At 39.9% G+C, this 251270-nt stretch overlaps 12 protein-coding genes and 2 long non-coding RNA genes across 43 annotated transcripts; 5 read left to right on the forward strand and 9 right to left on the reverse strand.

The window, feature by feature from the left end:
* Nucleotides 1-3063: 3063 nt before the first annotated feature.
* On the forward strand, nt 3064-4983 carry LOC144994363 (forkhead box protein E1-like). The gene has a single exon (XM_078952093.1). The coding sequence runs from the start codon at nt 3409-3411 to the stop codon at nt 4492-4494; it is 1086 nt and encodes a 361-aa protein (XP_078808219.1). The 5' UTR covers nt 3064-3408; the 3' UTR covers nt 4495-4983.
* Nucleotides 4984-6017: 1034 nt separating this feature from the next.
* LOC101171639 (sperm-associated antigen 5) lies at nt 6018-17181 on the reverse strand. The gene is made up of 25 exons (XM_078952090.1): nt 17052-17181; nt 16269-16337; nt 16048-16167; nt 13970-15969; nt 13702-13894; nt 13494-13610; nt 13309-13401; nt 13081-13215; nt 12875-12994; nt 12676-12768; nt 11680-11814; nt 11497-11590; nt 11249-11396; nt 11093-11143; nt 10800-10974; nt 9943-10076; nt 9425-9593; nt 8418-8538; nt 7839-8067; nt 7120-7252; nt 6933-7013; nt 6699-6848; nt 6474-6548; nt 6292-6372; nt 6018-6179 (listed from the first exon to the last, which is right to left on the reverse strand). The coding sequence occupies exons 2-25, from the start codon at nt 16305-16307 to the stop codon at nt 6108-6110; spliced, it is 4758 nt and encodes a 1585-aa protein (XP_078808216.1). The 5' UTR covers nt 16308-16337; nt 17052-17181; the 3' UTR covers nt 6018-6107.
* A 976-nt stretch (nt 17182-18157) lies between these two features.
* On the reverse strand, nt 18158-24154 carry LOC144994364 (tRNA (adenine(37)-N6)-methyltransferase-like). 3 transcript variants are annotated; one of them, XM_078952099.1, is made up of 7 exons: nt 22076-22326; nt 21923-21985; nt 21579-21727; nt 20536-20710; nt 20003-20160; nt 18617-19177; nt 18158-18515 (listed from the first exon to the last, which is right to left on the reverse strand). In XM_078952099.1, exons 2-7 carry the CDS (start codon nt 21946-21948, stop codon nt 18280-18282), a joined length of 1305 nt encoding a protein of 434 aa, XP_078808225.1. In that variant the 5' UTR covers nt 21949-21985; nt 22076-22326; the 3' UTR covers nt 18158-18279. The 3 variants fall into 3 exon arrangements, with proteins under 3 accessions (XP_078808225.1, XP_078808232.1, XP_078808221.1); XM_078952106.1 differs by lacking the exons at nt 21923-21985; nt 22076-22326 and adding an exon at nt 24129-24154; XM_078952095.1 differs by having other exon boundaries at nt 21923-22326.
* A 2740-nt stretch (nt 24155-26894) lies between these two features.
* hemgn (hemogen) lies at nt 26895-29459 on the reverse strand. 3 transcript variants are annotated; one of them, XM_004065924.5, is made up of 5 exons: nt 29386-29459; nt 28840-28996; nt 28511-28589; nt 27429-28117; nt 26895-27335 (listed from the first exon to the last, which is right to left on the reverse strand). In XM_004065924.5, the coding sequence occupies exons 1-5, from the start codon at nt 29407-29409 to the stop codon at nt 27238-27240; spliced, it is 1047 nt and encodes a 348-aa protein (XP_004065972.1). In that variant the 5' UTR covers nt 29410-29459; the 3' UTR covers nt 26895-27237. The 3 variants fall into 3 exon arrangements, with proteins under 3 accessions (XP_004065972.1, XP_011474698.1, XP_078800704.1); XM_011476396.4 differs by having other exon boundaries at nt 28499-28589; nt 29386-29458; XM_078944578.1 differs by lacking the exon at nt 29386-29459 and having other exon boundaries at nt 28499-28589; nt 28840-29010.
* A 1316-nt stretch (nt 29460-30775) lies between these two features.
* Nucleotides 30776-38815, forward strand: LOC101175218 (acidic (leucine-rich) nuclear phosphoprotein 32 family, member B). Of its 4 annotated transcripts, none has more exons than XM_011476354.4 (7): nt 30776-31339; nt 34193-34342; nt 34419-34541; nt 35564-35750; nt 35841-35965; nt 36053-36119; nt 38111-38815. In XM_011476354.4, the coding sequence occupies exons 1-7, from the start codon at nt 31286-31288 to the stop codon at nt 38191-38193; spliced, it is 789 nt and encodes a 262-aa protein (XP_011474656.1). In that variant the 5' UTR covers nt 30776-31285; the 3' UTR covers nt 38194-38815. The 4 variants fall into 4 exon arrangements, with proteins under 4 accessions (XP_011474656.1, XP_011474663.1, XP_023818618.1 ...); XM_011476361.4 differs by having other exon boundaries at nt 38114-38815; XM_023962850.2 differs by having other exon boundaries at nt 35841-35947.
* Nucleotides 38816-42515: 3700 nt separating this feature from the next.
* On the reverse strand, nt 42516-86016 carry LOC144981229 (coronin-2B-like). 4 transcript variants are annotated; one of them, XM_078944526.1, is made up of 12 exons: nt 85710-86016; nt 58227-58427; nt 53572-53688; nt 53221-53370; nt 51163-51342; nt 48468-48584; nt 46647-46751; nt 46467-46563; nt 45390-45502; nt 45215-45305; nt 44805-45055; nt 42516-43701 (listed from the first exon to the last, which is right to left on the reverse strand). In XM_078944526.1, the coding sequence occupies exons 1-12, from the start codon at nt 85722-85724 to the stop codon at nt 43555-43557; spliced, it is 1584 nt and encodes a 527-aa protein (XP_078800652.1). In that variant the 5' UTR covers nt 85725-86016; the 3' UTR covers nt 42516-43554. The 4 variants fall into 4 exon arrangements, with proteins under 4 accessions (XP_078800652.1, XP_078800655.1, XP_078800657.1 ...); XM_078944529.1 differs by lacking the exon at nt 85710-86016 and adding an exon at nt 64002-64290; XM_078944531.1 differs by lacking the exon at nt 51163-51342 and having other exon boundaries at nt 85710-85953.
* Nucleotides 86017-88154: 2138 nt separating this feature from the next.
* Nucleotides 88155-105451, reverse strand: LOC101171138 (general vesicular transport factor p115). 4 transcript variants are annotated; one of them, XM_023960400.2, is made up of 26 exons: nt 105163-105451; nt 104221-104307; nt 103344-103408; nt 103120-103196; nt 102640-102651; nt 101206-101306; nt 101025-101127; nt 100872-100927; nt 100670-100790; nt 100406-100584; nt 99644-99784; nt 99465-99553; nt 99221-99375; nt 98940-99145; nt 98783-98803; nt 94209-94319; nt 93903-94021; nt 93639-93820; nt 93445-93566; nt 93213-93351; nt 91875-92029; nt 91546-91608; nt 89947-90045; nt 89782-89865; nt 89509-89703; nt 88155-88924 (listed from the first exon to the last, which is right to left on the reverse strand). In XM_023960400.2, the coding sequence occupies exons 1-26, from the start codon at nt 105226-105228 to the stop codon at nt 88844-88846; spliced, it is 2829 nt and encodes a 942-aa protein (XP_023816168.1). In that variant the 5' UTR covers nt 105229-105451; the 3' UTR covers nt 88155-88843. The 4 variants fall into 4 exon arrangements, with proteins under 4 accessions (XP_023816168.1, XP_023816209.1, XP_023816254.1 ...); XM_023960441.2 differs by lacking the exon at nt 102640-102651; XM_023960486.2 differs by lacking the exon at nt 98783-98803.
* A 1500-nt stretch (nt 105452-106951) lies between these two features.
* On the reverse strand, nt 106952-117326 carry LOC144990984 (ras GTPase-activating protein-binding protein 2-like). 11 transcript variants are annotated; one of them, XM_078944550.1, is made up of 13 exons: nt 117007-117326; nt 115052-115170; nt 114889-114970; nt 114330-114503; nt 112681-112771; nt 112466-112571; nt 111255-111435; nt 110813-110914; nt 110303-110402; nt 110165-110221; nt 109936-110067; nt 109729-109847; nt 106952-109484 (listed from the first exon to the last, which is right to left on the reverse strand). In XM_078944550.1, the coding sequence occupies exons 2-13, from the start codon at nt 115144-115146 to the stop codon at nt 109203-109205; spliced, it is 1521 nt and encodes a 506-aa protein (XP_078800676.1). In that variant the 5' UTR covers nt 115147-115170; nt 117007-117326; the 3' UTR covers nt 106952-109202. The 11 variants fall into 11 exon arrangements, with proteins under 11 accessions (XP_078800676.1, XP_078800669.1, XP_078800674.1 ...); XM_078944543.1 differs by having other exon boundaries at nt 109720-109847; XM_078944548.1 differs by having other exon boundaries at nt 110303-110405.
* A 3611-nt stretch (nt 117327-120937) lies between these two features.
* On the forward strand, nt 120938-130912 carry LOC144994365 (polycystin-2). The gene is made up of 15 exons (XM_078952107.1): nt 120938-121858; nt 122838-122951; nt 124629-124762; nt 124845-125095; nt 125180-125404; nt 125611-125839; nt 125934-126101; nt 126186-126367; nt 126468-126588; nt 126663-126761; nt 127665-127786; nt 127888-128005; nt 128102-128265; nt 128568-128715; nt 130140-130912. Exons 1-15 carry the CDS (start codon nt 121438-121440, stop codon nt 130347-130349), a joined length of 2706 nt encoding a protein of 901 aa, XP_078808233.1. The 5' UTR covers nt 120938-121437; the 3' UTR covers nt 130350-130912.
* On the reverse strand, nt 130907-141606 carry LOC101170649 (broad substrate specificity ATP-binding cassette transporter ABCG2-like). Its single transcript, XM_011477583.4, has 15 exons — nt 141282-141606; nt 139736-139795; nt 139183-139297; nt 137678-137830; nt 137250-137407; nt 136752-136903; nt 136543-136644; nt 135600-135850; nt 134177-134259; nt 133409-133498; nt 133207-133328; nt 132945-133099; nt 132335-132424; nt 131378-131490; nt 130907-131294 (listed from the first exon to the last, which is right to left on the reverse strand). Exons 1-15 carry the CDS (start codon nt 141491-141493, stop codon nt 131147-131149), a joined length of 2004 nt encoding a protein of 667 aa, XP_011475885.4. The 5' UTR covers nt 141494-141606; the 3' UTR covers nt 130907-131146.
* A 3115-nt stretch (nt 141607-144721) lies between these two features.
* On the reverse strand, nt 144722-176240 carry LOC144990997 (protein phosphatase 1K, mitochondrial-like). 2 transcript variants are annotated; one of them, XM_078944592.1, is made up of 8 exons: nt 176113-176240; nt 175874-175963; nt 152841-153318; nt 152050-152150; nt 149775-149940; nt 149174-149318; nt 148770-148904; nt 144722-146317 (listed from the first exon to the last, which is right to left on the reverse strand). In XM_078944592.1, the coding sequence occupies exons 2-8, from the start codon at nt 175911-175913 to the stop codon at nt 146186-146188; spliced, it is 1197 nt and encodes a 398-aa protein (XP_078800718.1). In that variant the 5' UTR covers nt 175914-175963; nt 176113-176240; the 3' UTR covers nt 144722-146185. The 2 variants fall into 2 exon arrangements, with proteins under 2 accessions (XP_078800718.1, XP_078800720.1); XM_078944594.1 differs by lacking the exons at nt 175874-175963; nt 176113-176240 and adding an exon at nt 158882-159018.
* Nucleotides 154897-157022, forward strand: LOC111949305 (uncharacterized). Its single transcript, XR_002875320.2, has 4 exons — nt 154897-155782; nt 155931-156008; nt 156104-156263; nt 156446-157022. It is a non-coding gene; the product is annotated as an uncharacterized LOC111949305 (long non-coding RNA).
* On the forward strand, nt 164465-175001 carry LOC144990999 (uncharacterized). Of its 6 annotated transcripts, none has more exons than XM_078944608.1 (9): nt 164465-164984; nt 165070-165224; nt 165300-165504; nt 169299-169382; nt 169640-172226; nt 172304-172364; nt 172568-172683; nt 172795-172880; nt 173124-175001. In XM_078944608.1, the coding sequence occupies exons 6-9, from the start codon at nt 172323-172325 to the stop codon at nt 173258-173260; spliced, it is 381 nt and encodes a 126-aa protein (XP_078800734.1). In that variant the 5' UTR covers nt 164465-164984; nt 165070-165224; nt 165300-165504; nt 169299-169382; nt 169640-172226; nt 172304-172322; the 3' UTR covers nt 173261-175001. The 6 variants fall into 6 exon arrangements, 2 of the variants coding, with proteins under 2 accessions (XP_078800734.1, XP_078800728.1); XR_013654889.1 differs by having other exon boundaries at nt 164645-164984; nt 172568-172661; XR_013654888.1 differs by having other exon boundaries at nt 164645-164984; nt 169640-170505; nt 172038-172226; nt 172568-172661; nt 172795-175001.
* Nucleotides 176241-243373: 67133 nt separating the features above from the next.
* LOC144991003 (uncharacterized) lies at nt 243374-249500 on the reverse strand. Its single transcript, XR_013654899.1, has 2 exons — nt 249385-249500; nt 243374-243605 (listed from the first exon to the last, which is right to left on the reverse strand). It is a non-coding gene; the product is annotated as an uncharacterized LOC144991003 (long non-coding RNA).
* Between the last annotated feature and the right edge of the window lie 1770 nt (nt 249501-251270).

Genomic DNA, 251270 nt, shown 5'->3' on the forward strand with positions numbered 1-251270 from the left:
TGTGCAGCTGTCTCTGGCTCCGGCCGTCATTTGCGTCTTTACACCACCCTGTGATGGACAGGCGGAGGCCTCTCACAGCTGCAGCAGAGCGTGGCTCCGCAGTCCTGGAGGCTCCGGGGTGCACTCAGTGATGCTGAGCTCAAGGGCTCTTTAGAAAAGGTTCAGGGGTTTGGAGATTTAGATTGAAACAAATAGGTAATAAATGTGAATAACCTTCAGTGGTATCACTTTACAAAGATTTTGTCAAGTCAATCAACTTTTAATCTATACTGATGCATTTTTGACTGAAGTAGTTAGGCTGCATTGACACATTAAACAGGTTCGTGATACCAAATGTTGACAGTGGAGTGAGTTTGCAGCAGCATAAGCCCTCTTTAATCCGTCCACCACAAATGCAATGATAAAAAGCCTCCGGGCAAACATTAGACTGCAAATACTGAATAAGAGCTAAATCAAAATGCAGAAGCGAACAATGACAAATGTAAGCCTGAGCTCCAGTATCAACAAGTACCAGAGAAGTTACTCACCGCTGATTGTTCATCACCATCGAGCATAAGAAGCAAATGGTGAGGTCTGCTGCAAACTGCATTACATGTCAATCAAACCTGTCAGAGGCTTGGGTGGATAAATAGCAGTCATGGTCTTGTGACGATAGGGACGACTAAACACGATATTACAAATCAAATACAAATGTCATAAAACCATTTTAGTTTCTGAAGAGTTCATAGTATTCAAGTGTTATAGGATCAGATTTTTTATTTAATAAATTTCAAATAACCCGATCTTTGTCTACTTCCTTATTCATTTACCTGTAAATACTAACTGAAAACAGATTTTTTTAACAATAATATGATTGCTGCTCCCAAAAAAGGGTCAACACAGCATCAGGTTTACAAGAGCACAATTATTATTGCTCATTTGATAAATCATGAAACACAATTACCGTACACATAAAAATGTGTGAAAAAAGTGTCAACGGCATGCGGAACCATCTTTATTGTATATAATTCTACGTAAACATGGGGGTCTGCAACATGAGGCTCCAGACCCACCAGTGGCTGTTAGCCCTCCATAGTGGCTCGCTGGTTAAAGAAAAATAAGATAGTAGCCAGGGATTTTAAAAATGACTTTGTCAACATCGATTTAATTTAGATTAGTTCTGCTGACATTACACTGTGCTGTGCTCTCCCATTCCTTTACCATTGTGCAGAGATTACTTTAGCAACAGATTTGATCTTCTCTTATCACTCTTTTTATGACTCTGTTTTGTGTCACAACAATGGTTATTAACTACACAGAAGACAGTTGTTAAGAATTTCTTTTCAGTCTTTAAACTAGTTCTATTGGTTCATAAACCAATAGTCATGTTTAGGTTAACAACAGTAGTAAATAGGGAAAAAGTTGACAGAGAAAATGCCAATTTTTACTTTGTTGTTTAAAACCTTTCATTGGAGAACATTAGCTTCAGTGGGATGATCCTGTGTGGCACAGGATGTCTTTTATTTTTGAAAGAAAGCCACACGAGCCTCTGTCAAAAGTTACAAAATGTATATATATTTACAGAAAATTATTTTTCTCTGCATATTTCTGTTTTTATTCATGCAAAAATAGAAATATAATTCATGCATATTTCAAAAGTAACGACAATACAAATGAATGCAAAAGCTGTATTCAATTTTTTAAAGATTTTGTGGCTCCTACTAGGTTTTGATCAGTATGAAACAGCCCCGAATGCCTCTTTTAGTATATGGTTGCAGAATTCTGCTCTAGATCCAGTTTTAGCTATTTGTTGTGGGAATACATTTAATTAGGAATTTTTCCTCAGAGCACCAACAAAAGGACTTTTTTGCTCAATCGCAGTGAAGTTTATCTGTGCAAAAAAGTTTTGTAAAAAGAAGTTTCACTGAAACATAAAATGGAAAAAAATTCAGTTTTTGATCTTTCAATTTTTATGCCCTCCCTAAAATACACTTTTTTCCCTTTTCCAATTACTCAAAGTGATAAAAAATTCTTCCAACAAAACCAAACAGGTTTGGATTTCATCGTTACCCTCGTCTTATCACATACCACACCCATCGATCCCAAAACAGGGTGCTGCTGCTCCACAAGCTCCACAGACCTTCCTAGAGGAATTAACTTTTCATCGGGCTGTTTGTCTAAGCAAACCAGCTCTCTGGGTCTTTCTCTGCAGCGGCTCTGACACATGCCTGCAGCCTGAACCCATTCTGCTGTTGAGTAGTGGGAGTGTGCTGCTGGCTTTTACTCTGTTTGGTTAAAAGCTTTGGGTGGGTGAACCCCGTCCTGCAACTTCAAAACCACCAGAAAAGCACACGGGATCGGCACCACCTCAAACCGCAGAGTCTGGGAGAGACCTGCGGTGGTTTAGGGATGGATCTGGCAGATTTTAGATAAAAAAGGATGATCTGTGACACTGAAATTGTCTTGCTGCAGCTTTTCTCAAATGGAGCCATTTCCAACTCACTGGTCAATATTGGATCATCCTTCTCTCCCCTCCAGTTTCAGGTTCAGATTGCGTCCTGGTCTGTATTTTGCATGCTGAAATCACAGGAGAGTCTTTGTCTGGACAACATTTACATCTCTTAACACAGCTGGCTTGTCCAACCACTGGCACAAAACAAACAAGGAAGCAAGATAGAAAAACAACCCGTAGGTTAAGTTACCACTAAAGAGGTGTTTTAGTGTTAAACGTCAAAACAACATAGACCATTTCAGACTTTTTAAAATAAACTGAGGTCAGCTTTAAGAAAAAATTTGAATAAAAAGAGGAAACAGTTCCAGCTCTTAACAGCTAAAATAAATGTTTGGAGAGCTGTAATCACAAATATTTTTATTTTAAATCAACTACAGACTAAAGATATTTTCAAGGGCTAAATGTTTTACAATACAAAAAAAAAGCTATTATATTTTCTTAATTTAATAAAACTTCCTTAAAGATAACTTTAACAAGCTTTATGATAGGTGAGGTATGCGGGGAGCGGAGGCGGAGCTCTCCGGCTGTCTGGGCAGGTAATACTCTCTTCAGGTAACTGGGTGACTCACTGGCTCTCACACCTTCAGCACTGCAAATGGTGCGTTCACAGCTCAACTCTTCAACCTAAGCTGACAGCAAACAATGGAACACAGCCGGAGAGGGATCACTACTTCATGAAACTTTAGTCTGAAAAGCTGAATTGCTTCTCCTGCATTTTCAAGAAGATTTTCTGGACTCAAAGACTGTGAGTTGTCAAAAACTCTTTAGCAAGAGATTGATGGGCAGATGTCTTTTATTTATTTTTGTTGTTTGGGACCTTGTTTAGTTCACTTTAGATAAAGGAGCGCTGAAGGAACTATTGGTGCCATAAATTTAAGTTTCTCTCTTCTGAGGACACTTTTGTTCATCTGTCCAAGATGCCAGTTGTCAAGGTTGAAAAGGACTCTCAATCAGATGCTGTTTTGCCGACCTCTGACCCTCCACCGCAGACAGAGGAGCAACCGAGAGGCCGAAGGAGGAAGAGACCCCTCCAACGAGGAAAACCCCCCTACAGCTACATCGCTCTCATTTCCATGGCTATAGCCAATTCCCCCGATCGCAAGCTGACACTAGGAGGCATCTATAAATTCATCACAGAGCGATTCCCCTTCTACAGAGACAATTCGAAGAAGTGGCAAAACTCCATCCGCCACAACCTGACGCTCAACGATTGCTTCATCAAGATCCCCCGTGAGCCAGGACGGCCTGGAAAGGGCAACTACTGGGCCCTGGACCCAAATGCAGAGGACATGTTTGAGAGCGGCAGCTTTCTGCGGCGCAGGAAGAGGTTTAAGCGCTGCGACCTCAGCACCTATGCCTCATACGTCCACGACACGCCGGTTTTCTCTCCCGTCCAGATCCCCAGGTCAGCTGCATACTCCAACCCGGTCTACCCAAACATGACTGTCAGCCCCACCTACGGGCAGCAGCTGCCCTCTGCCTATTACCCCTCTCCATCCCCGCCTGGGTTTGCTCACAGTCAGACCCGCATGTTCAGCATCAACAACATCATAGGACACCCTTCTGCAGCCAGCATGCTGGCCAACCAAGGGGTAGACGGCATGCAGCAGCCCAGTCGGACCTTCAGTCCAGAGGGACTCATGAACGGGTCAACGCCCTGTGGCTTAGGAGCTCCCAGCTATCAAGGTCAGTCATGTGGGGGGACGGTGGCTCCCCGCTCCACGGCACACCCAGGATTCAACTACTCTGCACCGAGCAGCCATTCGCATCACCACCAGAGCTCCTACGGACAGGGCTCGACACAGAGCTACCCACCAGCTGGCCGGATCCACGCCTCAGCTCACGGCCCCGCAGAGACGATGGACCACTATGGCAGGGTCTCCCCAGTGCAGCTAGGCTCCTTCTCTCACTACAACAGTCCAGGGCCGATCACCAATACTGGGGGATACCTAAGACACCCCACTTACACAGGGAACATTGACCGGTTTGTTTCTGCAATTTAAGCTACTAAGAATGCCAGTGTGAGCTTTAGACCATGGTGGACTTCAGAGGATGTGAATTGAGCCAGGCGTACCTGCATCCAAACACCACGGATTTCATAAAAGCCACAATGATGATGATAAACCAACTGTGACTTCCCTGCATGAACGCTAGAGCTCACCGTCAGGACTGATGGCAAATTACAGCTGAAAACATTGAAAATGTCTGGTTTGAAATGTCAAAGCGCGGGGATGCCATTTACATGTAAAGTAGATGTGTGGTTGCAGGTTTTACTGTTTTTGTTGTGACTTGAATGTGCAAGTTAAATATTGACGGTACTTCAGAGCTGATATGGCACACTGTGTGATGTTTATATAAATTATTGTGGTCCAAACTTAACCGTAAGCAGCTTGTGTGGAGATCACTGGTTTTATGTTTGCCATGAAAAAGAACAGCATTAAAAAGGCCACTCTGTAAATAAAATGTTCAGGAATAAAAAAAAATTACAGACATCACAGTGTCATTGCATTTTCAGTTGTTTCACATCAGACAATCTTTTGATTTCAAAATAAAAGCCTACTAGGAGTGGAGGGGGTTTTCTCTTACTTTTAAGCAGCGTTTCAGCCCGACTGCTTTGAAGTGCAGTCTGGAGCCCTGGTGTTTGCAGTGACTGTGACCGGCCTCATTTATCCCGTCAAAGCATCGATGCACTCCGATCCACTGATAAAGGAAAATGACATTTCATCCCCCTAGAAGTAAAGCGACCATCTGTCTGCAAATGTGATTTTTGACATTAAGAAAGCGTTTTTAAAGGTTTATCATCTTCATTGTTATAATTTGTTCAAGATTTATAATCTTGTATTTAACTTTACAAATATTTTTAGTTTGATGATTTTTTTTGGGCAACACTACTTTTAATTAGATCTACAAAATAAATCATATTTATCAGAAAAAAAAACTAAATAATGAAAACATTTAAGCTTAGAGGGTAGACAACAGTTTAACAAATTGTTAAATTATTACAGTTGAATATGAAGAACTGTTAAAATCCTTGTTCAAAACTTTAAATTAAAAGTTTAAAGCGACCATCTGTCTGCAAATGTGATGTTTGACATTAAGAAAGCAGGAGCTTTTTTTTAAAGGTTTATCATCTTCATTGTTATAATTTGTTCAAGATTTATAATCTTGTATTTAACTTTACAAATATTATTTTTTTCTAAAACATTAAAATTGTGTTTTTTTTAGCCAAAACTGGCCCATTTTCAAGTGTTGTATTGGTTCCATTTTGAACAGAAAACAATAGTATGGGATCCTTTTTGCTTTATAATTTTGAAAACCAAAACTGAGAATTCAAATGTTGATAAATGTTTGAACAGGCACTTTAATGCATCCGGGGATTCTGACCACCATTCAAGAAAACAGCACCATAAAAACCCGTCGCATCAGGAATGTGAAGAGGTTCATAAAGATTTGGAGCGACCCAATTGGGCCAGACCAATAAATGTAGCAACATCCTACAAAGTAGAATACAAAAAAAAAAAGGACATTTAAGGAAAACAAAATCATTTTATTCAATCTGCATAAAACATGAAAAGTACAATATAAATAAACCAACTAGATAAAAGTCATAAACAAATCATCCGATGTATTCAACCAGCTGTTGGAGCTGGTCGCATTTCTGCACAACGTCTGGCAAAGACAGGAGCGTCTGCAGGAATGAAATAAATAAATAAATAAAAACAAGATGACAGATACATCTGAGTTATTCAACTGACAAACGGTACACAAGGGGTTAAAAAGAAGACAACAGGATCTCTCACCTCTCTGACTTTATTAATCATGCTGTTCAATATCTGGAGCTCATTCTCAATTTTTTGCTGGTTAGTTTGATGGATGATTTGCTGTGAAGAGAATAAAAACATCCCAGATTAATTAAGGTGCTTTTTTAGATTCTGTCATAAAAATAATACAGGGAGAAAATAATCCAAAAAGTGGAACTTACATGTCTCTTTGCTCTTTCGAGGAGTTTCGCTCTAGCCTGATCGGCTTCCTGAAGTCTCACCTTCATTCTTTCCACCTGAACATCACATGACATGTGAAAGATAACTCAATTTAATGAGTTGTATATTGATTTATTGATCAAGAAGCTCGAAAACTGCTATGGAAAAGCACAAAACTGGTTCTGCGTCCTTTAAAAAAAAAGGAAAAAACAAAAGTAGTTCCGGACCTCTTTCAATAATTGGATCTTCTCTTCCATGTAATGTGCCGGGTAAGATGACTGGCCTCCTGCCCTCTTCAGCTCCTCTCGCAGGAACTGACCCTCAACTCTCGACTCCTGGAGAGAGCGCCGAAGCTCGGCGACGTCCCTTCGCAGCTCCTGGGAGAATTTCAAATCCAAAACAAACATTAGAAAAATCAAGACAGCAGATAAGAACGAGTTTTAAACGTTTTACTTCCTTACGTTATTGTCGTTCTTATGTTTGCTGAGAATTTCCTGGGTCTCTTGAACATCTGCCATCAGCTTATTTAAAGTTTTCTCATCCTATAAAATTAAAAGTGCACATTTTTTTTAAACTCGTCTCATCATTTCCATTCACCTTTTGCACAAATTTTTTTTTTTTAAATAAAAGGTAAAGTTAGAATTTCACCTGAGCTTTCTGCTGCAGAGCCTGGTTTCCTTTTTCAACCAAGTTATTCAGACGGCCGAGCTGAACTTTGAGCTCTAGGACTTCAGCTTCGTGCCTGTTGGTTATGGTCTGTTGCTCCACCTGCAGGCTGCAGCTGGAATTACACATTTTATGATGATGATTTTTAGGGCCAAAATTCAAGTTTTTTTTATTACTTTTATTTTCCCTAAATATTACTGATAAAAACAATTTCAATGTTTGGGGCTCTTTTTCAGATGAACAGGTAAACAAATGAGATGGTGTGAACCTAGGTTTGTACATTTTTAGTAAAACAAAAAAAAAAAAGGACCATTTTTAAAATGATGGTAATGAGAGCTGGCTTATAAAAAATGTGTTAAACATTTAACCTTCATCTTTTGTTAAATTTAAAATGTAGCTATTTTATCCTTGGCAGGCCGAGAAAATCTCAATTTTTTGTTAGAAATAATCTAAAAAATGATTTGTTCTATTATTGAAAGATCTTCTCCGTTGTATTGGTTTTGATAACCAAAAAAAAAAAGGATTTTAGTACATAAATCTGACAAATTCATATTTTTCAAAATTAGGTTGAATAGAAAATCAAATAATAGAGAGTTTGTAAATTGAAACCAAAGCGATTTGGTTCTTCAGTAATGTTAATGAATGGATAATGTGACAGATACCACGTCTCCATCTGTCTCCATCTGTGTTCGGTTACGTACATTATCCTCTGCAGCTCCTCCAGCTGAGCATCTTTTCGTTGCCGCACTGCCTTGAGCGCAGCGGTGAGCTCTGCGACGGTGCAGCCCAGGCCCGACAGCAGGTCAGCCACACTGCTCTGCTCCTCTTCCTCCTCCAGCTCCTCTGCCTTTATGCTCTGCTTAGGTGCTGCAACACGGGTGAAGGCGCTGGTCTCACTGAACAAAGCTTCACCGTTGGATTCAGGTTTGTCTGAGGAAAAAGCAATTCATTTTTTTTATACATCCGTCTCCTACATTTTTTTTTCTTTTAAAGATGGCTCTTTTACTAATAACTCATAATTTAGTTTAATAAAAGCTGTGATCATAACCAAAAAAAAGTAAACTAAATCAGCAGATCATTTTAAAAAGTTTTCGTTTATGTCAAATCCTAACTTCTACAGATCATCCCCAGTTTCCTTAAACAGCAGGTTGAGTGTCAGACTTGACAAAGTTGGAGAGCAATAAAGACTCTCAGTATAGACGGAACTGGGCATCACTGCATTAATGAGGCTGACAGCTGTTGGCCGCATGAATGTCACACACACAGGAACAATCAAGCACCTGATCCAGCAGGTTCCTCCGTTTTAGTGTCAGTCTGTCTCTCAGCTGTTCGAGCTCCCATGATGCAGTCAACTAAAGAGCTGGAGGAGGGGCCGGGCTCCATGGTCCATGGGTTCTGGTTCTGTTGAGGATACAGCCATGAAGAACTTGTTCTCACAGGTCACTGCATTCGTAGTGTCATTTAAGAATGACGCTCTGCACTTAGTACTTGAGTGGTCTTGATAAACGGACTTACATACCCGTCAACATGCTCGCATTGATAGTCAGTTCTTCCAAATTAAACCTAAATAAAATCAGGATAGTTGGATTTTTTTTTTTTTTCAAATCCACGCATTTCTTTACTCTTTGTCGTTTATCAGGTGTTCACAGAGACAGCAGGTAAAGTCAAACCTCCCTCCCCATCACGCATCCAGGAGAATTTAATCTCTCAAGCCTGTTCTGGGTTCGCTGTGGTACGTCCTCCCTCCACATCCAGGTGGCATTTTTCATACGATGTTCAAACAGCCTCCTAAATGAGGTCCAGGAGAAATCCCTGTCTAATAGGGCTGCATGATATGAGGAAAACTTGCGATATGCGATATTAGTGATCAATATTGCGATGACGATATAACTTGCGATACTTGAACAAATAGCAAAACAATTAAAACATTTCCATTTCACTGCAACAGTTTAATTTCAATAAGAGTCAAAATATATTAAATTATTCTCCAAATGACCCTCGTCTACATAGGAAGCCAACATCTAACATAAAAGCTCCATCCGATTGGTCAACAACATCAAGGGCTTCATCTGATTGGTCAAATGCATAAATGGATTTATTCGATTTGTTAAATAATTAAAGCTGCCATAAGATTATTTTAGCACATTTAAGGTTTACCAATTTATTGCGATTTTCCCCGACTTTTGCGATAAGGATATTTCACAACTTGATGTCGCGATAATAATAAATTTGCGGTTTATTGTGCGGCCTGCACATTTACCGTCTAAACTCATTTATGTAACCTTACCTGGTCATTGAGAGCAGCATGCAGCTCATCGGTCACACCTCTCAGCGTGTGGTGCAGCAACGTGATCTGGGTGACGGCCTGAGCCATTTTCTCTTCCAGTTCCTGCCGGTTTGAATTGGCTGCAGATTCTGTGACCACCATTTGCTCACGCAATTGTTGGTTTTCAGTCCTGCAACAAACAAACGCGCCATCATTGACCGAAAAAGCAATTTCAGACCAAAGAATGTTAGAAGTGCACGCAAAATAACTCCTGGATTCTGATTCTTTGTAATGTTTCTGCTAAAACCAATATATCTATGGACATAAAAAACATAAAGAAATGCAGTTGGTAAATTATCAAAAAGATAACAACATTTCAGAGACTCGCTTGCAAATTTCCATTAAGACTCAAATCTGTCGTAAAAACTGTCAAATGTTATTTTAAGTGCTAGCTAGTGGAATAAGGATGCCTAATGATGACAATTAGCAATGTATAAATGAAGTCAACATAAGTTAAGGGAATGTTAGCTTGAACTTACTGAAGTTTTCCAACTTCCCCCTTCAGGTCCTCACACTGGATGTTTCTTTCCCGCAGACTTTGCATGTTGGTCCTGAGCAGACGCTCGCTCTCAACCACCTGCTCCCGCGCCAGCTCGTTCTCCATTTGCAGAAACTGACATGTAGGATGGAGGACAGACCCATTTTCAACACAAAAAAACACCATTCAATCAGGAAAAACACATTCAGACTGGATTAAAGACCAACTCCAATGAAAATTGTGTTTTTAACATGTTCTTGGAGGACATAAATATAAAAAAAAGAAAGATTAAAACTGCATTTCTGGGTACTTTTTTCATTCAAACTGTCAATCAGGAGCAGACGCAAAAATTCCGTTTGCAAAGGAGCGTATTTGTGACAGAAAACACGCTGGGCGGGCTACAAGCTCCCTCTCAGCAAAGAGGAGGGGAGAGGAAGAGGAAGAGGGGTTGCTCTGCACTTACAGTCCAGCCAACAACAGAGGGGAATTTCTAATGAACTCCTGCCATTCTGCAGGAACTATGTCCTAAAAAAAACACAGGTTTTGTTTTTTATTTTTGGCTAAAAATGGCATCATCCTAATTAAAAGAACACTGGAAACGCGTTTAAAATGATTCGAAAGATGATCGAAGGGGCACTTAGATTTTGTTCAGATCTGCAGGAAAAAAAAAAAACACAAGCAGATGGAAATCGTTAAACAGAAAGAATCTGTTTTCATTGTTAATCTGCAATGAGAAGCAGAGAATTCCTGGAACTAATATGAGCAAAAGCCATTTATGAAATAGGGTCAGGCAATTTAGAGTAATGCAAAAAAATAGATGAATTAATTCAAGAGAGGTCAGAACACGGATGAGCTAACCTCATTCATCTCCCTCACGCTGCTGAGTTGTGCACAAGCATCCTGCAGCTGCTGGATCTGACAACTCTGAGACTGCGAGAGGCTCTGCAGCTGACCGAGCTGCTCCTCGCTGTGAGCCAGAGCCTGACTCAGCTGGCGGACGCGCCGCTCTGAATCGCCCAGAGATGCCTCCAACCTGGTGGTAAGCAAACACAAAGGACAAGCGGCACTGAAGGGGGGCGTTTCTCTAAATCTAAAACTAAAGAGAAAGGAGAAAGCTGGAAATAAATGAACCGAACATGATTCCCACTCACTGATAGGCTCTCTCATTCGCTTGCTGGATGTCTTTCCATGACAGCTGCAACCTAAAACAAAAAAAGAACAAATCGTGTGTTTTCAATGAACAAAAACGAAGCACATTTCCTTTAAACTCTCAAATATGCCGGTTCTTTACCGAGATGCAAACATACTTAGCGGTCTCAGCAGCCAGAGACTGCTCCAAGAAAGCATAGGAGGCCAGTGTGGAGGAAATGGTGGCAGACAACTCTGTCACCTTCCTGTCAAGTTGAGTCTTTTCCTCCTCCTCCTCTGTTAGCTTCTGTCTTAAAACCTCCATTTCTGAAACATTTTCGTTTGTAAATCATTAATAATTCAGCAGATCACAAGGGGAATGGATAATCAAGCTAAAAAAAAAAAAAAACCTGATTTCAGACTCTACCTGATGTGAGGATGGTCTCCTGAAGGCTCAAATCCCCAATCTGTTGTCCAGCAGCCTGGAGATTCACACGCGCTTCCTCCAGTTCCTCTGCCATCTGTAAAAGTGTTTTAGAGAAAAACATTTTAGGGCAAAGAAAAAACATGTTTTTTAAAAAAAATTCAAACTAAAACAAAAGCATTAGACCTGCTCTTTTTCCTTTTTGGCTGCATCTCTTGCAGAAACGAGCTCGTCCCGCTCCGTCAGGGCATCGGCTGCTGCCTCCTTCAGCCTCAGAAGCATGGGGGTAGTTCTCTGCAGAAGGTTTTGGACTGTGCAAAGCTAGGAAAACCAAAAAACATCAAGGTAATGATTCAACATACAGGCAAAAAGACGAAATATAAAAAATCCTGATCAAAATCTTAAGACCAATGGCAAGAATTTGTATTTTGCAGGGCTAGATTTGAACAAGGTTTTAAGTAGAGCTTAATGTAAAAAGAAGAAACGGACATTTTTTTCTAATCATAGAAGAGAACTTTCTTCCAGGTTTGGTGTTCCCTTGACGTGACCTTTGATGGAGCCCTTCGATTGTTGCTTGGCTACAGTCAGCAGCACCAGTGACGGTCTTAATTTGGGTCGAGGACCATCCCGTTTCTTGATGAACATCTGTCTGGATCCTCGGCTTAGTGCCAGTGAAATATTTTGGGGGTCTGCCACTTTATTGTTCTGTAACCCTCCAGATCCTTCAAAAAAATATTCAAAACTACTATTTTTCTGCATCCACCCTCAGCAGCGATGACACGTTGTGAGAGGCCTTGCTTGTGCAGCGCAACAACCCTGCATGTTAAAAAACAATGACTTTTTTTTGCCTTTGCCATCAAGAGACCTTGACGGGGCGATTATTTACTACACTAAGGAAATACCTTTGAATGAAAGTGTTTCTGTTTTTGTCTTTAAAAGGCTGCGGCGCTAAACGTCTGATCAGCTGATGAACTGTGCATTTCTTTTAAAAATGTTAGTTTTAATTATTGTCATTTTGCATTTTGAAGCTCCAGCAAGAACCCTGATAAGTTTCAGCTCTGGAATGAAAGTTCCTACATTTTCTTAACTTGTCTTAAGACTTTGATAAGCAGTGTACATTTAGCCATTAGAAATACAACACCTGTGCATTTAGTTTATAATTTAAAATAAAAATAACCAAACCTCATTCATCAGATTGGAGTGCTCATCCATAGTTTGGGACAGAAGCTCGTTGGCTGACTTTAGAGTTTCACTACAAGTCTTGTTTAATGCAACCTGTGGATTTAAAGCATGAAAGACAAACATTCAGATTATTAAGATAATTAACGCTCAGAGAAACTAGATGCACCGCGTGTAGGTGTAGGTGTGTGTGTGTGTGTACCTGCTCAGGATAGGTGTGTCTTAGAGCAGCCACAAGCTGTTGCTGAGACCCCACGCTCTCCTCCAGAGCAGAGATCTCTGCAGAACAATGTCTCCTAAGCTGCTCCATCGCGCTGAAGGCCTACAACAAACAGAAGTTCATGTTAATGCAGAACGGGGGCGCAGGAGCACGCAGTGTTACTCCAAATCCAGACAGTCAGCGCTTACAGCTTCCTTAGCTGTGAAAGCGTCTTCCATCCGAGTCCTCATGTCGTTTCTTTGGGCGATAACTTCCTTCGCCTTCTCCATCGTTCTCCTCTGAGACTCCTTGGCTTTGTCAAAAAGAGCCTTCATCTGCCCGTACTGAAAAAATAAAAAATAGAAACACAGGAGGAAACTATTTAGACCTGGATGGATTAAGAAGAGGAATATTAAAATAAAAGACAAGTTTGTTACGTGTGACAGGAGGCTCTGGTGGTCCGCTCTAATATCCACTGTGATCTCTTTCACGTTAGAGAGGGCGGCGTCCGTGTCTCCAGCCAAACTAGCCTGTTAGAATTTAGGCACAAGTTTATTTTGAGGCTAAATATGATCACTAAGGTATATATATTTATTGAACCTATAGTGCATTTAAGCCTCACCATGGTCGCCCTCACATCATCCAAAGAACACAGGAGACTCTGCAGGGATTCCCCATCAAGCTCCAGCTTCTCAATCCTGCTCAAAGCTTCCAGATACAAGTCTCTGTACATCGATGTCTACATCATCAAAGAGCAGAATTGACACACCGATGACTAATATTGTAAAAATTCAATCACGGCATCATCTACAAGGAGCTCGTCTTCTTACCTGGTTGAGTTCGGTGTGGTCCGTCTGCACCAGCTTCTCTCGGAGGTCTGAAGGAGCAGCGCCTGCGCAGACCCCCCCATGAGCCCGGGCTGCGGCCAGCTGCTGGACCAGAGCCTCGATCATGATGGTGCTGGACGTCAGCCTCTGCTCCAGCTCCCGTCTGGGCAAACTCTCCAAGCTGCCTGGAGGTAAACTGGAACATCACCAGAAGTTACTTTGAAGCCAAAATCCCAGGGAGGTTTAGAGTTCAGAGACAGAAAAGACTCACTTCCACAGGAGGGGGTCAGTCAGGGTGCAGGAATCCGCTACAGAGAACTCTCTTCTCCTCTCAAACAGGCCAGACGTGTTAAGACTGCAGTCCACCAGTTTGACCGGACTGGTGCCCACACAAACACTCAGGGACTCTGCAGGCGCAGCGACAAAAGGAGGCGGGGCAGAGGTGGAGACAGCGGGGCCAATCTTTCCACACGCCAGGATGAGGAATTCTGCCATCTGCCGAAGCTGCTGCTGAAGCTGCCCCTCAGGAATCAGTGGAATCTCCTCACCGTGCTGCTTGACTTCAGGCTGAGGCTCGACACAGGACTGCTTACCCGAATCGCCCTCTTGCACTGTGGCCGACCTTGGCGAGAATTTGTGACACACCACCGTGGAGTTGAACAGAGGGCTGGGCATGGGGCTCTCCAAGTGCTCCGTACATAACCCAGACGCGGCAAATAAGCTCTTGTCACCCTCAAGAACAGAATCGTCCGCCAAGTTTTTGTCTTTGGCGATCTGCTCACTCGCCTTCAGTAAAGAAATAGATGCTCTCTTGACAATGGGACTCAGGATTCCCAACTTCCAAGCTGAAGCAAGAGAGTGACATTCTGACAGGACCTTCAAAACCGCAGGAGTGTTCTCCACAGGTTTTTCCGCAGAGTTGCAAAGAAGAGGACCATTAACAGATGATGAGCCAAGTGCGCGTTCTTTTATCTCACTGAATTCAGAGGATCTGTGTGATGCATTAACCTGCTGTGCTGCTATGTCATCCACAGAAACCTCTGCAGGCCCAGCGAGCACTGAAGGATGCGTTAGTGTCACATCTTCTACCTCACAATCCGTGGCTTCGCCGAGTAAAGCCCTCTGACTCGGTTTGTTCGTGGATTCATTAAAAACTGGTGAATCTCCATCACCCACACCTTCTACAACCTCCTCTTTCATTTGAGCCTGTCCAGGTAAACCAGACGAGTCGTCAACTGCTTTTCCAGTGCCGCCTCCTGCTGTGAAGACAGCACAGAAGGCGGCTTTAACTGGATCTCCTTGGACCGTCCGATCCAGATGTTCATCTCCAAAGGTTCCAGAACTGCAGAGTATTTCCTGGTTGGGGAAGAGCTGTTCATGGTGAGGTGAGGAATCATTTGGAACAGAGCAGTCTAGGTGATCACTTTGCAGATCATGTTCTGCGGCCAAAACGCTTGGAGCTAGATCATCGTTAGAGGGTTTTTTACTGGAAACTGCTGGTAAATGGAGAAAACTCTTCTCATCTACTGAGATTTGAATCTCATCTTCATGACAGGTAAGCCTGTTAGAAGGCAACTCAGTAGCTTTGCTTCCAGGCTGTTCAAAAACAGTTATGGTTTCAGAAAAGGTGGCGATCAGAGGACATTTGTCATTTATACAGTATGGGTGATCAGCATGTTCTTCTTGGCATAAATGGCTAAAATCAGAGAAGTTAGCGATTTCTGTACTATTGTCTTCTAATGAATCCAGCTCTGTGGGCAATGGAATGGTCTCGTCTTGTAACTTGGTGGCATCGGAAACTTCCACCTCCCCTCCGTGGCAGTCAAAGGATTTCAAAGTGATATGGTGGTCTTCACTTCCTGTGTAAGGTAGTCCGTCACTGGTGGCATCAAGAGACGCTTGAGCGGAGGTTTCCCCGAGTCTTGGCGAGCCGATGTCCACAGCGCAGGCTTGGTGGATGTTGGGGTTGTAGTAGGGGTGTTCTGCATGATCACAGCAGTACTGCTCCATCACGCTGGGACAGGGGATCGTATCTTCGGTTCGACTGCAGCAAGTGTCAACATCTGTAGGCAAAATAATACTCGCCTGGTGGCAAACTGTAGACTCGGGAATCTCAACCTCACCACCGTCACACATAAAGGATTTGAACGTGACCTCTTCAGGTCCACAGTCGGACGTAGACCAGTCCACATGGGGAGGACTGCTCTGTGTCATTTTGGTGAACACAGGGGAATTCAACTGGAATTCTGGGCCGAACGGCGAAAAGCTCGCCTGTTGGTGACAAAGATGGTTTGTATGAGATAGATATATTAAAATGAATATTTTTAAATGGAAAAAAAATAAACTTACCATTGACATTTTCGCAGCTTCAGAGGACAGCTTCTTGAGTTCAGATGACGGAGTTGAAAAATGTAGGATTTCATTGTCCAGACTTCGAAGGGGTGTACGCTCTCCATGTTTACTGGAAGGCTGGTGTGAACAAAAGTTGGTGAAATTATTGTTACTCTGCTTTTTATTTTTTGGTCAAAAACTTTCCTTTCTTTCTTGATCAGGAAGCTGAAAAGTCTTACCAGGTCTTCCCTACTGGAACTCGACTTCCTGGAGGACATGACTCCGAAGATGAGGACAAACCTTTAAAACTGCATTCAAAAACAAACTTTTATCAAGCCTGTTCAGTTTTTTTATGTCATTTTAAAATGTTTCCAGGTCCCGCCTTGTTTCTCCACTTTTTAGAATTCAACAACAACTTGACATGTAAATAAATCAATTTTTCTTGATTTTAAGGCAAACATTGTAGTTGACTTTGTAATCAAAATCTTCACTTATTGTAAAGCAAACTAGTCAACAGTTGTGGGAGGGGGGGGGGGGGGCATTCATAAACATAGCAGATCTGCAATAAGAACACTTTAAATACATCACCCCTTCAGATAAAAGGTACATAGTTTATCTGCATTTCTTTTTGTTTTTATTAAAGTGGAGGTAGAGAAATAAAAAAATTAATCAAAATGCTAAAGCATCTCAAATAGATGCTAATGTGATTTTAGCTAATATCACAGCCTTACAAGTAATTTCTAATTTATACTGTTGTGGACTTCAGTCAAACATTTCGGATACTATAATTTTGCAAGGGTGAACTAAATTCCGGAATACAAATAACATCTGGATATAAAATGTATACTTGAGTAACTTTGCATTTCAATTAATTTTCCAACTCGAATTAGGCAAAACGGTTTGTCGTTATTAGGTAAAATAAACATTAATCAACAACAAATCAACAAACAAATTTTCATTTTAATGGGCTCTCTAAACGGTACTAAGTAAATACTTAATATGTTGTTAAATTAAAAATGTACCTTTGAAATATCACCAATCAAGAACTTCAATGTAGAAAAGGCACAAATGACAGTTGTTAACGAGTGTCGTTTTAGCTGCCTTCAACCGCGTCTGGTTCAAAAACACAAACATCTGAGCTCCTATTGGTTCGTTTTCTTCTTCGTTACTTCAGCCACGCCGTGTTCTCTGTGCAGTATCGTTGCTGCTGCCATCTACCGCACATTATGAGTTACTACAAATGATTTAGATTTTTAAATTGATTAATAGATCGTGTGCTTCAATTTGAAAGCATAAAATAAAGATCCCTTTTTGTAGAATCTGGCATTTTAAAAAGAATATCTTCAGGTTTTTTTAAATTATTATTACTCTACAATTAAAACATTTTTATTATGATTTAGGCAAAGATGTGGTCATTTCTAAAGGAATTCTATGTCAGCTACACCTTTTGAACAAAAACAAGAAGGTATTGAAATGTAAGCATTTTAAAAAAGGACAAAATGTCCTCTAAGAATAGAATTGATTACATTTAGTTCAAAGAGTCATGTGTATTTTTATTGTATGAAGGTAAAACCTTATAATTTATTGTTTATATTTTCTATTTGGAACTGAAGACAGAAGTTCCTTTTTAAATTTCTCTGCTTCGCATTGAATTACTGCTTTACTGGCAAAGATGATGATAAACAAAGCCCATCGAGACGACTGTTGTTGTGAATTTGGGCTATACAAATTAAATTTAATTGAAAAAATTGAATAAATAAACTTTAAACACCATAAGTTCGACCTGTGGGACTGTAGGAATTGCTGTTGTTACACACAGACACTTTTTTAAATGGACTCCAAAAACACAATTGCACACAATAACACATGTGGCCTAATGGGAACAACTTTGGCTACAAATTACACTTGAACAAAAATGTTGCAGCAATAATCAGCTCAACTTATTTAAATTATCTACAGTAAAACTGTCGTTTCACCAATAATCTTCATAATGTATGAATGTTTAGATACACAATTAGCATTGTGTTCTGCTGGAACTGCTCACTGTGGATTTCATCAAATGTTTAAGGGCACCGACAAAAGCGTCTGCCTCCACACTGTGCATGTAGGGGCAAAAGAAAAGCAGAAATTCTGTTTTATAATTCTTTATTTGGTTACGTTTTTGCACCATTTTTAATCAAGTGGGTTTGACAAAAATACAGAGGAAATAAATAATCGGAAGATAAAGCAGGAACATTCAACAGGATCTGGTTAATAACTCTTCATGTGGCTCTGAACGGGTCGAACCTGCAGAACTTCAGCAAAGTCTTCCCCAAACCAGCATGTGACGTCAGCTGTGTCCAAAGTGAAGAAGAAGAGCCTGTCCTTGCAGCGAGTTCTCCTGTACACCGACCTCGGGTCGGCTGACAGGATCCCCCTGATGGCAGAAGCTGCTTCGTCTGTACTGCGCAGGAACTGGAACCCGGGTCTGTCGCTGCCAGGAGCTCCTGTGGAAGAAACAGAACGGCTTGGGCTTTTCAGACTCTCACTTTTCTGACCTGTGTGAATCACAACAGCCCTCTCTGATGGGGACTTAGTCTCTGCTCACCTGATGGGTGCGCAGGAAGGAACTCTGCCAACTGGCTCTCCGCCCGTGGGGTAAAGCGCACATCCAGACTGGCAATAGGAGGCTGTCTGATCCATCTAGCAGCCTCCACACCATAGCAGGGGCGTTCCGTGCTCAGACCTGCTGGTTTTGACTTCGCAGAGTCTGAAACCTGGATCTTGCTCTCACAGGACGGTTGACAGGTGTCTATGTGGGTCACAAAGGCCTCGACCTCCTTCAGTACATTCTGAAGGTGTTTAGGAGCAGAAACCTGAGTGCTCAGTGGAGAAGTTTCCTTTTTACAGCAGTTTTTTGTCGGAAGAACCTCAGCATTTATTTCTGTAACATTCCCTGGAGCATCCGTTTCCTCATCTTCATCAGACTTTACAGGATTCTTCTCTGTGTCCAGGTCACCAGGAGCTCCAATATTTTGATCTGAGTCTGTCTGCTGGGATTCCAGGCTCATCCTGACGTCCGGACAGTCGTAGTCGGGTATGTAGGGTTTGATGTCCAGGACCGGCGTACCGGCAATCATGTCAATATCTGACAGGTATAATGTGTCACCTCAAGAAGAATAAAAATGAAAAGAAAGCATTTTAACTTCAGCTTAGTTCTTAAATCAGACCTTCATGATGTCAAAACCTCTTCAAAACAAATTAACTTTACGAATATTTCAGCGTGTCACAAAAATAATGAAAAGATCAATTAAATTCCCAAAAACCAGATGATGATTTAAAGTCCATAAATCATCAAATGGGCAGAAAGGATCCTGACATTTGAAAAAAAAAACACAAAAAAAAACAAGGAAGGTTGTGGCATTTTATGGTCATTTTTTTCAGACTCAATCTGCTCTCTGTTTGTGTGCATGACCTACCAACAAAACAAATGCAGATCATACGCTTTCAATAAGTAATAATGTCTTTTTCTAGTTATAGTGGTCTCAAAATAGTTAATGAAACCTTTCATACACGCTCAAATGTAAACTTTTAAGCTGGTGTCCTAAAAGGTAAAAAACAAAAAGGAATTTAAAACAATTTACCTCAAGTCTGTATTCAAAAATGAATTAGTAAAAATTGGTTATTTTATAGTTGAAAGTTCTATCTGATGACATCATCAGTTGAAAGGCATCATGGGAGCTGCTGTTCACACATCATTTTAGTGCAGAACAACTATTTAAGCTATCTCACATCAGCAGGCCGAGACGCTGACGATGAAACGGTCATTTATTTAGTCACCGTTTTAGATGTAACACGTAACACTGATGCCAGGTGATAAACTGCCCAAACTGATGGTTTTAAGTAAAGTTATTTCAAGCTCAGTGGTTTTAACTGATTAGATGTAGAAATATCTTAGAGAATAAAAGCTACATTTTGGTTCACCGACACTCACTTTCAATTTTGTCAAGCTTGGCCAGCGTCAGCCCCAAGGCGTTTGGTCGGTGTGGACTGCGGGTGGAGTAGACTCCGACCCTCTGACCGTTCAGTCGAGGAGGCTTCACTTTGGCCTTGCAACTCAGTTGTCCATTTTTGTGAAAGAGAAAAATGATCCTGCACACAGGAGAGAACACAAAAGGCAGAAGAAATGATGGAAACTGAATAAACGACAAACACTGCTCAGAAAAGGCAACTGAACTGCCATAAAAACTGTTTATGTGAGCACAGGCAGCATTTAGATCAGGCCAACGAGAACAAATCTGGTTAGACAGAGAACAGAGAAACATCTGAGAAACATCTGTGATTACAAAGAAAAGACAAAACCCTGAACAAGACATTAAAAATCCATCAAATTAATTCATTGTGGCCACAAATTGGAATTTTGATTACATTAAGTGTGCATAAATGAATATTTTGTGCACATAAATTATTTTGTTCACAAAAAAATAATATTTTGTGTGCACAAATTATTATTTCGCTGCAACCTACCAGACGTAAGAGAACTGCTGCAGCCCCAGCAGAGCATGCTGAGGGTTGTTGAAGATGTTCTGCTGGATTCGGAGTTCTGCACGCGACGGACCACAAACCGTGGGCTGCCTGGGAGTCCCGTTCTTCATGGCGAAACAGGAACTAATGAAACCAATGGGCGTGGTCTGGATAATCCCTGAAATTGAAGCTAATACATCAATATTCTGGCTTTCTAACAAGAAGAACTTTATTATCATCTTCAACAAATGACGTCTAGCTATATTTACTATGCATGATCACCTGATTGATATACATGATGGTTAGATGGGTGATCAGCTTTCCTGGAAATCTCATATTTAAATAAAAATATATAAATTTACATGGTCATAAGAAACCAATGCATTGTATTGATTATTCATACCTGATCTATTGTAATGAAATATGGGGACTAATAGAAATTACATTTATATTTTACAAAGAAAAAAGCAAAAGGATAATGAATCACAGGAAGTAGCTATGGGGACCAATCAACCTTTTATCAAATATATTAAAATTTACACATTTAGTAAACTGTGGTATTTTAAAATGAATGTTTAAAGTGCTTGATAAATGTTAACCTCAAAATACACAAATAAATAGAAAAAAATAAGAGTAATTGTAATTTAAAATTGCATGCAACTTAAAAAAATGACATGATGTGAGGTTATAGAGTGACCTTCAGTCACAAATTACAGAGGCTAAATCAAGAAACATATTTTGTATTTTTTTTATGTAACATTACAAAAATATACACAAAGGTTGGTTTCTTTTGTCAATCTTTAACAGTTTTATAGAGTTTAAACTAAGGAACCCTCATTTGTTGGTTTTTGATATCTGATGTATTTTTTTTCTTGTTTTTATTTTCTGAGGGAAGGAAAAAAGGTGTACCAGTAACTTTATTTATTATGTAAAAAGGACAGAAATTATGTGTTTTTCTCTCTCTCTGTTCCCCTTTTATTGTCACAAAGAACAGGTTAGAATAGAATAGAATAGAATAGAATAGAATAGAATAGAATAGAATAGACCTTGCTCTAAAGTTGTCTGTGGAGAAGCAGGTGAGGCGGCTGCAGGTGCTGTAGCTTTCTCCTCCTTGCAGCAGCTCATCCTGGACACAGCAGTCTGAACTGAGGTCAGATGTTTGCGGAAAGCTCTGACTGAACTGTCCAGCATCTGTCTGAAGAGAGGAAGAAGAAAACTACAAACCATGAGAACTATGGGCTGATAAATGTAACTCCTGAAAAGATCCAGTCTCGTTAATATTATCGATGTAACTGCTCTACTCACAGAAACACACATTTAATGCCTGCATCTATTTACAAGGCTTTTTGAGCCCCCCCCCCCAAAAAAAAAACAAAGTACACCAACTTACCTCAGGTTTTTTATTTCCTTGCGCATGACAGAAACCTGCTGGTTCAGTTTTTGTATATGCTCGCTGCAACAATCACACGGCGGTTTCATTTTTAGATATATATGTATTAGTAATAAGTTTTTTGTGGGCGCAAATTACTAATGCAGTAGAGACCTTAGAAAACTGTGGGGAAAGCATGGAGCCCTGTAGAGGCGGAAGTGGATTTAATTGTTGGCCAACCATGACCGCTTCATGTGACCAGACGACGGTCAAATGTGGACGGTTTTTGTGAAAATAAAGTTCTTTTTCTTACAGTATTGTTCAAAAACTTGCTTGGGAGCCACTGCACTTTATTCATGGGACATGATAGAAGATATAAAACCCCAAAACGCAAATTCTTCACAGATTGCTTTTAGAATCGCGCGCGCAATATTTTCAACAGCAGGGGGCAGTATAGAGAAGCTTCAGTCTGTTTAAAGGGGAAACAATTTTTTAAAAAACTTTATTAACAAATATTGCATATACAAAATACCAAAGAAAATTCCACACTGTGTGCAGGAAAATGAACAAAAAATAATATAAAAACATGATAATAACAATGTAAAACAGGTTAAGCAAAAATAAAAAAAAAATAGTAAAGGCAAAGGAATCTGTTAAAGTTTCAGGAGAGACCATGTTTCAAATGTTCTGACAGCTTTTTTGTTAGTGGAGGATTTTATACTGTTTACATACAGTACCATTTCTTTCTGAAAAAACAACAGAAACATAAAATACTATTTTTTTGTTTTCATATCTACACGTGTATTACGTATTTAGCCATAATTATAAGTAAATTAACTTCTAATATTTTCTCTGCATTAAGTCTCCCTTGTGTAAAGTATCCAAAAATAAAATGCTCATAAAATAATCTATAATCTTCAAATAGATCAGTTCTTATAAAATGTATCAAATCTTTCCAAAATAATTGAGTGAAGGAACAATACCAAAAAAGATGAGGCACAGTTTCTGGTGAGGAATGACAAAATGAACAGTTTATGTCTTTTTTAAACTTATCAAAGAAGTGTTTCACTGGATAAAATTTATGAAGAATTCTGAAAGAAATTTCTCTGATTTTATTGGTGATGAAATAATTTTGGGGCAGGGACCAAACCTTTTCCCACTGAATTCTACATCCAAAGCTATTCCAGTAGGAGATAACACACAGTTTTGGGGCAAGCTCATTTTGAAACAGAGAACAGATACTTTGATTATTCCTGCCAGCTGAAAGGGAAACAAATTTTAAGACCAGTGAACAGCAGGAAGATGCTTATGTGATTATTATTGAGTTTTCACAATTATCTTAATGCACAAAATCGTTTAATTTGTGGAATGGTTTTGCAGGTTCTCTCTGGGAGTGATGAAGATCAGGAATGGATCCAGCAGAGAACATGTGAGATGTTCCAGAGATAATTGCAGGGAGGAAGACTGAAATGGTTTGCACAGATTGACAGGAGGGACAGTGATGATGTTGATAAAAGGATGCTGACGTTGGAGTTACCAGGAAGGAGGCCTGAAGGAAGACCAAAGAGGAGGTTCTTGGATGTAGCCATGGAGGACATGAGGGGGATGAGTGTGGGGGATTCAAAGAAGCGGGTCAGATGGAGGCAGATGATTTGCCGTAGTAACCTACCAAGAAGATTACGGTAATTCATTTTAGTCAAAACATTTTTTAAACTGCCAATTTCTTGAAAAGTTGTGGTTGGGACTGTTGGTGCGAAGTTAGCCCACCCCCATTTCCCGTCATCCATTTGTTCACACACTCTGCCGCTAGTTTACTGCCCCTTCACAATCCCGACCTAACATTACTGGTGCAGCATGGGAAAAATGCTTCAAAACAAGTTAAAAACACCAAAAACTAATAACCCCTCTTGTTAAAGTAAAATATGTCCAACACAAGAGGCCCTCAGCTCTCATCTGTCTGCCCAGCTGTTGGACAGGACAAGTTGAAAAAAAATTTTTTTAAAAACACCAAAAACACGATTTTCATTTAGTGGGTCATTAGGTTTTTTTTCCATCGTTCAGATCAGGTAACACATTCAGGGTCTTAGAAAACCTCCAACATGCTACACAATAGTTGATAATTGTTTTATAAACATTTATTTGCTGTTTTACTGTAACCAAACCGTTCTGGATCATCAGCACTTGTGGGGTTTTTTTAATGCAGAGAAAACTTTCGATTCTTGTCTACCTTAGCTGTGATCTCAGTGTATCAGTTCCAGTCGTATATTATTTGTATATGTTTATTTGTACAATAAAGTTTTTTATTATTGATATGTACTCCTCTAACTGAACAGGGTTTTTTCAGCACTTAATGAACACTTGATAATCTTTCGGTCACTGAACTGAAGACACCATCACTGCAGCAGCTCCTGTTTTCAGCTCAGACTCACACAAACAACACCGACCGACCGACCCACCGACCAGCATTTAGCCAAAAAAACGAACGCCGCTCGCGCCTCCCTCTGTTTACTTCCCAAGATGCATTAGGATGTCTCCTTTGGACTCGAAGAACATAGAACCAAACAACTAGAGCGGGAATGTGGGGTTTTTTTTCTGAACTCTGTTCTTTTTGATAATTGTATATCCGTTGTATTTTGCATTGTTTGACACGCTATTTAATCTGATAAATCTATATGTTATAAGTAGTGACCATATGAATTTTCCTTTTCAAAAAATGATTATTTCACAAAAAATGATAAACAAATAAATGAGTTTCAGACTTACACCTCTGGACCCCCTCTTCTTTTGCAAACCGCTTCAGGTCGTTCAGAAATGCTCGATGCTTCTTCCACCTGTGATGTCCTCCTCTGTGTTCCTATCGGATTTGAAGCTAGATTAATTTCAGACCATCACTCTGTCTGTAACCAGGTTTCTGAAGCGAGTTTCTAGTCACTGTCCTGCTAGAAGATCAATGACTTTCACCACCTTTGGCCATGAAACTCTTTGGCAAACGTGCAATTTCATTAATTTCTTTATGCAATCGAGCCGCCTTGTGTCAGAGGCTGCAAACCACCAGAAATGTCTTTGAACATCCATCATGTTTGACCTTAGGTCAAGTCCCATCAAAACAATGACGAGACTTTGTGTCACTGTGCAAGGCTGATAAGATTACAGCTTTATAGCATCCCGCAGCAAATAATATTTGTTTATTTTATTAAGTATAAATATAGCAACTCTACTATAGACAGAATGTAGGAAGTAACTGAATATTTCTTCAGACTCAATTGGAACATATTAAGTGTACAGTATATATATAATATTTAAAAAGGAAACTTCAAGGATTCTTACTCATTATTAGGCTAAGGATTTGATTTGTGTTGACCAGGTTTGTGAAGATGGACAGAGATATGAGATAGGAAACAGCACTGGAATTTGTAGTGTACACAAGTTTGTATATTAGTTTGAGCGTGTGTTTGTGTGAGTGTGTGTGCGCGTGTGTGTGTGTGGGGGGGGGGGGGGTCTAAAAACAAAGCATCTCAATGCATGGCAATAATTTAACCTGCCAGTAGGTGGCGTATTGAACCCCTGTCACCCTGTAATTCCTCATGTCAACAACTTCATTTAAAAATGTAGGGAACAAGTTCAGGATAATCATTTAATTTTTTTTTATATGTTTGTTTTTATTAACAGTGTTTGATTAATACTCTTGAACATTTTTCATCCTAAAGCGACTCTAGTTCTCATTTTACAACAATCATTTGACTGTTTACACCTGTTTCATTAACTCGAGCTATAGTGGCACAGCAAACAAACAACCGAATAAACAATATAACTTGTTGTTTTCAGGGGTTAAGTAAGTTCTGCAAAAGCAGTTTCTTTTGAATCAAATAAAGTCATTCTGGATTATTCTAATGACATTGTGTCCTGTAAATGGGAACAATGAAAAGCAGACGAGAAACTTCTATCGACAGTTAAAATGAAAATAATGCAGAATAGGAAGGTAAAACTGTAAAAATATATATTTGTAAAATGTTTTCTTTACATTAAAATATATATTTAATTCAATTCTTAAGGAAATATTGCTGCAATATTGAAGCAGCATCACAGATGACATGAAGCAGACGGGTAGAATTCATGAGGGGGAGACAGGGAAGAAAACGGCTTAAAGAGGGCACAGAAATTCTATAAAAAGGATTTCAAGTGTGACCTCTTCAGGTAAACATGTAAAATCACATGGACTAAGCCTTTGGGCTTCTGGAATACAACATATGTTAACTGAGACATAAATCAGATAGCTTTTATTTACGTGGAGCCTATATGAGAATAACTAAAAGGTTAAAACACTTAAAAAGTAAAATATAAAATAAGTGACATAGTAAAAGACTTAATAAAAGCTCAAATAAAATGTAACGCCAGCCTAGCAGAGCAAGAGTACGCGGTTCCATTTGTGCCAAAAATGTGTTTTTGTCTCCACTTTCTTTGTCTTTGATTCATTGCTTCCGTCTATGTCCGCTACAAGACGTGGACAGTGGACACGAAACATATTTTGGTTGCATACAAAAGCTCACTGTTTGATCATTTATGCCCTCATTAATCCACTTAAAAGATGCATTAGATTCTGTGCAGAGAACGATGTTTCAATCCTACTCAAATACTTTTAATTTAAAAGAAAAAATGATCAAATTTGTGTTCAGTTGAGTGATTCTTTGTTGCAACGGCATGCCATCATACTGGCTGTAGCCATGCACAGCAGTGACAGAGCAGGCTGGCGTCCAGCAAGAGGAGGAGGAGGAGGAGGAGGAGGTGCCAGGCTGGTATATCTGATGATGGAGCGGCCACACACCATTCAGGCTACACTTTGTTGGTCAAAAATAGTTTTTTTTTAAATCACAGGAAAATATTATTTGTTTCTTTAAATTCCAAAATATCCATCCCACAAAACAAGTCATTCAATGGTAGCACAAAAAAAGCATCTAAACCGATTTTGAGCCTTGTTTAAAATGAAAACACGTCATTTATTCACACTTTATTCTTTTTATTGCTACATGTGTATTAATAAGACAATAATCCTTTTACTATCAACACTAGGAATCAAACGTATTATAATTACATAACATTTTTAGCACATTAAAAAAGAAGCTTAATGTGATGCATATTGACTTCTAGATAAAATACACGCATAAACACACACGTAAAATATATTTTTTCTAATGTTTCAGTGAATAAATAAGCAAACTAATTGGTAAGATTTCCTTGATTTTTAGGTAAAGCAAAGCAAAATGTGTTTTTCCAACACTGACTGAGCGCATTCTTAGCCTAAAACCAGCATTTTAAAGGTCATTTTAGGAAAAACAGGATCAGTTTCCAGGCAGATACTGTGGTGTGGAGGGCAAAGTTTGAACTGAGAAGATTTTGTTTTGTTCTGGCGCATTGATCAGCATCGTTTCCTTTAAATCTAAAAAGGACAAAGAGAAGGGTAGTTAACGGGGGCGTAAATCAAAATCTTTCAAAGATTTGAACTTCTGTTGTATTTCAACAACATTCCCACCTGCATCTGTTCCTTTTCCTGGGTATGCAGAAACATCTTCCTCCTCATCAGGACCCAAGTCCTCAATCTGGACCTTTTCAAGATTTTCCCCCCGCCCAGGTTCTACGTACAGGTTCTCCAACTGGGAGGGAGCTGAGGGAGGAACAAGAGCTGGAGCTGGAACACCGTCTTGGAAAAGGGCTGGAGCTGGAGCAGGAGTAGGACCAAGAACGGGAGCAGGAGGAGCAGGAGCTGGAGAAGGACCAAAAAGTGGAGCAGGAGAAGGAGCAAAAGCAGGAGCAAGTCCTGTGGTTAAAGATAGAGGTGGCGCTCCATCGGGGGTCAGAGCTGGAAGTGAAGCTGAATCTTGAAGAGGAGCAGGAGAGAAGGTAACCAAAACTGGGTTTAGTGGAGCAGAAGATGGCAGAGTAGAATCAAACACTGAGCTCTGGACAAAGTCAAGTCCAGGAGAAGCGAGCGCAGGAGCTGACGTTGACTCCTTCACCACACAGGGGGGCAGAAAGCCTGAGATTTGCTCTGAGATGTCTGCCGCCGCCGCTGCAGGAGCCACAGCAGCTGTAGGAGGAAACTGAGTGTCAGGCGCCTCCTCCTGAACAACTGACATGTGAGGCCCTGAGTCGATCTTTCTGGGCCTCCCCCTCCTCTTCGTGCCATTTTGAGTTCTTGATCTCTTTCTTTGGCTCTCCACCCTGAAACAGAACGACAGTTGTGACAAAAGTCACCAGCAGCGGACAATGAGATATTTATACTGGAAGATTTTCTGAAAAACTAACAGTACAAAGTCCTTGACTGGGACCTGGGCTGTGGATAGACTGACCAAAGCAACCTTTGGTTTTCTCTTGCTCCATATTCAATACAAACCAGAGGAGTGATAAGCAGTAAAGTAGCTGATAGTGGTTTGTCCCAGTAAAGTACACCGTCCCGGTGAAGAATAGAAAGCGTTTATTACTTCTGCTCCACTTGCAGTTGTTTAGACTACATTCTTCACTTTATCACTCCACAGATATACGTCCCACAGTTGTACTGTAGGTTACTGCACTCATGCCGACTGTGCTTTCAAACCAATTTACCCAAAAACCCACTGGTAAGTTTCCTTCTCTTCTGCTTCGGCTTTTCTCTTCCTGAGGAGGTCCCTGTCTCTCAATCGGCGACGAATCCCACCTTTAAAAGACAAATCCATTCATGAAAGTCACATTTAGGTGGTGTCATGTGAAACGCATGTTAAACACATGCTGAACTGCAGTTGTTGACAAAAAAATGATACTTTTCTGGCCTTTTTATACTATTTGCACACTTATGTTAGTGTTGGATTTGTGCACTGATGTTAAACACCTTGTCTGAGCTGATGAACAATATTAAAAGAATCACAAAAAAATGATTCAATTAAGTGAGAAGGAGAACTGTAAATTACCTTCCTCCTCATTCTGGATTGTGTCCTCCAACTCCTGCCTCTCTTGTTGAAGCGTCTCCTCCATTCGGACTCTTGCCTTTTCAATGAGTGTGGCAAAAGGCGCGCAGCCACACCAAAAAAGAGACAGAAAAGCCTCCAACTGTTGTCTATTCCCACCCTGTAGGATGAATTATCTGGTTAACCATTAGCATAGTTCTTGCAGCTCGAGCCTTATCATATTTGTAAAGCCGGAGGAATTGGCACAGAGCTGTCAGAGTGGGGGGAGAAAAAAAAGAAATGAAGAGTGAGTGGTGAGCTGGAAAAAGGTTAAAAAAAAGGGAAATATTTTATAGAAAGAAATGTATAAAGAAGTAACTTTGGTCAAAAAAGTGGCAAAAGTTTAAATGATTTTATCTGTGCTTCAGTATCCCAGCACTAAAAGAGAGACAAGTTAAACACCAGGTTTGTGTAAGATTTGAATGCAGTAATCACACACCATATAGATGAATAAACAATTAAAACATTTCTGAATAATCTCTTGGGATTAAGTGTATCATGTACACTTACATTTTTAAAATGGAGCAGAGGCATGGCCGCCTTATCTCTCAGACAGAGTGCTGGGAGTGTTCTGAATCTTCTCACAACACATTTGACCCTGATATGTGTGTTTGACCCACTCAGAGGAGAAAAACAATGAAATAGCACTCTTCACTAATGCTGATGGGATCCTTTAAATTCAGTGGGATCTGGGCAGAGGGGGAGAAGTTTATGCAGGCTGGATTATAATGTAAGATTGAGTGCATTTGCCTATATGCCTCTTAAAAAGGATTTTATGCACTTTTTTTGGATGAAGCTGAGCACTATTGCAAAAAAAAGGATAAAAGAAAGTTGAAAAAAAATCAAATTCCTATGATGCTTAAATTGATCTAATGACAAAAACCTCTATCAGTGTTAAGTCTCTCAACTCCTCAGTGATAATTTTACTCTGATAACAGCTTGATTAGTGTTTGTCATACAATTATAGACGTTAAATATGATTAAATTGCAGCAAAGCTGCAGAAAACAACTTTTTTTTTGGCCAAAAACGAAAATCATACTTAAAAGACCATTGGGAACTCTTTATCAAGAGATTATCAGAGTGGGACTTCAATGAAAGAAAACTATTTTTTTAGTCTTCCATCTTCTTGCACTAAACATTACATCTTCAAGGAAAGCTGGGAATTTTTTTAAAACTCATGTTTGCATCTTAAAAGCAAAACTTAATTTACTAAAATGCAAATAAAGGAATAACAGTGAGGTTTTTTTCTCAAAATAATTACCACAAAGAATTTCTAAAATTATGCATTTTTTGCATTTGTATTGAAGTTGCACAATCTGATTTTTTGCATGAAGTTGTCATTTGTTTTTACCCCTCAACTCCCCAGTGAAGAGTTTTACTTTGAGATCAGCTTGATTGTTTGTTTTTTACATATATTTTTGGAAAAAAATCTTTAAAACATAAAACTACTACATAAAATATGGAAGGTAAACAGAAATTGATCTTACTATAAAGGAGAAATAAAACAACAGCATTGATTTAAAAAATAAAAGAGAGAATGGCGTGTTTTGATGGCACCAAGCATGAATCTCTGTCATGACAACATACGGTCAGGCCACAGGCAGCCGGATAGGACAGGACCTCTGCAGTTACACATATTTTCAGAATATCAAGTCTTTGCTCAACTTTAGCAAAGCTCAACAACCTGGCTCTGTTCAACTCGGTCTTCTGCTTCGGGGCTTGGATGTCTCAGGAAGTAAAGGGGAGGGGTTGCATGGAGGGAGGGGGGTGCCCTACCCTCCATATGCATAGACAGTGCTCTCTTTACCTCCAACCAAATACACCCCCTCCTTTAAAGACATGTGTCCAAAAGAAGGGGAGGGGGGAGAAAAAACAGTCGTTTGGAGACGGAATAACAAGAAAAGTGGTTTATTGGTTAAATGTACAGAATACAAACCAGGCAGACACTGGAAGACATGAGATAAATACATGATTTATTACTTTAAAATCATGTTTATCAGAGTTAATAACAGAAAAATTGTAAGATACGTGTTTGTTTGAATAGAAAAAAGAAAGCGTTTAATGATCAATAATGTTTCACAATGTATATATATTTCTACTTAGACTAATTTGCACAAAAAAAGCCTAACGTTTGAAAAACATACATTGAAGCACAGCAGCGTCATGTTTTCTGACTGCAATGGCCTTTCAGGCGCGATGGGCGTTTCTGGACGCAGATGGCGCTGTTGAGCATATATTTTGTTTCAGTCCCGTTTCCCTCCATGGTTTCCCCTCTCTCCGACTAACTTAGCGTTGGCTCAGTTCATTATACAGCCCTATATTCTCCCTCCATAAGGGCATCTCTGCCTTTAGACTCAAGATCCCAGCAAAGCCCGACAGAGAAAACTTTAGCCTGCATATAAGGGGAAGATGGACATGAAAAAAAGGATCCATTTGGAGCTAAGAAACAGGACACCGTCTGATGTGAGTCGTGCTTTTTTAAACCCATAGTTTTCTGGCTAGCCGTGCGCGTTAGCTTGCCACTTTTTTTTCCTTCTCCATTTGCTTTGCGACCTGTGAAGCTAATGCTGACCACATGGCTTAGATTCGGGGAGAAGAAAGTCTTTCAACACGCTTAAATCCTCGGTACTGTTGTGGATTGGGCGTATGAGGGTCAACGAGACGGGGTGGAAAAAAGAAGCAGCATTTAATTGTTACTTTCAAGCGGTGGTTTCCCCCCTGCTCGCTGGCTATGAATGCAGTGCTTTAACCATTTCGCAGCCTCCTCGGTCGGTCCACGGTGCATGCACACACACAGGTCGACTCCTACGGCCGGGGTACAAATCGCCAAACTTCGCGTTTCAAAGCGGACATATCGGGGAGAGCTGCTTCCTGCGCCGCGTTTGCCATGCACACAGCGCTTATACAGCCATCGGAAGCCATGTTTGTTGCTAGCACACAACTGCTAAAAAATGGGCGCTTAAATAAATAGCGTGAACAATTTCAAACTAACATACACGGACTTTTATCAGTAGATACATCATAGATTTGGCAAAATTTATTTTTGAGAAAACCGCAAAAATTAGTATTCAAATGGTCAAATTCAGAACACAAAAGGGGGTAAAAATCATTTACCAATTTACCCCACGATAGTAAATATAATAAAGCAACCACTCCCGCGTGCGACTGTTTATATTATGGAGCTTTAAACTGTCTATACCGATATATTTTTGTTATAAAATGTGCAGCTGTTAGTCGTGTAAATAGCTTGTATTGTCACACAGATACGTTTCCCTTTCTCTACAGTACAAATCTATAAACATTTAAACATGGATTTCCTGTAATTCACATAAGCTAATTTACTCATTTGTTCCCGCCATATTATCCCATTCTCTGTCACCCACAAACCCTATCCGCCCAATTTATATACATAGAGAGGCGCAGCAATTAATAGCATCACAGTTATTCCTAAACAGAATCAAATGTTACAGTCAACCGTGGTGGCTGGGTTAGCTAACGACGTGAAAAGCCGAATCACCCTGCCTGCCTGCCTGTGTGAGGCACGGAGATCCGGGGCGCACTGCGCTTCATGCACGCGGCGACCAAAAAACTCGACGCTCGCGAGTGGCTCAAACGGAAGTAATGAGAAAATGGGATGAAAAATTAATGCTGATCATGTGTTACATCGGTATATTTCATTTTTAAAAAGCACTTTTCACCATTGGAGTGTTCAGAGATCTGCATACTGTAGCTCGGGAATCGCCATGTTGTCATTCTGTCGTCTTTGAAGCCTTGGGAGAAAGGAACCGTCTCCATCTTTGTTTTTTTTACTAGATTTCCGCTCTCTATCCTTCGACCTCAAAGTATTTCTGTAACACCCTGGCAATAATCGTTCAGTCGACTACAAAGTAGTATTCCACCTCCACATAAAGCTTGGCGAATCGAGAAAAAGAAAAAAATGAAAATTTAGACGTGTGTTCGCAATCCCGTCCGCTGCCGATGGGTTTGTCTAATGGCGGACAGACGGAGCTCTCTAGCTGCTCCTCTGCTGAACGGCTGCGTTTAAAAGGGGCAATGGCTAGCGTGTAGCAAGCTAGCTCCCAAAATCGTTGCATTTGTCATTAGCGAGTGCATCGGCGGACCGTGGGAAGTAGTAGCGGCTTTGCTCTCCTTCGTCTTTTAACGCACCACAAATGTCTGTGTCGGACAGATAAAGACTTTACCCGGAACACAGACATGTTTGAGCTGAAGAAAAGCAGTTCTTCGTTTCGATGTTTTAAGTAACCGTGTTCTTTGACGATTGTCAAGAACTTTTTTTTTCTTCTCGCAACGTTTTTTTTGTCCAGCAATTAATTGCGCAACCGGTGTGAGCAAAACGGAGTCAAACTAACTCCGCCTTCAAAGTTGTTTTTCATATTTAAAGAAACAAAATGTTCTTACGGAAGATTTTAAACTATTTTTAAACAGTTGTTAGTTTGCATTTCAATAATAACTTTATTTTATGAAACCTTATGTCTACACTCAGTGAGATGTGGATAAATTGGCTTTGATTGGAGGCTTTAAACTTTTAGTTTTTAAATAATGCAGTATCAGTGTGGTGTAACTATCAGTTCCATTAAAGCTCGACTGCAATTAAAATGGTGTTTTTAACAAGTTCCTGTGGCATTTTTCTGATCATGGAGGAAGAACATTTCTGTTTTTTTTTAACCTATACTCAAACTGTTGTTAATCAGGAGCAGATGATAAAATGGCTATTGGAAAAAAACTTGTAACACAAAATCTACGACCAGCAGGCCATAGGCTCCGTGCTTTGCTCCATTCTGATGCAGCCACTTGGAGACAAATGGATCTATTTATGTCTTTGTTTTTGTTGTCCGAATTGCATTTTGCTCAAAACTGTAAGTCTGGATGGCTCCGATATTGCTCGTCATTTTTGTTGCACCACTAATGTTAGGTTGGGGTTGTGAGGGGCTGCAAGCTAGCAGAAAGAGAAAGGGATTATGGGAAAGGAGGGTCGGCTTAACGACTTTCCTGCCGCTCTGCAGCAACTATGTCCCATAAAACGACACAAGGTTTTTTGGGGGTTTTTGGCCAAAAACAACAATCATAATTAAAGGACCACTGGGTCTCATCATCAAAAGATTATAAGGGTGGGATTTTAAGTAAATAAAACAATTTTTTTGTCTTCCATCTTCTTGCACTAAACATTGCATTCTTAAAGGGAATGCTGTGAATTTTTTTTATTTTTTCATGTTTGCATCTTAAAAAGCAGAACAATCTGATATTTATGCATGAAGAAGTTGTAATTTGTTTTTTTTTTCTTTTTACGTCTTTTAGGTACGCGAACTCGTCCTTGATAACTGTCGATCGATCGAAGGGAAAATCGAGGGGCTCACAGCTGAGTTTGTCAACCTGGAGTTCCTCAGTTTGATAAACGTTGGCTTAATCTCAGTGTCCAACCTACCAAAACTAGCAAAACTTAAAAAGGTAAGCCCAGACTACACCGCTCGCACTCTTGCACCTTTCAGTGAAGATTCAGCTCATGTGCTGCGTTGCCTTTCAGCTGGAGTTAAGCGACAACAGAATCAGCGGCGGCCTCGATGTTTTAGCAGAGAAACTCCCCCACCTCACACATCTAAACCTGAGTGGGAACAAATTGAAAGACCTCAGCACGTTGGAACCTTTGGTAGGTCTTCACATGTGCCCTAAGATGCAGAATGTTACACACGTTTGCCCAATATGTCTGATTCCTATGCATTTAGACAACAAGCCTGCATTACAATGATGTGAAGATGTAATATTTTAGGAAGTAAAAGTTTTCTTTTTTTCAGTGTACCTGCAATGTTGTGAATTATTAATGCCCCAAAAACTTGGATATACTTTATCTACGATTAGAATCATTCACATAGCAGAAACTCAGAAACATTTTGGACTGTTTGATTATTTATTTATTATTTAAAGTGAGGTTTAGTTTTCAGAACTGCTTTAAAAATTTTAAGCCTAGACAAAGGCCTTTATATAAACAAGACTGTAGTGCGTCTGTGCATAGCATCTACTTATCCACACTCTAATGCGTTGTAATTAAGGGATGTTGTTTTCTGAATGAAAAATAACCTTTATTTATTTATTCATTTATTTTAAATAAAAATTAGCTACCGTAATTTTTCAATCTTAAGTCACAAAACTGATTACAACTGTTGCCTTTCAGTCCGGGGCAATAGAAAGGATCCCATTGATTTTGCCAATATTAAATCCTAAATAGCTAAATAAATCTTCAAATGCACTTTAAACTTCTACTTGAGTTTGGATTCTATACCTGAGTCCATGATTCTTAACCTAGTTATTTAGTTAAAAAAAAGGTACCGGTACATTTTAAAATGTAGACATTACTATCAATGCATAAAAAAAACGTGATCATAAACCTGTCTCCTCCTGTTGGTGGATGCAGAATAATCTAAAAGACACAATAATAGGAAAGTAGCATATAGGTTATCTTAACTGTGAGGTTAAAAAAAACTTTAAAATGAGAAACAATTGAAACCACCTGTTCAGAATCATGGAAAACACTTAACTTAACAAGACTTAAAAAAGCCTTCAAAGTTTTTAAAAGTGCTGAAAAATATGGACCTCTTGGTTAGTCCGACTCAGCATCTCTAGAGCAGCTCCTGCCGTTTCACTGTCATGGATGTTTTTGCTTTTGTTGGACAGAAAAAGCTGGATAACCTGAAGAGTTTGGACCTGTTCAACTGTGAAGTAACGAATCTCAACGACTACAGAGACAGCGTCTTCAAGCTGCTGCCTCAGCTCACCTACCTGGACGGTTATGACATAGCAGACAGGGAAGCCTCTGATTCAGACGGGGAGGTGGACGGTGTGGATGACGATGAAGATGAAGGTTGGACGTCTGCACTTTTCTTTTTTTTTTTCTTGTAATGTATGATATTTTTCTAACTGTATTTTAAAAAAATTTATGGTTGTTTTACAGATGGAGAAGAGGAGGAGGATGAAGACGGAGAGGAAGAGGACTTTGATGAGGAGGAGGAGGACGAGGAGGATGAAGAGGAGGTAGAAGGGGAAGACGATGACGAAGAGGTCAGCGGTGAAGACGAGGTAAAATAAAAAAATCCAATCGGTTTATGTTGTCAAACAGTTCTGATGCATTTCTGGAAATCTTTCTCCGGTTTTGTCTCTTCTAAGGAGGAAGAGTTCGGTCAAGACGGAGAAGTAGAAGACGAGGATGAAGACGAGGATGAAGACGAGGAGGGTATGCAGCTCTGCAAATTGCAAAAAAAGCTCTCAGAAAGTGAAGTGACAAGTTAGTGTGGAATGTGTCAGTGGGGGCATCGGTTAAAATGTCGGGACAAGCTCACCCACACGTGTGTAATTATGTAGAGGTAACACTTCTACGCATGTGACTTAATGATCATTTTTTAAAAACCAACAGTGGTCCTTCGTTAATTTCAGAAAAAAATAAAATTGATACTTTATTTATGGGGAAATTCTTCCCTCTGGGGGGAGCGGTGAGCTGCAGACTCGCTCGGGGGACGACAGCTGGCTGGGGAGAGCGGGAATCGATCCACCAACCCTTCGGTTGTTGGACGACCTGCTCTACCGCCTGAGCTAAACTACCGCCCAAATTAATTAATTTCAGTTAATTAGCTTAAGTAAGTAAGGGGGGGAAAAAACCCACAATAGGGGGAATCTGCAAAGAAGTCAGCTTTATTTATAACAATAATATGAATGTTTTAAGGCTGTAAAATTCCTCTACACACTTTTTTCAGGCAGACATGAACATTTTCACACTTTCATCCCTTGTATAAACTCAAAGCTCAGAACGTCATAGAAGAATAAGTCAATTTATAGAATAAAACAAAGATCTGATCGCAACTGAAGATTTATATAAATATGTCAAACTGGGCACATTCATTGATGTAAGAGAGACTGCATGGAGGACATTGAATGAAATGGCCTATGAAGGGATGCCCCCATCTCTCTTTCTCTCTCTCTGCGTTTGTATTTATATATATATGTATATGTGTTTACTTAAATACACTGACTTGTTGTGAAAGACAATTATTTGGAATCAAATTGATAAATTTAGATGTATTTGTGATCAAAAGTTCTTCTGTCACAGCTCGATGAATTGGACTGGTGTTTTCGTAGTCGTCATGTCAACCAACAGAGTCGCAGTGTGCCGACAACGTCCGTGAGGAAAAACTGAGGCACATTAGCAGCTAAATCCACTGTTAAGAGTCTGACCCTGAATACTCCCACCATTCTGAAGTTTAAGAGAAGGAAAAACTCCACGGCTGTGTCCGAAGTCCTTCAATACTCACTATGTAGTGCGTTTGCCATTTTGTAGCGCTGCCCTAGAAATTTCCCAGAAGTCTCTGCGAAAATCCAGTGTGCATCAATGCTGACTAGATTTGCAAAATAAAAAAAATTTAAATGTGTTTTTTCATAAACCATCAACTTTTTCATCATCAGAAAACAGTAAATTCATAGTGGCTTCAGAACACTCATATCTCAGAGAAATCAGTGACATCATATTTTCTTTAAAAAAAAAATAGTGAGCATGGTGTCCTAATTGTTTTTAAACCCAGAGCATAATATAAAGTTTTTTAGTAGTTAGGGAGCAGGAAGGACCCTTTTTTTTTTTCTACCAGTATTTATGAATCCACTGTGTTCTGATATTACTTGGATGGTTTGTGGTCTATATTCACCAATGAAGTTGGTATTAATGCACTCCGGCTTTTCGCTGAGACTTCTGGGAAATTCCTAGGGCACTGGAATTGGCACTTGGCACTCGTATCCTCTGACTTCCTACCTTTTTCTCTTTTTCTTCTATTTTAACCCCCCCCCCCCACCACCACCACCACCACCCTTTAGAAAATGGCAAATGCACTAAATAGTGCACTATGTAGTGAACGGGAAAGGAATGTGGACGCAGCCATATTTGCTAGCAGAGTGTGACGCTCAGTTGAGCAGGACCACGCATGGATCAGGATGTTGGATAAACTGTTCTGCGTGTCAGTTTGGTTGATCAAAATGGTATCAAAAAATCTGTGAGGCTGCAATACAGTAGGTGAACCGCAATTTAGCAAGAGATCCCTTTATTCTAAATGTATTTTTAACAACGTTTTTAGGGTTTGAAGTTTTCTACGGCATAATTCTGCACCCCCCCTTTTGTCGATCAGGGATTGTTGTTGCTCATATTTTGCTCTAGTTGTTAATAATAATAAATGTTTCCCTCAGAAGCAGAGGCTGGCAAAGGTGAAAAAAGAAAGCGGGATCCAGAGGATGAGGACGAGGACGACGATGACGAAGACGACGAGTAAAGGCAAAATTGAGACCGAGAGCCCACCGAGTTCCCCCCACCCCCTTTATTGCCCCCCCCCCCTCCTCCAACAAACCCACCACCTCTGTAATCCACCCTCCCAAGCTCCGCGCTTTTATTGGCGCAAGACTGTACCAGATTTGTGGGCCGAGTGGAGCTGCACCCCCCACCCCCTCCAATTTTTCTCCACCCACCACCTTTTCTTCTGCCCCCATGGAACTGAGAGCCACTCATGACCCCTGAGCTTCTCAGGCAGCCCCCGCCACTCAGCATTCCACAATTTCTGTCAATCCCTCTTTATATATTCCCGCGTTAGGACTTTGGGACTGGTATCTAGTTTTGGGTCTGTGCTTTTAATAATTTGTTGGATGATTTATATTTTTTTTGTTGTTGTTTTGGGGTTTATTATCTCCCTTCAGTTTTTTTTTCCCTTAATTTTTTTCCGTTCCTTTTTTTTTTTGTTCCCCTCAATAAAAATTGCTATAGCAGCTGTGCAACCTGCAAGCCATTGTTTTTAGTGTGGCTGCCTGTTGCACAAATCAAGGTTGTAGCTAAATTTTTACTTTCTGTATGACAAGAAGAAAACAAAAAACAACTTTGTAAATAAAATGTTAACATCTTTGGTTTTTCTCTCCTTTTTTTCTTTGATCTCCAACACCGAATCTTTGCAGGCGTCAAGACCTGGTTATGAAAAGGATCTTTAAAGTCCCTCTTTGATCATCTTATGATCCGTTTTAAAGGGTATTGATTGTGCGGTTTTTAGTCTAAATAAAAGAACATTATCGTTTTAAAGGACATAGTTTCTGCAGAGTGACAGGAGTTCATTAGAAATTGTAAGCAGGACAGTTGGAGCAATGAGTTTTATCACTAGAGGAGACATCACGTGGTTCCTCGTGGGAGGAGAGCACCGCCATCTTGGTGAGGTCAAGTTACTGCTGCAGTGAATGCATGTGAACACATTTTTTGCATAATACCAGTTCATTGTTTGTGTTTCAACTGCCAAAATCAGAGAACTGAGTCCATGAAGGAGGAAGTATATCATTTCACAGATAAGTATTATAATTTTTTTCTTTTAAGGCTGCAGGGGCTTTATTAATAGAACACATGTTGACATGCATGATGCTGCAGGGCTATTATCAACATGCTGCATGATGTACGGAGAATTTGCTGTCAACATAAATGTACATTTTATTTTGCTAAACCTGTATACAGCATACTAGGCTATTATAGTAATATAGATTTATACATTTCTGACTCAGTGACTGAACTTTTCACTATTCAGACTTAAGGAAAAAGTGGATCTTAGCAATAAAAAGAGCTAACCCAGATGGATCACTGTGGTACCAACTAGTAATACAGTCTGACTGTTCAAAACATTTCGTGGAAACACATTTTGATGAGAGGCCAGACTGTTTGCTTGAAACCCGACACCATAACATCTGTGTTACGCAAATTGATCACTCACATGAATCGGTATAAATCTATTATTTTTCTTTGTTGTTATTTTAGGGTAAATCTATTGTTCACTTTTGGACTTCTTTTGAATATTTATTTTATTATTATTTTTATTGTTATTATTATTATTAATAATATTAGTAGACTATTATTTTATTATTTATTGACTTATGTATGTATTGCTATTATTTATTGTTTGTATTGACTTACTATTGATTTATTATTATTATTGACTTATTGTTGGGTTTTTCTAAATAATTTAAATTACATGTCAAAGAGGTCTAAAACTCCTAAATGTTTACAAATATTTTTTTTAAAATTCTTTGTAATAATTTTTTTATTTGTAAGAAGTCCTGCAACAATGCCTTTTCATTAAAGTTTGAGCTTTTAAGGCTGACTGTTTCTCTTTAACAACAACAAATTATGTATCTATATATATATTATAAATATAATATATTTACATATATGTATAAATATATATAAATTGTAAAAACATATATAGTATATAAAAGCTACTTAGACACCACTAAAAGCAATAGAAATCTTTGTCATGTGGGCGTCGTCGACCTCACCAAGATGGCGTCACGCTCCGCCACCGTCGGCCAGGCTTCTAAAGCGGGCGTGTCTCCTCTAGTGATATAACTCATTGAGTTGGAGCAACCCCTCCCACCTCTTCCTGTCCCTGTTGCTGAGAGCTCTCTGTTTACAGGCTCACTCGCTAGCTTATGTCCCCTCACACCCTCAAACTGACATTAGCGGTGCAACAAAATAGTGGATCCATCGGAATGGAGAAGACCAGGGAGCTTGTTTTCTACGTGACAAAGTTCTTTTTTAAACTGCGTTTTTTTCGTCTGCTCCTGATTCACAATGATCTGAAGAAAAAAAACTCAAAAATGCAATTTCTGAGCTCAATTTTACTAATAAATGTCCATGAGAAAAAGAAGTCAGGGCAGGGCAGGCATTCAAGTTTATGAAAAAAGGGCTACTTAATTTAATAAAGTCGCCATTTTTGCTGAGGTAGTTTTGCAGCTTCTAAAAGAATTCTTTCTAAAACAAGTAGGAAATGTTCATAAAATCCCAGTAAAAGGGACGTTTTATCAGTCTTCATAAGTCAAATAAAAAATAGTATTTAAAGAAGCCCTTTTTTTTTTCACTTCGATGACGCTCATGTGTATCAGCTGAAACTGCAGTTACAACGTCCACATCATAAAGCCCTTACTAACCGGATTAGTCTGTGTAGAATCCTCACCGTGACATCTGTGACTTTGCTTCTGTGTCAGAAGTGCAGAAATCTCAACACCTTAAACTACAAGATCAACTGGTAACCCCTTGTGCTATCCTAGGCACTTTACCATTGGGAGTTGGGTCATCTAGACCCACTAGACAGTGCTCTGAACCTTTTTTCTTCAATGATTTGTGATCTTCACTGGTGTCCATGGATTACATGAAATCTTTCCACCTTTATCCACCTTTGTCATGGTAGGGAGAACAGGTCAATGTAAAGGTGGGGTCATCTAAGATAGCACAAGGGTTCAAAACTACTGAGATGTTTGAAGATTTACTTGAGTATAAAAGATTATAATAAAACCAAATAATATCATTCATTTATTTTTCACAATATTGGCGTTTTTCAATGTCTTATGATTTAATGCGGATAAAACCTGTGAGCTCCAATGACAGACTGTAAACCAGGAGCGCTGTTTTCATGCTGCTGGTGGACAAAAGTCCATTCTGGAAACTGAATCAGAACAGTCCTGCACTCCAGTCACACACAGAGGTACACTCCAATCACAATAACCCGGCTGCTCTGTTTGTGTGATGAGACACTTCCCATGCTATCTAGAAAGTCTGTCTTCTGTCGAACCCCCCGACTGGACAAAAGCAGGTATGTTCGGCCATCAAGAGAAATTTTCTTTGCAATCATTTTATTTCCTTTATTACTAAAAGCTAAAAAAAAAAAAATCACTAAATGGATAAAACTTTAAACACTAAGATATCTGGTATTCATTCCAGTGCAGCTTTACGTTTGAACCCTTGTGCTATCCTATGGGGTCCAGATGACATTGGTAGGGATAACATTGACGTGTTCTCCCTACCATGACAAAGGTGGATAAAGGTGGAAAGATTTCATGTAATCCATGGACACCAGTGAAGATCACAAATCAATGAAGAAAAAAGGTTCAGAGCACTGTCTAGTGGGTCTAGATGACCTAACTCCCAACGTTAAAGTGCCTAGGATAGCACAAGGGTTACAAAAACACCTTTGTGTTGTTAGGAGCTCTTCCTGTAGTGTTTACTTGACGTATAATCCTTTTCTAATCAGTCTAATTAAAGTAATGACGTCAGTATTTTGGTTATTGCAGGATAAGTTGTTTGTAAAAAATAGTTTGTCACAGTCTTTGTGATTTACAGAAAAACACTTTGTCCATATCAAGTGTTTTTTAAAATAGAATATAAAATTTTTATATTCAATTTTAAAGTAATGCATAAAAGTCCAAATTGTATGAGTTGTTTTAGTTTTTTTCTTTTTACCAAATTGTTGCCGAATTTAAATCAAAAGAGTTTTCGGTAGGATAATTGAAGTTTGTCCCATTATTGGAGAAACTTCTAACACATATTTCACTGCTACTGCCTTTCAAATTATTTTTTCAGCATTTCCTGGGTAAATGGCTCAATTACAATGAAATGAATTTTGGACGTGACAACATACAGGGAACTGGGACCGAGTGCAACTCCTCGTCTGTTTAGACCCAAGAGATGGTAGAAAAGTGTTTTGTAATAGTGTTGTTTTCTCCAAACCTCCTGTACCTGCTCAGACTTGCACAAAATTGTACTGTAAATGAACAGTAACATCCTTACGGAACCATGTAGCATCCAAAAATGCATCGTTTGCTTTATTCTGAAAGGTTGTTGACTGGTCAAGTGTAATTAATAAGACAATATGGTGAATACGTAAACAATGCTCCGGGACAGCCAGTCACTAAAAGACTGTTGATGATCAATGTATCCGTTTTTGATTAGCAGCACTTGAATGCATCTTTGCTTCTCACCGCAGTCACCATTAAAGACACTTTTGGATGTGTTTCCTTTAAAAGAAAATCCTGTTTTTAAATTTAGAATTGTATTGCCTAAATTCTACAACCTTGATATCACTTTAAAAAAAAAACTTTCAGGTGTAAAGAAATATAATTTTACAACACAAACAAACAATGTCGTTTCTCATTAAAGTCGGATTGAAAATGTAAAAAAAAACACCACTTTTTTCGTTTCAGCATTTCTTTTTCTATATTTTTCCCAAAAAAGACAACATGATTGAATTAAAACGCTCAAATAAATCCTCTAACCGTATTTTAAAATAAATACAAATATTTGGTTTCAGACTCGTCCACAACATTCGTTACTGATTTGGCTGACATGTTGCAAAACAGATTTCTAGTTTACTTAAAAATAAAAAAAATATACAAAAAAAGAAGGTGGAACAGCGAAACACATCCGGGTTCAGGATCTCATCATTCTTACATACAACCACACCTAAATGACTTGAACATCTCCACTTACAGTAGATTAAATATTGAGACACAAAAACAGCACAGAAAATATGTTCAGTGTTATGTTACAATCAAAAACAGCAACAGCTTTTCCCTACAACTGCTCTCACATGGACACATCGTTCCGTCCCGACCGACCGACCGCATCAGTCATCCTGAGATCAGCTACAAGCATAGAACATGACAGCAAACTTGCATAGATGTGAAGCACACAAACGAGTGAGACGTCAAAAGGTGCAGCGTAAAAGCGCATCAACAAAGTCTGTGTCTTTAGAGTTGGGAAAAAAAAAAGACAAAAAAGGTAAAAATTGAGACTAAAATCAATTGGAAAAGGGGTGCAGAGCAGGAATGCATGTGACTCAGCAGGTCGGGTGAGTCTGGGCGGGCTGGGAGTTCTTGATGTTCTTGATCTCTAGCTCCAGCTGTTTGATGCGCACGTCCCGCTGACCCAGAAGCTCCCGTAGCCGCCGGATCTCCTCCTGCTGCTTGTGGAACTTCTGACGCAGCTGCGAACGATGCCGGGGACAGAATAAATAAATGAAAACAGTTGTTTACCTCTTTGTTCATTAAAGCCATGATCAGTGGAATAACTTTAAAAAAATATGTGTAGTAACTTAAAGTAAGTTAAGTAAACATCAAGGAATGAGAATCAGATCATACTATTTATTGTTACTGTGATTAAAAAAAAAATCTCTATCTCTTATGAAACATTTCAATTCAAACGTCTGAAATAGGATTCGCTTTGACCAGCTGCCCAAAGGAGATGGAGTTAAAAGCTTTTTAATTCTTCTAAATTATAGCACAAAGTTTCTTTAAAAAAAAAATATTCATGTTTCAACTGTAACTGCAGATTTAAATCTATGTCAGTGATGCTAATGTAGTCCAGTTTTCCTTTTTAATAGTAGCATTTTACTGAAAATTACGTTTTTTTTGGAAGTTTGTTTATTTAGCAACTTTTAGATAAAGTTAAACCATCACTGATACAGGAACACTGGACAAAAGGTTTATATCCTTGAAATTTTCAGCCACTTCCCAAACTATCATCCAGAAAAATAAAGTCTGAACAGATGGCAGTTAATGACCCAAAACAGAGCTGGTGGAAGAAGGATAGTTGAGCCCCTTTCAAAATAAAAGTACTTTTTAGAAAAGGAATTTAATTTGATGAATCCGGGCAAAAAAAAGACATAAACTTTCCAGTTAGTCTGATCACAAAGTTGGTAGGAACTGGCAACAGTTACTGAGAATTGTAGAAAATCTATATTCATTTTTTAAAGGAAATTCCTTTTTTAACCTCAAAGTGTCGTTCATTCTCAAATAATTGCATAATATTTTCATTTTTGCATTTCAACCATATCTTGTTACATTTCATTTTTGTGTTTTTTTCTAAACATCCTATTTGTTTATCTAGTACAACAACTCGGATCAAGGAAGTAAAACACTATTCAAATCTAGCCAAACTTTGTTTATAAGGCACTTTTCATAGCGTAGTAACACAAGAGGCTTAACAGCATTCACAAAAAAATTTTAAACTTTCACATTTAAAAAGAAAAGCTGTGATAAAACACAAACAATTCCCCCCACTAAACACCACAAAGGAAGAATGAAGCACCTCGTTTTCAGTCTTGGGAGGCGAGCAAAGTGCGAGGTCCTCCCCGTTGGTCAGCGAAATCCTGTCGTCGTCTGCGCGTCCGGCGGCCTCTTTAGCGTCTTTGGTTTCCGGTCGGTCCTGAATATAGGCGAGTGGCAGCATGCCCGGTCTGCTCTGAGACCTGCGAGTGTCTGTGGAGTTAGCCAGCCCCTTCATTTCTGAATGAGACTCTGGGAGTTGACTTCCGGGCTTTAGAGACATCAGAACTGGACCTGCGAGACCAGAAAACCCATCGCATTCAAGATGATAGACACTCACTGTTACAGGAAATGATTTGTCCTGAATAAAGTTCAACACGTCATCAAAAAAACAAGAACATTTTTTCGTTTTCACATCGATCTACTTTAAATAAGGTCAAATTTCATTCTGACCTTTGTCGATCCCACCGAGCCACTCCTCTGCAGCCAAAGCCGGCCTGTTACTCGCCGTCATCGGATAGATGTCTTCTTGGTACGATTCCGACTGGAAGCACAGGTGGGAAATCCCAAACGTTCATACGGAGCCCACAGTGGTGACCCAAACATGGTGTTTTTGCCGGGCTCTTACCCTGCGAGGCACTATCATAGAAACAGGCTCAATGAGGCTCTTGATGGTCACTAGTTTGTAGAACCGGAAAACCTCACAAGAGCTCACGTCCAGACCTCTCTTTGGCATCGCAGCTGCAGGAAAAAGCACAAACAAACCCACTTTCTATTCAGTATTAGGTAAATATTCATCAGATGTAACCAACAGGTATCGAAATCCTATAATTTATTCCTTTTTTTTGTCAGTCTTGCAAACTGAGACCTTCAGCAAACATCCGTGTGAGTTTAAGTATCTGAAAGGAGAAGTTTGAGTCTCAGAGGAGTCAGTGTTCATCCAATAAAAAGGAAAAGTCCAAATGACAATAGAAAACACCCAGAATGCAACAGGAGCAAACTCAGAAGTGTAGAATTGAAAAAGAAAGACTTGGGGGATTTTCTGGGACTACTGATTCAATCTTTAAAAGATTTTTTTTTAAAAGGACCAAACTAAAATTTGTATTTTGAGTAATAACAATAAAAAAAATAGCTTCTGAAACTCTCCCTGCTCTACATTAACTGTGATCATTAACTATGTTGTTGTCTTTCCAAACCACTAATTAGTTCCAAAATTCTCTTCTTTCATATCACAGTTCTATATGGCTTCTCTTCCTCTAACAAAGGTTTAAAAGAGCTAAGATTCTCCCCTGATTTTCATGCAGACTTCCTAAATAACAGACAATAATCAAGAAACCATGAAATAAAGTTTCCTTTATTGGTATCAGGATAGCCGGGAAGATCAGAAAGTCTGCGTTGGTCCCCTCTGGTCTACGATTTCATAAATGTTTGGCAGATAACCTTTAGGCACTTTTTTTTCTAGCTGTCCATTCAGTTTTGGATGTGTTTAGGATCTAAAACATGAATGATTTCAGTGTGTTTACACACTCGTGTCCTTTTTTACATAACCTTCGACATCCTGATGAGCTGGTTTGGACATTCAAATAGAGCTCATTTGCACAGCAGCTTTGCTTACAGGTGCCACAACTTCTAAAAGCACGTGAAGCGGCTGAGCGCCGATTCCACTGCTGCCCTGGACCTTGGAGGTTTGGTGTTGATTTCTTACCCATTCCTTTCTGAGGTAGAAGTGAGCGGTAATCGGTCAGGTAGTGGATGTAGGGTTTCTCTGAGCTGATCTCGTAATAACGGATGTTCCCATCCCCCTAACAAAATATGTAAAAAAAAAATGAGTGTTTCCTGTAGGATTTTAGGTTAATCATTGGGATGTTTTTTTGGGTGGTCTCACCTTGCCAGCGAGGTACAGCATGTGTGTGTCAGGGTCATAAAAAGGGAAGAGGACTCCTGAGGAGCCGTCCAGGTTCTCCGCCAGCAAAGGCACGGACAGATCCTCCTGCAAGCAGACGCAAACACAAAAGAAATGTGTTGAACAAAAGACATTGCTGAGATCTAAGGCAAACAAGGAAATCACGCCAATATCAAAACACGGCATCCTTTATAATCCCCTAAAGTGTGGGAAGCAGATCTGAATTAAACGCTATGAGCACTCAAACCCTAATCCACGCTTTTCCTTAATCCCCCACTTACAATACCCTCTCCAGCATCACAGCGTCCTGGTGTACAGAAGAGCAGGTGCTGGGCGATGACACACTCCAGGAGAAAACTACTTTGGATTTCCTCATTCACAGCGCACGTGCTTAAGTCAACAGATGACATGAAACACTTCTGCCTCTGTCCACTAGAGGGCAGAGTTGTGATTCAGACGTGGAGGGTTTTGTTTTCTTTATGAGTTTTTTTTCTGTTAGAAAAAGTTAAAGAATTGAGTTATATCTGGAAAAAACATAAACTGAAAAATTCACACGTTTGTTGTAAAAAAAAAGACACTGATTTGTTGTGATATCTGAAGGACATTTTCAATCCTTCCAAATGAATTTGAATATAATTTGTTTAAATATTCATTTGATTTAAATTCTTAAAGTTTATTTGAGTGTTTCTTACATTCAGACTAATATTTATGTCCTATTTTTTGTCTATAAATTCATTATTTTTCCAGCTACCAGTGTTGGGAGTTACTCATTACTAAAGTAATGTATTAAATAAGTAGCGTAATGAATTACTACTGAACCTCTAGTAATAATTTACTCAGTACTTTCATTTGTGTATTAATACATTAACTCCCCCATTTTAAAGCAGATAAGCCATCAAATAATAACAGATGAAGTAAAAGCCGCATAAAATATCCTTTTTTTTCTACCTTTTGACTTAAGGGACTGAAAAAGCTTTTCTGTTTTTCTAGTTGTGCAGTAACTTTACCCTCCTTCCATAAAAAAATCCTTACTTTTTAATCTTTGTGAGACACACAAGCCTCAGCTTCTCTGTTTGCTCTGTTTTTTCTCTCTTTTATTAAATAATTCCTTCAGACAATATTTTCTTTTTTTTCTACTGACCAAAGCTGAGGGCTGCTCTGTGCTTTTAATTTGTAATACACATTATTATTATTACTAGTAATTGTTGTTACAAAATATAATCTAGATAGGAAAAACAAGTCTATTTACGTTTATACTTCTGCTCTAAAATACTTTACAAAGTAAATAAAAACGAATTTAATCAGATAAATTGCTTAAAATAAGATATTTTCAAGATCAACAAATTACTTTTTTTAAACCAGAATCCAGCCAAAACTGTCGAGTGAGATTTTATGTTTTTGCTGTGTAAATAAATGTAAAAAACTTTGCAGTTTAAAAGTCATTTTACACGGAAAACATGTCTTAGTGTCTGGAATTGTTTCTTAAAATTGGCTGATTTTTTGCTTATGTAAAGAAAATCTGCTAATGAGAAACTAATTTTTGACTTATTTCTGAAGGGGCCTGTTGTTGCAGTGCACTCAGGGAGATCAAATTAATCTAGAAAACATAGTTTCTACTTAGTGCAACCATAAAAAAGAAAGAAGACCATGATTTTTTTTTTTTTTTAACTTAATTTTATCAAGAACAAATGACCTAATAGCAACCATGTCAGCTCTGTTCACACATCCCATCAGCCATGTTTGGGGTTGCTCAGTGTTGTTTCTCTACATCAGCTGTAAGGACATTCAGTCAGCCCCTCTCACCTGATCCCAAAGAGCTATTTGTCTCTCATTCCAGCGGGAAGTACCGGTTGTGACAAGCATCTTCATGTTTCCCAGGACCAACACCTTACTGGCTTTGTGCGTCTTGCTGTTGCCTTCCTGCAAATCCAGAAGACAATATGTTCAGCGCGTGAGTCAGAATGAGTCAAGGGTGATTCATTTCTGAGCATGTCAGTGTACTTTGAGGAACAATTCATGTATTCTTTGCATCTTTGTGGGATTGTTGGGGAAAGCCTTCATTTGTTACCCTTTGATGTACTCCGCTTCATGAAAAAGAGGAGGGAAATGTAAAAAAAGGCCACAAGTAGTGTTAGAAATGAGACAAGAAACGGTTTTTACACATTAAAAATATATTTTTCCTATTATTTCTTTTGAAAATATATTTTAAGTGATAAAATAGGCAATAGTGTCTACTGCTTAAAAAGTCTTTAGCTGAAATAAAGTGCAGGCGTCTATCTCTGTCATTGTACCGTTGAGCCATATATGATCTAAGTGATACTAAAAACATATATTTTATGCTTAATAAAATATAATAAAAATGATGTCAATCATTTTATATTATTTCTATCTGTCTCTTTTTGGTGACAGACGACACCAGCGTGTATTGTGATTTTAACAAACTTCAAATAAAATGTAGGTTTTTTTTTTTTTTTATCAAAAGGAAATACAAATACACTTTACTAAACTAGATAGTAAACAGTCCATTTATTTATTTATTTTTATTTTTATTTTCAAATCATTGCTGGAGTGTGCAGATGTGTGCAGATGTGGGGCTTTAAGTAAAGCATAATGGCCGACAAAGTGTGCATTATCAGAAATGAATGCATGGCTTGGAAGCCTCCGCGTTAATGCTGATAATGCACACTTTGAAGGCCATTATCCCCCTTATACCATGGTCACTAGCCGCGTTTACAAGTAAAAAGTAATCGGAATGAACGCCTGATCGGAAAGAAAATTCGTCATGTAAACGCGCCATTCGGAATACTCTGCCTCGGTCCGACTCGTTCGGATCAGAATTTCTGTCAGATCGAGATAGGTGGGTTATACCGATCGTTTATCCGATCGTTGTTCATGTAAACGGTCATTCCGATCGTGTGTCACTACTGCTCTGGTTTACGTCACGCATAGATGGTGTTTCGCTTTGAGAAAGCTTTGGAGCGGGACCGACCAGCTGCTCTGCGGACGCCCCGTGAAAAGCGCCGCTCCGCTCTCGCCCCGCTGGCTCTCTGCCTCTCTTTCACCCCTCACGAGAGAGATGCGGGCAAGAACGCTTCGTGTCCCCCGACGCTCACTCGGTCCACTGGCACCCGAGTGAGCAGAACAGCCGGATTAATAATTGTGTGTCTGAGGGGGGGGAGGATGCTTTTTTACGTGTGCATTTTGTTGTTTTGTTATGTGTGGGAGAATTCAGACTGCGAGCCGTCCCGCCCCTCTGTGTTAGCGGCTGCAGGACTCAGGAGGAACCGTGTTTGAACAGAGCTCGGGCCGCTAGCTCACAGAGTGGCTTTGGGGCGGTCTGTGTGAACTTTTCAGAGCAGAAATAAATGTTGCGTGGTGTCACGTGGATTTGTGTTTCCAGTTGTGTCTCAACAAAATATAGGCTGATGTTATTCCCACACATTTACGTGCAGCCAAGATGCAGATTGCTGCGTTTCTCGCACGGTCCTGGATTTTGTGTCCATCAGGCTAATCATGTTGTTAGCCTGTCCTAAGCCTTCTTCCATCTTAATTCTTCCACAAAACAGCACTGACCACACGGATTAAATATAACGATAAGGAAACAGGCGCTTCATAATAATCAGGACATTAATAAAAGCACGTTTGGAAGATCGTCTCGTATTACGGAGCTGCTGCACATGCTGTCTGTCTGTTGCAGCAGTTTGTTTACAACGGGACCTGGTTCCTCATCCGGGTGATTTTACATTACTGCGCATGCCCAAATAATTCATTCCGACCGAAAGTGTGAGCCATGGGAACGTTTGTTCTAATCGGAAAAAGGTTTTCTGTGCCCATGTGCACGGGTGAATTTTAACCCGACCATTGATCCGATCAAGATATTCTGCCCATGTAACCGCGGCTACTTACAAAAGAAAGAAATATATTTAACCAGTTTCTAGTACTTTATTCTTGTTATTTTTTTCAATCACTTTTTTTTTACAAAAAGTAAAAAAAGTAGTAGTAGTTGTTACGTGCTGCGGCGTGTTGTCACGATAACATGACAATATTTTGAGCCGGCACCAACTGCAGAGGCAAAGGAAAGCTATATTCACATTCAAATGAATGGGAGGGTGTGTCCAAACCTTTAGTCTGTACTGTATATGGTGATGAAAGTTCACCTCTTACCGCTGTTTTTGTCCAGATGATGAAGCAAAAGTTTGTTTCAAAGAAGCCAGCACAGTGATATAGAACTTTAAAGCTATGTCACTGGAACTTCTTTTTTAGGCGTGCATTATCACTGTCCATTATCACTTTAAAATGCACACCCAGCAGCCATTCAGAATGGAGAATTCACCCGGACCATGGTTTAACAGAGAGCCGATGCCATATTTCTATCAGATTGCAATGGGTTTGACCACTACACTGTGCTGAATAAATAATAGCTAAATAATAGCTAAGCTGATCAAGTCCTGCCTATGTCCTTTATTGACCTCTGGGTCGGCGTGAGCGTGCACGGTACCTGCAGCAGGTTTCCGGTGCGCGGCTCCATCAGCCGGACCTTCCTGTCCTTGCATGTGGTTGCGAGGAGGCTGCCGTCTGTGTTGAAGGACATGGACAGGACCACGTCAGAGTGCTGCGTGATGGTCCGCACGGGGTTTTTTATCACTTGCTCTGGAGAGTCCAGATTCCAAATCATGACCTTGAAACGTGAAGAAGAACACACAAATTCAGCAAAGCGTCAGATTGGATGCGTGGCTTGGAGCGAGATAAAAGGGGAAAAAAGGCAGCTCTGGTTTTAGTTAATGGATGACTTGTTATTTATTTCATAGTAAAACTCTGGGCGCATTTTTCTATATCATCATCATCAAGAAAATGATTTAAAGAGAGAATCCAGCAGAAATTGTTTCAAGCTGATTAAAAGCTAGGCTGGAGAGTGGTACTCAAAAGCTGTGCAAATGGGAACAGTACATACTTTTCTTATCTCAAAGGAATTCATGCCCTTCCACTCAGTTGTGTCTAAAAAAACAGAATAAAGCTTTCCCTCAATCCTTGTTTTCTCGCCTCAGAGCGAAGCAGAACGCACAAGTGTACACATACATATCATTCTGATGTGTGATAATAAAAGCTCAGGCTCTTTCTTTTACAAGATTGATCGGGATATAATAAAAATCATCTGGTTTGTTTCAGGTTTTCAGGTTTGTGTCATTAAATAAAACTGTGGAAGAAACTTGAAACAGTGAAAATGCTTAAAAAAATACACAAAAACTATCTGGATCTGTAGCCAGGTGCTCCACATCAAGATCAGTAGGTTGATTAAAACCTGAATTTCACAGCAGTTTGCAGGTCTGGTATTTGTGTTTAAACACAACGCTAACAGGGAGAGACTTAAGTAGTGATCTCAGAGGGGCAGCTGTTGTCGCACATCTGTCTGTAGAGAGTTTTTATACACACTCAACCTCTCTGCACTGAGAATCTCCAAGCTTTGAGAAATTTCCCACTCTGTAGGATCTATAGGCGTCGGTTGGCATGACGCTCGGAAAGGCGTGTTCTGGCTTCCGCGTTCAAAACTCTTGCATTCAATTGTCACTACTCAGATTGTTAAGACCAGTTTTAAGCTCTACGTTCAGAACGTGCAAATAGGAGCTGAAAGCTAAACCAGTTGATTTGACCGATTATGGACCGTTGGTACGTTGGTAGTGACGTAGTGTCCTTTATCCACACACGGACAGGCCAACCGTTTAAAAGTCTATCATGAATGAGAATCAATCATTGTGGACAGAATTCTGTAACACCAAGTCTTTCATATCTTGGAATAGAGCTGTCTAAGAAAAAGCCTGGAGCAAGATTGAAGAGATTTGTCCCACTTTGACATTTCCTGCCGAGACTCTTCCAACTGGGAATACGTGCGCTAGTATTGGGTAGCGACAGTCCAGTGTGAACACCATCTGCTAAAATTGTGCTCTGGACATGTGCTCAAAGTGTATGGGGCTTAAAGGACACAAAAGATTTGTTTTAAATCAAAAACTGTTAATAGAATTTACCTAGCTGCATGTGTTTGGACACATTTATGTTTAAATAAATGTGTTTAAATGCAGTAAAAGGCAAGAATAATCAATGGTAAGTTTAACGTTTGCTTGGAGTTTTAGATGCATTCAAAGAATAATGTAGCCCCCAGTTTCTTTCTTATTTTCTGTTATCATTCATAGAAACTGCTCCCACACATTGATTGTAAAAACAATGGACAGCTCAACCCCTCCCTTCTCGTGTTCCCAAACAGGAAGTACCATTGCTTCCTGATATGGGCGCCGCCATGTTGAAACTAGTCGATAGTGATTGGTCAGAGTTGCTCTGAGTCACAGTATCTATGGCAACTACTGTCGCCATTCCCATAGATACGATGACTCAGAGCCACTGGTTTCAACATGGCGGCGCCCGTATCAGGAAGCAATGGTGAGGGATTTTGCCTCATTTCTATGAGTGACGTTACCCCCTCCATTGTTTTTACAGTCAATGCTCCACTTGGTGTCAGACGTGGGATGTGTTGGTGCCCCCCTCCCACCCTTCACGCTTGTGTTACCTGGTAGTCGTAGCCTGTGCTGAAGAGGATGTTGTTTGCGGTCGGGTGCCACTCAACAAGGCTGACCCTGCGACTGTGACCCTGCAGGTCCTTCCAGGGCACCGTCAGGTTTTTCATCACGCCATGAGGAGGGATTTCCCACACTTTGACCTGCAGGCCCAAACAAGACACATTTGATGAAAACAAGCTGAGGAGAAAACTCATTTTTTCCTTTTTTTGTTGTTTTGTTTTGTCTGTATTCAGTAGATTGGCCGTGACTAGAGGGTTGGGGTTAACTGGTTTAACTGTTTTTTTTGTGTATTTTTAAGCCACTTTGTATATGTGTGTGCGTGTGTGTGTGTGTGCACACACCGTGGTGTCTTCAGAGCAGGAAGCAATGCAGTAGTCGTTGAATGGATTCCATTTGATATCCAGCACGTTGCCTCTATGACCGGATACTCGAGGGTGATGAGGGTCCAACTTACCCGTCTAAAGTAAAACAAAAAAAAGTTACTCAAAAATGAGCAGCCCTGCAAAAAAAACAAAACATTATCTCACTTACAGTACATTTCTCTGATTTGCATACAGCTTAGATTAAAAATCAAGAGTTTAATGGTCTAAGAATGAAGAAACAGAAAAAAAATACCTTTCAGCACAGCAAATTTTGGTTAAAAAAAGAGTAGAATTTGATGTATTTTGTCAATTAAACTATAACGTATTTCACTTTGTGATGTCTACACCAAATCTGGACCCAATCAGACAAAAATGAACCAAAAAAAATAGTTTTTCAATCCATAATTGTCCAGTTGTGGGGACTCAGCATCTGCTGCTTTAGCTCATCAGCTTTAAAGTTTCATGTGTATGGGTTCCAAACAGGAAGTACCTGCTGGATCCAAGACGCCAAAATCCTATCGACTTCTATTGAGAAACAAACAGCTGTTACTCTGCCATTCTATTTGTCAGAACAACCATTCTTGATCTGATACTATTAATATTTACATGTTCTTAATAATCTTCATCTTTTTTTCATGATACTTTCTCTGCAGTCCAAGTTATAAACTCAGATAAAAGCATGTGGTCTCACGTCGATTAACAGACTCTCCCGCTTTCAAATGGTAGGGGTGTGGCCTTCTAGCAAGATCACTTCTGATTGGTGAGGGGGATTGCCATAGAAATGTTGACTCAGCCCAACTTGGACCAATTACTGACTGTCTGACGTCAACATGGCGGATACATTGATTTCATTGGTTTGGAGTCATTTGGGTGCCGTCACGCTGGCTCAGTCCAGTTCTCATACACCCACCAGAGGTCAGCATGCCTGGCAGCACCAACAGCCAACCTTTAAACCCGACGGTTGGTGTGAACTTTCGGTAAAATCCACTGGATGATCAGAGTTGAGCAGTTGTAGCCAAAACGCTCTGACGATTCATGTCCACGTTTTCACTTTAAACACCAAAGTTCAAGCAGCTGTAGATCAGGAGGTTGTTTTGTTTTTGCAAAGCAATAAAACGCTCATTTATCCAGAAATGTTTTTTGCATTTATGAGCATGAGTGGGGTATGAGGTAAGTGTAGATGAGAGAACAAGCTTCTCTCTGACTGCCAGATGTTTTGTTCTCTCAGACGTTAGCTCCAGCCAGCATTACTCACTTAAATAACATCTCCCTAGGACATTTATCAGAATCTTTGTGGGGCCACATTGTACTTTGAACGAACTATTGATTTCCACTCAAACATTAGAGGAGATTTGTGACGCTTTTTTAAAAATAAGAAACATTCTAAGAGCAGCTCCAGTTGGGAGAGGATGAAGGAATGTGACTGACTAAAGAGGATGTGCTGGTATTTGCAGGCCCGGGCATGCGCTTCCATCTTGCTTGCAGTGCACCAGACCATGACATTAACATCAAACCATTCCAACTGAAAGCAGAATTACACAAAATACTTATGACAAATACCCCACATTTGATCGTCCTATAACAAGGGAAGAGTCAGTTGGGATTTTCTGCCCCAATGAGATGACTAATTACAGACGAACACAACCTGACACACAGGCACACACCTGCAGACCCACAGAATCCAGAACAAGCAGAAAGAAGAAGACGTTCTGCTCTGGTCATGAGCGACACCTCCCCTCAGCAGGGAGCAACAGCATATTTGTGTCCACACAAAGGTGGTCAAGAAGAGGAGCAGGAGCGCCAAAGTTCCACCTCCCCGAGACAAAAAAAAGAGCAGGGGGGGGCTTCAAACCATGAGTTATGTCATTCCTAAGCTCCTATACGCTTTGTGAGCATGCCAGAGAGGGGGGGGGGCACGAACAGCAAGGAGGCAAAGCACTGAGAAGTGTTTGAGATTGATAAATCCTTTTAAATGAAGCGAACAAGTTCACTGTTGATGGGAACAGTAGATGGGATGGCTTGGATGAAAGAGCTGCTGTTGAATCCTGGTGGTGAGGAAGACAAAAGGGAACAATGCACAAAAAGTAAGAGAAACAAAGAAGAACAATAGAAAAGGAAAGATTTGCTCAGACGCAGGTCTTTTATTATCCTAGAGTTTGACTTCAGGCAGAGAAACCAAAACCTCCCACTCCGATCAGTTTTTCGTCTGCCCCTGATCTAAATTGATACCTTTGAGCGTAATTTTTTTTAAATATGCCCTTCATCATGAAAAAAACACCACAAGAACATGTTAAAAACACCAAAAAGGAGAGGGTCTTTAAAAAAATATAGGATTTCTGTCTACAGAGGAACTTTGGATTTTGGCAGACACCTAAACTGTAGTGGTGGCATCAGATTGCTTTATAGTGTTGGAAGCTCCAGCCAAAAAACAAGCGCGCCGTCATACTATGAGGTGCCTTTAACTTCACTCCCTTTAGCAGCTCTTATCGTTTTCTAACCGATCGAACGATGTAGAGCAGAAAGAGAAATTGAAAGTGAGCCACGATTTGTTTTCATTCACATAAATCCATCAGGTGCTGCCTGCTGGCTATCACCGTTCCCTGAAAAATCAGACTTGATGAGTGAGCATTTCCACAAAATAGGAGCTGTGCCCAAACTTGCAAACTCAACTCCATCTCCTTCGTCAAAAAGCAGCAGCTCCACCCGAACTGCTGTGTTTTTCCCACCAAGGCGACCAGCGCTGGATCCAGTGAAAAACCAAAAAGTTTTCTAATCGGTTTGCTAATTCAGGTTAAAAAAAAAAGTGGTATTAGGATTAATTCAATGTAGAAAATAAAATAAATTACAGGTACACCCCTGTTCCTCTTCTTAGGTCTGCAGGTGTCCTAAAATTCATGTCAAGGTTTTCTCATAAAGTTGTTACATGTTAACATTTATCTGACCTCACTTACTGAGTGGCTGCTACATGCCCCTCACTCTCCCCATCTGCCCTGCCCCTGCCACCCTGTTCAGCGCTTTACTTGACACATTTATGATTTTAAAAAAAACTACTTTTTTCAAAATGGCAGCCTTTCTGTTGGTTTTATCTCCATAGCAACCATTTTCTTTTTTTGTCGCTAAGGGTGACGGACAGCTATCCATTTTTAGGAGAATCTGCAAAAGTACATTTTTGGATTTCATGGAAACGAGAGTGTTTTTTTTTTTCAACTCCACCCACATTTCTAATAATTTCATATTGTAGGTTCAGCTTGAGTCAAAGACGACGTGTTACATTTCACAATATTTTGATAAAAATTGTGCGAACAACAGAGAAACGCCACTTTTCCAAGTTCGCCACGATAATGCTGTTTAAAATTGTTAACTTCTAATTCCAACATTTTTTCAAAATTAGCTTCCCAATGATGCTCTGGGAGGCAGGAGGCAATAGATTGATTGATTTTGATTGATTTTGATAAATTGATTGATTGATTTCAAGCATTAATTGAAGTCAATACAATAAAAAATTCACACAGATTTATTAAACTCATTACAGAAATCATGAAAAGCACAGATAAAAAAAAAATAAAACAAATAAAGACACACTTAAGTCACATTTGCTTAATAAAATATAGTGATCAATAGCTGAAGTCCAGGAGATCTTGATTTACAGTAAATTTATTGCTTAAAAAGGAGAGGGAAGAACCGACCTTATATAATCCCACCCCGACTAAGATCATACATTTTATAATTTTGCTGTTTTTGCAATTCTAGGAGGAGTTTAAATCTGTAGCTGGTACTTTTTCTTTTGAAAATTCAAGATGGTGGCCTGTGTGAAATTTGGGAAAAGTTTCCTTTTCTCAAATCAAGTAAAAATGTGAAAATCACCAAATCTGACACTGCCACAAAATGGCTGCCAGCTGTAGATCTTGTGTTCATCCCATAATTATTTTAAAACTTCCTTTGGACAAGCGTGTTTCAGTTTCAGAAGTGAATTGTGAATTGGTTTTTTTTTTTAGCTCCAAGAAATATTAGCGCCGTTCATTATTTTGACAGTTTTGCCCAATGTGATGTCATACTTTCTTTTCTTTCTTGGGGGTTCGGGGGTGGAGGTGGGGTGGGGTGGGGGGTGTGGGGTTGTTCACTAAAAATTCTTTTTCATTGAGCATTTGGGACTTGCACATTTCAGTGAGTTTTTGAGTTTGTGGCGAGGGCAAAATTTTTGTTTAAATTAAGAAGGAAGTATTGTGAAAAACAAAGCGGACCATAAAAACCCACAACCAGGTAAAGCGACCGAATAACCAGACAAACTAGTGGGTTTGGAATCATAAAATTTGAGAACATTGTGCAAGGCCACGAAGAGAATACCTAACAATTATTCCAGTGACTTTTAAAGCTCAGAGGAAATGTCATTTATTTTAATAATCAGTGTGGCAGCGTTCATGGAACAGCATTTCTGTCTGATGGAGGAACATAAATCTGTAACCCGTCTGACCTGCTGGCAGCTCCGTAATGATACGCTTGCCTCTGTGGACAACATGAGCTGCTAAAAGTGTTCTTTGAACACGTCAGAAACAAACTCCACACGAGTATGTCTTTAAAAAAAACTGTCCAAAAAAGGTTTGGCAGTGTGTCTTGCACGGGACGCAGATACTCACATGATGCAGCGAGAACACTAGGAAGGCCCCCCCTCCGCCACATTCAGTGATGACGGCCAGGAAACGAGGGTTGACCGCACAGAAGTTGTTGTCCTGGACGCTGCGTGTGATCGGCACGCCATCGAAGCAGTTCTCTTTGGTCGCAGCTTTACCAAACACGTGTCGAAACTTGGAGCAGCGGTACTGAGGGCGCCATGTCATCTAGAAAAGAGAGGGACCATAGGAGAGGTTGATTGAGGACACTAAAGCATTTTAGTTAATCTAAAACGAGCCAAGGTTAGATCGTAGAAAGCAAAAAAAAAAAAAAAAACCTTTTTAACTACTTTTAAAGTACAAAAACAAGTCTTTTATTTAACTGTAGCCATGTTTTGACACAGGTATACTGATCATTTGTCATACGAGAAAAACTATGTGAAATGAAAAGTGTGTTCACAAATTTACTAAAACACAGATATTTGAACACAAAACCTTAAAAAAACCAATTTATATGATTTCGAAAAAGCTAAATCTTTAAAATAAACAACAACAGTAGAATAGAGGGGGCAATTATCGACTATATGTTGAGGTTTTCCACAAGGATGTGCTTTAGAGACTTTAACTTTTATTTATTTGAAAAATTTGTTGTATTTCTACTACCTCTATCTGGAAATACAGTATTTTCTTTAGTTTCAGTCAAAAATTCTAACAAACTCTTATTTATGTTAGTATTTAATCACTATCACTAAGACATTAGTATCTATTTTACAACAATAATAGTAGTAAAAAGATAGTTAAATTGTTAATTCAAACAAATTCAGACTTTTTAAACAAAATTATTAATTCATGAAACATTCTACAGCCTGACCATGATGTCAACATTAAGGTTTTAACCCAAGTTGTGCTTGAATAATTGCTCATAAAAGTTACTTTTTCGCTTTATATGTGTCATTTAAATAACGTTTAGCTGTTCAAACTGAAGATAAAAAAAAACAAGGAAAGATTTGTCGATCACTTTTTACATTTTCTGTCACAAATACTAACAATTAAGTTGAATCAACAGGATTTAGTTTTATTATTGATGCTTCATCACCATTGAAATCCCATTTAAATAATGAAATCTGTTCATCCTGCAGCAGGTGCATGGCATGCACCTGGTGCTGCACGTGTGTTTACCAATTTCCCTGCCTGTGCAAAGTTTTCCTGCCTCACACGTCCTTGTTAAAAAGCAGCGCTCCATTGACTTTGCACTGGCAGGTGCATCCGGACGAACACAGGGCGTGTCTGAGTAAGTCATGCATGCGCTGGTTCTGCTGAGGTGCAAGAAGTGATTGCGGCACGGACCAGAATTAGGTCAGTCTGCATGTCTCTAACCTTAAATGCAATGCAGGACCTAAAGGAGGCGTGAAGCTTGACTGCAGGTGATGCTGCAGATTAGCCCACGCATGCGCTATATAGACGTCACACAAAGGAAAAGCTTTATTAATAAAATAGTAACAGATGTCTGTCTGGTGGTGAAAAGGGGAAAAAGTATAGTGTGACTGTGTTGATGCAATGGAATAACAAAAACCACCAAAATATCATTTAGGAAGTTGAAAAAAATACAGTTTTAAAAACCTCTATGAGAAATACGTTAGCCCCTCCGTTCTCTTTGAATCCAAAATATTTCATTTTTAATAAGATGATTAAACAATGAGTCTTTATGCTGCTTCTATCCAGCTCAGTTAACCATGGAAATAGAATACATGTACGTTTACAGCATGATCCACAGATTCAGGCCCTCTTTGCCCTGCTTCCCCTCAGCCAGTCGATGCATATGTCATTACTGTGAAGGATAAGTGGCTCACCGGGGTGAGGCCCGACCAGCCAGCACGTCTGCTTCGCTACTCTGCCTTCTTCCTGCGAGGTCATTACTTATGAATTAAGGGTGGAGGAGGCAGACAGGCCACATGTTACAGTAACTGCAGAACCGGACCAAAACAAGAAGCCAGCAGAAGGAAGCAGCAAACAAACAGGCCAGCATGAGGTTCAAACGCCTGAAAAAGGTTTTCTTACATGATTTTACCTTTGTATTTTTTATTGAAACAAATGTTTAATAATTAAATGTATCACTAATGTGGCTGAATGAAATGAACAGGTGGAGGGGATGACTGCATCCTTACACCTCCACTTCTCCAGTTCTGCCCTGAAGCCATCACACACCGAGCCTCATGTGGAATGTTTCCACGTCTGACGGGGAGCTTTGAACACCCTGGCTGCCCTGCCTGCAGCTTTTGAAGGAAGTTAAGGGTGAAGCAGCACGTTCAAAGCCACTTTGCTAAATCTGATGAGGAGAAAGGAAAAATTATCATTTGCCTTTCCATGAAACTAAACTCTACTTAACTCTATTTCAACCAGGTGGCTCATGCAGCGTATTTTCAACATTGCAAATAAGCTCTTTTTCAAACAGCATTTTTCCATCTAAATCACAACTATTTGAATAAAGAAATGCTCAGAAATGCAATTTTGAGCTTGATTTTCTTTATAAATGTCCTCCATTATCAGAAAAATGCCTCAAGAACATGTTAAACATGTTCAGGTTGAACCTGCTGTATGGAGCGCCTTAAAATAAAGTACATCTAATTGTTTTAAAGCTTTATCTTTAGGCAATATTTCAAACAAGGGGCTCAAACAAAACAAATAATCACTAAAAGACTAAACGTGACTGTGAGACACACGCTGCTGCAGCCCATCTGGGCTGCTATAATCAGCGCTCGTGTATCGCAGAGCTTTACAAGACCAAACACAGAAGATCCCAGGTCAACAACTAAGACATCTTGTCAAATCTAAAGCAGGTTGTAATCAGGCCACCAGCAGCTTCCATTCAGCTGTGTTTTACGTCTGGGTAACATGTGGAAATGGCACACAAAACAGCGCTCCAGCTATTTTTATACCTCGTTCTTGCTGATCAAAAGACATGCAGACGTTCACTGACAGCAGAAAATTGCCTTATTCTCAGAGGACTTCTTTGATGGGCCTGAAGTCTGGCACAAAGAAGATGCAGTGGATCTATGCTGAAGACAGAGAGCTGTATCAATGCTTAAAAACGCAGATGGGGCCTTAAACAAAAGAAAAACTGATTTGAACTGATACGTTTCCTTCAGGCAGCCTGAAATGCCACATAACTCACACACAACCACACCTCTTTTTCACTGCCCTAGCCTTTGAGCTGGGGGTGGAGGGGGGGTGACAAAGTTCAACGTTTTGGTGCAAAGACAAGAAGTGGTCAAAAGTGCAGTTTTTTTGCTCAAAATCTGCTCCTCCAAAGTGCGCATCAATACATTATCAGTGTCTTCTGTGAACCGGATGACTGCAGGATGACCTCATCACATCAGACCGCGTCTGAAAGCCGTCAATCACCAGCACAAGGGCCGGCCTTCTCAAACAACACGCCTAATGTTTTGTAAACGCTGGGGGCAGAATCCAACATGATGAGCGCAAACGCACGCTGTGTCTGCCGCTCAGAGCCGATATCATGCCCACATGACAGCTTACAACCTCTGTCGTGTAATAGGATAAAAGCAACTGTGGTAATCCAGGAGCGGCTTCATCACACACCTGAGTTAGTATGAAAGGACAAGACAGGATAAGTCTGTGACAGCATTTGCCTGGAGGAACACATCTTCACGCTGCCGTTCACAAAACCCACTCAAGAATGTCCACCCAAACTAGCTCTCCCACACGCTTCAGATTATCGTGGTTTTTCTTTGGCTCTTGCGTCAGTGTTTGTACAATCAGATCTGCGGACAAACAATAACGCTTTATAGAAGGAGGCAGTATAAATCCATGACAAGACAAAAGTAGGTAATGATTAACAATCGCAGACGTTTGGGTGAGCAGGGTGTGGATGGTCTGACCTCGGAAGGACAAAAAAAGACTTTTTTTTGTTTTTCTTAATCTTTTTTTCCGAAAAACACACACACTGCGCCTTATTCTCCAGAGTGTTTTATATATGGATTAATTCTGGTTGTGCTAATCAATGTCAAGACATTTTGAGAGGAACACGGCGCTCTGTCTAAATGTGTAGTTGGGTGTTGTTGTGAATACGCTAACGTGGCTAATGGGTAGCGGTGTCGGACTGTGTTTTTTTAGGTGTTACCAACAAGGTTGGGAGTTAGCGTAGTCACAATCAAATTTGTCTTAGCGGTATCAGTCTGGTTTTTTGCTTGTTTCAAACAGAGTTGGGAGTTACAGGTATTTGTGAATGCGCTAACGTGGCTAACGTGTAGCGTGTTCCAGTTAATAAAGTCTGACTGACAGACTTTTCTGTAACTCTTCTGTCTCTAATGTGCCTTATACGTGACATAAATTTGAAAATAAGACTATTCATTGATGGTGCGCCTTATAATCCAGTGCGCCATATACATAAAATTAGTAAAATACGATATTTCAATTGGGTTATTTTTTTCTAGATATATATAGACTCATTATTGTAGCGTTTTGCTTAATTTGTTGAATTTTGAGAGTACGTTTAAAAGAACACGCGCACACACACCCACCCACACACACACACACACACACACACACACACACACACACACACACACACACTTCCTGTAAAGTTTGTAACTCTGCCGTTGCTGTTTTCTGGTTAAACCAAAGTTCAGCTAGACACTGGAGGGGTGCAGTATTTGAAAAACCAATGCTGTTTCTTTAAACGTCTAGAAGAAAAGAAGAGATGTTATTTCCTCCTCGAAGTCTTGATAAAGATTAATGAAGGTGTGGTTAACAGCAAGTCGACTCACTGCTCAGAAGGTACTGAGGTTGGTAAACATTTCTGTGCTCTACAAAAGATTTGGGGGGCTGCACCCTGCGGAGCAGCTCATGCAGACTTTCACCAACTTTATCAGCTGACATTAAAAAAAAGAATCAGTAGTGTTACTACTTACAGTACTAGGTCTAGGTCTCAGCTTAAAAAAAAATACAATCCAACATGAGGGGTACATGCTTGGTATAAAAAACAGTTTCAGAGCACAAACAAAATCTAAAATGATATCTGATCATTTTGAGACACTTGTTGTGAGAAAACATCTGAGCAGCAGAAATGTTCTTCGCCATCTAACTGACACACGATAAAAAGCAAATACTTCAGGACATCCCATCAGCAAGACAGGATTCTTAACCGTTTCCATTAGTTCTCCAGTGGAGAGCTTCCTCATTTTACATCCATTATCTGTTAAAGGACATCATGCAGTAAAGCCTTAAGATCGTAGATGCTGTTTACACTCAAAGAGTGTTAATGTAAGCCAACACATTGTCTGTTGAAATATCTTCACACATCAGCTGAAAATGTGCTTTCGTTGTTTTTTCTTTCTTACCGTTGCTTGTCCATTTTTAAATGTTCCTCACCTTTGCCATTAGAGGCCAGGTTTAAATGTCTGAATGTGTCAGACTGCAGTGTAAAGCCTAAACCGTGTCAAATTTAATCAGAAATTCTGCTTTTAAGAGGTGAAAGGCGCTATACGAAGGTAGAAATGATTCAACCGAGGTGTTGGATTGTGTCAAATAATTTTGTAATCAGTTTTAAGTCTTTGCCAAATGACCATGTCTGTTTAAACATATATGCAAACTTTGCCAACCAGATGGTATGAAGGAAGACTTTGGTTTCATCTTGTTCAAGCCTGCCTCAGTCACACATGCTCTTCAAACTGCAATTGTTCAGTTAGCACTCACACCAGCGTAACACAACAATCCCAGAAATGGAAGAGATCAAAACACAAAAGATACTTTCCACTCAGCAGAAGTTTCGGCAGCGCTCACCTTGTTTAGTGAGTTGTCAGCGATAGGAGGAGCAGCAGCAGGTCCCTGTGCAATAATAAAGTTACCCTTTAGTAGTGAGCCAATGAAGAAAAAGAAAAAAGAAATCCCGGTTTGTGTTGTTTGATGTGAAGCAAACGGATAATTCTTGTCCCTTGCCCAGCAAAGATATCCGGTCCAAAACCAATCAGAGTGAAAAGTCGTCTTCTTTGGCGTGCATTTGACCAGATGAGGCGGTGAGCGTGTGCGGCATTAATCTTAGTGCTTGTGTGAACAGGCAGAGGGAGTGTGCAGGAGTATATACACTCCCAGAGAGGGAGGTGAGGGGAGAGGAGAGGAGGAGGGGGAAGAGAAGGGGGAGGAGCACCAGGTAACAACACTCCACCTCTCGCTCCAAGTTGTGCTCAATCAAGACTTTATGTTGAAAAAAAAAAGACAGGAAGAGAAAAAAGAAACTGCTGACGCTCCTTTTGAACACGGTTGCATAAAAAAACATTCCTTCCCTGATGAGTGCTATTCCTGCTTGTTGAGTCACAAAATCCTATTTTTTTCAAGTACTTTTAGGAAAAACAAGCAGAAATGAAATATTTCAAAAATATTGCACAACACAGAAGACAACACTTTGGCAGTGCAGCATAAAAGCTGTCCAAAAAAAGGAGACGAAAAAGTTTGATGTTACATCTGTTGGAAGGCAAAAATAGCAAACTATAAATAAATTGTGAAATGTTTCAGATTTAAAAAAGGATTTATAAAAACACAAAATGCTGGGACATAATGTTTAAAATGAAAACCTTCAAATATAATAATACCAAGATAATTTAGTAATAAATAAAATGTGTAATTCATTAGTAGTATTAAAGTAAAAGTTGTTTCAGATTTTGGATTCCATTATGGACAAAGCATGCCACAGCTTTATTTCTGACAAAGAAATGATATGGAGGGATATGAGTGCTGGAAGTGTCAAGATTTCTAGGTATGTATTTAGACTTGTATTACTCATCTTCTTAATCTTGCCACAACAGATGTTTCTTTGCGTTGTTTATTTGTACTTCTTCCGTGGTTTTAACGTGGTTCATTCGTGATACATCTGTGAAAATTTCACCTAAAGTCAACAACTTTTCTCCCTTTTTCCATGTATATTCACATATGATATGTGTAATATGTGCAAAATGTATGTAGTGGCTGTGTGACTAAAAGAGCAAAAATATTTTTTTTATGAATATAGAAGTCTATTAGCTTTGTCTAAATTAAAAAAGGTGTGTTCTTTTTTTAGAATGCTGACAGACTTTATAAAACTTGGTAAGCTCACACGCATGTTTATCCCTGATTAATTTAATCAGGCCCCTAAAATGACTCTAGGTGCATTGTTGTGCAGAGGCAGATGTTCACCAGGCCTCAGCTGAAACCAGGGCAGAATGGAGACTTACATAATGACACACATTAGCTGTAGTGGCTACAGCTAACAGGTCAATACGAGGGGTAAAGCTGGGAGCTGACAGCCGGCCTTCACATGCTCAATCAAGGGTGCAAAGAGAGGCTGATCAATCAGTGTTCCTGCACAAACGTGACCTCCTGCACGCCAGCTTTAAAAAGAACTCAGCTTCCCCCTTTCTCCATGAAAACCCACAACTTTACTTGTTTTATAAAATCAATTGAAAAGTCTGTGAGGAAAAGCTACTTTCCCTAAATTACAGCAGCCTGTAAAGGTAAAAAAATGTGAGTTTGTTAGCATATAACACTATTAATATTTTTTTTTCTAAATGTCAGACCTTACAACAAAACAATTCTTATATTTATGGTTCAGACATTTAAAAAAAATAAATTTAAATAAGCGTCTGACTGACATCTATCATGCTAGCTTTGAAAATGTTCATGTTAGCTAGACTGACACAATGTGCTAAACCAACCACTAAACCTCATAAAAGAAACTAGAAAAACAGAAAAATACATTAGATTAATAATGTTTTTTCATTTTTACCATCTTTGTGAATTTCTAAACATTTTATCTCCAGAGGTTTAAACAGAAATAAAGGGAAAATGCAGCCAAAAAAATTAGCTCTAATATTAGAGCTAAATATTGAAAGATTTGAGTTTTTTTTAGGTGTATATGTATGTATGTATATAATACAATTTTACAATATGGTGAGAAAAGGCTATATTTAAAAAAAAACTAGGCAAAAGAGAAAAAGCAAACACATGAAAGTCCGAGCAATAGACAAGACACACAGCTCCCCAAAAAACACAGCAAAGTCCAACGGTCGGCTAATGTCTCTGAGATAAGAGACAGAGCACATACACACGGGGAAGCTGATGGCTTGTCAAAAGCTGGAATTTGACTTTAAGATTCTTCCAAATTGTTTTAACCAGCGAAAAAGCCCCCATCGCAAATCGTTACATGGATGGTCAACCTCTTTTAGCCACCATCTAAATGCTAAATGTTTATTCATGTCTATGAAAAAGCAACATTGAATTAATCTCTAACATTTTGTCAAAAGTTCTGTTCACCACATTTTGTACATCTCCAAGGCTACAGCACCTCACCTAATCAACAAAACATGATCAACAATTGCTGTGAGTTTCTGCACCGCCTCTCCTCCCCTATGAATGACTTACAATTAAACGTTTTGCTGAGTGACTAAATGGAAATGTGCACGGTCCAAACTGTGGGGAGTGATTTGCCAGCCTCAACGTCCATCTACACTCTTATCAGAGCAAAAATAAAACAGAGATTCATGACACGTCATACTAATTAGTTCTTAAGGTTTGACAATGGCAGCACAGAGAAGACAATACCAGTTTTGTGTTTGTCTGTGAATGCTCCAAAGAACCCAAAAAGTGTGTGACTCTTCTCTCTAATCACAGATCGGCTGCAGGATAATAGCTGGGCGCAGTGAGAAAATAGGTCAAAGTCTTTGACTCTTCAGAGGCACAATGACCTTCTACCCTTCATGGTGTTTTATAGCTGATTAGAGTTGGCTGTGTTTTGACTGAAAGACACCTGGGGTTAGTACAGAGCACAACTCAGAGTGTCATCTTGGTACTCTCCCAAAGGGGACCAGGTTTAGGCTTTTATTTTGTTAAGACATTTTTTGTTTTGTTTTGTTTTTCCCACAGACTTTATATTATGAAATGACAACCAACTGAGCAAATAATGCCCTCCCATTCAACACGCCCAACCGCAGAGGTGCAGTTCACAACTGAAAGAGTCATCTGAAGCTAGAAAAGGTCCAGTGTACATAGAAACCTTTATTGAAAAGACTGATTCACAAAAAGCCATGCTGTACTTTATTTGGTCTTGTTGAGTTTTGTTTATTTGCATATTGTTGATTTGCATATTGCCTTTAGGTTCTGGTGTCATTGCGTTTCTGTGCAAATGAGGAGGCACACCTGCAAGGACGCAAACGCTGAAACACAATCACTGCAGAAGGAATGGTAGAAGAGTGTGGAGCAAAAGACGATTTAGACCCCTTTTAGGCCCCCCTTAGATCTCAGTTTAGCACCACTACAGATTAAAGTCACACAGACTTGTTAGATGGCATCATTTCAAAAGATTTAATAATTTAGTGCTGATAAGTGCTACCTGGAAACTATAGTGAAACTGCCATTTGTTTTACCTTTCCCTTCTTCTTCTTTTCCTTTGGGCTTTTACCTGCAGAGTTCGCCACAGCGAATCAGCTTCCTCCATCTGACCCCGTCTTCTGCATCCTCCACTCTAACACCGGCGACTTTCACGTCTTTGTTCACTGCATCCAGAAACCCCCTCTTTTGTTTCTTCTGGACTTCTTGCCTGGCAGCTCTAGACTCAGCATCCTTCTACCAATATATTCACTGTCTCTCCTCTGGACATGTCTGAACCATCTCAGTCTGGCCTCTCTGACTTTATCTCCAAAGTCCCTAACAGTCCCTCTGATGTCCTCATTCCTGACCCTGTCCATCCTGGTCACTCCCAGCATCTTCATCTCTTCTACCTCCAGCTCTGCTTCCTGTCTTTTCCTCAGTGTTGCTGTCTTTAGGCCGAACAACATGGCTCCTCTCACCACAGTTTTGGATACCTTTCCTTCCATTCTAGCAGGAACTCTTCTATCACACACCTGACACTTTTCTCCACCCATTCCAACCTACCTAGACTTGCTTCTTCACTCCTTTGTACACTCTACATTACTCTGAACTGTTGACCCTATATACTTCAAATCCTCTACCTATTTATCCTCACTCGTCCACTTGGGTCCCTCTCATTCACACACATGTACTCCATCTTGCTGCGGCTCACCCTCATTTCTCTCCTTTCCAGGGCAAACCTCCACCTCTCTAGCTTCTCCCCCACCTGCTCTCGCTACAAATCACAATATCATCTGCAAACATCATCCCAAATAATTTAATCCGAGTATAAATGCAGTCATTCAACTTTTTTTTTTTTATCACTGGCCTATAGAACATTTACATAGCAGGAGTGTCGGACTTCAGGCCTGGATGGCCGGCACCCTGCTGTTTTTTTTCTTCAGAAACCATTCCCTACCTGCTGCTGCTGATTACCTGGATCAGGTGTGTTTTTCCAATAAGAAGCTACAGTGGCAGCAGGTTAGTTTAGTTGAAAAACATATGGGCCGCTGGCTCTCCAGGCCACCTGTTCCAACCACAGACATTCAGCGGGTTCTTTAAATTATTAAGAGGACAAACTCAGTCCTTTTATTTCTTCTAATTCAGTTGCTAAGAGAATCATCAAAGTAATACAAAAACATGGATGTGGCAGGTGAGAATACAAGAGGGTTGAAAAAAGTAGTTTAGAACATAAATAATAGTATATTTTATGGAAGCTGAGAGAAGCCATGGAAAACAAACCATTGTTGTTCTAAGATAAAAAAGTTTATAAAATGTCATCTCAAGGTCAGAGCTGTTTATTCTAAAAAAAAAAAGCTGAATACAGTGATCCCTTGCTAAAACGCGGTTTACTTTTCACGGTTTCGCTACTTCACGGATTTGCATCATGCATTGTGTTCTGCATTCTGATTGGCTAAAAAGTCACTCTGCTTCTTCTCTACCCGTGCGTCAATAACGTTGCAGTTTAATATTTACACGTACGTAAAACAGCTTGCCAAATTTACAACACGTACGTGCAAATTCCTTTGCAATTTCGAGTTTCTCCAAAACCCATAGAAAAAAGAGCGACAACAACTGCCTATCACTATGTTCTTCTCCCGAACAAACACAGCTGCACCGCGGGCTTCAAAGGGAGAAAACACTGCAGAGCGGAGTCATGATGCAGCAGCACAGTCTGAAGAGCAGTGAAATACACCTGAGTCACTATTTGTCCCACTGCACTTTGTATTTTATTCATAATCATTTTATATTTTCTCCCGTTTAATCCAATTAGTCGGGTCGCGGTGGGCGGGGCTAATCTCCGTGATTTGAAGCCTTCTGTTCACATTGATGATTAAAATTATTATTTGACAGTACAGTACAGAAGGTATTTGTTGAAAAAAACGTTTCTAAAGTACTTTTATTTGTGAAACAAATACTTGAGCCTGTAAAATGGTCTGTTCTTTCTTTTCAATGTATAATAGAGTATTTAATTGTATAATAATTGTAAAAAAAAATAGAGGTTTCTACTTCACGGATTTTGCCTGTCTTTTCGGAACGTAACCCCCGCGAAAAACAAGGGTTTACTGTACCGTAATTTATCTTATTATCTTGAATGAGTTTGTTTCCTCAAGATAAAAAAAAATAAGTTGACTGGTAATAATACTTAGATTTAATCTTTACTTGCCATTGTTTTAAATAAATGAAACAATAAAAATAATTTAACAGAGAGTGCAGTGCACATGTCATGATGACAAACAAATGTTTTCTCTGTATAAATTCCAGTTAAATGAGCCATTACTTAAAGACCCACTCGGATGAAAATAGTGTTTTTAAACATGTTCTTGTAGCATTTTTTTCATGATTGACTACATGTATAAAGAAAATGAAGCTTAAAATTGCATTTCTGAGTATTTCTTCATTCAATTTGTTGTGAATCAGGAGTAGATGAAAAGATGCATTTTTAAAAAGATTGTATTTGTGATATAGGTAAATAGGTTCAGTACGCCACAAGCTTCTTGCTTCGCACTGAGACGGGAGGGAAAGGGAGGGGGGGCCTAACTCTCACCCCAGCTCGTCATATATGGACACATAGGTCAGGACCCCCCTCCACATCATATATTGATGCAAACTCTTTGTTTTTTGAAATATTGTTCTTATTAAATGACTTCTTCTGCCTTAATAACAACAACAACAATACTAATAATAAAAATAAAAGAAAAAAAATATTTTTCTTTTTTCTCGTATAGTCTGAAGTTAGCACTTGATGAGTTGCTTTTATTTAAAATAGCCTGCATTTTTGTTGGTATATGAAACAGAAATTAAAGTAAAATATGATTAGTTGGGGTGAGAACATGTTAAATCAGAAGGAAGTTTCTAATGAACTACTAGCACTCTACAGTAATTATGTCCTACAAAACAACACGGGTAATTTGATTTTGGTCAAAAATTGCATAATTCTAATTAGAAGACCACTGGGAACGCTTTGACAATAGATCAACAGACGACTTTAAAGATGGACGTTCAGCTAGCTGCTTGCTGATAGACGTTAGCTTCCTCAAACTACCATGACTGTCCACTCTACCTGAACACAGTTTTTAACCCCCCAAAAAATGAGTGTTTGCCATTTTAAAATAACCAGTCACATTATTTAGTTAGCTAGAGAAAGCCAATCTCATTATCTCAAAATCACAAAAATAACACTTCTGCCTGTTTCAAAGTAAAAATAGTAGATGGCTGTGAGGCTAATGATTAAACCAAAATCTCTGCACCAACTTGATGCCAACTCAATGATCAGAACTGTGATGTCACTGACACACACACACACACACACACACACCCTTCGGAAAATGTGGAAATCATCTGGACACACAAACCTTAGAACTGCTCCAAAACACCCAGTGAGGCGTTCACCCGTCAACCAAACGTCCAGGTTCTCCAAGATTTCAATATCAAATGTGCTTTAAAAGTCAACCAAACATGTGACCACAGAGGTGACGTTCAAAGCAGATTCTAAACGCCGTCATTTTTTCCTGTTGGCTCACTCTATACAGTTGTGGATAGAGATGGTTAGAGATGGGAGGGAAAAAGACTGCCCTCATAGTAAGGCGGCATGATAAAAAGTTGCAATGTGCGAAGTTACCGAAAAATATTGCGATGACGATATGACTTGTGATACATGAACAAATAGCAACAAAAAAAAAAGAAAAAGAAAACATAATTTCCAATTCACTGCAACAGTTTTGTTTAAATGAAAGTCAATAAAACTAAACTCCAAATGATCTTCATCTACACAAGAGGAGGGCATCCAACATAAAAAGGCTCCATCCGATTGGTCATCGAGATGAAGGACTCCATCCGATTGGTCAAATGTCTAGAGAGCTATTTTTCATTCATTAAATAGTTCAATTGTTTGAACATGTGTGTTAACATTTAAGGTAACCATTTATCGCAGCTTACACCGTCTTTTGCAATATCACACAGGGGTTTATTGTGCAAGCCTGGCTAACAGTGTATCTAGTCACCTATTGGTTTTTGGAGAAACTGAGCTGGATCCGGTTACCTTTGTCTTTCATCCTAAAAACAGTTTGAAAGTCTAAAGCTCATATCTTGGTAAGAAAAAACACCAAATATATTTATCGTTCGTGATGAAGATAAAATATAGGTAGGCTAAATTTTTTCATTACGCAGAATTAATTTATTAGATTAATTAATTAGATTTTGAAATGTTGCCAAACTTGACATCAGCAACTTTTATTTCTACTGTTGCTTTAAATATTTTGTCAAAGTTTCTGATATGCTTTTCTTTTTATTACAGATGGTATTTCCTTTCTGTACAGAACTTGAAGGATAATTGAAGGCTGCTTTCAAAATGTGCATTTTGAATAAAATACTCAAAGAGCACGTCACTGAGTTTCTCCCTTCTAAACTGAGTAATACGTTCTGTAGAATAAATGTTTGTTCAAAGAAGAAATGACCAATTTTCAGGTATTAGTCCACAGCTGACACTAAAAAGGAAACTGAATAGGTTGAAAAAAGATTTATCTAAAGATCTCTTTAGGAATTTTTCTGTTGTGTAAGAATGTTCTTTCAATAGAAATAGATATTTCTGCAGACAGAAAGCTGACGTCACAGAATGGCTGCTACTCTTTCACATTCAGTTTTGTTGACCGCATCCTTTCCAGGATGCCACAACTTTATCCAGAAACTCTGGCAGCCTCAGGCTAATTAGAAAAGCACTTCAAAATGCTTGAGTTTCCTCCTTACAATCTTTCTATGTAAAAATAGACATCATAAGATGATTTGATTCTAAATCAGGTTTTTTCTGTCCACTAAATTGACAAAGAATTGATTGAGGACAATTAACTCATCAAAAAGAAAACATCTAGCATAAAAATATACAAACGGGATCTTTTCAGCTTAGCGAAAACGAAGAATGAAACCATATTCCAAACGCGAAATTAGTCCTGAAAAGTAGAAAAGATTGGGTTACCGACTACTTAGGATTCCAGAGTTGGGATCAAATATGACGTAAGCGTATCAGAGTTCTTAAATTTGTTGATTTCTAGATTCTCCTTATTTCCATTTCAAAATCATCCCATCAGTCGTGTTTGCCTTCATTTAGGCTCTCGGGTCTTTCCTGAGGACATTTGACTTTTCTAACTTATCAGGAAGTTTCTTAGAAGAGAAACCGTCGTTTGAAACTGAAAGAAACCATGTCTAGGTTACCTCACTATAACTTTTTATGAATCACTCTAACATTGAACACGGACTGTTTCTGCGTAAACATGACCAAACGTGTCCCTACCCTCCAGTAAGGATCTCAATAATCATAGAAACAATTTCAAATAAAACAGCTTTTAAACACGTTTTGTCTGTCTCAAACTTGATTAAAGTAACTTCTACAAGGATTGCTTTATTTTGAAAAGAGTCGAGAAGTTTGGTTTAACTTCAAAATAAAACGCTCAAACAGATGAGGTTCAGCGCTGGATTGTTCAGGTTTACACAATCAGTACCCAATTGCCCCCCCCCCCCCCCTCGTAATGTGAGCAGGTGGCTGCCCCCCTCTTGTAAATTGTAAGAGAAACCTGCCTCTACAGGGCTTTACATTCATTTTGGTTAACATTTGTGTGCAAATATTTAACATCAAGGAGGAGCGTGGTCAAATATAAGCCCCCACCCCAATAAATAAATAATAGATCAAATAAATGTACAATGACCCCTACGAGATAAAAAAAGATCTGAGCAGATAAAAGTCAGCTTCTCGGCTCCACTCACAGTGACTGTAGTCAAGGTGAGGCTCCCTGTCTTTGACTCAGGAGGATTAAAGCTTCATTCTCCATAAACAACATACAGACAGCGCCGTTAGCTAACTGCATTACCGTGCAGAACACTCTACGCAAAAGAAAAAGGCGGGGTTTCGAGAGACTGTGTGCACCAGCGATGGCTAAAAAACAAAAAAAGTCCACATTTTCAATATTACAAATAAAGCTGGAATTCTACCGGTACGGTAAGCAGTCAAGTCTGTGAAGATTTGACCCAGTTTTTGGTTAAGTGGGGATTTGAACCGCATGCTGGCTAATATTTAAGCAAACAACATTCTCTGCGCTCACTGTCTTACAGCTATACTAGGTCAGAAGTAAGAGAACTACAGTATTTATACGTCTCATGAATCTTAAACATTCATATCTTCATCTCAACTGAACATCTAAATCTGTAAACTTATGGGTTTTTTCTTCAGAGTCCTGAACAATTATCTTTTGATCCATTCTAAAAGCATCCCCAGTGGTCGTTTCATCATGATTAGGCTGCTTTAGACAAAAATAAAAAAAATTGTGTTGTTTTTTAGGACATATTTTCTGCAGAGCAGCAATAGTTTATTAGAAATTTGCCTCTGAGTTGTGGGCGGGACCTATGGCACAGAGCATCCCCGACCCCCCTTCCTCTCTCTATTGCTGAGAGCCCAGAGCAGCTCGTAGCCCACCAGTGTATTATCTATGTAACAAATACAATCTTTTTTACACAGCATTTTTTCATCTGCTCCTGATTCACAAAAATCTGAACAAAGAAATAGTCAGAAATGCAATTTTCCCCCATCATCAGAAAAATGCAAGAAGAAAATGTTAAAAATATCCAAAACACAATTTTCCATCAGAGTGAGTCTTATGGTCTCAAAAAATGATTCCCTTTTTTTGAGTTTTAAAAAATAGACAATTAGATACACAAAATACTCTGAGTTTATTTTATTAACAGAGAAAAAGGCCCACCCAAACTGCAAACACCAAAGCTGATTCCAAACTCTTCCCCTAGCCCTACAGCTTCCCCCACCAACTGGCAATCAAGCCTTGTTTCTAATTATGCACCAATTTCAGATCCAATGAAATCAAAACAACTGGTTTAAAAATGAAAAAAAAAAGTTTCAACTCTTTTATGCCAGTGCAGCATTCCCAAAATAAAAGCTTTTATTACATTTTTTATTTCACTTTCTATTGCATGATTTAAATTTTCTCCCAAAAGTATGACTCCAAACAGAAATCTTCAGAGATTCCTACTCTGTTTATGTTTCCAAATTCTTCCGAATGTCCATATTTTCTCCTGATGCTGAGCATTCCTGCAGCATCTGCTGCTGGAGGCGCTTCAACCCCATCTAAGCGCTCAGCTGATCAAAAATGTTTGCAGCTCCAGCAACAGCTCATCCTTTGTTTGACTTATGTGAAACTGGCAGCACCGCACCGTTATGCAAACCTGTTTGATATGGAACCACAGATGTGTGTTTAGATGTTTACAAAGAGATGTTTCCATGACTAGATTTCCTTTTGGTTCCAAATATGCGTCAGAAGTACAAAATATCTTCTTCTGTTTCTTTCTGGAGCTGCAAAGATTTTAATTCACTTTAGTGCTATTTCTGCTATTTCCAGGAGTCATGAAGCGAATAATAACATTTTAATTCCATCAAGCCTGCTCTTGTCTAAATGCAGATAGTGCATAATGTGGATCAATACGGGACATGTGAGGATGGAGGCACTGGAGGCCATTTAATGCAAATGGTTCCGCTCTCCTGTCCTCCCGGCATCAGCCTAGCACTGGTTTGAATCTCTTTTAAATTGGTTTTATGCTTTTTATTCTTATAATTTTGTTTTTACAATGTTTTAATTGGTTGTATGCTTTTTATTTTTTCCATTTATGTCTGTATGGTGTTAAATTTGGTTTTATGCTTTTAACTTTTGCATGTCTTGCTCTCCATGTGTACAGCACTTTGGGCCTCTTTTGCAGGCGGTGGAAGGTCCTTTCTAGATAAATTAATGAGAAATGAGAAGTTTTTTTATTCGCAGACCAAAAAAAAATGCCATTGGAAAAATATTATATACAATACAAACTACAATCGGCGGGCCTCATTTGAGCTGGTATCTGTCTGTAAACTGTACTGCTGGATAGCTTCAATATTGCTCTCCTTTATTTGTAGCACCAGTAATGTCATGTTGGAGATGTGAGGGGCTGTAAGCTAGTGGGAGAGAGTGCACACAGAGGGATGATGGGGTTTTAGCAGAGGCCTGACTTCCGCCAATAACTTAGAGGTAAATTTGTGATGAACCACTGCCGCTTTGCACAAACTTTGTCCCAGAAAACAACACAGATTTTTTTTATTTTAGATAAAAACAACATAATCATAATAAAAAGACCCCTGGAAACACTTTGTAATAGATCAAAAGAAGTTACCAGCAATTTCCTGTTGGTTGGCAGCCTGGATGGAGATCATTTCTACACCTGCAGCTATAGTTATCCTCAAAAAACAATCCTTTTTTTTTTTTTTTGTGGGTCCAATCAAATCCAATACGTCATATAAACAGTCATCAAAACAGGTCACCACACCTATAAAAACGGATTTAGTTTCAGTTCAAATTCACTGGAAACTCAAACGTTTGGAAATGTGGGAGTATTATCATGAGGGCCACAGCTATGACGGTTTGGGAAAAGTCCTTGCAGAACAGCTACCGAGATGCAAGACTGTGTAATACAGCATGAGCAGGTGCGATTTCCTGTTCTCCAGTCTCTACTGTTCACCTGACCTGGACCTTCAGGTTTGTGATGAGGATCACATTGGGTGGTTTAAATCCCCAACCCCGTCAGGGGGCTTTGACTTTTTCGTCTTTCTGGTTTTTCTCTGCGCCTCCTCGCACCGCAGTCCAGAGCACAAAGCTGCAGATTCTCCATCTTTTTTTTTTTTTTTAATAATCTCCTCCCCTGTTCAACCCACGGGCTGGAAGCCGTGGATAATCCTCCGCCGGACAGATGTCGTGACAGAAACCTGCACGAGACCTGCGACGTTGATGCAACAGCTAGAACTCCCAACTCGTCTTTCCAAGGAGGTCTTCCCACCTGTGAGGCTCCGTGGACGGATCCGGAGTGACGGGACACAGCAGGTAGCAGTCTGCTGCAGGGAGGCTGGGGATTTTCTCCACAACAACAGAGCTGCTGCGGCCACACGCTGACTCCCCACTTATGTAAGAGCCTTTCAGGATTTCTACTCTCAGGACACATTCAGCAATCATGCTCGCGTTCACCAACGCAGATTATGATCTAAAGCCAAACCAAGGACATGTTCCGGGACGACAGGAAGCAAACAAACCCACAGAATGAAAGCGGATGAAAGAGCTCAAAACGTAAAGCTGAGCTCAATAAACAGATATGACATAGCACACAGCACAGCCCCTTTTTAATACCTGCAAGATATAAACATTCACCATCAACGTTATTTATAAAGCACTTTCACACTCGAAAAATGGAAACGAAACACTGTAAATGAAAGCTAAACATAATAAAAACAGTTAAAAAATAAAAATCAACAACTAAGTAGGTAAAAGTCTAATAAAGGGGAAAAACATTAAATACAGAAAAATGTAAATGTAAACATTTAGTTTTCCTAATTAATTGCAGAATTGCATATTGCAGAAATGTAAATAATTATTTAAAATACCTTTTCCAAAACACTTTTTAATTATATGAATATATTTTACTTTAAAATGTGTTTAACCTTAAAATGTAGAAAGGGTCAGATAAACACGTTTCCCTGTATTCGAACTGTGCAAGATCTGTGTAAAATGTAAATTTTAAATGTAAAGCAAATGTAAAGAAATAAAGAAATTAAAAATGTTGAAATTTCTTTGCATTTATTTGTTTAATAGTTTTATTAGTAGTAGAAGATCCTACTTTACTGTAGCTGTGGAAATACAAACCTAAAAATGAAATTTGAACTTTTGTCACCATTATCTATTGAAAAAGTCCCGGTGTTTTTATTGGCACTAGTTGCCAAATGCAATTAGAAATATTCACAATAACCAAATTATTCTAAAACGAAGGGGGAAATATGAACCATCAGGTGGATTTTAGCTTATTATAACCCACTGAGGGACTAAGGAAGTCTGACCAAATTTACAATGAGATGATAAAAATCAAATTAACATTTTGAACCATTTAAAAACAATGCAGACATAAAGTGTCCTTTTTCTACAGTGAGGTTCTGAAGCACAGTCAGAGATATCGGACCATGTTGGATGTGTAGTTTGTTATCAATTATTATCCTCCATAAGGAACTAGAACATGCACCCCGCACAGGCGTGAGGCCTGGATGAAAACAAACACACCATCTCATTTCTTAGCTTCAAATGTTTCTTATAATTCACGTGAAACTTTCTGGACCTTTTTTGCACCTATGAGGTCTGCCTAAATAGGACACATTCTGTTTAATGTATAGTAACATTGTTTTAGAGTAAAAAGTGCCCGGCTCTTCTTTATTCTCTTGTTTTAAATGGAGTATGTTTTTACATTTTCACCATCAGGTTACCTTATAAATAATTACATTGCAGTCAAAAACTGTCCTCTTTAAATGGGATGAGAAGAAACTTCTGAAATTTGTGAGTTGAATTAGCAGAACATGTATGTGAGCCCTAAATGATGATGATTTTGTGAAAACCCCTGAGACCAGAGGTTCTTACAGCCCAGAGAGAAACTAAACCATGATAGGAAAACCTGATGCAGCAATCAAAGCTTTAAAAAAACTCTTTTCTGAAGCCCTTTCAGAGTCACAGGGTCGCTGGAGCCTATCCCAAGCACTGTTGGGTAAGGGTGGGGTACACTTTGGACAGGTCATCAGTCTGTCACAGACACACATTTAAACACCTAGGGGCAATTTAGAATCATCAATCCCCCTATGAAGCGTGATTTAGGTCTGTGAGCCAGAGCACCGGGAGAACTCCACACAGAAAGGTCCCTGCTGGGATTTGAACCACAGTCTTTTTTGCTGTGAGGCAACCACTGCCCCACTGTGCAGAACAGCACAGTAGGCAAAATCTCATTGCCTACAGACTCAATGAATCTGCTTAAAAAACAAACCTAAAAAGCTGCAAATTGTTAATAAAACTCAATTTAATAGAGAAATTTCGAATTTCTGAGTAAAAACAATGAAGAATACTAAAATCTGTTAGAAATCAAACCAAAACTGGAACTGACAGAGGCTTAGGAGCAAATTCTGTTTTTTTTTTTTTTTGTTGTGACTGGATGTGCAATGATAATAAATTTTCTTTTTTTTATGTCCACTGAGGTATTGATCAAGAAGAAAGAAGTTTGGAAGTCTTTAGTTTTCTTCCTGAACTGATTTCTGGTGAAGGGAAAAGCATATCTAACATCTGGACACTAACAAACAAACAAAAAAGAAATTGTTTAAAAAAAAAATCCCTTTTTAAAATTCATCTAAAAAGGGAAAACAGCCAACATGAGTCCTGCTGCTAAGCTACCAAGGTAAACAAGCCCCAAAACAAATGTTGTTTAAAAAAGTGTGTATTATTTGACATTGAAAATATGCTGGGCGGGTCTTTAGAAGACAAATAGATCCACGTTCCTCGTCTGAACCTGCATCCGCCTCAAAACTGTACAGCTGGATAGCTCTAATAGTTGGAGGTCATCATTTTTTTTGTCTCAGTGGTGAAGTTAAGTTGGGGTTATGACGGCTGTAAGCTAGCGGGAGAGACTTGTAAATATAGAGCTCTCAGTTTTAGGTGACGGGAAAGGGGGTGGCTTCACGCCAACAGTCCTGGCCACAACTCAGAGGCAAATTTCTAATGAACTCCTGCCGCTCTGCAGAAACTATGTTCTAGAAAACGACACAGGTTTTTTGGATTTTGCTTACAAACGTCAAAAACATTAATAAACGTTTTTTTTAATCGCTCAAAAGTGGGATTTTGAGCAGATCTTCAGCAAACTGAGCACGTTCAAGAGCTCAGGAAATGTCAGCTCTAATTACAAAAAAGAAAAGAACGTCTGAAAACGTGTTTGTGCAGCTCTTTCATTTCAAATTAAAAAATAAACTCATTCATATTAATTAAATTGAACAAAAGTTCAACAGGCGGTGGTGCTTCAAGATCATAGAGCGAGCAGCACCTATTGCGTCAGATTGTGTAGGTTTAACACAAAACTTTTGATGTTATCTCACAGCAAAAGTTTGACGGTCACATATTTTTAAAGGGTGTTTCTGTCTCTCAAGGCCTCACGTTCTAGGGAATACTGTGTCCTGTATGCTTCCAGCTCTAAACAGTCACCACACAAAGCAGGACTTTGAAACCTGCCAGCAGCTACAGGCACAATGAGGAAATCTCAGCAACTGACAAGATAACAAGGAAACTATGAATGTCTGCAGGAAAGATCCCAGCAGATAAGGAGAAGAGTCTTTTTTCTTTTTTAATCCTGAAGGTGTGAGCTTCCAGCATAGCAAACTGACAAAGTCACAGGTTGCACAACCAATGGAATTCTAAGGTCTGTGTGGAGGGTAGCTGTGATTACATGTCAACCGGCTCCGTGTTTTATGAGCTCACATGGAAGTGTGCAAAGAAAAGATGGATGAACCTAACAGAGCTGAGCAGTATAAACCCTTTTGTCCTGCTTTTTTTAAAATCCGGATCAGCTATGAGGGAAAAGAAGTGCTTCTTTGGTCTGTTGTTTCCTCCAACAGGAGCCCTATAATCATCAGATGATGGACCTTTTTGGACAGACCTGATTGTGAAACATCATCTCACAAAACACATGCAGTCACGGCTCTGCTGCCACGCTGTGCCTTAGTCAGAGAGCTTCCAAAAGTTCGCCAAAGATAAAGTTGAGGGAAAAAGACACAAACCCTTGACCTTTTCACATGTGCATATAAAATAATGTTTATATAATTCCCAAGCAGCAAAAACATAACAGATTCTCTTATTCAGACAACACTTAATAGATAAAAGTGGGGTCCAGAGTGTGAAAAGCTAACAATTCTTAGGTTAATTTTGCTTTTTAAACTTTTCTTCTGATCCTTTTAGGACCTGCATGGAGACGCAAAAACACTGCCTATGTGAGAAACTTTGCACTGAACCACAGCAAAGTTGTGGAAGGCTGATTCCCTTCCACGTTTTCCTCCTGAGGTTAGCAAAGTTAGCTCCGCACAAGACTAAAAGAAAAAAAACACCTACACACGAAAGAAATTAAACTTTGATGCCATATGGGAAAAATTTCCAAATTAATGTGTTTTCACATTATCTTGTGAACAGGATTTTTTCCAGCAACTCTTTAAGGAATGCTCTAGCTAATAAATGTAGCAACTGTCGCTAAATCTGTGTGAAAGAAGAATTCATAAAAAAATAAAAAATACCCTCAAATACATTTGTAAAATGTAATTACTATTATATTCTACAATTATTGTTTACATTTAACAGCAGGCCTTTACTATTATGCACGGATTAAAACAACAACAACAACAAAATCTGTTATTTAGCAGACTGCACCTTGATTATTGTAAAGTCCACCAACATCATAGTTTATCTGATATTTTATTAATTTATTTCCATATTAAAATTATTGGCTGTGGTGTAAATGCATTTCCATATGTTTAACAGAGGTTCAAATGTCTGATAAAAGCTGTGGATAATCTTCACAAGAAGAAGCATTTTTTAATAAATAAGGTTTGATTTGATGTAATTTAATTTAATCTAATTTTATTCAATTTAATCAAAAAATGTCTTCATTTGATTTGATTTGTTTTTATTTGATTTGATTTGATACATGTATATAGACAAATGGGCCTAAAAGAAACCCATTTCTTGCAGCGCAAATGCAAACCTAGCTGAGGTGAAAGATGAAGCATTCCTAAAGCAAACATGCCGTCATTGTTGAGTGCTGTCAGTTAGGATTAGGGTGGAAATATGAGACTTATGTGCTGGAAGTCTAGGCGCCAAAATCTTTCACTAACATGCAACAAAAATGTAAGTGAGTCAGTCACAAATTCCAACTTGCAATCTGATTGTAGCACACCTGAAATCAAAGTTGAAAAGTGATTCAAATATTGTCAACAATAGATATTAAAAAAGAAAAAAGGTATAAAACATGCATGGCATGTGTTTAAAGTATTTTTATTAAAAATGTACATACTATTCTTTGGGCTTGTTTGTTTCAACAACACCACAGCGGTGTGGTAAAAATGATGTAAGGTTTTATAGGACATTTATTGCTTTATTTATTGCAGTAAAGAACTACAGAATGGCTCCTGCAGCCAAATGTTGTCTTGAAGGCTTGTTTTCCATGAGTGACGGCCTTACTGTTAGTCACAAGCAAGTCCAAACAGCCAATAACTCCACCTACTGATGATTCTGGATCACCTGTTTTGTTTTTTCTGTATTTCAAACCTTTTTTATTAGGATTCTGTCACAAAATGTAACATGAAAACTGAAACGTTAGTTTCACAAAGTTGGGGGTCCATTTGTGAAAATTGAAGGTTCTGGTGCCTTTGCTGAACTTCACAGAATAGAGATATTGTTAAGTAGCAGAGCTGGTTAGATTGATAATTCAGACAAAATCGTGCTTTTTGTGGTACAAGTACCAAATATGGCATGCATCTATCTTAGGATCCCCTCTTTCAGAAAAGTATGTCAGCCACAAGAAAATATTTTTAAAACACCCAATTGTTACAAAAATAGTCAATGCTATTTGCCCCAGTCGCACCAAAATGGGCTATTGATGCACAAAATGAAATCTTTAAACTTGAGGGGTGCCTACAGAAAACTACACTGGGGACCCCACGTCCCCACCTTCACCCAACAATAGCTGGGATAGGCTCCAGCAACCCAGTGATTTGGTCCGTCCTGAAGATGGATGGATGGATGGATGGATGGATGGATGGATGGATGGATGGATGCATGTATGGATGGATGGATGGATGGATGGATGGATGGATGCATGGATTGATGGATGGATGGATGGATGGATGGATGGATGGATGGATGCATGGATGGATGCATGTATGGATGGATGGATGGATGGATGGATGGATGGATGGATGGATGGATGGATGGATGGATGGATGGATGGATGCATGGATGGATGGATGGATGCATGGATGGATGGATGCATGCATGGATGGATGGATGGATGGATGGATGGATGGATGGATGGATGGATGGATGGATGGATGGATGGATGGATGCATGGATGGATGGATGGATGGATGGATGGATGGATGGATGGATGGATGGATGGATGGATGGATGGATGGATGGATGCATGGATGGATGGATGGATGGATGGATGGATGCATGGATGGATGGATGGATGGATGGATGGATGGATGGATGCATGGATTGATGGATGGATGGATGGATGGATGGATGGATGGATGGATGGATGGATGGATGGATGCATGGATGGATGGATGGATGGATGGATGGATGCATGGATGGATGGATGGATGGATGGATGGATTGATGCATGGATGGATGGATGGATGGATGGATGCATGGATTGATGGATGGATGGATGGATGGATGGATGGATGCATGGATGGATGCATGGATGGATGGATGGATGGATGCATGGATGGATGGATGGATGGATGGATGCATGGATGGATGGATGGATGGATGGATGGATGCATGGATGGATGGATGGATGGATGGATGGATGGATGGATGGATGGATGGATGGATGCATGGATGGATGGATGGATGGATGGATGGATGGATGGATGCATGGATGGATGGATGGATGGATGGATGGATGGATGGATGGATGGATGGATGGATGGATGCATGGATGCATGGATGGATGCATGGATGGATGGATGGATGCATGGATGGATGGATGGATGGATGGATGCATGGATGGATGGATGGATGGATGCATGGATGGATGGATGGATGGATGCATGGATGGATGCATGGATGCATGGATGGATGCATGGATGGATGGATGGATGGATGGATGGATGCATGGATGGATGCATGGATGGATGGATGGATGGATGGATGGATGGATGGATGCATGGATGGATGGATGGATGGATGGATGGATGGATGGATGGATGGATGGATGGATGGATGCATGGATGGATGGATGGATGGATGCATGGATGGATGCATGGATGGATGGATGCATGGATGGATGGATGGATGGATGGATGGATGGATGCATGGATGGATGGATTCTGACAAACCTTTACTTACTGACAGTAAGGTTTATGAGTAAGGGCTCTTTTTTCTTTTTTACACGCACACATCAACTCACAGCTGCAAAGGTTCAGCAGATGACCTCCCGATGCTAAAAATAGCAGATATGATCGTTCTCCGTCTGTGATCCAAGTATAACTACACCTGAAAGTGAACTGATGTCAAACAGAAAACTGATGCCTCAGTTGAAAAGCCAGACATCCTAGGAATTGCTGAAATACTAGATCTGCACGTTGATAGAACCAAAATAGTTTTTAGATGTGGAGCTAAAAATGATCTTGTTGCTCCAACAACTGTCATTTTTAATATGAAGCTTCTGTATTATGAAGAACTGTTTCTTTAAAAAAATACATTGTCAAAGAAAAAATGTGTTTTAATATAATATTTTGCTCATTAGACTTCACATTGTTAAAGACTGTAAATAAAGATCTAGCTTAAGTCTTTCCAAATGCTTATCTGAACAAGTTAGATCAATAATAAAATGCACAAATAATCAATCTTAGATGGTTTGATAAAGACATTAATCACCTCAGGACCCCCAAACGAGGATACAGTGAGTCTAGTAAATGGGATTAACTGAAATTAAATTAATCTTCATTTAAAAATGCAATACATCGAGTTTTTATTTATTAATTGTTCTTTAAAGCAAATATTTGTATTTTTTTAAGCAAAAAATTCTTTCTTCTGATTAAAATGTCTTCACTATATTAATAAGTTTCATCTCTTCTCAGTCAAAATAGCTGGTTGTTTGAAACCTGCAGCTCTAAATCAAATAAATATGGAATTGTAAAAATAAATATTGGAGCTGCACGATATGAGGAAAACTCGCGATATGCGATATTGGTGATTAATATTGCGAAAACGATATAATTTGCAGTATAGAAACAAAGAGCAAAACAACCAAAAACATCATTCCCATTTCATTGCAACAGTTTAAAAATTATACTCCAAATGACCCTCATCGACTTAGGAGGAGAACATCTAACATAATAGGGCTCCACCCGATTGGTCAACAACGTGAGGGGTCACTCCGATTGGTCAAACACATTAAGGGATTTATTTGATTCTTTAAATACTTCAAGTTGCCATAAGATTGTTTTAGCACATTTAAAGTAACCATTTATTGCAATTTTCACTGTCTTTTGCGATAAGGATATTGCACCGCTTGATATTGCGATAACGATAAATTTGCGGTATATTGTGCAGGCCTAATAAATATCAAACATATTCATCGATAAGGTCCCACTCTTTTAATTATAACTATGCGTGTTTTATCCAAAATCCAAAAACCTATGTCGTTTTCTAGGACATAATTTCTGCAGAGCGCCAGGAGTTCATCAATCATTTGCCTATGAGTTGCGGGCGGGACTGTTTGTGCAGAGTAAGCCTACCCTCGTTTCCCATCATCCATCTGTTTACACTCACCCCCGCTAGCTTACAATCCCTCACAACCCCAACCTAACATTAGCAGAGCAACCAAAAAGGTGATGTATGTCGGAGCTATGCAGTCATACAGATTAGAATCAGAGTCCAGCTTAGACGAGGAACACAAAGACGGATCTAGTGGTCTGGAGGTGGATGCATGGGAATGGAGCGGAGCAGCCAGCTTGTAGTCTGCAGGCTGTTGCACCAACATCACTGTTTGACTGTTTCCAACTGCATTTTTTCATTGGAGTGGGTCTTTAATTTTAAACATATATTAAAAATACTAATATATATATATATATATATATATAAAAGATTAATTTGGGTAATAATCATTATGAATTTTATTTAAAAGCTCCTTTAAAACACTCAAGGCCACTGTACAGTTTCAAAAGTAAAACACAATAAATCACTAAATGTTAGAAGCACAATAAATGAAAATAATAACAATAAACAAAAGGTTAGTTTGTCCTTTTGAGTTTGTGCTTCATCACTACAAAAACAAAGATGATGTCACTGTCACAGAGACCCGGAGGGGTCATTTATAACCAAGCAAGAAAAAAATAACAACAAACTTCACTGATGTTTGACAGTTGGAGGTGACGGGTGGAAGAGCCGGCTCCACCCCGGAGAGCTGTCCGCTCATGGCAGCCGCTCCCCGGGACGGAGCTGCCACCTTCTGCGGGGAACTCACCTTCGAAACAGTCATGGGGCGCAGGCGGAGGCGGAGGCGGCAGGAGGTGGTGTGAAGCGGCTGCTGGACCCGGCTTTTTTTATTCAGGCACTCCTCCCAGTAGTACAAGCAGCGTTATGGAGAAACTAAGTCATACCGCCCGGTTTAACCTTGACGGTCCCAGATGTGGACAAACAACAACAGCAGCAAGCGGGAACTAACAGGACAAACGCACCGCCACCGCGGGAAAAAAGAAAAAAACAAAGAGGAGGAGGAAGAGGAGGGCGGTGGATCATGAGGTAGATGTGAGGAGAGACAGGATGCTTCCAGAGGAGGACGAGCGGGAGAGGGGAGGGGGAGGGAGGGAGGGGCCAGGAGATCAGTTTGGTTTCACGCGCGCACAAAGATTTTTCAAAATAAAAACACAAAACGATCCGCTAAACAATACAAATCGTTAAAGCTGTATAGCTTTAATATCAGAAGCATTTAAAAAGTTAAAAAAATATGTAAAAAATTTGTAATCTAAGTTTCACTTTTAGTCCCAGTTCAGCCACTTGTAAAGGGTAGAGATCTAAAATAATGGAGATTCTGAATCAATCCACCTTGACGTGGGATTATGACGTCACCGTTGGGACATCCATTTCAAACCTTTTAACGCTAAAAGAGCCATTTGGTCCAGTTTTTTAATGACGAAAACCAAGCAAGAACTAAACTTCACCTTTAGAAAAAATACTTTTTTATATGTTTTGTGACCATTAAGCCATTTCTGAATAAAAGTAGTTTATAAATATTAATAATTGAATGACAACAGTTGTTTTTTCTATAATCAACAATCTTGACTTCTTTTACTTTTACCAGCAGCACATCCTAGTTCCTTTCAAAATAAAATACACTGTGTGTCTTCCTGCTGCAGCAGATTTACTTAAAGTGTATAATAAAGTCAAACTTTCTATCATTATGGATGGATGCACAGTAGATTAAACGCTTTACCATCATTTTTCTCAGTGATTTGACATGTTAAAAATCTAAACATAATCCTAATGAAATGAACCAAAACAACAAACCCAGTAATTATTCAAATTATGTGCATTTGTTTTCTAAGCCAAAGAGCCACAATGTGGCGCCGGAGCCTCAGGTTGTAGAGCCCGGCTCTAAATAAACATTCGGAGCTTCACCCTTCAGTCAACCTCCACCTGCATGAGCAGCTTTTTATTTAAAATGAAATGAAACATTATTTAATCAAAACCATTTTTAAACTAAATGAATCAAACTCCAGATAATGTTTCAAATAGGATTCAATCTCAACTTGTATGAGTAGTTTTGATGTATGGGGAATTGTGGATTTGCAGACAGGAGCACAAAAGGAAAGAAAGAGCTGAACATCAGTGTGTCTGCAGGACTTTCGGATCAGTGAAGGGAGTGAAACTGCTGTGCTGACAGCATGAAAACAATCACTTTTCTTTAGTTTCCAGTGTGGAAAAGAGCATTTTAAGTATTAGCTTAAGTTTATATAAACACCAACCACACCAATCCCTTGCTTTTCTGTTAATATTATGAAAAAGGCCTTGCAGAAAGTCATTTCATGGGTTTGAGGTTTGGTTTCTCTTCATCTTGAGGAATTTGTTGCCCTCTAGTGATGAAAGTCGGTCATTACAGGAAGATTTGTTTTAAAGAAACAACTATTTCATTTTTTATTAAATCCAGCTTTCTAGTTTAGCATTATCTTGCCTTTTTTAAGTTCTTGCTGTTTGTTATGCAACAATTGTGATCAAATTAAAGATGTTTTACTATTCTTGATAGTGCAGAGCTCTTCTAGACACACCTGTCCACACTGGAAGTTATGAAAGTCCGACGACCCTGGACTTCTTTTTTTTAAACACTGCAGAAGAGAAGAAAATTAAAACATTTTTGCTATGGAACCATCCTACATAAATGAATCTTCATAGATAAACTGCAGTAGAAGTTTGCCCTGGAGGAAGACATTTATTTGAACTTCTTTTAAAAATAAAATACCGTTTACTAGACTTAACCTTAGTAGACTAATATATTCTTGAATATACCGGTAGTCAGATTCAAGGAAGGCTCTTCAGAAGCATCATAGCTAGAACAAATGTCTTTTAATGGCGTTTCTCAAAACCTATTACTGGGCCCCCTTTGTATTCATCTACAAACTCATGTAGGTGCTTCAAGTAAGAACTGAAACATTAAACCAATAAAATATTATTCGTTTTATACATAACCCATTAAAAGAAGACTGGGGCTGGGGGTTAATTTAGACAAAAATGTTTTTACTAAATTAATCAAATCAGATGGAAAAATACCATTATAAAACATGAATGATGTATTAGACTTTTTTTAAGTAATCCTTTGAAATACAAATAAAAAATGGAGAGAAAAAACAAACATAAGATGTTCTATTAGATGTATGAACTGCTTTGATAATCTTAAATCAAGATACAATCAATATAAGTCTCACTTTGGATTTATTAAAATTTAATAAACAAATAATCCTCCATACGGCCCACATTTAGATTATTTTATTCCTTTCAAGGTGGCTCGTAGATTGATAAGTTACACAATATCATACAGAAGCTGGATACCAGTACTGAACAAGAACGCTGCAAAAAGAATCCATTTCTCTGACTGGTGGATGTTTGCAGCATGTTGCAGAGCGGCTGGCCTGAGCTGTGAAGGGGGAACGCAACTCTATGCTTGGAATGCTGACGTCACTCCGACAACGAGGGCGGAGCAATCCAGGATGCAGAGGCGTGGCGTGTCGCAGGTAATCCTCACCGGCGCATCCGTCACTTTTCTAATCTGGGCTCATACCTGCACTCTACTTTCTAAATGACGACCCCTCTGTGTTAAAATGAACTCTTCTGCTCATTTACTTGTTTTTTTAGAATGAACAAAAAACTTGTGACGATCGTAACCACATAATGAATAAAGTCGATGAGATGAAAGCACTGAAATTGCTAAACGGCACTGAAAGTGGAACTGTTGGCAAACTTTAACAGAAAAAACAAGTGCATGTAATGCGCCAAGACAAAGGAAAATGAAGACAGCGCGACAGCTGGGAAAGAAACTGATTCCGTGTCTAGTGTTGAGTTTCTTCTGATGCGTTTCTGCAAAGTCTTTTCTCCCTCCATTCTTTTTTATTTATCATCTTCATCCTCCTCCTCGTCATCATCATCTGACGTCTGGTCCTTGGTGTCGAGGTCGTCTTCATCTTCCACCTGGAAGGAGAGAGCCAGAGTCTAACTACAGCAGAGACGACACAAAGCTGAGTGACATCTTTCACCAGCTGAAACAGCTCACTGAAAGTCAGAAGAAAACCGTCAATGCCGCTGCTGAACACTGACGCCGACCTAAAACCACCATGTGCCTTGCCCAAGGGCACTTCGACAGATGGGATGGCAGACCGGGAACTGAACCTGAGGCTCTCCAATCAACCTACAAAACGTTTTCAGAAGAAATGATCCGAAGCGACGTTTAAGTTTGGTTTACTGCTTGAGTTAACCAGGAAGTCGACAGAAAAACCGCTGAGTGTGACTTTGTTTCAAGTGACAGATATCGTTATTGTATTTTAAAATCTTTGTGTTTTGCTGATTCTGATCTCCTGTTTTACATTAAGCTATAAATGTTGGTGATTAAATGCTTATTTGCATTTTTATACGTCCAGTAAAAAGACATGAACTGTTGATCTTGATTTGTGAATTGGTGAAAATCCACAGCTCTTTAAGGATCCATTGGAGCCTCTGACGGTGAGACAATGTAGGACCGTCTCTGACAGACTTGCTCTGAGATCTGGTTTTCTTACCGTTTCTCCCAGGTCCTTGAGTCTCTTCTTGAGGCTGTGGATCTTCTGGTCCTGGTCCGCCAGCAGCATCAGCAAGTCGTCCTGCTCCTTCTTGGACTCCTGGACCTCGGACTGCAGCTTTTCCTTTTCTGTCTGCAGGATGGCCGCCGTGCTCGTGGAAGCAGCCAGCTGCTGCTCCAGCTCAGCCACGCTCCTCTGCAGGTTGATGAACAGCGTGGAGGATCAACCGAAAAAATAACAACAACCTGCATCTCTACAGGTGTTATTACCCACCTTCATCTTCTCCGTCTCAGATGTCTGTGCTGCCAGTCTGCTCTCCAGTTCTGCTGAAGCGCTGGGGGGCGCCGTGTCAGATGGCTAGCGGTCATAAAAATAAAGAAACGGTTCAGGAATGCAGGAAACTTTTCTTAAAGCAGTTTCATGTTTTGGGATTTTTACCTCAGCTTCTGCTCTTGTGAGCAGCTCCTGCCTCTCCGTCTTTAGATGACTGATTTCTGACGACTGGGACTGAACCTGACTCCGTAAAGCCTCCAGCTCCTGCAGCAACAGAAGACAAACAAGGAACTCCCATTAGCGCCTTGATGACTGTAAAGAAATACAACTATTTGTGTTTAAAACCTGACACGTCTAGCATTAACCAGTCTTTTCTTGGAAAGGGATGGATGAAAGGATTGTGTGTAAAAGTTTGAATTTCAGAATTTGAGAAGGCATTTCTGGCTGCTTAAAAATGGCTTTAATGTTCGCCAAATATGTGTTCAGATAAAAAAAAAAACACTTTAGGGAGGCCAACAAATGTTTTGTAGACCTTTTTTCTTTTGATACCATATCTGTACTGAAAGGTCTGACAGTTTGTTTGCATTGAACGCTTTGCCCAATGTCTACATAGTTAATCATAAATTATACAAAACATTTGTATTTTCAAAGTAAAAAAATAAATCTGCATGAGTTTGGGTTTCTTTTAGTATGATTCCAGGTCAAATGCGTTAATACCATACAGCAAAATGACAACTAAAACACCCTGGTAAAGTCGTACTGAAAAAAAATGACCAACAGTTTTTAAGGTGAAAACATCAAACTCCAAAAGGAGACAAAAACTTTGAATTCCACCTTAGACTCCTGAGAGTTAAATAAAGGTTCAGCACCAAAGGTACCTCTGTAATTCATGCCTCACAGGCGGTGAGTTTACTCCTCCTGCTGGAACAACTACAGACTTTCTCAGACCAGGTGGTTTGTGTAAAAACCACAGGCGGGGTATTAAATAGCTCTGAGATCAAAGTCCCATACAGCTAAACTGAAACTGAGCTGATAGCTGATCAGTGAGAATGATAAAAAAAAATCTCACCAAACCGACTTTGCGACTTAACAAAAAACGATCACTTGAGAAAAATATAGCAGTATTTTAGTTATGTTAAAATGCACGACTTTAGAAAGCATTAGTCCCAGACTTTAGCGCTCTGAACGGTTTGCCAGATGGAAACGGTTCAAACTGTTCATCTGTTCTGATCGTCTCTTTTTAGATTGTTTGAAATGCTCAACTCCAACAATTCTAGGGAAAGATCTGGTCTTTCAGCAGCGGACAGACAAACAGTCAAGAGGAACTGAGCTCCTGCAGATGTTCACAGGATGGAGGGAGGCAGTTTGGCGTTTGTTTGTGTTTTTTACACCTTTATTGCAGAAAAGTCTTAACCAGCTGGTGATAGTCAGCAAACTCTTCTTTCTACCATCAAGACTGGATCTGCAATGATCTGAACCAGGAGATCCTTCAGGTCTGCTTTTGAAAGCTTTTTCCATGAGGTTTGTGTCCGAGCACCACTTGCTCTGATGGTCCACATCCATTAGGACTTTCAAAGTAAAAACAGGGAGCAAAGTGAAGAAGATGAGGGCTCAGCACACTGCCCTGTGGCGTATCTGTATTCGTGCTTTTTTAAAGTCTCCATGATAGACATGACATAACCCAGATCTTTTTACAGTTTGGCGTTGTTCTCATGTACTAACTGGAGCAAACTCGTATCAGCACATAAAAAAGTCCCAGTTCACCTGCAGCAGCTCTGTGTTGTCTGATCCTCCTGCCGGGCTCTCTGTCGTCTGGGAGCTCGACTGCTACAGTTACAATGAAATAAATAAACATTAAATACCAGGAATCACATTTCAAGACATTTAAACCTTCAAATTGAAGTAGATTACAGCTGGTGACAAAAACGGATGCAATGGTTTTTCTTCAGCTCTGAACAAAGATGTCACTTTTCAAATCAGCAGAAATTATTTTATTTACTGGTTTATTTCATGACGTTTTTAGAATCCTCCTCATCCCAGCACACACACAAACACTCACTCACACACTCACTCAATCTTCTAGATCTACTAACCAGGGTGGTGATTAGTGCGTCTCGCTCGGCGAGTTGCGTCTGCAGGACTGCGTGCTGCTTGCGGAGCTCGTCCAGCTCCTCTCTGAGCTGAGAGAGCTCCTCGGTCTGCAGTCCGTTCTGCTGGGAGCCGTCCCCCTGACTCGGACTCTCCTTACCTGAAGATGACAATACACATGATTACATACCAAAACACTCCAATCCTTCAGACATACCACACACCTGTTCTTAAAGCATCGATTAAATTCTGAGGTAAAACGAGTCTCATTTCTATAGAGGGCTGACGGGAACACCGTTTCTGTTTAAACAAACAGGAGAGTCAGATAGAAGCTGCTGATTCAGCACTATAGACCTGCTGTGGTTCGCAGACATGAAGATTTATCTCTCAAATCATCAGAAGCCGCTAAATCGTTTTTTGGGTCACAAGCCAAAGGCGTGGTTAAAACCCTGAACATGTCGCCGGTCTGTTGCAGGTACACAAACTCACACAAGCACACCTGGGGACATTTTAGAGTCATCAGTGAACCTATGAAGACGCTTTTTGGACTGTGGGAGGAAGCCACAAAACCCTCACATGCATGGGAGAACATGCCAACTCCACACAGAAAGAACCCGGCCAGGATTCAAACCTTCTCCTGTGAGGCGAGAGTGCTAACCACTACACCACCATTAAGGCAATTGGGAGAATTTACAGACTGAAAATATTATTTACCATCAAAGGAAATCAAGAAAATATTTTAAGATTACTGGCTGTTTTTTTTCCCAATCAGGCACAGTAACAAATATCATGTAATGTGATATGACTACACTACCCAGAATGCCTAGAAGGGCCAGGAAGCAGGTGATTGGTCACAGGAGTTGATGGCAAATTGTGTTGTTATTCATGTTTGTGTCTTAACTGCAATAAAAAGCTTCTGCTGCAACACGACAGACGGAACAAAGTTAAGCTTTGAAAACCAAGAAGTGACTTTCTTTTACATTTCTGGAAAACAGGAAAAAAAGGACTACAATAATCAGCAACGTTTCATACCAAAAGCCATCATCAAAAACTAAAAATCTGAAAAAGCTCAGGGAAAAGTGACTTTTTCTGTGGGACGTGTGACTCAAACCTTTCAAAGTGTAAATAAAAACCCTACAAATCCAGTCTTCAGCTACAGTGGAAGCTTTTCCCTCAAAGGCAGATAAGAGACAAGAAAATGAATTTCCTTTAATAACATAAGCTGCTCTTTAGAGCAAAAAGGATCAGACATGAATGTCTCCATCATTTCTAAACCAACAAAAAGGTTATAGAAACTGTAAAAAGTGTCAGAGTGAGCTTTTGCGTGTTGGACGAGGACTGACCTAGTTTCAGCTTCAGGATGTTGTACTGGTCTTTGTGCTGCTGGATCTGGGATAGCTGCTGTGCGACAGTGGCCTGCATCTGCTCGTGCTGGGAGGACAGAGCTGCTACCTGCTCCTTCAGCTCCTGGATCTGAGCATCCTGAGTCACACAGTCCAAACTCTGATGTTATCTGGAGACTACAGCAAATCCACGACTAATGGGCAACATTTTTAGAAGCCAAATTCGACAAACCTGTTCTCTGATCAGCTCCTTGTATCGAGTTACGATGTTGTCGTGCTGCTCCAACGTCTTCTTCACCTCTTCCTCCTTTTTGTCCTCCTCGGTGGACTTGTGAACCGCTTTGGTGATCACCCCTGTGATGAGCAGCGTTACGTCAACTGGGACTCAAACCATCACTTGCACATGAGGACGGCGGTCTCCCTGACCTTCCAGGTCTTTGACCAGCTTGGTGAACTCGTGGTCGAACAGCATCTGCTCCGGCGACGGGAAGACGGGCTGCGGCTTTAGGGCCGCCCGCGAATACAGTTCATGTTTGGTGATGAAGCCCAGCTTCTCCACAAAGTTCTCCTTTCCGATGCGCTTCTCAATCAGCTGCTTTAGCTTCTCCCTGAAGACGACGGGAAGAAAATCTGTGTTTTCATTCAAACATCGAGTCTAACAGAATGTTAAAGTGACTCAAAGACACGTACTTGGTGTAGTTTTCCAGTGAGTTATCGTTATGATAGATACAGATGCCGAGCAGCAGCGCACAAAGGCCCTGCACCAGCCTCTCGTCTTCTCCCAGGTTCTCAGAGATCTGAGCCGTCAGCTGCAGGACTCAGAGTCAAGGCTCATGCAGAGAAGCCAGTGGAGGACAGGGGCTCCCTCCCCAGCAATAAACACATGGGTCCTCTTTACACTCAGAGGTCGGATTTGATGTGAAGATGCATTTAAGCAGAAATGTAGACTCAGAGGTCAAAGGGGGGAGAAGGTAAAAAGGTCGTGATGAAGGATACAAAGGGAACGTTATCCTGGTTGTGCAGGAAGTGCGTGACAGCAATGGGACAGTTGCTGATCCATGTGCACAGCAGCATGAGGAGGCCCACCCTGGTCTGGACTTTGCTGCCCTGCAGAAAACCAAAGAGTGAGTCTGACGAGGAGCTTCTGACACGCGAGCAGAGGCATCAAAAGCATGTTAGACAGCTCACACAAAGAGACTTCAGACCCAAAGAACTAAACACAGGAGTGGAAGTTAGAAGGGTTAAAATCGATCGGGTTCAGAGTTCATCTAAACCTCAACCGAATCACAACCACAGAACACCCGCAAAATGAACTCCACGGTTTTTTAAAGCACTCAAGCACAAAACAACTAACAACTAACCCTAAAACAAGCAGAAAAATGCAATATTTGAAAGAAATTAGCCTTAAATAAGCATTTGAAGGCCAAACAAACAAACAAAAAATAACCACACCTATAAATAATAAATGGAAACAAATGTTTTGAAATCATCGTTATGGCAGTCAAATGATGCCAAGTGTTAGTATCCATTACAGCCAACACCAAACAGTTTGGATGTTTTAAAGAATAAAACAAAACCAAACATGCAAAAAAAAACATTTCATATTTTTTACCCACTAAATGATTTCCATCATTCTTGTAGAGCAAAGCATCATGGGAGTGGACTTACATTAAAAGGTATCAGCTCATGCAGCACTGACTCACTAATAAACCTTTTGTTGTTGAAGGGGAAGGAAAGGAAACTTAAAGTGAAAATGTTTTTTTTTTCCTGTCTGGCCCAAAACAACAGTTTGTTGACCGGATTTCGCATTTTAATGACAGAAAGCCAGAAAGCCTTTGTTAATACTACGCAGTATCACAGAATGAGGAATCAGCTCAGTTTGGTGGAAACTGCTGGACAAACTATTCAGAGGACATCCCAGAGGTCATCAAATGGAACCAAACGTCAAAAATATTTACATTTTTCTCATTAACTAAGATTTTCTCCTGCTTATGGTTGCCAAACTTTTAAAGACAAACTAGTCTGCATTCCCTTTTTATAAGAATACCGGACTAATCTTCTTCTTTCTCTTTCGGCTTTTCCCATCAGGGGTCGCCACAGCGAATCATCGTTTTCCACCTCACTCTATCATGAACATCTTCTACCCTAACATTAGCCAACTTCATGTCCTCTGTTAAGACTTCCATATATCTCCTCTTTGGCCGTCCTCTTGCCCTCCTGCCAGGCAGCTCCATCTCCAACATCCTTCTACCAATATATCCACTATCCCTCCTCTGAACATGTTCAAACCATCTCAGTCTGCCAATGGACTCACTCCATAATTCTACTTGATAGTCGTTTGAACCAAAACTGGATTAAAACCCTCTCAATTCTTTTATTTCTACTTTGAATTCTGAGGTGAAAATAAGATTTATCAAAAAGCAATCAAACCCATTTTTAGAAACTCAAAGATTTGCATCTTCAAGTGACCACTTCCAATTAAAAATTGATGTAAATGTATGTGTATGTGTGTCTTTTGTACTTCTGCGTTCAACCCCATTATTTTTACGTCCCTTTTCTCCATACAAAACATGTGTATGCGCATTGGAGCTTAAACTAGTTAAACTTTGACCAATCAGGGACTTGGACTTTTAGTGACGTTTGGATGGCGTCCTTTTCAATTCACAGAAGAACCAAAAGAAATTCACAATTGAGGTTTGTTCCAAGCCAGAATTCTATGACACCAAGTTTTTCCTGTATCTGAATAGAGATGTGAAAGAAAAAGCAAGATGCACCAGATTTAAACCGCACCGCATTTCCCACCAAACTCTTTCTACTGCGAGTACATGTGCTAGCTAGCATCGGGTAGCGAAGGTCCAGACTGAACACCACATATGCTAACACAGCCCAGCACTTAGCACTAGACTGTAGGTTTTCCTGCCATTTCCAGAAGAAAAATAAGAGAATATAAAACCCCATGATGCACTGGGTTTGTTCTATTACTGCAAACACTGAGGTTCTGTCTCCACGTTCTGCTGTTCTCCTCAGAGGAACCGGTTGAAGCAGAAAACGGCTTTTCCCAGTCTGGTTAAGCTTGTTCTTTCTTCCTGTTAAAAGTCCATCTTCTTTCTTTTCAGGGTTTGTTCGTTAGACTGGTGGAAGTTTGTTTAACTGTAAACTATCTGAATAAAATTAGACACCGAACGTTCACTTGTAGTAAATTGTAAAACATTTTGTTCTCTTTTACTCAGATATTTGCTCAAAATGATTTCTTTTCAGGCAGAGTAATAAACATTTAGGCCTTACTCAGAGGATGTTCTTTTAATTTATTTTTTTAATTTAGCTGAAAAGTACCAATGTTATGCCATCCTGCCTTAATTTGCATTTGAGAATTTGCGCAGCATGCGCCAGCAGAAGGACGCATGTCTTTCCTTCACTGAAGCAATGGATGCCAAGCAGATACGGTGTGTGCCACATGTGTGTGCTTTAACACACATGTGGAGGGGATGATCAGGAAAGCATACAAAAAAATTAAAATAAATAAAATCACCTTTCTTGCTTTAGTCTCCAAATATGAAAAGTAAAAAGTAAAATAAAAAAAGGACAGATAGGATTTAATTCGGTTAACTTAAAGTTTTTGACTGAAAGGCAAAATATAAATTATCTTTAGAAAAAGAGAAAAAAAGTAGATATTCATTTTATGGAAATGTCACATTCTATTGTTCTAGATCATAAATTCAGTATAAAAAAGTGCAGTAATGTCAAAGTCTCTTTAAACTTGGGTTAAAACAGGTCGATCAGCACTTTAAATGAATTCTTTTCATAAAATTTCCACCTTTGTTTATTTTCAATGAGGAAATGTGTGAGAACTAACTTCCTTTAACAACCTTATTTACTTTTGGATGGAAATACATTAAAATAAGGAATTCACGCTGAAGCATACATTAAATTAAAGCTGCATGGATTCAGTACTTTGACAGTAATATCCAGCCTTACTGGGAGAGTTGTATTTTTTTTTTCCTTTCCAAAAATACACATAAAAAAGTAAAATCAAAGAGGCAGCTGCATTTCAACACAAGTGTAAAGTTTTCAAGACCATAAGTGAAAGCTGACTCTGCTAAGACAGAAGTCATGAATTTTAGTGGATGTCTAATCTAAGACATCATCACAGGTTGGGGTTTCTATCAAAGGTATGTCTGCACATTAAGGCACTTTAATAGACTAATGAAGATCAGAAAATAAAAACTATCCAGAAACCTGCACAACCACCATTTCTACTCAGACTCCCAGAGGAAAATCTAGTTTCTAATTTTCTTCATTTGGGTTTTTCTTGCTTCTGTCAGTGACCAGACTCTGTGGTAACTGTTGGATAGCAGATAGTGATTTTAAATCAGCTAAATCTGCCTGAAATGTTGAGGGAATGGAGCATGAAAGTTCGAGGTATAAATAAACAAATAAAAAACCAGCCACAGACCAAACATCATCCGTCCGTCTGCTCTGAGGAAAAACTTCAGTAAATCAGGAGTTATATGAACTTAAAAATATTCAGAAAACCCACAAATGAGAGAAAGCAGAGAGTGTTACGGTTAGTGTGTGGGCCAACCATTCAGTCCAGAAGGCCCCACTGTGGGACACATCAGAGAATGAATCAAGCTTGTTCAAACGTGTTGGTCATCCACAAACACCCCCACCTGACCTCCCCCACCTGACGTTCTAAACAGGAAGTACTCAGTCATTCTATTTGTCAGAATAACTATTCTTATCTGATATATTTTTTTTAAATGTTCTAGCTAATCCTTTTTTTCTTTATTACAATTTATTTAAGTTATACACTTACCAATCAGACTTCAATAAAAGTGTGTGGTCTCACGTTGAAAGTGATTGACAGTTTGTCCTGACTTTGACTGCTTACTGACGGCGTCTGGCTCCAACGTATCGAAATAAAACGGCGACTGAATTGAATTAATGATTGGAGCTGAAAGTTGACCGTTTTCTATTGGTGATGTCACATGCACTCTGTCCAGTTCTCATGTCCAGTCAGTGGTCTGACAACAACAGGTCAACAAAACTGATTAGTATGATGACAAAGACTATGAGTCTGACTCAGGGAAAACACTGCTGTAATACAGTGCAGATCCCACATGGGAGTCAAAAGTCCAAAACACGCGTTTTTATACCGCATGATAGGAATTAGAAAATGGATAAGACGCTTCCTCTGCTGACTCTAAAGAGCCCTCACTGGAAAATTAAAACGCCCCAAATAAGCCAAGCACAGGAGCAATCAAAGGTCAAAGCACAAAGCAAAAGGTTAAGAGGTCACAGAAGACAGGACATCTAGAAGCAGCTGCTGCCCTTCTGTTGGTTTCGTAGATGAGTTCATTTCCCATTTTTGGCATTTCCACACTGAGCGCAGTCATTTCACTTTCTATTAAATAAAAGTCGCTGGGTCATAGACTCCAGTAAAAAGGCGGGCCACTAAATAGTCCAAGAAAAGCAAAATCCACCAACAAGCGGGTCACAGAGACCCCTACTTCCTTTGCCAAGCTGAAATAACCAGAACACCCAAACACACACAGAGGTACGTTACTCACCCGTCGGACGATCTTATCACCCTGCAAAACCACAACAATGCAAACCGGTTCTCTTCACTGGGGTTTACAATTTAGCACTGATCTATGTTGATGGGCTAACTCGTTTCATGCTAACAGAACACATATAGCTTGTTCCGTCTGTACTACGGTGCCTTACCTGGGACAGGATGTTGGTGCACTGCTGCAGCAGGGACACGGGAGGTTTGCCCAGGCTGGTAGCGAGCTGAACTCGAAGCAACTGTTCCTTCTGAGTGAGGTTGTCCTGGAGAGCATGGGCCAGGGCCACGGCAGCACACCAGTTAGACAGGGAGTCTGCTGAGAACAGACCTCCACACAGGAGCTGACCAGCAGAGATAGAATTGGCTAAAGAGGAAAAGAATAGAGCCGGTTAAAAAAATAATTGCATTTAAAGGCTTTGAGAAACAGATTGAAACGAACCATCGATGGTTGAGGGAAGTAGTGTAGCCACGATCTCCCCCTGACCCTTCTGGTTTTTGTAGAGGAAACACTGGAAACAGTAAAGAACTGCACAACGAAGCACAAACGGCTGCCTCTCATTCACCATGGACATGAGCAGCACCACGATGGCTGGTCTGCAAACACAAACAACAGAGATCAAACATCCAGCCAACTCTAACGTGCATTGCCAGCTTTTTGGGGGAGAAAACTAAACTTTCATTACCGTGGAGGGCTTGAAGGGGCGTTGACTGAGGCAAAGTAGTCCTGGTTGATCTGTGAGCCTCTGATCACCTCCGAAACTGTGTTTATAGTCTGGAAAGGAGCAGTCGAAGGAACATTTTTGTCAGCGTTTCTGCCGTAACCTTCCTGTGGTGGGTCAGCGTCCGTACTCTCTGTGGTTACCTCTGTTAGGATATCGGCGGGCACACCGGTGGCCATGAGGATGGTGCACAGCTGTTGCAACAAGCCACACTGGAACATGCACTTCTGACAGCTCGCTGTAGCTCCAGGGGAGTTCACTGGAGACACCATCACTCGCACCAGCTGGAAATTATAAGCTTGTTAAGACTCTAAATCTTACTATTAGTCATCTTTGACATGGATTCTGTGAACGACCCACTCCACTCATCTTTTGATCCATTTTAAAAGCATTCCCAGTGATCTTTTAACCCTGGAATTGTGTTCAGGTTTGAACATTTTGACAAGAACACAATAAAGGTTAAATGTGGTTAAGCTTTTTCAAACCTTTTTCCCCATCACTTGATTAACAACGATTTGAATAAAATACTAAACAATATTTTGAGCTTAAAACTCTTAATATGTTCTCCAACATGATAAAAATGCCACAAAAACACGATAAAAAGACCAGAATTATTTGTGACGTAGAAAATACACTTTTTGATACAGCAGTAATGTTGGGCTGGGGTTGTGAGGGGCTGTTAGCTAGCAGGAGAGCATGTAAACTGAGAGTTCTCAATTATGGGCAAAGGGAAGTGGGGAGGGCGTTGCTTGCTGCATGCCTATAGCTCACCTGTGAATTTCTATTAAACTCCTGCTGCTCTGCAGAAACTAGATCATAGAAAGGTTTCCTTTTCTTAAAAAATGGCATAGTTCTAATTAAAGACCACTGGGAACACTTTTAAACGAGAACGCTGCTTTGGCTACCTGCAGCATGAGGTGGAGGTTAGTGACCTTCTGTGCGGACCAGCCAGAGTTATCATCCCCAACCTCAAACCAGGGCTTCATTCTCTGGATGTAAGAGCCCTCCTTAAAGAAGTTCTGGTTAGAGCTGTTGTTCTTTAGCAGGTTGAGCAGCAACAACAAACAATCCTCCACCACAATACCTGCAGCAGAGGAAAGAGGAGGGGGGAATGAGTACACACACAAAAAAGAGGGTTTTAGCAGTTCTGCACACACGACTCTGTTCACCTCCATCGCTGCTGCCCTCCTCCGTGATGATATCTAGGAGGCGTTCAAAGGCGTTCTCAAAAGCCACGATTTTCTGAATGGCTGCGTTGCCTCTGGTTAGCTGCTGGAGCAGCAGTAAGCCCTGTAGGAAGCAGACAACATGACTCATAAGTCCCACCAATATTTCACGATGGGTAATGAAATGGAAGACAGAAGCGCTCACATCATTGCGAATTACTTCTCTGGAGTCTGCTAACAGGTCCATCAATCTGGAAACACCTGTGGCGGAAAATCTAGTGTTTATATTTTAATTTAAGGAAATAAATAGAAATAAAGATTGTAGCCAGTTAGACTGAGTGAACTAGAAGATACTCACCCATGGGGCTGACGAGAATGATGCCTTGCACTTGGGCGCCTTGACTCTTCAAAAGAGCCGTCAGCAACTTCACCGCAGGCCAACGCACGTGGAAGTCAAACTCCTGAAACCCCCCCGCCGACAGTTACACTCTACGCATCGGAAGCAATCTGTCTGCGATGGTTGGAGAACAGGGCCGTACCTCCAGAAGGGTGAGGAGCAGCGTGATTCGCTCAGGATCCTGAAGGAACTTCTCTGTAAACAGGGCGCAGAGGTCGTCTGTCTGCTTCTGGGTATTCTCATCTGAGGAAAACATGGAAAACTTGAGCAGCTAAGTCTGTGGACTACCGTCCCAGTGGATGCTGCTATGGTAGAAGAATGTTTGGTCATGGGATCCCCAGCACTGAGTTTGGATCAGCAGTCAGTTATTTTTTTTGTTGCATTAACAGGGATGAAAAGCAGTGGAACCTTTTCAAAGACAGTAGTTCCATTTCCTGTTTCTAGATTTAATCATGAGATTATGATGCTCGTTAACTTATAATCTCTTTTGAAATCGTAGCGTGTTATTCCAATCAGCTCCAGATCCTTTTCCTCTGCTTTTGTCTTGCTTTTCACTGCACTTTTAACCAGCATTAGTCTTGATTTTCCATCATCACGTGACATCGTGTCTGTTTTTGTGGAGATTTGGAGAAACTTTTGGGGGAAGGGGTTATATTTTACAACACAAAACGTGAACAAACAGCAATAATAATAATCAGACAGCTTTGTGGTATTAGTAAAGCATTGCCAGTACCACCCATTGACTGTATGTGAGAACTGAACAGAGGGAGTGAGACATCACCCATAGCAAATGGTTTACTTCAAGCTCCAACAAAACAGTCAATTTAGTCACCAAATTCCTTCACTGCCCACTACATAGTGCATTATATTGTGCATTTGTAATTTTGTAGGGTTGTCCAAATTTACAATGACAAAATCAAGTGCCCTAGAAATTTCCCAGAAGTCTCTGCGAAAAACCAGTGTGCATCAATGCTCACCAGATTGGCGAATATAGACCACAATGCATTGCATCTGAACAATTGTTGCCAAAAAAATGTATTTAAATGTATTTTTAATAAACCATCAAAGTTTTTAACTTCAGAAGACAGTGAATTCATACAACGTTCACATTAGTGAGATTTTAACTTCATGAAATCGATTACGTTATATTTATTCTTCAATAGATGTCTATGGGATTTTGGCTTCTTGGAGCCAGCGGGTACCTGGAGCCACCTGGTCACTCAGTCCAGTTCCTTTATACAGTCAATGGCACCACCCCCAAACCCCTTGGTGTCGCTTTACAGTACAGCAATATTATTTGTGGTTAGTCATTGTGCAGTAGAGCAGCAACAGCACAACAGTTCATCAATAAACAGGCACACCTTTAAGTCTCCATGAGGCGAGTAGAAGAGTTGTTGGGTTTGCAAGAAATCAATAAATAAAATTAATCGTCTACTCGTCTCAAGTCACACAGAAGTTCAAAGGTTTTTGAGTAAAAATGCCCCCAACTAATGTCGGCCACTGCAGGGGCACCAATGTGCATGGATGAACGGCGTGGTTAAAGAGGCTGGCATCATGCATAATCCAAAAGATTTACCTTCTGATTCATCTGTGGGGTTAAAACATGAAAGAGAAGAGAAACAGGAAAATCTTTATACAACACATTCAATACTAGTGGAAGTAATTAAAAAAGGAAGGAACGCAGACCGAAGGCTCACAAACTGATACAAACGTCCAGCTTTGTGCTCATGCAAACGCAACACTGTTCAGTAAAGCTGCGTTTAATAAAAACAAATCAATTTCCCTTCAGAAAATCAATATTTGTTTCCAAATACAATTAGTTTTGAATCAAAATTTGAAATATAAATCAATATGAAATCAAGTTGTGAACTTATCAAAACCGATTAAATAATACTGAATTAGTATATTGCTAGTGGTGGCTCTCTATTAAGTACAATGAACTTGAATTTCGGGAATCCAAAAGGATTGCTATAGAGTTATTGTTATTATAGACATAAAAATTAATCTAATCGTACCAGGACAAAATAAAAACACCAAAACCTTATAGGTTGTGTACCTTGTTCTTCTTCCTCATCATTGCAGATGATGTTGTAGAGTGTGTCCAAAGAATAGCCAAGGATTTCAGAGTCAGATCTGGAGCATTTGGGGAAAAATTAAAATATTTTCAAAAAATGAAAATATCTTTTTTTTTTTCAGCCCGACTTCTATTTTACAGGTCAATTGTCGTTTATTGATCTATAATGTGAGAAAAAGGGCTTCAATCTAGAAACAAGGAGATACCTGTCAGTCTGCAATATGGTAACCAGGTGATCCATGGCCTGTGTGCCAACTTCCATGCGGTATTTCTACAAAAAAAAGAAAAAATGGATTCCTCAATAATGGATTTTGTTTCTGCAACTTTAGAAAAAACAACTTAAGTCTACAAGAAAAAATGCTTTCAGAGTCCAATGAAATGTATGATTTAATAAAGAATATTTACTAAAATTATTGATCAAGGCTTATAAATGTTTTTCTTGAGTTTAGTTCTTATTTATTTATTTATTTTTACAAATAAACTGCTTCACAGTAAGAAATAAAAAAAAAAGGTTGAAGGTCAAAGGTTAAATTCAGAGATTTTATCTGAAAAACTAAGAACATTTAACACACTAGACCTACATCCTTTGACGTTTGGTACAGTATGATTTTATTATAATATGCCTTTTAACACTTTCCGTATATTAATTTTTCTTTAAGCTAGTGAGGAAAATAAAATTCAACAAGTTACCTGTAAATTCCTCTATGACACCTTCATTTTTCTGTATGATTTATACATAAATAAATAAAATCCATCCTTTTTTCATTCCATAGGAATCAAGTTGCCAATTCTGAGCCCAACTTAGAACCAGCTCATGCTAGAAGAATACCTGAGGAGCATCAAATCCTTAATGGTGTCATACAAAGATGCAGATGTGTTATAAGATGGTCAGCATTAAAGCAAGCATCTTAAAGTGGTGGCGGCCAATTTAAAAATAAAATCTGTTCTTATTTAAGACAAAAAAAACAATAATTCAGCTCTCTCATAGATAAGACATTGAAGCCTTAATGTAAGCACAAACACAAAGATTTCCTACATTCCCTACCTAAATGTACATCTGCAGAGTTTGTGTTAATTCTATACCTTAGAAAGGGATTTGAGGGCCCGGACAGCGTCCCTTCGGTCCTCCAGGAGTGTTGAGGAAGCAACCCTGTCACACAACTTCTGGATCTGTTAACAAACAAGAAGACAAACGTTTTTTTCCAGAACACATTTTTAATTTCTTAATCAAAATAATCTAAATTTTGTGTCATACTTTTTATTTACATATCTATATTTTCCCCACAACTATAAAACACCCAAAATTAGTGTTGAAGGGCTGTTATAAAAGGCTTGATGCTAAAAAAACAAACAAAAAAAACCAAAAAGATTAGTCCTGTAGCATGGCACATTATTAATAATGAATACAAAGGTTAATTTGATCACATTTAAATACAAAAAAATGTTTTATTTACAGATAACTTCACCACTCAAAGATATCATTAAAAATTGAAAGGAAGTCAACAGAAAGACAAATTTAAGCAAACCATAATTTAATCCCCATCAGGAAATTAAGATTGAACCGTTTTTCTACATTCTACTGGGGTGAAGTCACAGATGTAAAGGAGTTCATTAAAAAAAACTAGCACACGAAAGTGTGTTTTTATTTCTTGTAATCTAAATAACCACTAGAGACACCAAATTAACAAAATGCTTCAACTTACATTAAAGTTCGATCTGTATTTATTGTTAACTGTCGTGAATTATAGTAAAATGTGTTTTATTATAAATGCAAGAATAAGTGTTTTATGACTACTAAAAATAACGGACAAAATACTTCGTTCGACGACTATTGCTAGGTTAGCTTGTGATAGCCTTACATTTAAGGGCTTTTTAAATCAACCGATTCCATGTTACTTATCTTTTAAAATGCGCCCCAATAACATAAATTTATCATTTTTCTTTTCTATACATGTCTTCGTTTTTTTTGTGGATCATAGCGGCAAAAATTCAAGTCAGATGTAGCTAGCATTGCTAGATTCCTACCGTCTCAGCTCCGGTGGGTTGCGGCCCGGCAGCCTGCCCTCCCATCACTCCCCTGAGAAAGTTCATATTGACAGGCGTCTTCTCAGAGAAGACTTCCAACCAGACGGTTTGTTTTGTTGAAGAAGAGACTCCGACCACTGTCTCAGTGGCACAAGTAAAAAATGTATAAAAATAGAAGAAAGACAGAGAGAGTGTGAAGAGTTACACTATGGGGCACTATGTACAGCTACCAACCCCGGATGTGAGATGGACGCGCATGCGCACTAACTAGACCATACGTGGCTCACCCGCACGAGTGATCAGTTTTCTTAAAGGGCCAGAGCACTAAATCTTTCTGCCACGTGAACTGCAGAGGTCGCTGTGAGAATAAATCCAAACTTCAATAAATCCAGCACTATAATCCATTATGTTCATGACCAAATAAACTATTATATGATATTGAATTTATTATATTAAGAAAATACGTATTATTTGCCCATTTTTTAGTTTTTGTACAAAATCAACATGTAAAATCTATTAAAAGGACCGAAAAACCTGATTATATATAAATTTAAAAAACCAATGTAATGCTTGAGACAAATAATTACTGTCTGGTTGAATTAAAAAAAATGCAACTCCATTTCAATTTGCTATGTGATCTAAAAGCAGAAAGGGAGGAAAACATGTTTGTGAGACATCATAATGACAAGTAAAACTCTTTAAAATACTTGTTGAAAGTGATTTTTTTTTTACAAGTTGGTGACAATATTAAAAGATAAAACATTTTTAGGCATTGGAAACAAGTAATAGGATGATCAGATAGAGTGCTATGACTTCAAATGAGTTTTATAAACTTATTTTTTGGTCTCAAAAAAATGATTTCATAAAAAGATTATTGCTTTAAAACTGAGTTTTGAAAAAAATAAACAACCAGTTTAGATAATCTAAAAATCTTCCTGGTATTTTTTTTTTAAGAAAGCTATAAGGACATGTGATATGCTGGAGAATACATGCACAAAAAATAGAAAAGTAAGCCAGAACATTGCAGATGAACAGCACAATTCAAAACAGCAGGTGATTATTCCAACAACCCAGATTTGTGAATAACCCAAACACAAAAGAAACACACTACAAAATAGAAAATCCAAGATTGAACACAGTAATAGACATAGTGATGAAGTCTAAAGTTTAATAAGGCAAATGGGACAGAGAAATAGACCACTTTTTTTTTGACAGGTGCAGTAATCTGCTGCTTGACATTATGGTCCTTTTAACCAGTAAATCCGTCAGATGCATGTAAGATTTGCATAAACAAGAACGATATCAACCATCAGTGATTGTATTGTATTTGAAAGTTAAATATTATCTGTCAGTTTACAGTGAGTGCTGACTCTCAAAAGTGTGCATCACAATTTACAAACTGTAAAAATCAATCCGAAGACAATACCTCAGAGAAGAACAAAGTCCAAAAAAGAGAAAGAAAAGTTTAAGCTATCGCTCTTTTCATAATAATGATAATGTAAAAGGCATGGCAGGGGGGGAAGCATGTTTTTACCAAAATACATCAGTGTTTCATGAAGAAATGGTTGGCCTGTGAAAGAAGAGCTCAATTTCTCACTGAAGATGAGAAACCCTTAAAATAGCAACTTTTTTCTTCAAAATTTACATTCACTTTGTAAAATAAGAAGCAATTATTTGTTAAAAAAAAAAGATTGTCTGGTAGGGGTCTTTTCCTCCAAAACATTTTTGCTTTTTTTTTTAAGGCTCCGCTTAGAAAATTCCCAGCAAACACGACTCATCAGCTGAGCTGTGCTGTTATCAGTAGTTTATTGTATGTTAAGTCCAACACATTCAGAATGTAAAACCAAAAATATAATATAAATTGAGAAAAAACAAAAGGGAGAATTCTCCACCTGCAACAGTTTTGTACCAGCAACAATTTGAAAGAGTAAAACACAGAAAAATGAAATCAGCTGTTTTACTACACCTTCTTCAAAAAAAAAAAAGCTTTTATTTCCATTCAGAAAAAGGCTGGAATGATTTAAATCCACATTTTTAAAATGAATAATTTACAACTTTCTTCAATCCTTTTTTGAGGAATCTTTACAGTTTAGGAAAGGGCAAATTCTTCTAATGCCAGTTGGCTCTTCTTCAGCACTCTCCGACAGACTTCCATGTCAAGCTAGCACATTTTGAAAAATAAACGGGGCTTACAGGTAAGCTCATTTGATCCCACATCTGCTCATCTCTTCCAGCGAACGGGGTGTAAAACAGTCAAACTGAGCGCTAAAATTTCCATGTTCGATCGAAAAATGTTTTATTCACACAGATTGTCCAAAAAAAAAAAAAAAGAACTTTGGATTTAGTGCAACACCACCAACACGAGGAAGACTGCGGGAGTTTGGTCGAGAAAAATGCTACATCGCTGTTGTACTTCCCATTTTCAGTGCAAGTCAACAAAAAGAAACATCCTTTGTTTTTTTCCCAGATGGAACCAACAGAACCTTCCTTTCCCAACCCAAATCCCTCCTAGAATGGAAAAAGAACTGAATGAACGAGCAGATTCTAAATGATCAACATAAAATACAACTGTGTGGACCAAAACAAACAAAAAAAACAAGGTTCCAGTCCACCCCAGTTTAATGAAATGGCAGCCACACTGAGCCAACATCTGCTAAACCAAGGAGCAAGAATATCATCCTTTCAAAATGTGCCTTTTTTTTCCTCTTATGGGGGTGTACGAAGGTTTTTCAATTGCAACTTTGAATGAATTAACAGAACTTGAGGCACGCACTGTTTCTACAAAACATCAAACATACAATTACAAGAAATGTACAAAACTCACAGCAGATCATCTTGGGTAGTAAAACAGTATGGAAATATGAACTTTGCACCTGAAAAATGAACAAAAGAAAAAAATCTTATGATGCTGGGAGAGTTCTTTTTTTTTTAAAATCTGTTCCCAGCAGAATATAGTTCCATATAAGCAGCTCTGTGTACGAAGGAGGCGGTGAGCCCCAGACTGCTTCACGCTTCAGTAATACTGGAAAAAGTGAAACAGAAGGCACCATCATGCTTTTATCAAGTCAGAAATGAAAGTAAACAGGAAAGCAAAACTGGAAAAAAAGATAACATACAGTAATCTGAGTTTTGCTGTACATTTATTCGGTTACTCCTCGCTCAAGACAGGAAGGGAGAGAAGACGGTGGGAAGTTATCGATCATCCCCGTTTGCAGTCAAGCTGGCTGAAACTTAAAATAAACTGAATTAAAAAGGAAAGATACTGAGACGCCATCATAACCGCCTACGGTTCATCCTGTCTTCACTCATTTCACCACAGTCCAACCTTCTATTTAGAGATGAAGACTTTCTTGTCATCTTGTCCGTCCGACAGTAACTGAGGAATGGTTTTTGGGTCAAGTGTGAGAAGTACGTTGGTCACAGCTGTCAGGCGTGTCCTGCACAGCTCTGAGGACCAACCCATCTCTCCAGCTGCGCTCCGAGCATCAATTTATCGTGACAACAAAAGTACCCATTAGTGCATATTGAGTGCATTATGCAATTTTTGAAGCAGTGGTCTCTCAAAAGGGAAATGTAAAAGGCAAGTTATTCCACCGGAACTGCAAGCATTTTTATCTGGTGCTTCTCTGAAACTTGGGATAGAAAATGTGCAATTTGCTTTTGGAAGCAACGCCTCATTAAATTCAAGGCATAGAATCTCTTTTGAGAATGATTTGCTGCATTGTCTCATCCGTCCCTCCTAATGTGGCAGATTATTCCTTGGTTGGGTTCCTCAGGCTTTCAAAATTAAAGTTAATGAATTCTTGAGATACCATAAAAGGATGCTCAGCTCACAACAAATAAGCGACATTTTTTTGTTTGCTTATTTTGGTTTGTCTATTTCACAAATAGCTGACAGACCGTGTCACATTCCAAAGCAAATAGAAAAAAAGAAAGAACAAAAACAAATATATATTTCAATATGTGAAGATTTTTTTCGTTGACGAGAACAGTTGAAGATGAAGAACAGTAATATATCCACTCGTGAAGCAACGCTCTTCTCAGCGGCGCTGTGGCGTGAAGCGGCTCTCTCCTTGGCCGCTGGAGCTTCTGCCGGGCCCCATGCCGGGCTTGGGCGCCATACCGCCTCGAGGTGGGGGTCCCCGTCCGTCTCGATCGCGCATCATCCCGCTTCCTCCAGCGATGCCACGCGAACCCCCCGGACCCCGATCGTTGCGCCTCATGTCTCGTCTGTCGTCGCCGCCCCGGGTCTCCCGCTCACGCACCGCCCTCGTCTTCTTCTCCTCGACGTTCAGACGCACCTCACCTCGAAACATGATGGGCTGCGGGGAGAACGCCGATGTTAAAACGCTGAAATATTTACCCGTCACTTTCACAAATAAATAGGTGACAAAAAGTCGGAAGAGCAAGTTTCCACATCAGGTAACCAATGAGAAAAATGCAGGATGATGGGCGGTCTTAAGAAGAAAATGGGGGGAAAAGAAGAATATAAAAGAGATGCATCACAGAACCAACAGCAAAATAAATGAAATTGGAGAATGAAATGTTGATACATGCCCCTTCTACCTTGGCCCCCAGAATTTTTTGCACAGGTTCCGAGTCGTCAAACACCACAAATCCAAAGTTTGGCAACTTTCCGCCAACTCCCTTTGTGTTGATCCGCAGCTCTACCACATTTCCATAAGCTGCAACAAGGAAAAGGAAAAGATGGATCAAAACACGCCAATGGAATCTGGCCGTGTGAGACAGGAACCCAAAGGAGAAGAAACGTACTCTTGAAGAACTCTTTGAGCTCGTTTTCATCGATGTCATGAGGAAGATTGCCCACAAAAAGCTGGTGGCTGTCGGGGTATCGAACGATACGCCGGCTGTCCATGTCACCAGAGTCCGATTCTCCTCTGCCACCTGCAGAAAAACAATCCCACTCATGTTCAGCAGTGCAACTTCAACAACTGAGTATTAACTTAAAATCTGAAGATGTGACCTAAAGTGTGAAATATACCTTTAACAAAACTCAAGTGTGCTTTCCCCGTTTGTGACTCCAAAGATGCAACACCATCTAACAGTGACACCAACATGCAGAGAGTGAGAACAATCCCAGGACAGAAGCAGCTCTTTATTTGGGGGAGGATGAAGTTACCAGGTCTGGGACCGCGCTGGGTGAAGGTAGGTCTGTCCCGCGTGCGCTGGTCTCTGGGGCGCAGAGGTGCCGCTTGGGTCTCAGACTTGGCTTCAACTCTCTGCTGTAAAATACCAGAAATAAAAAGTTACACATATTGGAAACCAATTTTAAAAATTAATAAATAACATTTTATGTTGAGGTTTTAACAAAAGTTGTTTAGGACTCATGTTTTTGCCAGTAAACTCATGTTTTTATGTTATGAATGCACTTTTTGCACACCATTTTGCTTATTTTTCTTTGTGCCAAAAATCAAACACACTCAAATACAAACTATAAGCTTTAGTGTGGATCAGTTTCTCTTTAAAAATTCACTGGATTAAGCAGCTTATCCTACACTAAAGGAAAACTTTACAAATAAAGAGAGCCACATTGAAACAATCTCTGTTCTCAAAGCATCAATAAATACTTCCTCTTCATCACAAATCAGAACCCAATAGTACAGCTGTAACGGTATGACTAAGGAATTACCTGTGAGCTTGGAGCTTTAACAACATGGGGTGATATTCCAGAGGAAGTGACTGTGCCCGTAGGAGGCAGGTTTTTACTCGTCACCAAAGCCCAGGAGAAAGGCTGTGAGGAATGCAGTATTGCATTATTACAGCTACACTGATGATGATGATGATGATGACAACGCTCAACGAGATTTGGATATTCAAAATGTTGCTGACACATTTGAATGTGACATTAAAACAATCAAGTGACTTCTTTTTCAAATATGTCCCACAGACTAAATTATAAAAAATGAAAAAACAGCTTAACAGTCAAAAACTAGGTTTTTGGTGGACCTCCTTTTTAACTTTAAAAGAAGTGATTTAATCTCATTTGTACCAACGTTGTACTAAAGTGTCACACAGAGTCAGCTGTATTTCTGATTGAGTGACATATGAAAAGGTTTAAAGACACAACTCACCTTGGGAGGCTCTTGGGTGTTTTGTGGAGACTCCACAGGGGCTGGGGAAGGGGCCTTCTCCTCCATTTCCTCCAGCAGCTTCTCATCTACCTCAGGTTTCATCTCCTCTGCCTTTGGCTCGGGTTCAGACTCTGGTTCTGGTTCTGGAGAAGGCTCATCCATCGGCTCCTCTACTCCATTACTACAGAACCCAAACAGAAGCACCTTTACATGCCCTGAGTATACGCTACATATGCAGCTTTGATATAAGGCCGTTGAAAACACAAAACTGAAGAACTCAATAGTGAGGACACTTCTTTACTAAATGACTATTGATACAAATCATATAACAAGTAAACAACCTAAAGTTTTAGATCAAATTTTAAATGAAACATCAATACTGCTCCTAAAAAATGTTATTTCTATCAAAAACATAAAATAATGATGTCCAGATAAGACATTCATGCCCAAAAACATCAATTCTTCTGTTTCAGAACAGGTTAGTCTTTTCCTAAAAAATGACAGTAGCAGCAGTTTGATTACTAGTTGCCCATAAAGCAACAATGCTTCAGAAAATTACTAAAATACCTCTGATCTACTTTAAGGACATATTTAATGTGGCTCAAGTCCCTTTAAAAACCACAAGAACCACCCTTATGCTTTAAAAAAATTCATCTTAGAAATACACAGTGACAAAAGTAAACAGCAAATGTGCATTACATGTGCTATTTCCTCACTTATATAGACACCCAGCAGTGCATCTTGAAAAAGCTCCCCAATGATTCTATTAAATTAGGGTTTTTAAACTCCTGCGTTGAAAGCAGGGAGTCTGTTTAAGGGATAATTTTTTTACAAAGAAAGAAAATAAAAAAATAAAAAACCTTCTGCCGCTTATAAAGGGGACAAAAACTTATTTACTTAGGGGTGAAACAGAACACGGATGATCCATTATCCGTACGGATCACTAGCCACGGTTTGGCACACGTGAACCAAACTGTTTTTTCCCCTCCATTTTACTGATCCGAACAATGATCCAAACCATGACTCCAAAACAGTGACAACCTCCGAACCGTAAGTTTTGTGATCCGTTGCACCTTTTATGTTGATTTATGTCAAATGACACCATATTTATCTCGTGTGCAATTTATTTGGGAATAATTAATTTTTAAATGCGTCATACCAAAATTTCATAAATCAATGGCAGATGACTTTGAGCTATGATGAACATTTACCTGACAGGGTGAGACTCATAGTAGGTCGAGCTGTTGGGACTTTCCTGAAGTGGCTCAGGAGACGGTGGCCTCTCCTCTGGCTCCTCCTCAACTTCCTCCTCTGATTCTAGATTGTTAAAAAAAAAAATACATCATGTAATCAAAAAAGATTAATTTCAAGAAGTGAGGACCCTAAAACAAGCGGGAAAATGAGGCAGCAGGGAAAGTGTGTTAACCTTCATCAAGCTCAGCCTCAGAGTCTCCAAAGACCTCGTCCTCATAGCGGAAGATGTCGTTGTGGACGTAGAACTTGTTTGCGACAGACCCCTGAAAAACAAAACAAAAACCCTCTTTTCATTCAGGTATTCAAGTATTGTTAGGCAGCTTTTCTTAACGGTCCATCCTCATCACTCCGAAAGAGAACCCCAACATCTTCCTCTCTGCCTCTTTCTCAGACCCAGTCTCTAAACCAACAACATGGCTGCTCTCCCCACAATCTTCTACAACTTTCCTTTCATTCTTGCTGACAATCTTGACACATTCACATTTCCAACTTGTTTGCACACACCTCTTCCCCTCTTTCTTATGCTCTATAAAAACTGACCTCTGTTCTTCTCCAGAAACATCCTCAAACCAAATATTGCATCTGTGGTTCCTTCTCATGAAACAATAATGTTGTTCACAAATTCTGATCTCAGTTCAATAATAAATGTAAATTCAATAATTTCATTGTGACTCATCAACTTTATTCATCTGAAGTTCCCACATCTCTGCATGCGTCTCTTCTTGCAAAAATGGGCACCAGAACACTCAGACATCTTCTCCAGTCAGAAACTCTACTGCCTCCACAGGTGTGTTGCCTTCCTCTCTTAATCCTCACTTTTTTTTTACTTTCTTCATCCTTACTGATCTTTTCTACTTTGACTCATCCCCTCTGCACTCTCTAACATGTTTCTCCATCCGCTCATTAAACTTCTCCCTCCATCTTTCCATCACCATAACCTGCAGCACATCCTTCCATCTCTGCTTTGCTTAACCTGTAATCCATTCCCCCTCCTTTGTGTCCAACCTGACATCCAGCTTTAGTTCCTCCTCCACCTCCATTTCTCTGTAGGGCTTTCTGTTCTCGTCTTCTCTGTGCCCCTCTTTTACATACTTTTTTCCTCTTCAGACATTCCTGAACTTCTTCATTCCGTCACCAAGTCTTATCTGCCTTCCTCATTCCTGATGACACACCAGGTACCTTCTTCACAGCCTCTCCGATTACTTTAGCTGTTCATTTTCAACTTCCACCACTTGGTCCTCTGCTCTGACGTTGACCTCTTTCCCAGTCATACACCACCATCCTATGCTCACTTTGCAGTCACAGATCTCTTTGAGATTACGAAGTCTGCACAAGATGTGACAAACTAATGTGCTCCTCCCTCCATTCTTTTGTCACCATATGCTCCTCTCTTTTCTGGAAAAAATGTGTTCACCACCTCCATTTCCATTTTTTAAAGAAGGTCCACCACTTTTTATCCTCTACACCAAGCTTCCCCCATGCTCGTCACCTCTGTTTCCTCTAACCCACATATCTATTAAACTGTCACAATCACCACTCTCTCCCCTGATACCCAGAATCTCTTCCTCTTTCTCCCTCCCAAAATTCTTTGGCTACTATGGGGGCATAATCACAAACATTCAACATAACATCTTCAGCCTCATCGTCCTCTCCCCTCCATTTATGAGAGTGATGCCATTGCAATTTAAAAATTGTTCCTTTCACATTTTAAAACATAAAAATTTTTTAAACTTTTTTTAAAAGCTGGAAGTTTAAACCTCAAGAGTTATCAAACACAACCAACTCTACTTTTTGAAAAAAAAAAAAGGATGCAGCACTTACCTCTGGAGCGAGCACAAATGTCTGCATAAATTTCCTCATAGGTTGGCCGTTATTTGACAATTCCCCAAGGACCTGCACGACCACGCCATCACTCAGTGTAGCATGAGCGTCCACATGCCGGATCTTTGTGTGGCATTCACTGAACTGCAGGGACATGACTTTTTTGTGGATTTCCTAGGAAAATTAAAAAATAAATAAATTTATAAATATATAATACGAAAACAATTTATGTAAAACACTCATCCTTCATAAGTTGCACTCTTGAATTTATATTTAAATATTGATGAACATTTTTAAATAAGCTGTATAATTTTAAAGTCCAAAGATTTTTTTTAAACCTTGTATTTATGTGTGTGTGTGTGTGTGTGTGTGTGTGTGTGTGTGTGTGTGTGTGTGTGTGTGTGTATTTATATATATCTATATATATATATATAGATATATATATGCATTTCCCCCATAGAGAACTAGATCTCAGTAAATATAAGAAAAGCAATAACAAAGAACAGAAAGTAGTTGAAGTCTAAGCAAACAACAAAATCCTTCTGATGATCACACTTACAGCCTGACCGTACACTGCTTCTGCCAGCTTTCCACTTGGATCAAGTCCTCCATGAACATAGGAAGAGTTTCTCCCGTAGAACCTAAACACATGATTAAGACGTTGAATAAGAACCTGCAGATTTATTGTACATAAAATACCTCAATTATATTTCTGAAGTTACCTGTGCAGAAAATCCGGTGCCTTGTTTAGAAGTGTATAGTACTGCCTCACAAACTCCCGCCCTACAAGCAGGGGACTTGGCTTCTCCATCACCATTTCTTTGGTAAACAATATTAAGTGCTGAAACAAAAAAAAAAAAACAGGATCCATCAGAAATTCTAATTATGCATGAAGACACAGATATGACAAAGGTTTTCATACTGCAGACTCGGGTGACTGATGTTTTATATAATATAAGTAATTTATATAAAACAAGAAAATACCATGTAAAGGACAAAGTGAGATATAAAATAGAATTTCAACTGACTTATTTCTACTTTAAACTCCACAATATAAGAGGTCATCGCTGAATGCTGGATAATATAATTCGGTAACCTTTAGGACAACTGTTCGAAAACAGGCATGTCAAAATCTCAAGACATATTTAATCTTCCTCAAATAAAAGTACAAATTTTCTTGTTTCTATTTAGGGTTTTTAACCCAGTCCAATCCTTGATTACTTTAGATAATCTAAAACGTTGGACAACATTTATAAAAATTTCAACAAAAAAACAAACGCAAAATTGAAGAAGATTTTTACCATGATCATAAAGACCTTAAGCAGGTACTGAAACCTTTAAACCCAAACCAGGCTGTTTGTAATGAGTAACTCACCTAGAGTCATTTGGTTAGCGTTCAAATTCAGGTTTAAATTCTATAAGAATTTCAGACTAGGGCCAACTATTCATTTGATTCCTCTAATTGGCCGATTACTTAAAACCTTACATTTTTCTCTCAGAGCATGTCAAATGAATAAGTAATGAAAAGAGAGAAAACCGTGAACATCACAACATTTATCCGGATCAAAGGTGTTCATAACGGTTAACATTCTGCGACATCAATAAGACAAAGGGGGGCAAACCGACTGTACATAATAAAAAACGGGAAACATCTAGTGTAAATGCTCAAACTGGTGTGTAAAAAGGAAGATTAAAAAATTTAAAAAAAAAAAGAATTCTACATTTATTTGTCACCACATTTCAAGAATGTGTTACACAACTAAGCAAACCTTCCTGACTAGAGGCCTTATGGGGAGGCCTTACACATCCTAAGAACTCTTCATCACCTAACATTCTTCTACGCATGTTCAGAACATAATGTGACAGACACGTATAAACGCTCTACTGAATGCCAATTCTACCGAGCTTGTAGAGACATAATGTGCACGCGCTGTCAGCAAACGTAACATTAACTACAAGGTGAAATAACATTTTTATTCACAATATGCCGGCCTTTGCGCTGCCACCAAATGGCTAACGCCAGCTAACCCCTAAGAACGTCATTGCTGCTTAGCTAGCTAGCTTCAGCTAACGTGTGGCGTCGTCGCATTTTCTTCACAGTCAGTTATAGACTAAGTTATTTTTTATTTTATTTTTAACTTTATATTACTATTGAAACCAACTGCAACAAACTAGTTCAGGAAACCTCCAAAATGCTGACCACAAGCTGTTAAATAGAAAATGCCAACATGATGACGGCAACACCTGGCGATACTAGCCATTACAGAAACTTAGCCTAAACACGTAAAAATAACTTCCTCATTTTAAAATCGTATTTTTGGTTACAACACAAAAAAATCAATACAAAAAAATGTTTGAAATAATACTTTCTTGCTATGTCAATACATCAACATCCAAATTCGTACTTAACGTTGAACACCACAACTGAATGCTCGGTCGGTGCTAGCTTAAGACAACAAAGGAAAGCGTGTTCCAAATCTCTTTGAATCACAAAATGTCCCCGTGTATAGTTAGGAGTACGGTTGCTTATATTAAAAAAAACCGTTTCACTGAAAATTGTAAATATCAACAATACAATCGAACAGTTGTTGTGTGGAAGGCAATATTGCTAACGCAATGCTAGCTGATACGTTTGCTTCGCTTAACCGAAATCTTGGAGAATGGCTAACTAACTTACCTTCTGAAGGACCTATCAAAGTAGACAGAATCGTGTGGAATAAATTACGACAAGTACCCGACTGTAAACTGTTCCCAAATATAGGAATGCCGAATGTGAAAAATTATACTTTCGAACCTCCTCTAACTACAAGTAACAGATCTCTGCTGCACCAGAGATTCGCCACTTAAAGAGATAGGTACGATTTATTATTTTACCCCTGTAATCTCGGGTAGGGGACCCCCATTAACCTGATTCAGCCAATAGACGGCTGAGGTGAACATGGCGTAGGAAAAATGGCCACGCCTACTAACAAAACGCTTTCATTACAAAATATACATGTATACTTATAGTTTTAAAAAATCACGATTTAAGAAAAACCACTCACATGCTGGCAAATTCTGTCTTTTAAAAAATGTTAACTTTCCAGTTTCAGTTGTGAGTCTCTAGTAATTGGACAAAACCAGTACAATCCCATACGGTTAACAGATTCTTCCTCCATGTTTTTTTTTTTATCTTGACTGTATTTTAACGTATGTATTGTTTAAATAGGTTGTTCATTTATTTTTATTTTTATCGGGATTATTCAGATTTCCCTTTTTATTAAATGCATTATTCTTAATCTTTTATTTACCTTAGCAAAAAAAAAAAAAAAGAATTTGGATTGCTAGTTGTATTGTTGAGAAATGATATGGAAGATGAAGAGGAAGATGATTTGTCCTTGTTGATGCAGAGATGCTTGATCGAGTTGTATCTCAAGTAAACATTACAACCTGCGTTTAGGATCACATTCCCACTTCACTTTTTAAAACATTTTATGGATTCTTTGAGTCCGATCTTTTAAACATAGTTAACTGCTCTCTTCAGATGGGGGTCTTCCCCTGGTTGGTGAGGCCCCTTCTGAAGAAGAGTCAGTTAGATCCAAAAAATCTGGATAACTACAGACCCGTATCCAAATTACCATTTTTAAGTAAAATTATTAAAAAAAAAGTGTCGCTACTCAACTGCATGACTTTTTAATCACCCAAAAAATTTTAGAAAAATATCAGTCTGGTTTTAGGACAAACCATAGTACAGAGACGGCTCTTTTAAAGATCGTTAATGATCTTAGAATAAACTACGACTCACAGAACTTTCTGTTCTGGTACTGCTAGATCTGAGTGCCACTTTTGATACAGTAGATCACCAGATTTTATTAGACAGACTTAGGAGTCTAGTGGGCCTCTCTGGAAATGTTCTTAAGTGGTTTTACTCTTACCTTACAGGTCGACACTTTTATGTAAGTATCTTTAATTTTAGTATCTTATCATGATTTTAGCCCCAGTGTTTCTTGTGGGGATATTTTCTTCCAGGGCTTGCCGGCTTGGTCGGTGGTTGTTGCTGCAGTTGTTGCCCTTGCTGGGGCAGCTGGAGTCTAACTTTGCAGCTTCACGTCTGTGAAGTGGACCCGAGTGTTGTCCCCGTCTGGGTGGGCACTGTGGCGATGCTCCCATGGCCAGGCTGGCTCCTGGCATGAAGAGATTCCCAAATACTGTTTCCTCACAGCAGAGCAAAGCCATACTTGTTTGCATATTTATTTAGTTATTTTATTTAAAGTTACATAGTCATTATTCTTTATATGTAGGGGGCCATGGGTCATATGTTTTAACGGAGGGGAGTGGGAAGGGTGAAGGGTGGGTTGGGTTTTTACTGTAATATTGTGTGTTTTCTGTTTTTAATGTTAAAGCGCTCCGAGCTGTGCAACTGCATGAGAAGCGCTATTCTATAAATAAAGTTTGATTTGATGAAAGTGGAGGAGGAAGAGGTCAAACAGCTCTTCCCATGTAGTTGTGGGCTGTGTCCTCTCTTTTCTTAGGATCACTAAGACCCCACGAGGTGAGATTGTACTTGGAGCCCCAGTCTGAGGGTTGATGACATGTTTAGCTTCCTCCATTTTCTAATAATTGCTCCAACGGTGAATCTTTCACACCAATCAGCTTGCCAATTGCCCTAAAGCCCTTTTCAGCCTTGTGGAGGTCTATAATTGTTTCTCTGGTGTCTTTGGATAGCTCTTTGGTCTTGGCCACGTTAGTAGTTAGAGTCTTATTGTGTGGGGTCGACAGGTGCCTTTATGCAGCTAATCACCTCAAACAGGTGCCTCCAATTTAGGATAACAAGTGGAGTGGAGGTGGACTATTCAAAGACGGACTAACAGGTCTTTGTGGGTCAGAATTCTAGCTGATGGACAGGTGTTCAGATATTTATTTGCAGCAGAAGCATAAAAATACATTATTTTTTGAGAAGTGATGCAGTGTAATTTCCAGATTTTTTTGTGTCTCCAACAATGGACATGCAATTTACATGAAAATATCAGAACCCTCCATGATTTCTAAGTGGGAGAACTTGAAAAATTACAAGGTGTTCAAATGCTTATTTCCCTCGCTTACTGTATATAGGATATATCCCTTCTCTGCTTCTGTGCCGGTCCCAAGCCCGGTTATTTTGAGAGGGTTGCGTCAGGAAGGGCATCCGGCGTAAAACATTGCCAAGTTTACCATGCGACTCGTTTGCTGTGGCGACCCCTGATGGGAAAAGCCGAAAGAGAAACAACAACAAGTGTATATAGGATATATACATACATACACATTTGTCATTGGTCCAACCCACAACTCAAGTGATTTTCTGATGAACTCCTGCCACTCTGCAGAAACAAAATTAGAAATGGGGTGGCAGTGACTCAGGCGGTTGAGCAGGTCATCCAATGATCGAAGGGTCGGCGATTTGATCCCTGCTCCCCCCAGCCAACTGTCATTGTCAATGTGTCCTTGGGCAAGACAAGTAGAGGGTCTAGAAGAGGTGTGTGAATGTTCATGAATGTCCCGGTCACAGGTCATGGTTCAGAGGGACCGTAGGTGCAGAATGGCAGCCACGCCTCTGTCATCACCAAGTATGAATGAAGAGTGAATGAATAATACACACATTGTAAGCGCTTTGAGCGTCTGGAAAAGCACAGATAAATCTAAGCCAGTATTATCAAATTACACCAGTTTTTAAATTTTTACCTTAAAAATGGCATAATAATAATTGAAATACCACTGAGAACACTTAAATAGACTGAAGGATGATTGAAGTGGAACTTTTAAAAGGACATGAGGATCTTCTTCTTTCAGCTTTTCCCATCAGGGGTCGCCACAGCGAACAAGTCGCATGGTAAACTTGGCAATGTTTTACGCCGGATGCCCTTCCTGATGCAACCTTCTCAAAACAACCGGGCTTGGGACCGGCACAGAGGTAGAGAAGGGAACAGGGAGCAGCCCGGATTTGAACCCTGGTTTCACGGATGGAAGGCGCTGCAAACCAGCACGAGCTAAACCGGCTCCAAAAGGTCATGGGGATGATTGGTGCAAATGAGGAGGATATGCTCTTCAAAGATATATTAGTTTGTATACGTCCACATTACATAAAAAAATATTCTTGGTAAAGCAAATAAATATTAGTATGGACAGAAGGGTAGATTTTTAGTAGCCACATGTGGGCTTCTTTTAACCAATGTCTCGCTGTCATAGCAACCACATGCCCAAACACACACCCACCCACTCACACACACATGTGATTATGTAACTTTAACATTAATGTGTAATGTAACATGTTTAAACCAGATATAACAGATTTTCTTACATCAAATAGCTTTAAAAATTCTCGAAGTTAATATTTGTAACATCAATCATAGATGATTCACAATAACCTTGTAGTATAAGATTTTTTTTAGCTAAAAAAGAACAAACTCAAACTACTCTCAGCTTAAGCAAAAAAAAAAGGTGTGTGTGTGTGTGTGTGGGGGGGGGGGGGGGGGTTCAAACATAAAAACAGACAATTCATTATAGGATTTTTTTCCACTGAGTATTTTTACGACCTTTAAGGCTACAGCGTCTCCTGTAACCCGAGTCCTGCAGAAATGAGAAAAGAGGGTTTTTTGGGAAAGGGGGGGGGGGGGGGGGTGTGACGGTGCAGGAACAAGATGGCTGGTCCATAACAAGACAACTGTCTCCGATTTTTTCGCTTTAACGAAGGAGTTAAGTACCGTGGTCCAGTTTATGGGAGAACCTTCAAAGATAGCACCGATAGCACGTTTCTAAACCGTTTCTGAGTCATTTTTTATATAGACGGCGGTATTTGTTAAAACTTAACGCTTCTTTGGCGACGGCGAAAATTACTGCAAAAATTTAATTAGCTCGATTACATCTTTACCGCACGAGCTCCAGAAGGCTTTAACTTATCTTTATTCGTCATTATTTGTACTGTAGTTGTATATTTGACAACCTTTTAGTACTTTAATAGTTTGTCGGCCTTTAAACTTAAGACGAACTTTTTAAAAAAGATGTTCTAAACTTTTCTTAGCAGTTTTTACTTTTTAGGGAGGTTATCGGTTATTTTTCCTGATGTTTTGCGCTTTGTCAAAACACTAACTGAACCATGAGTGCGACCCGAGTCCGACCACAGAGCCAGGCTGGCACTGACAAGCCGCCCCGCACGCTCGACTCCAGCGAGGGGATAGAGATGGAGAACATCCAGCATCAAGATCCGGGCCTCGGGGGAGTCGCAGGCTCGCCGTCCCCGCCGTCCAGACAGGCGTGGAGCCGGGATAACCCGGTCTTTGAACCAGAGGAGGAAATCATGCAAGCAGACTGGCCTCAAGCAAGTCCCGGCAGGAGGTCTGCGTTCACGGCCTCCGGCGGCAGCAGCTGCAGCAGCGGCCATGGCGGCTACACCCGCGCGGGCAGCAGCACTCAAATCCCCCGAGGAGGACTGTATCCCACCCAGACCCTGAATGGCCAGCAGCAAGACAGACACGAGCATCCCGGCTGTATGAAGCGGATATTTCAAAATATCAGAAGTAAGGCACATTTTAAATGTAATTTTATACACACAAACGCTTCTTTGCTGCCACCATGATAGTTAGAATGTCGTTTAGGGTTATTTTAAAGGTATATTTCCACGTGCATTAGTCACTTTACTCACTTAATGTCAGCATAACAATAGTTATCCATAGGATAGCAACAGGCGATACATTTATTATCACTTTAAGCAGTAACACACTTGATCCTACTGTATAATTGAGCAGATTTGAATATAGCTTTATTTAAAATTTTAATAAAACGACAAAAACCAATTCCTCTGTGAGCAAAACCTGTCCATCCATTCATCTGATTGTCCGTCCATTCAGCTGTCCGTTCATCCATACATCCATCCATCCATCCATCCATCAGATTGTTCCTCTGCCCATTGCATTTAACATTTTGCCACTTTGGCCCTGTGGTCACAGTCCCAGTCCCATTCACTCACACATTCACACTGATGGCACCTCTGCTGCTGAACACTGGCGCCTACCTTCCATCAGAGACGAGGTGGGGTTCAGTGTCTTGCCTGTGGACACTTCAACACTTGGTCAAATCATCGAACCTGCAATCTTTCGATCTGATCAGGGGTCGACTGCCCTACCACTGCACCACGACCGCCCCATAGATCTTTAAATTTTAAAGATAAATGAATAACTATGCTGGATGAATTGCAGTTCTGTGACTTCTTCTTCCACTTTCGGCTTCTCCCATCCGGGGTCGCCACAGCGAACAAGTCGCATGGTAAATTTGGCAATGTTTTACGCCGGATGCCCTTCCTGACGCAACCTTCTCAAACCGGGCTTGGAACCGGCAGAGGTAGAGAAGGGAACAGGGAGCAGACCGGAGTCGAACCCGGGTTTCATGAATGGAAGGCGCCGCAAACCAGCATGAGCTAAACTGGCTCCCATAATTCCAGTTCTGTGACTCTTGAACTGAAAGTGTACAGACGACAACCAGTCTTTTCTCCTCTTTTAGTTCTGTGGGGGACAGAGTTGATGGAGGACGGTGACAGCAACCGTGAAAGGTACCTCTGGAACGTACTGAGAGAGCTGCTCACATATATCGCGTTTCTCATCACCATTTGTATCTGTAAGTAAAGACTTAGGCTGTGTCCGAACTCCCATCCTAATCCCTAACTACTAAAAAAACTATACAGTGCGGGACTATGTAGTGCCCTGGATTTTAAAAGCATGCTCATTACTTTTTTGTTTTTAACTGCGAATATGATGTCATCAATTTCACGAAAGGAAAATCTAATTGAGATGAGTATTTTGTGACGACTATTTATGAATCCACTGTGTTATGATGATAAATGCATTGTTGGTTTATTAAAAACAATGCATTTTTCAAACCCAATTGTGGTCTATTTTCGCTAATTTAGTGGGCATCGATGCACACTGGTTTTTTGCAGAGACTTCTGGGAAATTTCTAGGGCACTCGATTTTGGAATTATAGATTCGGACAGCACTAGAAAATGGCGAACACACTATATAGTGAACTTTGTGGTGAGTAGTGAAGGAATTCCGACAAAGCCATAAAGATAGCAAAAAACTGTACGCATATCTTGTGTTTGTCAGTCTATGAGTTGACATAAAAACCTAAATCTAAGTAACAGAGTTAAACAATGTGTTTTTTGCATTAATCACATCCAGGATGAAATTTTGTAACTTATTTTTTTTTTAAAAACAATGCAGCAAAAACTGTTGTATTGATCCAAACATTTAACTGCTATTTTCATTTTTTTATATCTATATTCATCAAATCACTAGCAAATTCAATGAAATTCTTCTGAGTATTCTAAGATTTTTCTGTCCTTTGACACTAAAAGCTGGCTCATGGTGATATCATTTTGGTGTTCACTGACTTGAAATCCTGAATACTTTGTTAGTGAAACTTTATTTTAAAAAAATGACATCAAAAAATAAAATCTACAATCTTTTCCTTGTTTTCAATTTTAAACCAGCCGCTGAAAACCTTTTTGGCCTTTAGCTATTCCCTAAAATGTTGTATTTCACACTCTCTGTGGCTTTTTAAGGTGATTTTAAATAATGTCACCATTTGCCAGTCACTTCAGTTTTACTTCATCCTCCAAACTTTTTTTAAAATCCTAAATAAATGGTGACACTTTGTGTAACTTGTGCTTTTTTTTTCTTAAAGTGACACCCTTTTTGGTTGTTTTATGTGCCTTGCATGGTATGATGTTGCATTAATTCAGTTTGTTGCATACCCAACCACTTCTAAATAAGAGGGTGTATTGTATTTATCTATAGTATGCTGATATCCCATTAAAGTTGTGGTTAAAACAGCTGGATTTTGGACAAAAGCTTAATTTAAATTAACCACTAGTTAAATAGGAAATTATTGCATTTCTGTGTTTGCTCCTATCCTACACTGAGCTAAAGTTACCTTTGAAGAGGTTTCTCCAGAATTTGACTGCTCCTGTTGCTGGAAACCTTTCTTGCTATTATCCAGAGTTAGTCTTTTTGTTTTTTCTTCAAACCAAACCATGGTGTGGTTAAGGTTTGGAGCTGGACTCCATTTTCTGGGAGTCACTCTTAAATCCTAATATGCCGGGCTGAGCTGTGTTATTTTGAAGTCTCCTTCCACTCAGAAGGCCAAAGAAAACACGGCTAAAAAGGCGGAACCAAAGTCAGATGTTGAGTTTGGATTTCTTCTGTCGAAGCTGTTTAATCTGTGGGATTAACTCTATAGTTTTTTGTCACTTGCAATGAATAATAGATGTCTTATCCTAAATGTGTTTTGCAGTGACCTATGGGATGATAAGTACCAACATGTATTATTACACCAAAGCCATGTCTCAGCTTTTCCTCGACGCGCCACTGTCTTCAGAAAACCCCAAGACGTTCAGGAGCCTCTCCACCATGGAGGATTTCTGGAAGGTGCAAATCTGTCTCCTGTTTATGTTCTCAAATCCATCGTCCGTCGATCTCCAGCTCTGTACTTTTTTTTTTTTTTTTTTAGTATACTCAGGGGCCCTTCCTCGGGGGCATGTATTGGGAGGTGTGGTACAACAACCAGAGCCTGCCAGGGAACCAGAGTTTCATCTACTATGAGAACATCCTCCTCGGGGTGCCGCGACTCCGCCAGGTCAGAGTCCACAACGAGACCTGCTCCATCCACGAAGATCTCAGGGATGAAGTTCAAGGTTGCTACGGTGTATACACCCCCAGCAATGAGGACAACTCTCCCTTTGGCCCTCAAAACGGAACAGCGTAAGGCAATTCAGTTTTGAGTAGAAAGGAGATTTGAAAGAAGTAGAAGAATTAGAAAAAAAGCTTTTCCTTGATGTTTGGCAGTTGGGTGCACACTACAGAAAGCAAGATGAACGCCAGCACTCATTGGGGTCAGGTGTCCAAATATGGAGGTGGAGGCTACTACCAAGACCTGTCCCGCACCAGAGAGGAGTCCGGCCTCCAACTGCAGTTTCTCAAAGACCACCTGTGGCTGGATAGAGGCACCAGAGCCATCTTTCTTGACTTTTCAGTCTACAACGGAAACGTCAACCTTGTCTGTATAGCCAGGTGAGACTCTTCTGTTTCTGTCACAATACAACTATGGCGCTCAGAAGTCATTCAAATCCGCTGGAGACACTTAAAACTGTCTTCTTTGATGTTTAGTCTTCTCAGTTTTAGTGTAGACTTTGTTTTATAATCGTTGCCACAAAAAAAACATAAGCAAATGAAGTTGCCGTTCGTAAAAAAATAAGTCTTCTCTATGTCTTTGTCAGGTTATTGGTGGAGTTCCCAGCTACTGGTGGAGTGTTGACCTCTTGGCAGTTCCAAACACTGCGCCTGATAAAGTACGTGTCCAGCTGGGACTACTTTGTTGGCGTGTGTGAGGTGGCGTTCTGTCTGTTCGTCCTCTACTACGTGGTGGAGGAAGTGCTGGAAATCCACATTCACCGACTGCATTATTTCAAGAACCTGTGGAATTGTCTGGATGTTCTCATTGTGACGGTGTGTATCAAGTTGGACGTTGTGATTTTTTTTAAAGGTATAGGAACACTAAACCTGTGATTTTAGTTCATTTTTGCCCTTTTCTTTCTTACAGTTAAGTGTTGTTGCCATTATCATGAGCATAACCAGAGCAGCCATGGGTGGAGACCTCCTGAAAGGCTTGGAGAACTACACCTCTCACACCAGCTTTGATTCTCTGGCTAACCTGCAGGTCCAGTTCAACAACATGGCTGCAGTGATAGTCTTTTTCTGCTGGGTAAAGGTAGGAATCCTGATGCATACGGTTTCAGCCTCCCCAAGTTCAATTTCAGGTAAATACGTGGTTGATAGATCTCCACTCCCACAGCTTTTTAAGTTCATCAACTTCAACAAGACCATGAGTCAGCTGTCCACCACCATGTCCCGCTGTGCCAAGGACCTCGTGGGTTTTGCCATCATGTTCTTCATCATTTTCCTGGCTTATGCTCAGCTTGCCTACCTGGTGTTTGGAACTCAGGTCAATGATTTCAGCACTTTCCAAGGCAGCGTGTAAGTGCGGGCAGCTTTTCACACAAATGCAGCAACATTCTTGTTTATATTTTTGTGTGTCCATCAGTCTTTGTCATGTTTGCGGTTGTTGTGTTCTCAGGTTTACCCAGTTTCGTATCATTTTGGGAGACTTTGACTTTTTCGAGATCAAAGAAGCGAACCCAGTTCTCGGACCGATTTACTTTATAACCTTCGTCCTCTTCATTTTCTTTATTCTCATGGTGAGAAAGGCATTTGTGTGTGGTGCTGAAAGAACAACTTGGACACGTGTCAGACTGTCTCTCTGTTTGTGTAGAACATGTTCCTGGCCATCATTAATGATACGTACTCTGAGGTGAAGGCGGACATGGCCCAGCACAGGTCTGAGATGGAAATGACCGACTTCATCAAGAAGGTACTGGAAGGAGAGCAGCATTTTCATCTTAAAATATCCACCAATTGCATCACGTTACATAGCCAAGCTCTTCATTTGCGATAAACGGCCAACAGCATGCTACTCTGTTGCAAAGACGGACGTGCATATTGTGGATATAAAAGGAAAGCATTGTGCTGATCACACCTAGCTCCACAGAGAAAGCATGTTTGTGTTAGCCTGGGGGGGGGTGCTGGCAGTTCAGACTCTTCCTGGAAGAGGTGGTTCCTCACTTTGTGACATCACAATGCGAGAAGCCGCTCATTTTCGTGGGTTGGGAGGGGATGGAGCTCAGAGAGCAGGTTTTTAGAGGAAAACTCAGAAATGCGCGAGGAATGAACATTATAATACAATTAAAAGCCAAAAAATGTTGATCGATGAAAGTAATTTCTAGTTATCAAAAGGAAATATTAAAAAAAAGAATGTAAAAAAAACAGGAAAGGTACTTACCATGTGATATCGATGGCTGGATAATGACCTTTTCTGGCTCATTATTTATTTTCATACTTTAATATTTCCTTTTGATTTCTGGAAATGACTTTGGTTTTTTGAATTTTTAATTGTGATCTCCAATATGTGCAGTGATTTGTTGATGTGATTTGGACTTTAGGGCCACCCTAGCTTGGAACTATATCAATGCAACTTTGCTTTTTTTCCCCTGCTGTATAGAGTTTGTGTTTTGTTTTTTTCATACATTAAAATTTGAATTTTGCTTTATAAAGTAAATTAAGAATTTATCATTATTTTTAATTTAACTGTGTACTTAAAAGGTGTTTTTAAAAGGTTTTATTTATGAAACTTTGCACTAAATGTTCTGTTGGATAGACACACAAAAGTTGGAATAGTAAGAATGTAATGTCATTTTTTATAATTCTTGTCCCTCAGGGCTGTACCAAAGCTTTGGTCAAGTTGAGACTGAAGAAGACGACAGTGGACGACATATCTGACAGTTTGCGTCAAGCCGGGGGAAAGCTGAACTACGATGAACTCCTTCAGGATCTCAAAGAGTGACTGAAGCTACATGCATGCAGACATTTGATACTGATTCTGTTGTTTTTTTTCTTTCTAAGGAGAACTTTTTAACCTTTTTTCTCCTTTGTCGAGTCAGAAAGGGCCACACGGAAGCAGAGATTCAGGCCATCTTTGCAAAGTACGACCAGGACGGGGATCTGGAGTTGACGGAGCACGACCACCAACAAATGAGAGATGATCTGGAGAAAGAGAGAGTGAGTGATGAAGTCAGCAGCTTCTTACATCTGTCTCTGTACCAATCCGCCATGGCGGCAGACCCACAGCTCAGCGTGTTTCCACTCATATGCTAGGAGGACTTGGATCTGGAACGCAACTCACTGACCAGACCCAGCAGTGGGAGGAGCTTCCCTCGTACACAAGATGACTCAGAGGAAGACGATGATGAGGACTCTGGTCACAGCTCTCGTCGCCGTGGCAGCAGTTCGGGAGGCGTCTCCTATGAGGAGTTTCAAGTGTATGCCAACTTTGGACCTAATGACTTAGCTTATGGAAGCAAGTCAGGATCACTTCTAAAATATAAAGAAAATAAAGCATGATTAGACAGAATGAGTGATTAAAAACAAGAGATTTATTATGTAAATCATTTAAGGTCATTTTACCTCTAAAACTAAACTGACTCATGTTTTAGGGCACATTCGAATGCTCAAATAAAAGGTTTATTTGCTTAAATATCTGGTAGCAGTCCTAATTCAGCCTATTCTGGTTGTTTTTAAATGACGTAATAGAAAAGCAACGTTTTTCTTTTGTCTACCAAAGGCTTGTGAGGCGCGTGGACAGAATGGAGCATTCGATCGGCAGCATCGTGTCCAAGATCGACGCTGTGATTGTGAAGCTGGAGGGCATGGAGAGAGCCAAGCTGAAAAGACGAGACGTGCTGGTCCGGCTGCTGGATGGCGTCATGGAGGTGACACAGATCCTTGCAAATGATCCAATCAGTCGTTGGGTTTTCTTAAAAACACAACAAAAAAGAGATAGATTAGGATGGAAAATAATCATTTCTGTTTACCATGTGGACATTTCTGTTTGGATCATGTTTTCTAGTCTAATCTAAAGCAAACATAAATTACACTAACAGCACCTTACATGCAGTAGTTATTTAAAGACCCACTCTGATGAAAATGGTGTTTTTAACATGCGTTTGTAGCATTTTTCTGATGAAAAAAATATATCCAGAAAATGAAGCTTTAAACTGCATTTCTGAGTATTCCTCTTTTCAAATTATTGTCAATCAAGAGCAGATGAAGACGTATTGTTTAAAAAAGACGTTATACATTTTGCAGTAAATACACTGGGCGGGCACAACCCCCCTGCTCTGCTCCATTCGGATGCATCCACTTGCAGACGACTAGATTCTACGTCTTTGTCTTCCTTGTCTGAGTGACCTCGTTTAGAAGTGATTTAGTGTGTATTCAGACTGGACTGTTCCTTCTGAGGTTCCTCAGTCTGAATAGGCTCCGTGCTCAGAGCGACTGGACCAAAATGGCCACCGTACCCGGGCATTATGGGATTAAACAGAGTAGGGAGGAAGCAATAATGTCGATGAGACACAGCAACTCGTTGAAATTTAGTTAGATGAATGCAGAATCATTAAAACAATTTTTAACGTGATTCACATTTTCTGTTTTCCTGATAATCTATATGTCATAAACACTTATCAGCGTACTTGATAGCCGGCGTCTCCTCAGTAACCGCCTTACAGCACGACTCCACCGGACCAAAGCAGCTAGTAAAAGCGGTTGTACCTGACGTTGATAGAGACGTTCAAAACTGGTCAGGAGAATAGAAAGTTTGACTTAGTGAACTATCCCAAGAAGGACTGCAGAGCGCAGGACTTCCCCTGTTCTTTCTCTGGTTGGTTTTACGTTCGTAATCCCTGGCCAATGACTGAATAGATCTCCAGTCACATGCTTTTCTTTAAGCTTTAGTTTGAATCAGAATAGTTCGGTTGACGTTAGTCTGAATTCAGACCAAAGGCAAGGTTCAGAACTCGATCCAGACCAAAGGAGTTTTCCAGTCTGAATACACCTAAATATATTCTATTAAAGACATTTAAAAAAAGATGACTTCTTACATTAAGACTCAGCATAGAAACAGGAAGATATGTGGATCCTTCTGATGACTAAAGGTCATTGCAGATATCCTATTCAATAGCTAACATCTGGGCACTGTTAACTTCAGATCACATCTAAAACACAAAATGGGAAAATAAAGACATGTTTATGCTAGTAATTCTTTGCTAAATGGAGCTGCTGCATCTTTAATACACAACCCTGTTACCGTTTCCTGATTGCTCGTTTGTAAACTCCGTGAACTTCCTGCGTTTGACAGGACGAGCGTTTGGGCCGGGACGCAGACACCCACAGAGAGCAGATGGAGAGGCTGGTGAAGGAGGAGCTGGAGCGCTGGGAGACGGACGACGTGGCCTCGCAGGTCAGTCACCCTCAGCCCGCCACCCCCATCGGCCCTCGGCCCCGACCCCCCTCCTCCCTGTCCACAGACGGCCTCGACACGAGCGCTAACGGAGGAACCCACGTGTGAAGACATCAGGAGAAATGATCTACCAAAAACAGTTGCAGGGCAGATGTTTCACATGTGAAGACTTTCTTTCAACAGACATTAATGTTTAACATGTAGCTAAATCTGACAAAGTTCTTCCATTTTGCAACTTTATGGTTTTCTTTAATGATTAAAAACAACGTTTGTACATAGATGAAACATAAAGGATTCATAAAACAGAAAATAACACCATATTTGTGCCATTTAGTGTTGCTTTAAATCCAGTGTACAACCTTTGATCCACGTGTTCACGCTCTACACAAACACAAACGGATCTTACCAACTGATTATTGTGTATCATCATTTTAATATGCAGTAGGTTCAAGCATGGCACATTCTGTCATATTTAATCCATTTCTATGCATCAATTCAGGTTGATTCTGATTTATGATACATATTGTAACGTGAAACAAACTTCGATTTGGAGTGCATCTAGTGTACATGGGTAATCCATGCTTTTATTTTTTCATGTATTTTAATTTTAGGCTTTTTTAAGTATCTTTTTTTGTAATCTGGTCCACCAAATAAATTTTTATTGGTATAGACATCGTGTGATTTATTTGTAAAACACTTTCCCTTAATCTGGAAGAAACAGTAATTTAAAAAAAGACATTCAAATCATTGAAACAGATTAAAACAAAATCGAAATAAATGATCTAAACATTAGAACCATGTTTTAACAGAACTTTCTGTGTATTCTTGAACCTTAAATGTTTTTTTTAACTTTGAATCTAAACATGCTTTGAAACGTGAAGGGAACTAAAACTCAAATCCAAATATTAGGAGAACTTCTGGATGAATCTGAGCTTCAAATATGCGACGATGAGGAAGATGACCATCATGACAGTCAAAGACACGTGATTCTCCCACAGACCCCAGGAGCTGTATTCTATCCCCAGGTAGTCCAGATACTGCTCTCCGGTACATCTGCAATCAAAGCACGGCCAAGCCTTTAAAGAAAGCTAAAAGGACAAAACAGAGGGAGGCTGCAGGAATACCGCTCTACTCACGTCTGACCGGCCGTCGTCACGGTGCAGTTGATTATTCCTGCTGACGAGTTGGCGAGCTGGATGATATGCTCCTCACAAAACTTCAACCCAACAAACTCGTTGATCTTCAAGGCCTGGAAGTAGAAAAAAAAGGTCAACAACTGAAGAGAATAAGGAGGAGCAGACACTTGATTTCTATGGAATAATAAAAAAAAATATCAGGTGGGTTTGAAGACAGCAAGTTTACAATGAAAAAGAGATTTTGAGTTTTCTTTTTTAAAGACAAAGCATCACCAAAACTAAAGTGAGGACAACTAGAAGATGCACACATAAGAATTAACCAATTTTGAAAAAGATTTTTGACATTTTTTAAATTTGTGATGAAGGAATTGATCATCTTTTATGAAGTCTTAACAGAGCAAGGTTGCCCCCTCCTGGCGGAAGGAAGTTGGTTTAGATTTCTACCTTGCAGTGAGTGTAATTCTGCACCTATTATGTAAATTAATGTTTTTTTGATTGAGAAAAAGGTTCAGTCACTTTGGTTTTGTTTTAAAAAGAATAAGCAAACATCAGAAAGACACTGAATGTATTTTATCACATAACATCTGCTATTTCTTCAGGTTCATGTTGTGCAATGAAGTTAGCAGAATTATAAAACACGAGACTTCAGAATAGTTTTGCAATATTTAAAAAAAGCTTGAAAAAAGGTCTGTAAGAGTTGCAAGAACCTAGAAAAAGAACAAAAACTGAGTGAGAGAACAGGTTGAAGAAGGAACAGACAGGTTTAGAATTTCAACAATTCAACCAGGAGAATGTAATTGAGTCGAATTCTAGTGCAGCAGGGCTGCAAAGGCTGCTTTGTTTGCATCGGCTTATTTTGTTATAAATGCTGAAACTGCAGTGAATAAGTATATGGAGGAAAATCCATTATGGTAAAACTGTGAAGGGTTCTGAAATGCAGTTTTTGTTTTCACTTACTGCAAGACCGTAACGGGGAATGCTGAAGTACTTCAACCAAGCGAGCCAATCCATGATGCTGGGGAGGTTCACCAACAGGCCAGAAAAGATCTAGAACCAGAACACAGAACATGGTCGCGTCATCTACTGGACAGATGTCTGTGTTTGACCAGTCATTTCCCTGGAGATCAATCCACAATCAGGAAAAAATAAAAAGATCTTGATAAATCAGATTGATTTTCCTTTCACATAAAACTGATTTGTTATCATTTTGGATAATGTGATTTTTTAAAAAAGATATTCAAAATATCTGGAGTAAAATGGTGGAGGGCATGTATAAAGAAAATGAATCTTAAAATTGGATTTCCGAGTGTTTATTTATTCAAATTGATGTGAATCAGGAGCAAATGAAAAGATTCCTTTAAAAAAAAATTGTATTTGTGATATGAGAAAATACTATAAATAATATATCCATGTACAGTACATATTTGTTTTCCATGTCTGAGCTGGTGTTTGGCTCAAAACTGTACAGCTGGATATCTCCAATGTTGCTCGCCATTTTTGTTGTGCCGGTGATGCTAGGTTGGGGGTGTGAGGGGCTGTAAGCTAGCAGTTCTTCTGTGAACCTCACCATCATGAAGACAAAGGTGATGGTCATGAGGATGTTGGCGAGCGCCACCACGCTCTGGTCAGCAGAGATGGCCATGGTCATAGCGGTGGCTGTGTAGGCCACTAAAGTCACCGTCAGTGTGAAGATAAGAAAAGCTGCCACTGTTGACTTCAGACCTGAAGTGGGCACACAACTGTGAAAGACTGACCTCATAGATCCGTTGAAGCAGTTGAGTCTTAAAATTTTAGGATAAAAAAAAAAAAGAAACAGGTCCAGGCATTACCAATAATAAAATAGACAATGAGGCTGAAGATCAGTGAGGTAACGGTGCGCATGGTGATGTCGGACAGGATCTTAGACAGGAAGTAGACCGATACCCTGTAGTAGCCGCTGATGTACTCGTGCCTGCCAAGCATTTGACACTTTCATTCATCTCTCTGCTCCACTATTGCAGAGTGCGATGAGAATTCTGCCGGAGGACATACACAAACAGCTTCCTCTCAGAGATGAAGAGCTCGGCTGCAGACACGGTGCTGAAACACTGGTTGGTAGTGATGAAGAAGAGGGCACCCATCCTGGAAAGCCACCAAAGCAAAGTCAAACCCAGATAAAGACTGTTAGGGGAGAACAATGCTCTTCAACGTGTTCTTGCTGTAAAGGAAAACATGATCAACAACTTCACCAAAGTTACTATTAAAATTTCCCATTCCCTCTTTCTCCTGAAAAAATTGGCGTTAAGGGGGGGGGCATTTAAGCTGCATTGACTTCTGTCTGCCATGCTGTCCATTCACTGACCCTGAAAGTAATGTCATTAGGTCCTTCTATTCCCCTGATCCATGAGCAGAAACAAAAGAATGAGATCACTAAATTATCTGCTTTGCCTCACTTGACTTGTGTGTACCAGGTTGTGCCCAATAATATAAGTTAAGAGGATTAGAACTGCAAGAATTAGTCTACTTTTCACACCACTTGTCAAAAGCAGCCACTGACTTAAAGCCAACCAAAGGCTGCAGGACGAGAGTAGACATCTAAACCACGAATACCTCAATGCTCAGGTGAATTTGGAAAAAGAATCTCTTTTATGAAGGTCAACAAACATAACAAAATCAAAGCCTTCAAGATTTGTTGTGATTTTTTAAAAATTCTTTAGTAAGCACTTTTTATCTTGTTCAAGATTTATTCCATATATGTCAAATCTCTTGAAATTCATTCTGAATTGCAGCTCTGTTGACCTGTGTCACCGTTTCTCTCACCTATTCTGGATGCCACTCTGGTCATCCTTGACTCCAAAGAAAATGGCTCCAACGATGAAAGCCAGGAAGATGTTGACGGTCAGCTGCAAAAAAAAAAAGATTTCAAAAAGACTGTTGGCGGAGGGGTCACATGACATATTAACAAGTAAACAACTACTTAACCTTTGTGCTGGGTTCATTTTATAGGTCTCATTATATGTTGTATGTAATTGTGTAGTAATTAGAGGTATTTTTTGTGTTGCTTAAACTTAGATTTTTACATGTGTCTCATTTATTTGACTTATAACGGCTTCAATTTGAGCTCTAAACATGAAAACGATGAAATTACCTTTTGTAAATGCTGCAAGCACAGAGTGTGCATGTAGAACCCAAGTGTCCGTAAGATACCTGTAGGATGCCCACACTAACTATGCTCTGATTGTCTAACAGTTGCGCATTTACAGCCATGCAACGAACGCAGGGGTTGAAAATGTTGAAATCTCTAGGACATACCTGTGTCTACTTCACCGTTACTTACCTCTTAGTGTTCACAATGACTTGTCACTCACAGCCTTGCACGTGGAAAAAATGTGCACAAACATTTTGGCTCTATGGGTTCACCAAATGGTCTACAACTTTGATTTTTCGTGCGGGCCACCAGCCTGCTCCATACAGGTTTGCCCATTTTTGGACCACATCCACCCCTTAAGGGCAGTTGTGACTAAGGCCTAAGACCTCTATCTACATTTTATAGCAAAATGCCATCCATATGTGAGTAAACATATTTAACTCTTTTAAACTAAACACTTAAATCTTACTTGTTTAATGTGTGACAAATATCTACATGAACTGTTTTCTCCCTATTCAGGAAAAACAAAGCCCATTACAGTTGGTGTATCTTTTTAAAGTAGAAGAGTAGAAGAGGACCTTTTAACTTCACAGCAGTGATGAGGTTTGGGTCAACACAAACTAAGGGGAACCTAGACTGAGTGACACAAGCTTTGAGCTCAACAACTTACAGATGAGGACAGCACCAAGCGGTTCCCAGGATGAAGGGATAAGCTAGTAAGGCCTGAGCCTGTGTTTTTTTTTTCTTCTCTCATTCCCCTCAGCCTTTCACGTGGAAGCAAAGCAAGAAGGATGGATAGGTCATGATGCTATCATGTGATAAATCCCAGATCTGGGCCAAGGACCATTTGTCAGGTATGATATCAGTTCAGACCCGGACCCAGAGAGGCAGCGGTGGGGTCACAGCAGTCACCAAAGCCGATTAAAGCACCCGTAGGGGGGGGGATTATTTTTGATTTAGTTTAACCCGATTAGCTGCTAATAACTCCCAAAGTGAGGAGAACTTGAACAGTATTGTGGAACATCAAGCTTTTTTCTGAAGGCGTAACATTTTATCTTTAAAAGTGTCTTAAAAAATGTTAATGCTAATGTTCACCTGAGCTACAGATGTTTGGGGGTTCAACATGAGGTTCTGGAAGGTTCTTTGAAGAACCCATCGCAGCTGCTGAGCAAACGAACTGTTGTAGGTGATGATGCGAGACTTGGTTTGTGAATTACACTCCTTATTCTGGGAGATGCGCTTTAACTCAGCACGAGTGTCGCTGCAGTAGCTGCTGCTCCTGTACTCCGCCACCAAGTGCTCCTTGATGTTCCTCCTGGCTGAGCTCCACATCTCAAAGTCCAACTCTGCACAAGCAAAAGAGTAGAGATTTTCTTACTGATGGAAAAAGCACTCAAGAACTTGATGATGGTTCTTTAAAGACCTACTGCAAACATCTTTTGATCTATCGTGAAAGCGTTCCCAGTGCTCTTTTACAATTAATCTAAAATCTAAAAACCAGTGTCGTTTTTTAGGACATAGTTTCTGCAGGGTGGCAGGAGTTCATTAGAAATTCGCCTCTGATATGTACAGAGAAACCCTTCCCCCCTTCCCCTCCCCAGTGATGAGATATCAGAGCAGGGAGCTAAAAAATCGCCCAGCGTATTTTCTACGTCCTCTGATCCAGATTCACAACAATTTGAATAAAGAGATACTAAGAATCCCAATTTGAATCTTCATTTTCTTTATCTATGTCCACCATCATGTGAAAAATGCTACAAGAACACGTGAAAAAGACCTGTGGTGACGGTTTTTTGAAGACCCACTCCAAAGAAAAATCCTGTTTTTGGTAATGAAGGAAAATGAGCCCAAACCTCAAGCAAAGACAAGACACGAAGCAGAAAAGTGACAAGTCATGACTCTCACCTGATCGTCTACATTTGAGCTAAGATTTAAATAAATAAAGCCACCATTTTTGATATTTCAGTGGTGCAACAGACAAGCTACTTTTCATCATCTTGTAGGTTTGAAAGAAGGTGCACTGAAGGTCAGCAGTTACCTTCAGAGTTGTGGCCTTTGGTTGAGGTTGTAGCAGTAAAGTCTCCATTGATAACATCCAAGAAGAAGTCAGCTGGGTTGTTGTGAGGCTCACAGGAATAGCCTGAAACACATTTTATGAAGCGGCACCAACATTGTTTATTCACTCAACGTCTAACCTTAAACATTTGTTTTATATTATGGTAGTGACATTTGACGGAACATGATCACCTATGTTGGCAAAGTAGTCCAGCGCATTTGGAGCTGGACCATGATAAACCATTTTCCCACTGACCAATAGGGTCAGAGAGTCAAAGAGTCTGTAGATGGAGTAGCGAGGTTGATGGATGGACATGATTATCGTTCTTCCATGGCTGGCCATTCTGAAAACATGCAAGCTCCCAGTTCATTTAGAAAACTGAACAGTGTATGATATTTAGCGTTATTTTGTATTATCTGTTTAATAAAGAAATATAATAACTCCTGTAGAATGACATCCCTGTATTTTTTTTCTTTTCATACTTTACAGTTTATTCAAGAATCGTCCGATGCTGCAAGGATGATAAGTCGAGTATGCTAACAAGATAATATAAATATAAAGGAATATGAAGGAAGTTGAAAACAGTCAGTGAGATTGCAGGACTGATCCATTTAGCATGAATGCATTTATTTGGCAGCTGCAGTACATTCAATCACAGAACTGTAACCAAAGGAGATGAGTTTTCTCACCTTTTCAGCAGCAGGAGGACAGAGTTAGCCGTGCTAGCATCCAGGCCTGTGGTCGGTTCATCCAAAAACAGGACTGCAGGATCAATGATCAACTCCATACCAATGCTTGTTCTTTTCCTCTCACCTCCTGAGATCCCCCGAGTCATCTGTGTGCCCACCTTGGGATAACAGACAATTCACAGATTACAGAATCTACATGGAATCCTAGAAGAACAACAAGGAAAATGAAAAGTATGGAAATGAAAAGACGAAGAAATTAAAGGTCCTTAGAAAAAACACATTGGAAACCTTAATTTTGACTCGTTTATAATACTATTACTACTACTACGACTACTACTAGTACTACTACTACCAATAATAATAATAATCTGACAACTACCATCAAGCTGAAAACGGGCGTAATGTGAACTAGCCTTGTGATCGTCTACCTTGGAGTCAGCCACTTTGGTGAGGCCCAGTTCTTTGAGGAGGTGGTTGATTCGCACCTCCTTCTCCCTCTGTGAGACTGAGCCAGGGAGCCGCAGTGCTGCAGAAAACCTGAGGTTCTCCCTCACAGTCAGGGTGCCCATCACAATGTCTTCCTACAAATCACACATTTCTGTTACTAAAAAAAACAATCCATTGAAATACAAAGCATTGAAAACACACATGACCGAACAGTGTTTTCTGAAAATGGAGGACATATATAAAGAACATTAAGCTCAAAATTGCATATCTGAGTCAGGCGCAGATGAACAAATGCAGTTTGTAAAAAAGTATATTTGTGACGTAGAAAATACGCTGCAGGGCGGTCCACAAGCTCCCTGCTCCGCTCCAATCTGATGCATCCACTAGTACGACTACACCCATGAACGCTGCGGCTGGATAGCTCCAATACCGCTGTTTTTGTTGCACCATTAATGTTGGAGGTGTAAGGGGCTGTAAGCTAGCAGGAGAGCTCCTAAACAGAAAGCTCCAAGTTTTCTGTGATGGAAACAGTTGGGCAGGCTTGCTCCGCACTAACAGTTCCGGCCACAACTCAAAGGTGAATTTCTAATGAACTCTCGCTGCTCTGCAGAAACTTTGTCCTAGAAAACAACACAGGTTTTTTGATTTGGGCCAAAAACAGAAATCATAATTAAAAGACCACTAGGAACAACTTTACAATAGATCGAAAGATGATTGGGGTGGGTCTTTAAGTACTTTGCAGCGTTTTGTTGATGTTTTTTTTCCTATTTTTTATTTTATTTTGCTTCATTCAAATTATGTCTAATCTGTAAATCTATCTATACATTTTTAGAATCACAAATATTACAGGTACAAGAAATTTCTTAAGTTTGAAATAACAAGATACAAAAATGAACAAATTAATTTGCAAAAAAATAAAATTCAATAAATAACTGTGATGTTTTGACTCAGAGAAGCAGCTGACCTGGATTTAAACATAGGAGCTGTGCACACAATGAAATTGTTTCAATTTCTACTGCAGTTAGGAGGATTTTGTCATTTCTACAAAAAAAAATTAAAGTATTTATTAGTAAATAGAACAATGATCATGCTTGCATTAGTAAAGTATTTAAAGTAAATAAATTTCACGAATTTAGCAAAACTTTCATATTTAAATAAAATCAGAACATGGAGTTATTTTAGGAAAAAAAAGCTGGCATGTGCTTGTATTTTTTACATTTAAATGAAACATTAAAGCTTAAATTGAGCAGGATTTGCTCTTACATGCATTTGCAGAAAGATCATCTACAAACTGGAAAATATATTTTCTCTGTACGTCAAGAACTAAAAAAGAGAACCATTTTTAAAGAGTAAAAAGTTAAGAAATCCACTTTGATCTCAAGTGTTTTCATTCATTCACAGTAACAATAGAATTTTAAAAGAATCGGCATCTGTAAACATTGTTGAAAACCACATTTTAAGATAAATGTATTTATTTTCACATTACCTGGACTACATAACCAGAGAGACACTTAAAGTTTGGAGGCTGTGGTGCTCCGTCAATAAGAACCTCCCCTGAAAGACCGATGGGATCTTTTCTTGCAGCTAAAATATCCAGGAACCTTTGGAGAAACACAAACGATGAAGCACTTTTTATGCAACCCCGCATTTCTGAGAAGTTGGGGAGATCTTTAAGATATAAAATGTCAAAAAAGTATTGTCAATACAAAGAAAAACCTTTAAAAAAATGAATAATTTAAATGCAAGAATATAATATAATATCAGGATTAAAGAAAAATGCTTAATGAAAGTTTTTGCCACTAAAATCTTATAAAGGCAGTCTTTGTTAACTCTTTGTTTACCACTGTGAGTTAATATAAGACTAAAACCTTTTAAACAAACTCCAATTTCAAGGGCATAGTACTATAGCAAACTGACAGGCTCTATTTGAAAAATATCTCCTTTTATAAGGGGATTGTGGGTGCAACAGCAGTTTGTAAAGACACAAGACACGCGGGTTCATAATAAATCAATTGAGATAAAAAGTTGTTGTTACTCACGAAGATTTTCCACTTCCAGTTGGTCCAAGAATAGCATTCAAGCCAGGTCTCATAATCCCACTGCAAACGCAAGTTCATGATGCTCGAAGTTAAGCAATTAGAAAAACGTTTTTCAATGAATGCATTAGGAATATCCCAACTTAACTACGGGGTTTTAATAGAACTGCTTAAATGCAAGACTGCTCACACTTGAAACTATCTACCAACATGTAAAACAAAAATTTTAGTGTAAATATAAAAAAAACATTTTTTTTGAGTTGTCTGAATTTAATTTAATGACTCCAACAGGAACAAAATGCCACATCTTATGTGCACTAAGCAGAAAATGTGCAGGTTAAATAAAAATATAAATACAGTCAAATGTAATGAAACTATATTTCAGTTACATGTGAACCAATTCCAGATAAAGTGAAAGGAAATCCACGGTCAGCTAAAGCAATAGATAAATACATTTTCTTTTAACGCTTCAGTTGTAGGAATTGTATTTACCTTAAAACAACAGCCTGTCAATAAGTATCAACTGGATCTGGGGTGAGCTTCTATTTTTTAACCAAATTGCATCTATTCTTCTGTTTTTGGCACTTAATTCAAGTCTGGCCAGTAGATCCAGCAGTGACATTGTTTGATGTTGAATATCCCTCATTTATCTTTTAAATGACACAATTTCCTGCTCACAATTTGTTAAACATGGTTAACGGTTTACTGAATTGGCAAAATAAGATAAACACTAATAAAATCAAATAACTATTTTTTAACCATTTGTGAACTCTGGTAACAAGACATGATAAGGGGAGGATTGGAAACAGGTGAAGCTTAAAATGTCAGTATCATTTCTGACGATTAATGATTTTATAACAAGACCAAACATGCAATCTGCAGGAGGTTTTTTTTGTCTTTTTATGTATAAAAATGCAAAAGCATAAGAAGAATACATTTTTATTTTTGCATTATTTATCACAAAAAAAGGACGTTTTGAAGTGACAGTTGAGTTTTAACAAAGTTTACTATCTTGGAGGCAAAGAAAATAAGAAATTCTGGTTAAATAAAACAAGCAAATAAACATTCTAGTATACGAGTCTGGAAGTGGATCAGCTGATGATTGCTAAATGAGCTTTTTTGGCAAACTACTCTGTAAAGCATCTCAGAGATTATATGCAAGTAACCATGTTTAATATCAAATAATTAATGTGTAGCAGTCAAAGGCACCTAATGTCAGTGAAAGGATTCATGTCTTTATGGGAAATGTCACGAACCTTTAATTACATCCAAAAAACATATTTAGACAAAAATAATTTATATTTTCTCTGACTTGAAAAATATACCGTGCAAACAAGAAGTTTTAATTCTTTTATTCTGAAATCCCACATTCTGAAATTTAACAAGAAAATGTAATTTAATAATCATTTAAGTGGGGATTAGGTGATTTTATTACCTTTTGTGCAATGCTTCAAAGTTAAATTTATACTGATGCTGACTTAAAATGAAAACGTAAAACTTCCAACTACCTACATAAATAACTACTAAGACATAAATATTTAGCACTCACTTGAGATCCATTAGTATTTGCATGGGGTTCATTTTTCTCTGGCAAATAGGGCCGCTCTTTAGCTGCACTTTGTAGTGGACGTTGTGGAAGCTTACGGTGGAACCACATGGTTGCTGGTTCCAGTCCGTGGCTGCACCAACCTCTGACTGACCCATCCTTGCGGTGCTGATGTCTTCCATCATTGCGATGTTAACATGGCCGGCTCTCTCCATCACCTTACACAGCTATCAACCTATGAGGAGTAAAAAGAAAATCCCATTTATTGCAGTCATGATTTTGTACAGCACACAAGGGATTTTTTAATAGATATTCTCCTTTTCCCCCTCAGAATTTAATAAAATAAAAATAAAATTCCTTTTTTTTAAGTTTTATTTTTCATGCCTGTAATCTGGTGAATTTTCAATGTAACACCACAACATTTCCAGTAGATGATTTGCTAAAAACATATTCATACCTAAAATCACATTAATTAAAAAACACATTTTATGACTTTAACCTTTTTAAAGCTTTAAAAAAAGTTAACATTTTGATACTCAATTCTATATTTTTGTTCTTTTTTAAACACAAATTAAGTAAAATACAAGTAAATAACACATTCATGACAGAAAGTCCCTTCTCCTACACTAAAAATGCAAAAAGATCCTTTCTACTCTAGAGGTTTTCATAGAATCTGTAGTGAATCACGTCCTCTATAATCCCGTTTTTGCAGCAAATATAGTTTAGTCAAAATACTTTCTTGGGTTTAACTTTTTAGAAAATACTGGAATTAAAAAGAAAATTGGAATCGCTGCAGGAGCAAAATTTTAGATGAGCTTAAATCTTGATGGATTTCTAATCAAAAGCAAATAATCAAAGACTTACCGCCTGCTGAGAATAAGAACAGAGAAGAGGACAGAAGTGACTGTGAGCTGAATGACTTCAGAACCAGAGGACCTCAAGGCTTTCAATGGGAACTGAAAAAGCAGCACTTTTGTAACCCTTTACTCACCACTTAACAAAAAAATACAAACTTCAAAAGAAGTCTTTTTCCACTTAAAGTGAAATAACTAACACTAAGTTTTAGACAATTTACTGATCTTTGTTACGCTTTGCTTGTAAAACCAACATTTAGATGAGTCCCAACATCAAAACTCCTAAAAACAGGTTAAGCTTAATAGTAGAGGCCTGAAAACTCTACAGCAGTTTAGGAGTAAATTCTATTATTAAATATTTTTAGTATTGGGAAATACGTTATTTCTGTACTTTATTTCAATTTCCTTTCTTTTTTTAAAGAAAATTTAGCCTGATAGTTTAGTATACACGTAGCATACAGGTGAAATCTCACTACTAGATCTGTATAACAAATACACGCTTCAATTTGAATACAAAAACAAAAGCATATTTTTTCTCCATTCATTTATTATTTTTAGGTCATTTTAATTTATGTAGAAGGGATATTAAGCATATTTAACCTTTAATTTGACCAATGTTAAAGCTAACCTTGCAACAGTTGAGGACCAATCTCAAACATGCCCTTATTATGAGACCAAATCAGACTGATCTGACCAAACATCGACGTTTAAATATAAACAATACAATGCAATTGTTTACATTTCTATATAAAACATTTTAATTTCTGCCAGAGCCTATCCCAGCAGGGTACACCCTGGACAGTTTGCCAGTCTGTTGCGGGGTCACATATCACTCACTCACCCACACTTAGGGACAATTTAGAGTTGCCAATTGACCTATGGAGCATGTTTTTGGATGGTGGGAGGAAGCTGGAGATCCTGGAGAGAACCCATGCATGCACGGGGAGAACTACTATTCTTGTTACTTGTGTTTGTTTGCACTTGTTAGTTTGATCTGTTTGGAATCCAATGAAATTTTTTTTCAATACTGAACATGCAAACTCCACACAGAAAGGTCCCCCATTGATGTTCTGGTTCAAGTCCCAGATGTCCCAGGAGCCTTCTTGCTGTGAGGCAAGAGCGCTAACCACTGCACCACCGTGCAGCCCCGTGACCCTGAAAGGGATAAAACGACAGAAAATGAATGAATTTTAATTTCTTTTGACCTCCTTTCTTGTGCCATCTGAACCACATGCGACAAAAATTCCACATTATTTAGCAGACAAACATTTTCAAGCAATAATTGACAGAAAAAGGATTACAGCTGCTAAAAAGCGTGAAATAGTGAAATGCCTCGGACAAGGTACATAAACCTTGCACTGCATATTTCACAAAATGCAAGCATGATCATTGTTCTATTAAGAAATGTGTGGCTGATTTAGAGCACACACAGGTTTGTGCTGATAAAAGCGGAATGAGGACGCTTTCTGCCAGACAAATACACTGGATTAAGAGCAGCTGCTAGAATACCATTACAAAGCAGCAAGTACATATTTGAAGCTGCTGCTGTCTCTGCACAAACATCAAAGTACATAAGTACATAAACCCCTCTATTCGTTCACCCCTAAGCTACACTCACAAGCAGAAATAGTTGCAGTGGGCCCAGAAATACATGAAGACTGATTTTCAAGCAGTAGCGGGTGGTTGATGGATGGCCACTATGTCCCAACAAGGATGTGACATCAGCAAGGAGGTGGTGGAGTCATGTTTTGGGCTGGAATCATGACGGGAGAGAGGTGCTTGGCCCCTTTAGGATCCCTGAAGATGTGAAAATGACCTCTGAGAAGTAGGTGGAGTTTCGGACTGACCCCTTTCTTCAAAGGTAGGAAAAGGAGAGCGGTGCTTTTTGTAACAAAATCATCTTCAAGCATGACAATGCAAAATCTCGTGCTGTAAGGAATATCTCTGCATCTCTGGCTGCTATGGGCATAAAAGGAGATAAACTGATGGTGTGGCCCCCATCCTCCTCTGACCTCAACCCTATTAAGAACCCTTAGATTAGAGCATGCTCAAGCAAAATACCTACAAGGGTGGGAGGCAGTTTACATCCAAACAGCAGCTCTGGGAGGCTATTCTGACATCCTGCAAAGAAGTTCAAGCAGAAACTCCCCAGAAAACTCCCCAAAACTCAAGTTCAATGGATGCAAGAGTTGTGAAGCTGCTGCAAAATAAGGGGTCCTATGTTCAAATATAACTTGACATTTTAAAATGCTCATGATTTTAATAGTCCTTGATTTTAGTGAATATGACCTAAAATGTTTGGGTAATACAACAAATGACCATTTTTAGTTCTGCATAATCTATAAAATGTTGTGGAACTCAGTGGTGCGTATTAATGTTCACTTTAAGGAGTTTGTTTAATAACATTTAATATATACTGTTAGTAACTTCAAAATGATGCTGTCATTTGCACAGTGTTTAGAAAAATACCACTTGCATAATATTTTGGATTGGCCTGTTAATAAACAGCAAATCGAGTGAAACCACATTATTCTAAGAATAAAAGCAAATGATTTTGATTTTAGACTAAAGTAATTCATAACAAATATATAACATTGAGACAATATCTTTATTTTATTTTGATAATTTACACCCAAAAATACTCAATCAACAAAGATAACATCACACTCCAATAGCACAAAGGAGAGATAACTGCAAGGTGTTACAGTAAAATATTCACACAGTGAAATATTATTTATGTACAATGCTGGTATTAGTATAATTACAACGTCTCATTTAAGATGTAATTCAATAATAATATGCCCCCCAAAACGCAAAAGAATTGTTTTTCAAAATCTGCAACGATTATCATCAAAACAACACCTATAAATATAAAGAAGGGAATTTTTTAAAATGAACAGAACATGGGAAAATACTAACTGGACAGTCCATCAAACGGCTCAAAGTCTTCCTTGTACTGGAAAATGCTTCGACTTACATTGGACCGGTCAGGACTATATACAGTTAATTAACAGTTTGTCTTGCAAATCTGAAAAGAAAACATTCACAGTCATTCATGGCTCATAAAATAGTGTTGCATTACGAATGCTTTGTTCTGACAGAGTGACAGAGATTGTAGAAATGAGGAAAAAGCTGTTAGATTTTAAAATCCTTAAGCTTTGCACCAAACATCCACCTATTCAAAGGCTTACAGTATGAAAAGAATACTTAGATTTACAGATTCAACTAAGGTGTTAAACAAAAACATTCATTTTACAAAATGTAGGTATAACTAAATGTTTTTTTAAATACATACTTTGTACATTTCAGTACCCTGAACACTTTGGATCCCCAAGGTGGCCGTCAGTCTGATGCAGATACTCAAAATGTCTCCTAAAAGGATGATATCCAAAGATCTAGTTTGTGTAGATGTTCACCCAAGCTTCTCAAATGCTCTTTTCACTCAAAAGTAAAGTGCATGACAATAAAGACATGCATTTGTCCAACTCCTTAAAGACTGTGAACATTTTCAGTGATGCTAATAATAGCAAAGCTAACGCTTCAGAGCTGTGTTTGGGTGCACGTGATCCGCAAAACTTTGATACATTAGAAACACGTTTAGACATATATTTATGTAAATTGGCATCAAGTCACAAAAATATGTTTATGCTATATATACGTAATATTTCCTTTTTGCATAGTGGGATCCAATATACCACATTTTATTTAATGATTATCAAGTTTTCAAGATCAAGCGCTGCCAACTGTTTGCAACAGCTAACAGGCATCAGGAATATTAAACCCAATTGGCCACCTTAAAAAGGATACAAAGTATTGCTGCAAACTTTTATTTACTTTTAAAAATATTAGCTTTTAGCCTCTATAGGGTCATTATCTTGCAGAAAAAAAAGAGGACTTTTTGGTGCAAATTATGAATGTGCTGCCTCCTACTTGACAGAAGCCAACATCACACTGCTCTTCCCAACATTTTCTAGCCATCGGGATCTACTGTTTAAGGGCACAGATAGTATTGCACGCAATAGTTGGGTCCACAGAACAGAGCACTGGCTCTGACTACGCCCAGCGACCGCTGGACACGAAGCTTCTGCTGAAGGAGAAATGCGTGTCTGAGCTCCTGTGTTTCCCCCACGCTCCAAAGGGCACCACAATGATTGTGCTGTTGTCCTCTGAACCGTAATGTAGAGCCTAGCAGAGAAAGAAAAATGGCAATGGATGTGAGAAGAGATTGTTGAAACTAATCCAACACTTCTGTGGATCTGTGGCACATGGTTAGCTGCTAATTCATTAATGAGGAGGAAATGGGTCATGCAGCTGAACTAACATGACTTATCGTTCAAAAATAGAAGAGATGGATTTGTGGCATAAATGACAGTTGGGAATCTGTTTTTTGCCAAGATTCAACTCATGAGTTTGCTCACATAATGGATTGTTATCATTGTAGGAGATATTAAACAGATCTATCTTAATACCATTAAGATAGATAAGTGGAAAATGACCCCACGTTTACAAAATTAGTAGCTGAGAAAGTATGGACTGGAGTACTTTAGTTTCTTAGAAAAAGCATAAACAAGCATTACTCTAAAACAGGGTTCACCAACCTTTTTGAGACCGAGGGCTATTTCATGGGCACCAAGTGGTATGAAGGGCGCCACTAAAAACCTCCTAGCCCCCCCCCCCCCCCCCCCCAAAAAAAAAAAACAACACAATTTGAGGACTTCCTTTTGTGTGCCCTATTTTTATTTGCTCATTTTACACACAAAAACATGCATGAATTTTCTAGACTCGTATTACAGGGGGGGGGGTCAAACTCAGTTGCAGAGGGAGCCTAAATTCAAGACAGACTTTAGGTTGCAGCCGAACAAGATAAATATTTATTGAACACACCAAAGCTAAACTTTTAAACCTTTAAAACTTTAACTTAATTTTAACTTTTTAAACATAAATGTAAATAAAAACAGACAGGAATATTAATCCTCACATTAATGGATTACTCAACCACCTCAACCTATTCTCAAAATCTTTACATTATACATGAATCATAAGAATGTCCAGAAATTGTGTAATTTATTTGATCTATTTAAACTTTTGTAATAGACCCTTACTTTTAGTGATTATTTTTTAAGTTATATTTGTTTACATATTTGGGTTTTCTTTGTCTACCTTTATCTCAGAATTGATATTGTTGTCATTGACAGACCTGCCGTGGTTGTTGGTTGAATATTTGCTTCAATAAAAAAAAAAAAAGATTTTTTTTTGGGTGCATTCCCTGTGGGCGCCACAAGGGGTGCTCGCGGGCGCACTGGCGCCCGCAGGCACAGGGTTGGTGACCCCTGCTCTAAAACATACGGTAAATCAATCTAAAAGGAAAACCCATTTCTATGTGCAGATAGTATCCTGCAGACCTGGATTTTACAGGTCAGTGCTGCAGTCACTTCTAGGTGGGCAGATAAGCAAGAGAGCTGGGATTTCCTGTGTTTTGTCAGGACGTGTCTGCTGGCCCCCATGTTGATGGAATGCAGTCTGGCAACAATGAGGAACTCTGGTATTAAACTTTCACTTCAACTCCACTTCAGACACTTTTCCATTAACTTTTGAGGGTAAAGTTTGGCCGAATCCTAATTCTTGCCCTACCCCTCCAATCTTAGGGGATTCTGGAGGTGTACGGTCGTCCGAAATAGTTTTTGTTTTTAGCTCCACGCCAATGTAGCTGCCCGGCGACTACTGATGACATCATCGACTGGCAATAACGTCAGAATTCGAAGACAGTTATTCCATGACTCTCCTTTTGGAGGGCTAAATGTTGGGGTAGGGAGAAGCCGGAGGGGTCGGGGAAGAATTCGGATGCTGCCTAAATCTTCATCCTCTGTAAAATATCTCCAGCTTTAAACTTTATTGGTACACTGGTATTGGACACTGTGTAGGAACCATTAAAATGTGTTTTAGATTTTCTCTTACCAAGCTTCAGCTTCATTCAACTTTAAAGAGGGATGGATAAATACAAAAAAAAAACAACTGGTATTTTCTAAATTTAATACTAAGCGTGAGTTCACGGTTTGAGCAACTTTATTAGCAGCATCCTCATAACATCAAGTAGCCAGCTGCTGAATATGATGAATTATGACTATAGCATTTGGGAACAACTGTCACAATAAATCCATATTTGGAGTAGAAGGAAGACTCCTGGGTTTTCTTTTATTTTGAAGTGGAAGACTCTTCTTTTGTTTCCTTGCTGGCTCTTTTCTGCTAAAAGCAACTTTCCAAATACTTTTCTTTGTGATCAACTTTGTCAGCTTGGGGGTTTCAATTTAACGGTTGCCACAGATACTTTGAGATAGTAGTGGATGGATTTTTGACGTTTGACTGAGTGAGTGACCGGACACGTGCCCAGAATGAGCCGGATGTGTGGCCCGGTGGTAACAGCTGTCCCGCAGATCAGTACCGGTCCCCGACCCGGGTACTGGGGACCACTGCATGAAAATACAGATGCAAAGGGAGGGTACTATACTGGAATTCATATGGAAGATGTGTGAAAAACTAACCAGATATATAGCAATATACCAGTCTTCCTGCTAATGTGCCAACCCCAGGTTTTTTTGTTTTATTCTACACACAATTATAAAATCCTCAGATGTTTTACCTGGTCAGAAATTCTCTGAGCGGCCTCTTTAGGGTCATGGCATTGGCCAATAATACTGCAGATCTCCTGGCTGTTCATTATGAAGTTAACGCCATCCGTAGTCAGCGCCAGGAAAGAGTCGTGGACATGATGTAACTGGTGGAAAAAAGAAAACCCAAAACAAACACTATTTAGAGGAGATGATAGCTCAAAGGGTAAATTGTCTTATTTTAAAAATCAAAAATCAAGCTAGATACATTTGAAGATGTTTTTAGTGTTTTACTGTCTTCATATAAATAATTAGAAGTAGACTGTTTCAGTGCAAGCATATCAGTAGATAAAGCAGTGGTGGATCATTATATTCACTGATAACTTATTTTTAGGATCTCTTAAAAACCCGCCAGCTTTTGCATTTTTAAACTTACCAAGATTCTTTTGGTCTCAGGCTCCGCAATGACTCCCATCTTTTTCAAATCCAAGTCTCCGATGCTGCGGGTCATTGCCAACCTGCCATTCACGTTGGGCTGTCCCAGACTGTTCCACGTAATAAAACCCCCGCTCCTTTTTATCCTGTAGGTCAATGCAAATGCAGAAACAAAGAGAGATATTTACCATGAGTGTTTTTCAAATGCCCTCCTTATGTCTACTATTAAAACAGTCTCTGCTTCTGCAGAGTGAAACGTTTGTGTCATCTTTGATAAAAGCATCTTCCAGTACAACACTGTTCCAACCAACAGTGAAGTGAACACATAGGACATAAAAAAGGCTCTTATAGTTTATTATAGACAAGCTCAGGTCAAAATGGTAACTATTTCGGGATTTTTTTGTGTTGTCATCCTCAAAAGTTTGTGTTTTTTTGTTATTCCTGATGTAGATCTGCTGGCTTTATGTATGCCCTGACAGTACAGTGATACAATAAAGTACAGCAAACACAAACGCACAATAGTTGGACTCATTCTGATGATTCACAAAGTTTCTCTGTTATCTCCAAATGTGACGGTACATGCAGCAATTTCACACCGGTACCTTTCTTTCTCATCCTTTCTCTCTGGAGTGTGATCTACTGTGAGTTTGACGGCTTTGCCCTTTCGGCACAACATGGCGCGGCTGTCCCCCACACTAGCAACCACCAGTTCGATGCCGTCCCTCAACAGAGCCACAGTGGCAGTGCTCCCTGAATTCAACCCCGGCCCTACAAAGACATCAGACGAACCGTTAAAGGAATAAAAGAAAAAAGAAAACAAAAACAAACCAAAGATCAGAAATAACCACACAATAAGACAACTGTCACATTTGTGCATATCCTCACATTCATACACTAAAATAAAAAAAATGAACACATGGTTGTAAATACCTATAGAAGACTTAAACTAGAGATTCCACAGTAAAACAACATGCAGAATAGACGAGACATTAAAGCAAAATGTACACCAGCTTAGTCTAAAGCTCAACTTCATTGGAACAAATATATATATATATATATAAAAAAAACAATTACTGGGTGGGCTGGCACAATCTACCACTAGCCCATAAATAAAAAGGTTTAAAAAAAAGGCATAAATGGTATTTTTAAATATTTTTGCCATAAAACTACAAATCATAAGGATTATAAAGCAAGTTAACAGTTTGTTTTTAGTCATGAGAAGATATATAAATATATATAAATTAAAAAAAACATGGGTTTTGTTCTGGTTCTGCTGGAGTTCTCAAGTCGCCAAAATCCCCCCCCCCATCCATGGTGGCAATTCCTTCAAAACGGTTTTGTTCGATGTGTTGGCCGCTACATAGGACATTACAAAATAAACTAAAGATGAGTTGATCTAGCTCAAGTGATTTTGACCGACTTAGATCGTAACAAGTGTAAATAATTTAAGTCTTGGGTCGTCTTGAGACTGGATATATGGAAGTCTGGTTTTATGTAAATGATCTAAGCAACACCAAGCTCTACTGTTTGACAAATCAGTGGGCTTTTACAACATGCTGATACTCTAAGTTCTCTCCTTTCTTCTTTAGGAAGATGTTTAACTTTCCCAGTCTTTAACTACTAAAAGCCAGAATTCTGGGTTTAAAACCAGATCGCATGTTACGCCATTAAACCAAATCATGGGGAAATGAATCATTGCCTCCCTTCATTTATACAGGGTTACATTTAAGATGTGCTAAATTGAAGGAGTTACTATTTTTTTGGATTATTACATTACACCAGGCGTAGTAAACTTGTTACTCCCATAGTAGTAGCATATAAAAAAAGATTTTTCTTTTTTGTTGTCGTTTTGTAATATACAAATGACATCCTGAAAAAAAAAGTGACCCAAAACTTAAGGTTTGAATGGAATTGATGGGAAAGCGGATCATTGCATCCCTACTATAAACACAGTCATTTATACTAGTACGGCTTAATTTATTTTTGGTTTTTAATCTATAGAATCTGTTTAACCACTGTAGGTTCTGAAGTATCTGTCCATGAGTTTATATCTTAGTCCTGTTGTCACCGACAACACCTGTAGATCCCATTCAACTTGTCACTTGTTTGCACTTGCTTTTGAGAAGAAAAAAGAAAAGAAGAGAGGATTGAGAGAAAGAAAGGGGAACCTTCCAGTAGTCCAGGATTTAGGACCCGCTGGACTCTCCTTCAATATCTAGCCTCTCGTCATCCACACTGGTACCAAGGGGCTCCAGCTCTGAGCTGGGTCTGCAGCTGTCGTAGATAACATGCACACACACACATACAGGCATATTGGAACATTTCACACAGCGTGGCCTTGGCGTGGCCACACAAGAGCTATGCTTGCTAGCAAATGTACACAAACTTACTCAGGCCAAATGACGGTTTGGTAAACTATTAAGGCAAACGTGTAAATTAGTGTTTTAAACATCTTTTGGGTTATTTTTTTCAGGATACTTAATTTTAACCATAACAATTACATTGACAGTGATAGTAAAAAACAAAATAACAAGTAGAAGGAAGGACATGATCAGAAATCATTAAATTAAACCAAGCTTTACATTAGCTATAATTCCTCTGGTTCAACAAATAGCTCTCTTTTTTGTAATAAAGTTTTCCCTTTCATTTTCTACCATCATGTGTGCACACATATCTATATTTGAATTTTAAAAAATGCCTTGCGCTAATGTCTGCAAGACTTTAAATGGAAACCTTGCATGAAAAGACAGACCTGTAGCCTAAAGTGTCCCTGTCGTGTCAGATGGAAAATTCAAAACCTAAGATAGGTGCATCAGATTTAAGACTAGACTCAAATGCCAAATGACATGAAAAAAGAATCAAAATGACAGAACCTACCATTTGGAAAGAAGTGCAAGTGCTTTGCAAAAGCTTTGTCTATTTCAAGGAAGGCTTTTGATAAAACCGTCTCCAAATTGTCTTCCTCTGCCAGGAAACTCCTGAAATAAGACAGAGGCAAACATTAGGCATCGCATCTAAAGATGGCGGTTCATGAAACTAAAATTGCACCTCTTGTGCCTCTTTAACAGAAAATAAAATCTCTTCAGAATTTAACTACAATGAACTATTATGAAACCCCATGAAAATCCACACAGAGGATAATCAAACAAAATGATTGATTTGAGGAGATTCAAGCTGAACCAAATAGCAGCATGACAGAATACTAAAATGCAACTAACAAATGCTTTATCCAGTGCAACAAAAAGTATATTTTTAAATAATCTTTTAGTACACTTCTTGCTGTGACTTAGGCGGTTGAGCCGTTTCGGCCAATGATGGAAGGATTGGCTGTTCGATCCCCGCTCCCCCCAGTCAACGGTCGTTGTATTCTTGAACACAACGCCTTCAGTGTGGGTCCACTGGTGTGTGAATATGTATGAATGTCTCGGTGATAGAGGGGCCGTAGGGGCAGCCACGCCTCTGTCAATATCATTATAAGGAAGCTATAAACATACCTTTACTTTGAGTAAATATAAAAAAAAAAAAACAAGATTTATTTTTTATTATAATTTCCTCTCCCACCCACACCATAGACAAGTTTCTCTCGAACATCCCTGTAAATACCAGCTTGCTCAATATAAATATCTTAAGTAGAATATAATACTTCCCAAGTCATGCTGTTTCCTTACTTGATGAATTTCTCCATGTATTTTTCACAGAAATCAGCTGCCTCTGATCCACCATGTCCATCGAAAACAGCAAAGTAGTGAATGTTATCAGTCATTTGGGACACCTGGAAGCGGTCTTCATTCTCTTTGCGCTGTCCAATGAGGGAGGCACAGCCGACCTTCATCAAGTTAACATTGGGAATGATTTTGCCGTAACGGATGCTGGGAGGAAGCAGTATAGGCTCATCAATACGATCGTCCCAGATGCCAAACGAATCCCAAGTGGTAGGACGGCCGCTGCTGTCTGGATCAAAGCGCGAGCTGCTGTACTGTCTCCTCGACTGTCCAAAAAGTTTCCTATCAAAGTGCGTCAGCTCTGGAAAGTTTCCTTGCTGGAAAAGCAGCGGGACCACAGTCTTCTGTACAAGACCACTGCACCTGGTCAGGCGCGCAAGACAGGTACAGGACATCACCACAACAGGATGCAAAGATGTCCACACTGAAAACAAAACAAAACATTCTAACTGAACAGAGACAGAAAGTAAATACATAATAATCAGTTAAATAGATTTAGCATTGTCCATGTAAATTGGGCAGTGGAGATCAGAGATGATTAAATAATCAATTTCTGTTTCCCCCCAGATCCAATATTTACATTTAGCAAATATATCAAAGGATTCATGTATGTGAAAAAAGTAACTTTTTAAAAAAAAAAATCTAGATTTACTTTCTTTGCATGTGCATCACTTTTTCAGTTGCTAAATGGTTCTATCACATAATTATAAATGCGAACATCAATTATTTAACATCAATTAATCCTTTTTAAAATTAATCTATCAACTCAAAACCTTATATGTAATTACTTAAAAACAAAAATTCAATTATATCGAACTGATAGTTTATGGAGTTCTGCATTTTAAAAACCTGTGCTTCGTAATGCTGAGAACTTATTGCATCAGTCGCCCGTAAAAATACCAACAACGTAACAAATGATACGACGCTGAAGTTAGCTTCCGATTCACAGCTTCCGATTCGCGAGTGCACTAAGGGAGCATTCCACTGTTTTTTTTGCACTAAGATCTCCTTAGATCGGGTCCTGTTCAAAATCGCCGGACCTAAACTGCTCAAACCTGGATTAAATTATGATTTAGATACTGAAGAATACATTGAACCCTGTTTCTGATTTGTGAAACCTTCCTCTGATTTGTGAAAATGTGAAATAGGTTGATTTTTAGCGCATTTTACGCACTGAGTTCACCTTAGACCGGGTCCTGTTCAAAAACCACTGGACCTGGACTGCTCAAACCTGGATTAAATTAGGATTTAGATACTAAAGAACACATTAAACACAGTTTCTGATTTGTGAAACCTTCCTCTGATTTGTGAAAATGTAAAATAGGTTGATTTTGACCGCAATTTGTGAATTGAGTCCACCTTAAACCGGGTCCTGTTCAAAAACCGCCGGACCTAGACTGCTCAAACCTGCATTAAATTAGGATTTAGATACTAAAGACCACATTAAACACAGTTTCTGATTTGTGAAAATGTGAAATAGGTTGATTTTTATCGCATTTTACGCACTGAGTCCACCTTAGACCAGGTCCTGTGCAAAAACTGTTGGAACTGGACTGCTCAAACCTGGATTAAATTATGCATTAGATAGTAAAGAACACATTATACACAGTTTCTGATTTGTGAAACCAGTCTCTGATTTATGAAAATGTAAAATAGGATGATTTTGACCGCAATTTGTGAATTGAGTCCACCTTAAACCGGGTCCTGTTCAAAAACCGCCAGACCTAGACTGCTCAAACCTGCATTAAATTAGGATTTAGATACTGAAGAACACATTAAACACAGTTTCTGATTTGTGAAACCTTCCTCTGATTTGTGAAAATGTGAAATAGGTTGATTTTTAGCGCATTTTACGCACTGAGTCCACCTTAGGCCAGGTCCTGTTCAAAAACCACTGGACCTGGACTGCTCAAACCTGCATTAAATTAGGATTTAGATACTAAAGACCACATTAAACACAGTTTCTGATTTGTGAAAATGTGAAATAGGTTGATTTTTATCGCATTTTACGCACTGAGTCCACCTTAGACCAGGTCCTGTGCAAAAACTGTTGGAACTGGACTGCTCAAACCTGGATTAAATTATGCATTAGATAGTAAAGAACACATTATACACAGTTTCTGATTTGTGAAACCAGTCTCTGATTTATGAAAATGTAAAATAGGATGATTTTGACCGCAATTTGTGAATTGAGTCCACCTTAAACCGGGTCCTGTTCAAAAACCGCCAGACCTAGACTGCTCAAACCTGCATTAAATTAGGATTTAGATACTGAAGAACACATTAAACACAGTTTCTGATTTGTGAAACCTTCCTCTGATTTGTGAAAATGTGAAATAGGTTGATTTTTAGCGCATTTTACGCACTGAGTCCACCTTAGGCCAGGTCCTGTTCAAAAACCACTGGACCTGGACTGCTCAAACCTGGATTAAATTAGGATTTAGATACTAAAGAACACATTGCCCGACCCTGAATTAAAAAAAAAAGCGATCGTGTCCCCAGTGGGGAGGAAAGGCAGTTATTGAACAAAAAACCATTACAATGACAAACACTTGTTCAGTTGACAACCTCCTTTACACAATTTATCTGGCAATTAAAAACAAGCCAGGGATACAAAATGAGCTACAAAAACTATCAGAGTGTGATAGATAGATATCAACTTTACTCCATATCTACAACCTTTTTGAGAATGAGGAGTGGGCACAGGGAAAAGCATTGTGGCTCAATGAGTTAGGAAGATTCACAGGATCAACCTGGGATGCTTTTGGGGCAGAGGAGGACATGGTCACATGTAGACTTGAATTCCTTAACAGTACAGAAGTTGTACAAACATGTCTTAATCCAGCCTGTCCAACTGCAAAAAGAAGATACAACTCAATAGATATTGTGTAAGTACATTGTAATTATTGATACAACTTTTACATACACTTATTTAACAAACTGTTTGCTTGTTTTTACTGTTATTGTAAGAGAAACAATAGTTTATGTAACATGTAGTCATACAAGTTATTTATTTATTTTAAATTTTGTTGCAAGGTGTGAAGACCTCACTAAGTTGCAGGCTGACGTTGACAAGTGGTCCAATGACATTATCGTACTACTTCCATGCAAAAGGTATGTATGAAGTACCATATATATGAGAATCAAACAAAGAAAAGTCAAAATATTTGAAACAAATTGTGGACTTTCTAACTTTTTAATATTTTCAGAGGTGCAGGGCCATGCACAGAACAAAAACAGAACATCAAGACGTACCTTTGTGCACGGGTTGCCATGTCTTGTACTGGTATCAATCCTTCACAAAAACGCTTTGACTAAGAACCAGCATCCAACAGCGTTGCCACATCAGATCGAACTTCTTGGTGAAAAGTAAGGCGTAAATTGCAGAACTAATGTAGAAATTTATAGCATTGGGTTAAATTTAATTAGCATCATGTGTTTTTTTCGCTACGATTGAATTTTTGAGGGAAAAAATAAATCATTAAATCACTGACATTTTTTCTATTTTTATTTTTTTATACTGGATTGTACTATTGTATTTGTTTACACAGGTACGAGCCGGTGGCCATAACATATCACCTGAGTGCACAAAGTCATTTTGTTGCATTCCACCGACTGGGAACAGACAAAAGCTGGCACTTTTATGATGGACTACAGGAATCCAAGAAGGCTGGGAGAGGCGATATAAAAATCTCAGACATCAACATACAAAAGAAACTGGGAAACAGATGTCAGATTGGACACATAGTTATGGTCAGGGTTAGCATGAGCCCCTGACTTAAATTTTAGTTTTTTTTGTTCAACATTTCTTGGTTTGTTTCCTAATTTACTTTAAAATTCCTGTTTTGGTGTTTTGCTTCAGGTTGTCCTTCCCTTGTCCCCATTACCTTTGAATTGCATAAAATCAAATACGGTGTATAATATATTCTTCAGAATCTAAATCCTAATTTAATGCAGGTTTGAGCAGTCTAGGTCCGGCGGTTTTTGAACAGGACCTGGTCTAATGTGGACTCAATGCGCAAATTGCGGTCAAAATCATCCTATTTTACATTTTCACAAATCAGAGACTGGTTTCACAAATCAGAAACTGTGTTTAATGTGATCTTTACTATCTAATGCATAATTTAATCCAGGTTTGAGCAGTCCAGGTCCAGTGGTTTTTGAACAGGACCTGGTCTAAGGTGGACTCAGTGCGTAAAATACGATAAAAATCAACCTATTTCACATTTTCACAAATCAGAGGAAGGTTTCACAAATCAGAAACTGTGTTTAATGTGTTCTTTAGTGTCAAAATTATAATTTAATCCAGGTTTGAGCAGTCCAGGTCCAGTGGTTTTTGAACAGGACCCGGTCTAAGGTGAACTCAGTGCGTAAAATACGATAAAAATCAACCTATTTCACATTTTCACAAATCAGAGGAAGGTTTCACAAATCAGAAACTGTGTTTATTGTGTTCTTTATTATCTAATGCATAATATAATCCAGGTTTGAGCAGTCCAGGTCCAGTGGTTTTTGAACAGGACCTGGTCTAAGGTGGACTCAGTGCGTAAAATACGATAAAAATCAACCTATTTCACATTTTCACAAATCAGAGGAAGGTTTCACAAATCAGAAACTGTGTTTAATGTGTTCTTTAGTGTCAAAATTATAATTTAATCCAGGTTTGAGCAGTCCAGGTCCAGTGGTTTTTGAACAGGACCCGGTCTAAGGTGAACTCAGTGCGTAAAATACGATAAAAATCAACCTATTTCACATTTTCACAAATCAGAGGAAGGTTTCACAAATCAGAAACTGTGTTTAATGTGTTCTTTAGTGTCAAAATTATAATTTAATCCAGGTTTGAGCAGTCCAGGTCCAGTGGTTTTTGAACAGGACCCGGTCTAAGGTGAACTCAGTGCGTAAAATGCGATAAAAATCAACCTATTTCACATTTTCACAAATCAGAGGAAGGTTTCACAAATCAGAAACTGTGTATAATGTGTTCTTTACTATCTAATGCATAATTTAATCCAGGTTTGAGCAGTCCAGTTCCAGCAGTTTTTGCACAGGACCTGGTCTGAAATGGACTCAGTGCGTAAAATGCGATAAAAATCAACCAATTTCACATTTTCACAATTCAGATGAAGGTTTCACAAATCAGAAACTGTGTATATTGCGTTCTTTATTATCTAATGCATAATTTAATCCAGGTTTGAGCAGTCCAGGTCCAGTGGTTTTTGAACAGGACCTGGTCTAAGGTGGACTCAGTGCGTAAAATACGATAAAAATCAACCTATTTCACATTTTCACAAATCAGAGGAAGGTTTCACAAATCAGAAACTGTGTTTAATGTGTTCTTTAGTGTCAAAATTATAATTTAATCCAGGTTTGAGCAGTCCAGGTCCAGTGGTTTTTGAACAGGACCCGGTCTAAGGTGGACTCAGTGCGTAAAATGCGATAAAAATCAACCTATTTCACATTTTCACAAATCAGAGGAAGGTTTCACAAATCAGAAACTGTGTTTATTGTGTTCTTTATTATCTAATGCATAATTTAATCCAGGTTTGAGCAGTCTAGGTCCAGCAGTTTTTGAACAGGACCCCATCTAAGGAGATTTTAGTGCAAAAAAAACAGTGGAATGCTCCCTTAGTGCACTCGCGAATCGGAAGCTGTGAATCGGAAGCTAACTTCAGCGTCGTACAAATGATGCTATTGTTGACAATCAAGCTAGCTGCCCGAGCCCGAACCAGTAAAGGTATACTTTATGTTAAAATGAATCCGTAATTGCAAAAGATCCTGGGGGAGAACACTAAAATTGACTAGTTATTACATTATAAAACAGAAAAATCACCACTGTTTGTCTCCTAAGAACATATTAGCATTGCATAATTGAAAAGCTAGCTAGGTGGATAGTTTCGGCTAAAGATGATGTGGGCTGTTTTCGCCCATTTGCGAGGCCTTTTCTAACAAGTGTGTAAAAAATTGTTGAACCATATTTTCAAACATACCCTAATTATGACCTTTGTGCTCGAATCCTTTGAGAAGTTTCTGCAATAAATGAGGAATTCGCCGAATTACCAAAAGCATTTACAAGCAGTTGACTCTCCGACGTTATCAACTCACTTGGGGCCGTGGTGTTGAGTGACCAATCAGCGCGCACCTGGTTTCACGCCCCATAAACAAAGCTTAGGATAGGTCATTTGAAGGGTTATTGACAGTTGGCTGAACCAATCAGACAGAGCAGTTCTCTTGGAAACATCGAGATTGAAAAAATGGCCTTGTGGCTTCAGAGCTTAAGCGTTACTTACTGTCTATTATGGAGTCCTATACTGTTCATAATTAAATAAATAAATATTTAAATAAATAAATAAATATGACCTCATGCAAATACACAATCAACCAATAAATCTCTCATAAATATATAAAGAGATCATGAAATGGTGAAAAAGCTGCACAAAAATTTTAAATTAGCCATTATATTATTCAATATATTTCATTTTGCTTTGAAAACCTCTTCATTATTTCAAAACAGCATTTTAAAATATTTATTTTTAATCATGTGGAATATTATTATAATTCTACTTATTTTTTCAGAACCTCGGATTCCCAAATAAATATTTTCCTAAATAGCTTTGTTTTTATGTCATGTTGCTGTTTTTCACAATGGCTAATTTATTTCATGAAGAACTTTTTCAGGAGACTGTGTCTATCTGTCAATCATTAAACTAGCCTGACTTTAAGCTTGAACTCTGGCTGAAATCCGACTGAATTTGCTTAGTCTGGGTATGTCGGTTCCAAAAGACCGTATATGAGTTGGCGTAATTACCCTCGACTTGGTAACCCTGGGTTAATGCACGTGCATGTCAAGTACATAAAGACATTCTCAATAGATCGCCGATTTCCGGAGTCACCATGGAAACGCGTGGAGAAAAAAAAGAAAGCGCTTCACTTCAGTGAGACGGAGTCTGAGGTTTCAATGACGGCGTATGAAGATTATACATCCATCAAAAAAGTAACACGGCTGCATCATCAAAAGAACGAGTTTCTCCTTGTAGTAGAAGAACAGACAAAGTAAACGCACGAGTTTCTGATCTTATTTCCATTTTCATGTGTGACGCATATATATACATAACTTATCCAATTGTGCCAACTTAAATGAATTACTTCTATTGGTAACAAGTAATTGTGTTAAATTTATTCAACCTAATTTCTTACGTCTAAAGAAATCAATAGTTGTTAATACAACTCAAATTTGCATATTTATTTAACTAAATGTCATATTACTCCAATTAAATTAATATTTTTTCCATCGTAATGAATTAAAATTCTTGAACTCTCATATGTCTATGTATGAGCCGGCAGATCCTCATTTTTTTTAACAATAAAAATAACCAAAATGTTTATTCTATGTGCGTTTAGTCATTTAGGAATTTTCCGACATTGTTAATACATCGTGAAAAAGTAGGGGTGCTATATAAACTCATCATTCTCTCCCTCCCTCTTCCTCATGGTGCAGAGACTTGAGCAAAGTAGGACAAAATAACTCGGCAAAACACAGTAAAACAGCTAAACAACTAAACACATTTGGTCAAAAAGCCACAGTTAAACCCAAATCCGTCCAGACAGGCAAAGGGAATGATATCCCACAATCCCTTGCGGTGCCGATCTAACAACAGGCGGGACCCAACCCAAATCTCGCGGGATTGGGCAGTTTGAATTGTGCTGCGTCGCTTGTAAAGAACAACCAAAGGTGCGGAAAATATTATTTATTCAAATATTCCCTCATAGTGCAGTTTAGTTCAGTCAGGGCAGTCTTGATTTCGTGCAACTCCTTGGCCACCTCTCTGATTGACGTAATGACTTCCCTCTGCATTTCAAGGACTGCATTGGTGAGGACATGTCCACTGCTGGAGGGTTGAGAGCAGTGGCGGTTTTTGATATGGGCGATGTGGGCGGTCGCCCAGGGCGGCACTTCATAGGGGGCGGCATTTGCCGTGCCTGAGGCGTTACACATAATGTGCTATAGACCAGTGTTTTTCTACCTTTTCTGAGCCACGGCACACTTTAACCTTAAAAAAATCCCGCGGCACACCAGCATCCAAAAATTTAAAAAAAGAAGGATAAACTCATAGTCTGTATTGATCTACAGCCCCTCCACAATCTCACATGCATTTTTGAGATAATTGTTGCAGAAAAAGCTGGAAACTGCAGCTGTTTTTTTCTAAAAGATTAAATAAAAGTTAAGTTAGAAGATTTAAAAATAGTTTGATGTGTGTTCGTTGGTTTCAAGACGTCTAACGACAGATCTCCTTGTGCCCTGTCACTCTCACAACCCAATGCATCATGGGAGATGTAGTGCATAAAACGGCCGGAGATCGGTTTTCGGAGCTTCATTGTTTTGTTCACTTGTTCCACGGTCTGATACCGGATTCTGTGGAAAGCTACAGCGCAAAAGACGAGCTTAGCTGGTATTTTTGTTAGAACTGAGCGACTTTACGAGCTAAATCGGGACAAGGAAGTGAAGACTTTAACCACTTCTGATTGGTCAGACTGATGACATGTGATTAAGCCCCTCAAGAATGATTGGTGGAGACAGTCAAAGGGACGGGACTTTTCCCAAATACAGCCGGAGCTGCAGCTGAATCGCGGTACGGTCATTCTTATCAAAATGTCTTTAATAAAATAAAATAAACGCAAAGAAAAAGTATTTTACGATCTTTTATATTCCTAACTCCTCAGTGTTTTATCAGGGCCTGTTTGGATGAACACAGAGCTGAAATCCTGGAGATGGGAAATGTTTTTAGATAAGTTAATGAGGGCAATTTTCCACGGCACACTGGTTGAAAAACACTGCAATAGACTAAATTCAAAGAGGAAGCTTGGAGCTTTTAATTTGAAATTGCTTCAGCAGCCGACTCTTAATGCTTTTACTCTGACACATCAGACTCTTAAGAATGTCTTCCTCCTATTTGCTCTTCACACTTAAGGCCCGTACACACCGGGACGAATATTCGCCAGGCGTTATTCGCCAGCGTTTTTCGCCACGTTTTTTGTGTTCACACCCAGGCGATTTTCGCTGACGATGAGTGGAGTGAACATGCAATTTCATTCCCTGACATTAGATGGCGCTTAATGTAAAACAGAAATACTCCTGTACACAAGGTGGCGCTGCGCAACTTTACGCTTCTGAAAGTCGCTTTTCACTCAGAAGAAGAGAGCAAGTATTTACACGCTTGTCAGAATAATACAAAGAAAACATGAATATTTCAAGCACCAGTAGCTCCAACTGGTGCTTGGTTCGGGGATATTTTAGAATGTCCGTCATTATTGCTTCGCGGCTGTGTGTAGACGCTACTTGGCGTCTATCTTCTTCGCTGGTATGTGTGCTCAGCAAGGCAGTTTTGTGTTTGAGCGCCCCCAAGTTGTGTTTTACTGTAACTTCAGAAGCTCCAGACACGTGAGCAAAAGCGCCATTCTCATTGGTCGAGTAGATTTCGACGCGACGCGTCGAAAAAAAAAAACGAACCCGAGGCGTTTTTTTTTTTTGACGCTTTAACGCCTGGCGTTTTTTCGTGTCGGTGTGCACACTCTCGTTGGTGCCCTTTGTTTAGTCACGAGGCGTTAAACGTCGGCGAAAATCGCCGGCGAAATTCGTCCCGGTGTGAACAGGCCTTTATGGTGCAAAAAAAAAAAAAAAAAGAATACCTCAGAGTGAAACAACGTAAAACAGGCACATGAAAAGGAATTAGGCAGAACAAACACCCGTGCTCAACCCAATTTCGAAAAAAGCAGGCAATGGAGATTATTTCCCACAATTCTTTGCTCCGACACAGCAGACCCGATGCGCACGTGACCACCACCCTCTGCTGCAAGACGCTTGCGGCCACACCTCTTTGCGGTAGTCTTTGGAACATAAGTCAAAAATCTCGAGAGGGGAGCGCAACTCGCCGGTGGCTGGCTGAATCACACTAACAGGTGATTGGGAGTCTTTTTCTATCTGACAATCAACTCTGGGCCGCAGCTGCGCCTCCCGTCATAGAGACGGAGCCGCGTGTGTCAGAGGGAAGGGGAGGGGGAGGGGTGGTGGGGGCAGTTGAGTTTTTTTGGAGGATTTCTGCTGTTGGTGTTGCACAAATTTAGGGAAATGCCAAATATTTTTGGAGTAATCCCACTGATGAGTTCTAAGATTTAATCTTTAAAGTTTTATAAGACCTAAACATATTAATCACAATAAGTTTTATTTTTTAGATCTAATCCCTCTGATATGTTTCACAAAGACACACACAGGATGTCACACATTAAGAAATTATTGCTAAAAATGAAGCTGGAGTCCAGCTCTAAAAAAATGCTCTAAAAATGATGAAAGAGCAAAAAAAAAAAATGGAATTATTTGATATATAATTTCTTATTAATATTTCCAGGCTTTCTTTGTTTTTTGTCCTGCAGCATGTTCATATTTGTATAATTTTGACAGAATATATTTAAATGGAGAACAAAATATTACAAGTTATTCAAGGTTTAACTACTTGTGTTCCTGTTTTTATTCATATTTATGTTCAAAAAGTTCAGTTTAAAAGGTTTAAAAGTTTAGCTTTAGTGTGTTCAGTAAATGTTTATCTTCTTCGGCCCAAAACCTTAAGCGTGTTTTTAACTTAGGCCCCTGTGTGACTGAGTTTGACCCCCCTGTAATACGAGTCTAGAAAAGTCATGCATTTTTTGTGTAAAATGGCTAAATAGAAGATAGGGAACACAACAGGATGTTGTCAAATTTTGTATGTGTGCGGGGGGGGGGCGCTGGTGGGGTTACTCGCCCAGGCAGTAAGTTAGTGTAGAACCGCCACTGGTTGAGAGCCGCGTGCCGCGGAGACGCTGGGTCCAGACTGCTGCTCAGTTGCAGCATCGTAACCACTGGCCCCGCTGCAACACCCAGCAACTAAAATAAAATTGTTCTATATTAATAAACTGTAATTGTGTAGCCTGCATACATGTGACTTGACTGCATTCATTTTAATCATTTCTCTTACCTGTGTCACCCGGTGCATCTGGCGCGTCGGTGTCCCCCTGCGCCTCAGACACCACTCCACTTAATAGGGATTCCCCAATAATAGCCGCCAGTCTCTCATCAAGAGGGGTCAGCTCCGGTTTCCCCTGTCCCCCACCCGTGGCAGACACACTCTGGCGATGCAGCGCCAGACGTTTTTTTTGCCTCGACTTTTATGTCCGACCATTTCTTTTTTACTTCGGCCACGGTCCGAGGTTGTGAGGCTACAGAATTTACGGCGTCTGTCACCGTTTGCCACTCACGTGCCTTTTTGGCATTAGTAATGCCCACACTGTGCCCGCCAAACAAAATTTGTCTCCTCTTTTCCACCTAGTGAGTTTTATAAATTCTTTATTGCTAAATTGACCCCTTTTCTATCAAATTTATTTGAAGAGGCTTTAGACATTGGTATATTGCCCCCAACTCTCAGACAAGGCCTCATGAAACTCATCCCCAAACCACAAAAAGACAAATTATGCATAGAAAACTGGAGACCAATTAGTCTGTTAAACAATGATGCTAAAATATGAGCTCTTATTTTTGCCAAAAGATTGAAACCAGGACTGGATAATATAATTGATGAAGAACAATCTGGTTTCATGCCTGGTAGAAATATTGCCAACAATATCAGATTAATACTTGACATGATTGATTATAATGAATATATTAAAGATGATAGATATACTTAGGTACTAGTATAAAATATACTTAATTTAGGTAAAGGGGATAAAGGGGATATTTTAAGATAACAAGCATCATAATCTCATGATTAAATCTAGAAACAGGAAATGGAACTTCTGTCTTTGAAAAGGTTCCACTGCTTTTCATCCCTGTTGATGCAACAAAGAAATAACTGACTGCTGATCCATACTCAGTGCTGGAGATCCCATGACCAAACATTCTTCTACCATAGCAGCTTCCACTGGGACGGTAGTCCACAGACTTAGCTGCTCAAGTTTTCAAACTTATCGTGGGAGCTAGCATAACCTGCTTTCTGGAATACCCCCCTGAGTTTCACAGATCAACCAGGACTAATTTGCCTCAGTCAACGCCCCTTCAAGCCCTCCACGGTAATGAAAGTTTAGTTTTCTCCCCCAAAAAGCAATGCACGTTAGAGTTAGCTGGATGTTTGGTCTCTGTTGTTTGTGTTTGCAGACCAGCCATCGTGGTGCTGCTCATGTCCATGGTGAATGAGAGGCAGCCGTTTGTGCTTCGTTGTGCAGTTCTTTACTGTTTCCAGTGTTTCCTCTACAAAAATCAGAAGGGTCAGGGGGAGATCGTGGCTACACTACTTCCCTCAACCATCGATGGTTCGTTTCAATCTGTTTCTCAAAGCCTTTAAATGCAATTATTTTTTTAACCGGCTCTATTCTTTTTCTCTTTAGCCAATTCTATCTCTGCTGGTCAGCTCCTGTGTGGAGGTCTGTTCTCAGCAGACTCCCTGTCTAACTGGTGTGCTGCCGTGGCCCTGGCCCATGCTCTCCAGGACAACCTCACTCAGAAGGAACAGTTGCTTCGAGTTCAGCTCGCCACCAGCCTGGGCAAACCTCCCTGTCCCTGCTGCAGCAGTGCACCAACATCCTGTCCCAGGTAAGGCACCGTAGTACAGACGGGACAAGCTATATGTGTTCTGTTAGCATGAAACGAGTTAGCCCATCAACATAGATCAGTGCTAAATTGTAAACCCCAGTGAAGAGAACCGGTTTGCATTGTTGTGGTTTTGCAGGGTGATAAGATCGTCCGGTGGGTGTCCAGCAGTGTTATACCTGAGTCAGACTCATAGTCTTTGTCATCATACTAATCAGTTTTGTCGACCTGTTGTTGTCAGACCACTGACTGGACATGAGAACTGGATGGAGTGCATGTGACATCACCAATAGAAAACGGTCAACTTTCAGCTCCAATCATTAAGTGAATTCAGTCGCTGTTTTATTTCGATACGTTGGAGCCAAACGCCGTCAGTAAGCAGTCAAAGTCAGGAGAATCTGTCAATCACTTTCAACGTGAGACCACACACTTTTATTGAAGTCTGATTGGTAGGTTTATGACTTAAAAAAATTGTAATAAAGAAAAATGCAAAAATAGGATTAGCTAGAACATTTAAAAAAAGATATCACAGGGCTCCAGACCGCAACAAAAATTTGAAAGCGTGCGACTGAATTTTACATCCAGTATTCCAGTAAATTTGCCTCCCCGACCCTCCGTATTTTTTATACATTAAACGTGATAGGGGCACACCAATGATCAATGCAATGAGCAATGAAATAATCCAGTGTTTTTCAACCAGTGTGGGAGATGGTCAAGTGTGCCGTGGAAAATTGCCCTCATTAATCATTAACTGATCTAAAAACATTAACCATCTCCAGGAAATCAGCTCTTTGTTCATCCAAACAGGTCCTGATAAAACACTGAGTAGTTAGGAATATGAAAGATCATAAAATACTTATTTCTTTGTGTTTAACTGATTCTATTAAAGACATTTTGATAAGAATGACGGCACCGCGATTTACCTGCAGCTATAACTGTTTTCTGAAAAGTCCCGCAGCTTTTACTGTCTCCACGACTCCACCAATCATTCTTGAAGGCTTAATCACATGTCATCAGTCTGACCAATCAGAAGTGTTTAAAGTCTAAACTTCCTTTTTCCAATTTAGCTCATAACTCACTCATTTCCAACAAAAACACCAGCTAAAGCTCGTCTTTAGCGGTGTAGCTTTCCACAGAATCCGGTATCAGACCGTGGAACAAGTGAACAAAACCATGAAACTCAGAGACGCAAGTGTTTCTGCCGTTTTCTCGCCGTATTCACACTACATCTCCCATGATGCATTGGCTTAAAGGGACAGCGCCTTAGCGTACAATGAGTCGTCCTTGTTACACGGATTGAAACCACAACGAACATACAGTTTGTATGTAACTTAACTTTTATTACATTTTTTAGAAAAAACATCTGCAACTTCCTGATTTTTCTGCCACAATTATCACAAAAATGCACGTCAGATTGCCGGGGGGGGGGGGGGGGGGGGGGCTGTAGATCAAAACAGACTATGAGTTTCTGCTTTTTTTTGGGGGGGGGGGGGGGGGGTGCTGGTGTGCCGCGGGATTTTTGTCAAGGTTAAAGTGTGCCGTGGCTCAAAAAAGGTTGAAAAACACTGAATCAATTGTAATCAATGAGACGTGAGCGCACACACACGCAAACATACACAAACTCATGAGAAACGAGCACACACTCACGTTTCATTGAGTGATGCCTGTCTGTGAGGCCGCCAATGCGTGTGAAAGAATAGGGAATGGCCACTGTAATTGGCTAAAATGCGTGGAGGGGGAGGGGCCTAGAGATAATCAAGCGTGCGTAAACATCTGTGGGAAGGAAACAGAGACAAATATCATCACAACCTGATATGTGCGTGCGTCTGAGCTATGAGCAAGCGAACTATTGATTTGTTCTTCCGACCTGCGGCTAGTGTACCAGTGCCAGAGTCTGCAGCAGGGGTCTCAAACCCGCGGCCCGCGGACTATTTGCAGCCTTCAAGATGATATTTTGCGGCCCCCGCCTTAGTATGAAAGTTTAAAGTTAATGCGGCCCGCCAGTCTGTAAGAATGACACTTTTTCATTGTCGTGTGTGGAGCTGACAGAGCAACCAATCACAGTGGGGTAAATGACTCTTGGGGGCGTGACAATGACTTGGCTTGAAAGCAGGAGAACATAGGCAGGAAACCTGACAGCCCCCTCCCCGGACCACATTAAGGAGTTCCTTACTTTCCTTTTTAGAACGTATTTATTTGCTTGTAATTTTCTAAATCCATGGCCCGAGCTGAACTTTTCTCTGGGCCGCTGGGATCAGAGGAGTGTTGAGGTTATGGTTAAGGTTAGGCGCGCAGCGGCGTATCAACCCCGACCAATTGGTTCTCATGCACGGTGGCTTGGACCAGATTACCCACAATGCTGCGGGGTACAGTTTTGTCTGCGTGAGCGCTACATTCACAACTGTAACCAACGCCGTACAATTAATTCAGCAACTCCTCAGTCTCTCCCGCTGAGAGCGCTTCACCCAACTTCTTATTCGCTCACTGCCGCACCAGCCCTCCTATTACCCTTATTTGGCCCATGGCTGAACCCCATTGGTCCAAACTACATAACAGGCTGAGGGACAGAACTGAGAGCCAATCAGCATCTCTGCTTGATGCGTTCAATGAACTCCAAAATTTTGAATTTATTTTGAATTTATTTCTTTTATTTTGTATTTCCTAGCATTATTACGACTTCTGGTGCTGCGTGGTTTTGCTGATGGTCTAGTCTGGTTGATACGTGGTGAGTTTCAGCTTCATGCGGGTGTTGAGACTTTAAACGTGATCTTAGGTTGGTATGAATGTTCTGTAGATGTGAGAAAGACTGCTCACATGCAGACGCGGAGCCAAACATATACTCATACGCTGCAGTATGTGACGGGCAGCGTGTTTTAAGTTTTGACAATCCCTGCGCGATTCACCTTGCTGCCCGTGCCCACAACCCCCCTCTTTCTTCCTCACACATCCCGCTGCAACCGCGCGCTCTTTCTCAGAGACGGGAGCGCGCAGTCGCCAGGACAGCAGTTCGCAGGTTTTATAAACTCTGTGAAATAATAGATCATAGTAAACTGATATGCGGTGCAGATTTTTTCTCTCCAAGCACCGCTACTACTGGCATCGCATCTCACCCGAGATTGACTGGTCTTATGAAAAAAAAGTATAATTAAAGATTTGTCTGCGAGCCACATGTGACCATCAAAAGAGCCATATAGGGCTCGCGAGCCATATGTTCCCGACCCCTGTCCTAGTGGAACACAGGAGGATCTGCTCTAAGGGGGAGTGAGTAAAGGCTCAAGTTGTTTAGACCTACGTGTTCTAGTGGAATGTTATTGGACAGTGCCCCTAATGTTTACATACATTTAAGTATTGTTTGTAACTGTGAAATGATTTAAAGGTCACTACGGTAATCACTTTCTTACTAAGCACTTTTTTTATTCTGAATGTATGGTATTTTGTTTACTTTTTGTACTGTCATGACAGCGATGGTGCTGTCAGGTTACCGTGTTGTTGCATCTTCAAAAGTGCAGAATAAAATGTGACTCTGAATTTGAAAGAGCACACTGTAATTTATGCATCTATTATTAAAGTATTTATTAGTAATCCAGTGGAAATTAGTAGATTTGGCTGGCATGTTGATTTACGGCATGCGCCCCTAAATTTTCTGGTTGTGCCCCTAAAATGTTCAGTTGGGGGCCACAGTGGTCCTAGTGAAAAAAGTTAGTCTGGAGCCCATCATTACTTCACCATTGACACTGTCACCTTATCTGAACTTTGCAAACATGCACAGATTTTCTGATGAGTGTTATGTTTTTCAGCCGCTTCCCCCCCACTCCTTTATGGAAAAGGATTCAGACAGCAGTCCAGAGGCAGAGGAGGATGCAGGTGACAAAGAAGTCAAAGTAAGGTTTAGAAATTCATCTCACTTTTTTCCCCTCAGAGCTTATTTAACCCTTGTACTTCCTAGGCACTTTACCATTGGGAGTTGGGTCATCTAGACCCACTAGACAGTGCGCTGAACCTTTTTTCTTCAATGATTTGTGATCTTCACAGGTTTCCATGGATTACATGAAATCTTTCCACCTTTAAAAGTTGCTAACTGTTCTCCCTTTGATGACTTCATTAATCCCACCATCCCATGCTGTGTCTCTGCATGCAGGTTCCAGGAAGTGAGGCCGAGCATGAGAAGGAAGAGGAGGAGGAGGATGACGAAGAGGGGAGGTGTCTGATATCTGAGTCTCAGAGTCAGGATGTACGTGCTTTGCATGCTGGGATAGCATAAAGTGGTGCAAACCTTTCATCAAAGCACGTGACACTTGCTAATGCTTCAGGCTTTTTTAATAATAAGTCAGTTATTGCTGGCAGCCAAAAAGAACTGTCTGTTTCTAGCCTTGGTGTCTTTTCTTTATCAAAGCTTGTATTTTATACATGGGTTGTTTAGGCTTTTGGTATTTTTTAAAAATAGTTATTTTTATTGTCTTACTAAGGAGCCCGTGACCTGACATGGGTAAAATAATAAATATCTTGTTCCCACCAAGGTTATTATAGTTAACGAAAACGAACGAAAAAACTAAAACTAGAACTGAAAAAACATTTTCGTTAACTGAAATAAAAATAAAAACGAGAGTTTTTAAAAAAACGAAAACTAACTAAAACTGTTTGTTGTGTGTATAAAACTAACTGAAACTAACTAATATTATCCCCAAAAAATACTTCGTTTTCGTCTTTGTTAATACATAAGTCTTTTTGATTGAAATAAAGTCTATTTACTTCACCCTGCTAGTTTTACTGTGTATCTGAACTAGAGGGCTGCATTGGGATTGGGTCCCGCCGGGTCCCGCGGGACCCAACCCAAATCTCGCGGGATTGGGCGGTTTGAATTGTGCTGCGGGCGGGAGCGGGCGGCAGAAGAAAACCCCGCGGGATCAGTGTTGCCATGAATATCTCATGAATATATATTAGCGGACTACGTTAGGCTGAGCGGCTGTTGGATTCTTATGTACTGAAGCTCCGTGAAGGCACCAGGTAGAGACGCACAATGGCCTCTGTCATCTAACCTGTTGTTGGGGGTGCGCCCCGCCCCGCCTCTTACTAAGAGCGCGCTTCAGGCCGTCTGTCTGCGCGCGCACACACGCACACTTTTAACCGAACGGGATTTGTGAAAATATATTTAATAATTAAGTTGCAAATTACACACAAGAGGAATGCATGAAAAGATGAGGCTGGAGGAGGGACATGAATCTCTTTAGTAATAATATCAATACAAATACGTGTTTTTTTCCTGCGGGACGGGAGACGATACAAAATCAATGCATCTCTATTACTGTGCGGGACTAAATTCTATGAGTTTTGCGGGTGCGGGCGGGAGTGGACATACATATTGCGGGTGTGGGCGGGAGTGTAACGCATACGTTGCGGGAGCGGGCGGGATTGGTCAGAAATTCAGCGGGCGGGAGCGGGATGAAGAAAATAGTCCCGCGCAGGGCTCTACCCTACGGCATCACGTTGTCTGTGACGTCACATCATGTCTGTCAGACACTGCCGGCTAGCGTGGTCATAGACATTTACATGAGCGTGATGGCTGCATTAAAAGTTGGGAGAAAGCGGGAGAGTCTTATTTGGGACTTTTTTGAATATAACAGCGTCGAAAACAAAAGTAAGTGCCTTGTAGTTGAAGCAGGAGACAGGAAACGCTCCTCAAAGGGAAAAACCCTACGAATCTAAAAGTACATTTAAAAAGTGCACACAACAACGCGCCTGTCGCCCGCCCTCCCCCGAAAAAGAAGCGAGAGCAGATAACGTAATGCTGTTATCGGCTGTTGTATTTTAATTTAAGGATGGTTGTCCTTGTGTCCTCTGAATAATAAGTGTTTCAAAATGTGTCTTTGATTGCGTTTTTATCATACAATACTTATTCTGGTGATTTTGAATCATGCACCTGACAAATATCCTAATTTACAAAAAAAAGAAGAAGAAAAAACTAAAACTAACACTAAAACTAATAAAAACTAAACTAAAACGAAGCAATTTAAAAAAATAAAAACTAATAAAAACTAGTAAAGCAGCCTCTAAAAACTAATTAAAACTAAATAAATTTAAAAACAAAAATTCAAAACGAAATAAAAACTAAAACTAATAAAAAATCCGAAACTATTATAACCTTGGTTCCCACACAATAATTAATTTGTGTGAGTGAAATAATTAGTCATACATAAACACGGATGTGAGCAATAGTTATATTTACTTTTATATTTATTTTTATATTTACAGCACCTGACACCTTCACATTTCTGTCTGTGTGTCTCATTACATTGCATGGAAGACACGGATGATGTTTAGAGATCAGATTTATACATTTTAAAAAGCTCTACAAAAGCATTATACTCCTTAGCAGTCATTTTACATCAGAAGGCTAGTTGGTACATGCCACGTATGGGATATGTGTGATGCATGATGGGATACAGCTCCACTGTTATGCATCAGCTAAACACCAGAGGGCGTTGTTGATCTGTAATCAGTCTCAGGCGTCTCCAGTCCTGTTCACTCCAATTCTGCAGGCTGCAGCCAGGGCTTACTCGTTCCTTGTGAGGTTCTGCCCTGCTTGTTCTGCAGCTAACCCTGCTTCAGCAAATGCTGATGAGCTGGATTGAGAGTTCTCAGCTTCTGCGTGACTGAGCTCACCTGATCCAGGTGAGCAGTTATAAATGCAGCGGGGTTCAAAAGCCAAGAGAGGAAGAAAGAAAAAGGTTGGTCATGAACATTTATATTTTTGTCTATAAAAGAGTTGGAAATCTTTCTAAGGAGAACGTTAACTACTTTCCAGAGTGACTCAGAACAAGAAAATGAAAAAGATGAAGCCCCTGCAAGTCCTGTCAGTCCATCTGGTAAGTGTGATGTGCAATGCTGACATCTTCCCGGTGTTAAAAAGACCCATTGAAGTGCACAGCAGAATAGTTTAGATTTGCTGCAGGAGAATGGAATAACAAAGACTAAAAACTCAAAGCAGATTTCAATGAAAATGTCTCAGAATTATTGCAGTTATCCATAAAGTGGAAGTATTTTCTGAATGTGTTTTTGGTGTTTTTAGGTGGAGATCCTCTTAAACGACGAGGCAGGAAGCCCAAAAGTGAGAAGTTGCATTTGCTTCAGCAACAAGACCATCACGGATCAGGAAGTGAAATGTCAATACCTCCCAAAAAAGAAGTGCTGCATTTCCAACAAACTTCCATATCTAATGTTCAAATGATGCAGACAAACACAAGTGTACAACTGCTGTCCTTCTATTGGTCAGTAAAGCTTTGCATCTTTTCTTAGGGAAACAGCAGAACCAGAGAAAAAGAGGAAGAGGGCATCGGAGGACAAGACCCACCGTGAAGAAGAAAGGAGGAAGAAGAGGGAAGGTAGTAAAGGCAAGGAGTTGGAATGCAAAGAGCCATCCTTGCTGGAATTCAGTTTTTCCAACACAGGTCCATAGTTTAGGCAAAGGTCTTTGTTTTTGGGTTCAAAGTTTAGCTAATTGGTGTAAAATCCTTCAATTGAATGGAAGTCTGGAGTGCTGCATGTGTTATCACATGCTTTTCTTTCTGTGGTAGTTGGAATTGTGAAATGACATTTCATCAAGACTGAAGTGGTGATTGTTTCAGACTCTACTGACAAGGTGACCAACGGTGAGATGAGTCCTGCAGAAAAGAAGGAAGAGATGGAGCAGGAGAAGTTCCTGGAAGACTCCTCAGCAGCAGAAAACCACAGGTGTTTGATGGAAAACTTCATTGTTAAATAAACGGATCCTAAATGTTAAAGGACATTTGTTTTAGGCTTATCCTCTTTTTCCATTAGTGCCTACACTATATTACCAAAAGTATTGGCTCAGCCATCCAAATGATCAGAATCAGTTTTCTAATCACTTTGTCCGGCCACAGGTGCATAAAATCAAACACTTTGGCATGCAGACTGTTTTTACAATCACCTGTGAAAGAATGGGCCGCTCTCAGGAGCTCTGTGTATTGTAGCGTGGAACTGTCATAGGACTCCACCTGTTTAACAAATCCCAGTGAGAAATTTTCTCAATGAATATAAGAAAAATATCATAAGATTTATAACTAGGGTGCTTTGTCGTCATACGATAGCTTCTGCTAGGCTACTACTAGCTCCGCCGCAGAGCTCTTTGCTTGTATCCCAGCATTTGGGCAACTGGCTGGTCAGTTGACAGACAGACAGCTGATATTGTAGTTTAGGGTTGAATATGAATAAATATATTCAGGAATTGTCTTTTATTAACATACTCTTTAGCAGTCAGTCGCTTTATATTTGAAGGCTATCTATATTAGGCTACATGCTAACTAACTAGCCGATCATTTATCCTGTCATTAATTTACGTCATAGATTGACAGCAGATACCCTCACATTTCTGTCTGTGTGTGTCTCATTATATTGCATTGAAGACACTGAGGATGTTTAGAGATCAGATTTATTTATTTTAAAAAGCACAAAAGCATCCATCGTTATTCACATCATCCTGATGGTACGCCCTCCGGTCATCTTGCTGCAAAAGCCGCTTCCTGCCGCTACTTCCATGTCTCTGTGAGCATTCAATAGGGGTATAAATAAAAGCAAGAATGGTCAATCTGTTATTGTCTCGATGAAAATCTGAAAATTATCAGTTACACCCCCCCTGTTAGAGGCATTCATAGAAAAAACAGCGGATGGAATGTGGATTAAAACACTCATGAACGACCCAAAACCAAGGTAAAAAAGTGCAGCAGGGTTTTTTTGTGCTGTAAGTTTTTCTCATGTGAAATTCACTGCATTTGTTACCATTTTAATGCTTTTAATCCACGTTACAGCCGCCGCTCCTTTTCTATTAAAGCCCGCTGCTTGACATGCAAATTTTAGCCAATCAGATCAACCAGAAAGGTTCCTGCCCCTAAGTGACAAACACACCCCTGAATAACGCCCCCAAGTGACAAAAACGCGCCCTTAACACTGAGCGTAAATCCAGGTGAGGGCGCAAAAGAGAATTGACCGAGCAGGATCACTGCTCAGTTAGGATTTCAGCCGTTCAGTTGTAAAATACGGGGTCGCTTGGTTAGAATTGCGCCAGCACTGTTTTAAGGTTCACTCACTCAGTTCCTAAATACGCCCGCTCCGTTGTCTTTACGCTCTTTCAATTTTTGGCAGATATGTAATTCCATAGGATAGCCATAAAAGCGTTCTGTCAGCAAAGAAGCACCACGCTGGAAGGGCCAGGATCAAAGTCATCGCTCATGCAGCGAGTAAGTGTTAAGATGTAAAGATTAAAGAGCGCCCTTACTCAATGTGTTATCGTAAAGTTAGAGCCTGTGTTTATGTGTGTGTTCATACAAGGTGCTTTACGGTAAGCTGTTGACAGTGATGTCGGGTGATTCTGCAGCAGAGCTGCGCATGTGCAATGTTCGGTGTGTATGGCGGACTCCATGATCCAAGGAGCATGTTCTATATCTTTCCAATGTGAATAAATGTGCCTGTTTTGGACAAAAGAGAAAGTGGTTCTACGTTTCTTCATCACACAAAGAGGACACCGAAGCAGACACCGTTCCCTCCATCCCTCTACAGTAAGAGACAAAAATTCAGGGAAACTGAAACCAAACCTGCACTGGCAACATGGCAGGCTGTTATGCTGGAAACAAGCATGCAACAAAGGAATTCGCTGTTTGCGCTCAACAGAATGAAACCTAAAGATGTTGTACAATCTCTCCCTAGATAGAAACAAATAAGCTATACCTATCAATTTAACAGTTTCTCATTGACAGTTTGTTGAGAAACTAATTTGCTATTTTTTCCTAGTTTTTACATAGGAAAATGTCTTGAGTTTTAACTACATTGAAATTTCTTGGTAGTGGGTAAATGCTTTGAGCTCCTTACAATAATGTAATAGGAATGAAAATGTCTGTCTATGTACGTCTACATCAGGGGTCGGCAACCTTTACCACTCAAAGAGGCATTTGGATCAGTTTCCCACAGAAATTAAAACACAGGAAGCCACAACATCCTTTTGGATAACTCAGTGGTTCCAGTGAATGGCATAATTTCCCTTGTTTTTAGAGTTTCAAAAGAGATGTTCTTTTTTTAATCTTGTGTCATTTAATGGGTTCAAATTTAACTATTTCCCAAGAGTCCACAAAACTAGCACATATGTCGTAATTATCTAGAAGTTAATCCGCTTCTCCAATAGATTTTTGTCAACAAACAACTTTTTTTTCTCATCTGGACCAGGATGTTTTTGTGCAAAAGCTGCATATTTATTGTGGGATGTTTCGCCACATTTTATACTTTGTTTTTTAATTCCTCTTCACATATTACTCACACTGGTAAAGTCGTTCAAAGCAAACATCTGCCCAGGGGCCAATAGACTGACCGTTTTCTTCAGGAACTTCAATTTTCTCAAAGTTCTCCATCGTTGTCCTTCCTGGGTCGGAACATTGTTGCGATTACACACCAGCAGGACCTGTGGTGGTGACGCAGGTCATTAGTCACATAGAAATGTACTTAGAAAATGTCTATATTGACTTTTTAAACCTAATAATCAGCCCGTTAGTTCTTTGTTCTGTTTTTTAAAATTATTTTTATGAATCTTCCCGTTTACTGCTTACTGACCGTAGCCATCAGCACGGAGAAGCTGCTCCAAAGACGAGCGGCTCGCCTGGTACCGACCTGCTCACAAACATACAACAGCTGGTCGATATTATCATCTCGCGGGATTGGGCGGTTTGGATTGTGCTGCGGGCGGGAACGGGCGGCAAAAAATAAACCCCGCGGGATCAGTGCTGGCATGAATATCTCATGAATATATATTAGCGGATTACGTTAGGCTGAGCGGCTGTTGGATTCTTATGTACTGAAGCTCAGTGAAAGCACCAGGTAGAGACGCCCAATGTGCTCTGTCATGTAACCTAATGTTGGGGGTGCGCCCCGCCCCGCCTCTTACTAAGAGTGCGCTTCAGGCCGTCTGTCTGCGCGCGCACACACGGACACTTTTAACCGAACAGGATTTGTGAAAATATATTTAATATTTAAGTTGCACATTACACAAGAGGAATGCATCAAAAGATGAGGCTGGAGGAGGGACATGAATCTCTTTAATAATATCAATAAAAATACGTGTTTTTTTCCTGCGGGACGGGGGACGATACAAAATCAATGCATCTCTATTACTGTGCGGGACTAAATTCTCTGAGTTTTGCGGGTGCGGGCGGGAGTGGACATACATATTGCGGGAGCGGGCGGGAGTGTAACGCATACGTTGCGGGAGCGGGCGGGATTGGTCAAAAATTCAGTGGGCGCGGGCGGGAGCGGGATGAAGAAAATAGTCCCACGCAGGGCTCTAGTACATGCCACGTATGGGATATGTGTGATGCATGATGGGATACAGCTCCACTGTTATGCATCAGCTAAACACCAGAGGGCGTTGTTGATCTGTAATCAGTCTCAGGCTTCTCCAGTCCTGTTCCTTGTGAGCTGCTGCCCTGTTTGTTCTGCAGCTAACCCTGCTTCAGCAAATGCTGATGAGCTGGATTGAGAGTTCTCAGTTTCTGCGTGACTGAGCCCACCTGATCCAGGTGAGCAGTTATAAATGCAGCGGGGATCAAAAGCCAAGAGAGGAAGAAAGAAAAAGGTTGGTCATGAACATTTCTACTTTTGTCTCTGTGAAAGAGTTGGAAATCTTTCTAAGGAGAACGTTAACTACTTTCCAGAGTGACTCAGAACAAGAAAATGAAAAAGATGAAGCCCCTGCAAGTCCTGTCAGTCCATCTGGTAAGTGTGATGTGCAATGCTGACATCTTCCCGGTGTTAAAAAGGCCCATTGAAGTGCACAGCAGAATAGTTTAGATCTGCTGCAGGAGAATGGAATAACAAAGACTAAAAACTCAAAGCAGATTTCAATGAAAATGTCTCAGAATTATTTTTAATAATAAATATTGTTATCATCTGGAGAAGGTGAATGGAGAATCTCTATGCAGTGCAACTCAGAGTGGGGTCTTGACTGCTTACTTGATTCGCCTCCCTGTTGATAATAATATTAAAATTACACTGTCATCTTTGTTTGTGGACATACCTTTTTTCCATAAACATCCCACTTAGTCTAAAGTAGGATGTTCATGTAGACAAGGGGTCGGCAACCTGCAGCTCCGGAGCCACATGCGGCTCTTTCATCCCTGTATTGCGGCTCTCTGTGGTTTCTTAAAATAACTATAATGTTCTAAGATTGTCGTGTTGCCTTTAACACCACTGGGATGTGCGAGTGGGCAGGAGGAAGAAAGCAGCATAGGGGGCGTGTCTACGGCTGTGAATGCAGACCAGAGACTGTTATGGGATGGAATGTTCTTCTAAAAAGACAGTGCATGTTAAATGACAAGGGAATAAAAACCTCATAATGCACAACCTCTCCAGGTCATCTGTCGACCAGCTGTTGTATGTTTGTGAGCAGGTCGGTACCAGGCGAGCCGCTCGTCTTTGGAGCAGTTTCTCCGTGCTGACGGCTACGGTCAGTAAGCAGTAAACGGGAAGATTCATAAAAATAATTTTAAAAAACAGAACAAAGAACTAACGGGCTGAGTATTAGTTTTAAAAAGTCTATAAATATAGACATTTTCTAAGTACATTTCTATGTGACTAATGACCCGCGTCACCACCACCATATCTGACCATATCCGATTTTTTAAAAGTGACCCGTATCTGATTTTTGCATTTACACTATACAATGCTGAAACTATCAAACGTAGACGTTCTGAGGACTACGTAGCAGTATTTCCGCATTCCGCGGACCTCCTTCAGACTGTTGTGACTGCGGTTGTCATGGAGGCAAGGCGGCGACGGAAGGAGGCGTTGCCTTGGGCGCTCCAGAGGGGATGCACGGGGGAGTAAAAAGGAGAGCTGCTCGGCTCTCTCTGAGTTTTGAATGTGTTTGCAGACGTGCTGTCCTAACAGTTTGATCCAAGTGTTGAACCTTTCCTCCGCGATGACTTCTCTTTTCCGACCGTAGTCACTAGTCAGAAACACACGGGAGATTTCCTCGGGGTTCACCTTTCCGTTCTGAACCCTCAGCCTCCAGACTTGGGTTAAGAAAGACTCCAAAACTTTTGGGCGAGACACCTTATTTTTAATTTACGGTTCTCCGACAGTCCTCCGCTCCGCGCTCACCCCCCCCCTCTCTCCTTACACACACACACACGCAAGCACGCGCGCTCACACACACACACACTGTCCCCATCATACACGCCCCCCAAAGAAATAAACGGCTTCTAACCTGTTCCAGAGCAACGGTGTCCCGCTTCATTAGTTACCGTTTGCGTCCGGACCGGACATAACAGCGGTTTCCAACTACGGTCTGAAGCCTGCGGCTGAAAGGTAACACGCTGACAGCAAAATCAGCGCACAAAAGCACCTTAATAAGTCATGTGATCTCAGTTGGTGGTCTGACGTCACTGACGTATGACTCGCATTTACTGGGGAATATCCGATCTGTCTGCTTACATGGCACACGCAAATGCACGTATCCGATTCGTTTCTGATTTATTTCAACATATGAGAGAGGCCTGTATCCGATCTGAGAAAAACGGAATCCATGCGCTTTTGTCCTGCTTACACTTTCACCGATCATATCCGATCCGTGCCAAATGAGAGGAAAAAATCGGAATTGGGTCACTTGAACCATGCAGTGTAAAGGCGGCCATAGATGTCTTTATGGACCCAGAAGTCCTTAATAGAAAGCTAAAGATGGATTTGAACAATGGAAAAGGTTTTGATGGTGGTGGTCTATCCAGAGAAGTCTACTCTGCTTTCTGGGAGCTTTTCTTAGAACAATGTGAGGGGGAGGAGGAACGAGTTCCCAGACTTCAACCAGACTTTACGCAAGAGCACTGGGAAGCTGTTGGAAGAGTTTGGTTGAAAGGATACTTGGACCACAGCATCATACCAATCCAACTGTCACCAGCTTTTGTTCTTGCTTTTTGTCAAGGAGGACATGAATCTCTGTAATAATATCAATACAAATACGTGTTTTTTTTCCTGCGGGACGGGAGACGATACAAAATCAATGCATCTCTATTACTGTGCGGCACTAAATTCTATGAGTTTTGCGGGTGCGGGCGGGAGTGGACATACATATTGCGGGTGCGGGCGGGATTGGTCAGAAATTCAGCGGGCGGGAGCGGGATGAAGAAAATAGTCCCGCGCAGGGCTCTACTCCGTCTCCCCCTCTGCTCACCAGCTGGAACCATCTTATGAGTTCTAACCACAATCCCTGGATAGTGCACACCTGACTTTCATTCACTCAACCATAGCATACTTGAGCTCTGTACTGAGCTTAGCACAAAGTATTGTTTGTGTCACACTGTCTTCCATATATGCTGTATCTGGACCTGATCTGCTGTCTTCTGACTCAGACACTGGTTGCCTGCCTGGACCCTTGCCGCCACTATTTTGAACATACTGTCTCTCCTCGGATGAACTTATGCCTTTTATTGATTGGCTGCCTGACTCTAAAGTAATTTAACTTTGTGGACTTTTAGCAGGGCTAATGAACCTGCTGCATTTGGATCCAGCCGTCTGCCTGATCTTGTGACATTGGCGAAGTATTTAGTCACAAGAACATCATGTAGGCTAAGTGGACAACACCTCCAGTTTCAGGTCTGACTCCTCCCCCATGAGCGCATATATACCAGCTCTTAGACCAGCTATTTCAGAATTGACAAAGCCTCTTGGATAAGAGGCGAAACGTCTTCCAACTTTAAAACCAAGTCCAGATGACATCCCCTAAACCTACTACAGTCACAAGAACAGGCAAGACGGCTGGATCCAAATGCAGCAGGTTTATTAGCTCAGCTAAAAGTCCACAAAGTTCAATTACAGTCAGGCAGGGGTCAATAACAGGCACATGTTCATCCGAGGAGAGACGGTATGTTAAAAAAAAGTGGCGACAAGGGTCCAGGCAGGCAACCTGGGCCAGATATAACGCCAGATATAACACTCAGTAAGGAAACCAGTGTGGCACAAACAATGCTTCACACTAAACCCAGCTCAATGAGGTGTTTAAGTATGCTGCGGTAGATGGAGTGAATGAGAGTCAGGTGTGCAGCATCCAGAGAGAGAGAGAGAGAGAGAGAGAGAGAGAGAGAGAGAGAGAGAGAGAGACAGTAAAGCCCATTCTGGGTTTCCTTTATCCTAGTTTGGATTATCATTCCATGATAAACTGTGTAAAAAAACAACACACATGTTAAAGAGCTAAGTTATTTTTTTGCTAGTTCATCTGACTCCTTTTATTGTGGTCATTCAATTTAAAACTGTTCTAATGCCATAAAAGGTAAAACTTAGATGTTCTTAAATTCAAGATCTGTTCTTTTGTTTTAAGCCTCTCACAGGTATGAGATTCTGGTCCTTTTTTTTTTTTTTTTTTACAGATTTTTTAATGGAAAGAGATTACTGGAAAAGTACAGATGGAAAACAATGTTAAATACCCTCTGAGCTCTCCCCTAGGTTTTCTAGCATTTTTGTTACAATAAAACTACATTTGAGGCTGATAAGTCGCTTGTGACTTCTGTTTAAACTAACTAAAAATCGATGAAAACTTTTCATGAAAAATTATTTAGAAGAACCTGTGCGTTTATAATAATCCTCAAATACAAATAATCTAAACAATAACTATTTTTTAATTCTTCTTGGCTCATGTCTCAGAACATATTTCTGAAATTAAAGATTCTGCACAAATAAGACCTTCCAAGTGATTTTCAAAGTTTAAATACGTTTCTATATATAAATTGAAATTGCAGGCATATTAAACTGTACAAAACAATGTCAAACTATTAAAACTAATAGGAAAAAGTTATCAGTAGATCCATAACAAAAGCATTCAATATGATTCTACTTTTTTTGTTAGGGAAAATACATAAAAGATAAAGAAAATACCTGTAATTTAACTGTTCAGGTTTAAAAGCATTATAACATGTAAATAAAATCAAATATAAACATTTCAGCATTAAGGCTAACAATACATGTTTGGTCATAAAACGTGCAGAACTTCTGAACAATTCTGTAATGCGTTGCTTAAATTTTTCGCATCTAGCCATCAGAGATCACGGAGGATTCCTCAAGTGCAAGTACAATTTTAAAGATGGATGAACATCATTTGGAAATGCAACTCTGATTCAGCCATCAGAATGCTGCACAAGTCGTAAATGTCTGTGTCACATGGCACTGTTGGTCGAGATATGTAGTTTGCATGACACAGTTGTATGTCAGCGTCATCCACTGGGGAAATGCAGTAATCCATTGTCATCAGGGTTTTAAAGTGTGATCAATTCTCCTCGTAAAAATAGATAGAGGTCAATGGCCATGCATGCGTTAACAGGAACATTTAGACTGTTTTGTGCCATAATGTGGGTACAGAGGGTGAACACATCATCATCACAAGCAATGTCGCTGCGGTGGATACAGTCATCTTCACACCTGGCCAGATCTTCCTCTGACACTTGGCACAAATAGTCCTCAGTCTCATAAAGTTCAGGAATCAAGAACATTGCATCAGGACGCCCATGAGGAACATGTTCATTACTACGAATCACATGGCCGTTCCATGTTTCTTTAGTGGAGTCCAACTCATCCTGCAGAATTGACAAAAGAAAATCTAAATGCTGGATATCATTAATCAACAAGTCTTAAGTCTTAATTACTATAAGGACCTATTTGTTTACCTTTTTAATACAATGCAATTCAAATTTTTGAGATCTAACCCTATGTTGCTCCTTTCTGCTGTAGCTTTTTGCCACTTTCAGATTTAAATAGAAAGCAGTGTAGATATACAAGAATATGATTAAGTCAATTTTCCCCACTTACCTGTATCAGTCCAAAAAAGTAGAACAACATGCGGTTCTTGTCCAAAAAGTAACCAAAATACCCTTCATCTTTTTGTCTGTGAAAGTGGTCCAGCCAAAAGTCCACACACTCTTTGCAGAGAAAGCCCCACCAACTTTCTATTCTCTGATTAGTTGTGCTTCTTCCCCAAATAAAACTTCTTTCACCAGCATGAGCATCATCATTGTTGCGACGAAGATAACATTGCATATCTCATATGGAGGTGTTTTCTGTCCCCATATCGGTTCTCAGGATCCGAGCACATCCATCCAACTCCTTTATGGTCTCAAGGAAATTACCTCCAATAATTTTGGGGTCACTGCTGGTAAAGTATGCATTCAGCCATAGGATCCTCCTTGAAAATCCATCAATGGCTCCATTGATGCATATACCATCTTTTGATGGTCACATGTAGCTCGCAGACAAATCTTTAATTATGCTTTTTTTTTTCATTAGACCAGTCCTTCTCAGGTGCGATGCGATGCCAAGGGGGCCGGGTGGTAGTAGGGTGCTTGGAGAAAATAAATCTGCACCACTATCAATTAACTATCATCTATTATTTCACAGAGTTTATAACAGCCTAAAACCTGCGATCCGCCGTCTCTTCAACTGCGCGTTCCCGTCTCTGAGAAAGAGTGCGAAGGTGCAGCGGGATGTGTGAGGACGAAGGGGGGTGGGGGGGGGGGCAGACAGCAAGGTGAATCGCGCAGGGATTGTCAAAATTTAAAACACGCTGCCCGTCAGATACTGCAGCGTGGGAGTATATGTTTGGCTCCACGTCTGCATCTGAGCAGTCTTTCTCACATCTATAGAACATTCAGACCAACCTAAGATCAAGTTTAAAGTCTCAACGCCTGCATGAAGCAGAAACTCACCACGTGTCAACCAGACTAGACCATGATCAGCAAAACCATGCAGCACCAGAATTTGTAATAATGGTAAGAAATACTCATCATTTATTAGCAACAGCATAACAATGTTATTAAGAAAGAATCCACAGACTTATTGTACTTTAAAAGTGTTGAAATTACATCAAGTGCACACATTCACTTGTATATTTAGTTTTAAACATATTGTTTAGTTGAGTTAAACTGGTGGCTGTTGGGCCGCGTTAAAAGTTCCGGAGTTCATTGAATGCACCAAGCAGAGATCTGATTGGCCCTCAGTTCTGTCACTCAGCCTGTGTTTAAGGAGTTTGGACCAATGGGGTTCAGCTATTGGCCAAATAAGGTATATGGGAGGGCTGTGGCGGCAGTGAAGAAATGTAAAGTTGGGAGAAGCGCTCTCGTCCCGGCGGGGGGGGGGGGGGGGGGGGAATTCAGGAGTTGCTGAATTAATTGTACGGCGTTTGTTTCGCTCTACAGTAACCAGAATAAAGAACCCTAAATGAGGTTATGTCTCAGTGTGGGAAAGAGACAATTCATCATTGTATGGCTCTTTCGAAATTACATTTAAAAATATGTGGCGTTTATGGCTCTCTCGGCCAAAAAGGTTCCCGACCCCTGCTCTAAACTGTCAAAGTGGATTCGGCGAAACAGTCCATTATTTTTCAGAACTCATTTTAAGGTTCTCAAGCTGAGAATGATTTGATGTTTTCTACGAAGGATGTCCTTATAGGCAAGGCCTAATTTAAAGTAAAAATTTATTAGGTCCAGTTTATCCATAGTTGAATGGCAGTTCAAGGGTAAAGCACTGAAAAATCAGGGTCACATCTTCCGTCTTTTCAAAAATAAATCGCCTAGAAAAGGAAAATAACAGAGGTAGGATTAGCAGTAGTGTTCAAAACATCCTAATTAAAGAAACATTTACATAAAAATTTAAAACAACTTTTCTATTTCAATATGTGTGTTGTGCAACAAAAATACAACTAAAGGATTAGTTGTACATTACTAATTGTACAGAAATTTGGTGCCTAATAACATTTCATGTTATTAAGTGATAAAGACTTGGCACTGCAATGAGTTTACATTTGACAATGAATCCACTTCACTTACCTAGCAGGTACCGGTCATGTATGCCAAAACTGTTGGGCTGCAATAGCTCTTCAGGGCAATGAGTTATATTGGCTTGGGAGGCCTGCGACTAATGATGATTTGATTGGCTGTACTTTGGTCTGATGATGTATACGATAAAGATTGGTCTGCATAAAACAAAAACGGATGAACTTATGTAAAAAAACCAAGCTCCGACACATGGAGATGATCTTCTAAACCAGTGTTTTTCAACCTTTTTTGAGCTACGGCACACTTTAACCTTGACAAAAATCCCGCGGCACACCAGCATCCAAAAAAATAGATAAATAAAAAATAAAAAGCTCAGTCTGTGTTGATCTACAGCCGCTCTGCAATCTCACATGCATTTTTGTGATAATTGTTGCAGAAAAAGCTGGAAGCTGCAGCTGTTTTTTTCTAAAAGATGTATTAAAAATTAAGTCAAAAGATTCAAAAACTGTTTGATGTGTGTTCGTTGTTTTAAGACGTTAAGAGGAGAGACTCATTGTGCGCTAAGACAGTCACTTTACTGCATCATGGGAGATGTAGTGCCGATAATCTGCCGACCGCAGAAAGACCCGCGTCTTTGAGCTTCATGGTTTTGTTCACTTGTTCCACGGTCTGATACCAGATTCTGTGGAAAGCTACGCCGCTAAAGACGAGCTTTAGCTGGTATTTTTGTTAGAACAGAAAGACTTTTTTGCGCTAAATCGAAACAAGGAAGTGAATACTTTAACCACTTCTGATTGGTCAGACTGATGGCATGTGATTAAGCCTTCAAGAATGATTGGTGGAGACAGTTAAAGGGGCGGGACTTTTCCTTACACAGTTATAGCTGCAGCTAAATCGCGGTACCCCGTTATTCTTATCAAAATGTCTTTAATAGAATCAAATAAACATAAAGAAAAAATAATTTTATGATATTTCATATTCTTAACTTCTCAGTGTTTTTTAAGAGCTGATTTCCTGGAGATGGCAATTGCTTTTAGATCAGTTAATGAGGGCAATTTCTCACGGCACACTTGACCATCTCCCACGGCACACTAGTGTGCCGCGGCACACTGGTTGAAAAACACTGTTCTAAACTGACTTTTTTTAATTGTTGTGATTGTTACTAAGTGCATATTTGCTCATAATTTTTTTTTAAGTCCATGCGCCCAGTGTTTACTTGGCCGAATTGAAAAGGGAGTAGTGTCTGGATTAGGTTAATACATATGTGCTAACAACATTAGCTGTGCTAATAACAGATTTAGCCATGGATCAACTTAAACTGGAATAACCATCAGCCTTGATTTTGTCTGGATCCGACGAGTAACACAAATTCACAGGATTGTGTGCACAGTTTGTCAGGACTGTTCTCCCAAAATCCGCCTCCGCCTGTCCCGAAGCACGTCCTCTGTCTGACGATACAAATCTCCCGGAAGACACGGTTCTTCTAAGTCTGGGCGGTAGCCCGCTCACGCAGAACAGGGAAACGGATTGCGGTCCGAAGTCTCCTCCGTTGCACACACTGAACCAAAGCATTCTCACATGCATGCAAACAGGAAGCTAAGAGTCCATCTGCTCTGCTCATAGGCATAGCTCATAGTGCTTATTGCAAATATTAACAGCAGTAATGTTGCTTTCCTTGTCTTCCAGAATCTTTTTGATGAAATTGTCAGTAATATTTCGTGTTTTCAGAAAGTTTACAAGGTCCATATACTCAACTTCAGCCATTCTCAAGACAACTGTAGCTACTTGGTGCACAAGAGCAAGCAGGTCAACCATCTGATATCTTCTGATACTAAATGGTGCACACCAGTTAGTTTTTTGTTTTTTTTTCAAAAACATTTTTTTTTACTTCAAGTTTTTTTTTCATCAATGGCCCGGCCCTTTAGGGGCTCCGTAATTTTGTGTTGTGTAAAAGTTTTTTAAACATTTCTTCAAAATTCACCTAATGGAGTCCTAAACTGTTCATAATTAAATACATAAATATGACCTTGTGCAAATACACAATAAAATAATTAATCTCTCATAAATATATAAAAAGATCACGAAATTGTAAAAACCTGCACACAGATTTTAAATTAGCCATTATATTATTAAATATATTTCATTTTTCTTTTAAAACCTGTTCATTATTTTAAAACAGCATTTTAAAAATATTAACTTTAATCATGTTGAACATTAATATAAAGCTATGGGTTTTTACAGTTACAGAACCTTGGATTTCAAAATCAATATTTTCCAAAGTAGCTTTGTTTATAATTCACATTGCTCATTTCCAGAATGAGTTTTTTATTTCATGAAGAGCTGTCAATCAGTGAAAGTGGGTGGGGTCTAAACGCATATTGGCTGGTTGGTGGGGAGGGTGAGGGGACGTCACTGTGAGTAATCAGGAGATGTCCCCTTAGTGCCCTACCTGCCAATTTTAACTGCACCCCCCTTAGTACACACACCCCTCCCCCCTCAATATATACATCCCAACATAAACACACACACATGCACACACACACCCTCTTAAACACACATACACGCACACACATTTTGCAAGGAAGGTGGGACCTAGGACCATCTGTCCCCTGCCTCTTCCTTGGTGGGGGGTACGGGCCCCCTTTGCAACGGCGGCTGTGTCCCCGGGTTGCCGGCTTCCTGGGCCCGGCGGTGCTCTCTCTGCGCGGTGGGGGGGTTCACATTACATCTGAGCCTGGGGTATGGGTGTCCCTGGGGGGTGGGTTCTGGTCCTTGCTCCTGAGCGCTGGGCCCCGCCAAATTTCCAACTGTGGCCGAGCCTGGTCGGGCCATATTTACAACACCCCTTGTGGGCCCTTTTTTTTCCCCGGGGATCCCCCCTCCTGGGCGGGGGCGGCGTGCCCCTGCCTTGCTCCTCCCTGGACCAACCGTGGGCCGGGCGGATGGCTGCCTGGAGTGCGGAGCGGGTCTCCCTTGGGGGGTCCTGGCTCGTACCTGGGGTTGGGGCGGGGGGATGCCCAGAACTCCTGGGTGGTGGTGGGGTGCTCGTCTGGGGCTGTGGGCGTCCTTCTCCGGTGGGGCCCTGCGTTGGGTACTCCCGGGGCGGCGGGGGGGCTGCTCTCCTGGTTGGGCTGGGGCGGCCCTCACTTTCCCTCCATGCCTCCCTGCTCTCTGGCTCTGGAGGCCTTGCGGCGGTCCTCCTGGCACTGGCCTGGGTGGCGGTCTTGGTCGCCCGGGCGGCGGTTGTTCCCTGCCGGTTTCCGTGTGGCGTTGGGGGGATTCCGGCTGCCGCCGCTGCTGTGGTGGGGGTCTTGGGGTGGGGATGGCTGGGCACTCTCCCTCCTTCTTTTCACGTTCCACCATCCATTTTAGAAGAACATAAACACTCACCTGAGCACAGGTGTTAGCTCACCTTTGCACTAACAGTTTGCATGATGGAATGACACTGACACTAGTTGGTTTTAAGGCATAAGTATGCGTGTGTGAACACTATCTGTTTTGTGTACATGTCGACAGATGGACATTTTTGCAGCTAGCAGGTGTGTTTATAACACTTGTGTGGACAGGCTCCACCCTTTTTATACTACATTTGAACCTTACCATAATGATTAACAACCAGTAAACTTGTTGCTTTATGCTGCTTCATGGTCTTATCCCTTTTCCCCTCCTATTATCACCCTCCTACCCCCCCTCTCTCTAACGTCCCTCTCTCTTCTTCCCCTCTTTCCTTTTCCGTCCGGTCCAACACCAAAGATTCTCAAACATGTTTGAAATTAATAAAGTTTGGCCTCAATTACAAAAGGGGTTTATTCAGACATACCTTTGGTTTGTCTGAAGATTAATAACCCCTCTTGTTAAAGTAAAATATGTCCAACACAAGAGGCCCTCAGCTCTCATCTGTCTGCCCAGCTGTTGGAAAGGACAAGTTAAAAAAAAACCCATATTGGCTGATCCCTTACGGAAAAAAGGCGAAATGTTGATTGTAGAATTCAGTGAGTTATATCACTAGAGGAGACACGCCCGCTTTAGAAGCCTGGCCGACGGTGGCGGAGTGCGACGCCATCTTGGTGAGGTCGACGACGCCCACATGACATTGATTTCTATTGATTTTAGTGGTCTCTAAGTAGCTTTTATAAACTGTATATATTTTTAGATTTAAATATATTTATACATATATGTAAATATATTATATTTATATATATAATATATGTATAGATACATCATTTGTTGTCGTTAAAGAAGAGAAACAGTCAGCCTTAAAAGCTCAAACTTGAATGAAAATGCATTGTTGCAGGAGTTCTCAAAAATAAAAAAATTATTAGAAAGCATTTTTTTAATTAATTTCTAAACATTTAGAAGTTTTAGACCTCTTTGACATGTAATTTAAATTATTTAGAAAAACCCAACAATAAGTCAATAATAATAATAATAATAATAATAATAATAAATCAATAGTAAGTCAATACAAACAATTAGGCCTGCACAATATACCGCAAATTTATCGTTATCGCAATATCCGGCTCTGCAATAGGCATATCGCAAAAGACTGCGAATATCGCAATAAATCGTAAACCCAAAATGTGTTAAAACAATCTTATGGCAGCTTGACGCATTTAACGAATAAAATAAAACCCTTTATGCTTTGACCAATCAGATGGACGCCTTCCCATTGTTTACCAATCAGATGGAGGCCTATTATGTTAGATGTTTGTCAACTATGTCAATGAGGGTCATTTGGAGTATAATTTTAAACTGTTGCAATGAAATGGGAATGATGTTTTTGGCATTTTTCTATTTTTTTATATACCGCAAATTATATCGTTATCGCAATATTAATCTCTAATATCGCATATCGCAAGTTTTCCTCATATCGTGCAGCCCTACAAACAATAAATAACAATAAATAAATAATAAGTCAATAAATAATAATACAAATTATTGTATTATTGTTATAATAATAATAATAATAATAATAATAATAATAATAAAAATATTTTTATTATTATTTATTGACTTATTATTTATTGTTATTTATTGTTTGTATTGACCTACTATTGATTTATTATTATTATTATTATTATTATTTTATTTTTTAGTTTTTTTATTAGACTGTATTACAAGTTGGTACCACAGTGATCCATCTGGGTTAACTCTTTTGATAGCTAAGGCCCACTTTTTCCCCAAGTCTGAATCCATTGGAAACCTGCAAGAAAAGTTCAGTCACTGAGTCAGAAATGTATAAATCTGTATTACTATAACAGCCTAGTATGCTGTATACAGGTTTAGCAAAATAAAATGTACATTTATATTGACAGCAAAATAAATGTGTATTGTGCAGCATGTTGATAATAGCCCTGCAGCATCATGCATGTCAACATGTGTTCTATTAATGAAGCCCTTGCAGTCTTAAAAGAAAAATAATTAAAATACTTACCTGTGAAATGATACACCCTCCTCCTTCACGGACTCATTCATCTAATTTTGGCAATTGAAACCCGCACAATGAACTGGCATTATGCAAAAAATGTGTTCAAATGCATTCACTGCAGCAGTAACTTGACCTCACCAAGATGGCGGTGCTCTCCTCCCATGAGGAACCACGTGATGTCTCCTCTTGTGATATAACTCATTGGTAGAATTGATGCAATAGTATTATGTAACGTTGACACAATTCCTTTATGTTTTGTATCTAACGTAATAGTATTTTGTTAAATCTACATAATTCACTGAGAAAAACACCGACAGGTTTTCAATGTGTGGATTGCACTCAATTGTTTCATGTAACACCAACATTATACTGTACAGTCAATCCCACAATTTTCCCGCTTTTGGCGCTAAGAATTGTGGGAAGAAGACAGGCAGAAAGCGGCAAAGCAGCAACAAGTGGTAAGTACCAATTTCTTTACGTAATGTAAACATTTGGCCGTCCTCCTGGGGTGGCTAGTCTGAGGGTTGCCTGGTGTGGGTACCGGATCGACTCGGGCTGCCGGATGTTCACGACGGTAACACCAGTTGGACAAACTACTTAGCGAGCGATTTTACGTTTAGCGATTTTGATACTTAGCGACGTCGTACCCATCTAAGGAATTTTTTAGGATTCGTTTTGGGTTTGAAGAGAATGACTGCAGTATTTGTTTGAATGACATTGAGACGGTGGATAATTTTTTCTTTAACTGTGGAATTATAAAAACATTCTGAGATGGGTTCTGCTTCTGGTATTCTTCCAAAATTGCAATGCCAGTGTGGGTACCGGATGTTCTCGGGCTGCCGGATGTTCTCGGGGTCCTTCGGGGTCCTTCGACCAATGATGACGTCACACTATTTGATTGGCTGTAAGTTGGTAAAAAAACGTGTACGATAGTACGGTGGCCGAGAACCGCCATTGCAGCAACAAAAAAAAGGAGCAAAAATAAAAAACTACTAGCAAAAAAAAAAAAATGATATAAAATAAAAAAGCAGCAACTGTCAAAAGGAACAAAAATAAAAAACTACTAGCAAAAAAGAAAAATGAAATGCAAATTTAAAAAAAGCAGCAACTAAAAAAAAGTGCAAAAATAAAAAACTACTAGCAAAAAAGAAAAAAAGCGATTTAAAAAAGGGATGCAAAAATATTTAAATGCAAACATAAAAAAAGCAATGCATCTAGAAAAACGTCTGCAATTTCTTTTTTACAACTTTATTGTACAAAACAGAAGTACAATATAAAATACAATTTCACAAAGTAAACTTCAGATATGCCAGAGGAGCATATTACGTAAGGGTTAATGGCCGACAAAGTGTGCGTTTATTACTTTTTAACGCACCCCGTGGAAGCCTGAACCGTCCGACGCGAGTAGGTGCGTAGGTGCTGCTGTTAGAGCGGCACCGCAAGGGATTGTCAGATACCATTCCCTTTGCCTGTCTGGACGGATTTGGGTTAAAGGGTGTTTTTTTGACCAAATGTGTTTAGTTGTTTAGCTGTTTTACTGTGTTTTGCCAAGTTATTTTGTCCTACTTTGCTTAAGTCTCTGAACCATGAGTGAGAGGGAGGGAGAGGATGATGAGTTTATATAGCACACCTACAACTATTGAGTGCAATGACAATATTGGAAAAGTCCTAGATGAAAATATTTACTATGTACATTTTAATTTGTTATTTTTATTGTTATAAAAATGAGTATATCTGCCGGCTCAAACTTCGACATATGAGAGTTCAAGAAATATAATTAATTAATATTGAAAAATATTAATTGAATTGGAGTAATGTGGCATTTAGTTAAATAAATATGTAAATTTGAGTTGTTTCAACAATTATTGACTTTGCCACCATTAAAAACCAGGAAATGACTATATTATCGCTGGATGCTGAAAAAGCTTTTGACAGAGTAAACTGGAACGTTCCTTATTGCTGCCCTCCATAAGTTTGGTTTTGGAGAATCATTCATCAAATGGATCAAAATATTATATCACAACCCCAATGCATCAGTTAGAACTAATAAACAGACTTCCAACAGGTTTTTTCTTGGAAGAGGAACCAGACAGGGTTGCCCACTCTCTCCTTCTCTTTTTGCTATATTTATTGAGCCTTTAGCTGCAGCAATAAGACAGAATGAGAGCATTAAAGGAAATAAAACCAAACACAGCCATCATAAAATTAGTCTCTATGCGGATGACATGTTACTGTTTTTAAGTAATTTATATTCTGTAAATGAAACAGCAACAATCATTAATGAATTCTCCTCCATATCAGACTATTCCATTAATTGGAATAAGTCTGTTTTATTACCACTCAACAGGAATGCGGAACAAAGACTCACAATACCAGTCCAGGGCTCCAGACTAACTTTTTTCACTAGGAGCACTGTGGCCCCCAACTGAAAATTTTAGGGGCACAACCAGAAAATTTAGGGGCGCATACAGTAAATCAACATTTTAACCAAATCTACTAATTTCCACTGTATTACTAATAAATACTTTAATAATAGATGCAGAAATTAAAATGTGCTGTTTCTAATTCAGTGTCATATTTTATTCTGCCCTTTTGAAGATGCAACAACAAGGTAAACTGACAGCACCATCGCTGTCATGACAGTACAAATAGTAAACAAAATACCATACATTTAGAATAAAAAAAAGTTTTTAGTAACAAGTGATTATTGTAGTAACCTTTCGGTCATTTCCCAGTTTCAAACAATACTTAAATGTATGTAAATATTAGGGGATGGAAATTCATGTTGGCGGCACCAAATAGGTGCAGCCAAGATGCACAATAATTTGAGATCACCCAGATGGACGCAACCCTGCACAGATCACCTGGTGTAAGACATATTTTTGTTTTTGCTCTAACATCACCTGTCAATCAAAACAAAAATATCACCAGAAAGGGGCGGAAGCAAGACCCCAACCTAAGCGAACACAGCTGGAAATGTAGTACTGAACTGACTGAAACCTGAAATGCATTATGGGACATGTGTCCTGATGGGTTCTTTGTAGTTCACTGATAAATTAAAATCATTTAAAGTACCAACTGATTAAAAAAAGGCTACATACATTACAAAACATTAAAATAATTATAAAAGATGTAATATCACAGATCATACTTAGGGGGAGAGGCATATTAAAACTAAATTGAATGTTAAGGACAACTCCTAATTCCAGTTCTCCTTCAGTGTCGCTGCAGCTTTTCCTTCATGCCCCCCCCCCCCCCCCCCCCCCCCCCGAGGAGCACATTTATGCTCCTCAGCTGACCATCTCCCGCGGAAGCAATGTGCTGCCGTAACAGCCGTGCATGAGAGCCGTGGTTTGCTTCGCGAATTTGAGACCCCTGCTGTAGACTCTGGCACTGGTACACTAGCCGCAGGTCAGAAGAACAGATCAATAGTTCGCTTGCTAATAGCTCAGACGCACATGTCAGGTTGTGATGATATTTGTCTCCGTTTCCTTCCCACAGATGTTTACGCGCACTAGATTATCTCTAGGCCCCGCCCCTCCACATATTTTAGCCACTTTGACTTTCCCTATTCTTCTCACACACATTGGCCGCCTCAGGCATCACTCAATGCTCCAGTCTCATGAGTATTCGCCCGAGTGTGTGTGTGTTTGCGTGCATGTGCGCTCTAGTCTCATTGATGATTTCATTGCTCATTTCATAGATCATTGACGTGCCCCTTTCACGTTTAATGTATAAAAAATACAGAGGGTGGGGGAAGCAAATTTACTGGTAGCACATGTGCGACTGGGTGTAAAATTTAGTCGCACACTCTCAAATTTTGGTCGCAAAATTGTCGCAGTCTGGAGCCCTGCAGTCAAATCAGGAAATATCAAATATCTAGGTATCATTTTTTCTCCCAAACTATCAGAACTGGTGCAGCTAAACTACACCCCATTACTGAAAAACATACAGGACGATCTAACACGCTGGACCAACCTGCCTCTGTCCCTTATGGGCAAGGTAGCCACGGTTAAAATGAAAATCTTACCTAAAGTTAATTATCTATTCTCAATAATTCTTTTGTCTTGGGTTTTGATTTATTTCTTGTTCTGTCATGTTTGGTTCTGTTTCCTGTTTTATTTTGAAAGGTGTTCTGTTTGGTCATGTTCCTGAGTTTTACTTCCTTGTCCCTATCTGTCCTGATCATGTTCACCTGTGTCTTGTCTGCCCTGTCTGTATTTAAGTCTCGTCTCTCCCTTCCTCTTGTGCTGGTCCATTAACGTCACTAACGTCGTAGCGTCTTATGTATTTCATGTCTCTTTGTCCCTACTGCCATGTCCATGTTTCTTGCCACGCCACAGAAAGTTTTGTTTTTGTTTGGTTATCCTGCTCGGCAGCTCCTTTTGTTTGCATTAAACCCTCTTGCCCTGAAACCGTTTGCCTCCCGCCTCTGCGTCTGGGTCCTACCTGCTCTCAAGCCCCCCTCACCCTGACACAACCGCCACTAAAATGGTTCAAAACATTAGACTCATCCATATCAAGCTTTTCACGGAACAATAAACCTACAAGAATTAGTCTAAAAACTTTGAAATCTGCAAAAAGCTGTGGAGGATTAGAACTACCTAACTTCCACCAGTACTTTCTTGCAAAGAGATTGCAATACATCTTAAAATGGTTAAAAAATAATCCAGAAACCAACTCATGGTTAGACTTGGAACAGGCGTTATGTGGAAAGATCAATCTGTCAGATCTACCATTTATTAGCCAAACAGTTAAAAAACAGGATTGTTTTCAAAGTATTAATATAAACACGACTTTAACAGCCTGGTGGGAATTTCTCAAAATATCACAATCATCAAGTCAACCGTGCAAAATGACACCCATCTGGAACAACCCAGACATCCTTATAAACAAAAAAATAATACACTTCCCAGCTTGGCAAGCAGGGGCGTAAAACAGCTAGAGCTCATAATTATTCATAGTAGAATCATAACTTCCCAGGAACTTCAAGACATGCGGCCGCATCGGAAATAAATACAATTACAACGTACTTGTCTTTATTAACAGATAACAGTAACGACTAACAACTACATATCTAACTTGTGAACTAACTATAGGTGTTGTAGATTGGCTGTGTGTGTGAGCGCAGAGCGTCTTGTGTAGGAATAGTTGAAAGGTGCGCACATATATGTTGGGGGGGTGTGTGTTGATTCTTCTGCAGCGGACCGCTCTGGAGCTGCATGCAAGTTTAACCTGTGGTCTCTGGTACAGACATCTTCTCAGAATTTCGAAGACACTGTCACCTTTCCGGTAGCCGTAAAGCCTGACACCCATGAAGAACGCGGGGCAGGAGGCTCCGCCTTTGGTTATACAGACACGTAACGTTACGCTGCAAAAAATAGTTCCCAAACAAAACATGTAGTGATTTTCATGGAAATCTAACAGCGCGCGTTCATGTTTGGTGTTACGGAGTGAAGGAGGACAGTAATAACCCCCCCCCCCCCCCTCCAACACAAAATCCTCCGGCGGGTGGCCGTGTCGCGCACTTAAGAACGCACGCAGCTTGTAACGGAAATGAATACAATGGAAATTAATAATTAAAAAGCAGTAAATTTGTTGTATTTCCTTGCGAGACGGAAACTTCTGTTGTAGAATAAGGATGTGTGCTCCTGAAAGCGCGCGCCTGTTTGTGTAACTGTAAAGGGAGCTGCGTGTCACGTGCAGCGCAGAGGCAGACAATGAGAGCGCGCACGGGGTGGGAGAAAAGGAGACAACAGTCTGAAAGAAAGAAGGAAAGTCTGAACACAGGACTAGCAGAAAAACAAAATTATCAGCAAAGATGAATGTGTTTAATGTGTTTATTATAGTTCCAAACACGCACCATATGCAAAAAGGAAAAAAAAAGTGCGTTAAAAAAAAGTGCAGTGATGCGGTGATGACCTCATCACCGCGGTGATGACCTCATCATCACGGTGATGCGGTGATGCAGTTATCGTCACAGCCCTAATTGAATGAATGAAATATTTCACACTAGTTGGTTTAAAGGCATAAGTATGCGTGTGTGAACACTATCTGTTTTGTGTACATGTTGACATGTGGACTTTTTTTTTTTCAGCCAGCAGGTGTGTTGATAACATTTGAGTGTGTGTGTGGACAGGCCACGCCCTTTTTGTACTACATTTGAACCTTACCGTAATGATAAACAACCAGTAAACTTGTTGCTTTATGCTGCTTCATGGTCTTACCCCCCCCCCCTCCTATTTTTGATTTGATTTGAAATGGTTTATTTCAAGCAATCAAATAGAAGTAGTACACAAAAGCAATATAATCATCAGTTATACATTCATACAGTAACTAATCAAACTTAGGATAATTAGACATAATTAATAAAAATTGCTTGAAAGGGAGTGGAAAGAAGCGAACTTATATAATCCCACCCCGTTATACTATAACCATTTTATTACATGATTTATCAATATCCAGTTCCCAGGTTTTATCAGACAGAATTAAGAATCATAAGGTATCAATAAAGCATATGCCAAAGATGAATTACTTAAGTACTACGTCAAAAATAACTATTTTAGAAATCAACATGGCAAATGCAGCATCTGAAATATATGCAAATTATGTTACTTTTAAAAGTCATTCATATGCTTTAAAACACAATACTATATCAGTAAAATAGACACAACCATCTTTCAGGAATTTTCATAGCAAAATTTCATCAAGTATCAAAAGTTAAAGACATGTGCAAAGTTATGCTACATTAGGAAAGATTTTTGAATCATTTTATCAATTTTAGGAGCTAGTGAAGTAATATCATCAAAAGTCAATCAATTTAACAATTTTCAATAAGTGATTAATCATTTGTTTTACTTTTTTAAATATTTTTTTGTATTTTCTTTCTTTTTTTTTATAATAAGGTAATGCTGTAAGGGAAAATAAAAAGGGTCCATAATCTGTCGATTGTCCAAGGTTGGCATTTCTTCTTTTACTGATAACAGCCGTTCTTCTGGGCTTAAACAGAGTTAATAGTTCTCTTCGATGTTATGTCTGCAGACTTTAGATTCCGGTCCATATCCTTCTTCAGCTGATATCAGCTGCGGTGAAAGTTGAGGTCAAGTTGTCTGCAGGTCAGAACTCTCTGCTGTTATTCAGGTGACGTCAGACGTATGGAGAAAGTGATGATTCCTGGTGTCATATTTCTTGAAATTATTTGGCTCTTTGGTTTATTACTCCACGTTGTTTCAGACAACCGTAATCAAGCACTTCTCAAAGTCCTTCATGGTGTGCATGACCATAACCTTGGCTCTGTCCGGTGGACCGAGTGGTTTGACGTAAATCCTGCAGCCTTTAATTCAAGTGTTCTCAATCTGCTTACGCTTCCTGAGAAGCCGTGCATGTTTTGAGATTTCAGCATTCCTTCTGGTCAGATGGTCGTTCAGATAAACAGCAGATCCTCTGAGATTTTTGCGTTGATTCATCAGAGCTAGCTTGTGTTTGTGATTCACAAACCTGATGAGGATCGCTGGTTTATCCGTCTCCTTTCTCCTGGGGAGCAGGTGGCAGGTCTCGATGGTATTGAGATCCAGGGAAATCCCTTTAGATGTGAGAAATGAATGTACATGCTGTTCCAGAGACTCTGCACCGAGCTCTGTATTAGCACTGCTAGCTACGCTAGCGCTAGCATTAGCAGTGCTAGCTCCAGCTGCATTCAGCTTCGCTCGAGGCTTGATTGGTACTCCAGTGAGAATGACATTATTCATCCTTACTTGCTGTTCCACATCGTCCAGTCTTTTCTCCAGAATCTCGACCCGGTTTTCTCGCTGCTCGTTTTGAGCCCGAAATCTTCGGAACTCTTCCATCATCTCCAAGAGTGGCGTTAGTTTAGCCGACACTTGATCCATAAAACTTTTCAGCGTTTCTTGAATAATGTCAAGAGATTTTTTGAGCTCTTCATATTCCTGGGGTTTCTTCGGGGGCATGGTCAGCTCCCTTTTTGGAAAAAATCAACTTCTTAAGTAATTTGAAGATAGTATCCGCAGAGAGCCGCGACCACGCGTCTTGCCTTAACCCGGAACCGGAAGCATGCCTATTATTATCCTATTATCACCCTCTTACCCCCCCTCTCTCTAACATCCCTCTCTCTTCTTCCCTTCTTTCCTTTTCCGTCCGGATTTTCAAGATTTTCAAACATGATTGAAATTAATAAAGTTTGGCCTCAATTACAAAAGGGGTTTATTCAGACATACCTTTGGTTTGTCTGAAGATTAATAACCCCTCTTGTTAAAGTAAAATATGTCCAACGCAAGAGGCTGTCAGCTCTTATCTGCCTGACCAGCTGTTGGACCGGACAAGTTAAGAAAAAAGAAAAAAAAAAGAAAACAACAATTAATGAGTTTTATAGGTGTCTAAACCCCCCCCGAAAAGAAATTCTGATCCGAACGAGTCTGACCGGGGCAGAGTTTACATGACGCATTTTCTTTCCGATCAGGCATTCATTCCGATTACTTTTGCCCATGTAAACGTGGCTAGTGTCATTTTTTTCACACTTTTTTATTATGTATATAATTCCACTTGTGTTATTCACAGTTTTGACGCCTTCAGTGTGAATCTACAACTTTCATAGTCAGGAAAATAAAGAAAACTCTTTGAATAAGATAGTGTCCAAACTGTGGGTCTGCACTGTATATTTGTGTTTGCACTATGAAATGTGTAAGAAATAAACAACTTTTTTAAGTTGAACTTAATACATCATAATTGGTTATTTTCTCGAGATGAACTGTGATCGTGTTATAATGAGACTCATCTGAGGGATTGTACTACTCTCATTTTTCTTTTTGCTGAGACTACAAAAAAGTTAAAACAACATCTAAATTATTGAGCAACGAGAGACAGAATCATGAATATCTTTCACTGAGACGCAACTGAGATAGGGATTTAAAGAAAGGATATCAAATTGAGACATACTTGAGTGCATCATAAAATGTCTCATTTGTCTCTTAACTAAGATCTGGAGAAGAGCCAGTTGTGAGAGAATTTTGAGATCTCACACAGTGCTCACTGTGAGACTTATTTCTCAGAAAAAATATTTAAGAATGAGAAAACCAATTTAGTCTCAAATGGTTCTCATTTGTGTCTAGGAGACGTACATGTGACAGAAACGAGATCTCACCTTCAATTTTGCTTTGCTGTACTAGAATGTGTACTTGTGCAACTCTGCCTTAATATTGCTCACTTTTTCCCTCCCCAGAGTATCAAATTACAAGAAAGTCAAAAGCTATTGGGGTGCTTTTTAAAGTCATTTTTGTTGACAACAAAGAGTTGGTTGGTGATTTTGTGCTTTGTAAAAGTTTTTTAAGATTTTCTTCAAATTCACCTAATGGAGTCCTAAACTGTTCATAATTAAATACATAATTCATGCATACATGATTCTATCTCCATAGCAACCATTTTGTGTTTTGGTCGCCTTTTGATGACGAACAGATCGATGTCAGTTTCAGACGAAACGGAAAAAGTAAACTTTTTCTTGTCCTTAGCAACAGTGGTTTTATGCTAACCACGCCCACATTCTTATATGCCCATGTATTCAGTTTCAGGCATGAATGCGTATATTCAAATTTCACAGTAGTCCATTGAAAAACAGGAGTTATAACAGTGCGCCACTTTGCTAGCTCGCCACGTGCACGCCGTTCAAAATCTAATTCGAACATTTTTTCCACAGTAGCTTGCCATTCATGCCCAAAAAGTTTCAAGACGATCGATGAAAATTCTAACGACAAGTTTACGTTTGAATCCGGTGATAAAAGTGTTTTTTATGGAAAATTCAAGATGGTGGCCTTTTCCTAAGGTCAAAGGTCAACAAAACTCCAGAGGTGATTGTAGACTTACGCTAAGGACATGCGAGTCAAATTTTGTGAAAATCGCTCGAAAAAAAGTTCATTTTTCCATATTGTGTAAAAACGCGAAAATTTCTAAATGGCAGATTTTGGCACAAAATGGCCGCCAAACCATAGGTCGTGTTGCCATCACATAATGATTTCAAAAGTTTGTTTGGATATACCTGACAAAGTTATCTGGGTTTCGTTAGCCGATTCTTAAAAAAATATCTAAATTTTTTTTTTTTAATCTTATTTTTTTTTAAAGCCAAGTCAGCACTTTTTTTGTGATCGTTTTTTGTTTACCACGGCCACATTCCTTTATCAATGTTGTCGTATGTGACATCTTTTTGTTCTGAGTGGGCCAGGGAATCGCATATTTCAGTTTCAGGACATTCCGATAAAATATGTGCGAGCTAGCTAAAATCGCATCATTTGCGATTTCGCCACACGCACGCCTTTCAAATTCTACAAATTCTAATTCCAACATTTTGTCCACTGTAGCTTGCCATTGATGCCCGAGAAGTTTCGAGTAGATCGGTAAAAATCCCTAGGACGAGTTTTCATTCGTATGTGGCATTACTAAAGGGGCTTTTTTTTTTAATTCAAGATGGCAGCCTCTTCCCAAGGTCAAAGGTCAACAAAACTTCTTTGGTTATTGTAGAATGATGCTGGCGGCATGTGAGTGCTAAATCGTGAAAATCGCTTAAACTAAAGTTTCGTTTTCCAATATAGTTAAAAAAAACAGAAAATCGGCATTTCTCTGAGTTCGCCACAAAATAGCCGCCAAGCCCTAGGTTGTGTGGCCATCCCATAAGGATTTTAAAATTTCTTTGGGATTTCTCCAACACGTGTTTTGGTTTCATAACTGTAATTCGAAATATTTTTTTTGGCCCCATAAGCGATTTTCGGCCTTTTCATTTTTTTGACGGGAACGCTCGCTGTGATGTAATCGACCTCGGGGGGGTGATGTTTTCTTTGCCGAAAATTCCTTTTCAATTTATCCTAGTTGTGTGCAGGCCTGCACAATATACCGCAAATTTATCGTTATCGCAATATCCAGCTCTGCAATATACATATCGCAAAAGACGGCGAATATCGCAATAAATCGCAAACCCAAAATGTGTTAAAACAATCTTCTAGCAGCTTGAAGCATTTAACGAATCAAATAAATCCCTTTATGCTTTGACCAATCAGATGGACGCCTTCCCATTGTTGACCAATCAGATGGAGGCCTGTTATGTTAGATGTGTGTCCCCCATGTCGACGAGGGTCATTTGGAGAATAATTTTTAAACTGTTGCAATGAAATGGGAATGATTTTTTTGTTTATTTTTGTTTTTGTTTATTTATCGCAAATTTATCGTTATTGCAATATTGATCACTAATATCGCATATCGCAAGTTTTCCTCATATCGTGCAGCCCTAGTTGTGTGCCAATTTTGGTGAGTTTTCGGGTATGCGGCGGGGATCCGTTAGAAACGAGAAACGTAACATTAAAGCCGTAAGCGGCGTTGTATGGCCTGCAGACGCAACCCACCTTCCACGCCCAACTCTACGCACCACTGTCGCCCTTTCCGCCTTCACTGACCTCACCGCCCACTTTTGATAAAGGCTAGTGAAAGCAGCATTTACTAATTATGCTAACTATGCTAATGTGGCTAAAAGGTCTAGCATTGCGATCTGCAACATCAACTCTCTAAGAAAAACACATTGCTCAAAATGCTAATTATGCTAACTATGCCAACTATGCTAATGTGGCTAAAATTGTTAGCATAGCGATCAGCATCATCAACTTTCTCAGAAAAACACATTGCTAAAAATTCTAATTATGCTAACTATGGTAGCTATGCCAAGGTGGCTAAAAGTGCTAGCAAGGTGATTAGCATCATCAACTCTCTCAGAAAAAAACATTGCTAAAAATGCTGATTATGCTAAATATGCTAGCTATGCAAATGTGGTTAAAAGTGCTAGCATTGTGAGACGATCGCTGAAAATTCCAACAACAAGTTTATGATTGAATCCAGTGGTAAAGGTGTTTTTTATAGAAAATTCAAGATGGACCTTTTCCCGAGGTCAAAGGTCGACGAAACTCCAGAGGTTATTGGCTAGGGACACGCGAGCCAAATTTCATGAAAATCGCTCGAAAAAACGTTCCTTTTTCCATATTGTGTAAAAACGCGAAAATCTCAAAATGGCAAATCTTGGCACAAAATGGCCACCAAACCATAGGTCATGTCACCTACACGTAATGATTTCAAAACTTTGTTTGGATATACTGGACAAAGTTATCTCGGTTTCTTGAGCCGATTCTCCGAGTCAGCACATTTTTTTGCGATGGTTTTTTGCTTACCACGCCCACGTTCCTTTATCGATCTTGTCGTCCGTGACATCGTTTTGTTCAGCGTGGGCCAGGGAATCGCAAATTTCCTCTTCACAACATTCCGATAAAAAATGTGCGAGCTAGCTAAGATGGCAACTGTTGTGAATCCGCCACACGCTCGCCGTTCAAAATCTACAACTTCTAATTCCAACATTTTGTCCACATCGCATTGCTATGGATGCCTAAGAAGTTACGAGACAATGGCAAGAAATCCCTAGGACGAGTTTTCGTTTGTATGTGGCGCTAAAGAGGCTTTTCCCAAGGTCATAGGTCAACGACCCTTCTGTGGTGTTTGTATACTGGAGCTGGCAGCAAGTGTGTGCAATTGCGTGAAAATCGCTCAAACAAAAGTGTTGTTTTCCCATATCATGGGAAACCACAAAAATCGCCAATTCTCAGAGTTCGTGTTGCCGTCCCATAATGATTTCAAAACTTCTTTGGGATATACCCAACACGTGTGTTTGGGTTTTGCAACTGTATTTTGAAGTACATTTTGTTCGGCCCCATACACGATTTTCGGCCCATTCATTTTTTCGACGGGATCGCTGGCCGTGATGTTATCGTCTTCGGGGTGGTGACGTTGACTTTGCGGAAAATTCATTTGCAATTTATCCCAGGTGTGTGCATGTTTTGGTGACTTTTCGAGCATGCGGCGGGGGTCACATTCTTGCTGAAATGCGGCAAAATTGTCGTTCCATCTGCGAAAACAATATGGTCCTTGCAGACAGTGACTGCTGCTGCGGGCCATAATTAAATTACTGAGATCATTCATCTTTTGACTAGAAATACTTACTGCTTAGAGTGTTGTAAAGAAAAACAAATTTAAGTACTTTGACATTATACTGGATTTGACTCTGAGATTCAGGTATTTGGAGTTGCCTTTGATTCTTTGAAATTCAGCTTAAAGCTTAGTGCATACAGTTTCATCTTCAATGCATTCATTAAATATCTTTCTGTCCATACTACCAAATTCCACCCATTACTCCATCTAACATATTCCTATCTATTCCTGTCATGTCTTCCACATCTCTGACATGCTTCAGTCTCTCTTCAGCATCTTCAGTAGCCTCCCCATCCACTCCTTCTCTATCTATTTTTGCGCCATTAAGTTGCTCCGACAGATGCGGAGAGTGAACAATAGACGCGTTGACATGGGCAAAAGTAATCGGAAAGAATGCCTGATCTGAAGAAAAATGCGTCATGTAAACACGCCGTTCGGAATAGTCTGCCTCGATCAGACTCGTCCGGATTAAAATTTCTTTCCAATCGAGACAGGTGGGTTATCCCGATTGTTTATCCGATCATTGGTCATGGAAACGGTTCATACCGATCGTGTGTTACTACTACAGGTAGGATCTTAAGCCCGAGACCGAGTCAGAACCCGACCCGACCCGAATTTCGGACAGTCATTACGGTCGGGTCGGGCCAGGCTTCTCTCTCGCGGATTTTTTTAATAAATATATTGTAATGGCTGCAAATAAGCTCCTTAGGCGGGCGGTTGTCAAACAGCTCTTTATTAATCCTCAATGTCAGAACGGTTACTGCACAAACCGAAAGGCACAGCCAGCTTCTTCTAACTCCGAGGGAGAACGTTCACCGAACGCACACACACACACACACACACCCACACACACAGTGTGTGTTTGAGGGGAGGGAGGCAGATGCTTTGAAACGTGTTTGTTATGTGTGGGAGACTTAGATGGACTGCGATCTGTCCCGCCGCTCTGGGTTTAGCGGCTGCCGGCTTTGGGGCGGTGTGCGAACTTTTCAAAGCAGAAATGCCTCTCTTCGTGTTAAGAAACCTGTCAAACAATCACGTGGATTTGTGTTTCCAATTGTGTCCCGAGAAAATAAAGGCTGATGTTATTCCCACAAATTTATGTCCAGCCAAGATGCAGATTACAGCTTTTCCGGCATGGTCCTGGATTTTGTGTCCATGATCAAACAAGGATAATGTTAGCCCGTGTTTATTGCCTCTCCTAACTGGCTTCTTCCAGCTCTGTTCTTCCACAAAAAAAGCACCAACCACGCAGATTAAAATAAAAAGGTGAGCAAACAGGCGCTTCTCAATATTCATTACATTAATAAAAGCACGTTAGGGAGATCGTCTCGTATATTACCGAGCTCCTGCATAAATGAATGCGGCAGCCGTTTGTTTACAACGGGACTCATGTCCTCTTCCGGGATTTTTTAACACTACTGCGCAGGCCCAAATGACTTTTTCCGACACGGAGTGTGGCACCGGCGCACCACGTCAAACAAACAACAGTGACAATCACGTCAAACTTTCAAAGCGAAGAAGACAAGGTAAATCTACACGTTTTCGCAAAATATACTTTATTGAAAACAATAAAAAATATATATAAACCGTTAGATATTTTAGTGGCCCGAGCGGACAAGTGAAAAATAAAGTCTTGTGGTCCATACTGCTCGAGCAAGCTGGACCGGGCCAGCAGACAAATGGCTATGTCAAGCCCTGCAATTGCAAAAAAGATTAATTGTTTCTGGATATTCTTTGAAAAAAGTACAGTTAGGATCAATTGTTTCAATGTATACATGCCGAAAGCCACTTTTTATCCACAAATTTATAACCAAAACTGCCCAATTTCTGATAACAGTGTAGATAAGATGAGGTGCATACTCCCCCCTAGTGTTGATGAGTGGGCATTGCGCCGTCACGTTCGCTAAAGCATTTTCGATCGATGTAGTCAGGGTGCTGCTGCTTATGTCTGAGTAAGGGAGTAACCACAGGGCTCCAGACTGCGACCAATTGGTCGCATTTTGCGACCAAAATTTGAGAGTGTGCGACTAAATTTTACATCCAGTCGCACATGTGCAACCAGTAAATTTGCCTCCCCCACCCTCCGTATTTTTTTATACATCAAACGTGGAAGGCGCACGTCAATGATCAATGAAAAGATCAATGAGACGCGAGCGCACACGCAGGCAGACACACACACTCGCGCACATACTCATGAAACGCGAGCACACATTCGAGTGATGCCTAAGGGGAGGGGCCTAGAGATATTCGCGTGCGTAAACATCTGTGGGAAAGAAATGGAGACAAATATCATCACAACCTGTTATGTGCGTCTGAGCTATGGGCAAGCAAACAATTGATTCGTTCTTCCGACCTGCGGCTAGTGTACCAGTGCCAGAGTGTACAGCAGGGGTCTCAAACTCACGGCCCCCATGATGATATTTTGCGGCCCCCGCCTTAATATGAAAGTTCAATTTTAATTCGGCCCGCCAGTTTGTATGAATGACACTTTTTCATTGTCGTGCGCGGAGCTGACCAACCAATCACAGTGGGGTAAATGACTCTTGGGGGCATGACAATGACAAGCTTGAAACCAGGAAACATGACAGCCCCCTCCCTCCCCGGACCACATTAAGGAGTTCCTTACTTTCCTTAGAACTAATTTTTTAGCTCGTAATTTTCTAAATACATGCAGTCCGTGGTAAACTTTTCTCTGGGTCACACAGACCCGGAGGAAGGTTTAGGGTTTTGGTTAAGCGCGCGGCGGCGCGTCACCCCCGACCACAAACGGTTATGCACGGCTCAGAGCAGCTCACCGCTGCGTGATGCCCGTCTGTGAGGCGGCCACTGCGTGTATGAGAAGAATAAGTCCAGATACCATCCAGATAGCCTCGAAACATTACACTGTGACCATCTCAGACCCAGCAGGAAGGAGTAACTTCAGTGAGGTTTTTCATCCACCTGAGGAGGGATCTGCCTTTAAGCAGGACAGGCGCAGCTGTTTGTCTGGTATGCAGCAGCTTCATGATCGCCTTTCCATACTCCATCTCCGCCCCAGCTGACTAGACTGGGACACCCCGAGCCGTTTGATGGAACTGCTGCTCTCTCCTCTTGTCATTTCCGCTTTGACTTTTGTCCGAGTGAGTTTCCTTCCCAACAGAGCGAAGTGGCCTGCACCTGAGCTATTTGACGGGTCAAGCCAACAGCCAACAGTACAGATTTTGGGCATTTCTCACCAGAAGCAGACATGTACCGTTCTATATCAGGTGATTAAAGATTCCGATTGGCTATAAACACCTGGACATGAAAGGGCAGGATGTTTTCTAAGACCAGACATAATTGTCGTTGATTACAGAATGACCTGGAGAAGGTGGCTGTCAGAAGGTCAATGATTAAACTGATGGATACAGGGCTAGAGCTAAAGAAAAAAATGAAACCACTCCAGAAGCAGACATGGCAGCTGCTTCTGCCAACAACAAAGGTTCTTGGTTCCAAAAATGTTAATGTTCACAATACTTACAATATTGATTTGCATTCAGAGTTGCTCTTCTCCTCAGAAAAATTGCAAAAAGCTTTCAGCTCATATTCCATTTTTTAATACCTCCTTTTTTTGATAACCTTTTTGTTTCTTTATTAGAAATGAAATGCTGGAAAATCACATTGTACTTGAACTTTTTAACAAAGCAAATGAATCTCATAGAAACAAGTCTCAATTTGAAACTTTCATATAAATATATCTGTAAGGTGACCCCAACAAAGACGTTTTTGCTGATTATTAATGTTACAGAAAAACAAGTCTGGAAACAAAATAACTTTATTGGAAAAATGTTACTCAGAACAAATTTACAGCCTGTTAGAACACAAAATCATAAACATTTCCTTCAGAAATAAAGAAGATTTTACTGCTCAACAGTCAAACATAATTCCCTGAGGCTTCAGCACAGAAAAGCTTTAGTTTAAAGCACCTCGATGCACATGAGGATAAGCTGAAAACTCTCCCAGTTTGTTGCCGTCAGCATCGTAATGCAGCATCCGGAAGCATTTGTCACAAAAGAGACACGGGTCGCTGGGAGCAAACTGGTCACTAGTGGTGTACCATCTAGAAGTGTCAAAAATATGGAATTATTAGTTTGAGAAAAGACTAATATTACTGGGAATGTTTGTTTTTCCAAACCTGGCAATAGAGATGGCAGACGGCACACTTCTGTGTGAGGACTTTGTGTTTGAGCATAGGGTACAGTTTCTTATCCAAGCAATCGTATTTGTGGACCAGCCTGTAATGAGTCAAGAAAGTTAGGATTTTGAGATGTTCACTTCCACGATTCCAAGAGCTGCTTTCAGCTGTGGTTAGATGAATGCAAGGCAGCTTCACTTCAGCTTTTGCTCATTTACGCCACAACCAACAAAGAAAACCAATGAGACCAAACCAAGCCGGTGTGCCAAAACTCAACAGTTTACTGTTTACTGGGTTTTCTCTCAGCGCCTTCCTTCAGGGGTTTGTCACCATCAATCACACCAGGGGGGTATTCCAGGAAGCATGTTTAAACTAGCCTGACTTTAAGCCTGAACTCTGGCTGCAATCTGCCTGAACTTGCTTACTCTGGGTATGTCGGTTCCAAAAGACCGGATATGAGTTGGCGTAATTACGCTCGACTTGGTAACCCTGGGTTAACGCACGGTACATAAAGACATCCTCAATAGATCGCCGATTTCTGGAGTCACCATGGAAACGCGTGGAGAAAAAAAAAAGAAAGCGCGACACTTGAGACGGAAGTGAGACGGAGTCTGAGATTTTAATGAGTCCATCAAAAAAGTAACACGGCTGAAAAATAATTTAGTTAAATTTATTCAAACTCAATAATTGTTTATACAACTCAAATGTACGTATTTATCTAACTAAATATCACATTACTCCATTAATCTTTTTTCCATCTTAATTACTTGTATTTCTTGAACTTTCATATGTCTAAGTTTGAGCCGGCAGATATGCTCATTTTTATAACAATAAAAAGGACGGATAAAAATGCACGGAGTGCAAAAATTCATTAAAGAATTTTCCATCTCTGTCATAACAGTTGTAGGTGGTAGGGGTGATATAAACTCATCATCCTCTCATTTACTCTCACTCATGGTGCAGAGACGTAAGCATAGTAGGACAATATAGCTCGGCAAAACATGGTAAAACACAGTAAAACAGCTATACAACTAAACACATTTTGTAAAAAACCCACACTTAAACCCAAATCCGTCCAGACAGGCAAAGGGAATGATATCCCAGAATCCCTTACGGTGCCGATTTAACAACAGCATCAAAGTTACACCTACTTAATTTAATTAATTTGAACGAAAGGAAAATAATTGTCTGAAAACTACGTTTTATTTTTAAGGTGACCTAACAAAAAAATGATTTATCTTAACTGAAGCAAATAATTAAGTTAGATCAAAGTAAAAAAGTTTATCTTTCCAGCATCCATATGTGTGTGGTCTTATCACCCTCTCACTGTGGAAAAAGTATTGTCTGAGTTTTTTCATCCACTAAATCATCTTCAAATGGACACGCCATGCTGCTTCACCTCTCTGTAAACAAACTAAGCTTCAACTAAACCTGCTCCGGACCAGGTTATGTTCAGAGCATGAGTTGCCATGGTAACTTGACCTAACCTGAAATATACCTCCATTTCTGGAACTGAAAGCTGAGGTTATCAACTTCCTTAGCCTCAAACTTATCGCGGGAGCTAGCATAACCTGCTTTCTGGAATACCCCCCAGAATTCACTCTTGTGATTGGGCTTCAGTTGGAGAGCGTATGCACTTCCTGACTCAACCCCCTGGCTCATGGAACCATGTGAGAGTGCCCCCATGTGGTCCCTGTAACTTACTGCATCTGGTAGTCCCAGATTGACATTCATGTGATATAAATGTAGTAATATGGAAGGAAATGTCTAAATGTGGTGAAACTGAGACATAAATTTCATGAGGTTAATTTTTACATTCGGCGCCCCGTACTTTCTGGCATTTTCAACGTTCTAATGCTAATATAACAGACTATTGTCAATCCTCTTTATTGTTATATGTTATAACGGGACATTTCATCTGGAGGAGGGGGCGTATGTAAAACTGTTTACTTCTGCATTGGTGTTCGGATGACAGGTTTATGTCGTAAGGTGACAGATGAACTTATGTGAAGGAAAAGGAAAATAAAGGCTGCAGCGGTCTTCTACACACAAATGTGTCTCTGAGCTCATTATTTTATATATGAAGCTCCGCTTTACTGACACCGATATGGAGAGAAATTAGACTCAGTCGGATTTGTGCGTGCGTAATTCTTGATTTGTGTGTAAATTAGGATTTGTGTATGCATATTCTTTCTTTGTGCGTGGGTAAATTAGTATTTGTGCATAAATTTGGATTTGTGCGTGATTTGTTACTCACATAATACGTTTTTTGTAAAAGTTAAAAAAATATAAAAGGAAAAAAATACAAAATGCAATTTACGTATGCACAAATTAAGATTACAACAGCTTGAAACTACTTACACACACACATCTTTAAAAAACACGCACGAATCCCTTGTTACGCACACACGAAGCCAAAGTTACGCACGGATCTACCGTGAGACTGTTTTCACGTCTCACACATTCGTGGAGACCGGCTGGGATGGCGGACTGAGCGGATGTCTCTCGCTAAGCTCTCGCCTTTTGCCCCGATCTGCACGGTAAATGTCAGAATTTGAAAACTGAGAGAGAACGGTTTGACTGGAGAACAGTTGCGCGTTGACTTTATCTTCGTTTTGGAAAAAACATCTTGGAGAGTTCATCTTTTTTGCTTAAATGGCGACGAAGAAAACAAGTCCGAAGCAAGCTCCAACTTTGCAGCCCTCGGCCATGATGAGCGAGCATGACTATTCCCACATGGACGTCGCTTCTAGTGTGAAAAGGAAACCACCACCTACTCCCACAAAGTCTACGGGACCACCTTTGAAGGTGAAAACGGGACAGGAGTCTACTTCCAGATCTGATGATGCTGTTTTGGCTGCAATTGAAAGGTTGACGTCCAAAATAGAAGATTTTGGAAGTCAGCAGCGTGAAAAAACAATAATGGTGGCAAACATCTCCCGGCTCGTTGAGATGAACGCGGCTGAAATAAAAGACTGCAAAACGAAAATTGCAACGTTGGAAAGAGAAATCTCAAGGATAGTGAAAGAGAACCTAGAACTGAAGGAAACAGTTGCAGATCTGGAAAGATACAAACGAAGATGGAACTTGAAAATTCATGGACTGAAAGAAAAGGATGAGGAGAACATCAGGGAACATGTGGTTGGAATCCTGTCCAAAATCGCACCGCAGTGGGCAGACGTGATGGACACGACGGTGGACACGGTTCATCGACTGGGGAGGAGGGAGGAAGGAAGACATCGCCAGGTGATCCTGCAGTTCGTCACGAGGCGCCATAGAGATGCTTTCTGGAAGATCACCAAGAACTGCCAGACCTGCAAAGACCTGGGGATCCGCTTCAAGGAGGACTTCAGTAAAGCAGACCGAGAAGCTCGAGCGGCCGTCTGGCCCAAGATGGAGCGGGCCCGGGCAGAAGGGAAGAACGTCTATTACAGGGGCCATGTGGGATACATCAACGAGACTAGAGTCACTGTGGAGTGAAATATTAACAAGGAGGTGACCTACCTATTTTGCATTAAAGAGTTCATATCGTTTTGTTTAAATTGTTTTTTTATTCTAGTTATTCTAAGTTTTAACATTTAAGTCATTTTGTTTACATAATAGAGAAAATCTAAGTTAAGTATTTTATCCTTTATTTTTACATTTTACCTTTTTCTTAACAAAAGTATCTTTTCTAAGATGCAAAAGGTTTTAATTAATATGGTTATATAATTTGTAATTTTCATGAAAATCATCATATACTGTAATGGTAAAATTCTTAGTTTCATATTTAGTAAATATTTAGGGGCACAGCTAACCCTTAATTTAAGACACCAGCTTCTTTTATCTTAAACTTTCTCGTTTTTTTTGTTTATATCCTTCTGTGTTTTATTTTATGTCTTTAAGTTCTGTGTGGTCTTTCATTTCGCTAAATACTAGGGGTATTAGGGATTCTGTTAAAAGAAAATCACTTTTTTTATTTTGCAAAAACCAAAAAGTTCAATGTTGTTGTCTACAAGAAACTCACTCCAACGAGACTGATGAAAAGTTTTGGGCCAATCAGTGGGGAGATAAAATCCTTTTCTCTCATGGCACCAATCGGTCAGCAGGGGTCGCTATATTGCTGAATAATTTTTCTGGCAAGCTTTTAGTTACAAAAAGAGATTGTTTTGGTCACTGGTTGATTTGCGTTTTTATGAAAGATGATAAATTTGTTATTCTGGGAAATGTATATGGATATAACTCTGCAGCGCAAAACAAAATCATGTTTTCAGATTTTACAAATTCTGTTAAAGAGCTAAACCAAAGATATCCTAGCAGTAATTTAATAATTGGAGGTGATTTCAATATGGTGGAAGATGAATACCTTGACAGATTTCCTTCAGCATTTCAAAACCATCATTATAATCCTCCTCTTCTTCATTTATGTAGAGATTTCAATGTTTCTGATGTCTGGCGCCGTGATAATCCTGATGTTCGAGCGTTCACTTGGTTTAAACCGGACGGATCTAATAAATCTAGGTTGGATTTTTGGTTGACATATGAAAATCAACAGAATTTTACATCAATAGCCAATATTTCTGCTGCAACATTAACAGATCATTCTATGATTAAACTTATTATTCAATCTCGCAATAATCCTAAAAACAAAGGTTAATGGAAGTTCAACGCTAGTCTATTGGAGGATGAAGTTTATTCTCAAGCGATTATAAATGAAATCCAAAAGATAACTAACGACAGACAGTTCACCACTCAGAGGGAGAAATGGGAATTTTTCAAATTCAAAGCAAGACAGATTTCCATAACTCACAGCAAAAGATTGAGCAGAGATGGTAAACAAAAAGAAATGGAAATGATCAGAGATATGAACTCTATTTGTTGTAAATCTCTATTGAGTGAAGATGAGAAACAGAGACTTTCATTATTGCAAACCTCGCTGGATAACATATACGTCTCTAAAGCCAAAGGTGCTTTTATTAGATCCATAGCTAAATGGGTTGAAGAGGGAGAGAAAAGTTCAGCTTACTTTTGTAGACTGGAAAAAAGGCGACAAGAGAAAAATGCTGTTATCAGATTGCTAATTGATGGCAGAGAAAGTACAAATATGGAAAACATGAAGAGAGATATTTTCCAGTTTTACAGTGGATTGTACTCTTCTTCTCATTCATTTCAGGATGCTGATCGCTTCTTCAACCACATCAAGGGTTTGGCTCCTAAAGTGGATGAAAATTTTAAACAAGTGTGTGAAGCAGAAATCACTATGGAAGAAGCAGAAAAAGCCATGAGAAGTTTAGCTGTAGATAAATCTCCAGGATCTGATGGGCTTATCATGAACTTTTACAGACATTTTTGGGAACACTTGAAAGAGCAGTTTCTGTTGGTCATAAAGGAAATTTCTGAGTTGAACATCCTTCCAACTACCATGAAGCAGGGTGTCAGTACCCTGATTCCTAATCCTTGGAAAGACGCCAGACTAATTGATCATTTGAGGCCAATATCCCTCCTAAACAGTGATTATATAATTTTAACCAACGTTTATGCATCTAGATTAAAAACAGGACTGAATCAGATCATCTCAGACACACAATCAGGATTCTTAAAAGGACGTTCAATTCACAATAATAGTTCTTGATTTGATTGACTATAATCAATAAATTGAAGATGAAGACTTCATTTTATTTTTGGATTTCTTTAAAGCCTTTGACACGGTTGAACACAAATTTATGTTTCAGACTTTAGAAATATTTGGATTAGGACCTAATTTCATACGTTTTGTTCAAACAATCTATAATGATACAAACAGTGTAGTTATTTTACCAAATGGCATTTCTCCCAGGTTTTTAATTAACAAAGGAATTAAATAAGGTTGTCCAATTTCACCGTTACTTTTTATAACAGCAACAGAAATGTTATCAATACTTATAAAAAAGCTCTGGTTTCTGTAAACTCAATGTCCTGAGAGAACAGTTAGCCATCACTCAGCTGGCAGACGACACGCCCACATTCATGAAGGACAGTCATCAAATACTGGAGATCATTCAGACTGTGGATTTCTTCTCTAAAGCATCTGGTTTAAAACTAAATCTCAGCAAATATGAATTGTTGCCAGTTCACTATTCTGATCAGTCAGTTCTTCATAACATACCTGTTAGGACTGTTTTGAAATATCTTGGTGTTCATATTACCAAAGACAGTAAAACAATGGAGGAAATGAACTTATGGAAAACTTTAGAGGAATGTAATGTCAATTTAAACATGTGGTCACAGCGAGACATTTCTATTTTGGGCAGAGTGTTTCTCACTAAATTAGAATGTTTATCCAGATTCATTTATCCAGCATATTCACTCCCAATTCCCTAAATCTGCAAAGAAAGCAATAAACCAGGCCAAGTTCAACTTAATCTGTAAAAATAAAAATTATTACAAAAAAAAGGAACTATAATTCAGGATTCCAGTGAAGGTGGATTTAAAGCCATAGACTTTGAAAGTTTGGATGGTATGATTAAGATAAATTGGCTTAGGTCTTTTCTGCAAAATGGAAGAAATATTTGGTTTCATATTCCCTCAAACATCTTTTCTCATCTGGGGGGCATTGAGTTGCTTCTAAAATGTGACTTTGATTACAGAAAACTTCCTATTAAACTTTCTACTTCTCATCAGCAGGTGTTACTGTACGGCAAACTCACATACAAACATAACTTTAGTCCACACAACACTCCCACATGGAAGTGTCAGTATAATTAATGTAGGAACAAATCAATATTTTACAAAAACTGGATTGATAACGGCATTTGGTCATTACTACATATTATGAATGACAATGGAAACATTATCTCATTTGAAACTTTTTCCAGTAACTTTAAAATAAATGATAGAAAACAATAGAACAATGTGAACAATGTAGGCAGTTGTTGTTGTTGCCGCTCTTTTTTCGAGTTATAGAGAAACTCGAAATTGCAAGATGATTTGCACGTATCTGTTGTAAATTTGGCAAGCTGTTTTACCTACGTGTACATATTAAACTGCAACGTTATTGACACATAGGTAGAGAAGAAGCGGAGTGACTTTTTAGCCAATCAGAATGCAGAACACAATGCACGATGCAAATCCGTGAAGTAGCGAAACCGTGAAAAGTAAACCGCGTTATAGCGAGGGATCACTGTACTGCTAATGCCAGAGCCAAGGAGGCCAGAAGAGTCGCCTGGGAGAACCAAGTGAGTTGGAAGTGTTTGCTCAAAAACACATCTTTCTCACATACGACACACCTCATTTCTCCACGATTTTTTTTCAAAGAAGTACAATTTATAGTTACAAATACTCTTTTAAAATTGATTTCACATGAAAAAAAGACACATTTTAGCCTTTTTAGAGTTTTCCTCATTAAACTTTTCCCGTCTATTACACTGACCTATGTAGAAATGCTTTGTGTAGGCCCAACATATCACGTCATTTTCTTATTTAAACAATTTTATACACGCAGATTGTTTGAAGTTTTTCCTTGTGAAGTCAAATATTGTTTTTATTCTGTCAGTTTCTGTAACGGAGGCTCCTGGCCTTGGCCAGTTCTGAGGAGGAGCGACGCCGCCTCCGTCAAATCTACGGGTCAAATTAAAATTGTAAGTTTGATTCCTCCTGCTGTTTGGGTGTGAACAGATGAGTCGCTGATCTTATTTATCAATCAAATGTGCATTAAAAAATATTTAAAAACAGAATACAAAAATAATTAATTAATTAAAAGAAAAGACTGACCAACAATTTTTGTTCTCTTTTATGATATTATTAGCTCATTTAAAGAAATCAACATTTTATTTAAGTCAAAAAATGATAGATTTTCTTGTTTCTACTGGATACTTCAAGCCTGAAACCAGCTTAAGGTTTTTGCCAAATACTCATACAATTTATTAATAAACGCATGAGAGAACCATCACCAGTAATTATTACACATTTGAAAAAACTAGAAAAACTAGGTTTTTCAAATCAATGAATTCCTATTATTTACTCGAAAAAAAACACTTTTTTGTCTCATTTTTAAAAAACAAATTTGCATGTGGACGTTTCAGTATTAATTAGAAATGTATATTTCTGTGATAACAAATTTAAATGCTGAAATCATTTAAGGATGTGATTTTTGTTTTTTTTTTATTTCAGGGAGAAGAATCAAGATCAAAGACCTGTTTTCATTTTGTTGTGGTGTGTTTGTTGTTTTGTTGATGTTCTATGTTTGAATTATTTTGTTCATAAATGACAAATTTAAACATTACCTCCTTTTTTTGATAACCTTTTTGTTTCTTTATTAGAAATGAAATGCTGGAAAATCACATTGTACTTGAACTTTTTAACAAAGCAAATGAATCTCATAGGAACAAGTCTCCATTTGAAACTTTCATATAAATACATCTGTAAGCTTTCAGACCTGAATCTGCTCTGGCCTTCAGTTCACATGATCTGGAATTCATGAGAATGTCTGAACGGTTGCTGGATGAGCACTTTGATGGATGTACAACTAACTATGGAACTGCCAAAGTCAAAGCTATTTTTTTAAACCATATTCCAGTTTTCTTTTTAACGTAGATGTACTTAAGACTTGAGTTTGTCCTTCTGAAATAAAGTCAGTTATGTTCCTCCTAATTTTGCCTCACAGTAAATCCCTAAACTAAAATTCTAACCTAAGGTGACCCCAATAAAGATATTTTTGCTGATGTTTATTAATGTTACAGAAAAACAAGTCTGAAAACAAAATAACTTTATTGGAAAAATGTTACTCAGAACAAATTTACAGCCTGTTAGAAGACAAAAACAAACATTTCCTTCAGAAATAAAGAAGATTTTACTGTTCAACAGTAAAACATAATTGCCTGAGGCTTCAGCACAGAAAAGCTTTAGTTTAAAGCACCTCGATCCACATGAGGATAAGCTGAAAACTCTCCCAGTTTGTTGCCGTCAGCATCGTAATGCAGCATCCGGAAGCATTTGTCACAAAAGAGACACGGGTCGCTGGGAGCAAACTGGTCACTAGTGGTTTACCATCTACAAGTGTCAACAAGATCGAATTATTAGTTTAAGAAAAGACTAATATTACTGGGAATGTTTGTTTTTCCAAACCTGGCAATAAAGAGATGGCAGACGGCATACTTCTGTGTGAGGACTTTGTGTTTGTGTGTGAGCATAGGGTACAGCTTCTTATCCAAGCAATCGTATTTGTGGACCAGCCTGTAATGAGTCAAGAAAGTTAGGATTTTGAGATGTTCACATCCACGATTCCAAGAGCTGCTTTCAGCTGTGGTTAGATAAATGCAAGGCAGCTTCACTTCAGCTTTTGCTCATTTACGCCACAACCAACAAAGAAAACCAATGAGACCAAACCAAGCCGGTGTGCCAAAACTCAACAGTTTACTGTTTACTGGGTTTTCTCTCAGCGCCTTCCTTCAGGGGTTTGTCACCATCAATCACACCAGAATTCACTCTTGTGATTGGGCTTCAGTTGGAGAGCGGATGCACTTCCTGACTCAACCCCCTGGCTCATGGAACCATGTGAGAGTGCCCCCATGTGGTCCCTGTAACGTACTGCATCTGGTGGTCCCAGATTGTCTTTTTATTTTTTATTTTTGCTTTATTGAACACAATACAAAACAACACAAGAACATTATTGACATAAAATTAACAAAATGGTCCCAGATTGTCATTTATGTGATATAAATGCAGCACATATGTACGGTGGCCGACAGGGCTCAAACTACATACAAATGGAAAAACGCAACGGCATTACCCGAGGCGCGATGAAATTACCCGCAGCATGACGACATAACCGCAGCATTAGCATTAAGCTCAGCACAATGGAAATGAGGACTTTTTTTCCGGGGAAAAATAAATCAGTTTCAAACTATTCGGTACGACAGAATTTTAGGGCCACCAAAAAAGCACCATGAGTTAGAGTGTAGGAGAGGATGATGACCAACCCCCTTGTGCGGTAAAATGTTCATGTAACTTTAAAAATGGAATTCACATTTTTTGAACTCCTGTCTTGTGATGTGGGACTTTACTGCGTATTTCATGTCTTTGATGTGAAAATTAAAAGATCCATTGGTTGAAACTTTGGAAAACCTTATCAATGTCAGATGTATAAATAAAATTAAGGCATAACAATAAGTTATTGTGTTAGGTAGTCATACAAATTTAAGTTGAATAAACTTAATTTAATGAGGTGTGACCAATTGAAGTGATTCAACTAAGTTGGATCAACTTTTATCTTTTGAGAGTGAGCAACAATATTAATTTGAAGTTGGGTCCAACTGCAGTATTTAGATTGAATCGACTTAAATTTATTAGTTTGAACCTAAGTACATTAAGTAGGACCAATATGATTCATTTTTGTTCAAGTAACGCTATCTAATCATGTGGAAATCATTTCCATAATTTTTTTATGTTCATTCAAAGTGAACGTTTTTTGAGTGTAGTTTACCTGCTTTATTTTGTCCTTATTCAATAAAGGAACATAATGTTACACATTGTGTTTTCATATTCATTTGGAATGTGTATTATTTTATATGACAGAGTACTAGGGCCCCACTAAGGAGAAAAGGATAAAGTCATAAATTTATGAGGCTGGTTCTTTCTGCAGAAAATCAACATATTCTTTTTACAGTTTTGATAGTTATGACAATGTGATACTTCATATTCTGGCACATCAGCATGTCTTCGTTTATGAAACCATACTGAAGGACAATTTCACGAAATGCCCCACATCTGTCATTTTAACAACTGTCCTCCTTTAAAACTGGTTACAATATTATGACTTGTCTTTTTTTCCCTCTGTGGCCCTAATATTCTATCATTTTACATATAGCCTTATAGTCTATGGGAAACTGTAAATTATCTAATGATAGCAACATCATCTAAAACTCATTATTTATCCAAAATGATTGAAATTAATGATCACGAACGTTTAAATAATGACAGTGGGTCTAGATATATGTGATAACAATGTATAGTGAGCAGTGAAATAACTATTGGTTTCCATTTGTGGCGACTGCTGACTGACATTTGGGATGAGATTAAATAGATCCTGGAATTTGGCCTGGTCTGGAGCAGGCTAGCTCCACAGAATAAATCTCCATGGTAACTTATACCATAACATATCCTCCTGCCCCCTATCCAGCTTTAGTGCTACCGGATTGGGGATCAATTGAGCCAGGATCACCAAGATATCCTGGCTTAATCCCTTATCCTACTTTTGTGCAACAGGCCCCTGGTGAGCTGAATGTTTATTGATAACGTTCCAAATGTCTGGAAGTTTATTTGTTTGATTTATGATTTATCAATGTTTTATTTTTTGATGGGTGGTTTGCAGGATCTCTGCAGCCCGATGAAGCCGAAGGTGACAGTTATGGAGTGTGTGTGTGTTTGTGTGTGTGTGTCTGTGTGTGTGTTTGTGTGTGTTGGAGACCCCGCGTGCATTTGTGAGAGCACGTGCGAAAGAGGGAGGTGAGAGCGCGGAGCAGGAGAGTTTGCGTCTATATTGTGTGATCGAGGACTGAGAACCTTAATAAAAAGATGGTGTCCCTCCCCAGGAGAAGTATTTTGTCTTATTAACTCGCTCTGGAGGCTGAGGATCCCAACGGGATAGTGAACCCCAAACGAGGATCCGCTTTCGGCCCTGGAGAAAATCTTCCCTGCGTTTCCGACCACGGTCAGAAAGAAAAAAAGAGAAGTCATCGCGCAGCAAAGGTTCAACAGTGTCCTTGCAGCTGTCCACCTGAATCCTTTCTTCCTCCATTAAAGATCAGATCTCTACGTCTGTCTGACACTTCTGTCTGAGGAGGAGCACTTTCTGGCATTTTCAACGTTCAAATGCTAATATAACAGACTATTTTCAATCCTATTTATTGTTATATGTTATGACGGGACATTTCATCTGGAGGAGGGGGCGTATGTAAAACTGTTTACTTCTGCATTGGTGTTCGGATGACAGGTTCATGTCGTAAGGTGACAGATGAACTTCAGGATATGTGAATGAAGAGGAAAATAAAGGCTGCAGCGGTCCTCTACACCCAGATGTGTCTCTGAGCTCCTTATTTTATATATGAAGCTCCGCTTTACTGACACCGAACCCCGGAAAACCGGTTTACACTGAAAATTATCTGATTTTGAGTCGCCAAAAGGTTCAGAATCTCATTGTTTTTTTAAACCTATCCAGAAAAAAAACTTCAGAAAAGGCTCCACATAATCGATGACTTTTTTCTTGTAAATGTACAAGATTTTAAATTGTAAATCCGTGAGATAAAAAGTTGTAAATTTACGAGTTTTTTCCTAATAAATTTATGACTTAAAAGTCTTAATTAAAAAAAAGACAAAGAGCGTTAGATACAGATGTCACTGTGGAGAGCTGAGTAGATTTATTTTTTTAGACAATCGTATATTTGTAAGAAATTACGTTATCTAGTAAGAAAACACCCTAATCTTTTCGGAATATCACGTAGCTCCCAGGAGCGCTGAATAGTTTGAAACTGATTTTTTTTTTTCGGTAGGAAAAAAAAGTCCTCATTTCCGTTTTGCTAAGCTTAATGCTAATGCTGCGGTTATGTCGTCGTGCTGCGGGTAATTTTGTCGCGCTTCGGGTAATGCCGTTACGTTTTTTCATTTTTGTGTAGTATGAGCCCTGTCGGCCACCGTAGAAAAACAGCTGCAGCTTCCAGCTTTTTCTGCCCAAATTATCACAAAAATGCATTTGAGATCATGGAGGGACTGTAGATCAATACAGACCGAGTTTCTCCTTTTTTTTTTTTTTTTTGAATGCCGGTGTGCCGCGGGATTTTTGTCAAGGTTGAAGTGTGCTGTGGCTCAAAAAAAGTTGAAAATCACTGGATTAGAGAACTCCAGCACAGGATGTCGACTCTTAAAACTGTCCAGGGAAAATAATTTTCTACCATGTTCAGGAAACTTTTCCCCCCCTTTCTCTCCTTTGCAGAGCTCCAACCCCCCTCTTTAATTTAAACATCATGGGGCCGTATGTTAGGAGATGGAAGTTGGTGTGTAAATCAGTTTAACTGATCAGGGGGGTATTCCAGGAAGCATGTTTAAACTAGCCTGACTTTAAGCCTGAACTCTGGCTGATATCCGCCTGAACTTGCTTACCCGGGGTATGTCGGTTCCAAAAGACCGTATATGAGTTGGCGTAATTACGCCCGACTTGGTAACCCTGGGTTAATGCACGTGCATGTCAAGTACATAAAGACATTCTCAATGGATCACCGATTTCTGGAGTCACCATGGAAACGCGTGGGAAAAAAAGAAAGCGCTACACTTCAATGAGACAGAGTCTGAGGTTTTAATGACGGCGTATGAAGATTATACGTCCATCAAAAAAGTAACACGGCTGCATCAGCAAAAGAAAGAGTTTCTGCTTGTAGTAAGAATAGACAAAGTAAACGCACACGTTTCTGATCTTATTTCCATTTTCCCTGTGACTCATATATATAACTTATCCAATTTTCCACCTTAAATGAATTACTTCTATTGGTAACACATAATTGAGTTAAATTTAATCAACATAATTTCTTACGTCTATAAAACACAATAATTGTTTATACAACTCAAATTTATGTATTTATCTAACTAAATGTATTATTACTCCAATTCAATTAATATTTTTTCCATCTTAATTAATTATATTTCTTGATCTCTCATATGTCTAAGTTTGAGCCGGCAGATATGCTCATTTTTATAACAATAAAAAGGACGGGAAATAATGCACATTACGCACAACTTCAATAAAGAATTTTCCATCAAAGTCACTATAGTGCTTAACAGTAGGGGTGCTATATAAACTCATCATCCTCTCATTCACTTTTACTCATGGTGCAGAGACATAAGCACAGTAGGACTAAACAACTCAGCAAAACATGGCACAACAAAGTAAAACAGCTAAACAACTAAACACATTTGGTCAAAAAGCCACACTTAAACCAAAATCCGTCCAGACAGGCAAAGCAAATGGTATCCCACAATCCTTTGCGGTGCCGATCTAACAGCAGGACCAACGTTACACCTACTTAATTGAATTAATTTGAATGAAAGTAAAATAACTGTCTGATAACTGCGTGTTATTTTTAAAATGACTTAACAAACAAATGATTTATCTTAACTGAAGCAAATAACTATGTTAGATAAAAGTAAAAAAGTTTAATTTTCCAACATCCATATGTGGTCTTATCACCCTCTCACGGGGAAAAAAGTACTATCTGAGCTTCTTCATCCACTAAATCATCTTTAAATCGACACGCCATGCTGCTTCACCTCTCTGTAAACAAACTAACCTTCAACTAAACCTGCTCCCGACCAGGGCCTGTTTCAGAAAGGAGGTTCAACCAACTCTGAGGTTGAACTTGAACTCCGAGTTGGTCAATCGGGAGATTAACAACTCTGAGTTTTCTGTTTCAGAGAAGCTGATCCGAGTTAGATCAATCAACTCTGAGTGGACTGATTCGGAGGTGAGCGTGCGCACCGCGACTATAAGAAGCCATTATCAATGGAGCGCAGATATCACGAGTCACCATGGCAACCGTGAAAAAAAGAGGTCTGCGTATTTTTCTCCAGCTGAACTTGACGTGCTGCTGCAGAGTTACAGTGAATATGAGCACATATTCCAGAAGAAAAGCAACACTGCTGCATCTGCAAAACAGAGACAGTTAGCGTGGGAAAACATAGCTGCTCAAGTTAATGCGAAAGTTTGCATTTAAATCATTGTCATAAAATATTGACTGTAATAATTTTTTAAATAGCGTACGGTGTGAAATAAAAATGGGGATATTTAGGAGTACTTTTGAAGTGTCATTCCTGGTGTAAATGCATGAAATGCTGCATAGTGTACAGAACCAATCTGGGGGGAAAATGCATTTAACGTCGGTAATGTTTAAAGGACCTTCTTGTTAACCTTCCCCTCTTGCAAACGTCGGTCAGTTTAATATTAATACATGCAATTGTGTTTTTCAAAGTGAACTTTTGTCTACTGTTGAACCTTTCGCTGCGCGAAGGCTTCTCCTTTCTTTTCTCTCGTCTTTCCGACCGTGGTCAAAAGCGCAGGGGAGATTTCCTTCAGGGCCGAAGGGAATTCTCCTTCGGGGTTCACTTCCCGTTGGAAACCCTCAACCTCCAGAGCGGATTAAGAATGACTCCAAAACAGTTATTCTGGGAATGACACCTTCTCTTTATTTAACTAAGTGCTCCGTCCTCCGAACACACAATATATACCACGCACACACCTCCGCTCCGTGCTCACCCCCCCCCCCCCATCTGCACCTGCACTCGCCCCTCCCCTTCTCTCTCGTGGATCGCACCCCGCTCAGCACACACACACTGCAACACTACCCTTGTATTGATCAAGTGGTATAGGTTTATATGGGATTAAGAAAGTAAGCAGTGCTGGCAAATTGTGTTTCCAAAAAGTAATTGTTACATTAATCTAATTCAATGTCCCTGATTTCATTTTCATGTAGATGCAATCCTGCAGGAATTAAAAGAACATGGCAGCAGCTAAAAGTGAAAAAAAAATCGAGTCTTCTCAAAATCCTCGTACGAGGTAAATATAATTCTCTACAAATTAATGCAGCCTCCTCGTCTATTGGGTCCTCCAAAAAAGAACAAGCCATTCTTGTCACTTAGACCGTCTCTGTGTGACGGACATTTGGGCAATGAAGGTTAAAGCGAAAAATACCGCTTCGTCTTTAAAAAGGGGAGGGGACCGGCATAAACTTTGAGTTTGGAGAATAAAACCTGCTCCCGACCAGGTTAGGTTCACAGCATAAGTAACCATGGATACTGACTCCGAGTAAAAGTTACCTCTCTTTCAGAAACGGGTTTGACTTACTCTGCTTTCTGTGGTTTAACAAACCTCCCATTCTGAAACGGAAAACCCAGGGTTTCCCTGATTTCAGGGTTAATGCACTCAGAGTTTACACTTAACCTCCTTTCTGAAACAGGCCCCTGGTTATGTTCAGAGCATGAGTTGCCATGGCAACTTGACCTACCCTGAAACATACCTCCATTTCTGGAACCAAAAACAGGTTATCAACTTCCTTAGCCTCAAACTTACCGTGGGAGCTAGCATAACCTACTTTCTGGAATACCTCCCTGGAGTGAGGGAGTAAACCCACAAAGCATGTTCTTTTTTTAAAGCATCAGTTAATGGACGTCCACAGCCATACCATAAATCAACCTCTGTATCTTTGACAAATCCGATACATTCTTTCAATTTTTATAGTTTAGTATTTTTTGAAACAAAACACAGGCTGCTGTGGATGTTAGGTGTGTGTATGTTTACGCAGTCTTTTGTATATGTATTCCATTGTTTTGGCTTTACCATAATGTTTTTATGTGCCCTTCCCCTTTTAAGGCCCGTACACACCGGGACGAATATTCGCCAGGCGTTATTCGCCAGCGTTTTTCGCCACGTTTTTTGTGTTCACACCCAGGCGATTTTCGCTGACGATGAGTGGAGTGAACATGCAATTTCATTCCCTGACATTAGATGGCGCTTAATGTAAACAGAAATACTCCTGTACACAAGGTGGCGCTGCGCAACTTTACGCTTCTTAAAGTCGCTTTTCACTCAGAAGAAGAGAGCAAGTATTTACCCGCTTGTCAGAATCAAACAAAGAAAACATGAATATTTTGACGCTTTAACGCGTGGCGTTTTTTCGCGTCGGTGTGCACACTCTCGTTGGTGCCCTTTGTTTAGTCACGAGGCGTTAAACGTCGGCGAAAATCGCCGGCGAAATTCGTCCCGGTGTGAACAGGCCTTAAGACGGGCTGTCCTCATATGCTAAAGTGTTTTGTGTGCACTGCCCCTTTAAGAAGCACATTAGCATGCTCCGCTCAGAGCACGAGGAGCAGAGCAGAGTCGAAGTCCCGACAGAGGAGCAGAAAAAAGTTGAAGCCACGCCAGACAAGTTGCTGTTATTGGTGATGTTCTAAGTTTAAGAAGGCATTCCCTGTAAGTGTATATTTTGTCTAAAAAACAGACTAATTTTGGAGTTGTACATTTTTATAACATTTTGAATATGTCCTGTATTCATATAGTTTCACACCTGCCATATATAAACGGAAGAAAACCCATCTTGGCGTCTGTCATTCCCTGTGTGGAGGTGTTTAACTGACTGGATAGTGGGAAAGGCTTTGTTGGCCTCCTGTCCGGCCTTCGCAGATTCAGGTGGTTCAGGACGTCCAAAAATGAAATGTGCAGTTGGGAAATGAAAAGACACACAATAGTCTGCATGAATTTTCAAACCTTTTGCAAAAGGGGAGAGGTGGAAAAACACGACCTGTTAGGCTCTGTGGCTGTCCGTTCTCTCTGTTCTCAAGGCAAAAAGGCTTTTTTTATTATTCAGTCAGCGAAGACGAAAGCATACAAAATACGTCATTAGAATGGTGTGTTTTTGTCTAGTCTGCATTGCAGGGGCCTGTTTCAGAAAGGAGGTTAAGTGTAAACTCTGAGTGCATTAACCCTGAAATCAGGGAAACCCTGGGTTTTCCGTTTCAGAATGGGAGGTTTGTTAAACCACAGAAAGCAGAGTAAGTCAAACCCGTTTCTGAAAGAGAGGTAACTTATACTCGGAGTCAGTGTCCATGGTTACTTATGCTGTGAACCTAACCTGGTCGGGAGCAGGTTTTATTCTCCAAACTCAAAGTTTATGCCGGTCCCCTCCCCTTTTTAAAGACGAAGCGGTATTTTTCGCTTTAACCTTCATTGCCCAAATGTCCGTCACACAGAGACGGTCTAAGTGACAAGAATGACTTGTTCTTTTTTGGAGGACCCAATAGACGAGGAGGCTGCATTAATTCGTAGAGAATTATATTTACCTCGTATGAGGATTTTGAGAAGACTCGATTTTTTTTTCACTTTTAGCTGCTGCCATATTCTTTTAATTCCTGTAGGATTGCATCTACGTGAAAATGAAATCAGGGACATTGAATTAGATTAATGTAACAATTACTTTTTGGAAACACAATTTGCTAGTACTGCTTACTTTCTTAATCCCATATAAACCTATACCACTTGACCAATACAAGGGTAGTGTTGCAGCGTGCGTGTGCTGAGCGGGGTGCGAGTGCAGGTGCAGATGGGGGGGGGGGGGGGGGGGGGGGGTGAGCACGGAGCGGAGGTGTGTGCGTGGTATATATTGTGTGTTCGGAGGACGGAGCACTTAGTTAAATAAAGAGAAGGTGTCATTCCCAGAATAACTGTTTTGGAGTCATTCTTAATCCGCTCTGGAGTTTGAGGGTTTCCAACGGGAAGTGAACCCCCGAAGGAGAATTCCCTTCGGCCCTGAAGGAAATCTCCCCTGCGCTTCTGACCACGGTCGGAAAGACGAGAGAAAAGAAAGGAGAAGCCTTCGCGCAGCGAAAGGTTCAACAGTAGACAACAGTTCACTTTTAAAAACACAATTGCATGTATTAATATTAAAATGACCAACGTTTGCAAGAGGGGAAGGTTAACAAAAAAGTCCTCTAAACATTACCGACGTTAAATGCATTTTCCCCCCAGATTGGTTCTGTACACTATGCAGCATTTCATGCATTTACACCAGGAATAACACTTTGAAAGTACACCTAAATATTACCATTTTTATTTCACTCCTTACGCTATTTAAAAAGTTATTTATTACAGCCAATATTTTATAACAATGATTTAAATGCAATCTTAGGCATTAACTTGAGCAGCTATGTTTTCCCACGCTAACTGTCTCTGTTTTGCAGATGCAGCAGTGTTGCTTTTCTTCTGGAATATGTGCTCATATTCACTGTAACTCTGCAGCAGCACGTCAAGTTCAGCTGGAGAAAAATACGCAGACCTCTTTTTTTCATGGTTGCCATGGTGACTCGTGATATCTGCGCTCCATTGATAATGGCTTCTTATAGTCGCGGTGCTCACGCTCACCTCCGAATCAGTCCACTCAGAATTGATTGACCTAACTCCAATCAGCTTCTCTGAAACAGAAAACTCAGAGGTTTTAATCTCCCGATTGACCAACTCAGAGTTCAAGTTCAACCTCAGAGTTGGTCGAACCTCCTTTCTGAAACAGGCTCCAGGTGTTGTGGCTCCATAAAAACTCCAGTACAGAAAGAAAATAAAGACCAAAAGTAAAAAACAGGCCTACTGGTGACCTCGTCACATATCTGCTACTGAGGGCAGGAACCAAGCATATGTCTGGAGTACAATATACATGCATATCTAGAATCCATTAAATGCCTAATAACAAGAACATAGAAAATACAATAGAACCCCTGTAATGCATAATGAAAAGATCATAGAAAATAATATGGAACCCCTGTTCACCTCAACAGCTTCCATGAGTCCAGAACATCCATAGTGGCTACAATACAATTGGAATTAAACAAAAAATCAATGAGATTTTATGCCACAATGCCAGAGAGTACCGTAAAAGAGATGAAGGTTAATTGTTTTGCTTTTACCTTCTACCCATTGTGTCATGCTGTCATCAAATTTATCCATTCTATTCTTAAAACACACAGATGCAGGTTTGACCAGCTCACTATTTATCCCTGCATTCCCATAGAAACCACAGCTGCCCGACTCATCACTTCCTGATATCGCAATGATGAACTATGGGGAGTGATAAACATAAACAGATGGGTGTCTTTGAGGGAATATCAGAGGTATCCATATGTCTCTTTTATTTAATATCCAGCAGTTTTGTGGCAGCTGAATGCTTAATAATAGCAGCCATTCATGTTAGCAACTAGTTATCATTCCCAACCTGTTACTGACAGGAAAATTGCCTGTTGCAAATGCTTTCAAAGGGTGTGAGTAAAGCTTTCAGTTTTTGATGTGCAGATTCTTCTAGGCCTAAACAAAATGTGGGTTTTTTTGATAGAATTAGAAATAATAGAGAAGTGCACTGGCAGATATAGTACAGTTTGTTATTTTTTTAAATAATTGGTACACAAAGGATATAAGTGCATTAAAAATTCTGAAATTCAGTGTTTCTTGACTTTTATGTGTTGGTCTGGGTATTTCAGAACAATTGATAATTGTTCTAAAATACATGTTCCCTGCCAAGACGTAGACCACCCCTTCTTACTCTGTTAGAGCCACTGATAGTACAGTTTCCTGTGATACCATGACCTGGATGATTGAGAATATTCAAACATCAAGTAACTTTTTCATTGAGTATGTATTAATTTGATTTCTTCTGGACATTTCTTCTTCTCTGGCTGATATATACACATTTCTTTGACTACGAAAATAAATATAAAGTGGGCTGTTTATCTTTTCCTCTCACTTATTTTAATATGCATCTTGATACATGATCCACAAATCAATATGCAAACGGTTTAACTAACTTTGTGGCGATACGATACAGTCCAGTTTGTTTGCCTAAATCGGTAAATCTAGATATATGTTATGAATTTGGTATTTAAAACTATAAATGAAAATACGTTTTATGAAAAAACTGTTTTTACTCACTGGCACTTTTTAGTTTAAGCAACAAGAACAAAATGTCTGAAGGAAATAACAGCTTAAGACATTGAAACCAGGAATTTTAGGTCTTTCAAAAAGTTTATTCTCTATCCATCCATTTTCTTAACCGGCTTGATCCCTAACCTGGCTACTGTTGGGCGTGGGGTACATCCCGGACAGGTCGCCAGTCTGTTGCAGGGCCACACAATCACATTAATACCCGGACGCACTCCCACCTAGGGACAATTATAGTAATCAGTCAACCTATGAAGCATGTTTTTGGACTGTTGGAGGAAGCCGGAGTGCCCAAAGAAAACCCATGCATGCACTGGGAGAATATGCAAACATAACACAGAAAGGCCCCAGCTGGGATTTGAACTGGGACCTTCTTGCTTTGAGGCGACAGCGCTAACCACCGGGCAGCCCACTGTTTATTCTTTGTGGTTAAAAAAAAGGGTGTCATATGAATTTATTCAGGAATTATGAAGTGCTGTTGGTCATCACAAAATGGTCCTCACATGGTTAGCGCTCACAACACATATCCGTCACTGTGATTCCCTGTCATTCAGTTGTAACTGACCTGACTCAGTAGAACTTAGCTTGTGATTGGATGTCTTTTTGCTTGAATTCCATGTACATAAAAAGGCAAAGACAGTAGAAAACACAAGAGGAAGAGAAAAGGACAAAGTCTGCAGGAAATTATTTACTTCCAGATCGATTTCTACCGTTTTACCCACATAATCTTCTTTGTATCTGTTTTTTTTCTCAAGTGATACTGGTGTTACTCAAAGTGCTCAGTAAAAATTTGATACATATCTGTATTCTTTATATCCCTATAATAAAGCAACAATTTTCAAAGGTAAAATATGACATTTAGAATTTTTAATTGGGAATACAAAGAGAGAGATGGACAGAAAGCTTTTAGACAAGTCTGTGTGACCAGTGCGTTGTATTGTTTCCAGTAAGTTTGACTGTGCTTACATTTTTTAAAACATCCACGTAAAACTTGGTTTAAAAAGGAAGTTAAAGGTTAGAAGTCATTTTTTGAGTCAGGCCAAAACCATCTACTAGCTGTTAATGCTGGTTTACATTTCTCCAATCCTTTTCACAATATTTAAATATTCTACTTAAAGTCCCACTCCAATAATTTTTTTGATTAAATTTAAAAGCATTCCCCGTAGTCATAGTAGTAATAGCGACCATTCCAGTGTACTAGAGCTATCGTCTGGAACTATCCAGTTGTACAGTTTAGAGTCAGATGTCAGCTCGGATGAGGAAAAAGAAGGATCTATGGATTTATTTGTCTACAAGTGGATGTATCAGAATGGAGTGGAACATGGAGCTTATGGCCCGCCGATTGCACCTACGTCACTGCGACGAGCTTTTTCAAACGGTATTTTTTCATCTTGTACTTTTTTTTTTAATACGTGCCCTCTATCATTAGAAAAATGGCACAAGAGCATTCTAAAATACACCAAAAACACCTTTTTCATCAGTGTAGGTCTTGCAGTCTGGGCGGCAGTGGCTCAGGAGCTTGAGCAGGTGGTCCAATCATCGAAGGTTTGGCGGTTTGGATCCCCGCTCCCCCCAGTCAACTGTTGTTGTGTCCATGGGCAAGACACTTCACCCTGCCTGCCTCCAGTGTGGCTCCACTGGTGTGTGAATGTGTATGAATGTCCCAGTGATGGTCAGAGGGGCTGTAGGTGCACTGGCAGCCACGCCTCTACCATCACCAAGTATACATGAGGAGTGAATGAATAATGGACACATTGTAAGCACTTTAAGCATCTGGAAAAGCATAGATAAATCTGATCCATTATTATTATTTTAAAAAAGGGAAAGAGAACAACAATTATTGTATTATGTTTCATTCAGTCAGTAAACAGGACAATTTCCGACTCATTTGCTGTGAACAAAGTATAAAATTTCCACCTTATATTTGTCTTGCATGGAGTTCAAAGAAAGCAGTCACTGTTACATTTTTGACATTTACTGTCGCTGTTACAAAAAGTCTCGCAGATGTGCCATTTCCATTCCTCTACATGCTCATATCTACATTTCCTCTCCTTATTTCTCCTTTTTTCCTTTTCCGCTCTTTTTCGTCGGCTCCCTCGTCTTTCTATGTCATGATTGTTTAGATACGGTGATAGTTTATCCTTGGCTCACCGGCCTTTTGGTTCACTGAAAGAAAAAAAATGAATTCATGAGGGCACAAACATTCGCTCAGAAACAGTCCATACCACACCACAAAAGCACACAGCAAAAAGGGGAGACGGACAGAAAATGTAAGCTGCGGCAGGAGAAAGCTAATTGAAAACAAATCATGGCTTGAATTTGGAGTACAACTGGCAAATGGTGTAGACACTGTTTAAACAATAACAGCAGGATTTCCCGTCTCCATGAGCTGTGCTGTGCAATATTCAGAAATACAGATTAGGTCCTTGGCATATGTCAGTCCCCCTTTCTATCATGAATTTGCAATAGTTACCAATAAACGGCTTTGCAACCTTTTAAGCAGACTTTTCAGAGGCTTCTTTTTGTCATTAGAGCATTGAAGGCTTTACAACCACGTTGGGTCTGCCTCTGACAAGAAACCTGTGTGTTGAATCCAACGTCTGCTCCACCTGAAGTCATGGCTCCTTAGAGGAAGGAGTGTGTGTCAGTTTTATGAATCAAGTTTCCACAAGAGCTGCTTGGATGTGAATGGACAAAGATTTAAAGGTTCTGTTTTTGGAATATCCCAGAATTATGTTAAGGCAGAAGAAATCCGTCTCTAGTTTCTCTGGCTCAGCATTTTTGTTTCCTGGTGAGAACAGGAGGTTGTGACAACTGGCAATAAAAACTGATCCCACTACTTCTTTTGCCATTTATGCTCTTTTTTTCTACCTTTAAAGCCTGTTAATTTTTCAAGAAAATATGAGAATATGTACCTGATAGTATTGCTAAAAATTATAAAGTCTAAAAGAATTTTGCAAGGCTAATATAATTTATGTTTATCACAATGAATTGGCAAAGGAATTTATTACGGTTCTCGAAAAAATTCTTTCAGAAATGGCGTGTGCGTGTGTGGATGTGCGTGCCTCCTCGAGTTTTAAGCATGAATGTGGAAAACGTCTAGGACTTGTTCCAAAAGTACCTTGACTGGATTGTTGATTTAGTGCTGGTCAGAGAGGCATGCGTTGGCATCTCAGCACCAGTTCAGCTAGAAGACAGACATGCAGGCAAACTTACAGTGCTTTACATCCCCTCCTTCTCAAAGAGATTCAACAATAAAATACAGCTGAAGCCAGAAGGGCCAAATGAGCAGCACTTTTAGACGAGGGACTGAGGAGAGAAACTGTAATTAATGCTATATTTCAGCTCGAGTGCAGCAAAAATTCAGAGGAAGCACCATGTCTGCTGGACCTCAGGACTTTAAGCTTTGCAGAAATACTTCATTTTCCCTTTTCACAAATGTTGTGAAATATAAAAGAAAGCTCACTTTTTTTTTGTTCAAATCTATCTGAGGTACTTTAATTTTAATGGCCAAAGCCTCAACCATCTGAGCCATCAGAGACATTCTAGTTGCTAAAACGAATGCAGCTCAAGCTGCATATTAATTCTTGAAGCTCAATACAACAATCAGAAAACCAAAACCCTAAAGTTAGATACATATTTGCAATAGTTATGAATCAGTCTGTGATTTTGCTGCAATAGTCAATGAAACTTAGTGTCTAACTGTCTGCAGCTGACCATAGCTAAATTTAAAAACACCAACTGCAGTTCAATATTTGAAACTCCATGAAAATGTGATATTATTGCCCCTGGTGGCAGCAAAAGGTACCTGCATCTTTATTCATAGAATTACAAAAAAGAAACATTTGCTATTGGATATATTTATTGAACAAAATATAATATCAAAACGTCCATACTTTTACAAATAGCTGGCTCCGTACAAAAGAGCCTAATTTATGAAATATAAATATTTCTGTGCAAATGATGAGTACTTTCAACATTGCTAAAGAAATAGATGTTAGATTATATCATACCTGAGGCCCAAAGCCTTTAAAGTCACATTGATTCACTTCAGACAAGAATTATTTGTATTGATTACAAAAATATTCTAAACTTGACCTGCTATGACACGAAATGCAAAGGCATTGGACATTAAATCATCTACCTTCTAACATGTTTGTTGCACTTACCACCCATTACTTCCTCAGCTGCTTCATATAACTATGACTTTCATCAATAAGCACCTTTTTATGGAGTCCTATACTGTTCAAAATTAAATAAATAAATATTTGATTAAATAAATAAATATGGCCTCATGCAAATACACAACCAACCAATAAATCTCTCATAAATATATAAAAAGACCATGAAATGGTGAAAAACCCGCACACTGATTTTAAATTAGCCATTATATTATTCAATATATTTCATTTTGCTTTAAAAACCTGTTCATTATTTTAAAACAGCATTTTAAAATATTCATTTTTAATCATGTGGAATATTATTATAATTCTACGTCTTTTTTCAGAACCTTGGATTTCAAAATCAATATTTTCCAAAGTAGCTTTGTTTTTATTTCATGTTGCTGTTTTTCACAATGGCGTATTTATTTCATGAAGAGCTTTTTCAGGAGAATGGGTCTATCTGTCAATAAAACCAGACAAGGCGGAGACACTTTTGTGATTGGCTACTCCTTTACTCAGACATGAGCAGCAGCACCCTGACTACATCGATCGAAGATGCTTCAGTGAACGTGACGGCGCGATGCCCACTCCTCAACACTAGGGGGAGTATGCACCTCAACACATCCACAGTATTACCAGAAATTGGGCAGTTTTGGTTCTAAATTTGCGGATAAAAGTGGCTTTGGGCGAGTGTGCTTAATTCAGGTGATTTTGTGGTCGGTTCTGCAATTTTCATCTTCTCATGAACATCTAGTAGTGGCCTAAGTTAGGCTGAGTGGCTGTTGGACTTTCACAAAACTTCTGTGAACTGGAGTTCAATAAACACACCATGCCGCGTGTGGGAGGAGCTAGCAGCTAATGCTTTTGCATGATAGCCACATGGAGCGATTGCCTGAGTTTATCTCACTTACAATGCATGGATGCACAATGCACATGGAGAATGTTAAGAGATCAGGTTTATTTATTTGGAATAGTTCCACAACAATGTTTCCATGTTTGAGTTCATGAGATCATCCCAGAGAGTCTTCAGCTCCTGCAGTCAAACTTATAAATCAGAGCGCCCAGCGCAAAAAGTGTGTGTGTGTGTGTGTGTGTGTGAGCACAAGTTAAGTTAAGGGTCTGTTGTTCAGTTCGCCGGAAAAGTAATAATAAAAAAGTATATCCAAAGTATAGAGACTGATTCTTTTAATAACCAGCTCTGAGAGGTCTGAACGGGGAAGTGATCCCAAATCAAACCCCGGATCTCCGCTGCGTTTTACAACCAGAAAGAGAAACTTTCGCAGGAAAGGTTCAACATTTTCCCCAAGAGGGGAAAAAAAAACAGAGGACCTGATTTATAATCACTGTCTCAATGAAAATAGAAAAAATATCATAAGGTTCAGGAGGCCCGAGCGGGCTTGTTCCCCTATCCACTGCTGTCTGGTCCGACTGTCTGTCGGTCCGCCAGCTCGCCTCCTGCGAGCCGACATAAGGCACGATGACGTCCGACTGGATCTGTGAGCTCAGACAGCAGAGGTGTTAGCTGCAGAGCAAAGGAGAGCTGAGTGAATTGCGTAAGATTCAAGAGTGTTTCACGGGGAATTCGAGACGTGGACGACCGGAGCTCCTTTGGTCCACACAAACCCTCAAACTACAAAAACAGAGTGGTCCATGTTTGCATCTTCTGCAGCAGACAGATTGTTTGTCTATATTTGATCTCTAATGTCAGCAAAGCCGTGCGGATATCGCTGAAACATGTCATCTCTCTGACTGGAACACCGCTGAGCGGGTATCGAGGAATAAGAGTCGATTTCCATGGATCAGCCAATGAGCGTTTAGATCCCGCCCACTTTCACTGATTGACAGATAGACCCATTCTGCTGAAAAAGCTCTTCATTGTCCCTCATGCTCCTCGACTGAAGATCCAGGAGGGTTTCCTTGATGGATCGGTTCTCCTCGGAGAGACGAGTGGTGTCACTGTTCAGGATCTTGACGGTCTCTCTGAGGGCCTGGTTCTCCGCTGCGAGCTCCCGCACCTGCTGCTGGCTGAATTCCAGAGACTCCCGCAGACCTTGAAATTCTCTATGGAGGATCTCCAGCAAATTGAGGCGGCAATCAAAGCTGGAGAGCTTTTTATCAATCGAATCCAGGATATCGCTCATTCCGCTGCCTGGAGAGGACACAGCCCCGGGAGAGTCCTCAGGCCGTTCACGCTTGGCGGAGGGGGTGGTGGTGGCGGTTCTGGGCTTCACCATGTTGCAGGTATTAAAACACTCGTCAATGAAATTCACCAGGTCCTCCAGGCTGACAGAAGCTTAATACTCTTAACAGGTTATGTTAGTTGGTAGGAAATATTTTAATATGGCGGAAAAATGAAACAAGATCGAAAATGTTTGTTCAAATGCTTACGCGCCGCCAAGTCGACTCACCACACTCGTCTCGCTGGGTCTCGCGATACTACAGCATCACACTCATACTACAGCATCCTCTGTTCCTGATTTCAGTCTAGTGGTCGCGGGGGTTCCAGAGGAGACAGGAGAAGACCCCGAGGCCACCATGAGATCCACCGTGAGATCCTTTTTAGAGGTCCACCTGAAGCTCCCCAAGGAGGAGGTGCAGAAGATCTCTTTCCACAGGGTTCACCGCCTCGGAGGAAGAAGGTCCGACCACCAGCGCCCGCGTCCTATTGTGGCTAAATTCGAACATTTCAAACAGAAGGAGTTGGTGAAGGGCCGCGGACGGGAACTGAAAGGCACGCATTACAGCGTTAATGACCAGTTCCCGGCAGAAATCCTCCGCAGAAGGAAGATCCTGTTCCCGCTGAGGAGGAAGCATCTTGCTGCTGGTTCGAGAGCGATTGTGGCCGTTGACAAACTTTACGTGGACGGCCGGCTGTTCCGGGACCCGGAGATCACCCCCTGGCTGTGCTGAAGGCTTTCAGATCCGCGCTGAGAACATCTGCGCTGCCCAGAAGAAACCCGCTAAACTTACTTCAATGAATGGAAAACCGGATCATCAATAATCCACACCTCGATCGCAGGAAAACAGTCTTTTTTTTTTCTTCGTCACCTCAGTCCCACTGATGTTTCTATTGTTGTTTTGTTGTTGTTTTCGTTTTCCCTTCTATCTTTTTTTTTCTTTCCTTTACTCTCCTCCCCCCCTCTCCCCCCTCATCATATGTAAATCACCTGGAAGCAACTCATCCTCGGTAAGTATTTATTTATGCACGGAACGGGCTCGCACACACAAGCGCACACAGGGGCGTGCACATGCGATCCCGCACACACACGCCGACATACTGCAATCACCTCACACAGGCTCTCATAGGACGCACGCGACACGCAGCTCACATAGCCAGAAAACGTTCACGCGCACAGCGCTTCTCAATGCGGGCACGCGCACACGGACTGGTACACAAGCACTACTTAGCTTTACACCTTTTCAGTCAGAGCAGTTATGAACAGTCTTAACATCGTTAGCTGGAATGTGCGTGGACTTGGCTCTGAGCCAAAGAGATTGAAAGTGTTAAATCACCTGGATGGTCTAAAAGCAGATATAGCTCTACTGCAGGAGACCCATTTATCAAATTCTTTGAATCACCTTATGTGCTGCTTACAATTTCCAGTTATATACTCTGCCAGTTACAACTCCAAACAACGAGGAGTTGCTGTTTTAATTAATAAAAATCTTAATTTTACTCATAAGGATACAGTTACTGACCCAGAAGGCAGATTTGTAATCATTAATATATCCATTCAGAATAAGGACTTTTGTATAGTGAGTGTATATGGCCCTAATGTTGACGACTCTTCCTTCTTTCACAGATTCTTCACCTCACTCTCAGTTCACTCTGACTCCACAATCATTATAGGAGGAGACTTCAACCTTGTTTTGGACCCTGAACTTGACAGACTCAGCACAGCAGCAAATCAGCGTACATGGCGATCTGCAAGTATTCTAAAGCAGTACATGAATGATCTGGGTCTCTGCGACGCGTGGCGCTCATGTCACCCAAGCACTAAAGGGTTCACCTTTTTTTCTCCAGTTCACTATTCACACTCCCGTTTAGACTATTTATTAATCAGTAACTCTCTTTTAAAAAATATTCAAAGCTCCAATATCCATCCAATTATTATCAGTGATCATGCACCAGTCTCTGTAAACATTTCTAGGGAAAAATCCACACCCTCTGGTACAACCTGGAGGTTTAATACATCTCTGTTAAAGGACCAGGAATTTCTTGAATTCTTTAAAAAAGAGTGGGCAACCTTCTTAGACTTCAACAATACTCCAGACATCCCACCGTGCGTTCTTTGGGAAACAGCAAAGGCAGTCATGAGAGGGAAAATCATTTCTTATTCAACGCACAAAAAACGCAAAGAGAAAGCAGATTTATTAGAATTAGAAAATAAAATCAAAACCCTGGAGACTGCTTATGCTGCTTCTGCACAGGAACACATTCTGGGAGATCTGAAAAATTTAAAGCTGCAGTTAAATGACATCATTAATAAACGAACACAATTTCAAATACAAAGGCTACGACTTGAAAGATTTGAAAACTCTAATAAATCTGGCAAATTTCTGGCTAATCAGCTTAAAATTAATAGAGAAAAATCATCAATCACCTCTATTATGGACCAAACAGGAAATGTCACCCATGACCCGGTCAAAATTAATAACGCATTTGAAAACTTTTATAAAAACCTGTACACACCGCAGATCAATCCGTCAGAGCAAAGTATTGACTCATTTCTTAATAATGTAAACCTACCCAGGCTAAATGAGGATCAAATCACAAACTTAGATTCTCCGCTCTCGCTGTCTGAACTTCATGAAGCTCTGTTACTTATGCCCAATGGTAAAGCACCAGGGCCTGAAGGCTTTCCTGCTGAGTTTTATAAAGAATTCTGGGAACAACTGGCACCAACATTTTATAAAACTGTCACATCTATTAATGAGAGCCAATCAATGCCACCTAACATGAACTCAGCCAACATAATTCTTCTTCTAAAACCAGACAAAGATCCCACAAGTCCTTCAAGCTATCGCCCTATTTCTCTAATCAATGCAGATGTAAAAATTATCTGCAAAGCACTAGCACAGAGAATAGAAAAAATCACTCCTCACATAATTCACTTCGACCAGACTGGATTCATCAAAGGCAGACACTCGGATGATAATGTCCGTAGACTAGTTAATATAATAGACTTTGCCACCATTGAAAACCAGGAAATGACGGTACTATCGCTGGATGCTGAAAAAGCCTTTGACAGAGTTAATTGGAAGTTCCTTATTGCTGCCCTCCATAAGTTTGGTTTTGGAGAAGCATTCATCAATTGGATCAAAATATTATATCACAACCCCAATGCATCAGTTAGAACTAATAAACAGACTTCAAACAGGTTTTTTCTTGGAAGAGGAACCAGACAGGGCCACTCTCTCCTTCTCTTTTTGCTATATTCATTGAGCCTTTAGCTGCAGCAATAAGACAGAATGAGAGCATTATAGGAATAAAAACCAAACACAGCCATCATAAAATTAGTCTTTATGCGGATGACATATTACTGTTTTTAAGGAATTTACATTCTGTAAATGAAACAGCAATGATCATAAATGAATTCTCCTCCATATCAGACTATTCCATTAATTGGAATAAGTCTGTTTTATTACCACTCAACAGGAATATGGAACAAAGACTCACAATTCCAGTTAAAACAGGAAATATCAAATATCTGGGTATCTACTTTTCCCCCAAACTATCAGAACTGGTGCAGCTAAACCACACCCCATTACTGAAAAGCATACAGGACGATCTAACACGCTGGACCAACCTGCCTCTGTCCCTTATGGGCAAGGTAGCCACGGTTAAAATGAAAATCTTACCCAAGGTTAATTATCTCTTCTCAATGATTCCCACACAACCGCCATTAAAATGGTTCAAAACATTAGACTCATCCATATCAAGCTTTCTATGGAACAACAAACCTGCAAGAATTAGTCTAAAAACTTTAAAATCTGCAAAAAGCTGTGGAGGATTAGAATTACCTAACTTCCACAAATACTTTCTTGCAAATAGATTACAATATATCTTAAAATGGTTAAAAAATAATCCAGAAACCAACTCATGGTTAGACTTGGAACAGGCGTTATGTGGAAAGATCAACCTGTCACAGCTACCATTTATTAGCCAAACAGTTAAAAAACAGGATTGTTTCAAAAGCATTAATATAAATGCCACTTTAACAGCCTGGTGGGAATTTCTCAAAATATCAAAATCATCAATTCAACCGTGCAAAATGACACCCATCTGGAACAACCCGGACATCCTTATTAACAAAAAAATGATTCACTTCCCAACTTGGCAAGCAGGGGGCATAAAACAACTAGAGCACGTAATTATTGATAGAAGATTCATAACTCCCCAGGAACTTCAAGACAAACATGGAATAAATAACTTCTTGGAATATCAGCAACTTAAATCAAGTATTACTAAAAAGTATAAAATTAAAGACGACGATTTAAAGCTACCAGATGTAGTTACCACTCTGATTAATTTTTCAATGAATAGAACTCTCTCCAAAATATACAAACTTTTATGTAATTTAGATAACAATATTGCCCTTCCAACAAAAAAATGGGATGCAGATTTGAGCATCAGCACAGATGAAAGCTTCTGGTCAGAACTCTGTCTAAACACCTTTAAACTGACAAAAAGTCCAAATCTGCAGCTAATCCATCTCAAAACTCTTCACAGAATTTACTACACTGGACAGAGGATGTTCAAGATGGGTCTCAGTAACTCAGACATTTGCGAGCACTGTGATAATAATCTACCCGACAGCTACATGCACGCACTGTGGTTCTGCACTCCTGTCCAGGCTCTCTGGCAGCAGGTATGTGCCGATTTATCAGTCTGGCTTAAGGTTTCAATCACTGCCTCACCGTCACTTTGTGTGCTTGGTGACATGAGTGCCATCGATATAGAAGAAGGATTAGCATCTATCATTTTCATAACTCTTTGTATTGCCAAAAAAACTATTTTAATAAATTGGAAAAACGAGAAAAATATAAACATAAGTCAACACAGAAATCTGCTGTTTGATCATATCAGCTTGGAAAAAATGTCAGCCCAAAGCTCAAGTAACTTTGAAAGAATTCAGTCTCTCTGGTCTCCTGTGGTTGACTCCATGACTTAGGGGGTGGAGGGCTTGGTCGTCGCTGCTCCTTGCCCTTCTGCCGTGGTTTGGGGTGGGGGTCGGGGCTTCCGGTGCCTGGCGGGGGCGGTGGGGGGCTCCGTTGGTCGGGGGGTCGGGTCCGGTGCCTGGGTGGGGCGGGCTGGGGCGCTGCGTGGTCCTCTGGGCTTGGGTGTGGGGGTGCGTGGTGGGGGGGTGGGGTGGTGGTCTGGCTTGGCTTGGGGGGGTGGTCCCTTTGCCTGTGCTGGGGGGGGTTGGTGGGGGGCCCTGCTCGGGTGGGGGGGGCCCAGCGGCGCCGGATGGGCTGCCCATCTGCACCTGGGGCTGGGATCGGCCCTTCCCTGGCTCTGGGACGGAACGGGACAACCCTCTCGGGGCCCCCGGTCGCTCTGGGTGTCACCCGCTTCGGCTGCGGGGTCTGGGGTGGGGTGGGGGGCTTGTCGGCCCTGTCCTGTGGGGGGGCGTTCTGGGGGGGGAGGGGGGGCCCATTATTAGTACGGGTCGGGGGGGCTAGCGGGTCGGGGTCTCCGCTGAGGCAATCAGTGGTTGCCTCGGCCGGTTGGCCTCCTCGGTCCCGTCGAGGCCTGACCAGAGCTCTTCTAGGGCCGGCGTCTGGGGGTGGGGGCCTGGGCTTGCTCCGGGGGGGCGACGCTTTCTGGCTCCTCTCCCTCTGTGTGGGGTGGGTGGTGCCGGGCCTGGGGTGTCGGCGCCTCCGGGGGTGGGGCCCCTGGGCTGGGTGGCCCTGGCCCCTTTGCTGGGGGTGGGCTGGGGGACGGCTGTTTGACCACCGGGGGTCAGTCTACCAGCTTTCCCCAACTTACCCCCTTCCTTATATAACCTCATATTAGGGTGAGGGGGTGGGGGGTCTAGCCTGCGATGCGCCTTGGGGGGGGGCTACTTGGGAGTGGCCCCCCTCCTATGGTTGCCGTATGGAGTGGGCCCCCCCTCTTTCGGTTTTATTTGCACCTTAGACATGTAGGGTCCTTGGTAGGGGGGGTGCTTGGACATCACTGCAAGCAAGCAGCAGATGTCCTCCTGGCACCCTACCCGCCAATTTTAACCGCACCTTAGACATTTAGGGCCCCTTGGTGTGGAGGGTGAGGGGACATCACTGTGAGTAATCAGGAGATGTCCCCTTAGTGCCCTACTCGCCAATTTTAACTGCACCCCCCTCAGTACACACACCCCTCCCCCTTCAATATATACATTCAAACATAAACACACACACATGCACACAAACACCCTCTCAAACACCCATACACGCACACACATTTTACAAGGAAGGTGGGACCTGGGTCCATCTGTCCCCTACCCCTTCCCTGGTGGGGGGTGCCGGCCCCTTGGCGATGGCGGCCGTGTCCCTTGGGTGCCGGCTCCCTGGGCCCGGCGGTGCTCTCTCCGCGCGGTGGGGGGGTTGATATTACATCTGAGCCGGGGGTGTTCGTGTCCCTGGGGGATGGGTCCTGGTCCTTGCCCCTGGGCGCTGGGCCCCGCCAAACTTCCAACATGGCCGAGCCTGGTCGGGCCATATTTATAACACCCCTTGTGGGCCGCCCTTTTTTCCCCGGGGTTCCCCCCTCCTGGGCGGGGGCGGCGGGCCCCTGCCTTGCTCCTACCTGGACCAACCGTGGGCCGGGTGGGTGGCTGCCTGGAGTGCGGAGCGGGTCTCCCTTGGGGGGTCCTGGCTCGTACCTGGGGTCGGGGCGGGGGGATGCCCGGAACTCCTGGGTGGTGGTGGGGTGCTCGTCTGGGGCTGTGGGCGTCCCTCTCCGGTGGGGCCCTGCGTTGGGCTCTTCCGGCGCGGCGGGGGGCTGCTTTCCTGGCTGGGCTGGGGCGGCGCTCTCTTTCCCTCTGCGCCTCCCTGCTCTCTGGCTCTGGGGGCCTCGCGGCGGTCCTGCTGGCCCTGGCCTGGGTGGCGGTCTTGGTCGCCCGGGGGGCGGTTGTTCCCTGCCTGTTCCCGTGTGGCATTGGGGGAATTCCGGCTGCCGCTGCTGCTGCGGCGGGGGTCTGGGTGTGGGGGTGGCTGGGCGCTCCTCCTCCTTCTTTTCACATTCCACCATCCATTTTAGAAGAACATAAACACTCACTTGAGCACAGGTGTTAGCTCACCTTTGCACTAATAGTTTGCATGATTGAATGAATGAAAGATTTCACACTAGTTGGTTTAAAGGCATAGGTATGCGTTCGTGAACACTATCTGTTTTGTGTACATGTTGACATGTGGACATTTTTGCGGCTAGCAGGTGTGTTGATAATATTTGAGTGTGTGTGAACAGGCCCCGCCCTTTTTGTACTACATTTGAACTGTACCGTAACGATAAACAACCAGTAAACCTGTCTGCTCTATGCTGCTTCATGGTCTTACCCCCCTTCCCCTCCTATTATCACCCTCCTACCCCCCCTCTCTCTAACCTCCCTCTCTCTTCTTCCCCTCTTTCCTTTTCCATCCGGTCCAACACCAAAGATTTTCAAACATGATTGAAATTAATAAAGTTTGGCCTCAATTACAAAAGGGGTTTATTCAGACATACCTTTGGTTTGTCTAAAGATTAATAACCCCTCTTGTTAAAATAAAATATGTCCAACACAAGAGGCCCTCGGCTCTCATCTGTTTGCCTAGCTGTTGGACAGGACAAGTTAAAAAAAAAAAAAAAATCTTCTTTAAATAAGCCAATATAATAAAAATAATTTCAATACATTTGGATGAGTAAAAGGAATAAAAAAAGAGAACAAAAGGTGTTGCTGATGTGTTTTTTATTTATTTTTTCATTTCATATTTTTTCTCCATTAACTGTATTTTGAACAAAATTTTAAAAACCTTTTACAAAACACAAAAGAGGAACCAGCTTGATTCATCCTCTAACACTTCTGCCCCTCAGACTAAAGCAGCCAAAATTTTATCGACTCTCTCTCTACATTTTGGTACAGTGATCTCTCGCTATAACACGGTTTACTTTTCACGGTTTCGCTACTTCACGGATTTGCATCGTGCATTGTGTTCTGCATTCTGATTGGCTAAAAAGTCACTCCGCTTCTTCTCTACCTGTGCGTCAATAACGTTGCAGTTTAATATGTACACGTTCGTAAAACAGCTTGCCAAATTTACATTATGTACTTGCAAATTCTCTTTATGTTGGCATGTCGGTGTATAAAGGTGTTTTTTGTATTTTTTCATAATCATCATTTTATATTTTCTCCCGTTTAATCCAATTAGTTGGGTCGCGGTGGGCGGGGCTAATCTCCGCGATTTGAAGCCTTCTGTTCACATTGATGATTAAAATTATTATTTGACAGTACAGTACAGAAGGTCTGTTGAAAAAAAACGTTTCTAAAGTACTTTAATTTGTGAAACAAATGCTTGAGCCTATAAAATGGTTTGTTCTTTCTTTTCGATGTATTATAGAGTATTTAATTGTATCATAATTGTAAAAAAAAAATAGAGGTTTCTACTTCACGGTTTTTGCCTATCACGGGCTCTTTCTGGAACGTAACCCCCGCGAAAAACAAGGGTTTACTGTACTACCAAAAATGCAAGGAAGGAGGCATAAATTCCAAGGGGGAAAGTCTTTTTCATTCTTCTCTCATGTTGATCACACCTTTTCTCGTATTGACTTTTCTTTTAGACGTCTAAGGAACATTTTTACTATTGTCTCTATGAAAGAGTTGGAAATCTTTCTAAGGAGAACGTTAACTACTTTCCAAAATGACCCAGAACAAGAAAATGAAAAAGATGAAGCCCCTGCAAGTCCTGTCAGTCCGTCTGGTAAGTGTGATGTGCAATGCTGACATCTTCCTGGTGTTAAAAAGACCCATTGAAGTGCACAGCAGAATAGTTTTCAGCCAAGTGCTCAACAAGTTTTTAGCTGAACAACGGCAATACAAGGAAGCAAAGAAAGGGGCGCTGAAGGAAGCTGAGCAAGTCAAAGAAAATGCTGCAGGTACAAAATATAGATTTACTGTTTTCTTTTTGTTACATTCAAATACAATTAGAAAATTAAAGCCGCAAGCGGCGTTGTATGGCCCGCTGGCACTACCCGCCCCTTCCCTCGCTGCCCACCTCTACGCACCATCCGCTCTCACCCACCCACCTTCACTCCCCACTTCTATGCCCCACCCGCCCTTGCTTCCCACTTCTACGCACCCCCCTCCCCCTCCTTCCCCGCCTCTACACCCCTGCTGCCCCGTTGTAGGCACCACCGGTGCTCTCACCACCCACCCACTTGCTAAGCAGCCACTCCATACTCCTGACCTCCCATTCTCTTCCTGTAAGGCTGATCTGGTGAAAAAAATGGATGGCTGGATAGAAACTTGACTTTCTAGGTTAAACATCCTCAGCAGGTCACATTTTTCTTGTGTTGTTGCATCTTTTGACTGTACATGTGGTAACTCCTTAGTATGAAAGTATGAAGAGTTTGTTTGAATTTATGAACCCATTTTTCATTATGTGTTACTGTCCAACAGCGAAAGTTTTTACATATTTGACAAGAATGTGTCTTTGAGTCAAAGCTTTTTAAATGAAGGGCCAGAACTTGAGTGAAGAGATGAATGCATGGATCTTCCATTCAGATAACAGTTCATTTGACAATAGCTCATAGAATCAATGTTATTTTAGGTCTTATGCTAATATGTGAAAACAGACATGAAAAACACCTGTTCATTTCTCCAGTGTGAAGAGACTTTTATTTCTGCAACTCAGTATTTACAAGATTTTTACTTTCATGACTAACACAATCTGAAACCACAATGAACAAAAAAGCCTTGTAAACACAAACGTCAGTGTGAATGTATGTGTGATTGTGAGGATGTGCAGTCATCTGTCTTGCTGGTCCTTGGAGAAGCATGAAGAGTCCATCAGCGTCTTCATCACTGCAGCTTCTGCTTTCCATCACCTGATGTAGAAAAGAGAACTCCCTTTAGAACAGAGCAGGAATTTTATCTGTTCAATGAGTTCACATCAGGGTTCCTGAAAGTTTCTTCAAGTTCAATTGAAGACTTTTTAAGAACTTTTTAAAAAATTCAGAACAATGTCTCAGCCTGTTTCCCTGGACCTCTGACAAAGAAAAGGAAATCCTCCAATGTCCCATCAGGAAATTCTTCAACAAACAAAACCACAGCACTTGTGAAAGAGACCACATGGTTGGTCAACAGAATGTTTGTAGTCCAGCCAGGGGTCTGACTTGGGTAAAACCTCCATGTTGTATGATGTCATCACGACCAGCTCATATCACTGTCATGGTGTCACGTGTGTTTGAGAGATTCTTGAGAATTACTTTTTAAATGACTTTTTCCCCTTTTCCTGACAAGAACTGTGATACACAGAACTTTCCAGGCTCAGCCATCACATTTTCAGACTTTTGAAGGCTTTTTCAGGTGTAATGGCGAAAACACATTTTTAGCAGATTTCAATTGGGTTTTATTTTGAAATTCCACATCAGATCTGTCTCAAACTTATTTAATGATATCACCACGTGGGTCACTATCAGTGAGAAGTTAAATGACTCTCTGAAAACTAGCAGTTTTACTCTTTAGACATATTTGAACATATGGCGAAAACAAATTTTTAGCAGATTTCAATTGGGTTTTATTTTGAAATTCCACATCAGATCCCTCTGAAACTTTTTTAAGGACATCACCAGGTGTGACAGTATCAGTGAGAAGTGAAATGACTCTCTGAAAACTAGCAGGTTTTTTTTAGACATATTTGAACATATGGCGAAAACAAATTTTTAGCAGATTTCAAATGGGTTTATTTTGAAATTCCACATCAGATCCCTCTGAAACTTATTTTGAAATTCCACATCAAATCCTTCTGAAACTGATTTAATGACATCACCAGGTGGGACACCATCAGTGAGAAAAGAAACGACTCACTGAAAACTAGCAGTTTTTTTCTTAGACATATTTGAGCATATGGCGAAAACACATTTTTAGCAGATGTCAATTGGGTTTTATTTTGAAATTCCACATCAGGTCTGTCTCAAACTTATTTAATGACATCACCAGGTGGGACACCATCAGTGAGAAGTGAAATGACTCTATGAAAACTAGCAGTTTTTTCTTTAGACATATTTGAACATATGGCGAAAACAAATTTTTAGCAGATTTCAATTGGGTTTTATTTTGAAATTCCACATCAGATCTATCTCAAACCTATTTAATGACATCACCAGGTGGGACAGTATCAGTGAGAAGTTAAATGACTCTCTGAAAACTAGCAGTTTTACTCTTTAGACATATTTGAACATATGGCGAAAACAATTTTTTAGCAGATTTCAATTGGGTTTTATTTTGAAATTCCACATCAGATCCCTCTGAAACTTATTTAAGGACATCACCAGGTGTGACAGTATCAGTGAGAAGTAAAACGACTCACTGAAAACTAGCAGTTTTTTTTAGACATATTTGAACATATGGCAAAAACAAATTTTTAGCAGATTTCAATTGGGTTTTATTTTGAAATTCCACATCAGATCTGTCTCAATCTTATTGTGTGACATCACCAGGTGGGTCACTATCAGTGAGAAGTGAAATGACTCATTGAAAACTAGCAGGTTTTTTTAGACATATTTGAACATATGGCAAAAATCTCTGGATGTGTCTGCTGAGCTCCTCATCAAACACACGGCTGAGTCTGGGCTGACTGATCAGAATATTCAGATTGAAGAAAACTTCCTTGGTAAAGTTGATAGATGTTACATTTGTTCTTAGTTTTAATTTTCTGATATAAAGCTAAGACTGATTGAACACAGGATATAAAAAATACGATTTTTTCTGAATCAAAAAATCATCCTTCAGGTTCAAAGAACATTTTGAGGCTTCTTTTTAATACCTAATGTAATTCTAACATTCTTTTCGTGTTTTTTAGCAGGAGTCAGTGACAGAAATTTTTTTAGACACACCTGAAATGTGAGTATTTGATAAATGTGTTTGTCTTTTCCAGTCATCATGAACCTGCAGCTGCTGGATTCTCTCAGAGTGGACTTTTCCAGAGTGAGGATGCGGGATTTGAACAATTGGTCTAGACGCTACACACAGACGTTCAGCTCCATCCAGGACCCACAGTCAGCAGCATCCTCAGCAAACATTGTTCCAGCTCCAGAGGACAGGTACACTCTGCTGTTCTCTTTTCATTGATAGGACATGATATTTGGAGGAGATTTTTGTTTTTCATGATGTGTGTTTCTGTCTCTAAGAATGTTCAAGGGGGGGCTCCATCTGCCAGGTGCTGCACTTTGGACTGCATCCCTTCCTCTTCCAACATGGTCATGGAGTCTGTGGGATGACCTGGACTGACCTGCACAGAGTCTGAACTGGATGGGTTAGTGGTGGGACGACACTTCAGTTCATGTGAGTCAAGGCACGTGAGCGTATACTTTTGGTACTATAGTGTACATGTGAGTACATCACAGAGATGCTCTGCAAAGTTCCAGAGCAGCTAGGGGGAGATAAATTCTGATCCGGTGGGTTTCCTGCTCTTCAGTGGCCTGGAGTGAGAAACCTGGTGTGGTTTAATGCTGCATGAATGTCTTTGTGGATGTTTTTTTTTTCTAAAGTTCTGTCCTTAATCTGAGGAGAACAAAGTAGCAGGATCTTCCAGAAATAATTTTAATAATTTTTATTTACAAGTATTTACAAATACATTTATATTAACAGATATATTTAAAGATTTACATATTTATTCGCTCATAAGTGAAATAGAAATAATTTATTTTGAGCCACAATTATAATTCGCTATGTTCACTCTGAGTGTAGTACATTTTTTGTCCACTAGATAGTGCCAAGAGTGGTGGACAAAATTGTCGGTACTCCTCAGTTAAAGAAAGAAAGTCCTCAATGCTCACTGAAATTACTTGAAACGTTCAAAAGTAACAATAAATAAAACATTTTTGAAAGTTAAATAATCACAATCAGCCATTACTTTTGAGTTGTTGATTAACAGAATTAAAAAAAAAACAACTAATGAAATAGTGCTGGACAAAATGATGGTACATAACTTAATATTTTGTTGCACCACCTTTTGAGGCAATCACTGCAATTAAACGGTTTCTGTATTTGTCAATGAGCCTTCTGCACCTGTCCACAGGTATGTTGGCCCCCTCCTCAAGAGCAAACTGCTCCAGTTGTCTCAGGTTTGACGGGTGTCTTCTCCAAATGGCATGTTATAGCTCATTCCACTGATGGGATTCACATCTGGGCTCATAGAGGCCACTTCAGAACAGTCCAACGCTTTTCACTTAGCCATTCTTGGGGTTTTTTGGCTGTGTGTTTTCCCCCGGTGGGCAAACAGCCGTCCCCCAGGATCGTTGTCCTGTTTAAAGACCCATGACATGCGACTGAGACCAAGCTTTCTGACACTAGGCAGCACATTTCTACCCAGAATGCCTTGATAATCTGGAGATTTCATTTGACCTTTACAACTTCAAGACACCCTGTGCCAGATGCAGCAAAGCAGCCCCAAAACAGAACTGAGCCTCCTCCATATTTCACAGTAGGGACAGTGTTCTTTTGGTTGTATGCTTCATTTTTGAGTCTACCAACATAGAGCTGATGTTTCTTACCAAAAAGCTCCAGTTTTGTCTCATCTGTCCAAAGGACATTTTCCCAGAAGCTTCGTGGCTTGTCAACATGCATTTTTGTAAATTCCAGTCTGTCTTTTTAATGATTTCCTTTCAACAGTGGTGTCCTCCTTGGTCGTCTCACATGAAGTCCACTCTGGCTGAAAAAACCACAAATGGTGCGATCTGACACTGATGTACCTTGATCTAGGAGTTCACCTTTAATGCCCTTGGAGGTTGTTCTGGGCTCTTTGGATACAGTTCCAACTATCCGTCTCCTCAATTTGTCATCAATGTTCCTCTTTGTCCAGGGAGGTTGGCTAGTGTCCCATGCGTCTTAAACTTCTGACTAATATGTGCCACTGTTGTCACAGGAACTTAAAACGACACGCCCTGAAGTCCTGTCTGACCTGCCTTCCTCCTTCCTGTGAGGAACACCTTCAGCCTCATTTGAAGAAACACAAGCTGGTGGAACCCTCCGAGAACCAGGGAAGGGGTAGGGGACAGATGGTTCTAGGTCCCACCTTCCTTGCAAATGTGTGTGCGTGTATGTGTGTTTGAGAGGGTTTGTGTGTGCATGTGTGTGTGTTTATTTTGGAATGTATATTTTGAGGGGGGAGGGGTTTGTGTACTAAGGGGGTGCAGTTAAAATTGGCGGGTAGGGCACTGAGGGGACATCTCCTGATTACTCACAGTGATGTCCCCTCACCCTCCCCACCAAGGGGCCCTAAATGTCTAAGGTGCAAATAAAACCGAAAGAGGAGAGGCCCACTCCATACAGCAACCATTGGGGGCGGGGGGGGGGGGACCACTACCAAGTAGCCCCCCCAAGGCGCATCGCAGGCTAAGCCCCCCACCCCCTCACCCTAATATGAGGTAATATGAGGAAGGGGGTAAGTTGGGGACAGCTGGTAGACTGTCCCCCGGTGGGCAAACAGCCGTCCCCCCAGCATAGGGGCCCGGCCCCCCCAGACCAGGGGCCCCATCCCCGCAGGCGCCGACACCCCCAGCCCAGCACCACCCACCCCACACATGCAGGGCCCCCGCCAACCCCCCCCCCCCTCAGCACAGCCAAAGGGACCAACCCCCCAACCATGCACCCCCACACCCAAGCCCAGAGGACCACGCAGCGCCCCCGCCCGCCCCACCCAGGCACCGGACCCGACCAACGGAGCCCCCACCAACCCCCGCCGGCCGCCGGGGGCCCCGACCCCCACCCCGAACCACGACAGAAGGACAAGGAGCGGCGTCCGCCCCCTAAGTCACGGAGTTAGCCATGGGAGACCAGAGAGACTGAATTCTTCCAAAGTTACTTGAACTTTGGGCTGACATTTTTTCAAAGCTGATATGATCAAGCAGCAGATTTCTGTGTTGACATATTTATATTTTTCTTGCTTTTCCAATTTATTAAAATAGTTTTTTTAGCAATACAAAGAGTTACGAAAATGATAGATACTAATCCTCCTTTTCTATCGATGGCACTCATGTCACCAAGCACACAAAGTGACGGTGAAGCCGTAATTGAAACCTTAAGCCAGACTGATAGATCGGCACATACCTGCTGCCAGAGAGCCTGGACAGGAGTGCAGAACCACAGTGCATGCATGTAACTGTCGGGTAGTTTACTGTCACAGTGCTGACAAATGTCTGAGTTGCTGAGACCCATCTTGAACATCCTCTGTCCAGTGTAGTAAATTCTGTGTAGAGTTTTGAAATGTATTAGCTGCAGATTTGGACTTTTTGTCAGTTTAAAGGTGTTTAGACAAAGTTCTGACCAGAAGCTTTCATCTGTGCTGACGCTCAAATCTATATCCCATTTTGTTGTTGGAAGGGAAATATTATTGTCTAAATTACATAAAAGTTTGTATATTTTGGAGAGAGTTTTATTCATTGAGAAATTAATCAGAGTGGTAACTACATCTGGTAGCTTCAAATCGGGTTTCTACATTTCTGATGATTCTCTTTCCCTCACAGGCACATCCTCATTTGCCTGGCGTCCTACTTGGGTTGCGTTTGTTTCATATACTTTGACGTTGCCACAGAAGCACCGGAGCGAGGCCCCGTCATTATGTTCTGGCCAAATGAGAAGTGGGCTTTCATCGGTGTGCCGTACGTTTCTTTCCTCTGCGTCCATAAGAAGCCAGTCATCAAGGTCACGTAAACACGGCCAGGGTTAGACTTTTTCGACCACCTCAACAGCAGCCTCAAGGAGCCGTGCGTCCTCCACTGCTGCTTTCATGGTTTCAGGACATCTACGATGGTCCACTGTCAGCTAAACATGAAAAGATCCCTGCCCTCATCTGGGCTTGTGTCATATTGATCTGAAATGAAGCACCAAGTCTGTTACATTTATTCACTATATAACACGGTTGCACTTTAAAATGGTGTCAAAGGTTAAAAAACTCTCTTACAGTGTTACTCACCAGCTCTCAGGCTTTACATGAGAAATCATGGAATCTCTATTGAGTATTCCTGTTATGCATTTACTCCTTTATGAAGCACAGTTTTAGCACACTTTGTGATCACCAGAAATCCTCTGTGCAAACTTTATAATATCAGCACCTCATTGATCCAGTTTAGTTTAAATCCCCAAAACTGGTGCACTGGAATCATTTCTTGTATTTGAGGCGGGACTCACTGTTAAGCCAATTATGCAAATCTGTGAATTTATAGATTTATTTCGATGTTCCTCCAAAGCCTTAAGATCACATGCAACTGCCCTTTATGATAGCGTTTTTTTGTTTTTCTTTCTTCCGTTGAAGATGTACTTTCAGCAACTGTGATTATTGAATGTGAGAAAACATGCTTTAATATATTTCAGTGTTTATTTTTAACAACATAATACTTTCTGAAGACGGAAATGTTTTCTTTTTTTTCTAAATGATTTGGTACTTTGTGGTTGATGCCTAAAATGAACATTTAGAAATGTAAGATTTTTTAAAAACATGAAAAATACATTACTTTGAGTAGTACGAAGCCTTTTTTCCTATCAGTCTTAGTTATTTTCTTTTTTTTCTTTTTAATAAGTCTTCAGTTTATGAATAAGTATTCAGAAGTCTTAACCAAACAATATAAGGGACTGCCTATGACTGTGCATTCATTTTTTAGACTTCATTTTTTTATTAATTGCTTTACATTCAACAAAGCAGGTCTAACACCTGAAAAGGTATGGAGTCCTATACTGTTCATAATTAAATAAATAAATATTTGATTAAATAAATAAATGTGACCTCATGCAAATACACAATCAACCAATAAATCTCTCATAAATATATAAAAAGATCATGAAAAGGTGAAAAACCTGCACACTGATTTTAAATTAGCCATTATATTATTCAATATATTTCATTTTTCTTTAAAAACCTGTTTATTATTTTAAAACAGCATTTTAAAATATTCATTTTTAATCATATGGAATATTATTATAATTCTACTTCTTTTTTCAGAACCTTAGATTTCAAAATCAATATTTTCCAAAGTAGCTTTGTTTTTATTTCATGTTGCTGTTTTTCACAATGGCGTATTTCATGAAGAGCTTTTTCTTTTTTTTTTTTTTTTTTTTTTTTTTAACTTGTCCTGTCCAACAGCTAGGCAAACAGATAAGAGCTGAGGGCCTCTTGTGTTGGACATATTTTATTTTAACAAGAGGGGTTATTCATCTTCAGACAAACCAAAGGTATGTCTGAATAAACCCCTTTTGTAATTGAGGCCAAACTTTATTAATTTCAATCATGTTTGAAAATCTTTGGTGTTGGACCGGACGGAAAAGGAAAGAGGGGAAGAAGAGAGAGGGACGTTAGAGAGAGGGGGGGGGGGTAGGAGGGTGATAATAGGAGGGGAAGGGGGGTAAGACCATGAAGCAGCATAGAGCAGACAGGTTTACTGGTTGTTTATCGTTACGGTACGGTTCAAATGTAGTACAAAAAGGGCGGGGCCTGTTCACACACACTCAAATATTATCAACACACCTGCTAGCCGCAAAAATGTCCACATGTCAAC

This window comes from Oryzias latipes, chromosome 1, assembly GCF_053564925.1.
Source record: "Oryzias latipes strain Hd-rR chromosome 1, Olatipes_Hd-rR_3.1".
Taxonomy (NCBI): Eukaryota; Metazoa; Chordata; class Actinopteri; order Beloniformes; family Adrianichthyidae; genus Oryzias; species Oryzias latipes.

Coding starts and splice junctions, on each gene's coding strand:
- LOC144994363 (XM_078952093.1), top strand. CDS start 3,409: ATGCCAGTTGTCAAGGTTGAAAAGGACTCTCAATCAGATGCTGTTTTG.
- LOC101171639 (XM_078952090.1), bottom strand. CDS start 16,307: ATGTCCTCCAGGAAGTCGAGTTCCAGTAGGGAAGACCTG. Junction 12,995..13,080: donor CTTTCACAGCTAAGGAAGCT/GTAAGCGCTGAC, acceptor TGTTTGTTGTAG/GCCTTCAGCGCGATGGAGCA. Junction 7,014..7,119: donor CTCTGCAGCAGAAAGCTCAG/GTGAAATTCTAA, acceptor TTAATTTTATAG/GATGAGAAAACTTTAAATAA.
- LOC144994364 (XM_078952095.1), bottom strand. CDS start 22,011: ATGAAACCGCCGTGTGATTGTTGCAGCGAGCATATACAAAAACTGAAC. Junction 20,711..21,578: donor ACAGACAACTTTAGAGCAAG/GTCTATTCTATT, acceptor CTTCAATTTCAG/GGATTATCCAGACCACGCCC. Junction 18,516..18,616: donor CCTTCCTGCGCACCCATCAG/GTGAGCAGAGAC, acceptor TTTCTTCCACAG/GAGCTCCTGGCAGCGACAGA.
- hemgn (XM_011476396.4), bottom strand. CDS start 29,409: ATGCCTCTGCTCCATTTTAAAAAT. Junction 28,997..29,385: donor CTCTGCTCCATTTTAAAAAT/GTAAGTGTACAT, acceptor TTCATCCTACAG/GGTGGGAATAGACAACAGTT. Junction 28,590..28,839: donor AATCCAGAATGAGGAGGAAG/GTAATTTACAGT, acceptor TGTCTTTTAAAG/GTGGGATTCGTCGCCGATTG.
- LOC101175218 (XM_011476354.4), top strand. CDS start 31,286: ATGGACATGAAAAAAAGGATCCATTTGGAGCTAAGAAACAGGACACCG. Junction 35,751..35,840: donor GGATGACGATGAAGATGAAG/GTTGGACGTCTG, acceptor GTTGTTTTACAG/ATGGAGAAGAGGAGGAGGAT. Junction 35,966..36,052: donor AGGTCAGCGGTGAAGACGAG/GTAAAATAAAAA, acceptor GTCTCTTCTAAG/GAGGAAGAGTTCGGTCAAGA.
- LOC144981229 (XM_078944526.1), bottom strand. Junction 53,689..58,226: donor TAGTGTTCTCGCTGCATCAT/GTGAGTATCTGC, acceptor GTTTTACTTTAG/ACGGGTAAGTTGGACCCTCA. Junction 45,306..45,389: donor CTATGATAGTGCCTCGCAGG/GTAAGAGCCCGG, acceptor CTGTGCTTCCAG/TCGGAATCGTACCAAGAAGA.
- LOC101171138 (XM_023960400.2), bottom strand. CDS start 105,228: ATGAACTTTCTCAGGGGAGTGATGGGAGGGCAGGCTGCCGGGCCGCAA. Junction 103,409..104,220: donor CCCTCAAATCCCTTTCTAAG/GTATAGAATTAA, acceptor TTTTTTTTGTAG/AAATACCGCATGGAAGTTGG. Junction 93,567..93,638: donor GCTGGTCAAAGACCTGGAAG/GTCAGGGAGACC, acceptor TGCTCATCACAG/GGGTGATCACCAAAGCGGTT.
- LOC144990984 (XM_078944539.1), bottom strand. CDS start 115,146: ATGGTGATGGAGAAGCCAAGTCCCCTGCTTGTAGGGCGGGAGTTTGTG. Junction 110,915..111,254: donor ACACCCAAGAGCCTCCCAAG/GTGAGTTGTGTC, acceptor CATTCCTCACAG/CCTTTCTCCTGGGCTTTGGT. Junction 110,406..110,812: donor TTAAAGCTCCAAGCTCACAG/GTAATTCCTTAG, acceptor GGTATTTTACAG/CAGAGAGTTGAAGCCAAGTC.
- LOC144994365 (XM_078952107.1), top strand. CDS start 121,438: ATGAGTGCGACCCGAGTCCGACCACAGAGCCAGGCTGGCACTGACAAG. Junction 125,405..125,610: donor AACCTTGTCTGTATAGCCAG/GTGAGACTCTTC, acceptor TGTCTTTGTCAG/GTTATTGGTGGAGTTCCCAG. Junction 125,840..125,933: donor TGGATGTTCTCATTGTGACG/GTGTGTATCAAG, acceptor TCTTTCTTACAG/TTAAGTGTTGTTGCCATTAT.
- LOC101170649 (XM_011477583.4), bottom strand. CDS start 141,493: ATGGAGAGAGCCGGCCATGTTAACATCGCAATGATGGAAGACATCAGC. Junction 139,796..141,281: donor CAAATACTAATGGATCTCAA/GTGAGTGCTAAA, acceptor TTGCGTTTGCAG/TGGGATTATGAGACCTGGCT. Junction 133,499..134,176: donor CAGAGTGGCATCCAGAATAG/GTGAGAGAAACG, acceptor GTGGCTTTCCAG/GATGGGTGCCCTCTTCTTCA.
- LOC144990999 (XM_078944602.1), top strand. CDS start 172,185: ATGCAGCGGGGTTCAAAAGCCAAGAGAGGAAGAAAGAAAAAG. Junction 172,227..172,303: donor AGAGAGGAAGAAAGAAAAAG/GTTGGTCATGAA, acceptor ACTACTTTCCAG/AGTGACTCAGAACAAGAAAA. Junction 172,881..173,123: donor AAGGAGGAAGAAGAGGGAAG/GTAGTAAAGGCA, acceptor TGATTGTTTCAG/ACTCTACTGACAAGGTGACC.
- LOC144990997 (XM_078944592.1), bottom strand. CDS start 175,913: ATGGAGAACTTTGAGAAAATTGAAGTTCCTGAAGAAAACG. Junction 149,941..152,049: donor CTTGCACTTCTTTCCAAATG/GTAGGTTCTGTC, acceptor ATGTCTTTGTAG/GGCCGGGGTTGAATTCAGGG. Junction 148,905..149,173: donor CTGAGACCAAAAGAATCTTG/GTAAGTTTAAAA, acceptor TTTTTCCACCAG/TTACATCATGTCCACGACTC.